The sequence below is a fragment of the Myotis daubentonii genome, chromosome 5 (genome assembly GCF_963259705.1).
Source record: "Myotis daubentonii chromosome 5, mMyoDau2.1, whole genome shotgun sequence".
Taxonomy (NCBI): Eukaryota; Metazoa; Chordata; class Mammalia; order Chiroptera; family Vespertilionidae; genus Myotis; species Myotis daubentonii.
Window position 1 is genome coordinate 92,156,519 of NC_081844.1, and position 288,358 is coordinate 92,444,876.

At 40.6% G+C, this 288,358-nt stretch overlaps 2 protein-coding genes, 1 long non-coding RNA gene, 1 other non-coding gene and 1 pseudogene across 5 annotated transcripts; 1 reads left to right on the plus strand and 4 right to left on the minus strand.

Annotated features, from left to right (window-relative positions):
• The first annotated feature begins 10,958 nt into the window (after window positions 1–10,958).
• On the plus strand, window positions 10,959–232,494 carry LOC132235884 (uncharacterized). 2 transcript variants are annotated; one of them, XR_009453114.1, is made up of 4 exons: window positions 10,959–11,092; window positions 192,259–192,388; window positions 224,520–224,568; window positions 228,572–232,494. It is a non-coding gene; the product is annotated as an uncharacterized LOC132235884 (long non-coding RNA). The 2 variants fall into 2 exon arrangements; XR_009453115.1 differs by lacking the exon at window positions 10,959–11,092 and adding an exon at window positions 88,275–88,347.
• LOC132235883 (ADP-ribosylation factor-like protein 1) lies at window positions 26,028–26,655 on the minus strand (annotated as a pseudogene).
• NMUR2 (neuromedin U receptor 2) lies at window positions 44,115–56,070 on the minus strand. Its single transcript, XM_059695355.1, has 4 exons — window positions 55,252–56,070; window positions 50,635–50,719; window positions 48,576–48,701; window positions 44,115–44,838 (listed from the first exon to the last, which is right to left on the minus strand). Exons 1-4 carry the CDS (start codon window positions 55,969–55,971, stop codon window positions 44,564–44,566), a joined length of 1,206 nt encoding a protein of 401 aa, XP_059551338.1. The 5' UTR covers window positions 55,972–56,070; the 3' UTR covers window positions 44,115–44,563.
• Window positions 125,096–127,449, minus strand: LOC132234433 (negative regulator of P-body association-like). The gene is made up of 2 exons (XM_059695407.1): window positions 127,366–127,449; window positions 125,096–125,344 (listed from the first exon to the last, which is right to left on the minus strand). The coding sequence occupies exons 1-2, from the start codon at window positions 127,447–127,449 to the stop codon at window positions 125,096–125,098; spliced, it is 333 nt and encodes a 110-aa protein (XP_059551390.1).
• A 46,278-nt stretch (window positions 232,495–278,772) lies between the features above and the next one.
• On the minus strand, window positions 278,773–278,898 carry LOC132236316 (small nucleolar RNA SNORA25). The gene has a single exon (XR_009453258.1). It is a non-coding gene; the product is annotated as a small nucleolar RNA SNORA25 (small nucleolar RNA).
• Window positions 278,899–288,358: the final 9,460 nt, after the last annotated feature.

Consider the following 288,358-nt stretch of genomic DNA (forward strand, 5'->3'; position numbering starts at 1 on the left):
AGGATCTCCAGCCAAGTTCTGGTCTGGATCTCCAGAAAGGTTCTGCTTCGGATCTCCAGCCAGGTTCTGTGGCCATGTTGTCTTGCTAGGTTCTCCAGCCAGGCTCCGTCACCAGGTTCCAGTCAGGCTCTCCTGCCAATCTCCGCAGTCAGGTTCAGTCCAGGATCCCCTGCCATGCTCTCTCGCCAGGCTCCGCCTCCAGGCTCCCAGGCCAGTCCCTCTCCAGGATCCTCCGGCATGCCCTCTCCAGCGAAGTTCTTCTGTCTCTAGCGAACGTTCTGTGTAGGTTCTGTGCCTAGGCTCTGTCTCTCTTGGTCCTGTCTTCCAAGCCCTGTCTCCTAAGTTCTGTGTCTGAAGTTCTGTCTCTCTGTCTGGTTACATCTGTATTTATACCAGTTGATTCAATCCTATCAATCTCTATTCTAAAGGTTAGGGCGTTTCTTATCTCCATTCCAGGGAGTAAAGATTATGTAGCTTAAGCATGATTGTTTGTAGTGATTAACTACCCGCCTGGCACTTAGTTAAGGAGTTTCATCCCCTCCCTGACTTCAGGGAAAAATTCCTACCTGGGGAAACAACCTTTCTAGGAGAGGCATCCCCTCCCTGACTTCAGGGAAAAATTCCTACGTGGGGAAACAACCTTTCTCGGAGAGGTGACCTTGGTTAAAACACAGCGCCAAGAAGGTGAGCAAACATATTAAGAACCGTATGCCATATATGCCAGGTCCCTTGAAACAGCAAGGATGGACCGGCTCCCGGCATCTACCTGCAGAGATGCTGTGTTGGATTGGAGGTTTACCAAGGAAACTCTTTTCCAATTCTGTTATTTCATGGTGCATATATCATTATGATTGAGATTTGAACTTCTAGTTGGGGTGCTTATACTAACTGGCTATGTGACCTTGACCAGATCATTTAACCTTTCTGGGCCTCAATTTACTCATCTTCAAAATGGGGACAACAATGCCTGTCTGACAATGCAACAATAATGCTTCGGAGGCTTGAAAGGATAGAATCCTGCATATGTAAGTGCTTTAAATAGGACCCGAGTGTGAATGATACATTGATGATACCACAAATCACGATTCTCCAACTGTTGTTTAGGAGGCTCATGGTTAGAATCCCTGGGTTGGAATCCTGGCCCTGCCTCTTGCTGGATATGTGGTCTTTGATAAGTTATTTAACTTGTTGAGCCTGTTTCCTGGTCTAAATAATGGGGCTGGTAAAGATAATATTGATTTCAGGGGGTCAGTGTGAGGATTAGGGTCACAATACATGGGAAGTGATTTTCACGGAGTCTAGCACAGAGTATGCCACCCACAAGGCTTTGTGCTTACCATTACTATTGGCCTCAGGCAGCGCTCACATCTGTCGTGCTGGGTTGTGCCACCAGCTGGCTGAGTTGTTGGGGTATAATCCAGACACCATCTGGAGGGACTTGAATCCATCCATGAATGTCCAAGGCAGCAGGGAATGTCCAGCAAGGGAGATGGAAATACAGCTACCAAAGTTTGTCAATTTGGCGACCCCAAATGTTTTCCTTTTTTTGAAAGCTAATAATATTCCATCATAAATGTTTCATAATTGTCTCATGAATTATTCACCTGCAACTTAATAACCTTAAATTTTATGGGATTATGGTTTTATGGGAGAAAAACATTGCCAACCTGGGACCCAGCTGTGAAGAGAAAGTGCTGATGCTACCAGTTTGTTTTCACTATGCAGTGGAAGATTTTTTGTAACTGTGAAATATAGAATATTAATAAAAGAGCAAGTAAAAAAGAAAGCTAAAAGAGGAGTAAAAAAATCCTTGCATTGCTTTTCAAAAAATTTTAATCTCAGAGCTGTGTTGGCAAGGTTTTAACCTTTTGCCAAGAAACTAACCCACTTCCATTGGTGTAGGTGTCATTTTTCAAAGAAAAATCACTCTTCCTTTCCCTTCTTTACTTACCTGGCCTCTGGCCTTCCTACACATTTTTCCATTACTCAGTTATGTTTTCAGTCTGTATTCCTTAGTAATTTTTAAATTCGTATCACTGTCTCACTGTCCTAGATTGTTAGGGTGTTAGTTTTGGAAGGTCCTTGCTGTTGTCTAAGCAGAATATGGTAGTATAGTGGAAAGAGCAGTGGTTGGGCGGTATGAGTGTGGTTGGGAGACTTTAGCCTTGAGTCTAGACTACCATTTAATTGATGTATAACCTTAGCAATGCAATTAAGTTTCCTCAGCCTTGGATTTCTTATAGATAAAATGGGGATAATAATGCCCATTCTACTTACCTCATAGAAATCTTGAGAAAGTCCAGTAAGGTAATAGATGAAACAGCCCTTTAAAAACAAAGTACTATATGGCTATAAGGAACTGGCCCAGTAACACAGGTGAGGTGTAGATATGACTGAACCTAGTGTAAAGATGGGCAGAGAGATCCAAAGAGAAAGCTAGTTCCTATCAAATAGTTGGTAAAGCAGCTGACTCCACTCAGGCTTGAATTTTCATTGGGAGCAGAAAAGAACAAAGCAAGACCATCCTGTCCTCTGATGATAGGTAGGGGTGCTTAGTCACCAGGTGTTATTCAAACCCTTTTAATGCAAATCATGAGGTATGTGTGCACTTTTTAGAATCAAACACTAGTAGAAAGGCAATAGAGATGATGAAAGAACCATTTCAGTGTCTCCATTTTGCAGATGAGAAAACTGAGATCTAGTGAAGAGGGTAGATTTTTGACCCAAAGTTCCATGATGAATTAGAGGCGGAAGCAGGGACCAAAAGCCTGGTCTTTGATTTCTAACACTGGGCTCTTGTCTGCCATAGAAAGTGCCATGATGTGCTGTAAGTAGGGGCCCTTGGAGTGGAGGGCAGGGGGGCTATTAATGAAAGTGGGATGAGGGCAGGTATTGGGCAAGGTGCGGGCTGAAGGAAGGGAGTAAGAAATGTGATTCTGTGTAGGCAAATGGGCCTCGCAAGCAGAGCCCAGAAATCAGTGGGGCACCTTTTAGGACTGGCCAGACCTGAGTCATCCAATTAAAACAGGAACAGGTGCCCCAAGGCTGCAGCTCTCTCTTTTCCCCACAGTTTGCTCTGACTTCTAATAACATTTTATTAAAATTCTCTGGGTTCTGATTAATTTTCCTGGCTGCTTTTTTTCTTATTATTCTCCTGGCCATGAGATAAGAACAGTAAGTGCTCTAGCGAATGGAGTGAACAGTTGGGCTCAACTCATTGGTCTAGATGGCTCTCTGTCCTCTGTAATGAAGCTTTGGGGATTTCTCCCAGTCCATTTTGGGGGGATGATGGGAGATGACGCCTGCTGGTGCCTGAGAAGATAGGCATTACCAAACTTACCCTTTGGGGTATCACCTAGAAGAAGATGATTGATTTGGTTACTTGAGGGTGTGCCTGTTGGCTAAGGGAGGGAAAGAAGTCACATTTGCTGAGTGCCCACTGAATGCTTAGCATTTGCCTGTGTTCCTTCCTTGGGTTCCTAGAGCATCCTGTGCCTGCACACTCTTCTAACACAGGTTGTAAAGATCTGTTTTCCCGAAAGCACTGTGAGCAACTTGAGGGCAGGCACTAACTCTTGCTCAGAGTGAATTCTCAGTTTCATTACGATGGCCAGCTCATAGCAAGTTCTCAATAAATAGGAGTTCAATTAACAAATGACTGTTGGGTGATAAACATAGGCTTTCCTGTTTAGTGTTCACCACCACCCTTACTCCAATTCTTATTTCCATTTTACAGGTCATTAAGGCAAGGCTCAGAGGGGCTTGACTAGGGTCACTCATATAACATGTAGGGGTCTGCATGACATAAAAAAGACCATGATCTTTCTACTGATTTAACATGCTGTCCACTTCTAGGGACAGTGTCTTATCTCTAGGGACTTGCTGAATTTCAGCCGTACATCCCAATGAAGTGTTGCCTTTGCAAGTTATATATTTTGGACTTATCCTCATGGCAGACAATATGCTAAGGTATCAAGCTTGGCCTGTACTGAAAGTATTTTTATGGAACAAGAGGTGGCCTCAGAAATGGCAAAAGTTGATGTAGTGGCATGTAAACTGGAGCCTAAGGAACTGTGGTTATTAGAAGGGAATGTAATTTAGGAATTACCTTCTCTATACAATACTATAATTATCTCTAACCCTGCCAATATATACTTGAAATTAAAGACTGAATAATTATATATTGGTATTATTCTTAGTGGTTGTGGGAGTTGCCATTGGATGACAGAGCTATGTTAGTGAGGCAGGCAAGAAGGGGAGAGTTGAAAACACTTGCATATAGAAGGAATTAGAGAAAACGGGGGGAAACAGAAAAGGAGCAGGAAGAGGTATGTCTCTGGGAGCTAAATCAAGGGTGGAAACACTTAAGTGGAAGGCATTGAAAAAGAGAATTTGGGTCTGGTGAGCATGGCCCAGGGATAGGCTTCAGGGGGTCAAGATACTTTCTTGAAAATGTATGTAAAATTGCATGTGTTTATTTCACTGGAAAGAGAATACATAGCTTTCACCTTCCAAAGGGTTCAGAAACCGTTCAAAGGATTATGAACCAGTGGTTGGGGCTAAATAAAAGCAAGTCAAGGAGTTCTAGGACCAGTGCTCCAGAATGGGAGGAGGGAACCCGAAAAGTCCCCCAAATTGCATTTGAAAGATGGATGTATAGGCAGGCTATCATGGTTAACATTTATTGAGTGTATGATATCTACATAATGTTGCTTTAAGCCCCCTTTCCTTTTCAATATTATTTTGTTGAATCCTCACCAAAGTACTTTGAAGGGGGGAACCCCTTATAATCCCCAGTTTACAGATGAGCATCTAGGCACATAGAGCTTATGTAAATAACCCAGAGTAGCATCATTCACACATGACAAAGCTGTGATGGGGACTGGGCAATCTAATTCCTGAGCCTGTCATCCTGATTATATCCTGCATGGACTCTCTGGAGGAATACAGCAGTATGTCAACCTGGGATGGTAGAAGACTGCATTTGTGTGTGTCTTCTGAGGTCACCTGACTGTGTGTCTCCAGGAATGCAGTTTCCCCAAATGGCCGCAAATTGGGTGATTGAACGAACTATATGGGAAGAGCCCCGTGGATGATGGCAAGGATAGTGATAGTCCCAGAGAACCACGTGGGAAAGTCCCCCCCCCCCCCCCCCCCCCGTGGCAGCAGCAGCAGAAAGGTCTGGAGATTGGGTGGCTGGGGAGCCTTCTGTTCATGAAGAGGCTTCCTGGAGCAGGCTGCTGGGAAGATGGTGAGAGTGGAGGCTCCACTTTAGAATTTACCCCACAGTTTCATGGGGTAACATTGACCCCAGTGGCCTTCCCTGGATGTTTCTCTGTTGTTTAAGCAACAGGGAACAAATGTGGAAAGAGTGGGGACTTTAGAGCCACGAAGGCCTGAGCTCCACTCTCAGCTCCTGTCCCTCCTGCCTTATATCCTTGGGCAAGTATCATAGAGCCCCCTTTCCCTCCTCTGTGGACCTGCAGTTAGTACCTCCTGGTGCCACCTACCTCAGAGTGCTGTTGAGAGGATTAAATGAAAGAAGGGAGATAAAGCACCTTGCAGCTAATAAGCACTCACATATGGGAGCTGTTGATTTTCCTCTTACCCCAAGGAAGATCCATGCCCACTATTTGTGGAAATATCCCTTGACCCAAACAGAATTCCCCCCCCCCCCCAGTCTTTCTTAAACTCCCTTTGAACTTTTCTGCTCTCACAGAATATGAACTTTGCTTCTCTCAATTCTACATAAATTCTACCCCTTGAAGGAACCAGGGAGACATCTTTTAGCCATCTCTAATGAGAGAAAGACAGAGAGAGGAAGAGAGAGAGAGAGATAGAGAGAGAGAGAGAGAGAGAGAGAGAGAGAGAGAGAGAGAGAGAGAGAGAAGGGGGAGAGAGTGAGAAAGAAGAAGAAGGAAGGAGGAGTTAACGTAGTGGGATTGCTGTGGCTGGCTTATATCATCTTGTGAAAGCTGACTGGTAAAGTTTGTCATATGCTGCTCTAAGAACTTTACATGTACGAACTTCATCCCCACAAGAGCCTTTTGAGGTTATCATTATTATCCCCATTTTACAGACTAGGGAATAGAGAGAGTGAGTTGCCAAAGGTCACGTGGCTTGCTAGTGACAGAACTGGGATGCAAACTAGGGCAGACTGGCCCCAGAGCCTGCATTCATAGTCAGCTACAACGCCTCCTGAGGGTTCTTGGGAGGATTCAGTGACTTATGTGAAGGGCTTGGCCCAGTGCCTGGTACTTAGTAATTGCTTGATAAATATTAGCTGTTATTATTTATATCAGAGAATTTTAAGTTTTTTTGAGGTCCTGACAATTTGATGAAAGCTGTGGATCCTTTTCTGCTAAAAGATGCACAATATGTACAGCACACACACACACACACACAGAGAGAGAGAGAGAGAGAGAGAGAGAGAGACACTCAGTGAGGGTGTAAGGATAATATATTGGGGGATTCATGGACTCTGCAGTATTCACTGATTCTGAGTCTACCTTCTTGGGCCACATACCATAAATCAGCCAGCTGCTCCTCCTTCCCCACACAGTCTTTGAGCCACTGATCCAAAGACAGGGAATGAATTTCCTTTTGTTTCTCCTTTCTAGCGGATCACCCACATTTCTCCAACTCCTCTCAGGACTGTGTGTTCTCCTCCCCAGCCACTTACCTCCCCTGTGGATGTGCTCTGATTTTTGTGTAGTGTTTCTCAGTGTGGGGTCCAGAATGGGGTCCTGTTACAGTCTTTCTCATTTTTCCCGATCTCTCTGCCAACTGATATTTTTTCTAGTCTCATTTTGCCTCTGTTGTTATGCCCCCAGAGGGATGTACAAGTTCCCTGGCATCTGGGATATAAAGCTGAGCTACTCGTATAGTTTTAACACTGCTACCTTCACACTACACGCACCTACAAACACACAACAGACAAGAATACGTGAACCCGCGTCTCAAAGTTTCTTCACTTGCTTCATCTGAACTTCAATGACCTGGAGGCATCTACTTTGGCTTCTGCCTGCCTTTTAAACCCTCCTTGTACCTCTGTCCCCTTTCTCAACTCCCCAAACCCTCTGCCAGAACGCCTACTCTCCAGGCCTCGAGTCTAACTCTTACAAAAGAAGAACAACAACTAATAAAAATTATCTAGCCTTTCTATATGTGTGAAATTTAGTATGTATTATCTCATTTACCTAAACTGTTCAAGGGAAACCAAAGCTCAGAGAGGTTAAGTAACTTGCCTAAGGCTTCACAGCTAATCACCGGCTATGCTAGAACCGTGTTTATAAGACTTAAAGGGATTTCAGTCACTGGGCGCTGGGGAAATCCTTGCAGGTGGAGGATTTTCCCAGATTTCACAAATGCTGCCAAACAGGTCTCTTTCCGCACCAGCCTCGTGGCTCACTGACTAGGTAGGGACAGGCTGTGGCCCATATTCCCTTCCCTCCAACCTCTGGAGGAAAGGGGGCTGTGTGCTCCCTTAGAGAAAATAAAGCCAGCCTTCTTTGCGAAGGTCCCTGAGCTGGATCTCTGATAGTTCAGAAAGCACTTTACATAAGAAACAGTGTTGAATGCCTGACAGGTTAGGCATCTTTCCAGCTTCTGTGGCTTACCAACGGCCCCTAGTGGCCAGTGGCTCCAAGTGCCACGAGCCGTGAGCCTTACCTTCTTCCACGCTGTCTTCTGGCTCCGTGCCCTACAGAGTTTTAAAACTGCATTAATTCCTGCTCAACGGGTTTTGCAGTATTAGGACAGAAAAAAATGGCAGAGTCATAAGCTCTGGGCAAAGAGGGTTTTACAATGGGTGATCTAATCGATAATATCAGGGGCACAGGCTGTCACTAAAGCCTTTCCCACCTTTTACTTTAAACCTCACCCGAGGACATGCTGACAGAGGGAGAGAAACATTGATTGGTTGCCTTTCATTTTTTTAAAAAAACTTTTTATTGATTAAGGTATTACAATGTGTCTTTATCCCCCCATTGTCCCCTCATCCCCCCAGTCTTGCCCTCACCCTCACCCCCTGTTGTCTGCGTCCATCGCTTATGCTTATATGCATGCATACAAGTCCTTTGGCCTTTTGTATACTTTCCGACTGGGGATCAAACCCACAACCCAGGTATGTGCCTGGTGGGAAATCAAACCAGCAACCTTTTGGTGCACAGGATGACGCTCAACCAACTGAGCCACTCCAGCTGAGCAAAGCCTTTTTCCCTTTTGAACATTCCTATTCCCAAACCTGGGAGGTAGACAATACCATTATCCCGGTTTTGTTGCTGGGTAAACTGAGTTCAGAAAGGTTACGTAACTAGGCCACACACTGGTTAACAAGAAAAAACACCCAGGTTTGTGCAGAAACAGGTCTATGTGAACACAGGCTCTGACCTTTGCCAGGACGTGTGAGGTTTGTTGGCATGGCGGTGGTCTGGTCTTCGGAATAATAAGGAAAACTAGCACTAAAGAATTCATTCTGTGCCAGGCACATACTAAGTGCTCTTATGTGGAATACCCCTTGGTTCTTCCCAGCCACCATGTAAGATAAACATCTTGAGTTGACAGATGATAATGTGGATTGTTAGCAAGGTCAGTACCACCAGAGGTCATACAGTTGAGCTGGGAATTAGGACCTAGGTTGTTGGAATCCAAGCCAGTTACTTTAATTTATATGAATGCATTGTGTGTGTGTTCTCCTTGTGGCAAATCCAGGTTGTTGGTCCTTAGTACTCACTTACCTAAAACCTTCCCTTCCTCCCCCTGACCAGCTATGAGTTATTGAGAGTTTTGCCCGATAAGAACTCAGGGGACTATGGAAGTCTGTTGGTCAGTGTCCCTCAGAACATAGACTTGAGGTTGGGAGGAAGTCTACTCTTCTTTGTGTGTCTGATGCTCTCAGGCATCCTCTCTGACTACTAGTCAGTAATTTCCTAGTCTTGCAGGATCTCAGTTAGGGAGGCAATGGCAAGAGTAGAGTAGAACGGTCATGCGTCAGGAGACACGGCGACAGTTATGAAACCATTCAGGACTCAGTTTCCTCATCCACTAACTGGACACAATAGTGCCTACCTCAGGGCTGTTGCAGGAATGAAATAAGACAAATATATATGATATTCATAATACAGGGTAAGCCTCGCTACTGTGTGGATGAGCGAGGGGACACACAGTGACTTGCTATGGCTCCTTAGGCAGGTTACCTTAGTCCTGGCCCTTGTTTCATGTTAGCAGGAGAGATTAGGTTGTTTCCCTTGCAGCATAAAGCAATGGACTTAAGGGTTGAAGCAAGAACAATATGCTGATGGAAGACAGCCAAAGCAAAGAGGTTCCCCTCCCATAGGGAGAGAATGGGTGGGAGGAGATGGTGAGAAAGCTTTCTCTGGGGCCATGCCACCCAAATCCCGTGCCAGGAGAGAATTGAGTCTTGGAAGCAATAAGGGACATCCATGAAGGAATTAATTTGCCTGGAAGGGAATTGTGGTGACTTAATGGCTTTATTAAATCCACGGTTCTTAGTCCATTGATTTCCGTTTACTTTAATGCAGGGCTATGTGGGAACTGTGCCATTACTTTACCTGGCCATATCGATTAGCCAGTATCTCTCCTCCTCTGGCCTAGCATCTGTCCTTCTTCACACATGTCACCATTTTTTTCTGTCCTCATTTCCCCATCTCAGTGACTGGGCCGGGCACATGTATGTGGTCCAGACCAATCCTTTGGATTCCTTGCTAATTGGAATAATGGTGTTGGGTGAATCAATGAGGCCACCTCATTCTAAGGATCTTTGTTCTGGTTATAACTACACCCTGGATTTAAGATTTGCTTTCTGAAAATCAAGCTTTGAAAAATGCTTTTAATTTTGGGGTACTTTTAGATGATTATCCTGTCTAGCCATACCAGGCGTTTTCTTAGGAATGTTTTTCAAACTTTAATGTGCACCAGAATCAGCTGGGATCTTGTACAAAAGGACATATCTGGGCCCAAATATTTTGACTCAGTAGGTTGTTGCTCCCTTCACCCCCTTTTTAAATTGTGGTAAACTTCACATGACTTAAGCTTAACCATCCTGAACAAGAGAGTGGCATTTAGTATATTCACAGTGTTGCACAATCATTACCTCTAGTTCCAAAACATTTTCCTCAGCCACAAAAGAGACCTCATATCCATTAAGCAGCCACTTGTCCATTCCTCACTCCTCCTAGCCCTTGGCAATCAATAATCTGCTTCCTGTCTTTATTGAAATACCTACTCTGGCTATTTCATATGGATGGAATAGTCCAGTATTTGTCCTTTTTCATTTGGCTTATTTCACTTTGCATAATGTTTTGAGGTTCATCCATGTGTAGCATGTCTCAGTACTACTTTCCTTTTTGATGGCTGAATAATATTCCATGGCATGCATATCCCACATTTCCCTTATTCATTTAAATGAGAACCGTTCTTTGTTCTGCAGTAGGTGACCTCCGGTCCACACTTTGGGAATCACTGGCAGTGGTGTTTCCCTGGGCAGCCTGATACTTCATTGGAGGAGTTTGGAGAGTGCCAGGCCCCAGCTGCCCATTGGTTATGACAGACTTTTGAAACGGATCTCGCAGTAGGTGACCAGAGGATGTCCAGCCAGGCAGGACAAAGCATTGCATCAGGGTATAGAGAGAGACTAGGTAAACAGAACAGTAAAATGTGCATAAGAGAGAATTGTGGTTACATCCCAATCCTGCTGACAGTGGGCAAGTTACCTCTCTGATCATCCTGTTCCTCATTCGTAACATAGAACAACATCAGTTTCATAGCGTTGTTGTTTGGATTAAATGGGATCATTTATATTAAGTGCCTGGCATAAGACCTGGCAGAGTGAGTAACATGCAGTCCAAAGTGGCTGTGATGTGTATTACTTTTCCAGAAAGGGAGCAATGTGCAGCTGGATCCTGCCATGGGTAACTTGCGCAGACAGAGGCAAATGCTCTCGGCAGGGCTGGCTGCTGTTCCAGAATCCCGTAGCCTCTCCAAGAGAACTCCTGAGAGCAAGACATGGCTCCTGGGGTGGGAGAATCAGGAGACCCATTTCCAGCCTGGAACGCTTAGTCCCAGCCATAAGGTAGGGTTTTGTTTTTGAAATGAGGTATATAGTCAGAATGAAACAGTAACAAGGATATGCTGATCAGTGTTATCATTGCTGGTCTGATTTCCCTACCAGACTGTGGGTGCGCGGAAGGCAGGGGTTATGACTGTCTTTTTCATTATTCTGTTTCTAGCTCATGTATAGCGTCTGCAGTCAATATTTGTTGCATGGATGGATGGATGGATGGATGCTGTGTTGCCTCCCCAGTAGCTCAGTACTCTTTAAATACTTCAGAACCAGTCTCATGTACTGTTGGAGGAATACACTCGGCCTGAGGTACCCTTCTATGAGACTATTTGGATATCTACTCCATAATTCTTAAAAATATGCACTTCTTTTTGACCCATAATTTTCACTTCTAAGTATTTAACCTAAGGAAATCCTTAGAGACTCAAAAAGATTATGGCTCAAGAACATTAATTGTGGGATTACTTAGAATAGCAAAAGCACTAGAAGTAATTTGCTATCTCACAAAAGGGCGATTGGTTAAGTCCAGTGTGTTTCAAAGCCATAAAAATAATGAAGAAGGTTGTTAAATAACATGAGAAAATGCCCAAATTATGTAATTAGTGAAAAAAACAAGTCACATGACAATATTTTGATATAATATCATGCTGTGTGTGACTATAACACTGGAAGGATATATACTAAAATATTACCTTTTGCTCTGAGTGATTAGAAATCATTTTATTTTTGAGCTGTTTGAGCTTTTCTGTAATTTCCAATGTTTTTACATTAAACATGATCAAAAACTATATAATGAGTGCTATTAGGACTATATCTGATGAGAATTGGGTCTTAGATCTTTGCATGTGGTATTGAATGGTTCCACAAATCAGGATTGGGAAGGGGCTGGAGGGTGTCTGCAATGTTCTGAGAGTAGGGCGTGCTGCTCTTGATTTGCTGGGAGAGAGGATGCCCTGCCTCCCCTTTCCTGTCCTGCACTGTAGCCTCTTGCACTTGTTAGCTTCAAACACACTCTGACTATCGTAACTTTTTGGTCTACATGGAGACTGGATCTGTGTTGTGGTCTCCTGACTAGTGGGATAATCAGACACCCACTCATTCTAAGAAGATAAATGTAAACCTTGCATGTGCTGAATTGGCCATGCAAATGAATTCTGTCCTGGGTTCCAGAAAATTAAAAGAACGTCTGGTCTGAGAAAGCACAAGTGGAATCAGTGCTTCGCTGGAAAGGGCAACAAGATGACACCTCTTAAGCACTGGCCTTTTAGATTCCCAGGGAACTGATGACAAGTAACTAACCAGCTTTGAAGCTCTGTTCCTGGGTCAAGCAGGTCTTCCTGACTTCATCTTTTTGGATGTTAGGTTCTGCCCAGAAGCTCCTGGGCTCTTCATGCCAAGGTGTGTCCTCTGGTTGCTCCTATGGGGTTCTTCAATGTGTTGGCATCCTAGGTAGGGACATGATTTGGACTCATGATGGCACCTCTATAGAATTTACAACTCAACAGTCATGCTATATTGTGGAGTACACTTTAAGGAAGAAGGAGAGATGCTAAAGGGAACATGTAGAGAGGAGCATCTAAAGTGACATGAGATGTAGTTAGACAGATGGGCAGGAGTTCTTCAGGCCAAAGAGGACATACCATCAGAGGCAGAGGGCGAGGCTCTGAAAACCCACTGAGGCAGGAGGGAGCCCAGCGTGTGACAGGAAAAGTCCATATCCCCACTTCAGGAAATTCAACATAGGCAAATCTTTTTATTTGAAATATAGAGGGTGTGCAAAGATGTGGCAGGGACTAGATAATAAAGGGTCTTGTAGTCCATACTCAGGAGTTGTACATTTTTTCTTATAGCTCATAGGTTGTCATTGAAGGATTTTAAGCAAGAGAAAATACTTAGTAATACCTACACCTCCCCTTTCAGTTAATCTGAGAGTTCCCTGAGGGCAAAGGTTTGATTCTGAGTCATGTCGGTGGTTGCCAATATTGATCATAATATTTATAATAATAGCTATTTTATATTTATCAGAATAGCTAACCTTTCATCAATTGCTTATTATGAATCTTATACTGTATAATTACTTTATATGATATATTAGGATTCTCCAGAGAAACATAACCAGTAGGCAATCTCTCTCTCCCTCTCTCTCTCTTTATTATAAGGAATTGGATCATGCAATTACTGAGGCTGAGAAGTACCAAGATCTGTGATCGGTAGGCTGTAAGCCCAGGAGAGCCAATTTCTGAAAGTTGGAGAACCAGGTAAGCTGATGGCATAAGGTTAGTCTGAAAGCTGGCAGTCTTGAGAACTAAAAAGAGCTGATGTTTTGGTCTAAGTTTGAAGGCCACAAAGATCAATATTCCAGCTCAAGCAGGTTTTTTCACAGGTAGGAGGAATTTCCTCTTCTTTGTGGGAGGGTCAGTCTTTCTTCAGGCCTTCAGCTGACTAGGCGAGAAGGAGGGCGATCTGCTCTACTCAGTCTACTGAATCAATTGTTACTCTCAGCCAAAACACACTCATAGACACACCCAGAACAGTTTTATCTGGGCACCCTTCCACCTGCCCTCCCCACCATGGCCCAGTCCAATTGACACACAAAATGAACCATCACACATGGATTGTATCATTTAATTGATATAATAATCCTGCAAGGTTATTTCTATTTTTATTTTAAAGATGAGGAAACTAAACCTTGGAAGGTTTAAGTCATGTCCATGAAAAACAATGGCTGGTAAATGATAAGGCTAGGATTTCAACCCAGACAACTGAGTCCTACAGTCACATACTTAACTGTTACGCTATAATAAATGTTTTAAAATTGATTATTTATAGTCTTCATAGATAGAAATTTAACAAAAATATAATCACTAATAATTAAGTAATTATATTAGAAACCAATAAATTAACTGTTAACATCTGCCTTTCAATAAATCCCTGTGTTAAAATTTTTTTCTGATTGTAGAGAAGAAAACCAAGATACAGTGAGTAGAGGGTTGCTCAGCAAACACTGGTGAATCTTCTAGAGAATTCAGTTTCTCTTTCACAATGAGTGTCCTAGTCATACCATTTGCATTTCAGGGAAAAAAATCAGTACATTCAGATGTGGAGGCAGCCAGGACTCTCAGTATTAAGATATCTATCTGTGTTGTGAAGAGAGGATACAGATGTAACTAGCTCACAGTAAGACTTGATTCTTGGAATGAATAATGCTGTGAAATCATTTCCTGGGGATTGTCTTGAGTGTGTTTGAATGAGGTTAGAGTCAGCTAAGCTCATTCCAGAGTCCCAGGAGTCACAGGCTCTGTGGGTTGATTATCCCTAATAAAGTGGCATATCCAAAAAATGTACCTTGCAAATCAAATCTTACTTTCCTATTGATTACCATGCTTCACTAAGATATCCTTTCGTGAGCATCACTATATTTTCTCCCTCTCTCATTCAGTTTTATGGATAGTTTTTAATCTTTCAAATACATGCCTACATGTAGGAGAGTGCTCTGGATTTAAAGAGTTGCTTTGGAAAAGCAAATTTGCCCTCATCATTTATTTATTACTAGAGAGAGGCCTGGTGCATAAAATTTGTGCATTTGGGGGCAAAGGGGGTTCCCTCAGCCTGGACTGTGCCCTCTTGCAGTCTGGGAGCCCTTGTGGGAAGCGGGCCTAAGCCCGCAGTTAGACATCCTTAGTGCTGCCGCGGAGGTGGAAGAGGCTCCCGTTACCACCATTGCACTTGCCAGTCAGCCGTGAGCCTGGCTGCTGGCTGAGTGATGCTCCCCCTGTGGGAGCTCACTGACCGCCAGGGGGCAGCTCCTATGTTGAGCATCTGCTCCCTGGTGGTCAGTGCACATCATAGCAACGGGTCGACCAGTCTACTGTCTGCCCCCTGATGGTCAGTGCACATCATAGCGAGCAGTTGAGCAGCCTTAGCATATCGTTAGCATATTACACTTTGATTGGTTGAATGGACCACCAGATGACCGGGCACTTAGCATATTAGACTTTTATTATATAGGATTATTATTTTCTTTCTTTATTATTTTACCCTCATCATTTATTTTAAGTTGCCATGTTTTTTGTTATAAATTTCCTCAAATCAGGGCACACCTGGATTTATTTAAAAAACCATGGAGAAAACTTCTTAATTAAGGTGCTAGGATTCATTTACTATCCTACTTATCCAATGACTTAATATCTTGACAAATAGATATTGACTGGAATATTATACATACAATGGAATAATATTCATCCTTTATAAAGAAGGAAATTCTGCCATTTGTGACAACATGGATGAGCCTGAAATACATTATGATAAGTGAAATAAACCAGACAGAAAGACAGAGAAAGGCAAATGCTTTATGGTATCACTTATTTGTGGTAGAACAAAAAGTAGAACTCAAGGAAAGCAGAGAGTAGAATGGTGGTTGGCAGGGGGCTGGAGGTTGTGGGAAATGAGGAATAAACTTTCAGTTACAAGATGAATAAAGTCTGAGGATTTAATGTACTATATGGTAACTATAGTTGATAATACTGTATCCTATAATTGAAATTTACTAAGAGAGTAGAACATAAATGTTTGCATAAAAAAAAGTAATATGTTAGGTGAGGGATGTATTAATTAGCTAGATGGTGTGAATTCTTTCATCATATTTACATTTATCAAATCATCATATTATAAACTTTAAGTTATTACTATTTTATTTGTCAATTATACCTCAATGAAGCTGGAGAAAAGAGAAATATTTGCATAATTAAGATTGACTGAGCTGATTGGAATGTTGGGACTTTCATGGCCCAGGCTCTTGAGAAAGGATGGCCTAAGATTGGGTAATTGTCTAATTTGTTATACCCAAGAGGAAGCTGCAGGCTAGAATAAGACCAATGTTCACCACTTAGGAGAATTCACCGCAGGCAAATCTTTTTATTTACAAAGAACCGAACCCATACAAGCTGGTGCAAGTAAAGGAGCATTTTGAAAGTTTATAGGGGCATTTCACAAAAATGAAGCACAACTAAATACGTTGCTTCAGAAAGGCATATGCTTTGCTGAAAAGGTCCTTAAGCTTGAGTTTTTTCCTTTTTCTGTATTTCTCTCTTTCTGGTTGTATTAAAAAATGTTGATTGGTTTCTCTGTAATACAGCTTTCTAAGACAACTTGTCAGTAAGAACATGAATGAAAATGAGTCCATCCATGACCTTTCAGTGTTTGATTATAACGTTTTCTTTTCTTTGTTCCAATTCTCAAGAAGAGCACTAGTTATGGGCTAGCCAATTAGTGGCTTGGCTTTCCTTGTGTTGCCTTTTTGTGTGTGTTAAGTTATATAATTGGCTATGGCTTGCAGGGGATCGCATACTAAAATATGCCCACCTTCATTCCCCCCTTCAACAGAGATTGGGAAGGGATTTTTCTGAGAAGGAAATGTGGGCTTATCTATATCCCAACTTTATATTCTACAATGAGTCCCAGGAGGGCCTCTCTTTTAAGCAGTGACATTGCCTTGAACCACAGAGGTGTCATGTTTCTGCCCTCTGTCATCTATGTTAAGTAGTACTCAAAGCAGGCTGAGAGTTTGTGTGTCAGAATTTAGTTACAGAACAAATGTGTGTGGTTAAGACTCCAGTCCAGCAGGCTTAGGTTCAGAATGGAATCCCAATCTCAGAATGTAGTCAGGTAGAGGTTCTGTCAAACAGATGGGCCAATATGACATGTGTTATGAGGCGGTTTATGACTTAGAGCAGTGGTTGGCAAACTGCGGCTCTCGAGCCACATGCAGTTCTTTGGTCCCTTAAATGTGGCTCTTCTAAATAATACCACGTGCGGGCATGCAAGTACAGTGCCATTGAAACTTCGTGGCCCATGCACAGAAGTCGGTATTTTGTGGAAGAGCCACACTCAAGGGGCCAAAGAGCCACATGTGGCTCGTGATCCACAGTTTGCCGAGCTGCAGTTTGCAGACCACTGACTTAGAGCAATGACTGCAAAATCTAGTATATATATATATCCCACGTTCAAAGGCTGTTAAATTGCGTTGTTTACCCATATCTTCAGAAAAAAGTCTCTTCTACTGTCGTGGTAAACAACTTGCTTCCCTATTTATAATGGTCTGGCCCTCTAGCAACTTCAGCGCAAAATTATAGCTAATTTGCCTACAAATGTCAGGTGGTCATAATAATCTGGCCACTCAGTGTACATGTACATGATGCATTACAATCTCCTGGCCACCCACCCAGATCTAGTCATCTGCTGAGAGAATTCTTTTGACAAGATCAGGTGGTGAAGTGAATGGAGGGTCAAGTTTGAAAACCTCTGACTTACTAAGCCCTCAGCTAAGCCAGCCTACAGCACCCGGAGCCTAGGTCCTCTATCTCCCAGTCTAGGGCTCTTACTTTATACCCTCCTGCTGTCTTTCTAGTTAAAGAAAGATATCACAACATTCTTTACTATCAGAGAAGTAGAGTTTGTCTTGGTGTGATGATTAGCTTTTATGCCAGATGGGCAGGCTAGGTAGGATCAGGTTGATATCTTGAGAGTTTGAATTTCGGACCTATGTGTCCATAATAATTGGGCTCTATCAGTCAGACAAGGTGAGGTTTTAATAAAGTTTTTTTTCCCCCAGTTGTAGACAACAACAAAAGTTTGTTTATTGCTGATGTTACATATCAATGGTGGATCTTCTGGGGCCCTTCTATGAGCTTTTCTAATTCCAGGACAAAGGCTGGTTGCTGAGGCAGAGGGAAAGGAGAGCAAGGCAAACCTACCTTGGCTTTTAAAGCTTCCACCCAAAGCAACACACATCAGTACAGTTCCTATTTCATTGGCCAAATCAAGCCCTTACTTCATTTAGTGGAAATGTATTCCTACTGTGGACTGGAGAGAAGAGACCCATACCTAAAGCCCAACACAGGGCGTGTGATTCATTTTCTATGACATCCCTAGCATTTAGAGAAATGACTGGCACATGATAGGTGCTTAAAATATGTGTTGCATAAACAAAGGAAGGGATAAATATATGGAAGTGAAATAATTCATATCGCCCAGGGTTAATGTTCGTTCCTGGACACAGTTTTGAAATTGTGTTTGTTAGAACCTTTTAGGAAATGACCCCTGAAAGGACTACGTTGGGGATAATTGTCTTCAATATAGATTATTTATGATTGGAAATCCCTGGGCTTGAGGAGGATCTGGGCTGCATTTTGTATTGGCATAGGGGGTCATTTTTTCATCTTTCTACAAAGGGAATTTAGCAGGTCAGCTTGAATAGTCTGACTCTCCGGATATTAAAGTGTGGGAGGTAGAATGTGGGGGTCGGTCATGGATTTCATAATAGAGCTGAGAGGAAAATAATATTGACAATTAACTTTGCAGAAGGATGTCATGGGGGTCCCCTTTTAACCAAAATTATTGCTTCTCTTGGGGTTAACACTGGTTCTTACATGAAATGGCCAAACGACTGCACTTAAGTGACTATCTGGGGAGACCTGGCTCCCAAATCTAAGGCACATTAAGATTAATGGCCACTTCCAGCTCCCTGCTTTGTCCTCAGTAAGCACGGGCCCTCAGAGCCACTTTATGCCAAGAGAACAAGTGTTTGCAAGTGTCTTCTTCCATTTCTGGGAAATCTAAAACATGGCCATAATTTGGCTAATTCATAGTTGATCATGGGGAAAATAATGAGTAGGGAAAATTGAGGGAGCAGAGGACAGAGTTGCTAGGAAACAGATTTACTTCTAACATCCAGACAAACTAAAGAAATGGTGTTAATGAAGTCTAGTCACTGACAGTTTCAGTTCCAAGGAAACAGGAATACAGCAGTAGCGTTACGATGAAAAAGCAGCAGACAGAGGCAGGGGCTGGGGGAAGAGCGAGCACCGTGGCTCAGTACGTGATGGCTCTTCTTAGAGCAGATTTGCACAGTATCTGCATGGAGAAAGTGGTTAGTGAACACTAGTCAAAATAATTATTAGTCCTATAAATATTTATGTGTAAATACTAAGTTACTGCTAGTGTCATCTTCTTATGGGTTCTAGTTCTTCCACTAACTGCAAACATGACTTTTACTATTTAAACAATTTCTGAGTCTGTCTCCTCATTCTAGTTCTTCTACATGGATTGTTGTAAGGATCAGAGAGGGCAAGGGTGGGAAAGCAACTTATAAACTTCAATGACTGTTATGCCTACAATGGACATAAGTTGTTCTCATCATTATTGCTAACAGCCATTCCCAGGACCCAGTCATGAACTCTGATCTCTCTTTCCTCAACCCAGCAAACCTGCTGCTGTCTGCGTGGCTCCATCTCTCTGCACCACAATTTGGATAATTGCCTCAAGAAGGAAGTTGGTGTGAACGGGAGGGCTCCCTGTCCTTGAGGCTCACAGACCTGCATTGGTTTTTGTCTGATGTCTGAACACAATGCTTTGATATATTTTGTTTAGCTTTTACAGCAAAAATTAAGTCTGATGCCAGCTGCTCCATTGAGGCTAGAATTAGAAGTTGTCCTAACTCCCTAGGTGCTTTTACTTTATTTTGTTAAGTGACACAAGAAAGAATTCTCCAAGTGAACAGAAACATTAATAAAGTAATTACATTTTGAGATAAGTTCTATTTTAAAAAAAACACAAAAACCAACAGCAGTACAGAAATAGAGATGAAAGATGGGGAGGTAGGGCAGTATTTTGGACGAGGCTGCGTTGAAGATGTTTCAAGTTGAGATTTAAATGATGAGTAGGACCTTATTTATGTAAAGGAGAGTTAGGAGAGGAGAATTAAAAGGCATTCTAAATAGAAGTATAGCCCGGCCAGCAGGCTCAGTGGTTGAGTGTTGACCTATGGACCAGGAGGACAAAGTTCAATTCCCAGTCAGGGCACATATCCGGGTTGGGGACTCGATCCCCCATAAAGGAGCATGCAGGAGGCAGCCAATCAGTGGTTCTCTCTCATCATTGATGTTTCTATCTCTCTCTCCCTCTTTCTTCCTCTCTGAAATCAATACAAATATATTAAAAAAATAAAATAAATAGAAGTATGGCCTCTGAATGAGTGATGCTTGCCAACTTTTATGCTGCCCAAACAAGAGCTAGAGAATTTCATTTAATCTGAGTGCTGGCTGTGTTTTAAACTAGATAACTCATTAGAAGCACTACTAAGAGGGAGGGGTGTGGAGACCTTGAAAGGGGAGGAATACAGAAGCCAAGGCTGTGCATAAGGGCTGGGATAGGGGGCAGCATTTGGGGGTATGTTAGCATGAGTACTATCTCCAAATACTTGAAGGCTGTCATAGAGAGGATTGGCAGTGCTCAGGTGCATGGTTGGCAAACTACAGCCCAAGAGTCAAATCCAGCCACACAGCCTGCAAACTAAAGTTAGGTTTTTTACATTTTTAAATGATTACCTTTTAAATGTACAGTAAATCCCCACTCTACATTGTCCATTGGTTTTGTGTTTAAGCAAAATGACTTATAACAAAACCAATTTTTACCATAGGCTAATTAGTATAAATGAGGTCAGTTCCTACAGCATCTCATTAGTGTTATCACTAAACAATGTTGAACAAAAATGGCGTTATTGGAGAACCTGCTGTACCTACATTATAGCCTCGATTTTGTCACTTGACCCACGATACTTTAACTAGTTATTATCTGGCCCTTTAAGGAAATGTTCCATCTGCTCTAGATCAATTGCAGGCATTTAATTTGCTGTAGCTAAAGAAATGGGTAGCAAATTGGAATTAAAAACCCTCTAAAGGGAAGGTATTTTCCTGAATGGGGTGCTGGAGAGGCCTTCTTCATAGGTGTCCTCCTTGGCCCTCATCTCATACTGGGTAGTTTTTACCTACTCGGCCCACGCATGAGGAGACAGCATTTGGCTTCTTGAGAAGAATCAGGAGGCACTGGGCCAACTGGCTAAGAATTTGGTTCTGTGAAATTGGATGGTTTTCTATTTGGCTGAGATAATAGTTTGATTTGAAAACACCCAATTAGTGACTGTAAGTAATACATTGTTTCACTGAATTAAATTGTTCTGACTGGATTTAGAATATAGATAAAATTCTTGAGGAACAGATTAGTGCCTGAAATGAATCGGTTACAGGATACCAATGACCAGGGGAAGACTAATTCATAATTTAATGAGCTAGGCTAATTCTTCAGAAACCAGGTAATGAGCCTAGGTATTTCAAAAGGAAAATACTCATTTCAGAGAGGAATCATTCCAAAACAAAATCTAAAAAAAGGTGATGGAACATCCTGAAATGTGGTATAGACTTTATTCACTTGTTTATCAAATAAGAAGCTCATAGCCTAACGAGAGATAGAGGAACAAAATAGTAAGCATATAGGACATTGACTTAGTTTTTGTATGTATAGTGTTATGTCCACAGTGCTACAGAGCATGGAACAGGCATGTAGCTTGGCTTTGCAGCTTTAAGGGAGGTTAGAGAAAGTTTTCTGGAAAAGATGGCACTTGGAAGAAATCTTAAAGAATGGTTCAAGGTTATTCAGGTAAAGGGAATGGGGCAGCTGTGTTGGTCTGTAGAGGGATTTAGGCAGCAAAGAAGCAGAGCCTTGAAAAATTTAGTGCAATTAGAAAAGTTTAGAAAGTTCTGTGTGTCTAGATCAGAGCACTGATTATGAAGCTGGAAAATCAAAAAACAGCAGGGCCACACTATACTGAGGAGTCTGAATTTCATCCCGAGGGCAGTGGGGAGCTACTGAAAGATATCAGAAGTGACATGATTGTATTTGAATTTTAACAAAATTGTTCTGGTAGCACAATGGGGAGTGAAGTAGAATAAGATCAGAGCTTGGGGGCGATTTTAAGATTGTTGTTGCAGTTATCCAAATGACAGATGACAGTGATGTAGGCAGTCATGAGGGTGATGGCAAGAGGGGTATGAAACACCAGGGAGGTCAAATTCACAGTATTAATGATTGCTTGGACGTGTGCAATGAGGGGAAAGAAGTCAAGAATACCATTCAGATATATCCTAAATGAGATGACTACTATAGGACAGATGCATAAAAATTAAATGCAAGGGAAGGGATGGTTAGTCATATAAACAGCACTGAGAACTATGGGAGTAATGACTTGGCAATCAGTGAAGGCTTCATGGAAGAAGTGGTATTTAAGATAAGCGAGAAATGGAACTTTAGTCCCACCCAGCACCAACCCCAGCTCTGGGGAGGGGAGATGGACTGGAGATTGAATTCAATTGCCATTGGCTAATGATTTAATCAGTTGTGGCTATGTAATAAAGCCTCCATAAGGTTCAGAGAGCTTCCGGGTTGGTGAACATGCAGAGGTGCTGGGAGAATGGCATCCTGGGGAGGGCATGGGAGCTCCTCGCCCCTGTCCCCATGCCTTGCCTTGTGCATCTCTTCTATCCGGCTCTTCCTTTTATTATAAACTGGTGATCTAGCAAAGAAAATGCTTCTCTGAGTTCTGTGGGCTGTTCTAGCAAATTAATCAAATTTGAGGCGGGGGGCAGGGGGACGGGGGCGAGTGGGTCTTAGGAACCTCTGATTTATAAATAGTTGGTCAGGAGGACAGGGAACAACCTGGGCTTGTGACTGGCATCCGAAGGGCAGGGGCAATGGTACTGAACCCTTAACCTGTGTGATCTAATGCTGTCTCCAGGTAGATCATGTCAAAATTGAATTGAATTGTAGGACACTACCTGGTGGTGCTCAGTAAGTATTTGATGAATGAATGGATATTATTGAATGGTTGAATTCTGGGATGTCAGAGTTTAAGTGCCCTTAAGAGACTAATATAACCATCAAAATTGGCTGATAGAATTCCAGAAAAGAGGCATGACTTACCTATATGTTTTAAATTTATTCATATTGCCCCATACATTCTGTTGGTTTGATCATTTTGACAATGGAGAGCAACCTACAGATGATAAAATATCCATGTTTATAAGTGGCTAATGACAATTTTACTTGTACATGTGAACTGTATATGTTATTTTACATGCTACTGTTATTTGAAGTTTTTATCCCTAGCACTTTGGAAAGAGACTTAAGATTCATCTGCTAATCTTTAGTCCTTAGGGGCTGAAAACTAATTACAAAATTTTAAGAAAATCTTGTGGTTTTTTGTAAGCATGCCATTGAAATACAAAAATAGCATTAGGTTTTATTCATTACGTTCTCTTCGTTTTTATCCTCATGATAGCATTACCTGCACTGTTGCCATAGCCTGGTAACTGTCTCCCCTTCCCTGTACTTTCTACAATCTGTTCTACCTTTGGACAGTTGAAGCTTCATAAATCTAAGCTTTGACTATGTGTTTCCTCACTGAAATGCTTTATCCTGTCTTCAAGGGGCTGCAAAGGGATGCCTAACATGCTTAACCTGGCCCTAACCAATCTTTCCAGTTTTACTTCCACTCCCCGCTTACTAGAGGTGCATAGAGACCCGCTGGACCCATCATAGGCCAGTGCTTCTCAAATTTTAATGCACACATGAGTCACTTGGGAGATCGTGGTACAATGCATTTTCTGACTCAATACGTCTGGGCTGGGAACTGGGTTCTTGCCTTCCTGACAAGTTCTTAGGTGATGCCGATAAAGCTAGTCCAGGTAGAAGGGCCCTGACAATATTATGCACTCATCACCTTTCATTGTCATGTGTTTAGTAACTATCTTTCCTTCACTGGAGAGTAGGTCCCAGAGGGCCATATCAGATCTGTCCGTTTTACTGTTAAATCCGTTGGGATCTATCAAAATGAATCTGAAATTCTTAATGCTCTGGCTTTGCACAGGGCCTAATTTACTTACCCTTTCCCCTCAGATGACATGCAGTGAGTTGAATCCAGAAAGTGACCTTTCCAGGGAGACACCACAAGTTAATGTAGAGCTTAGAGTAGGAACTGGCCTCTGACATAAATAGCTAATGTGGCACAAAAGTTCAAGTGAAGTTCTTAGGAGAGGTAGCACGTTATTCAGACCTTGCCCCCCAGGTATTGGGTACTTAGCATAGAACTCCCACTGCAAGATCTTTGGCAAATTGCAAATGTCTGAAGGAAGACAAGAAATACCTCTGGGGCATTTCTTAGAGTCCATGGAGGCTCCATAATTAGACTAACAGCATATAGGATAACTAGAGTGTAGCCAATTGAGAAGGATTGACCTGATTCTTCCTTTTTAATTACCTTAATTTTATGCATCAGGTAATTAATTGAATGACTTAGTGATTACAGATGCTTTTTCTATCTCCAGCCAGGAATGAAAACAAGTTGCATCAGAAACATAGGCAGGAGAAGGAGGGGATATTAGGGTGTGGGCCTTTTGATTGGCATCGGAATGAACCCTGTGTTGTAGTACAAAACTCACCGTGGTATTTTCTATCTGAGTAATGTATTTGTCTGTGTAGAAGGAGGAAACTACAGGGAGTTCTCCAAAGCAGCTTCTAGGAATAGAGCAGGGTTTCTCAACTTTGGCACTGTTCACATTCTGGGCCAGATTGTTTTATATTTTAGGGAGCTGTCCTGTCCATGGTAGGGTGTTTAGCAGCATCTTTGGTCTCTACTCACTAGATGCCAGTAGCACCCCCACCCCCACGTTGACAGTGAAAAATGTTTGCAAACATTTCTCTCTTATCCTGGGAGAGGAAGGAAGAGCATCATCCCCAGGCAAGAACAGCTGGACTAGACCATTGGTCAGGCCAAGGCTAAGCTAGCCTACAAGGTTGCCGTAACAGCCACACAAGTTGTGCAGTAACAATTCCATGGAGTGTCATTCATAAATTTCAATGTTTGGGGCAACTTATTTAAGATTCTGATACTATCTACAACCCAAAGCTTTGGCCTTTAATAATGAACCTTTGTAGGCTAAGAGCCTCCCCCATTTAAATACAACATGAAGAATTTGTAACAGCTTTGTGCCCATCACAATATCTGGTGACTTTAATATCCAAGAAGGTGATCCATTGGTCACCTTGATCTCCACTAATGTTCTTTTTCTAAAAAAAAATGTATCTTTTTTTTATTTCCTTCCATGTGAATTTTTTAAAATGTGTTGTGAATTCATCAAGTATAACCATTTAGGACTGTTTTTACTACCTCTACTAGTATGGACAGATAAATTTACAGGCATTATTTTGAATGTACAGTATACTTCAGTTAGCATAATTTTATGTTGGAGTTATATCATTCGAACTTACATATGGTATAGTTCATGGGACAAGCTTCTGACCCTGAAGTCTCACTTTGAACCCGGCTCCCAGCTTACTAGCAGTTGGGCAAGCCAAGCTATCAACCTAAGACTGGACACATCTATAAAATGAAAACATTACACTACAACCTGTCCTATCTACATCACAGGGTTCTTGTAAAAATTGAGTAGGTATCAATATACATAGAATTTTTTCAACTACAAAGTACTATAAAATAACAATTATAGATACATCAGTGAAGCTAACTATCAAAATAATTATTTCAACTTCATGCCTATAACCAAAAGTCTTTAAATGAAACAGTTTAAATAAAGTGGTTACTGAGCAAATGAAAACTATATTACTCACACTATATTCCTACTATCCTATTGAGTCTAATCTTTGGAAAAATTTAATTCATTTTAGAGGGAAAAAAATCTGAGCTAAGGTATTTATTTGTGTTTATACAAACAATCTGCAACCACTCATTCAAAAATAGTTTTTTTTCCCCCTCAATAAGAGCGCATTCTTTAACAGGACTGTATTTGACTAAGAATTCCACACAAATAGAATATATACCTTAATAATACAATAAAGCAAGGAAGGAATATTTTACATCATACAGACCAGTCAGTTGGTTCAATCACGATGAACTATCCTTCCAACCAAATTCTTATTTTTTATATTTATTAAAACAAATGCATAGTCAGTTCAGTATATGCCAACAATCATACACAGCTCTAACATTTAGTAGTGTGAAGCACATGTAACTATTTCCAAAGGGACATAGAAGAGCAGAAGTGATTGGATTACTGTCTGCTCTTCAATGCTTCAACTAACCATTCCATTGCCTCATCAAGGCCAGCACCTTTGGTTGCTGAAGTTTTGAATATTTGCCCTTTTCGGTCCTTCAAGGCAGGTAACCCAAGTGAATTTACCATCTCTGAGGGAGTCCTAGCCTGTTCCATGTCCTGCTTATTTGCAAACACCACCAAAATGGCTTTTCTCAGCTCTTCTTCCTCCAACATGGCAACTAACTCTGATTTGGAAATGCCAATTCGATCTTGACCACAGCTGTCTACTACATAAATGACAGCATCTGTGTTTGAATAATAGCATCTCCAGTATGGCCTGATACTGTTCTGTCCTCCTAAATCACAGACTTGAAATTTAAGGTTCTTGTATGTTACCATCTCAACATTAAATCCAATGGTAAAAAATAGTAGTAACAACCTCTCCAACCTGTAATCTGTACAAAATTGTAGTTTTCCTGCTCCATCTAATCCCAAAATTAAAATCCTCATTTCCCGGGTTCCAAATAGACTCGAAAATATACTTGAGAAAAAGCCACCCATGATGAAGCGCCTGTCCGCCCTTGTTGATCATCAGAGGCAGGCCCCGGCCTTGGCCCCAGCGACTCTACTGGATCCCGGCGCCTTGGAAGCCTAGTCAGTCAGCAACTCCCACGTCGGCCACCCGGCATCTCCGCTAATGTTCTTGTCTTCTACTCCACCTCACCCTAGATTTTGTTATCATCAGTAACTGTATCACCTCTAAAGTCTTCAGGCATCTTTCTTTCTGATCACTGACTCCTATGCTTCTGACTTGATTAATCATCTGGTTTTCCTAACAATATTTTGACCCCAACTGAGTCTCCAGTGCAGTGACCTCACCATTTTGCATCACTGACCACAATTCTCTTATCTATATTTGCCTCTTTACCCAGTTCAGACTCTTTGGTCAATCATGTAACTCATTCCTTGTAAAACCCATCAGTAACCTTGCCTTACTAGCCCTATGATCTGTTTGCCTGGCTAAACGCCTTAAAGATTGAATCTCGTTATCTACCTTGTCTCTATCTATATCTAAACAGATAAATACCTACATTTAAATGGAAAAGACACACAGTATAGTGACTAGTCTGCTGCAGTTTAAATTCTAGACCACAAACTTCAAATGGGCACTTACACGGCCTGGAGTTCTCATCCTGGCAAGTTGGCTTTCTCCCCTCTGGGACAGTCTTTCATACTCCCATGCCCTCACTCTTGATAACTGCCTGAACATAGAAGCAGAAGTAACTCTCAAATACACACATCAAGTCTGGAACATATCTTTATTCCTGCCTGTATTTTCTACTTTCCATCCTTTCACTGCTTTTATCAAGGGTCAGTCTTCTATGTTCTCTGGGCCTTTGTCTCCCACAATTTCTTTAACCCACTGCAATATGTGTTTGTTTGTTTTTTTTAACCATCTTTACTTCTCTAAAACCATTCCTGTCCATGACCATCATGTTGCCAAAACTGATGGACACTTTCTTGGAACATCTTGCTCACCATTTACTGTTGACCACCCTCTCCTTTTTGAAACTCTTCTCTTGGTGTCTAGAATACTACCTTCTCGTAATATTTTCTTGCCCCTTTACATTCTCCCCAAACTATTTTTTTCCCTGATTTTTACTTCCTAATCTTACTGTTAATTGTGAGAGTTCTCCACTGACTGGACAAATTCTCTGTCTACACATTTTCCTGTAGTGATCTCATCCACCCCATGGCTTTAAATTCCAAATGGTTGACTATGGCTCCCAAATCTGTATTTGCATCCTCTATTCTTTCCTGTGTTCCAGATTATTTATTCAGCTGACTCTTACTGTTCATGATCAGATATATGACAGGCATGTCAAATTAGTATTTTAAAAACAGTTTTTGAATTTTTCTTTCATGTTTCCCCCAAGACTTTCTTGCATCACTAAATGGCACCTTTAACCACCTTAGAACCCACTCAGGCCAAAATCCCAAGAGTCAACCTTGACTTGTTCCTTACTTTAATTTCCTGCTCATAATCCTTCATCATGAGATTTCATTCTGTTTCTGAAATGTGTCTACTTTCCCTGGTCAAAGAGCAACAGCAGTGAAAACCCATTGAAGGCAACAACACTGACTTTATACAGATTAATACAGTGGGTTAGAGAGACTCCAGTATATACTGAGCTCAACTCCAACTAACAAAAGGTAACTGAGCTTTTCAAAAAGAAAGCAGGGAACAAAATGGGGCTATGAGGAAGTGAATAAGCGGGAGCAACAGGATTCAGGGAGCTATGGTGGGAATGGAAAACTACAGGAAAGAATAAGTGGAGAATTACCAAAAATGATTTGGCAGTGTCAGTTTGAGCAATGCACATTTTGTGGTTTGGCAACATTTCTATTCAGCACGGGGACTAGGGTCACTTTAGAGACATGGGCTAGTGCAGGTGAAACCCAGGCTAAGTTTCTTAGCAAACTGTTCGCTCAAGTCCTTTGTGCCACATGGGAGTGCAGTTTCACTATCTTCACTGCTATCACCTTGTCCATCATTTGTCACCTGGGCTTTTGAAAGAGCCTCTTCCATGGTCTCCTTGCATACATTCAATTAAATCATCTGTTCATTAATCATTAGGGAAATGCAGGTCAAGCCCACAATGATATACTACATCATACCCATCAGAATGACTGTAATAAAAAAAAGACGGACAAGTGTTGGTGGGGATGCAGAGTAATTGGGTCCCTCATACATTGCTAGTAGGAATCTAAAATGGTACGGTCACTTTGGAAAACAGTATGGCAGTTTCTTGAAATGTTAAACATGAGCAATTTCATTTTGAGTCATCTATCCAAGAGAAATTAAAGTATGGCCACATAAAAATGTACCTAAACGTTACTATAAGCCCATTATGTGTCAGAACAGGGTCTCTGTTTATTGCAGTCACTCAGGGACCCACGATGACAAAGCAGTTATCATTCCTACCAACATTTGTAAATTGTTATTCCAGAGGGAAAACATAACTCTGGGAGATCTTATGTCAACAATGAAATGATACACATTACTTCTGCTCACAACTTAGAGGCTAGAATTAATCACAAGGCCTCTTGTGATTAAATCCTTCTTCCTTTTCTTTCAAACAAAACACTATGCATTTTCTTATGTCCAGCTTAGTGTCATCTGATCTAATACAAGGAAGTGCAACCCTCAATGCGCATGGGAGGTGAAGAATGGGAAATGGTCAGCAAGCACACTCATGGCTCTTCTGCCTATCCCTTCGCCATTCCCTTGACTTGGTATGGTTTTCCTTCATCTGTGGGCAGAGCTGGATCCTTCTCATCCTTTAGTTCCCAGGACTTCCCTGAGAGAACTTCTGTGACAAGTCTGTTCCAAGCAGTGCCTCTATTTCTTGCACAATCCTTTTGAGTTCTTTATCCCACCCCTGAGATGTTGTGACCCTGCTTATTTCATGATCTGAAATCGTTTGCTGTATTTCTTTGCTTATTTTCTTAATGACTAACTCTTCTCGCTAGGATGTAAACTTTTTGAAGCTGTAATTTGTATTCTGTTTCATTCATTACCAAATCCCTAGCATTTAGAACAATGCCTGGCAAGCTTATAATAGAAAATCAATAAATATTCATTAAATAAATGAGTGAACATGCTTTCTTACCTCCCTAGCATTTTTCATGCCTTCTTCCTCTTCTTTCAAACACAATACAATGCATTCTCTTAATGTTCAGCTTAATGTCATCTGCTCTGTAAGCCTTTGATTTATTTATAATTATTGGTCAGAGGTAATTTCTAACTCAACCATGCTCTCATAAAATTTTACTTATCCTTTTTTTTATAGCAGACTAGCAGCCTGGTGCATGAATTTGTGCATGGGTGGGGTCCAGCCAGCTTGCCTCGGGGTCGATTGGGCTGGGTGGGCAGCGGGGAGGGTCCCTGGGTGGTTGGCTGGCTGGCCCTGCCCCCTGGTCAAACTCCAGTCTAATTCCTGGTCAAGGGGACAATTTGCATATTACCCTTTTATTATGTAGGATGTTCTGCCTTATGTCTTTGTAGTTATGTGCATGATTCCTCAACATATCCTACCTCATACTTGGAATTAGATTTATACAACATTATTAAAGCTACGTGATATGACCTACAAGTATTTTATATCCCAGTTCCCAGTCTATTTGACAAATATTTACCGACCATCTGTGTTCTAGGCAGGGCTCTTGATGCTGGGGATAGAGTAGTGAACAATGCAGACACAGTCCCTGGCCTCACAAAACTTATTTTCTTTTGGGGCAGACAGACCAACCAACAAATCAAGATGTGATAAACTTTTTGAAGAACATTAAAGTAGCATAAGGGGGATGGACAGGAAAAGGGAGTGTTGGTCAGGGAAGGGTTTTTGGAGATGTGATATATGAATAGAGATCTGCATGAAGTAAAAATGCAAGCCATCCAAACACCTGGGAGAAGTCTGTTACAGACAGGTAAGGAAGCAAACACAAAGGCCATGAGATGGGAGTGAGCCATTATGCTGTGGGTGGAGTGTGAGCAAGATGGAGAGTTGTTGGAGCCACATTTTATGCAGGGCCTCTGGAGGCCATCTAGTAGGTTTGGGTTTTGTTCTGAGTGTATTGGTATATGCTGAGTAGAGTTTGAACAGATCAAGATTTTTTTTTAAAGCATCAAATCAACCATCACTCCATGTCCTGGGTAGAGAAGAGTCTGTGGAGAAAAAAGTGGAATCAAGGAAACTAGTTCCAAAGCTCTGTGCTAGATCAGGTAAGAGAGGAGGGTTTAGAGGAGAGTGATGGTGAAGAAATGCTTGGTAAGTGGCTGGAAGTCGAGTGCAGTATCCGGGGAGCCAGGTGAAGAAAGGGTTTCAATAAGGATGAGGATGGAATAAATCAGTGGTGTGAAGAGGTCACGCAAAAAAGAGGCCTGGCCATTGACACCTGCAGTCATTGGTGAGCTTAGTAAGTGTGGAGTCTTGGAGGCAAAAGCTTGACTGGAGTGATTTCAACTGTGGAAGATGAGGAAGTGGAAGCTGAGAATGTAGACTGACGGAATTTTGCTATAAAAAAAACAAGCAGATAAATGGAGAGGAAGTGTATAGTGTGCATAAAAATGATTAGTTAATGGATCAACATTTTTATTAACACTCAGAAGAAAATATAGAAGAGAATGGATTTATTTATAATTTTTGGTCACTCTAATCTTAAATGGAAGTCAAGGCTGTCCTCTTTCTACTCCTTTAACCTCTCTCTGTCCCCAGGGAGGAGAAATATTCCTCCCACCCCTCCCTCACCCCCGCCATAGATCAAACTCCAAGGACAGCAAGGCTATCTTGCTAATGGTGAAGGTTCTAGAAGGAAGCAAAAAGGGAAAACCTGTAGATTTGTGCTAGGCAAAAGCTCTCTTTGCCCTTCTATGTTTGTGCTCTCTTGTTCCCAGCCTTTCTTGGCCATGATACTTTTTCTCCCAGTTTGAGTTTCTTCCCCAAAATGGGGATAAAATGTGCTTTCCAGAAAGCCAGTTGTCCTGGCCAGAGCTCTTAATTGCAGATGAGAGAGAGAGAGAGAGAGAGAGAGAGAGAGAGAGAGAGAGAGAGAGAGAGAATAAAAAGCAAAGCAAAATCTAATTCTAATTGGTTTAGGTCAAAACAATGAATCAATTCTTTCTGTTTGTTGCCTTCAATAGTTTTTCTCATCAAAGAAATAAGAGCTTAGAAACAGGATTAGGTTATAGACTTAGGAGAAAATGCTTAAAACAAAATAAAACAAGTCACTTGAGTAATTTCAGTCTTTACCAGGGATTAGCAAACCATAATACATGGGCCCAAACTGGTTTATTACCTGTTTTTGTAAAGAAAATTTTATCGGATCACAGCCACACAAATCTTTACATATTGTCAGTGGCTGCTTTCATGCTACAGTGACAGTGTTAAGGTGTTTTGAGAGTATATGTCTATAAAAGCCTACAATATTTACTATCTGCCCCTTTAAGGAATAAAGTTGCTGACCCACAAGCCCCTCCCTCACCCCCTCTTCCCGCCCCCCCCACCCCCAGTCTATACTAACATTTCCCCAAATGTGCCCTCAGTGAGATGGCCTCATTGGAATACACTGTACTCACAGGCATGAGAACTCCAAATTAAACAAGGTTCAGCAAATTCACTTACTACAGGACATTACAGATCCCTTAACATGCCACTATGACTGTGAGTCTCTAAAAGGGGATACAATGTGCTTTGCAGGTTGATGGATGGAATCATTCCTAAAAATGCCCAAATCTGGCCTGAAAGATGCCTCTTCTTTTCATAGGGTCCCTGGACAAGCAATATCCTAAGAAAAAATGGAGTAAGAACAACAAAAAATGCCACTTTATTAAGACTGCTCAAGTTTTCAATACCCCACTACAGGCCTTTCTTGGAAATGGCCATGGAAGCACACACTTTATAACTTAAGGCAGACAAGGGGCTTGCTATCCTCTCCCTGATTGGCATGTTGGAATATTATCTCATGCCAGGCTCATGAATACAGGAAGTTGAAGGAGATGGATGGGGAGCAAAATGGCAAGTCAGCAGAGGAGGCTCTAGTCTAGCCTAACATATATGCTCAGAGGAGGTGGAAAACAAGGGAACAGTCACAGAAGCAGCTGTTTACAAGTTGAAGTGTGGGAGAGGGAATGGAGCCTTGTTTATGCTTTAATGCACAGTGGTTGTATCTGATCATAATAATGTCCGGTCAATATTCTAGAACTCTGAATAATCTGATATGCAACTCCTTCATATATGCAAGTCCTCCTCCTTTGCTGGTGGGGAGGACAATGAAGAAGGATGGACAATTAGGGACAATTAAGAGTGCCCTGCAAGGGTAGAGGATGCTGGTTTTTCCTAAGTTGTCTGAGTTCAATAAATTTTATATTTCCCAGAATTCACAGTGAGACCAATCTTCTAGGAAACAGTTGAATAATGTTGGCCTAAACGAGCAGTCCTCAAACTTTAGTGGGATAAGAGTTACAGGAGATTCTTTTTTAAAAAAATATGTTTTTATTGATTTTAGAGAGGAAGGGCAAGGAAGAAAGAGAAAAACATTGATTGGCTGCCTCCTGCATGCCCCCTACTAGGGACTGAGCCTGAAACCCGGGCATGTGTACTTACTGGGAATCAAAACAGCAACTTCTCTGTGCATGAAATGATGCTCAATCCACTGAGCCACACTAGCCAGGCTGCAGATTCTTATTATCATTTATATTCTCTTACTCTAGCTCAGAGGTTCCATTTCAGCAGGTTCAGGAGCCTGCATAGTTTTTAAAAAATCCCTAGAGGTTCCAAATCATGCAGTCCACTAGTCACATTTTGAGGAACAATGGTCTCAACTTTATTTTTTTTTAATTTATCTTTATTGTTGAAAGTATTACAGATGTCCCCCTTTGCCCCCAGTGACCCAGAGCTTACAATATACATTTACAACTAATCCAAGTTCACTTTCACTCTTTTTGATCCACTCTGACAATCTGTCTTTTAATTGATGCATTTAGACCATTGACATTCAATGCAATTATTGATATTTTGGACTAATATCTACCATATTCCTGCTATTTTCTATTTGTCATCCTTGTTCTTGGTTTCCTAGTGTTGTTTTCCATTCTTATTTTACCTTTTGTGCTTGTAATTGAGCATTTTATACAATCCATTTTCTCTCCTTTCTTAGCATATTAACTATACTTTTCTAGAGTTTGCAAAGGAGTTCGTAAGCTATAGTCTTGCCCCATTTGGTAAAAAGTGTTGGAGTAAAACTCTAGGCTGGTACCTAAGCTCGAGTTTCACTCCAAAATCACTTATCATTTTGGGAAACCTCTGACCCAGAGGGGCAGTTGGTTAGACTTTCAGTTTGAAATTTTGGCAAACTGAACTCTCAGAGGCATGATTAACAAACTGAACCTAGGAAAATCTGAGAGTCTTAAAGACTAAGGGGTTCTTTGTATGTCAGAAACAGTTGTAATTTTCACAAAGGTAGCAGTATTTAAAGGGGTTTTTAAAATAAAGCAGAAAGGTTATGCTCTGGGTTGTTTGGATATACTTTCTGGAAACCAGGAAGAACATTAAAAATGGTGTGGTTTACAGACAGTTCGCAAGAAAAATGAAGACTTACTGTAGCACAACTAAACTGGAGCTGTGTGCAGAGAGGACAAGCTGCTTTGGTAGGCAGCAAACTAGAAATGTATGAGCATAAGATAGACTGTAGAGGGAATGCAAATACCTTATCAGTTCTAGCGTTCTGAATTTCAAAGTTTCAACACTAAAGTTATCAGCTCTGAGGTACTGAGTCTGATGAATAATCATTGCATACCATTTTGTGGTTGTTGTTGGAAGACAGTGCCAATTTTACATTTTATTTTCTTAAAAATAACTCATGTGTCCACTTGGGGGTAGTCAAGTATTTTTTCAGTATCTCTAGGGAATCTTCACTATTTCCTCTGCAAATGCATTAAATGTAAAAACAGTACCAACTAGATGGTGTGATATTTCTTTTATTCTGCAAGTGACAGTTCCTTCTAGTGCATAAATAAACATAATGGGAATTATTGGTAAGCAGAGATTTCACTTCTTTTAAAATTTATTTCTTGTAATGCCATGAGAGTTAACAGCATACAAATTAAAATTGTTTTATTAGCAAATATACCTGGAGGCTGAATGATGGTGGTCTGTCTCATTATACTTCACCTTCAATTTAGAATTCAATTCAATTCAATTGACTAAAATAGTTCTAAAATGGATTGAAAGTTCCTGGGTTTTAAAGATTTTCCTCCTCGCCCTGACTGGTTTGGCTTAGTGGATAGAGCGTCGGCCTGCGGACTGAAGAGTCCCCGGTTTGATTCCGGACAAGGGCACGTACCTTGGTTGCGGGCACATCCCCAGTGGGGGTGTTCAGGAGGCAGCTGATCAATGTTTCTAACTCTCTATCCTTCTCCCTTCCTCTCTGTAAAAAATCAATAAATTATATTTTTTTAAAAATAAAGATTTTCCTCCTCTCAAACAATTTCAAGATCTTTACATTTTGACTGTAACAACATAACAAATCACTACAAAATTTATAAAACGATGCATGTTATTATCTCAGTTTCTGTGGTTCAAGAACCTGGGTGCGGCTTAGCTGGGTACCCTGGCTCAGGATCTCTCAGCGGGCTGTAACCCAGTGGCTCACAGTCCCACAGGCACTTTGGGGCTTGGCGAGGAGAGGATCCACTTCCAAGCTGGCTGGCAGCTTGCTTCCCAGAGAAAACTAAGGGAGAGGGAGAGGGGGTCCATGCCCAGGAGAGAAGCCAGGGTCTTTCTGTAATCTAATCTCGAAAGTGACATCACATGGACTTAAGTACCAAGAGATGAGGATCCTTGTATGGCAACATTTTAGAGGCTCCGCCACACAGCTATAGATGAGGCAGTGACATGATTTTAAACGATTTCTCTTTCGAAAAAGTGCTGCAACAATGTTCAGTCATTAATCAGAGTTCTGTTTTGTGGGCAGAGTTACCAGAACCCATCTTGCACTGGTGTCAGTAGACACAGGTGCTGGTCCTTTCTGGGGCACTGCAGTCCTGAAGCATGTTGTCTTTGTCAACAGAGAGGCAGTGTGATTATACTCTAAGATTCTTCTAGTTAGGACATTGTTTTCCAATATATAATCGATTTCTGTTTGAAGGGGGTCCTACCCCTCTTTCTTTTAGCAAGAGTTTTACAACCTCAGCACTATAGACATCTTAGGTCTGATAATATTTATAGGTTTTCTTGGGGGGGAGGGGCGGCGCAGGGGGAGCTGTCCTGGTCACTGTAGGATGTTGAAAAGCATCCCTGGCCTCTACTAACTAGAGGTCAGGAGCATTCCCCTATTTGATTTTTTCCTTTTAAAATTTTTTATTGTGAATAGTTTTTTAAAGATCTACTCTTTTAAAAAATTTTTATTTTATTTTATTATTATTTTTTTATTGTCTAAAGTTTTACATAAGTCTCCTTATTCCTCAGTTGACCCCCTCCCCCATCCCTTCCCTCCGCCCCAGTGTCTGTGTCCATTGCTTATGCTAATATGCATGCATATAAGTCCTTTGGTTGCTCTCTGACCCCTCCTCCCCTACCATTTGTCTCTAGATCGATCTATTCTTGTTCATCAAATTATGTTGATCATTATATCCCACATATGAGTGAGATCATGTGATATGCATCCCCCTATTTGTGACAATAAATGTCTCCAGACATTGAGGACCACAAGTTTAGCCAGAGCCATACTTAATGTGGCATACACAAATGGTTTCCTTTTTTGTAATATCTTGTTGTTGTTTTCCGTTAAGAGAAAAATCTGTAAGTTAATGAACACACACACGTTAGTAACATACAAGTATTTGTAATGTAAAAGAGACGTGGTCTTCTGAGGCAGAAATTCAAGGCCTAGAGATGAGGTGTTTTCTAGTGACTGTGGGTAGGTGTGGGTGGGGATGGGACACTATTCATAGAAGCATGAATCATACTTATCCCACACACATAAAATGAAATTACTAGAGAGTCATTTCCAGAACTACTGAAGTGATTGTGTGGAAAGTATGCATGAGTCCCATGATGGTTAATTTTATTAACTTGACTGGACCTTGGGGTGTCCAAACATTTGGTCGAACATTATTCTGGGAGTGTCTGTGAGAATGTTTCTGGCTGATTATGCAGGTAAATTTTCATCTCCACATGTACTGGAAACAGTCAGTACCCCGGAGGCTTTCTCCTTGTCATTCATCTCTGAGCTTGGTGTCTAGGCTAGAATGATCACATTAGTTGGATCCTTAGCCCTCTGTCTTCTAATTCTGAGAGCCCCAAATCAGACATTTAATTCCCCATAGGAAGACAGGCCAAAGGCCTTCAAAAACAATTAAAATGCTTGGCCATCCTTAACAGCCTGAGTGCCTGTGGCTTTGCGGACTGCCCTATCATAATATTGATTAATCTTTCATGTAACAGAGAAACAATCTTTAATACATATTTGTGCCTTCATTATTAATGAGCCCCTAGCCATTGCTGATGGAATCTTGGGCAGCTTGTTTATCTGGTAGAAATGATTACAAAAAAAACACACAAAAAATCCCACGCCTGACACATTTCCTGGTGTAGAGCTCATTTAAATTGTCTTAAATTTGAATGCTGCCAAAGAGAGTAACATTCTCTAAAAACATAAACCAAAGGACATGTTAAAATAACATATCTTCATGAAACAAAAAAGTGCCCTCGTTCCTAGTTATCATTCTCCCACAAACATTTTTTTTCTGAAAAGTCTTATATTTCTTTTAATAATGTCACCAGTATATAGACATAATTTTCTTACATGTACGTTCATAAACAAACATTTTTTAAAAGTATTTTTTTGTTGATTTCAGAGAAGAAGGGAGAGGGAGAGATGGAAACATCAATGATGAGAATCATTGATTGGCTGTCTCCTGCATGCCTCCTGCTCGGGATCAAGCCCACAACCTGGGCATGTGCCCTAACTGGGAATCGAACTGTGACCTCCTGGTTCATAGGTCAATGCTTAATCACTGAGCAACACCAGCTGGACATACAAACACTTATTTTAGCACTTCCTAGGTGTCAGGCAGGGTCCTAAGACCATTAGGAATAGTATATTAATTTTAACCCTCATGTAAGAACCATGATATAGGTACTACCATAATGTCTATTGTATAGATGGGGAAACTGGACCACAGAGAGATTAGGAAACCTGCTCAAGGTCACAGCTAAGCATGTTATAGGCAGAATTTGAACCAAGGCACCTGGCTCCAGTGTCCATACTGTTGTTTGTTCTCTGGTCTGTATTAGTGATTTAGTGGGAAGTAAATGAGGTAATATTGGGGGTGACATTCAACTGAGAGGCTTTTGCTATGATGTCAATGAGGTAGAGTCATGTGTGGAATCAGTGTAGTGGAATGGGGGGGCTCAGACACTGGAGTCCATGTAGTTCTGGGTTCAAACTCACTGTACCACTTACCAGATGGGTGTTCCTAGTCCTGACACGTCGCTCCACTCCTTCTGGTAATGTCATACATACCACCCTTGGCAGGCCATGGCCTCATGGTGAGCCAGGTGTACTTTCTGAGCTTGTAACTTTGGGATTGTCCAGGTGACTTCCTCAGCCTGAGAAACACATACTCTGGGTGGCCATTGTGTCTCCTGCTAGTGCCCAGTTTGGGACAGAGTAGAGAGGAGCCACCATAGCTAACCTGCAGTTATATGAGTGAGATGTAAATACTGTTGTATGACTCATCTAGACTTGTCTATTTTACAAAGTGAGAAGTGAGGGTAAGTCTTATTTTGTCAACTGAAAAGGGGGCATAGGAACAATATCTCCCTCTTAGTGAAGCTGTGAAAATGTAGAGAGATAATAGTACCAATGAATGTTATGAAGTAAAGCTTTTTTCCTGGTTTCTATTATTAAGGAACTGGTAATCAAGTTAGAATTAATATTAAAATTTTCAACATTTACAAAGGGAAACATACAATTATGGTAAGATATTCCTTCTGTTGATATAATATTCAAATAAGCAAGCTTTACCCAAGTCTGTTTAAGTCCTATTTAAAAATGTCTACTTGCTTATAAATCATTTCTATGCATTAATGTAGGGTTTTTTTAAACATACAATTTATTTCATATCTTTGAAAACAATGAATTGCTTTTCTTTTAACTTTTTTTTAAAACCTGCTCAATATAACCATTCCAGCCTACTGAATTCATGGTATATACTTTTCGCAATGTATATATTTCACTAGCAATAGTATAATTTAGGTAGATGCAGCAATTTCTAGGCCACATGAAAATTAGTTAAAACTCTAAAATCTTGACATTACCTAGAACATGTTTTCAAAGTATAACATATATGTATGTCTAATGCAGAGTTCCAATGTGATTTAATGATTCAAAGGGGATGTAAATGAAGAGGTAGGTTGTTTGGATGGCTTGAACCTTTGCTTGGCTTGCATAATCCAGCACAACCTCAAGCTTCTTTTTTTTTTTCAATTGAATCTTTATTGTTCAGATTATTACATTTGTTCCTCTTCCCCCCCCCCCCCATCCTCCCAGCTCCCACCCCACCCTCCGCCCTCACTCCCCACCCACTGTCCTCATCCATAGGTGCACGATTATTGTCCAGTCTCTTTTCGCATCTCCCACACCCCTTTCCCCCCCAAGAATAGTCAGTCCATTCCCTTTCTATGTCCCTGATTCTATTATGATGACCAGATTATTTATTCACTTGATTCTTAGATTCACTTGTTGATAGATGCATATTTGTTGTTCATAATCTGTATCTTTACCTTTTTCTTCTTCCTCTTCTTAAAGGATACCTTTCAGCATTTCATATAATGCTGGTTTGGTGGTGATGAACTCCTTTAGCTTTTCCTTACCTGTGAAGCTCTTTATCTGACCTTCCGTTCTGAATGATAGCTTTGCTGGATAAAGTAATCTTGGTTGTAGGTTCTTGGTATTCATCACTTTGAATATTTCTTGCCATTCCCTTCTGGCCTGCAAAGTTTCTGTTGAGAAATCAGCTGACAGTCGTATGGGTATTCCCTTGTAGGTAACTGGGTTTCTTTCTCTTGCTGCTTTTAAGATTCTCTCTTTGTCTTTTGCTCTTGGCATTTTAATTATGCTGTGTCTTGGTGTGGTCCTCTTTGGATTCCTTTTGTTTGGGGTTCTCTGTGCTTCCTGGACCTGTTGCTTCTTCGCATTTCGAATCTTTGACTTGATTCTTGCGCTCCTCTGGTCTGCTGTTGGGTGTCTGTATAATATTCTTTATTTCAGTCAGTGTATGCTTAATTTCTAGTTGGTTCTTTATCACAACATCGAGGGTCTCATTAGATTTCTTGAGGATCTCACTACATTTATCGGCGGCTTCTAGACAGGTCTTAAGAGACCTTAAAAGTGTGGTTCTAAACTCAATATCCTCCATTGACAGTTTTGTCCTGTTTCTTTGTCTCCGCATTTTTTATGCTTTCTTGGTACACCCCCAAGTGGTCTTTGTGCGCAGTCTTGTTGCCTTTAAGCCTTGATTGATGTCGGCAATACCGGGGGTGATTTGACCTCCGGGCTAACTGGCTATGAGAGTCAGCTGTGTCTGCAGTGGGAGAGCTTCTGTGCTGGATCTCTAGGGCGGTGCTAATCTAGCCTTTGCCTGAGGCTATCCGGCAAATGGTTCTGGGCCGGGCTTGGGCGGGGCGGGTCCCCGGGGATCTACAGGGTGGGCAGAGCGAGCAGTTATGGCTGCTCTCAGTTCCTTCCCCAGGGGCTCTGCCTCTCAGAGTCCCAGCAATGGCTGCAAACCTCGGAGAGAAAGCTGCCTTCGAGTTCCGACTGAAGCCAGACAGTCCCGCTTCTCCCGTTTGAGTCTGGGTCCCCAGAGACTCGCCCAGATCTGGAGCTCAGAGTCTGAAACTCCCTCCCGATTGAAAACAACAACCGCGCCCTCCGCCTCCAGCCCGCTCTGCGCGCGCACTCCGCACCTCAGTATTTCACTTCAGCACTGCGCCTCCTCTGAGTCTGGGTATGATATTCTCTTTCCTCCTAGTTGTAGAATTTCCACTCAGCCAGCCTTCCTGTGGTTCTGGATGCTGTCTGTTCTGTCCTTTAGTTATATTTCTGAAGTGGTTGTTCGAGGGCAGCAATCTCCGGCGTTAACCTATGCCGCCATCTTGGTTTCTCCTCAAGCTTCTTTATAATGTTTATATAGTCCCTTTCCACACATTGACAAAATTTCAAAAATGAAGTCTCCAGCCAGGTAGAGAGAATGTGGAAATTTTGCATCTTTTTACAATGAATCCTGTGGGATATTTAAAACAGATACAGAGGGAAGATAACGAGTAGCTCTGTTGCTATTTTCTGCACTAATATTAATGGACAGCATCCAAGGGTAATTCTTCCACTCTAGCTTAATTATAAAATGCTGATGAGGCTTTCATGTCATAATTAGCATGCTTTCGGTTATTTTATCTTTTACCTCTGGGTCAAAATCTGGCACATTGACTACTTTTTGCCAATGAGTTAACCATAATTTTAAGTGGTCTGTAATTATAACAGTGTTATTGGCCATCTATTCTACAAACAAATCACACATATTATATCAAGGTGGCAGATTGCTAGCATATTAAAGTTAGTGGTATGCTGAGGTGTGGTGTTGTCCAATTTCTATGGTGTACATATTCCCACTGTGGCTGATTTTAGGCTATCATTTGACAACAGGCTCTCAAAATTTCTATGTATGTAACAATTTTGCAAACCAGTTTTTGCTGGCACCAGCACATCACTGAACAGCTGATACTTATCTATACTGGATTTTTATGTTGGAATAATGATACTTTTAATTATCCTGCAATGTCTTCATTCAGATACAACTCACCCATTAAAAGAATGCCCTTATGTATTACTGTTAAGGGCACTTTACAGTAGTAATTATGATAATTTAAGTCATAGGCTATTTTTAGAAGCTAATCAAAGTATAAATCTTGTCGCCAAGAAAAAAAGTACAAACTAATAATTAAAAAATCACTTTCAGGGGATTCTCGGGCCTTCTGACACTTGTTCATAAGTCTCAGATTAAGAATCTCTGCTATGTCTTTGGTCTACCAACTAATTGGGCAAGCAACCTTCTGAATGTCAGAGCTTCAGTTCACTGAGTCTGTGAATTACTAGAGAGCTCAAAAGTCACTGTCTCATTGGAGAAGAGTTAAATTGCCGGCATTTATCTGACTAACCTCTTCTATCATTATTCTAAAATTCAGAGATCACAAGGAATTCATGAGATGATGAGATCAGCTATGAGTATAGTTGAAAATTTAGTGTCTCCCTTTGTTCTACTAATTTCATATGAACTATTATATAAACTAACTCTAGGATGTGTGTATTTCAATTTTCACTTTGAAATATAAACTTCCCATTTGTATATAAGTGCATGTGTATGTATGTGTACATAGACAAAACCTTAATTAAGCCTCACATTTCCCCCCCTTTTTAATGCTGGGCTTCATTAAACCTATTGCCCCCTGACTTGGCCAAATACCTTTTTTAATATGGTCTCATAGTACTTGTATTTGTATTTTGTAGCACACTTCACAATTAGATTTGAATAATTAACTCTGTAATGGTTTTCAAAAACCATCTCTTCTATTAGAAGCAAACTTTCAGGGTCAAGGAATTCATAACCTGGAGCATGCACTTCACCTACTGTGTCCTTAGTTAAGATCTGTTGAATGAAAGAGTTAGTGAGTTAGTGATAATTTGGGGGTTATAAATTTTTAGGAAAAAAAGGTAGATGAGGAGAAAATAAAAAAGAGACCGAAGTTTTAATCAAGCAACCAAATTACTTCAGTTTTAGTGTTATTTATTTTCTATCCATCCACTATAACAGCAGCATTTTTAGGCCTGGGAGTTGATGTTTAGGTCATTGGGAATTGATGTTAAGGATAGTAACCCTATTAGATCTTCATCAAGAATATGTCTACTTTAAAAGGCAAGAAGGAAACTCATTTGTCCTCCATTTCTGAAGTTTTGTTTTGCCAAGTCTTTTCAACTTAACTCACAAATGACCAGAGAGTTCTGCTCACCAAAATAAATCATCACTGGAGAATTATAATTCATTAAAGTTTGGCTTGTGATTAGCAAAACAAATTTTAAAAAATATTGAATCACTTTGGAGATGACTGTTCAGTTAGGAAATGGTGCCATCAGAGACCATGACTCCAATTTTTCAATAGTATGGTTCATTCAATTTAGGAAACATTCAGAGACTAAAAGCTAGAACTTGCCTATCTTAGCATCAGTGAACCCGGGAATTGGGAAGGGCCTTCTTGCACTGCAGGCACAGCAGGCACACCATTTATAAACTGAACTAATTAAATGGCCAACTGAGGTTAGGCATCTCTATCAGAAACAAAATCTTCTGGTTCTTAACATGGTTCTCTTTGGAGCTGTTGTTTGGTTCAGTATATTAGAATGTGAAGTTGACTCACTTTCCATGTATTCACTGAGCATCTACCATTGTAATAGATAGAGTTCCAGGGTTCTAGCAAGAGCAAAAATGAACACAAGATACCCCATACCTTTGATACATTTACATTCTGGCAAAGCAGGGATATAAATCAACGAAATACAAAGCCGAGTGAAGAAAAAGATTACAAGACAAAAAGTGACAGAGAATTCAGATGCCATATCTATCAAATCAAACAAGGTTTCATGGAAGAGGTACAACATTGAGATGGACATTGAAGGATAGGAAGGATAGAAACAGATGGAGATTGGTGATAAAGAGGGCAGTCTATAAGCAAATATGTGCAGCTGGGAAAATTGCAATATATTTTCATAAGAAGAACACGTAATACAGTTTCTTGAGATGATATGATGGAAGATGAATCAGGAAAGTAGGTTTTTCCCATATTATACATGGGGAGTGTTATTTACATAATGCAGGATTGAGTAGCTGAAAATAATGGGTTTGAAACCAGTAGTTACCATTTGACTTGTCTTTTTACCAAGATAGTAGTATTCCACACTTCTGTTTATGAAGTTAGACTTTAGATATCCAAGTTTAGATCAAATTGTGAAAATAACTAAGTTTGTGTTTGGTATAGTTTATGTATCTTGTGATCTTCCACCACAGCCTTCTACCTCATCCCATTCTTCTCTAGGTAGAACTTGTATCTGATCACATTCCTGGTGAGGACTGACTGATAATGACTTGGGCATGGGGATGGTGGGGATAAGTTGTAAGGATCAATCCCATGTTATGAGGCAGACTCTTGTAAAAGTAAAAGTCTTCAGACTCTAAGGCAGCCGTGGGCAAACTACGGCCCGCGGGCCGGATCCGGCCCGTTTGAAATGAATAAAACTAAAAAAAAAAAAAGACCGTACCCTTTTATGTACTGATGTTTACTTTGAATTTATATTAGTTCACACAAACACTCCATCCATGCTTTTGTTCCGGCCCTCCGGTCCAGTTTAAGAACCCATTGTGGCCCTTGAGTCAAAAAGTTTGCCCACCCCTGCTCTAAGGAATCATATAATGGCAGAATATGAGGCAGTAGGGTAAATAGTTTGCTGTGGAGGAACTCTGGCATGGACCCTTCAAATCATGGGAAGGAAAACCATATCTACATGTCTTCCTTGTGTGGCTGACAGGGACCATTAGTTGTTAGAGTAACCACAGCCTGACTCAGAGTGAGGATGACTCAGGAAAAACCATTTGCAAGAGTGGAAAATACTCAGAGTATAGCTAGTCATGTTCTCTTTGCTAGTCATGTTCTCTTCATCAACTAGTGAAGGGGCTCCACTGTCAGGTGGTTGTGGGTTTTAGATCCAGGTTTAAGTAGCGATTTTCACATTTGTTTAAAAACACACCTAGAAATGGATATATAAGTTCGGAGAGCCATTTTCCTCCCCCTTATCATATAACAAGGCATAAGTTATGGGCTGACCCTTCCATAACTGTGGAGGCAGAGAGGAATGAGAGTTCCTTTTATGTTGTCTGTCCTGTATAGTGCGCTGTGTGGAGGTGAGAGCTGCTGATGGACAGCTGACAGGGGAAGTGGGGGCCCGCCTCTTCAGTCAGCTCCATAAGGTGACATTCCGTCAGGAAGATGTTCCGCTGGACAGGTGGCCCTTGTGGGTGATGCTGTGGGTGCCACTGTTTGCAGGAAGGAGAGATCACACTCTGGAACGCTGCTCGGAAGCGGCGAGATAGTAGGTTATAGATAATGGGGTTGACAGCGGAGCTCAGATAGAAGAAGACACCTGGAATTCAGGGGTTAAATAGACACACCGAGGAGACATTAAGTGAGAGGCATGCTGGGAAGAAGCATAAATATTTAACAAAGCCTAGAATCCCCATGACTGCCTATTTTGGAAGTGATAATATATACAAGACAGTAATTGAGGATACAAAATGCTCTGCCAACTGTGTACATAGGAATCAAACACAGAAAGATTAAAGAGTCTTGGCAAATTTTAGGCCAGCAAGGGATCTCTCTGAGATGTTCTGCAACTTCCTTTGATCCACACTTGTTTAATTAAAGAGCATGTTCCCACGGCATTAATGAGTGATGCTTAACTATCAGAGGAAGAGAGATGATTTTGTCTCATTGGAGTTGTGCTTAAATCTATAATTTGAAACTTGTAAGCAATGGAGGAATGGCAAGTCAGTCAAGGCATTGTCCCTGCTGAGATTCCTTATATGCTTAATATCTCTTCAAAGAAATATTTCCCAGTGCCTCTTCTTATTTAGCTTTTCCCTTCCATGGCTCTTCCCACCTAATTTCCATCCTTATTAAATAACTGCATTTTGCCATTTATTTTCTCCACCAAGTGCCTTGCACACTGCCACTTTCTTGTTAGTATCTGCTCATCCTTTATTACCATATCCTATTTTATTTCCCCAAAGCCCACGAGGTGCCTAAGGTTGAGAATCAGAGGACTTAGTTTCTGACCTTGGCCTTTGCTTATTCTGAGAGAATTGGCATTTCATTTTTTTCTCTGTAAAATGGGAATTATAATACAGGCCTAACTCACCTCCCTGGATTATTGTGAGGATAACGTTGAGATACTATCCACAGAGGGACTGAGAATGGTTGAGAATATAAAGCAAGTGACAGGTACTGTCATCAACATGTTCATCATTGCCCTCATTTATTTAGTTCAGGACATGGAAAGTGCCATATGCTCTGTGCACAGAATTGGGAACAAAGGAATAGAGAAGGAAAACATTTCTATGGACTATTAATTCATTCAATAAACCAATATTAATTGAACTCTTATTAAGTGCCAGGAACTTTGAGGTATGTTCAAAGGTAATGGATTTAGAATTTGTTTTCCAAGGACTTGGAATAGTATTACAGAGGCAAGATCTCTGCCCTACATCAATAATTGATAATAGAACAATACCAAATAATATCTGTCAAGAGCAAAATATGTCATACCAATAGCCATGTTATGGAAATTCACATAATGGCATAAATATAAAGAGTATGATGGTAATGAAAGATTTAATGGGGGTGATTGAATTCCAGCCAGACCCTGAAGTGGGTAGCAGAGTTGGTCAAGAGAGGAGACAGTTCTGAAGATAGAAGGCATAGCACGCACACATATGCAGAGGTAGCAGTCGTTATGCCCTAGCCAGTTTGGCTAAGTCAATAGAGCATCGCCTAAGGACTAAAGGGTCCCAGTTTCTGGTCAAGGGCACATGCCTGGGTTGCAGGCTCGATCCTCAGTAGAGGGGCATGCAGGAGGCAGCCAAACAACAATTCTCTTTCATCACTGATGTTTCTATCTCTCTCTCTCTCCCTCTCCCATCCTCTCTGAAATCAATAAAATATATTTTAAAAATATATTGCAGGAATAATGCAGAGTGTGCATAACTCTCTAGTCAATCAGTTTGATAAGCATATGGTCAATGATTGGAAGTATTATAACTTGGGGATCAAAAGGCTGGTTAGGGACATTTTCTATAGTGTTTAAGGTTTCACCTGGTTGGTACTATAGGGGAGGGAGAGATTATATCTTAACAAGAAAATGTTATAAATACCATAATTTGGAAGTCTTAAAATTATCATCTTGATACATTTAGTGAGGGATAGTCAGCTAGTCAAGTCTTATGTGATCTTGTGGTGTTTTTCAGTTTATTCAGTCACCCCATTTTTCTCAGATTATCATGAAAATAAGAGCTGTAAATAATTTTGAGATTTTTGTCTAAAATAATCCTATATAATAAAAGGGTAATATGCAAATAGACTGACCAGCAGAACAACTGAACAACCAATCAAAGCATAATATGCTAATGATATGCTAAGGCTGCTGAACTGCTTCCTATGACGTGCACTGACCACCAGGGTACAGACAGCCAAACGGTTGACCAGTTGCTATGATGTGCACTGACCACCAGGAGGCAGATGCTCTGATCAGTAGGTTACCTTGCTGCTGGGGTCTGGCTGATTGGGACTGAGCGAGATGGGCCAGACACACTCTGGAGCCCTCCTGCGGTCCCTCCCCAGTCCGATCGTGCACCAGTGGGGTCCCTCAGCCTGGCCTGTACCCTCTCGCAATCCAGGACCCCTTGGGGGATGTCAGAGAGCTGGTTTCAGCCTGATGCCACAGGCCACTCCCCTTGGGAGGGCACCAGACAGAGGGCTCATGGCTGGTGAGCGCTGCTGTGGCAGGGCGAGCCTCTCCCTATCAGGACTGATTAGGCACAAGCCCACAGCAGGCACAGTGGGGCCAGGATGAGAAGGTAGGAGCTGCAGACAGCATTGGACTGCAGGTTTCCCAATCCCTGCAGGCCACCCAAAGGGACCCCACCTGTGTACAAATTTGTGCACCAGGCCTCTAGTAGTTTAACATAACAGAAAGTTCTAATGTCCAAGTATAAGCTGTTCACAAGGCCTGCACAAAAGAAAAAGGAAGTGTAGAAAATAAATAATATACGTGATATTCATATACATATGTTTTCTATTGTTTTAGCTCTGTGCACATCTGGAGCTTAATTTGCACAAATTGATCTTATCTTGCCCCTGTGAACCAGCTGGTGACTAGCAGAAGCTCAGGGACAGAAGTGATCTGAACCCAAGACTCACAGACACACTGACTGAGGAAGGGGAACCTACATGGCCATTCTCTGCTCTATTTTGGGCTCAAGAACTCTGAACTTGAAGTTAGATGATTTTGCCACAACCCTGCTTTTACTATTTGTCAGAAGTTTGCCTTTGGGAAAGCCATTTATTTTCTTGTGGAATTGTTCTTCAACAGAAAATGGTGATGATAATATGCGGTGATTATAGAAAGATACATATATAGCATTTTACAGTTTAAAATTTCTTAGTAGCTAATATTTTATTTGCTTCTTACCATCAGTGCATACTTGTAGAGGGAAGGTGTCATTGCCATTTTATAGTAGAAGAAACTGGCATAAAGGAAGCCATGTTCTTCAGAAAATTAATGGTGGAAGTGAGATGCAAATCCGGGTCCTCTGACTTAGTGACCTTTCCACCCCTATTTCCACCACACTCTCTAGTATCTTCAACAGGCAGCATTAAAGTAGCCTAAAGGCAGACCTTGACGCACCATGAATATAGTAAAACCCTTTGGCTGACTTTCATGAGGATCTAACACTTGCTAAAAAACAATACAAGATTTCAGGGACATGGATGTTTAATAAATAAGAACCAATTCAAGCATGTGGTCATTGGAAAGAAAATCAAGACAATCACTCCTCAGACCATTTTTCTGCTGTAGTCATTGTGCTTAGAGTTGAGGTCTTCCATAAAGTAGCATCTAAAATAGTGATCAGGTATATTTCTTTTGGACCAATAACATACCTAATTGATATTTAAATAAAATAAAAAATCAAATGTCTTCATTATTGTACGGCAGGCCCCCATGATAAATCAGTATATCCAGACAGAAACTACTGCCCTAAGCAAAATAAAGCAGCTGCAATTACCCGGATGCTTGTGATGCAGCCAAAGGAGCTAAGATTTTACCTGACACCACGTGGATGAGATTGAACACAGCAGCCAGGGGTTCAGTCCACTCCTCCACAAAGCTGAAGAAGAGCCGCTCAGTGTGGAATGGGGTCCAACAGATAGCAAACACTAAGACCAAGACAACTGAAGAAGGAGGATGAATGGGAGAACAAAAGGCAGTCAAAACGAGGATAGGTATCCAATGGCCACTAAGTCCATCCATTCCTTCCAGCATTTTCCCTTCCATCTTGGTTATCATTATTACAGACTGACTAGATCACGAAGAGTCTCTACATAAAACATTTAAACGTAAGAACGAATTATATAGGACTTAGGATCAGTTTTCTATATGATTGTACAAGATTTCTTATATAATGTAAGTCTGCTCTAGAACATTTTAAATAGTATCAAATTTATTCCAAAAACATTCTATTGTGGAAAGTAAATTATGTTGCAAGTAGACTGTTGGAACCACATAAATTGGCTATATATACAAATAAAATGGTTGGGTTCAAGAAATTGATCGTAGATTAATAAAAATATTATTGACTGTAGTATGAATTTATTTGTTACTCTAGAAGGAATTAAAAGCTGCTCTGAATCTAATCATTTAAAATTCTGTAAGGGATGAGAGAGGAGAGAGAGAAAGAGAACAATCATAAGTATAATAATCCTTTACAAGCATCTTTTGATTGGAATAGGGGATGTGTCTATTATATTAGATGTTCCTAGACTACAGAATTGCTTCTAGTTTCTTTTTATTTGTTTTTACCTTTTATTTTGAAATAATTATAGATTCACAAGAAATTGTACTTTCTAGTTTCTTATTTTTAGCTCCCAAAACAGCAATTGGTGCTGCTGCTGTTACTCTATGGGGCATTTAATCTCCACACATATAAATATATATTTTTTCTTCTTCTGAAGTTATGAAGTATTTTCCTTTTCCAAAACATGATGCTTGAGATTTGCCTCAAAATAATCTTCTGACTTTAACCCTCCAAGAAAAAGTCCCTAACCTGCTCACTACTGCCTACAATTCCCCGTAATTAAAATTTTAATTGCTTTAAAAATGAATCCTTCATACTAAAGGCAAATGCTTTGCAGCATATTTTATCACCGTGACTAACGTGAATGCACTTCAAGTCTTTTTGTGAGAGTAGATTATGATCAAGGAGAAAGGGGAGCGATAATAAAGACATGATATTTCTTAACAGGGAAAGTCAAGTGCCAACAGGGACTAAAACATTTTCAAGAAGATGAGTCTTAGAGTTGAAATGACAAACTTTGGTGACTTGCACAGGTTTTGTTGTTGTTGTTGTTCATAAATGCCATATAGTTATGGTGAGTGTTTCATGTACATATTAGCCTGGAGGATTTGTTTCTTCCAAACCTTAGGTTTTGACTTGGAAAGTATATCATAAACCTCCTTTCTCCCATTACTATCTCCTATAGGGTAGCACTGGATCAAATATTTTTATCAAATGCTTTTGGGAGAGTGTGGATCAGTGCCTGATTATGTATTTTTAAACACATTATTTATATAAAATCATGCAATGTCATAGGTGGAATGACTATGTAGGGGTACTCTTGGGCAGCTGTTCTTAATCTGGGGGTAAAGTATTTCATGGAATCCAAGAATGGGTAGCAGGGGTTTTATGATCGCCTGAAATGAGTTTTAAAATGTTTGTGTATGTGATTTGTACATTTTCTAAGTGGTGCACTCACAGTTTTCTTTACATTTTAAAACAAATCAATCCATAAAAAATAAGTTTAAAAGCACCTGCTTATTTTAGAGGGAGAAAGAGATGCTCAAAAGTTCGCAGAGTGGATGTGATTTGCCAAAGAGCACACAGCGTATTACAGTGAATGCAATTTAGTGTGTTGTTTTGAGTGTTAAAAATGGAAATAGGAATGAGAGAGGTCCTAGAAACTTGAGTAAGCCATGGAAGACCAGACCATGATACTACATTTCAGGAGAATTTTGATCCTGATACTCAGAAGCACTTTCTCAGCACCAAATGCAACTCTTTTCCTTTTATAAACACAAACAAACAAACAAAAACAGTGGAGGACTTACATAGCATTTTGGTCACTGATTTTCTGTAGGGTCTTTGAATATTTGTAGTTATTTTGTCTGCCTCAAGGGTTTGGTCTTTCTTTAGCTGCAAGGGAAGTGGAAAGAAATGTTAAGAAAGAAAACATTTTCCCTTCTATTTGGATCTGAGAAGTGTAACTCTAACATACATTCTCAGACCAAAAATTGGGAATTAAAATAAATATAAGAATTTGTCAAAGTTTAACAATAAGTTGGAGGTGGAGTTGGACCTAGATCATCTAACTCAACTGGACAGGTGGATGTGGCCAAGTTGCAGTACAACCATTTACCATCTGCTATTCTATAGAACCCTTGTTATATATGGCATGTTAATAGGCATTCTATGAAAAATGTAAAATTATAAAGTAAAAAAATAATGTTTGATAGGCTTTTCCATTCAACTATATCAGGGGTCCTCAAACTACGGCCTGCGGGCCACATGCAAATACAAATATTGCAGTTGTTCCCGTTTTGTTTTTTTACTTCAAAATAAGATATGTGCAGTGTGCATAGGAATTTGTTCATAGTTTCTTTTTAAACTATAGTCCGGCCCTCCAACGGTCTGAGGGACAGTGAACTGGCCCCCTGTTTAAAAGTTTGAGGACCCCTGATCTATATAATAAAAGCCTAAGAGACCATTACAGTGAAACGGCCGGTTGCTATGATGCGCACTGACCATCAGGGGGCAGACGCTCAATGCAGGAGCTGCCCCCTGGTGGTCAGTGCACTCCCACAGGGGGAGCACCACTCAGCCAGAAGCCGGCTCAAGGCTGGTGGGCACAGTGGCAGTGGCGGGAACCTCATTCGCCTCCACGGTAGCTCTAAGGAGCAGCGAGCAGGCAGGCAGGCGGGCAGTAAAAAGCCAGGGGTCCCAGACTGTGAGAGGGATGTTCGACTGCCGGCTTAGGCCCACTCCCCGCGGACATCCCTCAAAGTGTCCTGGACTGCGGAGGGCGCAGGCCGGGCTGAAGGACCCCCTCCCTCTCCAGTGCATGAATTTCATGCACTGGGCCTCTAGTTCATTCAGTAATTATTATACATCTATTAGAATGTAATCCCTCTGCTATGTGGTGAATAGGCAGTAGAAAGCCAAAACAGGTATTATTTCTGTTTTATGAAGTCTATAGTCTCCATTGTAGGTCTTCTCAGAGCCTTTAATATGCTAATGGGCATTATGAATCTTCATAAAGCATAATATGAAGATTTATTATTTCCTCCAAATTGATCCAATAATATGAATTGGATTCAAATTAAATATTTCCTCCAAATTGATCCAATAATATGAATTGATCCCTTCCCCCATGCCCACCTTCCACACCCTACATCTCTCACCCAAGCCTCAAGGGAGATAATGCTTCTCTGACTAAACAATACCTTCCCCAAACTCCTTTTAGTGGAATACCTAGTACCATCTTGAAAAGCACAATTTGGGAAATATTACTAATATTACTAACAAGAGTGTATATGTTTCTGAGTTTAGAAATTATAAATACTCATCCTTTTTGGAAGAGGTGGTGATTCTTTAAGTAGCATCTGAACATTTCTTTCAAAAAATATGTTTTTATTGGGTTTTAGAGAGAGAGGAAAGAAAAGGGAGAGAGACAAACATCCATTGGCTGCCTCTTGCTCACTCCCTATTGGGGATTGAGCCTGCAACATGGCACATGCCCTGACTGGGAATCAAATTGGCACCCTCTTGGTGCATGGTTTGACACTCAACCAACTGAACAATGTCCACAATCTGAACAAATTTTTTTAAATTTAAAAAAGTCAATTCAACTCTGGTTGGCATGGGTGAATTCTGTTGCCAATTCATAATGCATGCTCCTCAACTCAAGCTTTAATGCTGTATGCAGGAGATACAAGGAGTTTGTGAGAGCTTCAGCAGAACCTCCTCCCAGATGGGAGGAACTTGCCCTGGGATTGGGTATTTTCCATCTCCATCATGTTTGATGTTTGGAGAGCAGCTCAGTGGAGACTTGTGTCCTGGAAGGAAGCTGCACTGACTACTTAGTTTGGAGCATACATGTGGCTCTCCTCCTTTTTCCTCCATCCTGGGATTTCATCAACCTATAGTTTCCTGTTTCCTGAAGGCAGTGGGTCCCAGAATCTATCATAACTTAAGATTTGTTAAAGGAATCAATAACAATCATCCTCAGAGTTGCTTAAGTCTCTTTAAAATCTTTTAGATCAAAATAGCCCTTTGAGATAATGTTTCCAAGTCTCTTGTTTTGAAGGTAGAGAAGCTAAAGTGCAGCAAGGAGGGGAATAATTCAACTTCATTCATGCACTCATTCATTCATCTTACAGAAAGATAACAAGGGATATCCAAGTATAGAATTTTAAATTGGAATAAATCTAAGGAAGAGAAATCACCAGGAACCATGAGCACCTATACAAGGTCCAAGTGTAACTAGGGAATCAGGGAGAGCTTCCCTGAGGAAGTGTGAGTGAAGTATGATTTAAAGTTAGAAAGTTAGAAAAGTAAAAGGAATTGTAGTGGTAGACGGCAGGAACATTTCAGGCAAAGATAGAGCAAGTACAGCATGTGCAAGGCCTTGAGTCCAATGACACAGACTAGGTTGTACCTCCAGACTTCAGTCTAGAGATCTTTAAACTCCTCTAGGAGTGACTTTCTAAGCAGGGAATTCCTTCATCCTTCCTGAGAACAGGAGGCCGGAAGTTGTATTACAGTCACAAAGCAAATTTGAGTGGTTTCTAAGCTGTTGTCTGAGCTGTCATTTAACTCCTGATACAAGATAGCTGAAGTCTCATGACAACAAAACAAAACTCCATGTAACTGGTTAGGGCGGGGAAATGTATGTGTTTCCTACTCAAATTAAATATTTCCTCCAAATTGATCGAAGTTAAGTGATTGCTTGGTGTTGGATGAGATGGTATTGATCCGTTTGGGGTGGATATTTCTCATAGGACTCACGGTATTTGGAATCATGCCGAAGTCCTTCCCCCCAAGTGAAATGCACGGAGCATTCTAAAGACATGATTGTGAGGTACTCTGGGAAAACATATGTCTCTGGGAATATAGGGGCCAGCCCTCCAGGAGGAGACGAGCACAGTTCTCTGCCTGATTAGATTTGCTTCTATGTCTAGACATCTGTGTACTTAGAATTTATTCTTCCTATTTAAACCTTGCCATTCACCTTAGGCCCAGTGGGTATTCACCAATGATATGAGAATATATTAATTGTCACGGCATACATGGTGTCCAAACCAAATTGAGGCATATGATGTAAATGTGATGTCAGCTTTGTATTTCAATTTATAACTCACATTGCTCCTACTCACACATTTTTCCTTCTTGTTTTTTAAAGGAATCACAGACTGTTAGAGCTATAAGGAGCCTTATATATAATCTGATGTGACCTTTTCAGTTTATAAATGTGAAAAGTAATTCCAGAAGTCGTGTGGCTTGCCTAAAGGCACAGTGGATGTGAGCTTCAGACCTGGGAGTCTAAATAGCCTCACGATTGTTTCCTACACAAGCCACCTCCTTAAATGGGTATAAAACTGTCACAGGCAGACGTCATCTCTATGAATTTGGATGCAGAGTATACTAGGAGAGGAATGACATAAACTTACTTCTACCCTCATCAAAAAACAGTTTCTCTCAGCTTATTTAGACTCAGAAAAAAAGAAAAAAAAAGGGAAGAAATTGATTTACCATTATGTGCACAGAAAAGGAACCTCTAAATATAAGATATGTTGCACAAACAGGGATAATTTTCTATTAATCCCAGCAATCTCTTATTCACACTGCCTTCTACTCTATTTTATGTGCTCTGTTTACCTCCCTACCCCCAAATCTCCACCGTCTCAAGAGAAGGCCAAGTTGACCTGGCTTAGGACACATTTTTGCATTTTAACCTGATATTTCAAACAGAATCAAAGCAATCACAGGACAGTGTCTGACTGTAAAACTGTAGAGTGGGGCAAAAGTAGGCTTACAGTTGTTTATCTGGAAAATAATATGATAATTAATAAATAATGATGATAATAACAATACAAGAATAAACTCTGTGTTATGTGTACTCACAATTATAAACCTACTTTTGCCCCACTCTGTATTTGTCTTGGAGTATAAATAGGCGGGAACAGTTTATGTTATACTGGGACCAAGTTGGTGCAAAGGCAGATTTCAATGCAGGCCATAGATCTGGGCAGAAAATAAAACAGCAGGCTGTGAAACTGGCTCTCCAGGGGTGACCACCTGTGCTATTTAATGAGGCTCCACCTCAGACACACTGAATCAGAATTTCCCCAGGGGAGGGGCTTGCATATTGCTACCCATAGTAAGGTTTCTGGGTAATTTGTAGAAACACCTAGGTTTGAGAACCGCAGGTATAGAGGGAAGAATAATAAAGTTGATTTAGAGGAAATAATTTATAGTTTGGGGTACTATTTGTCCAACTGAGGTAAGTCCTTTAACTTCTGGGTTTCCCCTCTGAGCTCATTCTGTTTTACTCTATGCTCCCTTCCAATTCTGAACTTCTCCAATTCTAAGTTCCTCTTACAAAACTTTGAGTCAGTGAGGAAAAAAAGATGCTGCCCTGAGCCAGCCAGCCTAGCTGGGATACTCACTCTGAGCCCCATGAGGTAGTAGAGGACACTGATGACAGTCATGGGGAGGATGTAGAAGAGGAAGGAGGTGGCCTGGATAATGAAATTATAGATCCACATGGGCTTGATGACCGCGCAGGTGGCAGAGCCCGGGACCAAAGACCCGTTGGGGAAGTAGTGGAGCTTGATGCCATGGAGGCTGGTGTTGGGCAGAGAGAAGAGAACGGAGAAGACCCAGATGATGCCCAGGACCCTGAGGGCCCTCCTCCGGGTGCACTCCAGCTTGGCGCGGAAAGGGTGGAGGATGGCCACGTAGCGCTCCACGCTGACCGTGGTGACGCTGAGGATGGAGGCGAAGCACACAGTCTCAAAGAGGGCCGTCTTGAAGTAGCAGCCCACGGGCCCAAACAGGAAGGGGTAGTTACGCCACATCTCATAGACTTCCAGGGGCATCCCGAGGAGCAGGACCAGGAGGTCCGAGATAGCCAAGCTGAAGAGGTAGTAGTTGGTGGGTGTCTTCATAGTCTGGTGCCGGAGAATCACCAGGCACACCAGGAGATTGCCAGCGACCCCAACCACAAAAATCAGGGTGTACACCACCGTCACCGGGAGGAAGAGGTGGCTGCGCTGAGGCCCACAGACAAAGGTCAGGTAGTCCTCTGTGCTGTTCAGGTATTTCTTGAATGGATCTTCCAGTTCCTGCTGGGGGATCCAGGAGACATTCTCATATTTTTCCATCATTGACGTTAAAATCCAAGGCCCAAGCTTCCTCTGGAAAGAGCCTCTGTCCCAAGATGAGACAGAAAGGAAAGAGAAAACCGACAGGGAAACACAGCCCCAGTGCAGGAGGCAGAGAGGGTGAGTGCTTCTGCCAGGATCTCTTTTGAAGAGCCCCCGAGAGACAGAAGCCCCGCCCCTCCTTAGGCTGTGGGCCAATGAGTGTGTGTCAGGCAGATTAGAGGACAGCTGGGTTGGGCTTGCTGGCTTTGCGTGCAGGGAGCTGGAGAGGAGGGGGGGAGACATTTCTCTGAATTGGAAGGAGCTGACAAAACAGAGCTGACACAGACGGTGGCACTGACTTAAGGTGTGAGCACTCTGAGCAGTGCATTTGGTAAAGTTGTGGGACTCTGGGTGGAAATACAAATTAAGATTGTAGGGTCATGGGCAGAAGAGTATAAATCTCCATTGATCCTTGTCACCTGTACAGCATGACAAAAATGGGAGATCAATAGATTTCTCAAGTTATCTTGTTCCTTTGGAAATTCAGGACTCCCTGGGGAAAGCATGATCAATGTGCCTTTTTGGTTTTGATTGCATCCACAATAGAATGAAAAGCCAAAAAGAACACTTGCCTGTCATCTAGCCCTGCCTGCTGTCTGACACTTTAATCTCCTTTGGCAGTGCATTTTGCAAAGGGCAGTGAAGTTTAGAATCAGGCACACCCATAGAAATCCTGTGAGACTTGGCAAAAGTTACTCAAACCCTTGCAGCCTCATTTTCTTATCTGTAAATTGGAGGGTCATTCATTCAATTTTATTCAACACATACTTCTTGAAGATTCATCATATACTGAGCTTTGTAGAAACATCAGTGAACAAGCAATACAGGTCTCTCTCACATGGATGTTCCTCTCAGTATCTCTCTCTCTCTCTCTCTCTCTCTCTCTCTCTCTCTCTCTCTCTCTCTCTCCCTCTCCCCCTCTCTCCTTTCTCTCTCTCTCCCTCCCTCTCTCCCTCCTCTCTCTAAAAAATCAGTGGAGCCTGGTCAGTGTGGCTCAATGGTTGGGCATAGACCTATTAACTAGGAGGTCATGTTTTGATTCCTGGTCAGGGCACATGCCCAGGTTATAGGCTCCATCCCCAGGAGGGGATGTGCAAGAGGCAGCCCATTAGTGATTCTCTCTCATCATTGATGTTTCTATCTCTCTTTGAAATCAATAAAAATATGTTTTAAATGACTCTTTAAAAAAAAAGGAATATAAGAATGGCAACACTTTTCAGTGAGATATGTGCCCTTCCTTACTTCTCCCTCAGGCTCTCCAGCTGTGGTTTGTCTTTGATTATTTCAATAAAGAGTCTAGGCCAGAGAAGAAAATCGGGAATAGATAGTTGGGTAGTATTGGATGGAAGTCCTAAACTCAGCAGTCAGAAAACCTGAATATAAATCCCAGGCCTACCATCAAGGGGATTATGTTTGGCCTAACATGTCCTTGAGCAAGTTGTTTTATATGCAGGTACGTCAGTGTCCTAATGCATGAAAGTATGGGTTGTGAGCTCCAATGATACTTGGGGAAGATACTTTGTAGCTTCCAAGAGATTTTTGCAATTTCTTGCTTAAATGGTCAGTCTTCCCACCAAAGACTTAAGATGTCTTATTCCCTATTCTACGTCCCTGGCTAGCATACTGCTGCCACATAAAGAGCATAAAGAGAACTCAATCAAGTTTGGGTAGATGGATGGATACACACATGAAGGAAAGGAGGAGGAAGAAAGAAAGGCAAGGACAGCAGGCTGGCTGCTTGTGTGACATTAGAGTCTTATTTGTGATCATCAGGTTTCCTACCATCTCTTTCTGGTCTTCTGTTTCTTTCATAGGTTTTGGGTTTTAGTGATGATACTACACTGGTTACCAGTATAGTAAAAACAACTGGGGCTCTGTGGTCAGGCAGACCTGGGTTTAATTTTGCTGCTTGAAACTATATGACCTTGGGCTAGTTACATACCATATCTAAGCATCAATTTTCTCCTCATAAAAATGGGATTCGCAATGCTTAATTTAGGATTGTTCTGAGGATTACATGCAAAATAGTTTAGCATGGGGTTTGGCATACGGTAAGCATTCAATAAATGCTATTTTCCTGCACTGACAGTTCAAGGAAATTGATCTACTGATGCAAAGATTTGATAGATGGCTGGTGTAGTAGTACATGGTAGGCATTCAATAAGTGGTTTGAAGTAGAATGCATAAATATAGTATTGATTTTTGTCTTCACTCACATTTTAGTTAAAGGTGATTATAATTCTGTAGTTATTTTTATATGATTAAATTTTAGTTTATTATCTTTAATTTTAAAATGTTGATTGTATAACTTCTGCCTTTTTTAAAAAAATTATCTTTAAATTTGAAAGTATTACAGGTTGACACAAAAGGTGTCTCCTTTGTTTTTGTTTTTCCCATTAACCCCCTCCTCCTGCACCGGCCCCTCCCAAGCCTTCACCACACTATTGTCTGTGTCCATGGACTACGCATATACACAAACATATAAATTCTCTGATTAATCTTTTTCTCCCCAACCTTCCACCCCCATCTTCCCTCTGAAATCAACAGCCTGTTCCATGGTTCTATGTCTCTGGATCTATTTTGTTCATCAGTATAGATTATTCATTAGATTCCACATGAGTGAGATCACGTGACACTTATTTTTCTCTTACTGGCTTATTTCTCTTAGCATAATACTCTCCAGGTCCAGCTATGCTTATTACAAATAGTAAGAGTTCTTTCTTTTTTACCTCCATGTAGTATTCCATTGTGTAAATGTACCACCATTTGTTTGTTTGTTTGTTTGTACCACCAATTTTTTAAAATTTTTTATTCATCATCTGCTGATGGGCACTTGAGCTGTTTCCAAATCTTAGCTCTTGTAAATTGTGCTGCTATGAACATAGAGTTGCATATATTCTTTCTGATTGGTGTTTCAGGTTCCTTAGGATATATTTCTAGAAGTGGGATCACTGGGTCAAATGGCAGTTCCATATTTAATTTTTTGATGATACCCCATATTGTTTTCCACAGTGGCAGCACCAGTCTGCATTCCCACCAGCAGTGTACTAGGGTTCCCTTTTCTCCACATCCTAGCCCACACTTGTCATTTGTTGATTTGTTGATGATAGCAATTCTGATAGGTGTGAGGTGATATCTCATTGTTGTTTTAATTTGCATCTCTCAGATGGTTAGTGACTCTGAGCATTTTTTTCATATGTCTTTTGGCCTTCTGTATATCCACTTTGGAAAAGTGTCTAAATTCTGCCTTTTGAAATTGAATTTTTTTCACTTTGTTTTGATCTGTGATCAATTTTTTAAATGTATGAAAACCCGAAAAGAAGATATATTTGTATATGAATTAAAATCTGATCTATACCCATTAATTTCATCTTATGGACTAAATCAGTTAACTTCCTTTGATGGAAGGCATTAATAATGTTGTAGAAGCAAACAAATAAATGAACACGCTTGTTTACCTGCACATATTGGGTAATTCACAAAATTAAAGGATGAGATAAATAGCCTGGCCTCAAGCAGGAAAGAAACCAGGTTATCTCTGAAGGTGCCCTCATGGATGGCATCTTTGGGAGGCTGTCATCTGGTGCTTTTTTTTCTACTATATTCCCTTTCTTTGGATCTCTGCCGATCCATTGAATTATCCATTGAGTGGATAATAATCCATTCAATTATTGCAGCAAAACCTCGGTCCATTCACATTGATAAAGAACGTCAGTATAGGTCTGATCTTAGGGGTAAAAGAGCATGCATTTAATTTTGGGCATGCTGGCTTTGATATGCCTTTGTGACAGCTGTGTATAAAGTTACAGAGGAGGTTGAACATAGGTTTCTAGAACTCATAGGGAAAGTCTCAACTGGCAATCAAAATGTCTGAGACTTTGCTTGTAAAAGATAATGAAAACTGTTGGAATGAGTGAGGTTGAGTGGGGAAAGGGTATAGATGTGAAGGGGATGTAGATTGAGCCTTAAGAAAGTTCAAGTTTCTGAGTTTAGAAACTTTTAAGATTTAGTAGCAAGAGAGAGGATGAATCTCCTAAAGAGCCGAGAAGAGAAAGGGGAGTGAAACCAAGACTGGGCCAAGGTCAGGTCCTCAAAGAAGTCAAGACAAAAATCAGTGAGGACTTTATAAAAGGTGTACAATTTCAATGACGGGGAAGTGCAGACTGCACTGATATAAAGACTTAGAGAGAGGTGAGGAAATTTTATTAACCAGTAGAAGTTACAGAAATTATCTTGAGAAGTTTAGCTGTGAAGGGGACGAAGCAAGATGAAACTGTGACTACATAGTGATTATATATATATATCGCTTAGTCTGATATGCTCATTTACTAAATCCTGCCTCTTCAACCAAGGGCTTTCAGAGTAAAATCTTTTCTTCTTTGGTGGGAAGGAAATTAATGGAGATAAAAACAAATACAGAGACCATTTTCCTACTCATAAAGCAGTAATTTTTAAAATAACCATGGTTTCCTTGGCCAGCGTGGCTCAGTTGGTTGAGAGTTGTCCCATGCACTGAAAGGTCACTGCTTCAATTCCCAGTCTGGGCACATTCCCTGGCTGGCTCAATCCCTGGTCGAGGTGCATGCAGGAGGCAGATAATTGCTGTTTCTCTCTCACATCAATGTTCCTCTCTTTCTCTCCCCCTAAAAAACAGTAACAATAAAACATATTTAAAATAAAATAACCATAGTCACCTGGATTCATGTTTGGGCATATTGGTTAAAAATAGAAGTTCCATTAATTAAGTTATCTTCATGCTGTAAAATGTCTAGTCTCTGAGCAAAAGGCAAGCCTGAGAACATCTTGCCAAAATGTCCTGTGCCCTTGATGTGTGCTGGGTCCTTTCTAGAGTACCCTGGGAGCTGAGAGCTCTGGCTACACAGAAGGAACAGTGTTATGTTCTCCTGTTGTTCTCCATCTGCTATATTTTGTAGGTCTGCCAGAATTTTCCCAGCATGATTCCTCCAAATTCCCCATTTCATCCCAAATTACACACATCTCAGCCCTGGCAAGAAGGTCCTTGTTTAGAAACAGTTTTGGAAATAGCAGAAATGTTTGACATAAATTCAGTTTTTAGGATTCATTCTTCTGACTCCAATGACAAATCAGAGAGAGTATGACATCTTATTCTCAAGGGTGCTTAGGATTTCTCTCTCACACTTAAGTGAACATCTTAGAATTTTCCCAAGTCTAACATTCTCATTTTACTAATGGATAAAGCCCAGAGAGATGACGTGGCTTACTTTATGTCTCCACATCTAATAACTGACAAAGCTTTCTGTAATAATACCTGAAAATCATTACATAATACATTCCTTGGAGTTTTGCTACATTTTTTGACTGTTTGCTTTTAATAAGAGTCTGTTATTTGATTAGCATTTCTCTAGGATAAAAAATCATCCTACACTGGAAGCAATTAACACCTTATTCAGGTCAGGTGAGAATCAGTTGTTAGTGAGGTCACAATGGCACCCAGCACAATCCTGGGGCACAAGAGGGGCCAGAAAAGGAAGGAAGAAGCCCAGAGTCCAGGTTGGAGTGGAGAAGTCACTGTAAATTTAGCAAGATGGGATTTGTTTGTGACTCTGATAATAGTGACTTCTGTGCAGTGTGAGAGGAAAACCTGCCTAAAGTGGGTTACAAAGAGAATTGGAAATAAGGGAGTGAAAGAATACTAGTATTTCATGGACTTTTTTCTAGGTGAGTAGAGAAATAAAATAGCTGGAGAGAAGCATGAGGCCAATGGAGGAATGTTTAAAGATATACATGTAAGTGAAGCATATTTGTGTTCTGCTAGGAATGGTCCAATATTTAGGGGCAAATTGAGGATGAGGAGAAAGAAATGTTGGTCATAACAGTAAAGTCTTGGGCTGTTGAGAGGCGATAGGATCTGGTGCACAAATAGAGGGCTTGGTTTCCTATAGATGCAAAAATAGTTTATGGGTGGAGAAGCAGGTAGTTGAGAGATTTTGTTATGGAAAGATGTGATCATTCCTTTTGGTGGCTTTGATTTTTCATAATGAAATAAAAACTAAGTCAAGAGCTGAGAGGGAGCAAATGTTGAAAATTTCAGAGGAGATGACAATATCCATCTCAGAGAATGGAAGGGTGAATTAATTAGGGGAATATAGTGAAAGTGCTCTGCAGTACTAAACGCCGCTTGAGTTTGGTGGTCATCCATTTAAAGAGAGATAAGTTAGACTTGTAATGAGTTTTTTTTCTAGCCCCCTTCAGCTGCTTGAGTGCAGGATAGGTAGAGGATTGAGATAAACTGAAGTTGGGAGCAAGGAGCCAGGGATATGGGAGTATATGAAAGGCGTGGTTAAAGAGATTGGTCATTGAATCTAAAAAGGACAAGGAAAGAACTAGTTCATGAGATAGATAATGAGCAGTGAAAAGTTGTTAGGCCGGTGGGCTGGAGATTCTAATGGGGGTCAAAATTTGTAGAGGAGACTAAGGGAGATTATAAAATTAACTTAGTTTTCAAAAAAAGAGCATCTGCTTGAAAATTATTTTACAAGCAATGCAATTATTAATAAAAACAAGGTCTAGTGTATGATCCATGCTAGTGGATGGCTGAGGGTGGGGTGAAGGAGAAACCTGGAGCTGAGGTAATAAAGGATTGTGAAAAATAGGGGTTGGGGGGTTGGATGGTGACCATGAAATTGATGTGTAAGTGGTCAAGAATGGTACCATAGCAGCAGAATGTAGAAAGTGAAGAGTGGCAATGTGGTGTTGAGACAGTGGGGGAGAGGGGGTGAATAGTAAGGCAGTGAATTTGAGACTGTCTCCAGTAATTAAGGAATGAAAGTGACAGATGACTGCAACAAGGCAGGATAATGAAGGGTAGAGCTTGGTGACATATGCTTTTAAGTTGGCAGGATTTTTGAAGAAATAAGGAGGAAATTGACTCTAAATGATTACAATGAGTATGGAGAGCGCCTAGCCACCTCTAGGTTCTGTGCAATGTCAGGTGTGGAAGACAAGCAACCTTCATCTGAGAGGCCTACAAGGGAAGCAGTTTCCACAGGAAGGAACCAGGATTCATAACAAGCACACAACACATTATGTGATAGAGGAGCTAAAAAGTGGTTTGAGATATAGGGAATTTTTCTGGTATAGACCATAAGTTCTAGAGGACCCAGTGGAAGAGCTGGAATGGGTGGTTAATAATGGCTATGAAATCATAATAAAATATGCACAAAGTTTGTGTAGAGTAGAACGTCTCAAACTTTAAGGGATCTGCAAATCTCCTTGGGATCTTGTGAAAATTCAGATTTCATAGGTTTCGTGGGGAGGAGTGGGAAGGGGGCTGAAATTCTGTTTCTAACATGCTCCTAGGTCATGATGATACTGCTGTCTTGAGGATCACACTTTGAGGAGCAAGGCTCTGTAGGCTTGGACTAGTGTGAGCAATGTCAAGGTTGGGACACTGGGGAGAGGATGCCAAAGATACATATGATCAAGGACATTTGAATCTGTGGACCCTCCTTCATTCCAGGACTATTCAGTAGTTGCCACCATTTTTGGAAGATTGGTTTTTATGCCTTTGATCCTCCCCTTTCCTCTGAATCTGACGTGTCTAATGTATATTTGCTCCACTGAGTGCATTATTTTTGTTTCATATGCATTTGCATTATTCCAACAGGATCATCTACTCCTTGGAGTCAGAGACTATGGGGGAATAGTGTAACATTATTAGATCATGAGTTATAACCTCATTTGAATTTCCACTTCTATCATTAACTAGCTATGAAAGCAATGGCAAAAATCATTTACCTGTCTGATCATTTTTATATGTGCAGTGGGGATAATCATGCCTAGTTGCCTTTTATGAAATTCAAATGAGTTACTTGATATGAAAATGTTCTATAAACTACAAAATTATATAATACTATGATAATACTTATTACAGGGCTGGTATTTGTCTAGTACATACCAGCATGGCATTCTGGCTTGACTGGTCAGTGCCCATGCCATAAGAGTGGTTAAATATTTTTAATATAATCTCTGAAACAATTGTGTTTCATAATAGTTATTGTTATTTATTCTGTATATTTTTTATAGTCAGTGCTAACAGAAAAACAGGCATGAAATAGTTATTGAAGAGTTAACATAGTATCATGGGTAGAACATACTAGCATGAACATCTAGCCCAGGGCACACTGAGTGAAAAGTGGAAGTAATTTCAAAACTCTCTGGAATGAGTTCTTTCAAAGGATGATTATATCACTTTCTACCAGGAAGTATTAAGGTGTCAGTTCTTGTTCCCTTAACAGATTTTAAAGTGACCTCACCACAAATTCTTACATTGTCTTCCTCTTCAGATTACACCTTTCACATTGCTGCTGATGGGTGGTTGATTCATGCAGGTGCACTTAGCCAAGGGAAGACCGCTAGGCACAGCCAAGCTCTGATGAACCTCACCCATTTATTTTGTTCTGGAACAGAACTCTCTGTTCAAAAGTGTGTTCTGGGGACTCAGGTGAAAACTTCCTCAAAGCCTTCTTATGTGGGTTACTATATGGGAAAATAGTCTTACAAACACAGTCAGTAAACATATTCCTACTAAATTATTTTAAGACAGAGAGCTTCCTTTGGTTGGGTTTCATTTCCCCAGGTCTCTGGAGATGAGATAAAAAGCATGGATTTTGGAGTTCAAGTTCTGGTTTTAGTAGTGAGATGTTAACCAAGTTACCTAATTTCTATAAGCTTTGAGTTTCTCATCTGTGGGACTGGGATTATTATAGTATCTTCCTCATAGGACTGTTGTATTGAGACACTGTGCATAAAATTTGAGAGAGCAAAGCAGACACTGTTCTAATCTTCTACACATTTTAATTGGGTTGTTTGTGTTTTTACTGTTGAATATGGAGTTCTTTATAAATTCTTAATTCATGCCCTTTATCCATGTTTTTATACAGTAGTCATAATAACAACAACCAACACTTATTTTAGGCCAACACTGATACAAACACCAGTGTCAATGCATCTCAACATAATTTTGCGGAGTGAAAGAAGCCAGACCAAAAAAAAAAAAAAACAACCTCCTATATATTCCATTTATAAACAATTCTAGAAAATGCAAACTGTAAGGACTAAAAGAAAATCGTTTTTTTGGGAAGGGAACAGGGAAAAATAAGAAGCAAATTAGAAAGGAACATGAGAAAAATTTCAGGGGAGTGGATATATTCATATCTTGATTGTGTTGACTATAGTGTATACATTTGTCAGGCATATACATTTGTCAAACTCATCAAATTGTACATGTGGAATGTATTGTATATCAATTATAACACAAAAAAATCTGCTATCAGAAAAAGAATGTATGGTGGCTCCCACCTCCATTGCCTTCCCTATGCTTTTAAGCCTGGGAGGCTATTTATAATTTTAACCCAGTTTATTGATTACCTCACCTATTACTGACTCTTCTGATCCATTGAGACCTTTTTTTTTTTTTTTTTTTTTTAAATATCCCCTCCCCTGTACGGTCAAATGGCTCCTGTCTTCTTGCCTCTCTGTCCATGGTGTTCCCCCTGTGTGGAAGGCCTACTCCTTTCGTGTCCCGGTAACTATACTCTTTTCTAGGGACACCCAAAACATTTCTTGTTTTTGTTCATTAAGTATACATTTATCGGGTACCTGTTATGACACAGACCTTAGGCTGGGACTTAGGCATCCTTCAGTGACCAGGACAACCCAGTTCCTACTCTCAGGAGGCTCACAATCTTCTAAAAGATACAGACAAGTCAATTGCTGCACAGTTCTGCATACATTTATTATTTGGGGCTACTTAACCTTGGAACATCCTTTTTGTTTGGGAGCATTTTCCTTTGGGAGTAGTTGATGGGAAGCAGGAACCCATTTTCCCCTCAAGGGATTAGGATTTTAGAAATACTCCCTCTCCTGCTCCATGAGTACAGCCATATGATTTAAGATTGTTAGTTAAAAATTTACTACTTGGAAATTTTGAGAGAGCAAAGCAGACACTGTAAAGTGTGGGTGGTGGCAGAACCAGAAGCTAGCAGCGCAGAGCGAGTGTCCAGGAGTGGCTTTGCCAGTGTCATTGTTCTAAAGAGACTGTGTCTATGGGGGAATATTTTGGTTCTTGACCATTTTCAGATCCTTGTTCTTTAGACTTTCTCTAGATAGCTACCAGCTTAGTCTGCTCTGGCTGCTATAACAAGATGCCCCACACTGGGTGGCTTCTAAACAGCAGATATTTATTTCTCATCGTTCTGGAGGCCGGAAGTCCAAAATCACGGTGTCAACCTGATTGCGTTCCAGTGAAGGCCCTTTTCCAAGACGCAGACTGCTGGCTCCTCAGTGTCTCCACCTGGTGGTAGGGGCTAGGGAGGTCTGCGGGGTCTCCTTTATAAGAGCACTTATCCCATTCCTGAGAGCTTCATGCTCGGGACTTAAGCTTCCACCCCGTCCCTCGCTGGTCTACTCAATCTCTTAGTTTTAGCTTCCTGGGCATAGTGATAGTGCCTGTCCCATTTGGTTATTATAAGATTCCATGGGATAATCCAAGTAAAATGCTCTGCACAGTGGTTGGCACGCAGAGGTGCTCAATAAATGTTAGCCCTACTGGCTTACTAAGGTCGCTTGATAGATACAGAAAAACTCTTTCCAGACAATTTGGTCAACTAATGCTTAGTGGAAGCATCAGGGATCCCGAGTCTTGGGGGGTGGCTAGGTCACCAAAGAAAATGTTTTTGTATGGATTACATTATCACATATCAAAAGAGACAGGCGTTGAAAGGACCAGGTACTTTTTTGTGAGACAAAAATACACACAGCGTGGAACCCCGGAAAAAGGACATGTTAGCAGTTTAGGTGGTCAAAATCCAACGCATGCACAGGTAAGTAAAGCAAAGTGAAGAAGAGATTCCTTTTCCGGACAATTACCCAGGCTTCTTTGGGTCATAGTTACGTAGATAAGAAAGCTGGACCGAACGCAATAACAATCTAAATGCTAAAATGACAATGTAGTTCTGAGATCCCCATTGGCCCCCACCGTGTGCAGCTATCTGGGGGTAGAAGTCAGTGTTGTGGAACGCCACGGGCTGCCATGCTGAGAGGGGCATGAGAGCTGTGAGGACTGACGGAAACACACAGGAAGCACAACTTTGCTTTTCATCTTCTTTAGTCTCATTGTCAGCTCATTCTTACCTTAAAACTTGGGATCTGATGGAAATTCGGGTAGGGGAAAAAATCACTACAACATATTATTCGTCCTCTGGAAACATATTAACTTTGTTGGTCATTAAAAGAAAAGAAAATATGGAACGGGCTCATTCTCAGAGACATTGCCCATGGTGCAATGGTGATGATTTTAACGCCACACCTAAAACATTCAGTGCTTAAGGAATTTAAGAATAATGGAAAATTGCCATTCCTCTAATGAGCACAGAGCCAAAAAAGACCCTCCGTCATTATGCTAATTATCTTCTCAGCATGCGAACTGGTTGGCAGTGTTCTCTGCACTCATGCCTAATGGCACATCATAGGGCGTCTGCGTGCAGAGCCCTTTCAGTGTGGAAAGAGGGAACAGGAACAATGAAGTGAAGGAGGTGGCGTGTTTTGTGCAGCAGGTTTGATTGCAATTATAGACTGTTTGCTAGAGCCCAGCCAGTGCGCTGTGTCAGAATCTTCCTGTCGCCATGCTTCCGCTGGGGGTGGGATAGCTGCAGAAAACAGATAAGAGTGGGAAAGCAACTGGCTGCAAACTGAGAGCAGTGCTATCAGATCATCATTAATGCCGAGGTTAGAACGAGATATGGACGTTCAACACGAATGAACTTGCTCAAAACAGACCATGGAGTCCGCTGGGTAGCCCCTCTTCCTACCTTTGGTTCTTTCTCCCTCCTTTACTTTCTATATCATCCTTTCCATCATTCTCTCTCCTGCAACCCCTAGAACACTAGGCACTTGATAGATTGCAAGATGAGTAAGACTCAATTCCTACCACGAAGGAAGTTAGAACAGCACACTTCTGTTGATCTAAATGACTTTGAGCAAGTCTCTGTACTTCTTTGTCCTTCAGCTTTATCTCATTCAAAAACCAAGTACTGGGGATGGTTTTTAAGGTTTTTCTATCTCTAAAAGTTTACTACATTTGAAGTATAATCACTTATTCAGCTAAGAATATTATTTGATTCTCATGAAAAGTAACCAGGTATATGTTTATTTATGTCTCCCATTTTACAGATGAGGAAACCAAGGCTTAATGAGGTTAAATAAGCTAGGAGATAGCTCAGATAGCTAGTAGGTGTAAGAATTAGAACCCAGGAAGGCTGACTCCACACATAGCCATTATTCTATAGTACTGTTTTTTTTTTTAAGCCAATAGATTTGTTTTACAGCTGGCTTGCCTAGAACTAATACAAATTGCATAGGTACATGGGCTCTGGTGTTAGAATTGCCTGTGCTCAAATTATAGCTCCATCACTTTTTAACTGAGCATCTTTGGGCAAATTACTTAACAACTCTGTGCTTTATTTCAGACTATCAATGGATTAAAAAAACTTTTGGAGTAGATATCATTACCATCCTAAGCTTTGCTTCATGAATCAATAGCCATTGATTCTCTGACCCCCCAGAACTTGCCACCTTCCCTATTTCAGTGCTGTAGTGCCTAAATGTGATCATGATAATGTAAGTTTCTTTAAGCAGAACATTAATAATAGAAACATTGACTAGGATTTTATATCAGGTCAGGCAACATATGTCCACTTTATGTCCACCATCACATGCATTCTTCACAACAACCACATAAAGTACGCACACAGCATATGTGTAATAATTGTTCTCATGTTACATATGGGAAAATGACCTGGAGAGTGACCAGGGTCACCCAACTTGTAACTGGTGGGGCTGTGATTCCATCCACATCTCTCTGATTCCAGAATTATGCTCTTAACCATTCTGCTATTTGGTGACCAATCAATGTGCCTGGAAGAATTAGGGTAGAGTCATCCCATATAATAAAAGGCTAATATGCAAATTGTCCCTTTGACCAGGAGTTCAACTGGGAGTTCAACCAGGGGCAGGGTTGGCCCACCAACCACCTGCAGCCCCTCCCCTTGGCTGGCCCCGCCTCAGATCGGCCACCCCCACCCCGATCAGGGGAGGGGCCGGCAGGCCAACTGCCCCCAATTGGGGCGGGCCTACCAGACCTCACCTGTGCACGAATTCGTGCACTGGGCCTCTAGTTATTACATAAATGTGAACTCATTTGTTTTTCCTACCATTTCCCTACAAGAGGAGGAACTGGAACAGCATGAAAAGCACAGCCAGCCATGGTGTGGCCAATTAAAAAGAGAGACCATCAACAAAATGAAAAGGCAACCCACTGAATGGGAGAACATATTCACCAATACATCTGATAGGGGCTTAATATCTAAAATTTATAAAGAACCTATAAGACTCAACACCAAAAACACAAACAATACAATTTAAAAATGGCAAAGGACCTGAATAGATACTTCTCCAAAGAGGACATACAGATGGCCAATAGACATATGAAAAGATGCTCAATATCACTAATCATCAGAGAAATGTAAATTAAAACCACAATGAGATATAACCTCATACCTGTCAGAATGGCTATCATAAATAAATAAATAAATAAATACATAAATAAATAAATATTGGGGAGGATGTGGAGAAAAGGGACCCCCCCCCCATGCCCTACTGGTGGGAATGCAGATTGGTGCAGTCACTGTGGAAAGCAGTATGGAGTTACCTCAAAAAAGTTAAAAATGGAACTGCCTTATGACCCAGTGATTCCACTTCTGGGAATTTATCCAAAGAATTCTGAAATACTAATATATGCACCCCTATGCTCATTGCAGTGTTACTTACACTAGCCAAGATTTGGAAGCAGCCCAAGTGTCCATCAGTAGATAAGTGGCTACTGGTAAAACAGCTATGGTTCATTTACTTAATAGAATACTACTTGGCCATAAAAAAAGATGGAAATTTTACCCTTTGAGACTGCATGGATGGACCTAGAGAACAGCATGCTAAGTGAAATAAGCCAGTCAGAGAAAGACAAGTATGGTATGATTTCACTCATATGTGGAATCTAATGAACAAAATGAACTAACAAGCAAAATAGAGACAGACTCATAGAGAGCAGGCTGAGAGCTATTAGGGGTTGGGAAGTGTGGGGGCCCAGGTGGGAGGGGTGGAGGGATTGAGCAAAAGAGATAAGGAAAAAGAGAATTTAGTGACAGGGACAATGGTGTGGTGATTGGGGGGAGGGCTGTGGGTGGAAATGGAAGAGAGTATAGGGGGGATAGTGACGGAAAAAAATAAAATAAACTTTGCAAAAAACAAAAACAGAAAGAGAGAGAGAGAGAAGCCTTGAAAACCAACTTCCCTGGGCTGAGCAGAGCTGATTATGGAGATTAATTTGCTTTTCTTTGCTTGGTTTGTACCCATGCTGGGCCTGCTGCTGAGAGACAAGGCAACCCTGCTTCCAATTAGAATTACAGAGGTTCAGGGCTGGAAAGAATTGGAGAGGGTGGCCAGCCAACCCTTGTCTGATGAAGGCACTCTCTCTATGACAACATAAGCTGCTGTTCTTACCCCTCTGCCTCTGCTGTAACATCTCCTTGAACATGAAATCCCTACATCCTTCAGATCATCTCTGTGTTTCAAGCTCCTTCTTAGCTCAAGTTTGACTTACCCTCGTTTTGTTCCTTTCTGTTGATCAACAAAGAACCAATACACTCGTTTTCCCATGCTACGAATGTTTATCTTTTTAGAAGCAAAAATTTGTCAACATAAGAAACATCCAAACCTGTAAGAATTTTTATGCATTTATTTGAGCCAAAATGACGACAGTGAAATCCATTGGTGATAGGTTAGGGAGGCATGAGGGAAACTGGAAAAAGCAAAGGGGGAGGATAATCTCTGAGATCGGATAAAAGGTGTGCTTAGTGGTTGAGCTTCGACCTATGAACCAGGAGGTCACTGGTTCGATTCCCAGTCAGGGCCCATGTCCGGGGTTGCAGGCTTGGTCCCAAGTAGGGGATGTACAGGAGGCAGCTGATTGATGGTTCTCTCTCATTGAAGTTTCTATCTTTCTATCCCTCTCCCTTCCTCTTTTTCTAAAATTAATAACAAAAAAGTAAAACAAATAGATACGTACTTCTTTACATTGCTGGGTATAGAATAGTTTGCATTTAACAATTAACATGATAACAATAACAATGAGGGGTTCTGTGGTCCTGCTCTAGTGGGAGATTGTGCCCTGAGCGACTTGGAAAAAGAAATTACCCTGACATTCCAAAAGTGTTATCCTAGATGGAAAAAGACAACAGACAGGCTCAGTTAAGATAAAGGTTGACCTTTGTCAAGAAAGATACCGGCCTAGGACATGACCACCTGCCAGGACCTGTTTTGAGTTAGAAAGTTGTAACTTTTGATCATCCCACCTGGTTACTTTAGGTCTCTGTGTTTGTGAGGCTGCCATGCAGGTCTCCTCTCCTGAGCTTGTCAGTATGTGGCTCCCTTTTCATCCTCAAATGATAAATCATCTACTTCACTTCCCAGTCTTGCTTGCCATCCATTAACCTCATTATGCCTGCTCATTCTTCAGGTTTTAGGTCACACATTACTTTCCCTCATGCCCGAGACAAGATCAGGTCCCCTGATTTACATCCACAACACCCCGGATTCTCCTTTGCAATGCATCATGCCAACAATTATATGATATGTTGAATGTTCTCATTTCCCGTGACATAAAAGCTCTCTCTCTTAAGGGCAAGAATGTGTCAGTCTCTTTTAAATCTGAATCCAAGGCACTGTGCTTATTCGTTCCACTCAAAACTTCTGTGGATGGGTACCCACCACTGTACTGTGTACAGGAGAGATTCAGCCCCTCACCACGTGGGATTTAGAGTCCAGTGGAGGGTTTCACCCTTTTTCTCTCAACTATCATCTCATAGCAATAGGCAATAAAGGCATTGTGCTGTGTGATCCCCCTGTACCATATTTTTCTAAGTATAAGTGAGTGCAGAGTGGTAGTGCAGAGTTGTTCTCACTGCCTTGATTTAGTTGATAAGCTGCACTTGTCCTCACTGTACAGACTGTAAAAACTGAGGCTAGGCAGTCAACCGACGCTTGCACACTTGAATTACATCAGTGACACCGTTTGTTCATTTAATCTTTTCAGCTCCTGAATCCTTTTGCAGTTCAGGTTCCACTTATCTGAGCATTTTGGAGCATGAAAACTTTGGCCATGCTGTAGGCATGGGCTTTGGGGCAGAATGACTTGGGTTCCACTAGGATAGCACCCTCCCACTTACTAGCTGTATGTTAAACTGTGAATTGGCTAGTCAGTTAAACTCTGAATTCTCAGTTTTCTGAGAAGTATTAATTCCTGCTTCATAAGCCTTTATAAGAGAACTCAATGAGAAGTAGTAGCATTAGCATATAACAATGATGTGATCCTGATTAGGAGCCAAGAACTACTCTAAAAACTTTATATGTTTTAACACATGTTAAAACTGATTTAACACACGTTGGGGTAGATGCTGGTATTATCCTTGTTTTGCAAATGAACTGAGGAAGCCACATGGAGGTTATTGAACAGGCCCAATGTCATCTAGCTGGTAAGAATAGACCCCAGAGAGAAACCTCTGTATCTGGATCTGCAGCCACACTCCCACCAACCTGGCTGTGCGCCCTCTGGATAATGCACGCAGAGCCCTCAGCATGGCACTCAATGCGAGGTGTCTTTGTCTGGCTAATACAGGTTTGTGACAACTCTGAATTGGTTTGTCCCACTTTTTCTAGGAGATCTCATCAGATGAAAGAAGCATTGTGAACACGAAGCATTGCTTATCCATTCTCTTGCTCAAATGAGCCCCAAGCCCAGGGTTATATCAGCTCTAAGTGTCCAGGCTGACAAAATAAAAGGAATAAATAGGTAAAGGAAAAAGCAAGGCATGGAATCTAATGAGGGGAAATGAGTTTCTGATGTGAAAACTGTCGACAAGATAATAGGGTTGGTTCCTGGGTCTTCCACAGAAGTCCCTGGGCTCTGAAAGCAGCAGGCTTGTCCATCAGTGTCTGCGACTAAACTAGTCAGTGCCCTCTAGGTGCCAGTCATACCCGGAGCTGTGAGAATTTTAATTCAATGAAAAGAGAGCAAACCTACCCTATGTTACAGGCTCCCACTGGATCTCAGTTGTTAATACAGAGAATAATTAGGAGGGCTTTCTGTGCTTTCCAACCTGGTCTGCAGGTTTTCTGCCGTGTGTGTGTGTGTGTGTGTGTGTGTGTGTGTGTGTGTGTGTGTGTGTGTTGGGTTGGGGGGGAGAGGGGAGGTGTCCCTTTTCTGCTTCCCTGCACCATCCTGGTGATTTTGCCTTTTCCAGTCTTTGTTCCAGCCACTTTACTTTCCCTTAAGGCAGCGGTTCTCAACCTGTGGGTCGCCAACCTGTGGGTCGAGACCCCTTTGGGGGTCGAACGACCCTTTCACAGGGGTGGCCTAAGACCATCGGAAAACACATATATAAACAGTGGTTCTCAATCTTCCTAATGCCGCGACCCTTTAGTACAGTTCCTCATGTTGTGGTGACCCCCAACCATAAAATCATTTTTGTTGCTACTTCATAACTGTAATTTTGCTACTGTTATGAATCGTAATGTAAATATCTGATATGCAGGATGTATCTTCATTGTTACAAATTGAACATAATTAAAGCATAGTGATTAATCACAAAAACAATATGTAATTATATATGTGTTTTCCGATGGTCGCGACCCAAAGGGGTCGCGACCCACAGGTTGGCGAACCACAGTTTGAGAACCGCTGCCTTAAGGGCTACCCCAGGTGCTAAGTCATATTTTCACCCACTCACTCCCTCCCACCATCCCTCACTCACTCACTCATTTATTCAACAAATATTTACCTACCCTGTATTAGGCACTGGGGGTAAATACAAGAGAAAACAAAACAAGCATGGACCCTGACTTTTAGGTTACATTAAGGGATTTTTAAAAATTTATTTAATTTTTAAAAATTCTTTATTGTTGAAAGTATTACATATGTCTCCTTTTCCCCTCATTGACCTCTCCCCACCCCCTCCCACCCCCCAGCACATGCCCTCATCCCCCTACGGTCTGTGTCCCTTGGTTATGCTTATATGCATACATACAAGCCCTTTGGTTGATCTCTTACCCCACCCCCTACCTTCCCCTGCCTTCCCTCTGAGGTTTGTTGGTCTATTCGATGCTTCTATATTTCTTTATCTATTTAGATTGTAGGGGAAAGGGAAAGATTTTAAAGGGCCTTATGTAAAGACTGGTCAGATTTGCATTTTGAGAAGATCGCTCAGTACGCAGATAGATTGGAAGGGACAAGAGTAGATGATAATTGTGTCAACAATAAAAAATGTTAGAAGACTGGAAACAACAAGAATATTATGAAGCACTCCAAAGTGCTTTTGAAATCTTAAATTGTCACAGTGTGGTCATTGAATAACAACTTAACCAGTTTTATCAGGTCACTGAATATATTTTTATCAAAAAATAAAATAAAAGGCAAGAGATGATAGTAATAGCCTGACCCCCCGTTTCATACTTTCTCTTTCTCTTATAATCTCCTGTCATTTGAGAATTTCCTCCTGGAATCCATTAAGTCCCATCTGGCCTGGTTAACTGGGGAGGTCCTCGTTGAGGCCCGTGTCTGCTTACTGTCCTTCATGCCCAGTGCAGAGCCTTACACCTGTTCGGGGGTCACTACACAGAGTCTGAATCTCTGCCTTTCAGAGTTGAATGGGCCCCTGGAGGATATCTAGTCGGATCACTTTATTTTACAAAGCTCCGCAGGTTAAACAACTTGCCTGAGAACCTGCATTAAGCGGGTGATAGAGATCAGATTTAATGTCAGCATTCTGACTCCAATTCCAGTTTATGAATGGCCTGAAGAATTACTGAACATAGATTTTTTTTTAACCACATGTTTACAGTTGGAATCCTATCATGAAATAGGAGAGGAGCCAGGGTTGGAGAAGACAACAACAGAAAGAGAAGGGACAGAGTTAAAAAGGAAATACTAGTATATATTTTACCTGCTGCTCGTACAGGATCAGTTTAGATTCTCATAGCAATGAGGAGATCCAGGAGTTCTAGACTGGCCAGGTGACAATCAGGGGGTCAGGGACAGACTGTGTGACCCCCTTGGGGAAAGTCTGGGGAGGGACCATCGAGCATATAGCTGATTTTCCTTCTTTCTTGCATTTTTTCCCTTTTTTGCCCTTGTAGGCTCACCCATATACACGGTTCTTTTGTCTAATATGCCAGTGCTTTCTTTCCTGCTCATGCTTTCATTCATGCACAGTGCACTCAGCCCTTTTCATGTGTGAATATCTTTGGATTTGGGATCAAACATTTGCTTTTGAGATCTAGCTCTCCTGTTCCGTGTAGGATCTTGGGCAAATAGCTAAGTCTCTCTGAGAATCCATTGCTTTCTCCAAAACTCTCTTAAAATTTTCTAAAAAGTGACAATTAGGCATTGTCAGACCAATGTAAGTCAGGGTTTTTCTAAGCTTGGTCTGCAGACCGCCTGTGTCACCCTCTCCTGTAGGTGGCTGATGGAAACGCAGATTCCTGGGCCCTGCCCTAGACTTTTCTATTTAGAATCTGGCAGTGGGATCTCAGAGTTGGCATTTTCCAAGTGATTTTGGTGTGCATTTAGGCTTAAAAAATCATGAAATAACTTGGAAAAGTGCTTTCCTCATTGTAAGGCAGCGTTTAAATGCAATTTTAAGAAAATTTATTTTTATGGTTAAACTGTCCTGGTCTTTGCCTCTCTTTGCTTAAAAATCTCTTTAGAAAAACACCTTTAAAGGGGTCCTTGGCAGCATCTCAACAGCTTAGGGACACATGGATGAAAGCAAAGAGCCACCTGATGGGAAATTTTGCAGTCTGCTTTAGGCTTGACTCACCAGCCTTTTAAGAAAATTCTGTAATGTTGTTGAGTGTGTGTAATAACCGGATGGGGATTTAGGCAGCAAGATTGAGACACACTGATGAACAAAGAAACACCTCTGCAGCTGAAAAATCACAAAATGAAGTAAGCCCAAGGTTTTCTCTAAATGCAAGACCTGTGCTATGAGGTTGAAAACATCCAGTTTGCTCTCACACAGAAAGTGAATATTAAGTCTCTACTTCTATCATCTCTTGTCTAGATTCCTATCATCCTTCAATTATGGTCTAGTTGGATGACCTCTCTTGTATCTCTTTGTATCTCAGTGGGGGAGGAGAACCTAGGCTAAGTCATTTCCTTGCACCCAGCAAGAAGAGGCTGTTGGCTTGGTGCAACACTATCTCTGGTCCAGCACAACCTCTCTCTTTAGGGAAATACTAACCTCAGGATTTGCCTGAGTTTTGTGCTGCATAAAAATGTGGGGTACTCCCAGGCAGACTATCTGAAAGCTCAAGAGATATCCATGTGGATTTTCACAGCCCATGGATAGACTTGTCCTGATAAAAGCTTTGACTTTGAGATCTACTTCTGCATTCTGTACCTTTTTAAAAAAACAGATTTTCACTAAAGAAATTAGATGTTTTTGAATGAGCATAATAGAGCAGAGAAAGCTATAAAATAGCTTGGATTTATGGTCTAGCTCAGAGGTGATTTTTTTCCAACTCATCTAGGCGGAAATTACTGCAGTATTCCCCTTAGAGCATCTTTGAAATTTATTTTCAATTTAGACTGCGTACCTGTAAAAATAGGCTGCAGAATGATACTGCAGTTTCTGACGAAGAGTCTGGAAATGCAGACTGTACCATGCTTGTAAACAAATTCAAAGCGATTCATTATAAAGCCTTAGATTGAGATTCCAGTTGTCTAGTCACTTTCCCCCAGTGCTATATTATTAACCCCCTGTTCAGTGTGTCCTACATTGGGTGTCTTTTTTTTTCCCATTGGGTGTGTTAACAGACCTTTGTGCTGCTTTTTACGACACTATCAGGAGGCTCAACATTGCAGTACAAAAATGGAGTAGTTATGAGGAGACCTGAATTTTAGTTCTGATTCTGCTTTTCTCTATAGCTCTTCATAATGAAATCATAACCTTTTGGTCCTCAACTTTTTCATCAATATATTAGGAGGAGATTGAACTAGATCAGTGTTTCTGAACCGGTATTTTCTAGAACACAACTAAAATACCTAAAATGAATTGCATGCCTGAATCAACAATTTACCTATTGTTAATGTGTTGTGTATCCCCTAATCTAATTTCTGGGTTAAAGATTTAGAAAAGAAAAAACCCCAAAACCTGTAATATCCTAAATTATGGAGCACATATTCAAAGGCTTGTTATTTGGATGCTCATCAAAGGACTAAGTAAGAACATGGAGACCTAGGTGTGTAGAGTCGCTGTGTGACCTTGGATATGTCATTTGCACTCATTTCCTATCTCAGTTTTCTCATCTGTCATCTACTCCATCAACATCCTGTGACTCTCCTGAAAGTCAAATGAAGCTTATATATATCTAAGCTCTCTAAGTCATATTATTTTGGTAACTATTCACAAGCAGACTTCTAAGTAATTTTAATAAATGGAACTTCTAAGTAATTTTAACTTGTCAGACAATGCCTGTTGGAGGATAAGGTGGTTGAGCTGAGATCTGGAGGAAGAGCATTTCAGGAAGACAGAATACCAAGTGTGAAGGCCATAAGGCAGGCTTGGCTTGTTCAAGAAGCAGGGAGAAGGACAGTGAGCTGGAATGTGGTGCGGGAGGAAAGGGGCATTAGGAGGGAAGTTCAGAAAGGGAAGTGGGGGCCTGGCTAGCCTGTCTCCGTGGTTGAGCATCGACCTATGAACCAGAAGGTCCTGTTTCGATTCCCAGTCAGGGCACATGTCCGGGTTGCAGGCTTGATCCCCAGGAGGCAGCCAATCAATGATTCTCTCTTATCATTGATGTTTTTATCTCTCTCTCCCTCTCCCTTCTCTGAAATTATATATATATATATATGGAAGTGGGATCCAATCATGTCAGATCTTATGGGCCATGCTGATGAAGTTGGGTTTTATGTTAAGTGTGATAGGAAGCCTCTGGAGTATTATAAGCCAGTAGATAAGATGATCTGAGAGTGAAGGTCCTTCCTGAAAACATGTGCCAGTCCTTTTGACTTAGATAACCATGGAGTCTGCACTGAGGTTTTTCTCAGGCAGATCCCACATCTGCCTGTGCCTTGGCCACCACACTTCTTCCAACTTCTGCCGGGTAAGGGAATAGAAGAAGGTAAGTTTTGACCTTGATGACTGGGAGAGTTGAGAAAAACCTACCACAATGAGTTTCCCCAAAAACTTTATATCTTTGATGTTTTTCTTTTTAAGGTCAGATTTTGGGGAACAATGTCAGATTGGTTTGTTTACTGTTAGAACGTCTTTAATTTAATCTCTATCGTTTTTTGTTGGATTTGAGGTTTTATTCAACAATGCATCATCTCTCTTCACACTCTCCTAACATGGTATTTTAGATCTTTATTCTCTTACAGACACTGTCTGCACACAGTACTTTGTGATCCTCATTACATTTGCCTAGCACAGGACTCTGGGTCACCTAGATATCTTTTCCTGATGAAGACATTCTTTTTTGCATATAAGACAGTTGTTATGATGTTTAACAGCTGGAGTTAAACATCAGTCATTTAATGCTGGATTGACAGTGTTTCCCCACCCTTTAAAACATGCTCATATGCACAAATTCTTGTAATTGCAATAATGGCAGACACCCATACAGGACACCAGTAGTACAACCTGTGGAGCATGTGTGGAGGGGAAGCCCTTATCAAGCTATGTTCTCACATTGTAGGAAAGTGATCATGTGAGCTATGATGAATTATTTACTTAGTAGCTACTATGGGCCAACCTCTGGCCTAGGTGTTGGGGATACAATGGTGATGACCATTGTATATATACAAAGTTCCTGCTTATGAATTAGTTTTTGGCAGAAGAGAAAGACTGTGGGATTAAGGAAGGGATAAGAAAGCCTGAGTTTGAGGTCTGGATCCAAAACCTTAAAGCTATAGTGTCTTGGGCAAATTCCTGACTCTTTCATTCTAAGGTTCCCCTTCAGTTAAACAGGGATGCTAACAAGGCTCCTGCTGCCACAAGGGTGCTTGTATATTACATGAAATAGTAAGACATCACAGCTGCACAGGACATTAGATTCTTTTAATTTTATTTTTAAATAAACAAAGTTTTAGATCAATTTTAGATCTGCAGAGAAACTGAGAGGTTAATACAAAGGGTTTCCATGTACCTTCTGCATGCAGCTTCCACTATAATTAACATCTCACATGAGTATGGTACATTTGTTACAGTCATGAACTAATGTGAATGGATTATTATTAACTGAAGTTCATACTTTATTCATATGTTGCTAGGTCTCACCTAATGTCCTTTTTCTGCTCCATGATTTCATTTAGGATGTCAATTATATTTAGTTGTCGTGTCTCCATGGGCTTCTCTTGGCTGTGAACATGTCTCAGGCTTTCTGTGGTTTTTATAACCTAGAGAGTTTTGAGGAGTCCTGGTCAGATATATTACAGGATGTGTCTGCTACTTTTCTTATTATTAGGCTAGGGTTATGAATATTTTGGAGGAAGATCACAGACATAAAATGACTTTTTTTTTTTTATCACATCCTATTCAGACTGCATACTGTTAACATGACTCCTTATTATTGATGTTGCCCTAAGGTAGTGTTTGTCAGGTTTTTCCACAGTAAAGCTATCTCTCCCACCTCTTCCTTTCCTACTGTCCTCTTTGCAAGGAAGTCATAGGCAGCCACAATCTACACTTTGGATGTGGGAGTTTTGTGCCTCCTCCCAGAGGGCAGAGCGTTTGCATTAAGTTATTGGAATTTTTCTGCATGGGAGATTTCTACCCATCTGTTTATTTTTTCAATCATTTATTTATATCAGTAGGCACTCAGAGATATTTTACTAGTATACTTTGGGTTATATAGTTCAACTAGAGGCCTGGTGCACGAATTCGTGCACGGGTGGGGTCCCTTGGCCTGGCCAGTGATTGAGGCTTATTGGGGGGCCGGCCAGCAGGGGAAGGGGCCTCCCTATTGAGGCCTGTGGACTGAAGGGTCCCAGGTTCGATCCAGTCAAGGGCACATGCCCGGTTGTGGGCTCAGTTCCCAATAGGGGGCGTGCAGGAGGCAGCTGATCAATTATTCTCTCTCATCATCGATGCTTCTCTCTCTCTCTCTCTCTCTCTCTCTCTCTCTCTCTCTCTCTCTCTTTCCTTTTGTCAAGAAATAAATAAAAATATAATTTAAAAAATCATTTCCTAATTCTCTGGTACTACAAGGTACTCCCTACTCATCTGTGTATTCCCTGCCTTAGTCTTAGAACTTACCATTTTTACAATGAGCCCTGGTTCCTTTTATTGGAGAATGGTATTAACAAAACAAGATCTATACAATTCTTTAAACCTATTTACTTATCAAAAACCATTTGTTTGCTGCCAGTTTTTGGAGATTATGAATGGAGCTACTACAAACATTCATGCACAAGTTTTTGTGTGGTACTTAAGTGTGCGAGGCATTTCTATATTCCTTTTCTATTTTGATTTTCAAAACATTTGAGGGTGGAGTAGATGAAGTAACATCATATCTGTGTTACACCTTGGAAAAGACTCAGAGATGATGAGGTTCTTGCCTCAGTTTGTACAATTGGTAAAGGGCAAAGCTGAGACTTCTAACCCCAACTCTTGTGTTCCTTTGTTTATTCATAATACATGCACTCCCTAGCTCTCAGTATATTATTTGAGGAAATAAGAAATAACCTTGATACACTATCCAAATGGTATTAAGCCAGAGCTTCTTGCTTTTCTTAATTGTCTTTGTCTCTATACTCATCCCCACACACAAGGCAAAGATAATGAAAGTGCAATCTGCTATAAAATAAATGAAAAGGGGAATTAAAAGGTCACCCCTATCCTTGGCTACTCTTACCTCACTGCTTTACTTAGAGAATACTGCTAAGGCACCTCTTCTTTGTGTTTTGCAATCACCTTTTATTACCCTTCACCATTGCTTTTAACCTTTTTAGATAATGTATAAAATGTGCTTAAAATTAACAATCATAATAGTATGTGGCAATTGAGTGCTCATCATTTACTAGACACAGGCTATGCAATTCATTGGTTTCATTTACTTTTCACAACCCTCAGAGGTAGCTTCTATTATTCCCATTCTACAGATGAGGAACTGAGGTTCTGGGCAAGTTCTGTAACTTGCCCGGGAATCTGCAATAGGTAGGGATAGAAAGAGATAGGAATGGGGTGAGCCTGCTGAAGTTGTCTTTGTTCCCTGCCTTATTAATGATGTCCAGAGACACATTGCTTCAAAAGCAGCATAATCATTTTAGAGATACAAGCTTGATAGTGAGGGTTTGGGAGAAGGAAAGCCAGCAGACATAGAGTGGCAAACCCAGACAGGTGTGTCCTGTGAAAACAGTTACTGCACAAAAGCAGTTGACCCTAAGGAAAGAGGAAATAGTATTTCCCCCCGGTGACACGTCTAATAAGAACAGCAGCTGCTCTGGGGCACTGGCCCATTATGTTGAAGTGATAATAGTGCAATTAGCTCGCTCTCCATTTTCCCATGCTGACCCAGGGGTAAAATGGCACGCTGAGCAAATACACTAAATTACATTGAACTTGGTGTTCAATTTGAAACTCTTAGCTGCTGGCTGCAGAGAGCTTAGCAGATTCCAGTAATTTTATTTGCTCATACTCCACCCCCATCCTAATGAAAATCCTCAGCCATAGCCCCGATTGTTTTTATCAGATGCAGCATAACTTTCTGCAGGCAGCTCTGAGCTGGCTCTGGGAAGTTTCCAGAGAGAGCCCTTGACACGAGTTGGCAGAGGGACTCTTATACAATAACCATTGCATTTATTTTGGGAAGACTATTTGCACAGCTGGGCACAGTGCTGGGCATGAGGATGATGGCCATCTATACCCAGGGTCATTTGCCTCTGGGATCCTGATCTTGTCAGCACCAAGGGGGTCCCCAGCACTTTGGTACCCCATTACCTGCAGAAATTCATCTCAATTTCAGTTTGATGGTGATCAGTGAGCCTTAGCATTTACCAGGTGTTGCTAACATGTGTCTCTGTTGATAAAACCAAATTGTACCCAAATTTTAATGGGTTAAAAAAAAGAGTGTGAAATCAATGTATTGAAAGATTCCTTTATTGTGATCCTCCAGCTACAGCAGACTAAAAATGAGAGGGAAGCATGAGTGTGTGTGTGTGTGTGTGTGTGTGTGTGTGTGTGTGTGTGTGTATACTGAATCTCTGGTGAAGGCATGGACCGAGTGGGGGGTGGAGGTGTCTAATGAACACTACAAGATGCACCCCATTTAACACTGGCCCATCTTCAAATAGGCCAGACAGTCATGGATAGTGAGCAAGAGACTGGAAGCCATGAACCAGGAAGAGGACCCTCACAAGAACGTGCCCATGCTGGTGCCTTGATCTTAGACTTCCAGCCTCCAGAAGTGTGAAACATTGATTTCTGTTATATATAAACTACCCAGTCTGTAGTATTTTGTTGTAACAGCTTGAAAGGGCTAAATCATCATGTATATTTAGTTTATATTTTGTGTTTTGATCCAAAAAACTGCTATTGATTGCATTGGGTGAATTCTTCTTTGGTCATTTGGAGCTCCTGTAGTTGAGCTCTGGTGTCCCTTTGAGATGGCCCATCACCAGAGTCATTGATTACAGGAGCCACATATCACTCCTCGTTCTAGTGCTCACTGTTCGCAGCATCAGTTTTGGCACTATGTGTGCTGGTGTTGTTTCAGTTGAATTATTTAATTAGGGATGCTTCTGTTTGGCAAGATTTCTTCGTTTCTTAAGGACAAATCAGTAATAGTTTACTTTCTAACTTCTTACTTAGAAATTCCTTAAGTACCTCCCCTAGAATCTCAAGAATCAAATTCCAGTTCTCAGTTCAGAACCTACAAGAATTTAAGAGACCTTTTTTTTTCAAGTGCTATGTTTGCTCCAGAACAAAATGTAGGAAAATGTCATCAACAAAAATAGAAAATGAAGGTCAAGTATAGACTTTTACATTTCATTGGTGTTGCATTAGCTCTAGGACTTTTGAGTAGAAGGCATCCAAATAACTAGAAAGAATGGGGGGGGGGGGGAATCCATAGAACTGAATGGTTCAATTCATCCATCCATACACTATGCAAAATGTATTGAGTTCTTACTATGTATCATGCACTAGTATAGGCAACAATATACCAGTAAACAAAACAAAGTCTTGATGGTTGGGTATGTTATTACTAAATATCTGAATATTTTCCTCTTACTCCTCTCCTAGGTCCTGAGTCAGACTGAAAACACTGGATCCAAACTTTCATTTGATGATATTCACTTGACAAATTTTTATTGAGTGGCTACTCTGTGCTAGTCACTGTGTTAGGTACAGGGGTCACAATGGGGATTTTTATAAGATAGACATTTCCCTTTTCTAACATGATTTGTACTCTATTGAACAGAATTAAATGAGTGTGTTAGCTCTGGTCCTCTGAGAAATAGGCATCAAGAGACTTATTGGAGAACACGTCTGTAAGAGAAAATGGAGAGGGAACTGGGAGAGCTGGGACAGCATGGTTGAGATATCAGACCATCATGCCTGTGTGACCCCTGTGGGGGAGAGAAGGAAGGAAGGAATGGGTATAGGAAGAATCCATTGCTCTATTCTCATGAAGTTTTGGCAAAGCTACTGAGAGTCTTCCAGCCAAGTTAGCAATCAGGAATCACATCTTCTAAAAATGAACCTGTTGTAGTATTCCTCTCAGCTCGGTCTTGGGTAGAGCAGCTGGTGAGAAGTATGGCTTCAGTGCTGGGCCATCACATTATATACCAATGACGGTGAACTTATGACACGTATGTCAGAGGTGACACGCGAACTCATTTTTTGGTTGATTTTTCTTTGTTAAATGTCATTTAAATATATAAAATAAATATCAAAAATAGAAGTCTTTGTTTTACTATGGTTGCAAATATCAAAAAATTTCTATATATGACACGGCACCAGAGTTAAGTTAGGGTTTTTCAAAATGCTGACACGCCGAGTTCAAAAGGTTCGCCATCACTGTTATACACCCTCAGTCAGAGATCTGAGAGAATTTTCATGGCCACCACAGCAGGTGTTGAGTATCATGATAGGGAAAGTACAGGGTGCTGTGGGAACATAAAGCCTGAGAGACCACAGGCTATCCTGAGGAAGCGATATCTTGGGGCAATAATTCAAACTTATCCAAGAGAGAGGAGGGGACAAAAAGGGAAAAGCATGCCAGGCAAGAGAGAATGGAGAGCAAGAACGAGAGCGAGAGCGAGGAAGTTGCTGAAAGAAACACAAGGAATTCATTCTGACTTAAACACAGGTGCAAGGACAATGAAGGTGAGAAAGGAGGGAAGAGTTGGGAGAAATGAAGTTGATAGGCAGTCAGGGTCAACTCTTAGCAATAGAAGCAGTTTAAATTTTATATCAATGGCAAAAATCGAACTATTGTTTATTTTAATTGATTTTAGAGGGAGAGGAGAGCAGAGGAAAAGAAAAAGAGAAAGAGATTTGTTGTTCCACTTATTTATGCATTCATTGGTTGATTCTTCTATGTGCCCTGACCCGGGATCAAACCCACTACCTTCGAGTATGGGAATGAACCTTTAACTAACTGAGCTACCTTGCCAGGGCAGTTGAGGTGTTTTAAGCAGGGAGTAGGTCAGTGAAGGGAGAGTGGGAGTTGAGTAATGTGATCATTTTTGCACTTTAAAAATATACTTCAGTGGCTATGTGAAGAGTAGTTTGGTTGAATACAAAACTGGAAGCCATAAGACAAGTCAGGAGGTTTTTAGTGTCATCCGAGTGAAACATGAACCAGACAGCAACTTGGACTATGGCACCATTTATGGTCATTGGAGCCATAGTTAGGTATAAAATGGAAGGCTGCTAATTTAATGAATGTGGTAGATGAAGTAGAGAGGGGGAAGAAGAACACTCAGATTTCAGACTTATTGGCCTTGTGACATTTAAGGATTACTTAAATTCTTTGGACTTTGGCTTCCCAGTCTGAAAAACGAAGGCAATAACACCTACTTATAAGGTTGTTTTGAGGTTAAATTAGATAATGTAAATTAAGTATCTTACACAGGGCTTAGCTTATAAATGGTACTGCCCTCCTGACTGCCTCTGTATGCAGCAAGGATGTAAGGTGCATTCCTATTGGAGAATCAAGTTAACTGTAAAGAAAATTAGGTTTTCTCTGTCTCTATGATTTGTCTTTTCTGTTTGGCCTCATCGCTTACATTATTACATTGCATGTAAGTAAACACCACTTTAACTCAAAGATCTGAGTAAAACATTTTGTTAACCCTTCTGATAGGAAATCTCCACACCTATAAAATGAAAGGCTCCAAATAAGTTGTGAACAATCTATAAACAACACCTAACCAGGCAAATCATGTCCTCTGGGGAGTGTGTGTGTGTGTGTGTGTGTGTGTGTGTGTCTGTCCATCCCTCTCTCTCTCTTTACTTCTCTCTCTCTCTTTGAGTCTTAAGCCAAGTGATCTAAGAAGATAATAAATACTGGGTGTTTATTCATTCTGGAAGATTCTTCCAATACTGGCCTTTGTTTGCTGCCTGGACCCCCTGGAGCTGCCTTTCCCTCTTTTTCTTGAACCTGTTTCGGCAGCTTCCGTGAGGACTCCCTTTCCCCTGAGCACAGTCCACATCTGCTTCAAGTGACCAGAATCATCTTCTCTTGTCTGCACTCATAGAACCCTGAGGTGTCCAGTCCCTTGGACTTTCTCTCCAGTCATCTCAAGATAAGGAGCCGTCCCTTGGGGCAGAGAGCCAAACATGTATCACTGCTGGTGCAGCGTCACTGATCACAGCTGTGGACCCAGTTAAGGATGGTATTCCCAGGGAATTCCAAGCTGATCTCAGAATATCTGAAACCCCGAGTCCTGGACCTGAGGTCACTAAAACATGCCCGAAGTTATTTCCCATTTAATTGTGCATAAGAAATACCCCAGAAGCTTGTTAAAACACAGGTGTCTGAGCCCCAGCCCAGGTATTCTGAAGCAGCATCTCCTGGGTTGGATCTAAGGAGTCTATATTTAAAGGAAGTACTCCAATTTAGATTTTTACTTCTAAAGTGTAGTTCTTAGACCAGCGACATGGATATCACCTGGAAGCTGTTAAAAATGAGGAATCTCGGACCCCTCACCAGACCTCCAGAATCCATCTGAGTTTTTAACAAGATTCCCAGGGGATTTGTTACACATTAAAAGTTTCAGAATCACTGATCTAAAACAATGAAAGCCAAATCTTCCAACCAGGGGAGATTTTTGTCCCCCCCCCCCAGCCCCACCCCATGCACACACCTACACACACACCTGAGACAATATCTGGAGATGGTTTTGGTTTCATAACTCGGAAGGAGCTCCTGGTATGTAAATAGGTAGAGGCCAGGGATGCTGCCAGACATGCACAGGACAGCCCCCCATAACAAAGGACTATCGGACCCAAATGTCAACAGTTGAGGAACCCAGGCCAGATGACTATAAAGAAGATGGTAGACTAGTCTGGGAAGCCAACCATCTTCAAAGACTTAGAAGAAACAGTTACTAGTTTGGGAGTGAATCTGAAGGCTCTGAACAGCCTCTACATTCTCAAACTAGAGGGAGAGGGGCTCTGGGGTCCAAATGCTTGGGTTTGAATGCCAACTCTGCTACTCAGATGCTATATGATCTTAGGGTACTATGGAGATAAATGAGAACCAAATGAGAACAGGCAAACTCTATTTATTCTGAACTGGCTATAGCAAGAGAGTCAGCCACCAGGACTTGTGTTTTCACGGAAAGCTAAGGTCAGGCAGAGGAGTGGGAAACTATTGTGGGGACAAAGGGAAGGCTCCAGGTGTTCCTTAATAGGAGGCTGTTAATTAAAAGTGGGGTATCTAGGTGATTGGTTAGGAGAGCATGTTTGGCTTTCTCAGGTTGGTCATAAGATGTAGGGGACAAAATTTAGGGAAACTGTCACTTATTAGTCAAGTCCTGGCCATTAGGGGCTGAGAGTTACAGAAGTTATTGTTTTGCTTCCTGAACTGTTAGTAAATATAGTTATCAGACTTCTTACAAGTCTGACTCATAGCAGGCTGGCTTCCTGGGCTGTTTATTATAGAGAGGAGGATCGGTTTCCTGGAAAGGCTGTGCAGGTGGTGGGTCCTCATTGTTCATTTGTGTATCCAGTCTTTCACAACTTTTAAACTCCTCTGGACTTGAGTGTTTCCTAATCTACACAGTGATAATAATAATAGGGTTGTAGTGAAAATGAAATGAGTTAACGCAGGTAGAACTCTCAGAATCCCACGAACAAGGAGTGAGGGCAGAGTGAGTCTGCAGCTGCATTCAGGGGCTGTGATCCCTTGCAGCTACACCAAGGGGTCTGCACATCCCTAAGTGCCGAGATATAATCACAGAGTTTCCAGGAAGTGATTGTCAGCAATGGGGTTGTCATGCCATGTCAGTGTTTTCAGTGACAAGATGGGATATTACTAGGATATGAGACCTACTATTAACAGAAATCAGCAATTTAAGTCAGACCCATAAGAGTCCATCTGAGTTTTAATTACTTAGCAGCTGTGTGGCCTCAGGCACATGCCAATCTAGCCCCCCTTTTATAAAATAGGGATGCCATTAGCATTTATTGGTGAAGATGAACTAAATAATGCCTCTTGAGCACTCCACACAGTATCTGGCAGAGACCAAGCACCCTGTAAAAATTAACTTTATTATTGTTATTATTACCGACTCAGCCAGGAGCCAAAGCTCTTTCCCTGGTCCTACGATGTAGGGGACAAAATACAGCACCCTCCCATCACGGAGAAAGGTCTGTCCTCTGAGCTTAATAATAGTCCTAGACCTGCTTCTTTGGTTTTGGCAATTCATGTGCACGAGGCAAACCTAGGGTGTGTATCAATTAACAGAATCTTGGTGGCTGCAGCCTAGAAATACATGTTTCAGCTATTCCCAGGTGATGCTTATGTACATTAGGGTTTTGAAAACAAGCCCTACTACCTATGGTTCCCCTCCGCGTGCCTGGTGTTTCTCTGAGGCAAGCCCAGTCCTCCCCACACCTGTTGTAAGTTACCAGGACACACCCAGCACCCTCTCCATTTATAGTCAGGGTGGGGCCGCTGGGAGATCTAACCAAGAACGTCGGAGCTGGACACTGGGGCTTCCTCTCCTGATCTGGGGTAAGTAATGTCCCATCCTATCCTGGGCTCTCAAATACAGAGGTCTTGCAAAGATAGTCTCCCCACGCCACCATACCTTGGGCCAGCAGGTGAAAGGATTATTGACTCTGGGAGCAGACTGAATCTTCAGCGAGATGCCGTGTTACTGAACAGTTTTCAGAGACACTGATATCTGTGTGTTCTTCAGGTTTGGAGAGCCAGTCAGCTCTGGCGTAGAAGGTCAAGTGCCATCAATGAGGACATAGGTAACTGTAGCTAGTGGCTTGCCTTGGACTTCACGGGGTGATATGTCTGAGTGTGACTTTTCTGGACTCATGTGAACTTTGCTCTAGGGCATGGGGTGGGCAAACTTTTTGTCTCGAGACCCACAATGGGTTCTTAAACTGGACCAGAGGCCAGGAACAAAAGCATGGATGGAGTGTTTGTGTGAACTAATATAAATTCAAAGTAAACATCATTACATAAAAGGGTACGGTCTTTTTTTTCAATAGTTTTATTCATTTCAAACGGGCCGGATCCGGCCCACGGGCCATAGTTTGCCCACGGCTGCTCTAGGGGCACGGGCAGCACGAGTGAACCGGACCCCAGGAAGCAGGCGCCTGGAGCATAGCAATACCTCGGCCAATGTCTGCTGGTTTCTGGCACAGCGGGGCCTGGGAGTCTCCCATTCCTGTTTGAAGAGTCAGCAGCCTTGGGAGGGGGCAGGGAGGGAGCTGGAATGGTTCGCAGGTGCTGGCACAGGCTGAGGTTTTGGCGAGAGGGGCATTTTGTGTCATTCTGAAGAAGTTGAAAAGAGAGAGGCAGGCTTGGATGATCCAAGGGCTTAATTTTGTGTCCTGCTGGTGCCGTCCTTCCCTTGAGGTGGATGTCTACAAGCTGGTTCGCTGAGTATTGAAAACCCAGCTGTATCTCTGTCGTTAAGGCAGACCCTGGTCTGCTGCCCCAGGTTCCATGGGCAGGAGGCTTGAGCATGCCATCGGAGCCTGGACTCGGGCGGAGGCTTACAGTCCACAAAAGTCTGGGGGACAGGGAGGGTTTAACTGGGAGCTTCCTAGATGTAGTAATGCCAGAGGGCTGCCTTTCCATTGTGAGTAGAAACTGACATGGGAAACAAAACAAGAACGAGACTTGTGTAACATGGAACCCTGTGACTTTAGATTTTTCCTTAATGGAGATGATTCTTACCTAATTCCTTCTAATGCAAGCCCTGGAATTTCAAGTGGTGCCCGCTAATTTTGACTGTGACAAAGGGAAAGAATTGCCAAGGAGCTTGGTCTGAGATTTCTGAGTGCAAAGGTCCCCTGTGTTCAGGTTCAAAGGAGAGGGACTCATTTCCCTTGACTATACGGGGGAAATTCGCTTCTTGCTGCCTCCGTAGAAAATTACTTTCATTTGTGAACCAAGAACTACTTGATGCAAATAGGCTACTCTCCTGGGTTGGCAGAAGGCCTGGCCATCTCTGTGGCATGGTCGCAGGGGTTGGGGACCACAGCTTCAGAGAATGTTCAAGAGAAGCCTGGGGTGAGAGGAACAGAGTAGGGTGCCCCCAGGGAGCTGTTTCCAAGGATAAGGGGCTGAGGTGGGTGGTAAAGAAAAAGCAAGGAAGTGTTAAACAGTGTCTGAGAAGGGAGGGGACTATCTGAAGGATAGTCAGGTAACAATTCACACACCAGCGGAAACGATTATTCAGACAACTATTAAGTGAGCTGCTAGAGGGGGGAAGCACTGGAACCTGGGTGCGTGATGAAATGTGAATTGGAAATGTTCTCACGCATTGATGTGAGCCTATGAGTCTATAACAGTTGGAGAGACAAAATTGCTGTCGGTATTCCAAGAAGGACCGCGCTGTGGCCAGCAAATGGGCACAAGTGACTGATGGAAATAAATGTCTTTGTGGCTCACTCCCCTGTCTCTGTTTTTGTGAGGGAAAGGGAAAAAGCCGGAGATACTTCTCCTCACTCCTAGTTGTAGGAGAGAGGAGGGATCTTGTTCTTTTATATCTGTGTGTGAGAGAGGTTGACTGTTAATGAGTAAATAAAAAAGATGAATTTGCTGCTATAAATTTCACTCCCTGCAAACCCGTGCCCCTCCTGCCCCCCAAGGAGATGCATGTATGGTGACCTGTCAGGAAACAGCTGTTGCCAGGTTGGTGGTTACAGTGCTGGGGGGCGGGGAGGGAAGCGGGCAGGGGGATTTTAGAAGCAAGGCTGCCAGATATTGTCCAGACTGTGTTTCCAAAAAGAGTCTCCCCCCCCCCCACGTGGAAATCACATTTTTATGAGCAAATATGTCTCTTCATGGGAACTCACTCAGGGTCCTCTCACCTTGACTTGATGGAGCGATTTAAAGAATCTCTTTTCTCTGGTTTATGATGAGTGGCAAGGGATGACTTTGCTTGGGAAATGACCTCACGGAGGCAATCACAGTTTCTGGGGAGTGGGGATCCACCGTGTGGCAGAATCAAGCAGAGCATGGCCACGTTTTTGTTGCACTTGCTTACTGTACTATGACTTTTAGGCCAGGCACCTGTATCACTAGATCAAAATCTTAACTTTGTGAGTGTGCTGTGCTAATAAGAGCAAAAACGGTAAAGCTCCTCAGAGCCTAGATGCAGGTGTGGGAAAGACAGCTGTGGACATGTGTGCTCCCTGACCCTGGGAAGATGCATTTGAACTGAATGAAGTCTTGATAAGTAACAAAGTCAAAGAGATGGGAAGAGCTACTCTACCTTAGTAACTACTAAGTGAAGCCAGGGAACATTTAACTGATGGATAGATTACTTCTTGGTCAAGTGGCTGTCTTTTTTTTTTCCCTTTAGGAAAAAGCATAATAAAACTAAAAGGCCATTTACACAAAGATCAAGATGCAAAATGAGGGAAGTTTCATTTGCAGCTAAACTCCCTTTACAAGTGTGCTGGGCAGAGCAAGTTAATATCTTTAGCTTAATGCTTTACAGGTGGAGATATCAGCAAAGGAAGTATCTTGTCTGCCTTTATGATGTCCCCAAAATGAGCAAGCGGTCTGCCTCTCAGAAATTGTGCCCAAGAATAAAAGTAAAGCTAGAGAGAATATACTGTATTAAAGACTTCAGGCTCCCGAGTTAAAATTAGGGAGGTTCTATTTAGCCTGGGGAATAAATTAAAGGGTTAAAGGAGAGAATGAAATTAAAAGGCTAATGTCACCTTTCTTTGACTTTTTTGTTTTTTAAAATTTGCCTCAAGTAGCAGTCTCTGTCATGCTTAAAAGATGCGTATGGAAATTTGATTAAAGTGCCTTAAAATAACATGCACGCATTGAAATCAAAACTCTTGTAGAAAGCCCCAATAGGAAACTTTGTAGCTGTTTTTCCTTATCTATACATGAACATAGTATGCAATGGCTATATATTCATTAACTTCTAATGAAAGCTCCTCCACATTTTATTTTATTTTTCAGGGGAGAAACAGATTTAGAAAAAATAAATTCAAAAATAACATTAAGAGAAAACAGGGCCAATTTAGGCATTTGTAGTATTTCCTATGGTTCTATCCTGGGAATGGGCTGGTTTGTTCCAGGGTCTGCCTTTGAACTGGTTTCACGCTGAGTTGCAACATGCCTTTATGTAGCCAAGTTTTCCACTGTTTGTATTTTAGCCAGAGTTTGGGCTTGCTTTCAATTTGGTTGTGTTGTTTCATGTATGTTTCTTTAGGCAAAAACCCTTTACAAATGGCTGTAAATAGTTATTCCTTTAAAAGGAAACAGTTTGCTTGTGGAAAATAATCCTATTCAGTCAGTCAGAAATAATCAGTTACATCAGAGAGTAATGGAATGATTTTTAACATAAAAAGCAATTCTTCCAACCTGGCTTAAGAAACCATTTTAATTGGTCATTTCCCATAAAAATCTCCTCCACATTGTAGCTTCCGGCTCCTGGAGGAGCAAACTGGCCAGGGTGCAGCTTATAAAATGATTTTTATTGAGTAATGTCAAAGAGTGAAGTTATTTATCTCATTTTGGAATTACTGTCTTTTAAGCAGGGTGCATGATTTACAATAATGTTTAAGGCTGCTTTAAGTTTAGTGAAATATTTCCATTCTAAACATTTTATGACATATTTAAAAATACAGAAAATGATGGAGACAGCACAGAGAGAAATGACATAGAAGTTAGAATTTCTGGGTCTGGATTCCAGATTTGCCATTTATTTCTGTTGTCCATGGGAAACGCAGTCTACTTTTACTTAGTTCTCTGCAGCCTACGATGTATGCTTATGCCATTGTTTTCACTGTGTAATAGTTGTGCAGAGATTTCGTGTCTCAAATGAGCATACCCTCTCACTCATCCCTTCTCAGCTGCCCTACAATTTCTTGTCACCCATCCCTTTGATACTCAAAAGTATACTGATGACCTATCTGAGGTGTTTATTATTATACTTATTTCTGGGATCCACCCCTCTCTTCCAGAAAACAAAATTTCAGGAGGAGGGAAAGACCCTGTGTAAAAACCATGGAATTTGTGTTTTTAAGGAGCCACCCAGGAGTGATCTCAGACAATTGTATCAGAATCTTCAGGTTAGAACAACTGGCGTCAATATTTTAAAAAATGTCCCAGGTGACTCTAAGGCATAAACCGGATGAAGACTTACTGCTTTTCGGAATTGGATAAATACTGGTTCTCAGTGTAGGTTTATTAAATGAATGTTCTGGAATGGTTTTCCAGAAATGTCATCAATGAACAGTATGATAGTTTGAAGCACAATCTCACATTTTCTAAACCTCTTTGTTTTTAACTTAAAAGCAGAGTGAGCATGACATAACTTCCCGTGATTAAAGGAAACTCCGTAAGCTTTGAGAGGAGAATGGAGAGGAAAGGAAGGTGATTTTGAGGGTAAATGTCACTTCTGTCCATGAGATCAGCTCAGCCAACCATCTCTGTGTTGAGGACAGAAGCAGAGTGAAGGTGCAGAGCTCCAAGGAGGGTTTTAATCTCCTGTTGGAAACCAGATCTCTTGATTTACGACTGTGACATTGCCTACAGCAACTTGCTAATGGGAAAGGGCTGTCTGACTCAGAGACTTGACATTTGTGCCCTCAGGAACTGCAGTTGCCAGTTTGTTTTTCAAAAAAGTTGTCATGTTACTCAACCATTTAAGGACATGTATTTTCTTGGCAATAAAGTCCACATTTTGCAAAAGATTGATCTGAAATAAATTATATGTGAGAGTGTGCAACCAGAAAATCCTAATTTGCTGAGTCCTTACATCCAAATCTCTTTTTTTTTTCTCTAGAGAAGTAGGTACTTCTAACCTCTCATTCTTGCTTTATATATATAAGGTGTCCGCAAAAGAAAAAAAAAGGTATATATACACATACATTTAGATAGCTCAATTGATGTTTCTTTCTTTTCAGGTTTAATCCATTGGAATAAATAATTATTCAAAGTAAGTCTACATTTTTGGGACACCCTGTATATTCCATACTAGTAAATGTGCCACTTGCATATTTTATAACTATTCTATGAGAGTATGCAAAGCAGGAGTGTTGGTATAGTCACTGTGTTAAGAGTTTATAGAGTGCCTGAAATAGAGGGTGTCTGTGATTTTTAAATGGTTTCTCTCTCTCACCTCTATTCTATCCTTTACTATTGACTTTTTTAGTGTCCTGTGTTTCTATGTGTGGGGATCATTGCCTTGGCCAGTTCATGTTAATACGTTCTGTCTCTCAGTTGTGCTAGGACAGAAAACAGTTCTGATACTTGGGTAGGCTGAATAATGGCTCCCCAACGATATCCACATTCTAATTCCCAGAACCTGTGAATGTTGCCTTACGTGGCAAAAGGGACTGTGCAGATGTGATTCAGTTAAAGACCTTGACACGGGAAGATGATTCTGGCTTATCTTGGTGAGCCCAATCTAATCACCTGGGTCCTTAAAAGTGGAAAACCTTTCCTGGCTGTGGTCCAAGGGAGATAAGACTGTGGAAGAGAGAACCAGAGAGAAGGCAGCATGAAAAGTACTCAGCCCAGGGTTACCGAGGAAAGAGGCCACAAGCCAAGGAATGCAGGCACACCCTAGAAACTGGAAAAGGCAAGAAAACGTGCTACCCTACAGCCTTCTGGAAGGAATGGCCTTGTGAGTGTCGGCTTCCAAACTTCAGAGCTAGCTGTAGGATAATAAGCTTGTGGTATTTTTAGGCAACTAAGTTTGCGGCAATAGGAAATGAATGCAGCCACTGCCTGGGACTGAGGCTCAAGGGACTGAGGCCCAGTGTTCTCCTTCGTGCAGGTGCTTTACACTGCGAGCTTTCCCACTCTGAGAGCTACTGTCTCCTCATCTGACAAATGAAGGAGCTGGTTCAGATGAGTGGTTTTCAAACATTTTTGCCCACAGAACGTTCCTTCAGAAGAAATGTTACACAGGAGGTGGATCTGCTCTGAAGCAGGTGGCAGGTATGGAGTCTGATGGGGCGAGAACCAGGTGGACCAATAGAGGGTTCATTCAGGGCCCCTGCTCCTGCTAAGGCAGTGGGTCTCAACCTTGGCTGCACATTAGAATCACCTGGGAATCTTTTTAAAATCCTGATTTCTGGGCCTCATCCCCTCCTCCGGATTTTAAAAAGATTCCTAGGTGATTCTAATGTGCAGCCAAGGTTGAGAACCACTGTGCTAAGGGAAGGCACTGGTCCTACCATAGGCACAGATTCATCTCTATGCAGTGGGTTCTTGAATAAAGTGAGTGGGAATATTTTTAAGGAAAATATATCTGGTAGTGTTGATAATCAGACAAAGTGTACTGAAAATTATGTTGTCAGATCAGTGAAAACAGTGGACCCCGGTTTTAATTGGGTGTTCAACTGCCTGAGAAAATAAATTCTATATGTCTTCAGCAAACCAGGATGATCAGAGGAGGGGAAACTATATTAACATAAAACACAATTTTGCTGCATCAAGTTTTTAAAAGTTTAGTGGAACAACATTTGGTTGTTTTAAATGAAGCCAAAATAATTTATTTGACCCTATCATCAACTTTTCAAATGGGTATATGGTGTAGTTTGGAGCTAAACTGAGTGATGAGTGATTTGTGTTTGTTGTTGTTGTTGTTAGCGACCTGAGTGCTTTGGTCAGCCTCAGTGTTTCTGTGCTGCTTTTGTTTTTTAATGATTATTTCCAATATATATGGAAATGTTACCTTTGAACCCAGAACTAGAGTTTGGAGATAAAGTGGGGATAGGAACAATCGAATGTAAGCAGTATACTTACAATACAAAGGCATACTGGTTATGAAAAGTCACATTTAAATTTGTAAGAAAGAAGACCTAAATTCTTAGTAATCTCACCCAGAGATACACACTAATTCTGTGCGTCTTCTGGTCTTGTAACTTTGCGCCCAAAGTCCTCACATATTCACTCTCACTCACTAAAAGAATAATTTGATATCATTGTCAAGATCATGGTTTTTAAACGTGGACAGTCCTGGGTAGAGTCTGGGCTCTTCTAGGTTATAGGGGACAAGTAACTTAAGCTTTGTAAGATTTCCTCAACTATCTGAGGAAGGTGATACAAATACCACTGTTGGTGTTGTTTCAAGAATAAAAGACATCATGCTGTGATTTTTTCATTTTTCACTGTGAGGTAGAATCACTCAGGGTTTTTAAAAAATTCTGCTGTATGTGCCCCGCCTCCCCAGAGAGCCCGACAGGTTGTGCTGCCCTGGCTTGGGCTGTGTGCTTCCTAGGTGCTCTCTAGGTGACGGTGCCACAGCCAGGACTGAGACGCTCTGTAGTAATGTACGCACAGCTCTTGGCACTTAAAACCCAGAAAGGGCATTAGCATCATGATTGTCCTGTGCTTTTTAAGAAAGTGATTAACAAAACATGCTGTCTATCACCTGTATATATATATATATATATATATATATATATATATATATATATATATATATATATATTTAAGGGGTACAGCTTTTACTGACAAGGATGTGTAGCTACCTTATTCGTCATTTTTCATGGCTGCATGGTATTTGGTAGTATCATTATATCTTAACTAGAGGCCCAGTGCACAAAAATTTGTGCACTCGGGAGAGAGGGGGTGGTCCCTCAGCCCGGCCTGTGCCCTCTCGCAGTCTGGGACCCTTTGGGAGATAACGACCTGCTGGCTTAGGCCTGCTCCCGGGTGGCAGAGGGCAGGCCTAATCCCTAGGTGCAGCCCCTGGTCGGGCTCAGAGCAGGGCTGATTGGGGAGTTGGGGTGCCGCCCCCGTCACGCACAGAGCAGGGCCAATCAGGGAGTTGGGGCACCGGCCCCTGTCACACACAGAGCAGGGAGGATCAGGGGGTTGGGGCTCCACACCCTGTCACACTCAGGGCAGGGCTGATGGGGAGGTTATGGCTCTACCCCGTCACACACAGAGCAGGGCCCGTGGGGGGGGAAGTTGGGGTGCCGCACCCTGTCACACACAGAGCAGGGCCGATCAGGGGGTTGGGGCGCCATAGCCTGTCACACACAGAGCCACAGAGCAATCAGGGGGTTGGGGAGCTCCCCCTATCAGGCACAGAGCAGGGCTGATCAGGGGGTTGGGGCTCCTTCCCTTGTCACGAACAGAGCAGGACGGATAGGGAGGTTGTGGCCCCGCCCCCCGTCACACACAGAGCTGCAGGGCGATCAGGGGGTTTGGGCGCTGGCCCCTGTCACGCTGATCCTGATGCCGGGAGGCCTCGCGGCTCCGCTGATCCCGGTGCTGGGAGGCATATTACCCTTTTACTATATAGGATAGAGGCCTGGTGCACGGGTGGGGGCCGGCTGGTTTGCCCTGAAGGGTTTCCTGGATCAGGGTGGGGGTCCCCACTGGGGTGCCTGGCCAGCCTGGGTGAGGGGATGATGGCTGTTTGCAGCTGGTCACACACCCTTCAGGATGGGGGTCCCCACTGGAGTGCCTGGCCAGTCTGGGTGAGGGGCTGAGGGCTGTTTTCAGGCTGGCGGGTGACTGAAGCTCCCAACCGCTCCTTTTTTTCTTTTTTTTTTTTAATTCTGGGCCAGCTTTAGCTCTGAGGCTTGGCTCCAACTCTTAGGCCTCGGCTTCTGAAAGCAGGTATCTGGTTTGTTTGGGTTCTATAATCGAAACACTGTTTCAATTCCAGCTCTGAGATCCCGGCTGGCTGAAAGCAGGTTTCTGGGGTTTTGTTTAGCTTCTATATTTGTAACAATGTTTCAAACTGCAAGCTCAGAGACCGGCAGCGGCAGGCGGGGAACGTTGGAGTCCTCTGTCACTGAAGCAAGCAAGCCTCATGTTCGCTTCAAGCTGCCTGTCTGCCGGCCGCCATCTTGGCTGGCAGTTAATTTGCATATCGCCCTGATTAGCCAATGGGAAGGGTAGCAGATGTATGGCTAGTCACCATGTTTCTCTTTTATTAGATAGGATTTTCTTGATTAACTGCACATTCGGCACTTAAGTCATTTTAAGTATCCCACCAGCCTAAACAATGCTGTAGAGAGGCTTGTGCCTATAAATTCTTCATAGCTATTCAACTGTTTCCTCAGGATAAGTTCCTAGAAGACAAACTGCTGGCTCCGAGGGTCCGTGCATCTTTGAGGCTTTTGCACGTTACCAAATTGCCCTGCTTAATGGAATGATCTATATCATTTAGGATGCATTAGGGCTACAGATATGAAAACACTTGGTTCAGATTGACTTAAACAATAGGGAAGATGCATTGGCTTAAATAACTGGCAAACCTGGAGATTAAGTGAATTTCAGGGCTAGTTTGCTTCAGCATTCAATGATATCATCATATATCTGTCTAAATCACTTGACATTTTCCCTTAGCCCTATGCCATGCCAGCTTTTTCTAAGGTCCAATCAGGGCTGGCAGCAATTCCTGGGGCAGCAGACCTTGCATCCAGATACAGGGAGAAGGAAGGGTCCTTTTAAGAAGCTTGCTCTGGGAGAACAAGCTGCCTTCTTCAGTTTCAGCAAACCATGACTACCCTCTCATTGATCTGATTTTCTATGGGTCAGCAATGAGAATATGGTGGTTAACTTATGTGTGGGTCGCACACCCTAACCTGAAAGGGGCTCCTTCCAGCTCTCATAGATTGCAGGGGAGAGACTGGGGTGCTTTGAAAGAAGGGGGCATGAGAAGGGAGAATGCAGCTGAGATGTCAGCCACAGTGTCCACGATGAACACAATTTGAAACAATCAGAACTGGATGCTGCCCACAAAGTTGAAAAGAGGGGAAGGAAGGAAGTTTATGAGAAACAAGGCTGAGTGAGTCTCCCAGAACCTACCACTGGCAGCTTGAAGTCATTCCACAGCTGGAGAGGAAGCCGGTGAATATGCCGTCTGCCTGGACACCCACCCAGGTGCCACGTGCTTGTTACACCACACACATCTGCTGCCTTTTACCTATGAGGAGGGTCACCATCACAAGGCTGGTAGGGAATCATTTTAGGCAGTGGTCGGCAAACTCATTAGTCAACAGAGCCAAATATCAACAGTACAACGGTTGCAATTTCTTTTGAGAGCCAAATTTTTTAAACTTAAACTATATAGGTAGGTACATTGTTATTAACTTAATTAGGGTACTCCTAAGGCTTAGGAAGAGCCACACTCAAGGGGCCAAAGAGCCGCATGGGGCTTGCGAGCCGCAGTTTGCCGACCACAGTTTTAGGGAAATTCATCATCTATCCTCACTCTCCCACCCACAGTCTAAATTATAAGTTTTTTGAAGTGCAGAAATATACTTGTGGTGTGTGTGTGTGTGTGTGTGTGTGTGTGTGTGTGTTTGTGTATGTTGGGTTGGTGGTGGTGGGGAGACAGAAACAGAGGAAGAGGGAGAGGGAGAGAGAAATTGATTTGTAGATGGTAAAGTGTCCTAAAACTTTTGTGTGATTATGATAACCTTCTACGGACTGTTGCAGTGTTAAATAGTTCATTGCTTCTTAATCAATGTCTGTAGATGGACAGACTTATTCATTAAGAGAGACACCACCCTGGCCAGTTTGGCTCAGTAGTTAAAGCATTGGCCCCACAGACCAAAGGGTCATGGTTCAATTCCCAGGCAAGGGCACTTGCCTGGATTGCAGGATCAATCCCTGGACCCAGTTGGTGCACGAGCAGAAGGTGACCAATCGATGTGTCTCTCTCATGTCAGTGTTTCTCTTTCTCTCTTCTCTCCTTCCCTTTCTCTTTCCTCCCTTCCACTTTATCTAAAAATAAGTGGAAAAAATAACCTCAGCTGAGGATTAAAAGAAAGGTAGACACACGCACACACGCGCACACACACACACACACACAGCTGAGGAACCCTCCTTTCTGTGGGAGTCTGAGTATAGGCATTGGGAAAGGCCACCATTTGACCTATTTCAAGGGCATTAATGTGTGGGGCCAGGTTCTAATTGGATTCCATCCTATCATGAAGGTGATCTCACAATGCTTCCTCTGGTGCTGTCGGTCTAGCAATTCCCCCAATAACATTTTGGCTTTCAAACCCAAACCCAGAGGAATCTGGGATGTGGAAGTATTAACATTTAGATTAATTTCTCATGGCAGTTGTGTTATTGGATTTCTCTCTCTTGCCAACCCACTTGAAACTGGTATAACTATCATAGTCTCCAGCGGACCTTTTAAATAGCATTGGTAGAATAATGTCTACTAAAAGGAATTGTATCAATTCAAAGTCTACCCTCAGCATTTGGTACACAATCCTTGCCCTTGGGCAACCCTGAAATACATTTGTAAAGGTGTCAGTATTTGTATTCCAGGGACCTTTTAAAGATCAGTTACTCCCTCCAGGTATCTAAGTGAAATGATTGCTTGGCCAGGTCAGAAACGTAATTTTCATGACATGTACGACAAATTGTCCTCACTTCTGCTTGAAATCTTTCTCTTTGAAATCAAATATGTATTTAATTGTTCAAATAAAACTTTTTTAAAAAGAAAGTTTGGAGAAAGTTGGGAAGTTATAGTTTTGTTATTAGATGAATTATTCCCTAATATATAGTTGAAACTCGTGTAATGGGGATGAATTTTGTTCACATTTCTCAGTATGAGAAATGCCATATCAGTTCATTTCTCAATAGCAAATTGAATTAAACTGTGAGACCCAACTTTTCAGCTGCTTAGTTTTCAAGTACCTTCTCCATCCCTACTTTTACTCAAGGACCAGGGTATCCTATATGTCCCTTGGGTGTGGCGAAAGGGCATCGATGAAATTCAGTTCTCCATGGTCCCTTAAGGAGCCCACTGTCCAAACCCGAAGGCCAATTTGGGAAAGGTGTCATCCCTTCATCTTTCTTTAAAAAAAAAATATATATTGATTTCAGAGAGGAAGAGGGCGAGAGAGACAGAAATAATCAATGATGAGTGAGAATCGTTGATCAGCTGCCTCCTGCACGTCCCACAACCAGGGCATATGCCCTGACTGGGAATCGAACTGTGACCTCTTGATTCATAGGTCAATGCTCAACCACTGAGCCATGCCAGCCAGGCATCCCTTCATCTTTTGACACTAAATATTGAGTGTGGATCTGCTGACGGTTTATGACAACTCCTTAGTAATGATGGAAAAGAGTCCCTAAAATGGTCACAAAGCCTCAAGCACATTTGGTGTTGCCTATATAATTTATTTTTATTTATTTTATTTTTTTATTGATTAAGTTATTACATATGTGTCCTTTTCCCCATGTTACCCCTTATCCCCCCACTCATGCCCTCACCCCCCTGTTGTCCGTGTCCATTGGTTAGGCCTATATGCTTGCATATAAGTCCTTTGGTTGATCTCCCCCGCCTTACCCCCACCCTCCCCTACCTTTTTAAGATATGTTAACTGTGGACACAGAGCTTCAGCATGCAGTGACATCCAGATGTTAGTCCACAGTGAAAGAACTCTAAGAGCAAGATTTTAAGAAGGTAGTCAGTGTTCATTCTTTTTTAAAATCCTCATCCAAGGTAAATACACCACAATTTTTCAATTCTCCTATTGATTACACTTCTCTAAAAATTCTTATGCAAATCTTATTACACAAGGGTGAAAATTTCTCTAGGGTATTTGCGTAGGAGCAGAATTATAGAATTGCTTGGGAATTAGAGGGTGTGAGCATCTTCCATTTACTAGGTAATGACAATGTTTGTTTCCAAGTAGTTGTACCAATTTGCCTGTCTAACTAGGGTTATAAGTTCCTATTGTTCTGCATCCTTACCAACACTTATTGTTGACAACTTTCCTAATTTTTGCCAACCTAGTGATTACAGAATTGGTTCATTGAATTTTAAATTTCAGTCATTTTATTATTTGTCTTATGGCATCGCTTTAGTTACTCATTAAAAATCTACTCTTGATTCCATGTTCTCTTTTTATTTCTTAATGGTTGGTGTTTTTAATTGTCTGAGTTATATTACTTTCAGATTTTGTGTTATCTGAAGTTGTCTGGGTTTAGCCATCCTACTATGTCTATTAACTCTCACTAATGCTGGAGAGTTTCCTTAAGTAGTTCATAGATTTTACTGGGTTGTTATTTCAATGGTACTTGACCTGATAGAATTGTGGGCAGTTAAGGGTGCTATGTTTTTCTCTCCATAATGTGTTCCCATTGGCTTCTGATGAGCATGATAAGAATACGCACTAACAGCATGGGACCATGTTTACATCAGTTACTTGAGATGGGAGTTTCAAAACCACTTGAGCAGAAAAAGAAAGCTGTTCATTGAGCACATACTATTTACCTAGAACTGACCCATGTCCATTCTGAAAGGAAGTTCTAGAAAACTTTTGATCCCAATAAAAAAATATTAGTGGATCTTGAAATCTGTTCCTTTAAAAATTATATTATAAAGCTGAGTTATATAAAACTTCAAGATAATTTGTACTGACTTTTTAATTTCGTTTTCCATTTTTATGTCATGTACTAGTATTTCTAAATATTGTAGATGTGAAATATATAGTTGAAATGCTTGCTACTTTACTAATTTTATTTATTTACTAGAGGCCCAGTGCATGAAATTATGTACTGGCATGGGGGCAGGCGGGGGGGGGGGGTCCCTCAGCTCAGCCTGTGCCCTCTCGCAGTCCGGGATCCCTCAGCAGACATCCCTCTTGTAGTCCAGGCCTGTCGCAGTCTGAGACCCCTTGCTCCTTACCGCCCGCCTGCCGCAGAGGTGGGAGAGGCTCCTGCCACTGCCGCTGTGCTCGCCATCTGTGAGCCGGCTTCTGGCTGAGCGGTGCTTCCCCTGTGGGAGCACACTGACCACCAGGGGACAGCTCCTGTGTTGAGCATCTGCCCCCTGGTGGTCACTGTGCATCATAGTGACCAATCATTCTGCCTTTCAGTCAATTTGCATATTAGGGGTTTATTATATAGGATATTTATCAAAGCATAATGGTTGAATAAATTATTTTCATTTTCACTGACTGAAGAAATGCTGGACTATTTAAAAAAAAATTATAACCCAGTAGTTCATCTAGTGGAGGTATCTGAAATGTAGATAGTATATTAATTCAACTGAATAGAATTAAAGCTCAAAACAATAAACATTTCCTGAGAGTAACTGTTTTTCCAAACCCAAATATCTAATGTTCAATTTGTTTACTATGGCAGGCCTTTTTCTGTTCCAGTTAATTTATTTTTGCCACATTTCCATTCTTTTTTTGCCTAGTTCTTGATGAAAATTACTGCTATTACAGGCCATGGAGATGTTTTTCATCTCTTCTCTTTAAAAGCAAAATTTCACCTGTGTGATAGAATATTTACGAGGCATTTTTCTTAGTTGTGTTAATTTAGGCATTAACAAAGTTCACAATACTTCCATTGGGCATTATTATAGTACATTATACTAGGGATTATGTGTAAAGAATATTTTTTCAAGAAAATTAAGTATGGTTCTGCAATTTCCATTTTTTTTTACCATAAAAACTCCCTTTCAATAATAATGTCTAATTATATTTCCCTGCCTCCCCACCTATTCTTTTTAAAAAGAAGAGAAAAAAATTAACCCTTACTTATATAAAGGCCAATGATCTGAAGAATAGTAACAATGCAACTTTAAAAAAAAAAAAAGTAAAACAAAAGTAGTCAATAACCAAGAAATGCATTTTTCTTAGGACTCTTAAAAATAAAACACATGATTTTTAAGAAAATTAGCCATTTGTTTTTATTACCCACAACAAATTGAGTACAAGAAATTGGGACTAGATTTAGACACACTCACACTTACTTGAGACAGCTGGCAAGTGAAAAATCAAGGAAAGATGCGGTTGGAGAAGACACAAGAATAGTAATCTTGAATCATCTGGAGAAGAGGCAAATGGTGGTCGATATGGTGGTTATCCCTGGGTCTTGAGAGTAACTCCTTTATACAGTTCTCAGTTTAGATATAACTTCTACTAGAAGACCCTGAACTCTTCTCCCTTTTGCCCCCACCACTATACCTTGAAGTTCCCTTAGAATGGTACTTACCAGACTGTATCATTGTTGCTACTATTAAATTACTGCCAGGTTCATAAATTATTTCCAAGTGGTTCTCTAGGTCTCTATCAGTGTTTATTACAATAAATATGTTGAAAAAAAATAAAAGGGTCATCCCCAGTGTTCACCATATTGACCCTGAATCTCCAAGGAAAGATTCAATTGAACTAAGAACATTTTAGAACTCAAAGTTAACTTGTAGAAAACTTGACCAGTCTAGTCACATATATGGGTGAGAAAACTGAAGTCTAGGGAAGGGAAGTGACTCACCAAATAGGTGGTTAATGATATTCCTAAGTGAAAACAGGTACCTCCTGAATCCTATTCTGTGCTATTCCACAACCCTATGTAGGCGCTGAAGATGACAGTGAATTGAGTCCTTACTGTAAACGAGGAATTGTGCTAAATGGTTGACATTTGTTATGTCATTTAGTCCTCAGAACAGCCTGACAGAGTTGATGCAACTATTATTGACACTGTGCAGACACAAAAATGAGGCTTATAGCATTTGAAAAACTTAAGTGATGTAAGCAAGGTTTCCATCTTGAACTCCAGAATTCTAACTCTTCAGACACCTCCTGCTCTCCACCCCAAACTCAAGACTCCTCTCTTATATTTGGTTTCCTATTGATAAAAGTAGAAGTGTGTGAGAGCCCACTGAGATAGCTGTTTAAATATTTACTGCTTCCTAAATCTACATGCTAAAATTTCTGATAAATGATGTTTTAATTCAAAGTTAGAAGAGCCCTAGTCTGTTTGCTCAGTGGTTAGAGCGACGACCCACAGACTGAAGTGTCATGGGTTTGATTCTAGTCAAGGGCACACACCACAGTTACAGGTTTGATTCCCAGCCCCAGTCAGGGCATATGCAGGACACCAATCAGTGTGTCTCTCTCACATTGATGTTTTTCTCTCTCTCTGTCTCTCTTCCCCATTCCACTCTCCACTGGGGATTGAGCCAGACCCACAACCCAAACCTAGAATTGAACCAGGACCTAGTGGTTCATAGGTCGAAGCTCAACCACTGAGCCACACCTGCTGGGTAGGATCTCTTCTCTTTAAGTGTGCTGGATTCCCATCCGCTGGAGAAGTGCATACTAATAAGGCATTTGTGAAATGTCAGCAGTCACAGACCATCTCTTTTGTCTCATCCTGCAATTAGTGAATTTGCTGACAGCCTTCATTGTTCTGTTTTGAGAAAAACTGAATGTTGTAGAAATCATAGCATTTATAGCTATAGACCAGGAATTAGGGTGATTGATTACTATATTGGATTTGGGGGCTTCTGTGTGAATTTATGCATTGTTTCTTTCCTACAGCATAAAATATTTTTAAAATTCCATATCTATTAATTACATAGGGAAAATGACAAAAAGGAATGTGCTTATAGATAATAGAGTAATTTTTCCCCCAGTCAATTAGAACGATTTCAACTAAAATAGATTGAAACTCTCTTATGAGCCAATTACTAGGAAAATGTCAAGATGAGAACTTGTCCTTGACAGCAAGATTAGTCTAGTGGGAAAAATGAATGTTTACCCCAATATTATACCCCCAGTATAACATAGATAAAAATGGGTAGTAGAGACAGGGGAATAACTACCTCTAAATTAGAGGTTGCAAAATGGAAAGACATCTTTTCAGGCAAATACAAGTGTTTTGAGACATGAACAATCAATGCATGGGTGGTCTTTGATAGGCGTATTAGTTTTCTAATGCTGTATAGCAAATTACCACAAACTTAGTGGCTTAAAACAACCCCTGCTGATTATCTCTGTTGCTGTAGGTTAGAATTTTGGGCATGGCTTCTCTGGGTTCTCTGCTCAGGTTCTCACAAGGCAAAATTCAAGTTCATCCATTCTGCATCCTCATCTGGGGCTCAGATCCTCTTCCAAACTCTGGTTGCTGGCAGACTTGGCTTGTGATTCTAAGACTGAGGTTCTCACTTTCTTGCTGTCAGGCCATGGACCTCAGCGCTCTGAGGCCCCCACAGTTCTCTGCCTGTGGCTCCCTCTATTGTCAGGTCACAGCATCACTGTTTGATTCTGAAGAGCAGCAGAGTGGAGACATTAGGAGTCCCTGGCCCTTCCTCGCACTTGACTGATTTAGGCCCACCCAGGATAATCTCCCTTTTGGTGAACTTACAATCAACTCTTTTGGGAGCCTAATTACATCTGTAAAATCCCTTCATTTTTATCATCCTATATAATAAAAGGCTAATATGCAAAGTGTTCCCTCAGGAGTTTGACTGTGAGACTGAGACTTCGATCACTCTCTATGACATGTGCTGACCACAAGGGGGTGGCGCAGAACATGACGGGTGACCAGCTGCGGTGGCAGGGCCCGGACGGAGCCAGGGAAGGAGGAGACTGGGAGGCGGGGAACCTGATGGGCCCTGACCTCCAGCCATGCCTAGGGACCCTACCATGCACAAATTTCATGCACCAAGCCTCTAATATAACATAATCACAGGAGTGATGTCTCATTACCTCTGTGGTTAGAATAAAGTTACAGACCCTGCTGCCCACACACTGGGGGAGAAGATTATACAAATCTATAAATCAGTGTGGGTCATCTCAGAATTCTATTTATCAGGGTAGGTAGACTTAGGCTGTAGCAGGATGGAATAATAAGAGCTCTTGTTCAAAATTCTAAGGGGCACGGGTCCTATCCTGTAGGTAATACTGAGTTACTGTTAGGTTTTAAACCATGGAGACATGACATTTAATAGAATAAAAGATGATTCCTTTGGCTGTGTGAACAATGATTTTTAGAGGAGCTGGATGAGAGGCAATTAGAAGTTGTTTCAATAACTGAGTCAGGATGGCCTCAAGAGTACAATGTTGATAATTGCCACAAAGGCTGATAGGAGAGGAAAATGGTAGAAATGTTTAGAAAGGAGAATGGGACAGTAATTCATGAGTCATTGGATATAATGACTGATACCATAACCGCATGAGACTGCTCTCTTTCAAAAATCAAAACTTGATTCAAAGGAGATAAAAAGGATATGGAATATGGTCTATAATGATACTCTTATAAAATAATGTTGCTAGATTTGGGGGGGGGGTATTTAATTAGGCTGCGTTTCTGTGGTATTCCTAAAGCAGTCTTTGACCTGGGTGTGTAAAATACACATTGTTAAGCTGTGGTCGTAAATAGATTTTCTTTAAACTTTTAGATCAATGGACACTACAAATTACATAGAGTTGCAAGAAACACACAGGAAACTCCTGCATTTTGCCCTATTTGCTTTGTCATTCTCTGTTTCCCTACAGGAAGACAGAGTTGTGTGTGCATATATTTTAATCATTTGAGTGAAATTTGTAGACATTATGTCTTTTCACACCTAAATTATTTGGTATCTAGTTCTCAAAAACAAGGTTTTAATTCACTAGTATTTTTGTGAAGAATGTTTTCATCTATGTTCATAAGATATATGAGTTTGTAACATTTTAGTGTCCGTGTTGAATTTTTGTGTCATTATATTAGCTTTATAAAGAGTTGGAAAGAGTTCTTTCATCTATTTTATAAAAAAGGGTATAAGATTGGTGTCACTTTTTCCTTAAGATTTTGATAGTATTCACCAGCTATACTATCTGGACCTAGAATTCTCTTTTGGAGAGAGTTTTTAATAATGAATTTTATTTCTTTACTAGACAAAGGACTTCAGATTTTTACTTTCTTCTGTTTGTTTTATGGATTATGATTTTCTAGGAATTTGTCCATTGTATCCATGTCATTAAATTTATTGGCATAATTTTTCCCATGTTCTTTTATTATTCTTTTTAAGTTTTTTATTTTGAAGTAATTTCAGGCTAAAATGAAAGTCACAAATATAATACAAATAATATCTGCATACCCTCAATCAGATTCTCCAAATGTTAACATTTTAACACATTTGCTCTTACACTGAGAAAACTGACTCTCATTATCCAAAATATATTTATATATCTCCTCATTCCTAGAATATATATGTATATGTATATATGTATAGTAATTTAGTATTGCTAACTCATATTAATATTAGTATTTAGTAATGCTAAATTTAGTATTACTAAAACATATATTGCCTAAAGTTTAACATATGTTTACTGTTCTTGTTTTTAGCTTGAGGGTAAAAATTGAAAGTGTTTTCAAAAGTTATTTGGAATGTCTTTTTTTTTTTTTAAATTGTTGATGTCCTCATTTTCCTCACCTTTGCCCACCTCCACCCAGCCCAACTCCCCTCCTCTGGCCTCCACCACACTTTTGTCTGTGTCCATGGGCTATACATATGTTCTTTGGCTAATTTCTTCACCTTCTTTTATTCAGTCCCCCTTACTCTTCTCCTCCTCTGAAATGTTTTATAGGTCAAGGTGACTAATAATGCTCATATGTTCTTGCTGATTGTTGTCTGGCTGCTTTGTAATTAGTACAGAGAGAGGAATGTTAAAGTTGCTAATGAGTACTATGGATTTGTCTATTTCTCCCTTTAGGTGTTTCAATTTTTCTTGATGTTTTTTAAAGGTCTCATAATAGGCACATAAACTTATGATTATTGTCTTCCTCAAAAACTAACAGTTTTCTTGTGAAATACTGGAGGCCTGGTGCACAAAATTTGTGCACTCTGGGAGGTCCCTTAGCCCGGCCTGAGCCCTTTTGCAGTCTGGGAGCCCTTGAGGGATATCCTATTGATGGCTCAGTTGGATATCCTAAGCCATCAGTTGGATATCCTTAGTGCTGCTGCAGAGGCAGGAGAAGCTCCCGCCACTGCTGCTGCATTCGCCAGCTGTGAGCCTGGCTTCTGGCTGAGCAGTGCTCCCCCTGTGGGAGCACACTGACCACCAGGGGGCAGCTCTTGCATTGAGCGTCTGCCCCCTGGTGGTCAGGGCGCATCTTAGTGACTGGTCATTCTTCCGTTGGGCTGAAACTGGCTCTCCGACATCCCCTAAGGGGTCCCAGATTGCAAGAGGGCGCAGGCCAGGCCAAGGGACCCCACTGGTGCACAACTGGGGCTGGGAGGGATGCAGGAGGTTGGCCAGCTGGGGAGGGACCACAGGAGGTCTCCAGGGTATGTCCGGCCCATCTCACTCAGTCCTGATAGGCTGGACCCCAGCAGCAAGCTAACCTACCAATTGGAGCATCTGCCCCCTGGTGGTCAGTGCATGTCATAGCGAGTGGTTGAGCAGCCTTAGCATATCATTAGCATATTATGCTTTGATTGGTTGAATGGCTGACTGGACATATTAGGCTTTTATTATATAGGATTCTTCATTATTTCTTGTAGTACATCTTAAATTCTATTTTGTCTGGGATTAATATAGTCACCCAGCTTTATTTTTATTATTTGCATGGTAAATCATTTTTCCTTCTGTTATTTTAGATGATCTTTCTCTTTAATTTAAATGCCATAATTTATAGATAGCATTTAGTTTTTGCTTTTTATATCCAGTCCAATCATCTTTCATTTTAATTGGAGTAGTCAATCTATTTTTGTTTAATGTAATTATTGACGTAGTAGATTTAAGTCTGTCATTTTGCTGTTTGTTTCCTTTTGTTTTGATTGGTTGCCTAATTTGTTTATTTCCTTATGGTTTCCTTCTTTCCTAACTTCTTATATGTTAATTAAATATTGTTAGTGGTCAATTTTAAAGCTATGCTTCTTTATATTTTTGGTGGTTGTCTTAGGGATTACACTATGCATTTTTAACCTATTGCAGTCTACTTAGAGTTACTATTTCATCAGTCCATGTAAACTACTAGAAACTTCCAACATAGTTTCATTTAACCAGCCATCCTTGGGGCTGTTAACATATATATTACACCTATGGCATGCATTATGATATGCACCTATGGCCTAACATAATAGGTCTTGTTAAAGTATTAAACTTTTCCTTTTAGTCATAATATCTTTTAAGTAAAAAGATCAGTATATAAATTTTTAATATTTACCCATATATTTGTGATTTATGGCGCTGTGCATTAGTTGATGGAATCTCAAGTTTGAGTCTACTTTCTTTTACCTTAAGTTTGAACACACTTTTTGTATTTTTTGAGGTGTACACCTGCTGGCAATAAGTTCTTCCAGTTTCTATTTATCTGAAAATCTCTTTATTTTTCCCTCACTTTGAAGGTTGTTTTCACTGGATGTAGATTTCTTAGTAAAAGAGTTTTTCTTTCAACAGTGTAAACATTGTTTCCCTTGCCTGTAGCTTCATTTGTTTTGATGAGGTATCAGCCACTAATTTTATTAACAAGGGACTATATGTTCCTCTGGATGTATTTTATCTTTTCTCTGGCTGCTTTGGGGATGTTCCACTCAACTCTGGTTTCAGAAGTTAGACTATAATATGCAGTGGTATAGTTTTCTTTGTAATGGTTATTATTGGGACTTGATGAGTTTCTTGAATCTGCGAGTTTGGATTCTCCCCCCACCCCCAGCCCCAGTTGGGTGGATATTTGGCTACTTTCCCTCCACCATTACTCTGGGACATATATTATATGCTTATATAATACATATTTTATATAATATTGTTATATTTTATGTAGAAGTGAACTAAAGATGTTATTGTCTCCTTCATAAAACAAAAGGTGAAGCTTAGAACTAGATCCCTTGGCCCTTTCGCTTCCTCTCTCCTTCCAGTTCAAAATGCTTGTATCTCTTCATAGCCAGCATTCTCTTAGTTCTGCAGTTAGGCTCAATGCATCCAAACCGCAGCATAATCTTCTTTGTAGTTTTAGACTTCTTTTAAGAAAGAAAATCTGCTTAGTCTACCCACCATAGCCACTCTGCCTCCTGTCATAATGTCACTGTCCCAGGGCATGGGAAGAATCCTTGGTCTGCTTGTACTGTGTCATGTTGTGGGGCGACTGCTTGCCACACTTCTTTCAGAAGTTCCAGCAGGTTTCAGGAATGTTCACAGACATTTGCAGGCATGTTATCAATATGGATGCCATTACATAGATTTTATACCACTTGATATTGTCCCATGAGTCTCTGAAGTTCTGTTGATTTATTTTTGATCTTTATTGGCCCAGTTCTTCACATTGGATAATTTATATTGATATTCTATCCATCTTCAGATGATAATGCTTAGAAGATAATCTAGCTTCAGTTTCATCGATCCATCCTTTCTCTGTCTCCAATCTGCCTTTAAAAACTTGTTAAGGAAATATTCATCTCAGATATTGTACTTTTCAGTTTTAGAATTTTTATTTTATTATTAATGTGGTTTGCATTTTTCTGCCCTTTATTCGTTATGATATAATGATGATATATTATATCATATGATATATTATCCTCCACCCTTTTAAATCCTTACCTCCTAATCCAACATCACAAACATTTCAGGCCTAGTGTAACCATTTTCCTTTCTTTGTGAGTCTACTAATTGAATCTGTTATACTGCATATTCTGAATAAAACATAGTAGAGACTCGGATTCTATTTTCTTTTAGAGTGTTTTTGTTCTAGCAGGCTGTCCACTTAAGCACCAAACTGTCTCCCGTGCAGTGGGTAGAAGTTGAGATCTCTGCTCAGTTCCTTCCATTTTATAACTACTATCAGGTACTATGAATCCTGGTATTTCCCAAGCACTTGCTCACAGGTGAGCCAGGGATCTGAGTGGTATTCTTATGCAGATTTAGGGACTTTCTCCTTTCCTACATTGTCCCTTCACTTTTTAGCTGCTCTGGCAGCCCTAACCTCCAGCCTCTGCCTTGTCAATTCATTATGATTATGACTTGCTGCTTAAATTCCCTCCATCCACCTCCCTCATCAGAGAATATCCTCACGTGCAAAGCTGAATGAATGTGAATTTTATCCAGGTAAGTTTTCTTCCTTTCATGGGCCAACTTGGGTCCCTCACAGCCCATTTTGCTCAATGTTTACAAATGTTATCCATTGGAGGGTTAGTCAAATATAAACTTCACCACCATTATAGGGAGTAGAACTTTTGAGTCAGTAGATATTTCTAGATTGCAAGATGGATGTCATTCAATGAAAATGTAATATAAGCCACATACATAATGAAAAGTTCTTTTAGTAGGCACATTAAAAAATAAGTGAAAAAATAGGAAAAATAATTTTCATACTATATTTAACCCAACATATCCAAACCATTACCATTTCAACAAATAATTAAAGTAAAATTATTAGTAAGATCTTTTCCCGTTATTTTTGCTTACCAAGTCTTTGAAATCTGGTGTGCATATTACACTTTCAGTGCAGCTCCATTGGGATGCTACATTTTAAATGGTTAAAGAGGAACGAAGTATTACTGAAATCACAAAGTTATGTTTCATGGAAAAGTATTTTATTTTGCTTTAGTTTTACAGGAAAACAATTCCTTCCTAAACTTTTTGCAAAAGGATTTTGGTAACCGCAACGACAAATTGGTTTGCACAACATACATTGTTTATGCACCAATTTGTTGACAAATTGCTATTTTTAATAGAACATGTTGCTCATTGTTCTGTGAATTTATCCTTTGGGGGTTCCTCTTTAATAATATCCTGGTGATAAAAGTCTCTGCCACTTTGAAACTGTCCCTTTCTGTTGGCTGAATAATTACAATGATGATGTTGATTATTTAAAAAGAAGTCTTTTGGCATTAGGGTTATAATTGCCCTGATTCCCAAGGCAGTGGTGTGTCTAAATTGGCTTATGTAAAATTCCAGCTAAGTAAACTAGCATAAAAGTCTTTTAAATGGTGGTTGGTTGGGTTGACAATATATCTGTAGTTTTCTTTGTACCCTTTATGGGGGTAGCTATGCAGTGATAGCCTATATTATCATTCCAATAACTCATCAAATTGCTTATAGATTTTATTACTATAGGTGGCCAATTTTACTTGTGCTGTCCAAACAAAGTCAAGAACCTATTTAACCTCCCAAAATCAAAAGACTAAACTTTCAGGATCATAAGGCAGAAAACTTTGACTATGACCAAGAACAGTGACATCCATTGACGTCACCTAGATTGGGGCCCAATGGCTCACATATTCATTCACTGTGGTTACAACACAAATATGAGGAGACAGAAGAAAGGGGGCACAATAAGAACAGTGATATGTTCAATAGAGGGATCAGGTCAGAAGTTTCCATCATTGTGGGCAGCGCCATAGACCCTTGGGCATGTGGCATCATTTATTTGGAAGTTTCTTGAGCACTTTATACCATGTAAGGACCATTTTCTAGGAATACCACTAAGATAAAGTCACTACCCTCAGATGGGCAAGAAATCCAGTGGTTAAATTGCTAGGCAAAGTGCTAAGAATTTTACAATCATTACCTCATTTAATTGTCATTAAAAAACACAAATATTGGGGTAGTTCTTTTCAGGGAAAGAAAGTGAGGCCTGAAAAATGACTTCTTCAAAGTTGCCAAAAATGTGTGGGGTGGGGTTGGATTTAAATTTAGGTTTGATCATGCTAGATGCCACAGTCTTAACCACCAGCCATGGTGCCCATTAGGGATCCTCTCTGCACGGGCGTTCGTGGTTTCCCGTGAACAACTCTTGCCCCCGCCCTAGGATAGAACCCTCCTGAAATTTAAAGGCCTGATATCCTTACTCATGTCTCTACTGCTGTTTTGAAAGGGGATTATTTCAATCTGCTCACAAAACTTCGTTATTTATGTCAAATGATAGTGTTCTATATTCTGAAATCCCAATGATATTGTTCTGGATCCTATACCCTGGGTTTCAGTAGATTTTCTTTTTTTTACTTTTTAATAGAATTTATTGGGGTTACATTGGTTAATAAAACTACTTAGATTTCAGGTGTACAATTCTATAATCTATCATGTGTATATTGTATTGTGTGTTCACCACCCCAAGCCAGGTCTCCTTCCATTACCACTTACCTCCCTCCCCCCCCCCAATATCCTTATCTACCTCTCCCCACCCCCCTTTCCCTCTGGTAATCACCAGGCTGTTGTTTGTATCTATGGGGTTTTTTTTTGTTTTGCTTTGCTTAATCCCTTTACCTTTTTCACACAGCATTAAACCCCCTCTCCTCTGATAGCCATCAGTCCAGTCTGTTCTCTATGAGTCTGTTTCTATTTTGTTGATTATTGAGAATATACTCTCTTGCTCACATTTTCTGCACTCTAGAAACAATGAAAATATCAGCCATGTTTCTGCATGCTGAAGGCTGTGTGAGTTCCTCATACCAAAACCAAAACAATACTAAAACCTCCCCATCCCCCCTCCTTTTCTCATTTTGCGAATGGTCATCAGTCTCTCTGTTTCTCAGGGCCTTGGCCATCTCCTAGTTGTGCCTTTGGGAACCACCAGCAAACCTAAGGAATAGGCACAGGCAGAACAAAGGAAGAATACCAGGAGGCCGGTAAAGGGGGTGGGGTTAAAAGTCCATGGGAGCATGGAGGTAGGAGGGAACACGATGAAAGATAAGAGAAAGATTAATGGAGAAATACACTCAATGTAGAGAAGGACAGATGGAAAGGGAGAGCATTTTCAAATTAATGTTAACTCTGTGGTTCGAAGAATCATAAGAGCTGTTAAGTCAAGTCCATTGGAGCCACTGTCTTTTCTTTGTTCCCTAATATGGTAGCAACATACTAAATATATATTAAACACTCTACCTCCTACTATACTAGTAGAATTTTGTCTTTTATATCTTAGGATCTAAGTGGGGGAGAAGCTCAGACACTTTTAATCAGTTTTGGAAAAGGAGGTGGATATGGCATGAGAAGCAGGAGAGGATAAAGGGTGCATTGGAGAGGAAAACCCCCATCAAGGAAAGGAACAGCTGATGTTTGGGGGATGCAAGGATTGGGAGCAAAAGAATAGAGAGGCACAAGGGGACTTAACTGGAGCAAGGGTTTTAGTGAGGCTCAGAGTGAATTGGGACAGAGGAGAGGCGTTGGGGCAGGTGTGGCATCTAAGAAAAAAGGTGAGTGTGAGGACAGGGGAAGAAGATAACAACTTTTCTATGCACTGATGCCATCGAGGAGCGCCAGTAAAGACTGCAGGCACCTGCCACTGCTGCTGAGAGCTGTTTACTGAAGATGAGAACCAGGACCAGATGACACGAATATGTTTATGTTAAGATTCCTCAAAGGATGGCAGGGAATGAAAACGTTGCAGGGTACATGGGAAGAATAAATATATAGAAATAAAAGCATAGTAAAGAAACTGTGAAATGTTTCCTCTTTCCACCAAAGATTCAACATTCTAAGCAAGAAAATGCAGATTGGATGTAAGTGCCCTTCCTGGTTGTAGACGTGGTTATGTGAAATTTTTTGATATTCACGTCACTTGACAGACCCGATTCCTGGCATTTTTTTACAAAAATGTTGACTGTGGTGTCTTTATGGCTTCCTCTGAGAACATCGGCTGTGAGAGGAGAATAAATCGAGCCAATTTCCTGGTCTGAGCATTCGCGATTTAATGATGCAGTACCTTTGAAATGAATTTTAAAATAGTCAATACCAATTCTTCACCCGTATAACAACATACTCTTTTCACTGGCGTGGTGCCCCTAAGATTTATTTTCCATCAGAGGTTTTTGCACTGCTTTCTGTCTTTCTTCCTAGGCCTCATTCAAAGGGACTGGGTATAATAAATCGCCATCCTAGTATTTCTTTTCATGTAAATGACCATCAGGGTTCTGCAATGTCAGCAGGAATCACCCCGGAGCTCTATGGCGGTCCGTGTAGCAGGTGCACTGATAAAGTGCAGTATTGTTTTAAGAAAAGTAACCACATGACGAATTGTTTCACAATTATGATCCATAGACACTGAACCAGCAGGGTCTGTTTGGCAAAAGGGTCCAGTCAGTTTGCGCACTGGGAATAGTGCTGGCATAAGATAAAAGACACCAGCTTAGGAGTGGAGGCACTTGGTTTGTGGTATTAGGCATTCCCTTACCACTCTGTGTGACCTTGACAAGACCCTGAAATTCTGTAGGGCTGTGAAGTGATGGTCACAGTAGCTGTCTGCTCTGCAGGCTAGGGCTGTAGTCTGACACGTAGCTGTAATCTACGGTTTGAAGTCCTGGCTCTGTGGTTAAGAGAGCCTATCCTATATTTCAGCTCTACTTCCTAATGCTGTGTGACTAGGTCAAGTTACTAAACTTTCCTGAGCTTTAGTTTATCTTTAGCTGTGAATAATATATTTCATAAGGTTTCTGGCTAATATTAGATAGCTGATGTCAAAGAGGTAATTATCATAGTATTATCTAAATACAAGGCCAATCATAGCTAGTAGCATATGATTATATGCTATAATTAATTAGCAACAAGAATCATTATAATCATTAAACTTCTTTTTGGAAACACTGGTAATAGTGCCAGTAACAATAGCACTGACTATTTATTGAGCACTTGTTTTTCCCCCCATACACTATTCTAAGAGCTTTGCTTATGTTAGCTTATTTAATTCACACAAAACCTCTGTAGATTAGGTATCTAATTATCCCCATTTTTACAGAGAAAGATGCTATGGTTCATAGAGGCTCAAGGTCTCACAGTCAATAAGTGGCAGAGGGAGATGTTCTGTCCCAGGCCAGAGGCTTATTTTTTAAAATAAATATATTTTTATTGATTTCAGAGAGGAAGGGAGAGGGAGAGAGACATAGAAACATAATGATGAGAGAGAATCATTGATCAGCTGCCTCCTGCACGCCCCCTACTGGGGATCGAGCCCACAACAGGGGCATATGCCCTTGACCAGAATCAAACCCAGGACCCTTCAGTCTGTAGGCTGATGCTCTATCCACTGGGCAAAACCAGCTAGGGTGGGCCAGAGGCTTTTGACCTACCCTCTGTCCTCAAGTTAAATGTTCTTGTCACCTGCCCCTTGGTGCTGTTAGCCTCTCTGTGCTTCCGGCTGTGTAGAGGGTACAGGGACTGTGGTTGGTAATTCTTTCCAGCCCTCACCAACAAGTCCTTTGCATGGAAATTAAAGCAGCACAGACAGGAGAAGAAGCACTAGAGGCACTTCGATTTCCCTCCTGATTTTTTTCTTCCACAATGACAGTTTTTATTTAAATGTTAATTTCATTGAAAGGATAGTGCCATCATTTGACTTTAAAGAAAGAATTTGCATTTGTACTGATTATTGATTTGAAAAACATAAAGTGGACGGCACTGAGTTCTCTGAGGGGTTGTTGCATTGTGAAGTCTGTGGAGGCAGCAGCTGAGCCCTCTGGTTTGACACATAATGCAGGTTCTGGAAATGTTGAAAAGAGGGGTTGAAGCTGCTTCTTAGGTCTTGGAAGAAAAACGGACAAGATTGCCATCTAGCGGACTCTGAGTCAACTTCAGCTCAAAAAATTAGCCGTGTTTTAGTAAAACTTACCTGAAATGGGAAGTAACACTAATGGGTAGTTTATTTAAATATACAACGGAGGAATACACCTCAGGTCAGACCAATACTCAAGCTGAATGCTGCCTCAGACAACATCAGAAGACTAGGGAGAATCTAGGGGAGGGGTGTTGGCACTAAGAGAATCTGAGATTATCATCGCCCTCCTTTTACAGCCCAGGGAAGGAAATGACTCATTTAGGATCACACAGGTGTGATGAGTTGTATGCAGGCCTCCCCTGTTTAAGTCTGGTGCTCAGACTTTTATCTTGTGTATAGAGCAGGACAGTGTCCTTCATAATATTCAGCAACAAGGAAAGGAATCATCCCAAATTGTACAAATTTTCCCAATTACCCACTATAGACTCATAGCTACAGAAGATGGATAGCGTACGTGGTCAGTTTTCCAGCTCTTTTGGACAGGTACACGGGAAACACTACCTACAGCATGGTATTGCAACACACCATTATCTCACTGAGGGGTCAGAAGCATCTCTCTGTATTTGCTGTTTAGGGATTTGCAAAGTACACACACCTGAAGAATTTTTACGGGATTCTGTATGATTTTGTTACTTTTACTCTATCCTCATTCATCTATTAATTCTTTCTTTTGTGCCTATGTTTTACATACAGAAAAATTAGAGGGGAGAGGAGTTATAAAGAAACTAGTGGCCCGGTGCACGAAATACATGCACATTAAAAGGGAATTCATTAGAGGAAATATTTTAATATTGCTATTTGCCCTTCCTCTGTAGTAGAAGTATCAGAGATGAAAGAAAATTAGTAAAATGTATATGAAAATCTTCCTCCTGTCAGCGTCTGGGGCACGCCATGGGACCCAGAGTCAAGTCCCCACCCACCTGTGTGCACCTCAAAATCGCGTGAGACCCAGACCTGGTCAGCCCCACCCCTGTCAAGCCCCGCTGGGCAGGGGGCACAGCCTCAGGTGTCCCAGCCCAGAGCCAGACAGGGGGTGCAGCCTCAGGTCCCCCAGCCTGGCACCAGGGCAGGGGCAGGGCCTCAGGTTCCCCGGCCTGGTGCCAGGGTGGGGGGCGTGGCCTGAGGTCCCCCGTCAAGACCTGCCAGGTGGGGGGCACTGCCTGAGGTTCCCAGTCAAGCCTCACCAGGCAGGGGGTGCAGCCTCAGGTCCCCTTCCCTGGCCCCACGTAGCCTCAGGTCCCTGTTGATTGCTCGTTACAGCTCATTACGGGAACCCCGCCTCCGCTGTGGGTGCAGCCATCTTGTGATGGCGTGATGGCATGAGGGTCAATTTGCATATTACCTCGTTATTATATAGGATTACCCCATGTAAATGTCAGTTTAGATGTTTAAGATACAGAGAAGTGGTATAACCTCTCTTTTGCGTCATGCTATGTCCCTTCCAGACTGTTATCTGGAATTGGTTTTTGTTGTTTCCTCATTTCCAGAATAGAGATAGTGATAATGTGTCCTTCATCTGTGTCCTCAGGAGGTTTAAAAGAGATGAAGCATAATACATCTGTAGGAATTCCCAGTCTTTCTCTTTCCCCATCCCTTTCCCCACTCCTCTCTGTGGAAAGTTTTCATTTTTTAAATTCAGTTTTCCTTGTCTTTTCTCCTATAATTCCAAACCTGCAGAAAACTTAAAGCCACAGTTCACTCTATACCCAAATCCCCATTATGCCCTTTACTCCTTAATTAACCACTCCTAAATAAATCTGCATGTCTCTACCTAAAAACAAGGACAATTTCCATATAACCACAATACCATTAATACAACAAAGCAAGTTATTAATATTTCTGTAATGTTACCTGATATTTGTATTCATATTCCTTTCATTGTCCCACAAATGTTTTTACAGCATTATTTTCTAACCCAGAATCTAACCAAAGTTAATCCATTGTCTTGGATTCTTATGTCTCTTTGGTTTCTTGTATTCTGGGATAAAACTAAATGTTTTATTTGTCATGATGTTAACTTTTTGAAGATTTCAGGAGATAGATATAACTTTTGGCTATACTAAGTTTGGTCACTTGATTCAGTTGGTGACTGCTAGGTATCTTTTTCATAAAGGTATGTATTTTTTTGGTTATATTAGGTATTTGTGGGGTGATATCTTGAGACTGTGTGAACATTATATCCCCAAATATATTTTGACCCAGAAGTTTATGCAGCCACTGATGGACTTTAGCTGAATTGTTAATACAATGGAGGATGAGAGTGATAATGTCCTGTTTTTCTCCTACATTATTTATCTGGCAGTCCTTTGTAAAGAATTTTTTCCCCTTCTCTTTTTTGGGTATCACTATGGACCCAATCTTTTTTATTTAAATCCAAAGTGGTTTACTCTATTGCCATCATATTCCTGGTATTAAAAGGTCAAGTTGTCCCAAATTTAGGTGATGAAAGCTCCTCTAGGCTGGCTCCTCTCTTCTCCCAGGTACTTGACTACTTCCTTCCTCCCTGGCACACGCTGCCCCAGGCTCATCTTGTACCTTTCCTAACCTCACCTGGACTTAGTGCTAAAAGGAATGGGGGATGCTATTTAGAAACTGAGATGTGGGTACTAGAGGAAGCACCATGCAAATGTTTGTAAAATAAGATGTAGAGAAAAGTGCAGCTGACTTTGTGTCATTTGTCCAGTGACTCTTCTGCCTGTTTAAATCATCCTTCAACTAAGTTTAATGATCATTTCCTCAAAAAATACCCAAAAGTCCTAGATTCCTCAGGATTAAGACACTTTTTTCCCTAATATACATGCCTCTGGAGCCCTAAATCTTTCAGTACACATCACACATCTAAGAATTCAAAGTCTGTCTCACCTGATAGCTCAACTGGGGAAGACTCTGCTTCCAATATCAGGTGTTGGTTGGCCATGTTCAATTCCATGCGTGCTACCAGACCCAGTGGCTGTCGGCCAGAAGCGACCTCTCCTGTGGTACTCCCCAAAGGGCATCTTATGCCACGGCCGCTTGCTTCTGCAAAGCCAGCAAGGAAGTGAGAGTTCTAGTAAGACAGTAAGAAACACATCACAATCTCGTGTATTCAAGAACAAATTAAATGTCACTTCTATTATTGTATTCTAATAGGAATAGTTTCAACCCACATACCAGGGGAGGGGATTACACAAGGGTGTGAATATCAGAAAGTGGGAATAACAGCAGCCCCCTTAGCATCTGTCCATACTCATGGGTTTGATATTCTACTGTGAGAAATCAGATGATACACATAAGAAGTATACTATCAAATGGTCATAAAAAATGAATAGTGATGGAGAGTCACTGGAGGAAACACATTAACAAGAGTGGTAAGATGAAACCTTTGTAGGGAGGTAAAATTAGCTGAGATTTGAAGCGTGAGAAAGGTTCAGTCGTGTGAATATATACAATAGGCAAAGGATTGAATATGTGCAAAGACCCTGAGATAATAATAAATTAGTAATGAAATGAGTCCAGTCACGTAGAGATACCACAAGAATGGGTTTAGAGAGGTAGGCAGTAATCAGACCATTTGGGACTTATAGGCTATATGGTGAGGAGTTTGGCTTTTATTTATATACCATTGGCCCAGTGCACAAATTTGTGCACATTGAAAGGAAATTAATTAAAAGAAATATTTTAATATTGCTATTTGCCCTTTCTCAATAATAGAAGTGTCAACCAAATTCACAATGGACAATGACAGATCGAAACACACATGCAATTGGCGCCAGCGAGAGCTTTATATGTACCGCACACATAAACTTGCTTAATTAGACCTGCTTTCTGATTTAGCTAAACTTTTTCCAGGCCAGTGAAGCACCCCAACTTCTCTTTCAGGTAATTGTCAGCAACACAGCAGTAAATATCAACATGAAGCAGATTATTATTGTAGATCACGCAGGGAGAACAAAGAGTAAAATGTTTAACTGCAGCAGTGTTTGACTATATTTTGCGCAGTGAGAAAACCTGAAGTAATTTTCAAGGTCCACCATTTCTTCTTTTCAGTCGGGTCAAGTTTCTAAATCTCCATTTTCTGGCTGATGAAAAGAAAATAGGATTCAATCAAGTCTCCTATCTACCTACTCCAGGGCTTCTGTGAGGATCTAATGAGCTGAGGCTCTGGGAAAATGCTTCACAGACATTTGGTTAAAGTGTAAAATGTTTGCACCTGGCTATAAAGCAAGCCGTGTTCCTGGGCTGAAGAAACTCCAAGGAGGCTAGTTGCTAGGGAGAGGAAGCTGGGCGTTGCTACATGATGTCATTACCCAGTACCCACAGCCACCGTTTCCGGGCTGGGCTGGGCTGTGGGCCGCATTTTGTGCCATGGGGTCTCAGCCACATTGGCTACAATTTGGTGGGGTGTTGCTCCGGAATGGTGGCGGAGCCTGTGTCCCACTTGGGGAAGCTGAGTGGTGCGTTATCGGCTCCAGGTGCATGGTGCCGTTTCTTTGTAAATGGCCAGTGTGCATCAGGGCAGCTCCTGCATTGAGCGTCTGCCCCCTAGTGGTCAGTGCGTATCATAGTGACTGGCTGGATGGTCGGATGCTTAGCATATTAGTCTTTTATATATAGACTAGAGGCCCGGTGCACAAAAATTTGTGCACTCGGGCGGGGGGGATCCTAGGCCTGGCCTGTGCCCTCTCGCAGCCTGGGACCCCTCGGGGGATGTCCACCTGCTGGCTTAGGCCCTCTCCCCAGGGGATCGAGCCTAAACTGGCAGTCAGACATCCCTGTGGCAGCCCAGGAGCCCTCGGGGGATGTCCACTTGCCAGCGGGGACCAGGCCTAAACAGCAGCCGGACATCCTTAGCGCTGCTGAGGAGGTGGGAGAGGCTCCTGCCATCACTGCTGTGCTGGCAGCCGTCAGCCTGGCTTGTGGCTGAGCAGAGCTACCCCTGTGGGAGCACACTGACCACCAGGGGGCAGCTCCTGCATTGAGCGTCTGCCCCCTGGTGGTCAGTGTGTGTCATAGTGACCAGTCATTCCCAGTCGTTCTGCTGTTAGGATCAATTTGCATATTACCCTTTTATTATATGCCTGGTGCATGGGTGGGGGCTGGCTGGTTTGCCCTGAAGGGTGTCCCGGATCAGGGTGGGGGTCCCTCTGGGATGCCTGGCCAGCCTGAGTGAGGGGCTGAGGGCCATTTTTCAGGTTGGCCACACCCCCTTCAGGGTGGGGGTCCCCACTGGGGTGCCTGGCCAGCCTGGGTGAGGGGCTGATGGCTGTTTGCAGGCTGGCCATGGCCCCCAGCCACCCAAGCTCCCAGTGGAGGCTGGCTGGAAGCAGGTATTTGGGGTTTATTTATCTTTTATAATTGAAACTTTGTTGCCTTTAGCGGAGGCCACAGCCGGCCAGGGCAGGCAGGAAGCTTGGCTTCCTCCATTGCCAGGGCAACCAAACCTCCTGCTTGCTCCAGCTCAGTGGCTGCTGGCTGCCATCTTGGTTGGGTTAATTTGCATATAGTTGCTCTGATTGGCTGGTGGTCATGACTTGGGGCATAGTGAAGTTACAGTCAATTTGCATGTTTCTCTTTTATTAGATTAGATAGTTTGAAGCCAGCAGGGGGGTTAATATGGAGAGTGATAAGATCAATTTTTTTGCTCTCATAGGAATTCTTTTTGTGAATGGACTAAAGAGGGGAGTGGAAGCAAAGGGAACAGCTGTTTGGAGGCTATTGCATCAATTCACAGAGATAATGACAGACTAGGGTAGACACAGTGGATTTGGTGAGAAGTGGTCATAGTCTGCCTGTATTTGAAAGCAGGGTCTATGGGATTTCTTAATGGATGAAGTAAGTGACTGAGAGAAATTGAGAGGTGGTATATCCATTGGGTCTAAGCATATGGAAGGTTGGGGTATTGGAGAGAGGATAGATATGAAGAATCAATGTCCTGGAGTATTTTTTAAAAATAGACTTTATTTGTAAGACAAAATTTAGGTTCACAGCAAAAGTATACAGCATTCCCATATATCCTTCCCCAACACATACACTGCCTTCCCTACTATCAATATCTCATGACACATTTGTTACAATATATAACATTATCATTGACACTTTATTATCAGCCAAAGTCTATGGTTTACTTTAGGGTTATACATTATGTGGGTTTTAAAAAATACTTAATGACATGTGTCATACAAAACAGTTTTACTACCCTGAAAATCCTCTGTGTTCTGCTTATTTATCCTTTCCTCTCCCTTACCCCCCAATTCCATAGTTTTCTTTTCCAGAATGTCATATATGTGTATTTAGTCATGCAATGTGCAGCCTCTTTCTATTGGCTTCTTTCCCTTAATAATATGCATTTAAGGTTTCTCGTGTCTTTTCCACGGCTTGATAGCCCTTTTCTTTTTAGTAGTGAATAAATATTTCATTATCTGGATGTTACTTCAGATTATCCATCATCTACTGAATGGCATTTTGGTGGCTTCCAGCTTTGGGAAATTATGAACAAGGCTTCTGTAGGAGCCTGTGTGCAAGTTTTTGTGAGGGCATACATTTTCCATTCATTTGGGTAAAAGCCGAGGAGCAGGATTGCTGGACCGTATGGTAAGAATATGTTTTAATTGTGTTAGAAACTTGGCACATTTTGATTGTATTAAATTCCATACACAGGTCCTGGTAATTGCCTCATCTGTCATAGATATGCCACCACAGCTAATAGGTTGTGCGCTACTGCTGCTTGTATATTAAGACCTTCATTTCATTGCCTCACACATTTTTCCACTGGGCTCTCCATTAGACTAGTGACGTGGGTGCCATCTAGTGGACATAAACAAAAAGTGTTTTCATAGAGCAACAAGGACCACAAAAAGATTCATTAAAGATGAATTGAAAATGAAGACATCAAAACTCCATTGTGCTAAGTAAAGAAAACATTAAAAAAACAACAACACAGCTTTGTGCTAAGTAGAAAAACATTTCAAAAATTGAACTAGAGAAGGCATGGTAGAAGAAAGAAAGTAACAAAGGTTAATCAGCAAGTTAACATACTAAATCTCTGAATTTATTCACCAAAATGATTTCGGGTCTTCATACATATATAGAGCTTTTTTTTTTTTTAGGGTGAGTGTGTGGAGCAGGGGTGGGGAGTGGGGTAGGGAAAGAGTGAGAGAAAAAGAGAATTAAAGGCTAAAACATGGCCATTGTCTTTAGGTCTTCTACCCATGTTGTGAGACAAGACCAAGTATGTAAACATTCAAGATATGATTCAATTTAAATTATAAATTGTAGGTAGGAAGAGAAGGAAACCCAGAGGGCAGAGTGCTCAGGGAAGGTGTCACTAAAAACTATTAACTGACATGGGTCTTGAAAGTAGGAAAAATATATGGAAAGGTAATGGTTCCTACCTATTTCTATGTACAGTTATCCATAGTTAACAATCTAAAGTTGATCAGCATATTAACTTCTCTACTAAAATTACAAGGACCTTAAGAGTATTTTATCTCTGATCACAACCCTCCCAATTTACATGTAATTTTTGTATAGCATTTATTGCTTCTTAAGCCCACAGATTGGTACTATTATTTTCTTTCTTTCTTAGTAATATTTCATATTTGGAGTTATTATGAAACATTTACTGAAAATTCACAATTTACTAGCTAGTGGCTATATAGAACTAACACATCAATGAGAGATAAAATTTAATGTGACCTTAAAGGATTTATAGGAATTCAAAATTATCTAGTAAGGACTGGGTGTCACCAACAGAGTGAGCCCTGATTGGCTGCTGCAGGGCCATCTCACAGGCATTATTTGCTTTGGCGAATTCACCATGATCCAGGCCATGGCCTTTAATCTTAGAGGACTACAGCCTGATCTTGGTCATGCCCCAGAACTAATCCAAATCAGGAGATGGAACTACTCTGATTATGTCATAATTCTTAGAAATCACAACTCCCCAGTGCAGAACAATGAAAAAGCAGGGTAGTATTGTCAATTATCTTCATCGCCTTCACTGGATGAACTATTTTATGGAGACACCAAGGAAATGGAGTGATACTGCAATCCCTCAAAGACTGGCTTAGAGTAGAAATATATTCTACTGCTTCCCCTGAGGAGGAGGGTGTGACTTCAGGCCGGGTGGTGCAGGAGGAGGTGCGGAGGGGAGAGGGGTACTATTTCCATTTGGAGTCCCTTTCAGATATTCCCACTGTATTGCTAGGAGGCAGCGTGTTTTTGGAGGCTTGGTTTCCCACGTGTTTCCAGGTGGGCACGTGGATCTCCGGGAGGCACAAGGTTGGTTCCCCAGAAGGATTATCGGACCTTGGCGCCAGCTCTCTGGAGGGCCCTAGTGAGGCAGAGAGGCCTAAGGTGGTAGCGGGTGCCCTCCAGTCTAGTATTATTATTTTCAGACAAAATTTACGTTTATTTTTGCACTTACCAACTTCTTTGCTCCCTTTAAAAAAAATCTTTGAACTTCCTAGGTCATCTTTCGGTATTTCATAATCATAAAATAAATCCTTTAAGAATTTCTTTATTAAAATTCTACTAGTGACAAGCTCTTAAGAATTATTTGTCTGTGAAAACATGTTTAAATCGTTTTATGGGGTGCATAATTCTAGACTGACATTTACTTTCTGGTTCCATTTTCGATATTAAGCCTACTGTAAGTCTAATTGTTATTCATTGCAGGAAATTCATCTCTTCTCCCTGGCTGATTTTAAGTCTTTCTCTTTGATTTAATGTTTTGCGGTTACATTACAATGTGCCTAGGTGTGCATTTCTTGAGATTTTTTTCCTACTTGTTATACAACAGTGCTTCATCTTTCTCTTCTTTTTTTGAGATATATTTGACACATAACAGTTTCTGGAGTTGAACATTAATGGTTCAATATTTTTATATATTGCAAAATGATCACCACAGTAAGTCTTGTTAACATCCATCACCACACAGTTACAATTTTTTCTCTTATGATGAGAACTTGAAAGATTTACTCTTGGCAACTTTCAAATATGAAACAAAACAGTATTATTAACTGGGGTTACCATGCTGTCCTTTACATCCCCTGACAGATTTATTTTATAACTGGAAGTTTATATCTTTTGACCACCTTCATCCATTTTTCACACTCCCCTTACTCTCCTTCTATACCTTATTTGTATAAGATGTGAAATATAACAATCAGTATTTTTGTGACAATATTTATTAAACTTTCTCAGAAAACAGGAAACTCATTGGATGTTCCTGCCTTCACTTCCAAATTCTTTTTATTTTATTTTTTTCAAATTATAAGAGAAAGTATATTTAGAAAGTTACAGAGGTAGTAGAAGTGAGCCAGCTTGGCTGCATAGGCGCAGGAAACATGTTGCAGAGGCAAAAGAAGGGCCCTTGGAGCTTAGAAGGGAGAAGGGCAAAGGTAAGGCACCTGGGGGGAAGAAGATGGGGAAGGACAAGACATGGGCATGCTTCTGAGAGGGAGAGCACACCTGTTTTCTTCTAATATATCTTTGAGTAATTTTTTCTATTGAAATTATTTTTTCTCTTCTTCAGAAAGAACAATCTTAATCTAACAGACCTTTCTGATCATCTCCTAATATTTATTGTATTTTCTCTACTTGTGTTTATCTGAGTCTTTTTTAAAAATTCTTTATTGATTCAAGTATTACATATGTCTCATTTTTCCCCCATTGACCTCTCCCGGCCACTCCCACCCCCAGCACATGCCCTCACCCCACTAGTGTCTGTGTCCATTGGTAATGCCTATATGCATGCATACGAGTTCTTTGGTTAATCTCTTCCCCGGTACCCCTCCCCGCCCCCTTCTCTCTGAGGTTTGACAGTTAGTTCATGATTTTCCCCAAGGCTGCCCTCTGGTCACTGACTCATCCTATATAATAAAAGGCTAATATGCAAATAGACCAAACTGTGAATGACTGGTCGCTATGACATGCACTGACCACCAGGGGGCATTCGCGCAATGCAGGATCTGCCCCCTGGTGGTCTGTGTACTCCCATAGGGTAGCGCCGCTCAGCCAGAAGCTGGGCTCACGGCTGGCGAGCACATTGGTGGTGGCAGGAGCCTCTCCTGCCTCCACGGCAGTGCTAAGGATGTCCAACTGCTGGACTGTGAGAGGGTGCAGGCCCAGCTGAGGGACCTCCTGAGTGCACGAATTTTGTGCACTGGTCCTCTAGTTTTTTATAAATGTTAATTCTGCTTTGGGTAACTGCTCATCCTTTACTAGAGTCCATGTAATGCCAGTATTTCTTTACTCTGCTAGTTTTCTTATCATTGTGTGTTATGGGTTTATTTCCTGTACAGGGCATTAATGTTTTAATTTCCTTGACAGAGAAAGGCATTTATGGTGTACCGTTTTCTTTGTTATCTCTTGCAGTCTGTGTCTCTTCCATTCTTTCAGAGGTTTTGTGTTGGGTTCTTTCCTTTGTTTAGTCATCTTTCAAAATCAACAATTCTATTCACTCCAAAATAGCAAGTATGGTTTATTCAGTGAACTGGATTGGGTAAACCTAACAGGAAACAACTTTATTCTTTTCTGCCATCACCATCACTCTGTACTATGTCAAACCTGTTTTCTACATCCCTGACAATGCCTTGGGTATGTGTCATAGCTTTTGCTGTCACTTTCAAATGGTCTTATTTTTCAGGCACAAAAAAATCCATTAAGTCTATTATCAGAACATCAATTCTTCCAGTTTTAGATGTTAGCCCTCTCCAGTTTGAGCCTGATTCAGTCTGGGATGCCCCCAGTGGAGAAGACGGGATATGATGGGTTAGCTTTGCCACTTACTCATTTGTCTTTTTACTCTTTATCCTCCACTTACTTGACTGTTACTGGCTCTCATTGGACTAAAGAAGGGCTGTGAGAGGAAGAAAAGGGCAGTGAAGTTAGGGCAGGTGTGGTTTGTAACACAACGCTGGAAAATTAGGTAACTGAGGCCCAGAGAGAGAGGCGGGACGGGGGGCGAGGGAGCTTTGACTATTCTCTAGGAGTGAACCTTCAGGCCTGGAATATAGGACTTGAACTTCTGTCTCTAAACTTGGGCCTCAGTGCCTGTAGTCTCTCTTCCTGAGGAGAAGTACTCCACACTTTTATGATTTACTAAGTGTAGAGCAAGCATGTCAAACTCAAAAGGCTAACATGGGCCAAATAAATGAGGCATGTGGCCCACATGCCACGAGTTTGACATGTTTGGTGTAGAGGTATTCTGCACATCTGGTCTCACCTGATTCTCCCTGCTGTCTTGGTGGGTAGCCCAGTTGTGACATATGTTCTGATGGATGACACACATTTCCCTTAAGGACCAAACCTTACCTATAAGGAAGTCAGTATTTGTGAAAATTTTCAGAAACAACCACCAGATGTCACTCTAGACTAGCTTTTGGCAAATGAGAGTCCTGTATCCATTGTTCCCAAATTTATTTGGGGGCTGGGGGGAGAGAGGGGATGAGAAGAAAATAAATGTCATGCATCCTAATATCTCAGGGTATGAGGAATTTTCTAGGGTGGTCTTAGGACAGACAGATAGCCATGAGAACCAAATGTGAAAAGATACTATGGATCTTTCACTTATACTTTAATGGGGTAGGAGCAGTCAGGCATCAAGCATAGGACATGTTATCCTAACCCCTCTGCTTGCAAATGAAATAGACTGACAGGGGAAATCAAAGTGAGTGAAAGGAAAAGCTGCCAACTTTAGAGGGGGGGTGGTGGGGGGTGGCAGGGAATAAAGGTATCTTTGATTCAGGTCAAACAAGTATAGGACCTGGGAGAGGCCACTTGATGGGTTAGGTGGTGTAAGGGATGGCGGATTAAAAGCTTAGCAACATGAACGAGTGAGTCAGCTTGGACTGTCTGAAGGACTGTGAGGAGAACAGTGAACATTCTAGAAGGGTTAAGTTAAGAGAAACCTGAGACAGTGTAAAGCTAGCCATGTCACATGTGGGTAAGAGCACAGGTTCTAGAGCCAGGCTGTCTGGGCCCAGATCCAAGCTCTGCCACATGCTAGTTGTTGGCAAGGCTTTAGGACATGCTACTTGCCCTTACTGTGCCTGTTTCCTCACCTCTAAAGTGAGAAGATAATATAATACCTAACTCAGAGGGTGGTGGGAAGACTAAATGAGTTAATGTATTTCAAGTGTTTAGAATAGAGTGCCCAGCACTTAGTAAGTGCTACATTAAATATTTGTTAAATAAGATTTTTCATGGAACTAGAGTTTAAGAAATCAAAATAAGGTTAATGATTGAACATAGACCTGGGATGTGCTCAGTTCAGCACCTGTTGATTGAGTACTATTTGTCAGTTTTTATAATGGGCACTACATGAAACTTAAAAATATAGAACATATAAGATGATATTAATTTCTATTATGTATTGAGCTGTAACCAGATGCTAGCAACTCAGTTAAATACTTTAAATACATTGCTTCATTTAATCTCCTCTAAAACTTACAGGGTAGGTATTCTTTTTGTTATCTCTATTTCATAGGTTGGGGAAATAAGACCCAGAGGGAGTAATTAATGTGTTCAAGGTTATACCAACATTAAATAGCAAAACTGGGATTTAAACCCAGAGCCTGATCATTTAACCACAACTCTGAATACTCAAGAAGCATTAAAGAATCTTATAAAATCACATTATATTAGAGCCAAGAGGGATTTTAGTGATACTTTAGGTTAACTCTTCCATTTTATGGGTGAAGAAACTGAGTCTCATATATAAGAGATTTATCCAATGCTATTTGGTTGATAGGTGACAGTATAAGAACCTCCATTTTCTGTTCCCAGTACAGAGGTTTTGAAAGTAAGCAGAGGGAGTGTCAGTTCAGTACATTATTAATGTTATTATTATTCAAACAGGCTGTTATACAAGGTCGTCTTCACTAGGGCAACAAGTGAGAATCCTACATTTTCTATTTTAAATATGACAGTCTAGCAGCAATTATATTTATTTTCCTTCTGTGGATGTGGATTAACATTTTCCCTTCGCTGGTCTGCCTGAGCACAGTGTGCTGTTCCTTGCTGAGAGCACTCCTGTGCATAATAGAATCTGTTTTGTCACCTGTCCCCAGTTAGAAGGCCCGTTTCTAAAGGCAGCCCTGAGGGAAGGATCAGGGGATGTCATCCTTCCACAGTTTCTTTCAACCTCACCAAATTTTGCCCTTCAACCAATTATACAATCTAACAATAATTTTGCTATGCACACTCAAATTCAAGGTGAGCCACTTACTTGCCTACCCCACCCCCATCTCCACTTATCCCCATTGTCGGCTTAATTGTCCTGTGTATAGAAATTCTGTACCTGCCATTGCTAGCCCTTCAAGGCCTGTGACAGGGTGTTCTGGTTCATGTCTGTCCTCTACCAAAGTGCCTGTCGTAGACTCTCAGGTGAGTGATCAACAAGGAGCAACGCTTTGCACATAAAGGGAGAAAATTATCTACCAAGGGCTGCATGTGTTTGTTCTGTTGGTTTGGTTTTTGCTGGCATTTTTATCGTGCTCCTGGGCTCCTGTGAACTCTGGTTGGGTTACAGAGCTCCCTGTCATTTAGGCCTTTCTCCAAGAACAGGAGAGTAGAAACCTGTCTGGGGAGTGTTGCTTTTCATCCAAAATGTGAGTTAGGTAGTGGACACGGGTTTCTAAGCTGTATTCCTGGGGTCGCTTGTTCAGTTATGCTAATAAGTGTTTGTGCAATAAAGTTTGAAGAGTAATTAACAGTCTGTCCATTTTGAGTGTCACAGAGCACTTTAACAGAATAAAGCTACTGAGAAATTTAATAGTATAAAGAAAAAAATTAGACATGCTTGAATGATGTTTCAGGTTTGGCTATCTGAAAGCTGGTTTCCAGTCTTGGCTTTGTAAACAACTTGGTTGCAGTCGGTACTACTCAAAATATGGCCCAGGGACTGCCAGTTTGCAAACGGCTTATGACTACACTGCACTGCCCAAGGAGCGTGCACAGAATGTCCATCAGTTGCATCAATTACGTCACTAAGCATGCTGTTTGCGTCAGCTGATTTTTTGTTTTCCTGGCAATACTTCCTCCATGAAGGAAGCCATATATGCTGATTTATATTCTATTACAAGCCTGGCTCTTTGGTTAGTATTAGCTGCAGTGATTTTAAGTAAATCATTTGACCTTTTTTTTTTTAATCGCAAAATTCTACTTTCAAATTGCTGGGTTAAAAAATAAATGCCGGGTTCTATAATTCTACACTTAGGAATCCCCCGGAGCCCAGGGTTTTGGAACGCAATTGGCTATCTCTGTCTAGACCTCTGACATAACCCATGAGAGCCATAAGGATTTGACTTGCGTCTTCACTTCCAACTTGCAAAATAGAGACATTTAATATTTTCTTATTCTGTCCTAATTGTACGTCCAGGAATACTGACCCATAGTTTTTTCCTTACTGTTGTTCAAAGGCCATGGATATTATGGGTAAATACAGAGGCCGGTCATCGGCTTCGGCAATGCTGACTAGTATTTAAACTGTGCTTGCTGTAATGGTGTATCTGTTTCCTGGATGATGAAATGATTGTTATAGAACTTTCTGGAACAGTCATAATCTGAGCTCCAGAATGAAAATAATTGCAAGATGGATGAAGATTTTGAAAGACAGCACAGTATTCTGAAAAGGAGTATGGGTTACCGAGTCAGGGGGACATGGATTTAAATTCTGTCTCCATTATGTACTCTCTCTGTGACCTTGGACAGTTTTATTAACCTTGACGGGCATTTGTTTTCTTGTCTACAGACATCATGGGTTTCTTAAGAGGATTAAATAAGATAATGCTCCTACAGTACCTATTATTTGTGTAGCTTTTAAAAATAAGAAAGGGAAAGATAATGCTACAAGCAGTATTCAGAAAGAGTATGAGGAGTATAAAATGTTGGCTCAAAAAATTCTGGTTTAGATGCAAAGGTAGAATTGCCCACTAAAATTGCTCATATAGTTAAATGGGTGATGAGCATAGCTAGAGGTTGGAGGAGCTTGGAACCTGTATTTATAGACCAAGGATAGCATCAACAGTAGAAATATGGGCAGGAATGGGAAGATTATCAGCTTTCTGGGGTAGAAAATGACAACATTAGTAGGTTCTATTCTATTAGGGTATCAAGGCAAACCAGAGGGGAGCTCATGAAGAGAGTGCTAACTAGCCTAGAGGTAGGTTGGAATAATGCTCAACAGGTGACAAGGCTGAAGGCATTCCATGAATCGGCATAATAGAGTTATCTCCTCATGTGGTAGAATTGAGCTCACTTAGTCATAAGTGGAATATATAGACCTATAGGGCTTGGAACTGCAAAATATCGCTCAGTGTTACTTAGTAAGCTCTCTGTGGTCTTTTTCATTTAGTAATAACTCATATTTATATAGCATTTTTCAATATCAAATGTACCAAAGCACTTTTACATGTGTTATTTTAATGGAGGCATCTCCAAGGTATAGACAAAGAACCTGCAGCTCAGAAAGGTCAGATGATTAGCACAAGGATGCACAGCTTATTTTTTGTTGGAAGTAGGATTGGTACCAAGAATTTAAACTCATATACTTAACTTTTCTCAGAAAGAAGCTGTGTCTCTCTCTGAGGGTGGAAGTTGTCAGTTATGAATCATCCCGCTGGCTTGCACTAGATGGAAGGAAATAGGAGAGAAATGTCTCTGGGAAGGTCAGTAGAGGTGCAGTTGTTGACTGACATTGCTGCCAACACTTAAGGGTTACTTCTCAACACAAGCCACTTCGTTGCTGTTTAGCTCTAAAATAATTGCCCAGTGTCAATGCAGTTATTCATTTGAGAATCCTATATTACTTGTGGATGGTTTAGGTCAGAGAGGATAAGTAACTTATACTCAGGCTACCACTTTCCCTTTCCATGACCATGACAGACATCAATAATTGACCGTGATAACATTTCCCATTGGTTTGAGGTGAGGCTTCACAGTTTTCAACTTAGTGTTCTTGGCAGGCACTGCTCATTGCTCAGAATTGGTCTCCTCCCACCCCCGCTTCCCTCTGATAATCACCGTACTGCTGTCTGTGTCTATGAGGTGTTTTTTTCTCTCTCTCTTAATCCCTTCACCTTTTTCACCCAGCCTCACAACTCCCTCCTTCTGTCAGCTGTCAGTCTGTTCTCTATTTTGTTTCTTCATTTATTTTGTTCACTAGATTGCACATATGAATGCAATCAGATGGTATTTGTCTTTCTTTGACTGGCTTATTTCTTTTAGCATAATGCTGTCCAGGTCCATCCATACTGTCGCAAAGGATAAGAGTTATTTCTTTTTTTTTTACAGCTGAGTAGTATTCGACTGTGTAAGTGTCCCACAGCTTTTTTATCCACTCATCTACTGATGGATCTTTGGGCTGCTTCTATATCTTGGCTATTGTAAATAACACTGCAAGGAACATAGGGGTGCATATATTATTTTGAATTAGTGTTTCTGGTTTCTTTGGACATATTCCGAGAAGTGGGATCACTGGGTCATGAGGCAGTTCCATTTTAAATTTTTTTGAGGAAACTGCTTTTCATAGTGGCTGTTTGTTCTACATCTTGGAAAATCTTGTCATTTATGACAGAGGGGCCCTCCAGTAGTCATTGGTGAATTTCCCTTTTCAAAAGCGTGTTTGTTATGCATTTATTTCCTGCAATTCTAAAAATTAATTTTATTTCAGGGACCCAGAGAAGTGAATCATTTCTTTTGGGGGAAAAAAATCCGCCATGCATTGTTCATCGTTACTAGCTCAGAAACCAGTTATTTGATTCCATAAAGTGTAAGGCAGCGCTTTAAATGAGTCTCACTTCTACGACATAATTGAGCCCTTGATACTGAAAGTAACAAAGCAACATTAGAGTGTAGAGTTGTTCTAGAGCTAGGGAAGTACCAATCACGTGGGGAGCTTTCTCAAAGTGTATTTGCTTGTATTGTTATCTCCACAGCCCTTCTCACCTCCCACCTCCAGTCTTCCTTTGTTTTGGTGTCTTGGGGGGCGGGGGTTAGGTGACTGTTGGAGGTAAATGTACATTTTTGAAAAGTTCCTCCAAGTGATTCTCATACCTAAATCTTGTCCCCTCCCAGATGAGAACAGCCATGCAATTTAAGGAAAAAAACCTTAAATTTTAAATTGAGTGACACTGTTGGAATTGACTTTTTTTGTCCTGCCACTTTTCCTTGGTAAACTTGGCCTTTCCTCACATCTCATTTGGTTGTTTTTTTCCCCCATTTTTTTATTATTATCGATTAAGTAATTACATATGTGTCCTTATCCCCACATTACCCACCCCGCACTCATGCCCTCACCCTCCTGTTGTCTGTGTCCATTGGTTAGGCCTGTATGCTAGCATATAAGTCCTTTGGTTGCAAGTGACAGAAGCTCAAGTCAAAGTGACCTTAGCAAAATTAAAAATACATACAAATAAATTAATAATAAAATAAAGGGGGTGGTGGAGTTTTTAGCTCACATGCTTAACGTGTTCAGAGTTGGTTCTGGCTGGCTTCAGTTACTGCTGAATCAGGGATCCCAGCAATATCATAAGGACCTATTTTTTGCCCCATCTCTTTAGTTCTTCTTTCATCTGTATTGGTGCTCTTCTCAGAATCTATGTGGTGACCCTCATTCATTTCAAGGAGGGAGTAATTTCTTTCCCCATAAGTCTCCCAAAGGCTTTAGCTCCACTCTTTGGCTAAACTTGTCTCCTGACTATTCCCGAATCAGTCACCGTCTCCAATGTGGATGGAACAGTGTAATTTGGTTACTTTGGGCAGAGAAGTTACTGCCCACTATTTTCCTCTATTGTTGTTATGTGGTTGTCTGTGACTGACATCTGGCTGTTCCAGATGTTACATATTTTCTTCTTGGGTGACAGGTTCTTAGAGTTGAGAACAGGTGTGATTTCTCCTGAACCTGATAATCTAGCATTGGGAAGGTCACAGGTTCCCCAAGGGGGGAAAAAACACACCAGAAGATAAGGAAATGGAAAAATATTTTCTAAAAAATGATATCATTGCTTTTGGGTCATGGTTTTTCCATATGTAAAATAGAATATATAAATCAGTTGATTTCATGATTAGTTACCTAATCATTTTGATTTTCTACAAAAAGGAACAGAACTTTTTGGCCTTTTCTAGTACCTATTACCTATTTTATAGTAAATGTATTTATATAAAAATACATGTCTGCATGTGCATAAGTCCCTGTATGTGTGCATGTGCATGTACCCCTCAGCTTGCATACAAGGTAACTGAGACTCAGAGAAGTCACCATGGTCCCACTGACAAATGTGACAAGAGATAGGTCTATATTTCCTAGTGATCAGCCTTTTTTATTTACTAGATTATACTCAAATATTCATGGCTTACATTTGGCATATTAATCCTTTAATAGGCTTTTATAATTTATGAGTCTCTCTAGAAATAAAAAGCCATAATTCAAAGGTGTATGTCTCCAAAGCTGGAATGTTAGGTACTACTACTAGAACTGGGCAGGTGGGCCATAATATTGAGAAGGAACTTCGGAGCAAAGACAGGGTCTGTGCCATCATTTCGGGGTGGGGGTGGGGGTGGTGGAGTAATTAGTTTTAAAAGCATCTATTTAGTTTAAAAAGCATCTGTCTTATTTTGACTGCTTCTTGATCTGCCTCACCATGCTCTTGTTATCATGAGTGTCATGCTTGCTTTTATGAATAACCTCTTCATCACATTATTAACAATATTTTCATCCTAACCTATTATCTAATCAAGTCATAAAAACGTGCCACTTTCCTAGAACATGGCTTCTCCTTGCTCCTTGGCTATTGCCCTTACAATGATGTATCAGTGTGAGTGAAAATTTAGAATGGAGTAGAGTTTTTGATAATTTTTAAATATACTATATTAAGTCCTTGTATATTTTATATAAAGTTAATTTGTTGTTATTGTGTATGCATAGGACTGAAAGGCTCTTTTTCTTCTCCACATTTTGGAAATGTTTGACATAAAAATTATTAGGTAAGGATTTAAAATTCAAACCATGGGCCCAGCACAACACGCTGTGTCTCATTTACGTGAAAATCACTTATTGAATGCCTATTCTGTGTAAGCTGGATAATATATAGAGATGAATTGCTGTCTTACAGAGATAAGGCCTGCACATAAATCATTACAATGCAAGATGGGTAGTAATATCTGTCACAGGAGAGGAATAGATAAATTGCTACGAGAGGTGAGAGAATAAAGAAATTACTTGATTGCAGAGGGGCTTCGGAATGCTGTATGTTGGTATCTGTGGGCTAGAAGCAAATGACTTATTTTCAAATGTGCTTAGTCTAAAGTCAAAAGCTTGTTCCCATTTCATTCTGGGAATAAGAGAAGTCTTCATGAAGGCGACAAGATTTAGGTGGAGCCCCCAAAAGATGAGTACGATTCAGACTTAAGACAATGCCAAGAAATAATTGAAGAAGAAATGTTTTAACCATTGGCCTCCATTAAATGCTTAACTGAGGGTGACAGCTATTTGTTGTGGGTAGAAAGGAGAAATGCTGAGCACAAGACCCTGCCAGAAGAGGCAGGTCACACTGAGTGGAGGAAGAAATTCAGCATCTACTCTCAGGTAGATATCAAAGAGCTACCAAGAGGGGGGAGAGATCTATGGACAAAAGGAGAGAATAGACAAATACAAGTGGGAAGGCAATCTGAAGGGCAATGATACAAGTGGGATGTTTGGGAAATGGAATAAAATAGTCACTTTACTTCTTTATACGAAAGTAAGTGTATGGAAAAGGACAAGATGGTCTGGATTTTCTCATCATATATAGCAGGGGTCCTCAAACTGTTTAAACAGGGGGCCAGTTCACTGTCCCTCAGACCGTTGGAGGGCTGGACTATAGTTTAAAAAAAAACTATGAACAAATTCCTATGCACATTGCACATATCTTATTTTGAAGTAAAAAAACAAAACGGGAACAAATACAGTATTTGTATTTGCATGTGGCCCACGGGACGTAGTTTGAGGACCCCTGATATATAGGCTCTGTTTTGGGTGTTGAGAATACAGCAGTGAGCAAGAAGAAGTCCTTACCCAGAAGGAACTTATAATCTAATGTGGGGAGGGGTAAGTCAACCAGCAACAATTACATGTGCAATGTGTTTTATGGCAATCTACATCTAGGGACTGGGTTGGAATCCTTGTCAAATCTACTCCAACTATCCATTCTAGTTCTCAGTCTTAAGATTTTCCATACAGGTAGCCATTCAGTAATCTTTTTTATTATTTCTTTAATTCATTCATTTATATATTTATTCAACAAATATTTGAGCATCTACTATGTGGCAAAGGCATTGTGATGGGCACTAGAGTACAGCAATGAGCAAGATGGACAGTGGGGCCCTGCCCTAGAGAAGCTTGTATTCTAGATCAATGTCATCTATGATGATGGAGATGTCTGATAGGTGTGCTGCCCTCTATGGTACCCCCCAGCCACGGTGGCTACTGAGCATTGAAGTGTGACCAAGAAACTGAATTTTTAATTTTATGTAATTTTAATTAATTTAAATGTAAATAAACAGCCCCGTGGAAGGTATGGCATGGGATATTTTCTGCCTTTTACTTACAGGGACCCTGAGGCCAACTTTCCTATGCCCAGGGAGATTAAATGACATGTGGACAGAACTAGAAGCCAGGGCACAGGCCACTGTATCACTTGCCCTTTTTTTCTGCTGGAAGAAAGAAGAATACAGATTCTCCTCTACACCTTCTTTAATATTCAGTGCTATGCACTAGCAAAACCATGGACTAGGGAAAGCCTTTGGATTCAGAGAAGGAAAAGTCTGTGTGTCCATTAGGAATCTTTATAATACAAATAACCAAAATGTGACCCATAGTGAGCTAAAAACATCATTGGCTCCTATAACTAAAAAGTCCAGAGATAGGACTGGCTTCAGGGCTCAAATAATGAAATCATGACCTGTTGCGCATCTCCTTGAACTCTGAACTGCTTCCAGGATCAGATAAGCCCTTTCCTCATTTACTCAACTCCTATTTTGCAAAGAGAATTCCATAGTTTAAATATTAAGTAGCACAGAGTGGAAAGAGCACAAGCGTGATAGTTAGGAAATCTGACTGAGTCTCCATTACGCCCCTGGCTGTGTGAAGGTCACCTGTCAGAGCAGAGTGGTCAGAGGAGTGTGAGCTAGCCCCTAGAATGAGTATTTCCAGATGGAAATCTACAGTGTGGAGGGGGATTGGAGGGGCGAGCACGTTGGCCCCAGCATGTGCAGGAAAGATAGTTCTCTGTTTGGACTCACATATTTCACAGGTCCACCCCAGAACCACCGGGTGTGGGCAATGGCGTGCCAGCTGTGTGTCTGCATCACCTAAACCAGAGGCGAGGCCACCTTGGGATAGGGGGCCGTCTATTGCTGGGAGCACGGCGAATGCTTTCTGGGTGGACCTCTACCCCTACAATGCACAGGATGCAACATTGCAGTCACTGATCTCCCCCAAATTAAGCCTCAAACTCAACCTTTTTAGGACCATGAGCTAATCCTTTTGGCTAACTGTTCACGGAACCAGAATTCATCTCTCCGTCTTCCTCTCATAAGGCCTCCCCAGTCGCAAGCTGCTCCAAGGGGGATTGGGCTGTTCCAGATGGCTTTGATCCATGCCAGTACTCTTCCTTATGTAAACTTTCCTTCTGACAGCTCACGTGGAACATGTCACATCTTGAAAGAGGGATTTTCATTAACTACTTCGCCGCTGCCAAATGGAATCATGTGTTCTGTGGGCCTTGCCAGGATGTCAGAGGGAACTTCCCTCCGTCTGCAGTACCAGCCGGGCTCCCGCCGTTAGGTTGAAGTTCCTATTTTTCAAAGATCAACACATTTCATGCCTCATGTGGAATAAGGATTCCAACAGGGGGAGGGTTACAGAGCCAGTGGCAGATTGAGGAGAGAATCCAAGTTTCCTCAGTGGCAGTTTTGTGTTCTTTCCATGATGCTCCTTAATCTTTAAAGTCTGAAACGTTATCTTAAAAATAGAAATTGAGTAAAATGTGATAGAGGGCGTGCATTTATCATGAAAAGGAACATGGCCACCATCTTTACTTCCCTCCCTCTCCCCTCTGCCATATGTAGACAGTCAGTCAGTCAGTCAGTACATCCTACTTAGTGTTTCTTGTAAGGACTTCTACACATCTTTTTTTGCTCACTCTGGGCCATCGTCATTTCCTCCTGGACTACAGTACACGACCAGAGCAGACACAGGAAGTTGTCTAAAATACAAGTTTAGTCTTGGCAGTTTCAAACATAAACCTTACAATGGCTCCCGCTGCCGTTGCCTCACTTTAGCCCTTTAATGAGGTTTCCTGTACTCTTTTTATTTTTATTATTTTTGCCCAGTCTCCAGACCCATTCCTCATCACAGCACAGTGACCTTTTTGATTTCTTAGAAAGAGCCAATTCGCATTTTTTTCCAACTCAAGGCCTTTGCACATGATATTGTCCTTACCTGGAATGTTATTCTCCTTCTATCCCCACTTCCTTCAATTGAATAAATGTCAGCTTAGAGGCCTCCTAATCTGGCAACCTTTTCCTCAACTCTTCCTATGGCTTAGCTGCCTCTACTAGGTGTACCCATAGCATCCTCACTATGCTTTCTCTTATATCAGCCTCTTTGACACACACCACAGTCCCTTTGCATACACACATGCACACACACATGCACACACACCCTTTGCTCTGAGCACTTTGTAAACTGAGCATACTTAATGCAGACTTGGAAGTCATGGGAAAGGAGCGCACTGTAGAATGGGGAGCTTTGCCTCTCACGGGTTCTACTTTTCACCTTTCCTTCACATCACTGTTGACCAAAAGGAAGTCTTTTCCATAACAAGTCCAACATTTGCCAAAGGCAATTGTAGTTATCAATCACATTTTTTTCTTTTGTAATCAAGTTTCTTTAGCTTACACATAAAAGGAAGTGTTTATCTTGGGACATATGTAGAGCAAGTATCATTCCTCTTTACCTACAATAACCCTTCTTTTTTCAGTTTCTTCATTCAAAGAGAGATGTGACAATTATTTATAGAGTTTGGGCCCCAGGGGCAATTCACCTCTAAATCAAAATTGAATTCTTAAAAGAAGGAGGGTTACATTCCAGTGGTAAAATGTCAGGAAGCATCCTGAGCGACAAGGATGTTGGGGTGAGCAGAGCTATCGAGTCCCCTAGAACCTCACCTTGAGGGTGTTTGCCCAAGGTCCTGGAGCCTGAGGGGGAAAAGAAACGTCAATGTCATGTTTATGATCCTGTGACTAGTTCTTCTCAAAAAGTCTTTTTAAACTCCGATCATTGTGAGTGTGTGTGTGTGTGTGTGTGTGTGTGTGTGTGTGTGTGTGTGTGTAACACCGTGATCGAAGTCACTATTAGTTCTCTATTGGATGGAGTAAATAACCTCCTCAGTAAGTTTACTCCTCTACCCCTTGTTCTTCCACAGTTCCTTCTCACCATAGTAGCTGGGATGTATTTTAACAACTAATCATAACACTCCTCTGTCCAAGCCTCCACAGGCTTCTTCCCTCACTCTGAGTAAAAACCGAGTCCCCTGGGACCTGTCCTCCCCCCCCCCCCCATCATGCGGATATTTTTTGCCTTCACCTCGTCACATTATCCTGCATGCTCCTCATACATGCCGGGCCTACTCCTAATTGATGACTTTTTTAGTGGTTATATCCTTGGCTGGGCACACGGTCCTCTCCTACCTAATTTCCATGTGGTTCAGTCCTTCAAGTCTTTGCTCCGTGCCCCTTCCCAATGAGGTCTACCTTGATTACCAGATTTAAAACTCCATTACTGGTCTGTATTTCTCATAGCCCTTATCTATAGTGTAACTTCCCTATTTATTAGGCTTATTATCTGTCTCCCCCAGATAGAATGTGATCTTCAAAGGGGCAGGGTTGTAGTCTGTTTTTCACTGACCTAGCGCTTATCATCTAGAACCAATAAACATTGGGCAAATAAATTAATTGAATATTGATTAGTTTACACTTTCACCAACTTACCTATGCTGTTCTAGGAAGCTTTTTGAGAATTGATAAAACCCTTTGAGCTAAACTTCTAGGTCATTCCTGCTAAGGATATCACAACTATTCTTGTATTATTTAGTTTATGTTCAGAATTGACATTCTATTGTTTCTAAAACACATCTCACAAAGAAAGTTCTCAGCTACCTTGTAAATCCTCCTAAGATCCTTTGTTATTGGCCATCCTTCTAACCGTTCTTTTACCCCTGTGTCTTGGTTTTGATTTCATTAACCAGTCTCATCTTCCCATCTTGTCTCATACCCCGTCCAGCCCTGCTTCTTCTTTTCTTTAGATACCTTTTTGAGAATAGACTTCTCACTCCTTTCTGGTAGTTCCCCATTCACCTAGCAACACCACGTTTATAGAATATAGCATAACTAGGAAGATGAGACAATAAGTTTTCTGACCATTCTAAATAGGTATCAATTTATTCCTAAATAGGATATATTTAATATATAGGGTGACCTAATTGCATACTCAGAGCTTCTTTATTCTCATTATATATGATTTCAGAATATTTATGACTGCCCCCAAGCTTAGTGGCTTAAATCAACAGCAATAAATGTTCATGAATCTGAGGTTTACTGGACTCAGCTGGGTGGATCTGCTCCTTGTGAACTGAGGTCACACAAGGGCTACATCAAGTGGGACCTAGAATGTGGCTACAGTGTCCATAAGGACCTCCCATCTTCCAGGGCCTTCTCTGTCCTCATGGCCTCTCATTATCCAGGACTTTGTAGTATGCAGAGCTTCGTTACAGCATGGAGGCTGGCTTCCTAGAACAGCATCAGTTCTGGAGAATTCTGTCAGTCAAAGCAAATCATAGGGCTAAACCAGATTCAAACAAGATCTTTCTATGGATGGGAGCAATGGGAGGCAGCCAGAGATGCAGATAAACCACCATACCTGTTTCTGAGAACTGAAAACATAAAGAGTACAATTCGGAATGTGGGACACAAGGCAGGGATTCAAATAGCTGCAGAGACTTTGATCAACTAGTATGTGTGTTGGAGTGAGCATGTGTGTGTGTGTGTGTGTGGGGGGAGTGTGGGTGGTTGAAAACATCCTATATAATAAAAGCCTAATATGCAAATTGTCCCCTTGATGGGGAGTTTGACCAGGGGGCAGGGCCGGCTGGACAACTGCAGGAAGGGAGGCCCTGGCCAGTGGCGGTGGCAGGCAGCTGTGGGGAGGGAGGCCCCGGCCGGCAGCCAGCAGCCTCTAGGGACCCTACCTATGCACAGATTTTGTGCACTGGGCCTCTAGTGTAAGTTCCTCAAAATTTCCAAAAGCACAGCACTTTGTGGGACATCTAATGTGCAGGCCCAAAGCCTGGTTGGTCCCCTAGGGAATTCATGTCATGTTGTTGCATAGTTATTGATGTGCATGACTCCAAGTTATCAGGTAGGGAGTTTGTCTACTTACACAAATACTCTGTTCAAGTAGATTAGGAAAAGTTTAATTGATTGTAGAAACTTTGTAGGGAGAAAAAGGCTTTAAAAATTTTTTTTATTAAGCTTTGGGATTTAAAAGGATAATTTTTAATTAGGTGATTGAAACTAACTTACAGATAATAGTTGATTTCCTATCCACATTAGGAAAGAAATGAGTCTTGTCTGTCATTTTTAAAGTTTATTTTTTTTTTAAATTTCTTTATTGACTTCAGAGAGGAAGGGAGAAGGAGAGAGAGATAGAAACATCAATGATGAGAGAGAATCATTGATTGGCTGCCTCCTGCACACCCCCACCGGGAATGAGCCCACAACCCAGGCATGTGCCCTTGGCCGGAATCAAACCTGGGACCCTTCAGTCCACAGGCTGATGCTCTATCCACTGAGCCAAACCAGCCAGGGCTAAAGTTTATTCTTTTAAGCATAGGCCTGCACACATAGTAGGTTCTGGGTCATCACTGCTGATGAAAATCGGATCACGAGCAGAAGCCAGAGGGATGTGGATGTTATCATTCTATCCAAAGGCAAATTTCGTATCCCATAAAGGTTAATCTCACAGCTTCTAAAATTATGAACAATAGACTTTTTCACAGAGGTGGTACCCAGGTGGATTAATTATCTTTTTGTTCCCATTAACTGGTGGCAGATATAAAGAGCCATAGCCAAGGAACTGATATTAGTCATAGTTTTGTTGCTGATCATGGGAAAGAAAATTGGGTTAATGAGAGGGCATGGGGATTGAGCATCATAGTCTCTGATGGATTAGACAGTGCGTAATAGGATTGAGGAGGAACACATGCGTGCTCTGAAAAATCAAGGGTAATTGAGCAGTTTCCAACAAAGGAGATAGAAGGAAAATTCTCACAGGAAGAAAGAGGGTCCCCATGTTGGAGAACTTGACTCACCTCCGACTGCTGCTTTGCTCAGCCATTATCAAATGCCTGGAACTCAAGTTCAGCTGACATTTAAACCAATGACTCTGTAGAATTTGCATTCTCTAAGAATAGCTGCAGATGGCTCCATAGTCTGGCTCCAACCTCATGCAAAAATGTCACACTCAATGTTTATGACACTTGTTTCTCTCCATCCTCTGGTTGGACATGTCCAATGACAGGGAACTCACTCACTGGTTCCTTAAGAATGCAGTTTCTTAAATTAGAAAGGCTATGCCAGGATCTTGGATTAATAATATATTAAATGCTCTCCTGAGTATGTGATTAAACATCTCTAAACCTCAGACTGAAAAATGCTGAGGAGGGTGGTATAGTATTTACATCAAAGATAGATACAGGATTAAATAGTTAATGCAAAGAAAGCAGTTATTAGTGTGCCTGGCCCATATTCACTACTTTGAAGAAGTTATTACTATTTTTTAAATTTAATCACACAAATGTTCGACATTATCTTTCCATCGAAATAGCACCTGTGAAAGTGCTTTGCATCCTTGCCTTCTTAGATGCTTGCAGCAGCTCTGTGTAGACATCCTTGTTATTCGTCTTCTGCTGAGAAGACCATGACCCAATCTCAGTGCTAGTGTCTCTTGTGCATTCTCTTCTCTTGCAGACAAGAAATAAAAATGTTACCTTGGTAACGAGGCTTGCTAGGCCAAGCTGTTCTTGGACAACAGAGTGCCTTCACCGTTTCTTGTCCCCTTGCCCCTATTCATGGCACCTCTGACCCTGGAAGTCAAGAAATTGCATGGTATTTCTCAGCATTTTCACCTGACCAAAAAAAGAAAGAAAGAAAAAAAAAAAGGACTCAGATATCAGTCATGTGTACATCAGAAAGATGACCTTTGAATTCTTCTCCTGAGGGTTTTAACACTTTAAGTTGGACTCCGAGGGCATGAGGACTTTTCCCACCAAATGGATTCCAGGCATGAAGGAGCAGCTGCAAATCAAGTTCACAATATGTGGGCATATGTCTACCTAGACTGACATCCCTTTACCTAGGGATCTGGATCCCATTCTCCGTGGGAAAGTTCTGGCCACTCAGTAGCTGCGGTTTTATTAGGAAAGGAAGCTGGGATGTCTAGACATGAACAAATTTTCATGGAAAGTGGGAAGGTCGTAGAACCAAGGACTATTAACACTGGAAGAGAATCATTCTAATCTTCTCTTATTAGGGGTAGTTTCGGGATCTAACCTGAGGTCCACTGCACTCAAAAGTCAGCGAGACGAATGTCAGAACCTTCACTGGGATCCTGGATTCCTGGCCCAGGAACTAGGGACTCCAGACCTGCAATTGGCATTGCAGGTTCAAGACCCCAACTTCCCCCAGGAATGGTTTAAACTCTTGAGCCTGTGAAGAATGTGCTGATCTCTTCTTTAAAAATGACTTCCTAATAATGCTTAGGTGTCATTCCCTCCAAAGCTGGTCCTGAAGGCACACAAGAGTTGAGGGATTTTGTTTCATGGAGAGAACTGAAAGACCTCCCCAACCCTGCTCAGCACTAGGTGGCTGCTCGGGCTGCTACTGGCCAAGGACATGTCACTCTCTCTGTTTGCGTCTTGTTCGGCATGCCCTGCCTTTCCCACAAAAGCAAAAGGAAATGTCGATGCATTTGGAGATTTCTTTCATATAATCAAAGCAAGGCTGGAGCCAACAACCTGAATTTAATTACCGCTGTGACAGCTGGGAGGCAATTAATCGTTCTTTCACTCCTCCTTCCTCTGCCCCAGCTTCAAAGTGTCAATTCTTTTTCCCCTCCCTCTTGTACTAATTAGAAACATGCTGTAGGGTGAAAGGTGACCGGTGTGAAGCTAGCACCGTGTCACCAGGCCCCTTTGATAGCAGAGAGAACTCACCTTGCAGCAGGCTGGTCCCTCCAACACAGGAGCATCTGCTTCTGGGGTAGGAAGGAGAACTGGCTGGAAAACACAATTCAGTCCATAGCACCTGAAAAATTTCCTTTAAATAAAGCCATGGACTAGACTTGGAAACCCAGAACCTGGAACTTATAGGATGAAGAATTCTTAAGTAATGTATTTAAATGTGGCAGTAAGGTTTTTGTTGTTGTTGTTACTCTTCACCTGAGGATATTTTTTCCTGTTGATTTTAGAGAGGGGGGAAGAGAGGGAGAAAAACCTTGATGTGAGAGAGACACATTGATTGTTTGCTTCTCATACAACCCCTAATCAGAGCTGGGGATCAAATGTGCAACCCATGTACATGCTCTTGAATGGAAATCAAACCTGTGACCCCTTGCTCCAAAGGCTGATGCCCTAACCACTGAAAAACACCAGCCAGGGCATGGGAGTAAGTTTTTTACACACTGTTCTTTCTTGGCAAATTGTCGCCTTCATTCCACTACATCACCATAGCACCGATGACAGGCTCAGCTTCAGCCCCAGGACCAGACTCTTGACAGAGTGAAGAGAGAGGGATTCCAATATCCAGGGTCATGGGCAAGAGGCCCATTGTTATCTCCATGGATCCCTTCACTGTGTCATTGAGCTTTCTGTTATTTGTCCTAAGGGCCAGATTCCTAGAGAATAGTTTTAATTATTTATAGAAAGTAAAAGTTGAACAATTTTGGATTAAGGGTGGGGAAGATTAATCGCCCCAGGGAGCTGTAGAGGTAAAGTGATTTTTCCTAGTCACTGGCCAGTTAGATTTTAAAATGGGGCTGTGAATTTTCTAAATCCCGGTAGGAATATTAGATTAGTGATTAGCTCCTCCATAATTCCTTTCTGCTGTTTAAAGATGATTATGGCCCCAAATCTCATTACATTAACTGGATAATTCTTTCCAGATGTAAACTACTGTAGAAGAAAAAAAATAAAGTAAAAAAATAGCATCCTTCTTTTCTCAAAGTGCTTTCAATTCATCTGGGCTACATTTCTTACCCATACCAGCTTGATAGTTTATTTTATTTTTTTTCTGAAATTATTGATTATTTTCTGGAAACCATAGGGTCCATAGTTGTATCATTGTAGTTTAGACTTTTTCCCAAATGCCAGAGGTAGCAAGATGTGTGTGAGAGAAAAGAAATAGATTACTGGCACTTCTGTAATTTGAGGTACAAATTTCACTATTTTCTGTTCCCGTCTTTATTATTGACCAATCTTGAGGCCTTTGAGGAATCCCTTCCCCATTCTAGACATCAGGTTCTTCTCTTTAAGATGTGGGCACCCAACTAGGCCAGAGTGTTCAATGGGACGTCTGCAGGCTGAATCTTCCTCTTCAACTTGCTTTCCTTGACCTTCACAGTGCTTTGAAAATTTGAGAAATATGGTATACATTCTAGAGTTCTGGCTTCTCTTGGAATATCTGCAGATCGGTCAAGAGTGAGTTACATTCCTGAATAAAAACAATTGGCCCATTCTCACTGCTGGCTGCCCTCTGGAGACAGGGTGCTCATTGCTGCCTGGTCATTCAAGGTCCCACCACCAAGGCAGTTCACTCATGGATGTCATCTGCCTGGCCTTTGAATGAACGGCCCCTTTGAATGAGTGATCCATGGATGTCATCTGCCTGGCCTTTGAATGAGTGACTCCTAGAATAGGTGATCTTCAGGCTCTTCTCAACTCTGATTCCATGAGGCAATGACTTGCTTCTCCATCACCACATAAGCTTCTTGCTTAAAGGCCAAGAATGAGTCTGAGGCTAACTGCACATCTGTGGTGGCCCTGACTCTGCCACTCATTGTGACCTGCAGATTTTTCTTATGGTTTGTGTCCCTGACTCTATATGTCATCAATTTCTCCAGGATCATGTCCAAAATGACCTGGAGATAACATGCTTTGAACTAGGCTTATAGATTTGGGGGCTACTTTTTTTTTCTTTTTCCTAGGACCATTTTAGACAGATCTACTCCAAGTGATAGTAGTACTAATAATAATTATTAATAACAGAAATCATTGTCTATATTACTCAAGCATGAATTAAAGAACACACTTATTGAATCCAATTATGAGTCAGTGACCTTAAGCGCAGCATCAGTATCAGGATAGCAGGCAGCCTCCTGAGCTCTTCCATAATGACCTTGCAGAACATCTAAACACGCTCCCATGATGTGCAAAAGGAAGGGAAAAAACACGATCATTTGGAATGTGCCAAACCTTTCAAAAGAACACAAAAGTACAATGTGAAATGAAAGTCACAGTTCTATTTGTTCTGCAAGCGTGTGAAAAATCACACATTTTTTCCTCTAGATCAAGATGAAAAGCAGAAGTACAAGAAGCAGTAGTTTATGGAACAGCTCTCTGTTGCCACCTCTAAATGACAATCCCCTTCCCCCCTTTCCTCCCAGAAATACCCCTGCCCTTTGCTTGACTGGGCACTTTACTACTTCATCCTTTTAATTTCACTACAAACCTGCAAATTAGTTTTATAAAATTCACCAAACTGAGGAGATTCAGAGAAGTTAAGTGACTTGCATAGGCTGTAGAGCTGGAATCCTTGACATTGGAACTCTTGATCTCAACCTTATTTTGCTGCCACTGCACATAGGTAGGTTTGCTTCATGTTTTTTTTTTTTTTTATGTGGAATGGCAGAATGGCATAGTGGGTAAGACCACTGCTCTGTGCCTTTTGCACATCGGGAGGGAGGATTCAATGTGAACCTGGAACTCTTTGCACTCAGCAAACTTAGGCCATGATCACTATTAATGTATATGTCACCAGTATTCAAAACTAGCAAGCACAAATTAGAGAGCCAAGATTGCATCTGTTCTTCCCATAGATATCCCAAGTGTCCAGCTATCCCAAAGAATCCTTCACTTTTTGGTAGGCACTCAATATTTGTTGAATAAATGCATGTATCTATGATGAACCAATGGATGATCTAATAACATGGAAGATTGTTTGTGTCTAAAAGGAGCAATGTTACAGTTTTGATTTTCACTTTGTCAGAAAAGCTTTCTGCTGTAAGTTATTGCAATTGCCATGTGAGCAAGGGAAAAAAACGGCTTCATGAATCAGCACCATCAATCATGCCAAATGCCTGTTGGACTCCATTTCCATGGCTCCTGAGCATTGCTCCTGTTGTGGACACTGTTCTGTGGCCTTTTGCAACCACCAGAGGGCAGTGTATAGTCACTCAAGCCGGAAGTTGAATTTGGTCTCAATAATATCGTGACAGTGTTTGTGTGGTTTTACTCCTCAGAGATGTCTTCATGGTGTTTACAAGTGTGGGACAATGTGAAATGAAAGTCACAGTTCTATTTAACTACTTGCACTTTAAACAAATTGTGCTGTTTTTACTGTTTAATATTTAATTAGTGAGGGCAAGAAGAGGGTACTTTTGTAAGGCTGACACTATTATACCACCATGGGATGGGAAGGCAGTAAATGGATAAATGACCTGCCTTACCCATTTTATAACTTCTCCTTTAGGTCTTATTGGGGTGAGATTCATCAATATAGGAATGATTGGCTCAGACTTTTATCATGGCTAGCACACAAGCAGCACCCAATTTCAGGAGTTAGGAATTGCCATTATTTTTCAAGTAGAAAACAGATGGCTTCTTGGGGGTCTGAAGGGACCTTTGTGTATGTCCAACTTCTTGGATCTGCAGCAGCTCATCTAACAACAGATCCCAGAATGCTTTGCGGTGGTTCCTGTGTTCTGCCTGGCTCATTTCATGGACTTTTGAGTCATGATGGATGGTGAAGGGCTGGTTGTTCATTTTGGAATTTATATTTAGTCACCTTGGAATTATTTATATTTCTTCCATAAAGAAAAATAATAATGATAATTTCAGTTGTGTGACCAAGGTGTTTGGGGAACTTACTTTCACAAGCCGCATTTTTTTTAAAATATATATTTTATTGATTTTTTACAGAGAGGAAGGGAGAGAGATAGAGAGTTAGAAACATCGATGAGAGAGAAACATCGATTAGCTGCCTCCTGCACATCTCCTACTGGGGATGTGCCCGCAACCCAGGTACATGCCCTTGACCGGAATCAAACCTGGGACCTTTCAGTCCGCAGGCTGACGCTCTATCCACTGAGCCAAACTGGTTTCGGCCACAAGCAGGATTTTGAAGTGATGCTAAACCAAGTATTAGCCTTGGGATGAGGGCATTAGGCCTGATGGACCACAGCCTCACTTATAGTTGCTGGTACACATGATAAATTGCTGTCTGCAGCTGCTTGAGCCTATTTAGTCTGATTTTTCTTCCATAGAAATCTGTGTGTTTCTGAGTTTTTCTTACTTTCTTGCAAATGTTCTTACTTTTATTTTAGTCTTTTTCCTGGAGTCCTGGAAACCCAATCACATGTGAGTCAGTCAGGGAACCATTCATATTGTCTTCTATGTAAATGCCATCTCTTGAAGCACAGCTCCAACTGGAGGTAACTAGACTCTAGAGGTGGTCCAAAGGTGAGGCTCTGGTATAGATGTTATCTTGCAAGACATAGCCAAATGCATCTCAAACTGAGGTCCAGAACATGTTCATTTTATTTCATTTATTTTAAAAATAGTTTTTATTGATTTTGGAGAGGAAGGGAAAGGGAGAGAGATATAGAAACATCAATGATGAGAGAATCATTGACCAGCTACCTTCTGCATGCTCCAAACTGGGGACCGAGCCCACAACCCAGGCATATGCCCTGAACAGGAATCTAACTGTGACCTCCTGGTTCATAGATCAACACTCAACCACCGAGTCACACTGGCTGGGTAGAAAATGTTCAGTTTAGTAAGCTTTCTAGATCATTCTGATGCAAGTGACCAATGGACAACTCTTTGGGGAATATTATTTTTCCTAGAAAATTCCTTTCAATAAGACAAAAGAATAAAAGTCAAAGACAGGATAGAAGTATACTAGTAATTATTTAGTACCAGTTCCATCTCAGGTTCTGAGCTAAGCATGTGTTGTCTGATTAATTTAACTTTATTTAACTCCATTCAACTTGCAGAAGAAAAACCAGAACCCTACTGATTATGAAATAACTCTTCTATAAACCAGTGATCTCAAAGCTCAAAAATGCCTGTATCAACAGCTAGTCAAGTACCACATCTAGAGTTGGCCATCTGGTATACTATCAGTCTCTAGAAAATGTACATATAATCATGCAACCCAACTCCAGCTCATGTTGGGCTTGTTACAACCCTTTGTTGTCAGAGTGACTAGAATTTTTGACTGAATCCACAAGGATATATATTTTTTTTATATGGAATTTCTTGGTTTGTAAAAAATGTTAGCCACAATTTCAAGTGTATAAAAAATACAATATGGGACAAACAAAAGCCTTCCATGGGCCAGATACAGATAATGGGTTGCCAGTCTGCAATCCTGGCCCAATCCTTGGTAACCATTGCTGGATGCACTATGGTAGACTAGTGGTCAGGGATCTTGGTTCTACAATACATTAGCTGTGAAACTTGAGTAGTTTCCCTGCTCTCTCTGAGTATCAGTATTTTATCTGAAAGAACAAATAGAATTAATAATACCTACATCTCAGGATTTCTGCAAGAAGAAAGTGAAATACTATGTGTCAACATTTTTCAAACTTAGTAATTGACAAAAAACCTTTACAATTTTTGCCATGTCCAAGTATCACTTCTATTATTTACCTAATATTTTTCTTTAGACTCACTTTTAAAAATCTAAAATATATACATTCTCCTCAGTCAAAGCAATCATATCTGTAGAAACATAAGTTCAAACTACACATCCCCCTAATCATATGATAAATTAAAACAATTTCACAGTAGTTTGGCTCTATGCCTTTTTATACTTTTACAATCTTCAATGCTTTCATGGACTAATGCATTTATAAAATATAACAAAATAAAATAGAAGGTGAGTAGAAATAATAGCTACAGTAGTAACCTTACAGTAAGTGTTGAGCATTACTTTCAATGAGGCAAAATAGATTTTATATTTATGAAGTAGGTATTTATACTAGGAGCTCTTGGTTTTATTTTTTTCATTTTCAACTTGGGGCTTGAAATTTCTCTTCCACCTTTAATAAAAAGCAACATAGAGTCTGTAAGATCCCATAACCTAGGGTGTATCTAATTTTGTGGTTCTTATTCAGTATTGATTTGTACATTAATAAACTTTTCATTTTTTAGCCTCTCATTTCAGTGTTAAGCCAATGAACAGTAATATCTTAAAATGAATTTGTGTATTACATGATTGTTGTCTTTAAGATTCTGAGGCTGAAGTTCGCTGGTGAAAGGAAATAGTTACTACCTTCCAATTTCTAAGCCTGACTCTGGTGGTATTTATTCAACAAAACCATATATAATGGGCACTGGAGATCCAGCAGAAACACAGCAAAGTGTTAATTCTTATGAAGCTTCAATCTGATGGGGGAAACAGGTAATTGAACGTAAGGTATTTATCAAATGGTGATAAATGCTATGAAAAAGCAAAGCAAAGTGGGAAGAGAGTGATAGTAGGGATCAGTTACTCTTTCACTAGTGTTCCTCTGGGAGGTATTCTTATTATATTGCTGTTTGATTAGAACCTGAATAAGGTGAGCAAATCAGCTGTGATGCTACCTAGGAGAATGGTCCAGCATAAGAGAGAGGTGTAAAGGCCTTGAGGTGGGTGCTTAGAGTGTTTAGAAGATCAAAGAAGCCAGAAGAGCTGGAGAAAGAAGATTGAGCACGGAGAAAGATAATTAATGGGGTCAGATCCTGCAGTCTGAGTGAGGGGGAAGACTTCGGGGGATCTGAGGAAAGGTGACATGATTGATCTGATTTTGAACCATCTGTCTAGTTATTGTGTAGAAAGAATACAGGGGGTAAGAGTAGAAAAGGGAGAGCAGTTCTGAGACCATTCGCATGGTCCAGTGAGAGGTGATGGTGGCTTGCCCTGAAGTGATAACATCAGAGGTGGAAGTGAAACATGTGGTCATATTCTGGATGCATTTAAAAGTAGAGCAGATGGTATTTTCTGATGCAATAAATGCAGGATAAGAGAGAAGGGGAGTCAAAGATAACACAGGTTTTCGGGAATGGGAAGAACATCAGGAGTAATAAAGTTTTAATTTACTGGAATTTTCACCTTTGCTGAGTCTCTCAGAGCTTTTTCCATAGGGAACCCAGCTATAGCTTACTTCCCTGGATGGCAAAGGCTATTGTTAAAATTCATGCCTCCTTATTCAAATGCAAATGCTATGGCCAGCCACTGACTTTTGTTCAGATGGCAAAACCATCAATTTCAGAGTGCCAGATCAGCAGAGGAGAATGTTTGCTTCTGACCATTGTTCTTTTCCGCGTGGTCTTTAGCTGTAATGATGTACAACTTGCGCCCGCAAGGAGGAGCATTTCCCAAAAAGGTTGAATATCAAGTAAAATAATTCAACTCAAATTGAGTTATGTCTCCTTTTCTTGCCCACTTTCTATTCCCATAAACCTAATCATTCACTATTTCCTGGCACAATCCCAGACATCAGTCAGGACTGCCTCCCCTTTGTCTTCCTCTAAGTATGATGTGCTTTCACACCTTAACTATAACTAACAAGCCATTACTGATATGTTCCCATCAACCCTAAATTAGTTGTATTGACCCCCTTTTACAGTTGAGGAAACTGAGGTTTAGGGGCCATAACTGAATTAAGAGAGCTCAAAACTCTCAGAAATGGTGGTGCTGAGATTGGAAAATGGGGGTGCCAACTCCCAGGACCAGCTCTTAAATGCTTCACTGTTCTGCTTTTTTTCTATATCACATTAACCATAATCACTCCTCCCTCCCCCCACTGTACTGCTTCCATTAGCTTTCCAGCAGCTTCCATTCAGATGCTATCTTAAAGAAAATGTAATGTTTTTGGAGTAGGAGACCTGCCCCCACTATTCAGCCTTCCTTGAGTGCTTCAGCATTTTTATGAGTCAGTCTCATCTCCCCACTTTGAAATACTGGTATTCAAATATTATCACTGACCTGCCTAGAGTATTACCTCCTTTGTGAAGCCTTCCATGATATTATTCATTAGAATTTCTCTCTCCTTCCTTTTTCCTCTCACGGCACTTAACCATTTCTATGATGGTACTTAACAGAGTCTGCCTCCGATAGTACCAGCCCAGTAGTCCTGTAGTTTCTTACAGGTCATGTCTGTTCTTCTATTAGATGTGAGCTCCTCGGGATTGGGACCATCTCTTTCTACTCTTTACAGCCCAGCTTGGTACTTGATATATTACATTCCTTAAGCATAAGACGATACGGTTTTTAATATGTGTTTCCCAGTGCCTGGCATAAGGCTGGATACAAAGTGAATATTAATCATATCTTGAATGAACAAAGGGAAAGAATTGCTATTTTTCACATATCCTTCCTACAAAGAAAGCAGGTGGTCAGCTCCCCTGGCCTTTGCAGTCTCATGAATTTCCCTTCACACAGACGGTTATGTTTGTGTCGAAGGAGTGTCTCCAGGCTGCACATAAGCCTTGCTGAGGCCCAGCTTCCGATTTCATGCAGCAAAGTCCAAGTCAGCAGGGAGGCTCCTGCCACCCGCCCCCAACCTCCTCCAAACCTCATGCAATTTTTATTTGCCTTCTTCTGGCCAGCCAGCCTAGCATTGAGCTTGCATAGAAATGCAACCCTCTGGCATCTGATGAATAAAATAACTCCTTGGCCAGAATATTGTTTTGGCAAGGAAATGACCCAAAAGACACCCAACCTTCCATGAACTTGTATTTTCTTGGTGGGACACCATTCCCGTACCTGTCAGTCATCAGCCCTGTGCTGTTTGCTCACCTGGCGAGTCTCTGCGATGAGAGGCGGCAAGGTAGAATGACAAGAACACCAGGCTTGAAATCAGGAGATTTGGTCTGGTATTTACTAACTTTGCAGCATCTCTGATAGTCTCTGCTGCTGCTGCAAAATGGGAATAAAAATAACTTCAATAAATAACATGTAGGATGTTTCTAGAATCAACTGAGAGGACAAGGTCATTTTATTCATAAAAGAAGCCTATCTGGATCTCTCTTTGCAAGATGATCATTAGAGTAAAGTGGACAAGAAGGGCACAGGTGAGAATGTGGAGGACACAATACACACAGAGCACTTAGCACGCCCTCAGTTCATGGCAAATGATCAGTGCCACGGAAGTAGCTGCTGCTGTTATTGACTTGGTGGTTGTAATCTAGTTTCTTTTTTTTTTAAATATATTTTATTAATTTTTTTACAGAGAGAAAAGGAGAGAGATAGAGAGCTAGAAACATCGATGAGAGAGAAACATCGATCAGCTGCCTCCTGCACACCCCCCACCGGGGATGTGCCCGCAACCCAGGTACATGCCCTTGACCGGAATCGAACCTGGGACCTCTCAGTCCGCAGGCCGACGCTCTATCCACTGAGCCAAACCGGTTTTGGCAGTAATCTAGTTTATTGACTTTACCGCTCCCATGCAGACGATATCATTTGTAGAGTTGTTATTATGAATTTTGAGTGTTCTGGATAGATTTTCTCATGTAATGCTCATAACAACCATTTTTTCTTCCTCCTCCTCTTTTATTTCTCCTCTGTATTTTCAAAGAGGGAATTTATACAAAGAGAGATGACAAGTTACTTGCTTAAAGCAACATAGCTTATAAGTACTGGTGTTGAGTTTTGAACCCAGACAGTCCAACTCCAGAGCTCCTATACCTCATGGCTATGAAGTATCAGCCACTGATGACCTGCAACTCTGCCGAAAGAAAATATAATGGCATTGTCTAGCTGAAATAAATTTATGGTAATAATCTGCCTTTGATCTGTGAGGTAGAGAGGATATATTTTTATAAATTATATTTTTATAAATTAAGAAAGTGAGGGTTAGAGGCTTAAACTGACTTGATCAGGAACTGTGCTATTTTCCAGAATCCTAGAATTCTTGGGGTGCATCTTGTTTAAAGCTGTCATTTTTTTAAAGAGAAGATTTTTGCAGAGAAATGGCATTGTTTGTTCAGTGTTATATATTGAGCTAGTACTAGCATCAGGGCTAGAACATATTATCTTTTTAATCACATTCGTGAACAAATTGACTGGATAAGGAGCATTTTTTTCTGGTTACACATTGAATAATATTAATTGATGCACACAATTTTAAAATAACTAACAAATATTCTAACCCACCTTAACTTCTTAATTGTATGCAAATATGGTGGCAGTTCAGTTATTTCTCCTGTGAGAAATTTTAGTGTTTTTTTAAATTGATTTTATAGAGAGAGGGAGGAATGAATCAGGGTTCTATAGTGTTTGAAAATTTTTGTCTCTTGTTTTGTCCTTAATCTTCCAACCCAGGCAGACTTTTATCTCCCCAATGTCTGCCATTTCCCCCCCATAATAAAATCTTATGAATAAGGAATACTAAAATCTGAGGGAGAGATAGAAACATCAATGAGAGAGAATCATTGATTGGCTGCCTCCTGCACACCCCCTAATGGGGATTGAGTCCGCAACCTAGGCATGTGCCCTGACCTGGAATCAAGCCAGTGACTTCTTGGGTTCATGGGACAATGCTCACCCAACTAAGCCACACCAGCTGGGCTCCTGTGAGCAATTTTAGATTAGATTATAGGAAGATATTTGAGGATTTACCAACATTCTTTATTAACACCTTGAACAAGAACTAACTTGCAGATGGACCATTTTGTAAGCTGCTCAGGGGGGAAAAATGATTTATAGAGGCCAGCAGGGAAACTGATACTTTTCTTAAACAAGAGACACTAGAGGGGGTTAGAGTTTCACTGCCCTGACTGGGAATGCTAAGCCGTTGTTATCTGACAGTAGGATGCCAATATTCTATCTGTAATTATATTTTCTAGAATTATTTTTTCCCTAAACAAATCAGTTATCGCCAGAATTTTTTCACTAAATCTCTAACCGTTGTTTTTTTTTTTAAAAAAAATCTAAAATCTTATGTCTTGCCAATGATAATTTTATGATCAGGTCCTTTTTTCTTTTCCTCTGTAATGACACCCCTAATAATGGTAATGCTTAAAAAACAGTAATAATAACTCATAAAAACTCTGTCATGAGACAAAAAGAAAGATGCCATGTTTGAGGTTCGCTTGAGATTTGGCAGGAATTTTTTGTTGTTGTCGATTTACGTGCTTCATCAGGAGCTTGGTGATGGCAAAGAGAGAAGTATTAGGCACATGAAATGTAGACACTGCATCTGAAAATGCCACCGTGTCTCTTAGTGGGAGAGAAAATTATATATTCTGGATTGTGACAACTCTTAGACAAAGGATGCATACTAAACTTTTGGGCTAGAACTTGTACACGGGCTATTGTAGATGAATAAGTGGAGCTGTCTGTGGTTCTGGACAAAACCCAAGAATTTGTGCAAAGCCATCTGGAATATTTAGGCCTTCATAATGGGGGCAATCAGACTTCTTCTATAAGAACTGATTGCTGGTCGTATTAACAGGGAGGAGTTAGTAATCAATGTGTTTAATCACAGCCTGACAATAACTTCGATAAACAAGGACTTAAGAAAGGAAAAACATTTAAGAAATGAATCAGGGTTCTATAGAGTTTGAAAAGTTTGTCTCTTGTTTTGTCTTTAATCTTCCAACCCAGGCAGACTTTTATCTCTCCAATGTCTGCCATTTTTCCCCATAGTAAAATCGTATGAATGAGGAATACCAAAATCTGTAGGACACAAGGATGTTTACTTCATGGAAATGTAGGAGTGGAATCTATGACAGTGGAGATAACTATGGTTAGTGCTTATGTTTGGGCCAGAGTAGTCACTTATGCATGGTTATTTTAATTCAATTAATACAAATCCATTGCTAGCATTCTTTCCTGTGAGGCTGAATTAGAAATATTTGAGACAGAATTTTAAATTATATTGGAGCTAAAGAGCAATAATGCACAATCCCTGATGTCAAATATAAAATAAGGTGTAACAAGTACCCTATTACTTAATATGTATTCACTACAAGGTGGAATATACTAATCTCTTTACCCAGAGGTACAGTAAATGTAATAGAAATGTAAGCTAAAGAGAAAGATTATATATTATGGTAGGAAAAAAAAATTAGATGTAAAAGATGCCATTTGAGAGGTCTTTGATAAAAAAGTAAACTATGTTTAAATAATCAGTAATGAATCATAGCCAAACATCATTTTACCTATCTAGTAATTTTCTATTTTAATTGTAAGAGAGAAAAAGATTTAATATGACAGACTATGGTATGAAGTACTCAATGATTAAACCAAGGAAGGCAAACTGGTGGCTTCAAAGTTTTACAATGACTACAGGTGTTTGCCTGAGTATAGGTTTTCAAAGGCAATGTAACTATCTAGTGTTTCGCTTGGTTAAAGGACAAGATTCTTAATACACATTTTTGTATACCAAGCAAGCATTATGATAAGTTTATTAACCTGCAGGCATTTGAATTTGTGACCTCTGGCCTAAATGGTAATGAGTTTACCAGATTTATTTCTTCTGGAGACCAGGCTAATGGGAGCAGAATGACAAAGTGAATGCTTTGTGGAAAACAGTGAGGGGACATTAAAAGAAAGCAAATGGTTATAGAAATATTATGAGATTCTTTCTATAGAAGTTATTAGCTCCTCTTTTATTATATCGATAGGAAGCTGGTGCCCAGGGTTGTAATTAGAAGCACATAATGAGCCCATGGCTAAACTTGGAGCTTCTGGTTAATAGAGTCATTACCTGTCGTTTTTCTTGTATCCTGGTAGAAACTGAGTTCAAAGATGAATTCTGCCTAAATTTAAATATTTACTTCAAACTAATCCTGGCAAGATTAGCCAACAGGGGAATCTCACAATCAGGCACAGAATTGATATTAATGGTGATGATGATGGTGATAACTTGAACCAAGCAAACCACAGAAAAAAAGGATTTGAAGTAGTGAAAGGTGATTCAGATTAAATGACATTAACAAGTTTACTGTTCTGATTGTTTAGTTGAGAGAGGCCCTAGGCAGTCTATTTCAATGATCTATTCTGATGTTACCTCATGTTGAAGTATATTAAAGAGAAATATATTTGTGTTTATTAACATGCACTAACTGAGAGAGAAAAGTGTCCTCACTACTTCCTTGTCATCTGTGCTCTGTCCTCTGACTAGCAATGTCTTTTTACTGTGTGTCTTTTCTGCAGCTGGGAGTTCTAATGCTTTAGAGCATTTGGATATAGGGGGAAATGTTGACATTAGCGATGATTCATTGAATAAATTGACACAAATTTATGGTGACTGCTGGTCAATGGGCTGACATCAATTCTCTCAAACAAAACTACTTTATCAAAATACAAATCAGTGAAGAAAAATCGCCTGTTTTCTTTCCCTCAAAGAAATCATCCCTGGACCTTCTGACACAAGAGTGCTGAATGTTTCCGAAAGTGATTATTCCTCTAGGAAAATCTGCCTTTGATAGATTCATGACTTGTGAATAGCAAAATACCAGTGAAGAATGTCTGATTTTCTAGCTCCAAATAAGACATGGCCCCTTCATAAGTCTGTAACATTCTCAGAGTAGACAGAGGCATGCAGTTTGAGTTTAATGGCACTTGAGTACATTTGTATAATATTCTATGTCATTGGTTCTCAAGCTTTAGAATGCATCAGAATAACCAAGAGGGTTTATTAAATGCATATGACTGGCCATCACCCCCAGCATTTCTGATTCAGTAAGTCTGGGGTCGGGTGGGAGACTCTGCATTTCTAATAAATTCCCAGGTGGTGCTAATGTTGCTGACCCAACAACCACAGTTTGAGAAAATGCTTTATACTATACTTTAAACCTTCCTGTGCACTTAGCATCAGGTTCATTGTTCAGATAAGCTTTATGAAGTAGGAAAGGCTAGTGTAATTTCTTGTGTGTTATGCATGGTAAAAAAAGATGCTGAAATTAATTGGCCAAAGTTCATAGGACAAATCAGTGATGAAGTGAATATTGAAAGCCATCTTCTAACCCTTAGTGTTGGCTTTTAATGATGTAAAATACGAATGAAAAGGATGCATGTGATAAGGCCGAGATAGAGGATATGAGATGATCTTTACTGTCAGGTAGAGGGAATATAAATTAAGGTCAAACTCTTTTTTCTGGCATTCAAGGTTTTCAAGACCTGTTACCAGTCTAACTTTTCCCCTCTATCTCTAAATTGTCTCTATTTCAATTTTCAAACAAACCAGCATTTTTCAAATGAGGCAGGTAATTTTCTGCCTCAAACAGAGAGAAGTCCAGATTTCCCCCTCCATCTTCTCTCACTAACATTGTTTCTCAGTGTTCAGTTAATATGCCACATTTTCCGTAGAACTTCCTGTGTTTTCTTCCTATCCTTTCCCCAGCCAGAAGTAATTACTTCTTCCTCTTCACATCGTAAGTGCTACATAAATTATTCATCAAATACATGAATAAAAGCCCAGCATTGTGGAGTGAAGAATGTGTGGGGTTTTGTTTTGAGGGGAGTAAATCAGATAAAGTGGGAGAAGCTACTGGAAAGTTTCTATATTTGATATCCCTTTGCTTTTATTTTATACTAGAGGCCTGCTGCACAAAATTTGTGCACTCGGGGGCGGGGGGAGGTCCTCAGCCCAGCCTGTGCCCTCTCGAAGTCCAGGAGCCCTCGCTGGATGTCCAAATGATGGCTTAGGCCCACTCCCCATGGGAGAGGCTCCTGCCACCACCGCTGCACTTGCCAGCAGTGAGCCCGGCTCAGGGCTTCTGGCTGAGTGGCGTTCCCCCTGTGGGAGTGCACTGACCACCAGAGGCAGCTCCTGCATTGAGCATCTACCTCCTGGTGGTCAGTGCATGTCATAGTAATCGGTCGTTCTGCTGCTTGCTCGATTTGCATATTAGCCTTTTATTATATAGGATTACATATTACTTTAATGTCTCATTTCCCAATATATGACAGTTACTTTTTAAAGTATGTTTAGGCTGCCTGGCTGGTGTTTCTCAGTGGTTGAGCATCAACCTATGAACCAAGAAGTCACAATTTGATTCCTGGTCGGGGTATATGCCCAAGTTGCAGGCTAGACCCCTAGTGTCGGGTATGCAGGAGGAAGCTGATCAATGGTTCTCTCTCATCATTGATGTTTCTATCTTTCTCTCCCTCTCCCTTCATCTCTAAAATTAACAATAAAAATATATTAAAGTATGTTTAGGCTAAAAATTTACAGTCTTTTGGTATTACCCAATTTAAATATTTGTAGAAAAAGTAAAAGCCTACTTTTTCAATAGTTAATCAGTATTACTACTGAGTCCACAAACTATGAGAATAACAAAAGACCTACTCTTTTACTTCCTCTTAAATTCTAATTATTGAATCATAAATGGTACTCCATTTGAGATGATATTTTATGAACAATATTTGGTGAATTATATTGAATTGTTAGTATGATTTCTTTAGAGTTTTTAATCAGGATAAATCCTCTTTCATTTTTCAGGGTTACTGAGCTGTAGAATTAGATCTTGATGTCACTATTTATCTTCAGATGGTAATATGACGTAATGGAGATTAGCATGGTCTCTGAAAGTTGAGGAACCCAAGCTCAAATAAAAAGCGACTTGCAGTGCTAGAAAACACTTATATTTAGCTCCACCTGTGCATGAAACGTAAATGTAGAGATCAAACTTGTTTACATATGTAACACCCAGTATAAGATGTAGAATCTTTTTCAAGATTTTAGAAGTTTTTTTCATCCCCCTGTCTGACTACTACCCTCAGAATTTCTTAATTTTCTGACCTTTATAATCATTGATAGTACTATCCGTTCATGAAATTCATATCAGTGGATTTATATGATGTATTCTCATTTGTGTCTCACTTCTTTGAAATTAGCCCATATTGTTCTTCATATAAGGATTTTATTCTTTTTTTGTAGGTATGTAGTAGTCTATTATTTGAATTTGCTACCATTCTTCCATTTTCCTGTAGGCAGATTTGTAAGTTGTTTCTAATTTTAAAATATTATGAATAAAGGTACACTAAACATCCTTTCATGTATGATTTTAGGACATATATGCTCATGTCTTTTGGATATATACAAGCAGTAAATTTAATGACTCACGCTATAGGCATATGTTTAGTTTTAGTAGATACAGTTTTGCATCTTTTTATCCAAGTTATACAACCACCTGCAGTGAATGAGAGTTCCAGATCCTGCAGATACTTGCCAATAAATAATATTATAAACCTATTTAATTTTAGCTATCCTGGTAAGTTAGTAATGGAGGAATAAATTTGAGTTTACCTGGAGAGATGATATTGAATATATTTCACATATATTTTGAGATTTGGATATTATTCTTTATCAATTCTTGTTTACATTTGTGTTTTCTCTTTCCTGAGGTGCCGTGATTTCCCTCATATTGCTGAAGGATATTTTCATTGGAAATAGGACTCTGTTGACAGTTATTTTATTTTTAGACTTTATAATTTCTAATGTAAAGTCTATTGCCATGAGAATTACTTTTTCCTTATAGATAAAGTCTTATTTGTCATTCAGGACTTTCAAGATTTTTTTCTTTGTTTTTATTTTTATTTTTCAGAAGTTTGACTATGATGTGGGTGTTGCTATCTTTGGGTTTATCTCATTTTGTATTTCCCCATCTTCTTAAAATTGAGGATTTCTGTCTTTTGACCAATTGGAAGAGTTTTCAGCCATTATTTCTTCAAGTACTCTTTCAGCTCCATCTCCTTCCATTTCTTCCTGGACTCCAAATGTTACAGTTTTATTTATTTATTTTTGTTGTTGTTGTTATGACTCCACTGGTTCCGGTGGTTCTGATCTTTTTCTGTTGTTGTTTTCAAGCCCACGTTCTCCCTATTCTCATTGAATATTTTTATTGTTATATTTTCTAGTTCCATGAGTGTTTCTTCTGTTCCATCCATTCTGCTTTGAGCCTATTCACCGAGTTATTTATTTCAGTTATTATATTCTTCTGTGCTATAATTTTCATTTGGTTCTTCTTTATAGCTTCATTTTCTTTGCTGAGACTTTCTATTTACTTGCCATAACTTTCTTTTTTTCCCATTTAAGCAACTTTCAGTGATTTAAGGATGTTCAAAATCACTCATGTAAAGATTGTTTTGATGGCTGCTTTAAACTTATTATCAAATAACTGTCATCTCTACTATCTCAGTGTTAGTATCTATTATCTTTTTTATTCAGTTTTAGATCTTTCTGCTTCTTTGTATGAATAATTTGATAATTGAAACCTAGAAATTTTGAACATTATGAAACTCTGGATCTTTTTCAACCCTGTGTTATCTGGCTTTGCTTTGATACTGCTCTGGTAAGGGAAGGATGAGGTGCCACCTCATTATTTCAACAAGAGAGTAGAAGTCCAGGTTCCCCACTTGGCCCAAGGTTTGTAGGTGTGTGTGTCAGGGGAGGGGGGTGGGTATTTATTATTGTTATGAGATGGTGGGAGTTCTGGCTCCCTGCTATTCTTCTGCCAATCGCCCCATGTGGAAGGATAGGTCTGCCTTGTTTCTTTTTCTTACGGTTTCCACTTACATGACCCAGGACTGGCTCCCTCCTGGGACTGGCTCCTGCAGGGAACTGGCTCCCACCTAGGACTGGCTCCAGCCTGGCATAGCCCACCAAGTTGTTAGTATATCAACAGGCTTTTTTGTTGTAGTTTGTTTTGTATTAGTGTTTGTTTGTTAGTTAGGTTGAGGAGCATTCTCTTCTACGGATGAACCACAGATTACACATTCAGTTATAAAAGACACATTTGGGTTGTTTTCATTCTATGTCTGCATGATTGTGAATAGAGATGCTATAAACATTTGTGTACAGATTTTTTGTGTGAAAGTCAGTTTTCATTTATTTAGGGTGAATACCCTGAACTGATGTTTCTGGGGCACATGCTTAGTATATTGTTAACTTAATAAGAAACTGCAAAATTGATTTCCAGGGTGGTTGTATCATTTTGCATTCCTGCCAGCAATATCTGAGAGTTGCAGTTGTTATACCTCCTCATCAGCAGAAAATATGATATTCATAATTTTGAACAGTGTAGACCATGCATGTCAAACTCGAGCTGCGAGTTTGACGTTTGGTGTCCAGCCGTGGGCAAACTATGGCCCGCGGGCCGGATCTGGCCCATTTGAAATGAATAAAACTAAAAAAAAAAGACCGTACCCTTTTATGTAATGATGTTTACTTTGAATTTATATTAGTTCACACAAACACTCCATCCATGCTTTTGTACCAGCCCTCCGGTCCAGTTTAAGAACCCATTGTGGCCCTCGTGTCAAAAAGTTTGCCCACCCCTGGTAGACCCTGGCGTTGTAGAGTACACAGTGGGAAGTTATCACTATCATGTTTATTTTTTGATATTAGGATAATGCAGATCTTATACAAAAAAATGAAGAATTGTTCCCTTGTCTTCAGATGTTTTCTGGAAACATTCTGTAGAATTGATGTTATCTAGTCTTTTAATATTTGGTAGAATTTACCAGAGAAAACCTTTGGGCTTGGGGATTTATTTTTATGAAAACTTTTAACAATGAATTCAATTTATTTAATATTTCTAGAATTTTTCAGGCTACCTATTCAATTTATCTGGTAGCTTGTGTTTTTTGAGGAATTGGTAAATTTTATTTAAATTGTTAAATTTATATGTATAGTAATGTAATATTCCCTTACTTTAATGTTTGTAGAATCTATGCTGGATTCCCACTTTTTATTCCTGCTACTTAATCTATCTCTCTGGCTATTTATGTCAGAGGTTTATCAATTATAAATATTTTTTTCAAAGAAGTAGCCTTTGGTATCATCAGTTTTCTCTATTAAGTTTATATATCAGTGACTTCTCTATTTGATCTATAGATTACTTAGAATTGTGTTGTAAATTCAGAAGTGAAAGGGAAGTTAGGTGAAGAATTATCAGTGGGGAAAGGGAGGAATTAAAGGTTGTTTCAATAAGAGGATATAATATGAGCTGAGATATGGAGATATATATATATATATATATATATATATATATATATATATATATATATATATAGAGAGAGAGAGAGAGAGAGAGAGAGAGAGAGAGAGAATGAATATTATATGGAGATTTGAATTTTTGAAGCTTAAAAGAGAAGGCAAGAGTGAGTTTTTCTATGTAGGTGCAGTGCTCAAGTGAGAGATGAAGTTGTAAAAGTAGATCAATAGGTATCCAGGGAAGCAAGGCCTCAATGCATTCAGGTTTTCATTTTATGTAAATACCTCTGGGGACCATGTAGGAAAACGGTTAGAAGATAATACCAGAGGCCATGATATCATTAGGAGGCAGTTCCAATGAGGAGTCATATCCATAAATAAAGCAGCAGTGGAAGCCACTGAGGATTCTGGGGTCAGATTCAAGAGTATTTAGAAAAGCCAAGATCAGTAGGATCCATAAGGATTGATTAGCTGAATGATTATATTATATGTAAAGGTGAGAGAAAGATGATAATTCAGGGATGACCCTCAGACTTACAGCCCTGACAAGCTGTATTTCAGGCAGCTATGGGAGATCTCAATGATGCCCTTCAACATGCAGTTGAATATTTGTAATCAAAGGGTTAAATAGGAACAAGAGAGCAGCTTCTGGAGGGAATACCACAGTATGTTATTTTCCAAGACGGGAGGAATGAAGGTGAGGATTGGTATAGATATAGGTAAGTTAATGGTTGGGCTTAAAGTAAAATTGTTTCTATCACTGAGGGGTAGATTGCAGTTCCCAGAAGTCATGGGGACTGATTCTACATACCTAACACATTTCATTCTAAGAAAACTGTACTTCGTTATGAACCATCATACTGACAAAACAGATATAAAAGAGGAGTACCATTTTTTCTCTTCTTTTTATGTTTTGGAGACATAAATTCATTTTGGCTTTCAGGAAAAGCACCAGAGTTAACAGTGGTTCCCTGGAGTCATTCTAGTGGATGTGTGGGCTTTAGAGTTGTTGGGTCTGGATTTAAATCCCAGCTCCTGCACCAACTATCTGAATCTCAATTTAGGTATTAAACTCACATCCTTTTAAATTGATATGTGGATACTTTCACATAAAATAAATCCCTAGGATTATTGTCAAGATTCAAACTAAATTTTGTAGATGTTATTCTCTTTACAAATGAGGAAACCAAGATGCTGTAGAATCATGCTCTGGAATATCAAGTAGAATTTTTCACTTAGAAAATATTAGTGTCATATGTTTCTCTAGATACTCTTAGTAAGGGTAAACAAAATCTAGAGTTGACTTATAGGTATCATTAAAAACATTTATCTATGCCTGACTGGTGTGGCTCAATGGTTGAGCATCGATCTATGAACCAGGAGGTCATGGTTCAATTCCTGGTCAGGGCATATGCCAGGGTTGCTGGCTCGATCCCCAGTAGGGGGCATGCAGGAGGAAGCCAATCAATGATTCTCTCTAATCTTAAATGTTTCTATCTCTCCCTCTTCCTTCCTCTCTGAAATAAGTAAAAGCGTATTTAAAACAAACAAAAACATTGATGTATCTAAACTGTTGAGCCAGGTCAAGAAAATTAGAATGGAGTGAGGTTGGCATATTATCTGCCCTATAGGAAGTTTTATCTGGATATATGCCTCATTCCCCGCTGATTTGAGAGGTTTGTACTCTTGCCAATGTGTGTGCACACACACATGCGTAACAGCAAGAAGCCAGGGGAAGCCCCATGACTCTAGCCAGGGCCACTATTAAATTCAGTGGCTCTGAGCTGACTCAAATCCATCTTCTTCCTTTGGGTGGGTGGGGTCTCAGGAGAGACTGTGGCTCCGAGTCTGTGGCCTCATCTGGTACAAAACTGCTCTCTAATGAAAGGACTAGAGCCAAAGACCTCATTTCCTTTCCCCAGAGTCTTTACAGATGGAAGTTAGGATTTCTATTTCATGCAGCGAAAATCAGAACTACAGTCTGCGTCTCCACTCAATAAAGCAAATCCAAAATCTCATGTCCCCCGCTGCTGACCTTGTTACAGTGGCTGTGTTTTTCAACATGGTTGTGTCTCCTTTGTGACTATGTTTAACTTACTGCAGCGCCAGACATTTGCCTGCCTGCTAAGGACACCGCTCGGAGTCCAGGGCTGGTGAGCAGCGCCATGAGAGGAAAGGAATCTGCAGAGGGGCTAGGGGAGACTGTTGGCTGCCAGTGTATGGTTTTAGGGACTACTGTTCACCATGCTGGACATCCAGAAATCCATCCATAGCTCCACCTTCTGGCTTTATAAATGAAAAATGTGAGGCCCAGCAGATAACTTTCCTAATTTTATACAGCCACTGATAGAGGTAGCACCCAAATCATCATCTCACCCAAGAGTCTTCTTACAGCCTCAGGTTGTTAGTTTTCATCTCTAATTATCACTTATTTTATTATAAACTAGAGGCTTGGTGCACAGATTTGTGCACTGGTAGGGTCCCTTGGCGTGGCCTGCAGGGAACCAGATAGGAGGCGCTTCTGCTCATCCCAGTCAGCTGAGCCGAGCTCCCACTGTGGTAACACACTGACCACCAGGGGGAAGCTCCTGCATTCAGCGTCTGCCCCCTGGTGGTCAGTGCATGTCATAGTGACTGGTCACTATAGATATATATATCCTTAAAAGCAACAGTTGCCAACTGGTGGTCTATGAGGTCTGAAAGGTTGGCAACAGTTGCTTAGATCAGGGTTTCTCCAAGTATGATCCCTGGGAAATCGCCATCAGAACCTCCTGTGTGCCTATTGGGATGCAGATTCCTGGACCCTATTCCAGGACCATCATCCCCAGGTCTCTGGAACTGGAGGAATTTACATTTTCAACATGCACTTGAGGTGATTCCCATGGGATATAGGTTTTTACTTTGAAATAACTTTAGATTTGCACAAGAGTTGCAAAGTTAGTACAGAGTGTTCCCATGCACCCTTCACCCAGCTTCTCTTAATGTTATCATCTTTCCTCACCATATACTTCAACTATCAAAACCAAGAAATTAACATTGGAAAATGACTATCAAATAACTATAGACTTTATTCAGATTTTACCAGTTTCTCATTAATTTTTGTTATTGCTCTGTGATCCAACTTAGGGCCTCATATCGCTTGCAGTTGTTACATATGCCAAGTTTTACTTCTCCAGATCATAATCCTATGTTTCACACTACAGTGGACAAACCCTGGCTCTGAAGGCAGTGAGAGGATTAATTCAAATATTGGTATAACTTTATTTCAATTCAGACTAAAATGATAGTACTGTTTAAAAATGCTACAAAGACTCAATTAGAATTGGAGGAGACATAAAAGATCATTCAATCTTGACTCCTCATTTTACTGATGGAGACACTGCATCCCAAGGAAGAAGTGGAAGTGAGTTTGTAGGAAGATTGGAACTCAGTCCCCATCACTCGGCACCAAGTTTCCTGGCTTCAAAGACCTGTCTTTCTTTATATAGCTTTTCTTTATTTTCAAAATAAGGATCATGAACAGATTTTTAAAAAAGTTATCCATTATCTCATATGATTCTCCCAGTTATCCATGAGAGGAACATGGAAAGTCTAGTTTCTCCCAATCTGAGGATCAGAAAATAGGCTCAGAGAAGGTAACTGGGGGCCCCCAGGTCCTATGGCAAGCATACACCTGAGACATATCCACACCCCTACACTCTGACTCCTGAATTGGTGCTATTCTTTGCTGCATCACATGCCTCTGGCCCCAAGTTTGTGTAGTCTGTGCTGATATGGATATTTTTGTATTCAAAAAGAAGAGTTGGAGGAATGGTATTTGTTCACAAATTCGCATAGGGCACACAAATGGGGGAAACTTTGCGAACCTGGCATATTTAGCAATTATAAATGAGAGATGTGATCATGGGAAGGGAACTGACATGAATCAGTGTGAATTTCTGCACTTGGCAGAAAGGACCAGATAATTCCAAGGTTTTTTTTGTTTTTAATTAGGCACCTTGTACTTGTCTGTCTTGAGAATGAAATGAATGACTCCTACTGAATTTTGTCACTACTCACAGCTTGGCATGCTTCTGGAAAAAAAAAATTGTTCATGGGAGAATAAGTATAATTTAAGACCCCATCACTCACAGAGCTACCAGCAAAGTTGTACACAGGAAAGACCAATTCTATTCCTGTTTTTACCTCTAAAACTAGTTTTGTGCCCATAGGCAAATAGCTGTTTTTTATGCTATGCCTCAGTCACCCCAAATGTAAATGAGAGGGTTAGGGTTGGTGATTTCTTGGGCACAGCCATAGCTAGGATATTTATGGGAGGGTGGCCTTCGGAAGGAGCTGGTAGGTTGAGCACTCTCTATACCAGGGGTGGGCAAACTTTCTGACTCGAGGGCCACAATGGGTTCTTAAACTGGACCGGAGGGCCGGAACAAAAGCATGGATGGAGTGTTTGTGTGAACTAATATAAATTCAAAGTAAACATCATTACATAAAAGGGTACGGTCTTTTTTTTTTTTTTTTTTTTTTTTTTTTTTTTTTTAGTTTTATTCATTTCAAACGGGCTGGATCCGGCCTGTGGGCCGTAGTTTGCCCACGGCTGCTCTATACTGTTGACTGATGGGGGTGTATTCACATGAACAGGTACCAACATTTTGCTACATTTTCTGTGATTCTCAAGGTCTTGCTTAACACTCTCTCCTCTGATATCTTTTCATCAGGGTATTAGCAAAGGCTATTTCCATGCGTGTCTTTATTTTTATTTCTTTAAAGGCATAACTGGGTAAAGTTTCCCTTGCTTCCCATCCAGCCATGCGTCTGCTCTAGGGTTGCCGGGAGCCGGTCCATCCTTGCTGTTTCAAGGGACCTGGCATATATGGCATACGGTTCTTAATATGTTTGCTCACCTTCTTGGCGCTGTGTTTTAACCAAGGTCACCTCTCCGAGAAAGGTTGAATCCCCAGGTAGGGATTTTCCCCTGAAGTTAGGGAGGGAATAAAACCCCTCAACTAAGTGCCAGGCGGGTAATTAATCCCTTTAACTACGAACAATCATGCTTAAACTACATAATCTTTTCTCCCTGGAATGAAGATAAGAAACGCCCTAACCTTTGTAATAGAGATTGATAGGATTGAATCAACTGGTATAAATACAGTTGTAACAAGACAAAAACACTCAGAACTTAGAACAGAATCAAGAAGACAGAACCTACACGGAGCCTAGAGACAGAAGAACTTCGCTGGAGAGAGCATGCCGGAGGATCCTGGAGAGGGACTGGCCTCGGAGCCTAGAGACAGAGCCTAGCGGGAGAACATGGCAAGGGATCCTGGACTGAACCTGACTACAGAGATTGGCAGGAGAACCTGACTGGAACCTGGACACTGAACCTGACTGGAGAGCCTGGACAGAACCAGTCTGGAGAACCTAGCTACAGAACCTGGCTATGATGATCACCTGAACGCTGCCTCCATGTCATTCCTTCTTCACCGACTCCGTCCACGCCTTTGGGGACCCCTGGACCTGCTGGGGTTGGACCCCGGCATAGGGTCCTGCCCTGAATTCCTGTGCATCTTAAGTTTCTAGCACTGAAGTCTCTCTCAGCAACAGAACCAAGTGGCTTTGCCTTCTGCAAGGCTTCAGATAACAAAAATGTGTCAGCGTGGGAAGTTTCCTGGGAGGCGACAGCCATATGAAATGCACCTCTAGAGGCCTAAGTGTGGGAGGTAACCTTGGCAAATTGTGAAATGTGGCTTTTGTGTCCAACATCTAATTTTGTATTCCTACATCCCTGCCCCTAAATAACAAACAGGTTTAAGGGGTTGCCTTGCCAATAGGATTTGCCTTCTAACAGAAGAAAATTCTGTTCTGACCTATTAGCTCAGAATGATCAATCTTTAAATGTAAAATTTCTGGGATTGTGAAAGATAGTGTTGGTTGGCCTGGACAACCCCCAATTCCAATCGTATGGGGATTTATTTTTCATTATATACTTAAGGTTAGCCCCAGGAGTTGTCTTGGTAAGTTTACTCACACCTCACATACATGCCAAACAAAAATTGTCCATTGCTCTCCTATATTATAGCCTTCATAGTCTCCTATATTAACCTACATATTTCCAGCCCAGGACCATAGCTACAGAATAGTGATAACACCGAATTCTCTATTGGAAAGTTTTAGATGGGCTAGAAACCTGCCTGGATATTGGCACACTGTTTTGACTCATATATTTATGAGGTATCTAGAGTAGAAAGTCACCTTGCCAAGGAGGAGACAATTAGAGATATTACTTCCTCTGCCCCTTCTTTAAATTGATGAGGACATCAAGATGAAAGATGGGGAGTTAATTGCCCAGGGAAATAACATAAGACAATAGAGGGTTTGGGCTTGAAAATCAAATCTCAGATATGGAGGGAAACTCACTCTTCTCTATAAAATAATTAACTTTGTAGCTTCAAGAGGAGATAATCTGCTTTTTGAGATGAGTAGCCTTTTCCAGGTAGCATTGCAACTGTATTGATTTTTTTCCTTTTTAATTAAATTTATCGGGGTGACATTGGTTAATAGGGACATATAGGTTTCAAATGTACTTTTCTATGATACAAGCTCTGTATATTGCACTATACTAGTATGTCCACTACCCAAAGTCAAATCATCTTCTGTATTGATTTTACAGAATACCCTATGCAATTCTCCAAGGTGTATGAGAGGTTTTCATTTGTTTTGAAGTTCTTAGCCGATAATATTTTATAGGTATTCTGATGGGAAGTGTGGTTTCTATTTAGCCTAACAAATATTTTGTGAGTCAGAAAGAAGCAAAAGGCAATAGAGGAAAATTCTGTTCTCAGATTATAGCATTGCAAGGTGTTATGTAAAAGGAAAGGTTAGTGGAACTAGTAGATCAATGAAGACTAATGAGGCAGTCAAGTCTCATCTTAGAAGAGTTAGACTCTCAAGTCAGTATGTGGAGCAAAAATCAAGTTTAGTTAAAACTATCCTTGAAAATATCCTAGGCAGGTAGCATAATACCTCAACATTTCAACAGGACCATTTTTTCCCCTCTGGTTACAGAACATATTTCTATTTTTTTAATGAATAAAAAGTATTCTCAGGGTTGTATTATATGAAAAAAAAGTACAGTGCATCTTTAAATGTAAATCACATAAATCCTTGTAGGATGCTCAGTCAGTGAGATGCAGGTGGAGAAGGTGACCTGCTAAGGAAACAGTCACTTTGTCTCCCATCTCACACTCTCCTGGGCACTCTGCTCATTGGGGGAATAATGTGTGGAATCATGCTCTCCTGATCTCTCACCCTCTCTCACCTTCTCCTTTCATTCTCTTCTCTACCTCCACAGAAGGGGTCTAACGGAATTTGCCTAAATGCACATAAGATATAGAAGAACTTAAAACCCAAGTTTCTGATTATTGTTAGGCTGACATTTCTCAACACCCCCACTTCTTCTCTCTTCCTTCCTCTCTTTATTTTTATTTTTTAAAATTTGTGCCAATATGTACCAGGGGCTTTAGAAAACAGACAGAGTCCCATTCCTATGGAGTTTATAGACATTTATTTATTATTTTTTAAAAATATTTTTATTATTGATTTCAGAGAGAAAGGGAGAGGGAGAGAGAGAGAGAGAAACATCAATGTTGAAAGAGAATTATTGATTGGCTGCTTCCTGCATGTCCCCTACTGGGGATCGAACCCGCAACCTACACATGTGTTCTTTACCAGAATTGAACTCAGGACCCTTCAGTCCGCAGGCCAACGCTCTATCCACTAAGCCAAACCAGCTAGGGCTGGAGTTTATAGACTTTTAAAAGAGAGTAAAAACAAGAAATAATGGCTGACATATTCATTCTGTGGAGATGAAATGGAAGTCTAGAGTACTGAAAGATCATGTAAATGGACACCTAATGACAGGCTTGGGTGTTGGGGAGCAGGCTCATGCTACTTCACACCTGTGAGACTTGAAGCTCACCATTTAAATGACTTTAGTTTTCTCAGCAGTGGCATTGATAGGTTGTTGTGAGACTTCAACGGAATAGGGTGCGTAGGAGTACCTGGTAACCTATGTTTGGAAACCCAAGTTATGTGTGCTGTTATTGACCATCTATTCTGTGTCTACATTTGTACCAGGTTCTACTGGAAGTACCTGAGAGGCAGAAGGTACAGACTTGTCTTTTTAAACTTGGGAAATCAGATTAGTTCAGGGGAATAATGAAGAAATTGTATTGAAGGACTCAAGCTATCTAAGTTTTATGAGTTCAAAAAAAAGAGGAATTCATGAATGGTGGATGGAAATATCAGGAAGCCTTCAAATAGGTGACTGGATTTCATGAGTTTATCTAGAGGGAATGAATAATTTGGAGTACTACAGGAAGTATAGGGGAGGAAAATGTTTCTCTTCTTCCAGTTTTGGGTAATTTGGCTGGTCTAATAATTAAATGGACATAAAACAAATTAACAGGTGAAAATCAAATTTAAATTTGTATATATAGTACAGGAGCCCATATAAATGACCAAAGCAGGCAGATTTTATGCCCTTTAGACAAGAAAATAATACACATGTGAAGAATTGACAAGACAAAGGGATTTGGGTTTGGAGTAACAAATTAGTGAAGAGGTAACAAGATTAGTTTATATAGCCTTTTCAGCCCTAAATTCCCTATCTCTCTATCTCTGGTGATAAGGATGCCTTCTACCCTCCTGCTACCTTCCTCATGGGAGATTTACTGGTTTCAGGGGCATAGAGGAGGACTAAAAGTCCTTCTTGTGGTGGCTCTTTCCCCAATGTGGTGTGTGCAGGAGGTAGGCAATCAATGATTCCCTCTCATCATTGATGTTTCAATCTCTCTCTCTCCCTCTGCCTTCCTGTCAAATAAAAAAATATATATATTTAAAAAATAAGCTGAAGGAATGATTGAGGTTGGTGAAAAGACATGAAGGGACTCAACATGCCATGATCTTGGATATCTTCATATTGAACTAAAAGAAAGCAGTGATTATCTTTGGGAATGTACCTTTTACCTGTTCTAGAATAAGATAGTATGGATTTGAATCCCAACTCCACCACTTAATAACTGGGATATTGGTTCTCTCAAAATGTGGACAATAATGGTAACTACCTCATGGAGTAGTGCGGATAAAGTGAAACTGAATATGAAGTAATTTGCACAGCTTAGAATATTATTAGCACTAATTATCTCATTATCTCATTCTCATTCTCATTACTTTTAAGAGTCTCATATATGGGATGACTTTATTTTTAATGCCTAATTTGGTAGGGGGATTTTTCAACCCCTTATTTTCAGACACAATCATCAATCCATTATGGTTCAATTCAGGCATTTCCCCCTGAGGATCATTACAGTGGAGGACAAGAACTCTGTGGTCTTAATTATTACCTGTCCAGCCCACTTCAGCTAACTTAGAGCATTGCATGGAAATCACTGAAGGCTCTCAATACCATGCCTTACATTTCCAACTGACAGGAAATGGCCTGGAATTCCATGCATTTGGGCAGCTGCCTCCTCCTTATGAACTGAGGGCTTAATGTTCCCTTGCTAATTGCAGGATAAACCAAGCACTCACTCACTCTGATTCTTTAATTGAATTTCAAGATCTAATCAATCAATATTTGCTGAACAAGAAAGGCAACCACCCTCCCTTGGATCTTGGGCCTAAATTGGTTCCTCCCCTTCAAGTTGTACTTCTTCAATGTGGAAGTCCTCAAGACTAGCCCAGTGAAAACCTTTAGACCCATCTGCTTGAAGAAATGTTGTCTTTTAGTTTTTATTTCAAGCTCCAGAGGTATCTGATTGGGAAAACTTTTGGGTCAACTATTGGACAGGAAAAGAAAATAATCTCTATACTCAAAGGGTCTCAATTACTAGCAGCTGTATTCACTGGGGGAGTTGGTGGTTATTTGTTCACTAAGGATCATTACAGGCACGTAGTCACTCAGAAATCCTACTCAAGCATGGTGCTTGTGTTATGGGACACCGGAACACTAGAAAAGATGTTATCAGACAGCCCCTGAGTTCAAAGGGATAGGGCTGTTCCCTTCTCCATTCTTGTCAGTCTCATAAGACAGATTTCAAAGGCGTGACACTGGACAGCAGCATTGTAGTAAAGCAAGCAAATTTATTAAGGAAGTGTGGCAAACAACTTTATCAAAATGCACCTGGCATGGAGCACAGGTGGGCACTCAACTAATCTGAGCACCCTACCTGGTAGATGTTTATAATTTTATACTTTTCTGTGTATAGGTTTCAAGGTTCCTCTGCATTAAGGTACTCAGTCACCTCCTACCTAATTTCCCCCAAGCAATTAATTCTTCTCACAGTAGATAAATGATCTGTAATAACATATATATCTAATAAAAAAATAGTGATGACTATCTTTGATACAGCATTTACTAGACACTAGATCCTGTTTGTTTGTTTAAAAAAACAGCTTTATTAAGATATAATTCACATGTCATAAAATTCACCCGTGGTGTCCTCAAATGATTGTAATGAAATTCTATTGAGTGACACATGCTCTGTGGTGGAGCACACACCGTTCATGTGGCCTTGGGCATCTTAAAGGGAATGGATTTTTCTCTATGGAATTATCTTGGAAATCACTGAAACATCTGTGGAACCATTCTTGCCAATGTTACTTTTTCTCTCGCCCCCCTGTTAGGGAAGGGGAGCTGGAGGTCTGGCTGGGGAGTCTGTCCCCAGTGAGAATTCTTTACATTTTAAGTAAAGAGAATCCTATGAGTCACTCAGTCTGTTAACAGTGGAAATGCTTCTGTGTCTCAGATCAGCCATTCCTTGAAGGTACAATCTTGATTTTATGCTTAAAAGCTATACAGATAGCAATAGTTTGGAAGCAGACATATATTTGTTTATTGCTTTAAGGAAAAGTTTTTTTTTTAAAAAAGAAAAGAAAAGAAAAAGTAGTGCTGTGTTTTTTCAGATTCCATTATTGGGAGGAAACATTGCCCCTAGGCAAATGTTGTGTTCATTTAAAATGTAAATGAACTCAACCATCATTCACTCTGAGCCCTCTCAGCCTCCATTATGTGAAATCAAATGGGTTTTTATATTGAGAAGCTGTTCAGCTCACAGCAGGCTATTCCTTCTCCACACACTTGCTCTGTTTCAAATTCTCATAAGCTTTCTGTCAAAGAGGAGCCCATTCTGCCTGGTGTAACCAGGGCCAGATCAGTAGGATGGGCACATTTGCACCTGCAAGAGTCACTCACATCAGCATCTTGTCAGTTAATGAGAACCTTCCAGTGCCTCTCTCTGAGGGAACCTAGTGTGCCCAGGGTGAAAAGGTCAGCAAAGAGAATGTCTTAATGAGGGACAAAGGCTTAAAAAGTGATGGTTTCAGAGGCTGTGGCTTCAGAGTAATTCTCATGAGAAGCAATGGGCTAGACCTAACAGTGAAGTGAGGGAGGGGGCAGCATAGTAAGAAAGAAAGAGCCGTGAATTGCAAGTCTGAAGACTGGGTGCGAGGCTAGGTTCAGAATGGCCATCTGTGGAATCTTGTGCAAGTCATTCTACTCTTAGATCCTCAGTTGGTTTTCCTGTCTGTAACATGGGTGGTTTGGATGAGCTGACTTCCAAGGCTTCTTCCAGCTGTGATGCTTCGTTGGGCAGGAAAGGCCATGCATTTCAATTTCCATTTGGTTATGTGTTTATGTTACTGTCCAAGGCCTTTGATGGTAGATTTCCGGTAACTTGTATGTACATGAAGTTTGCTGTCTCTGAAAGAACTTTAATACATCTTGGCACCCTTATTTATTTCAATCTGTGGTCTATAAAACAGATATATATACGGTAGACTGAGCAGTTATTACCTGAGGCCCGGATGTCCGTGTATTTGAACAGCGCTTCAGGGAAGAAGCTCTGCCAAGGGAGAACGAGGTGGTTACATGAATGACCTTGAGAGTACTTCCATCCCTTTCAAATGCACAGAGGTGATGATACTTGCCCTGCCTGTAAGCACAGGATACAGCCAGGTTATCAACATCGGGTCTGAAATAGCAAATTCTATGTTGTGGAACACATGTATTGCTAGTTGCTGCAGAGAATTTCACTCCACCGATGCCTGGATGCCTCTTGCTTTCATTGAAGCCATCCCCGTAACTGTCTTTTCAGTCTATCCAAAGAGGCAACATGGTGCAGTGATGGAGGCTAAACCCCCAAGTTTAAATGCACTATGCACCTGCCAGCTCTTTAACTTGCACTGCTTTGGGCCCCAGTTTCTATTTTTCTAGAATAGGAGTTTCAATAATAGTAAATGTATGAGTTTTCCTTTCAGTAAACTGAAATCATTCATATAAACTACCCATCTCAGGATGTGATGCAGAGTAAGAACATAGTAAAAAAATTATATAGTTATTATTCTCATATATTTCAGAGCCAACCTTAGGTGCCACCTTCTCAATTAAGGCACTTTTTATTCCTTTGACCCATAAAGATATATTCAGTCTTAAATGATAGCAATTAATATTTTACAGCCTACTTCAGCTCTTGCCTACACACTGTCTTGGAATAGTCCTTAGGGGCAAAACTTCCCAATCATATTATAAGCTCCCTAGTGAAAGAGGAGGGGCCTGAGACAAGTTCAGTGTCTAGGTCAAAGTGAAGCAGCTAATGGGTGGCTCCATTCTTATTTTCTGGTTCCAAGGCCACTCTGTCCCCCACTGTTTCTCAGAACACTCCTCTACTTCTTGAAATGAAGTCTGGTTATGTGTTCTCATAGACAGTACTAAGAAGAGGGCACTTTTCGAGGAGTTGGTAACCAGACTTGAGAGATGTCAGTGCTAAATGGACTATTCTGGAAATAGGGGCCTGGAGATTTCCTTCTCTGAGCCCCTGCTTCCCTTGAAAATAGGATGCTAGTGGTAGTAACTGGTAAGAGCTTGGGTGCTAGAGCTAAGCAGAACGCGCCCCACCCTGGTGCTGTCTCAGCTGCGTAGCCCTGAGCACATGGCTGGATATCTCTAAGCTCAATCCTTCTGAGCTTTAGGAAAGATATTGATATCACATCCCATGAAGAGCTGTGAGGGTTCAAAGAAGTTGTGTGTAGAAAGCACTTGCCATACTGGTTGTATTTTCTTATTGGTGGTGGTGTTATACTCAATAGCAATATTATTATCCCCATTAGCTTTTATAGCCCAGTGGGGAAGAACATAGGCTGTGGCGTCAGACTCTACTTGGATTTTAATACCACGTCCATTTCTCACTAGTTGTGTGACCTTGGGTTACTCATTTGTAGAATGAGAGGTGGGATAATGCCTACTTTACAGGACTGGTATGAGGCTTCAATGAGGTGTCTTAAGTGTTGTCCACATTGCCGAGCTGGTATAAATCACAATGATAATATCTACTCAGCTATAACTTCTTGTGATCTAGTTAGTTAGAAGTTGAGGCTTTGGGAAGGAGTCAAATTTATGCTGTAGGACTTGGTGAAGCCATCTGTGGGTGAGCGTGGAGTAAACATCCTCGGATGTTGCTGGCCAGACACCGATCTACAGCCAGTGCAGTGGCCTTTGAAGGGAAACAAATGGGATGTGGCAGGCTTTTGGCCTCCTTCCCTAGGACTGGCATCTTGGCCCTGCTGCACAGACCTCCGCAGACCAGCTGGCCAAAGGCAGTTCTGCTGACTCTCTCCCCACCCCGCTCCTCGCATGAGCAAATGGAGGAGAATGCACAGGAGGGTATTTGAGAGGAGATGTGATGAAGCCTGGGCCTCTGCAGTCAGTAATGAAATGCAGCATTGAGAAAGACTTTCTGGAGGGAAGAAGGGAGACCAGGAAGCAATGGCCAGTGGGAATATGTCCTTTGCAAAAGGACTTCCCTTTTATTAAAAGAGACCTCTGGTTAGATGAATTTAAAATACACACAAAATACCTCAGGTGGGTCACAGTAATGTTTGGAAAGCACAAGACTAAAGAATTTCTAAGGTCCCTTTCTATTAAAACTTTTTAGGATTAAAAGGGTTTAAAAGAGCAAGAAACAAACACAAAACAGCATGAGTGATATTGCCGTTTTATTCTCTCTGGGGAAAAAGATGCATGACCCATATCTGTGATATAGATTGCAGTACTCCCTACTGAGGCAGTCAATAGATTTTCTTTTTTGTTAGTTGAAAATTAGGAAGGCAAGTATGTCAAGGGATACAAGATTAGTTATTGTATTTAGTGATCTTGTAGCTCTGTTGTGGTGTCTTGCCATATCCTTTTCTGCTTCCCTGGATCTTCTCATCTGTCAGCCTCTCAAGGTTGCTTTCTAGAATTCTATTAGAAACAAGCTAGGGGAAGGAAGGTGACCTAGCGAAGGCAGTGCAAAGCGGTGCTGAAAATGACAGCAGTAATGGATGGCAACAGTACTCCAGAAAGAGTCCCCAAGTATATGAAGGATTTAGTTAAATGAAGCCTAGACCAGTAAATGGTGTTCTGAGTGATTTATTACATGGTTGAATAAATAAGGGGAAGGGAGTTACTCTATTCATATGTTTAAAACATTTCTCCCTCTTGTAGCCCAGTACCTGGACACAATGGGGCCTGTGACTAGTGAATTTATTCTTTCTTTACAGGTGTTTATTGGGCATCTATTAGGTGGCAGGCACTGGGCTGTGAAAAAGAACAGGGACTTAATTCTTTTCATTTTAATAGCTTTATCAAGATATAATTCACATACTATACAATCCACACATTTGAAGTGTAGGATTTGCCTGGCCTGTGTGGCTCAGTGGTTGAGTGTCGACCCATGAAACAAGAGGTCACTGGTTCTATTCCAGTCAGGGCACATACCCAGGTTTCATGCTCAATCACCAGTAGGGGGTGTGCAGGAGACAGCCCATTGATACTTCTATCTTTCTACCCCTCTCCCTCCCCCTCTCTCTAAAATCAATAAAAATATTTTAAAAAATAAAGTGTAGGATTCAATCTTCTTAAATTTGTTGAGGCTAGTTTTGTGTCCCAACATATGGTCTTGAAATCTATATAATCTTATTAAACACTGTCACCCCAATAAATTTAACATTTTTTAAGAAAGAAAGGGTAGAATTTAGTGGTTTTTAGTATATTTAGCAATATATGCAACTATTCCCACCATCAATTTTTGAAAAATTTTATCACCTCAAAAAGAAATCAAATACCAGTTATATATTGGTCCTCTGCCCGCCCCCCCCCCCCCCCAACTCCCAGCTCTAAGCAATTACTGATCTATTTTCTGTCTATATAGATTTATCTATTCTGGACATTTCATATTAATGAAATAATATAATATGTGGTCTTTTTGTGACTGGCTCTTTTCATTTAGCATAATGTTTTCAAGGCTTATTCATGTTATATAACATGCATTAGTACTTCATTTCTTTTTAAGGTAAAAATATTTTCTTTCTTTTTTTTGTAAAAATATTTTATTATTTGGATATATCACATTTTGCTCATCCATTCATTAGTGGATGGACATTGGATTATTTCTATCTTTTGGTTACATGAATAATACATTTGCATACAAGTTTTCTTTGTGGACATATGTTTTCATTTCTCTTGGGTACGTAGCTAGTAGAATTGCTAGGTCCTATGAAAACTCTATGTTTAATCATTTGAAGAACTATCAAACCGTTTTTCCAAAGTGACTGCATGAAACTTCACTCTTGGTGAACTTAAAGAAATAGTCAAATTGGAGGTGGCAGTGTGTGAGATGTTTGACAATATGTAGTCTGTCTCTCTTCACCCCATTCCCTTCATTCTTCCCACCTCCATCTGTATAGACTCCTTTGACCATCTCTTTCAAATGTTATTTCTCTACTCAAGAATCTACTATGGAAATCCAATGACTGGTATGATGAAACCCTCCAGGATGTGATACTTGAGGCCCCCATGTTATGACATAAACAAAGCAGTGCTTTAGACATAATTAACATTAAAAAGACTTAGGTTTTAATTCAGCATTGGAACTTGATTTGCCTTATGTGCTTGGCTATATAATTAATTTTGTTCTGCCTCAATTGCCTTGTCTTGTACATAGATTGCTATAATGATTTTAGCAAAGAACATTTAGTTCAGTTTCCAGCACATTACAGGTACTCAGTAGTGACAATTAATATCAATATAAAATAATAAGTTGTACTTCTATTTATGAGCTGCAAACACTTGGAAAATAAAATTTTAATATAACATTTACAAGAGCATAAAAGGTACTCATAAAATCTAGGGATTAATTTGAAGACAAGATCTATGAGACCTCTCTACTAACAGCTCTAAAATTATCCTAAGAAATTTAAAGAAGATCTAATTCGATGAACATAATGTGCTAATGAACTGGGAAATTCAATATTGTTTTGATTAAACACAATCTCAAACAAACTTTCACGTAGTCTCTTATGTGGTAACAGATACTCATCTTCTAAAGTATATATAAAAAGGCAAAGCATATACAACATTCAAAGACATCCTGAACAAGAACAAAGTCAGATGAATTATATTACTTGATGTAAAGATTTATAAGCTATAGTAATCAAGACAGTATTGTATTAACAAGTATATACAACTTGATTAATGGGGCAAAGTAGAGTTCAGAAATAGATCAATACACATATAGTTAATACATGTATTAACTATATGTTTTATTGTTCAATAAAAGTTCAAAGGCAATTCAATGAGAAAAGGAAAGTCTTAACAAATGGTGCTGGAATAACTGAATAAACATATGGAAAAAATGAATCTCAACCACAACTTCACACCAGTCTCAAAATTACTTTAGATAAATTATAGACGTAAGCATAAAAGCTAAAACCTTAAAGCTTTTGAAGTAAACATAGAATAATATATTTATGATCATTGGGTAGGCAAAGGTTTTTAGAGATGAAAGAAAAAGCAGTAACTACAAAAAAGTGATACACAAACCCTGTACTTATTGAAAGAAACTGAAAAATTTAGCTGTAATCTGGGAAAAAAATATTTGCAGAGAATATTTTACAGTGAACTCGATTCAGAATAAATACAGAGCAAGCCAAAAATACAAAGACAAACAATTTTTTTTTTTCAATTAGGCAAAAGATGTGGACTCTTCACAAAAAAAGATATATGATTGGTGAATATGCACCTGAAAAGTTATTGATTCCAGCAGTTACCAGAGAAATGCAAATTAAAACCACAATGTAATACCTTTTCATCCTGGCAACAACAAATGGTGGTGAAGAGAGGAAGTGGGGGAACCAGAAACCTCCTATTGCTCAGGGAAGCATTCATGTACTGGAACAGCCCCTTTAGAAAATGTTTAGTGGTTGCCCCTAAAATTAAACACATACCTGTATGTCTACTAACCCAGAAATTCCACTGTTAAGTATGTACCCAAGCGAAATGAACATGTATTTTCACAAAAAGATTTGAACAAGGTTTATAGCAGTTTTACTACTATATAGCCACCCCCCCCCAAAAAAAAAACAACACAGAAAAACAACAACCCCACTTTACTAATAATAGCCAAATGGCCATAAACAGGACAATGCGTGAACAAATTGTGGCATATTCATACAAAATACTCCTCATTACCTAAAGGCAACAGACTGCTGATACTTGGAAATATATGGATGAATCTCAAAAAAATTATGTTGAGCAAAAATCATGTAAGAAACAAATGAGAGCACACCGTCTGATTTTATTTATATGAAGTTCTAGTTCATGGTGATAGAAATCAGAACCATCATTGCCTATGAGGGGTGGAATGCCTGGAAGGGGGTATGGGGAGATTTTCTAGGGAACTGGGATTTTCTACATATTGATTGCAGTGTTGGTTATATGGGCTTATCCAGTTGCCACACTCATGTAATTTTACACTGAGATCTATCCATTTCTCTTCATATATATTTTACCTCCAAGAAAAAGACAGATTTTAATTTATCTTTGGAAATTTATTAGCTTTGTGTACTTGGCAATATAATTTATCTCTGCATCAATATAATTTATCTCTGCATCAGTGTCTTTACTTAATGAATTGTTACAGGATATAAAGACAAATGCATGTTAAATGTTTAGCTATTTTTGGCACAGTATAGGTACGAAGAAGATGCATTGCACCATCACGGAAACTAAACTTCCAGCTAGACCAGCGGTTCTCAACATCTGGGTCACGACCCCTTTGGGGTTCAAACGACCCTTTCACAGGGGTCGCCTAAGACCATCGGAAAACACATATATAATTACATATTGTTTTTGTGATTAATCACTATGCTTTAATTATGTTCAATTTGTAACAATGAAATTGGGGGTCACCACAACATGAGGAACTTTATTAAAGGGTCGCGGCATTAGGAAGGTTGAGAACCACTGAGCTAGACAAATATATGCTGTAATCAAATAAGAGTCTTGAAAACTTTTGCACATCTCCCTTTTGACACGTTCCCTGTGCATTTTCTTCAGGGCGTCTTCTAGGGTGGAGCTTAGGCCGTTACTCATTGATAATGAAGGCAGCACGTTCCGCCTGCCAAGCGCTGACCATTTGAGCTGAAAGGGTCAGCTCAAATGGGAGTCTACAAGCTGAAGACATTCAAGACTTTGGTTAAGCCACCTTTTTTTATTATTGTTCTTAGTGAGTTTGCTGTCATTGAATTACATTTTGCTTAGGCAGGACACAGAATTTCCAACTGGTTACCCGCACTGTGCCTTCTACTGCCTCATCCCCAGACTTTTCACCCATCTGCCTGGACCTTTAAAGTATTAGACTTTCTTACTTGTGGTTTTACTTGTGGTCTTCTAAATATGTTCAGTACCTACTACAAGGAAAAGATATTTTTTCTTTTTTAAGTCATTGTTATTTTTATTGTCCTCTTCTTTGAATGGGAGCCATGATCTTACTCATCTGGACAGGCAGACAGAAGTGATACTGAATTTTGAGTAAATCTCTCATCCTGCATTGCTCAGATGCAGCAAGTTGGCTAGAAAATTGCCCCACACAGCTATTGTGTCTCCTGCTGTATCAGCAAAGTAAGGCAAAGGAAATCTGAGACAAAACCTGAAATGCAGAAAGATTTATTTATTTTTTTAAAATCTGGAAACCGCAGAGCAGATGAAAAAGTAGCTTCATTCTTTTCTTTCCATGTATAATAAGATATTCAACTGTGGTGAGGAAGATGAGGTCACTAGCTACATTACAAATAGCTTGATCATGTGGGCTGATTTTGCAAAGATAATGCTTTAGAATTCATAGAGAATAGAATGGGATACTGGGGTTGCTCCTGAAGCCCCTTTCAATTCAAAGGAGCTGGCTAATGTTCCCCACCTGTGAAAAATGATTTGCTATTGTCCAATTTTTCTGAATGGCTGACAGTATAATCTATAGCTCAGAACCTCAGAAGTTGGTAAGGATGGGGCTTTTTTAAAATTTTTTTTGCTCTTATATAGGGAAAAATGAAAGTCCTATAATGATTAAAATTGGTGATATCGCATCTTAGCCATTGTAGTCCATTCAGTAAGGCGACATGCTTCCATTTTCCTTAATTTTGATGAAAAAAAAAAAATCCTGTGGCTTTTAAAAAAAATTCCAGCCAAGGAGTGAGGATATTTTTTCCATTGATTTTTTTGAGAGTAGAAAGGAGGGGTGAAGGGGAGAGAGGGAGAGAGGACAGAGAGAAACATGGATTGGTTGCCTCCCACTCACACCCCAACCAGGGCCAGGGATCTAACCTGCAGCTGAGGTTCGTGCCCTTCAGTCCCTGTGAAGATGCTCTAACCACTGACCTAACTGGCCAGGTCCCCTTGGGCATTTTTGTAGAAAAACCCTCACTCTGCTTCCTACCTCGTGATGTCTAGTGCTTAGGAAACAAAGCATACCCAGTCTTTCAAACTGGTGCTTAGTTAAGGTAAGTGTATATGGTTCTGAGTTGGTTGAATGTATGATTTTTAAAAGTCCCTTCTGGCCACCTGACATTAAGCGTTTATAGAGAGATTTGTAAATGTGCTTCTTGAACAGTTCAGATATTAGTGGCACTCGCTATTTCATAAGCATCATTTTAAAATTTTTAGATAGGTTTTGGAACTTCCACCTAGCAGTCCTATGCTGTTCTCTAAAATTACATCAAAAAATCGAATCCCTCTTCAATGTGATAGAACTTTTCAGTCTTGGGTAAAACATGGTAACTGTTTTCCAGGTCTTAAAATCTTGCTTATCTTTCTTGAAGCAAGACAGGGACTAAATAAATAGCTGTTGTTCTATTCAACACAGACTTGGATTGCATTAGCTTTTTTTTTGGCAACCTCGCTTTTCCTGTTCAGTGAACTCAATCTCTGTGGCTGGTTAATTCTGTCAGTTGAGAATGTGATTCAAATGAATCCAGACTGAGTGCCAAGCCATCTCAGGTTAGAGTCCACACCCTCCTTCTTGCCAGTCATCAGCCCATAGACCGTTGGTTATAAGAGAGATGGAGACATGCTTGGTGCATCCCATCCCCCTAAAGCATACTCAGGGCCATGGGAAAAATAAGCTGGTTTTAGCAGTTTGGAATAATAATTCTGGGTCTGCTCAGAATGGCTGGTTGATCTTAGCCAATTTGATAACAGGGCTTGTGGAAGTTGTTGTAAAGATTACATTGACACAGAGCACTCTCTTTACCCATATCCATGTTCACTATTCTTTTAGGAAGGTGGGCACATGATTACATATTTGGACTGGTAAGACTCAGAAACCTTTTGAGCATTAAGTGATAAAATTTCAATTGCCCTTTCCTTTTCTTTTCCACTGATTTTTTTTTTTTTTGAGTATGGAAAGTCACTGTAAGGGTCATGTGACTTTTGGACATACATTTCATCTCCACTGTATTGTAAGCACACAGGAGAGCTCTATTGGTCATTGCATTATTTTCAGTAATAGACATGGGAATGAGGAGAGTAAAAAACAAAGGTTGCAGCCGTATAAATGTGTCATAAAATAGAGGATAATAATCTAGGATCTTAGGCTTTTAAGCTGTTCTAATCATTTCGCACTGTCCTAGGAGCTCCTCAACGTGTGTTCAAACCCATATAAACATTGTCAATTAGTGACATTATCTTTGATTCCTCACTTTTCGTTTTTGGGCAAGATCACACATGTCGTTAGTGGTTGCTTACCTTCTGGAACTAATGCCCGTGTTGCCAATACTGACTGTGCATGTCTGCAGTTCATCCACTAACCCTACTGCTCCTTCGTGTCAAGCCCAGATACACTAAAGTACTTCTCTATGTGGCATTACAGACAGTTACTACCAGTTGATAGCAGGCATGGTAATGAAAGATCCCCCATCTTAGCTTAATATTCTAGAGTTAGATCACCTGGGTTCAAATTCAAGCTCCGCCTCTTCCTCTGTATACTATTTAGGACATTATGCATAATAGATCCTCAGCATAATTTCTGTTTCCTCATCCACAAAATGGATATCATAATAGTACCTGCTCCATAGAGTTGTTGGCAGGATTACATGAGATAATGTGAGGACGTTGGCACAGAGTATACACATAGTTAATTCTTAATAAATGGTAGCTCTCAAGTGAACTCAATGGCCCTTTGCTTTATGCAGCATCACCTTCAAATATACAAGTAAAAGCCTATTTAATCCCTTGGAGCTGGATATGGGCAGTGGGAGATATATTTGACAATTACAGATGTTCAAGTGTGTGCCTGTACGTTTGTGTGGCAGTTGATTCCTATGTGCGCTTGGGGAGATGAATCTAGCAAGATAGCAATTTCAGTTTCTATAACGTACTATTTTAGCTAGCATTTGAATAGGACCATTTGGTACACATGTCAGTAAAATATCCTTTCTAAAATGGGTACCAATCCAGCTAATGATAGTACTCAGCCATTAACCCCAATTTCTTCCATCCTCAATTCTATTTTTAGAAGTACAAAAAATTACCAGCTGCATCAGGAAGCAGGAGTTGATCATGCTGACCTTTCTATTGGCATTTGGCTAGGTCTTTCTGTGTTTCTGAGTGCCTCTTGGTCAGACAGCCTCTGTCTTTGTGTGTGTCTTTAAAGTATGCATGTGCTCCATTGCTGCACTTACGTCAGACAGTTTTGCTGAGATGCTGTTGCTGCTCTTATGGATGAAAGGAAATATGCAGGGGGGGTGTAGTGTGTGTGTGTGTGTGTAGGGGGTGGAGTGATGGTTTCTGACAGTGTCTTTATGCTGTGCCTGAACACATGAGTTGTACATACTGAGGAAGATGAGGAGATTGTGTAATATACAGGGTGGGGCAAAAGTAGGCTTACAGTTGTTCATATGGAAAATCCTATATAATAAAGAGGTAATATGCAAATTGACCATCATGCCCTCGCACAAGATGACCACCCCCATGTGGTCACAAGATGGCCACTACAAGATGGCTGGCAGGGGAGGGCAGTTGTGGGCAATCAGGCCAGCAGGGGAGGGCAGGTAGGGGTGACCAGGCCGGCAGGGAAGGGCAGTTGGGGGGGACCAGGCCTGCAGGGGAGGGTAGTTAGGGGTGACTAGGCCGGCAGGGGAGCTGTTAGGTGTCGATCAGGCTGACAGGGGAGTAGTTAGAGGGTGATCAGGCTGGCAGGCAGAAGCAGTTAGGGGCAATCAGGCAGGCAGACAGGCAAGCAGTTGGGAGCCAGCAGTACCGGATTGTGAGAGGGATGTCCCAGATTGAAGAGGGTGCAGGCTAGGCTGAGAGACACCGCCCCTCGCCCCCAGTGCATGACTTTTGTGCACTGGGCCTCTAGTAATACACTAATAAGTAAATAATAATAATACAAGAATAAATTGTGTTTCACCTACTCACAACTGTAAACCTACTTTTACCTGCCCTGTATGCAGTGCCTGTGGGTGGGGGAAATGTGGACCTATGTGTGTCTCCGTCTGTATGTTTGCAGGTGTGCACCTTTGGGAGTATAAAGAAAAGCCACTTTTCAAGTTGGTATTTTCTTTAAACTGAACCTGTTCACTGTTATCATATCTCTTCTTTCTTCCTTTCCCTCCTCTTTTCTTAGTTCCTCTCACTTTTCCTTCCTCATTTCCACAAATGTTACTCTCTCAGATACTATCACCACTGAACAACTTGTACTGTACCCTCTTCCTATTAGAGCTGAGAGCCTGCAGAGGCCTCATGTATTGGATCTACCTAGTTTATCAACGGTTCTGTGCAAGTTAGCTTGTGTTTGCCCAGGCATGCACCACTTTGGGATTTCTTGGGTAAAACATGCCTGAAATCTTGAATTTCAACTGTTCTCTTCTGCTCCTTGGCAGAGCATTCCCTCTCTTCTAGGTCTAGCCAGGGAGGGCAGATGTTATCATCATGCCCTGTGATGGCGAGGGAGTTGAGGCCCGTGGTTGCAGAGTCAGAACTAGCCCCTGATGCTCTTTTCGCAAAGTCCTTTCTGTGGAGGTTGGAGGAGGGCGCGTTCAGATCAGACTCAAGTAGAGGGATCAATCTATCAATAAACTACTCCCAGAATATTAGTTCACATGCCAACACGGTTGAGTCTTCACTCATCATAGGCCTCAGTAGAGATCTGCAAATCGACTGGCATGATCTCTGGACTTGAGTAAGACGGGTGTCCTTTCCTTCTTTAGTAGCATTCCTTGCAGAATTAATTTTTGGGCAAAGGAGTCTTTCTTACTTCATACTTAGTACCCATGTTGACAATGTGCTTGGCAAAATTAATAGTAATATTAATCATTATGGCAGGTTGTGAACAAAATCTGTCAGTATCACGAAAGATTCATGCTTTCTGCAGCCCTTATGTTCTGCTTGCAGTTCTAATAATGAAGCATCTCAGAGCTCTGTTAGAGAAATAACAACTGAGTTTATTAATGATAACAAGCATGAGTATAAAATTATACAATGTACCATTTACATAATGCAAATAGAGGGATTAATTACAAACCTAGAGAGGGAGGGGGCTATGGCTTGTCAGTGAACTCTAAGCCCATAATGCTGGCATTAGGAAAAAATTTTTTTCTCTTTTTTTCTGGTACTGGCATTGACCTGCCAAGTATCCATGGAAGGTGAACTACAAGTTGTGAATCTAGAGGATATAGGCTTAGATATGATTGCTTTTCATCACATTCACAGGGTGACTTAAGTATTCAGCTAGTGCCTGAAAGATGTACAGCACTTTGCCTCCCACAATTTTTTTCTCCTGTACGTGGTATCACTTAAGACTTAAAATCACATGACAGAAGATAAGTCAGGTTTGACTGTCGAGGGCATGAAGTTATACAAGCTAAATTTGAAAATATTACCTCAGCTCACAAACAATCCCCTTGCAATGGGAACTGGTCCACCTTCTGTTGGGTCATAGAAGTGAGCCAGGCAGAGTATCTGAAGTTGCTGTATCCTCTCCGCATGCTTGTGGCGCCTTGCGGAGACAGCTCACACTAACTATCAGGTCATTGGCTGGGAATTTAACATGGAAACGAGCGTGAGAACTGGGGATCAGTCTTTCCTGGTGGTTGGACCTATACCATGAAAACATGGGTGATCTTGTCTCCCATCAGGCAGAATGGGAGGAAAAAATCTGACAGAAGAGAAAGGAGCAGATTGACAGAAAGAAGCAATAATGAAAGAAATCACATGCTCTCTTCCAGGCCTGCAGTGCGTTTTTAGCTCCTTTATCCACAACCTTGAGACCCTGTTGTGTTCCTGCCCTTGGCTCCCATGAAATGCCTGTGGATCCTGGAAATATCCTGCTTGTATTATGTTTTTGATTAAGGTAGCTTTAGTGTGTGTTTATTATTAATAAACAGAGTCTCAACTATGATAAATAATTCACCTAAGTCACAAAGCTAGTGAGGAGCACAGAGTGAGAGAGCACTCGGGTTTCCTAACTACTTCTCTGCAGCGTTTCTATAGCTCTGCAGCTGCTACGCTGTTTGCCAGTCCCCATCCTGTAGTCAGGACCCTCCAGGCCTGTCACGAGAGTGGAGCCCTCTTCAGGGTCCTCAGCTCTCAGAGTCTGGGATGAGAGCATTCTGCTTGGCTTCTAGCATGTACAGATGTTCTCTATCAGGATGCTTCTTGATTCATCAAAAATCTACAGGACGGAAATGCAGCCAGCTGCCATTCTCCTCGTTCATCATCTTTCCTGGTGTCACTCACACCTCACTGCATGTGGCAATGCTCTTGTCATGAGTGACATTAGCCAGAGCACAAATCAGGCAGCATCTGCTGAGGAATCGGGGTGGGGGATCACAAAGCATTCATAAAAGGGAAAGCAAAATCAGGTGACATCCAGGTTGTCTTTCTGATAGTCTCTGTTTCTAGATTTGTGTTTAGGATAGATGGCTCTGATTTGTAGTGTTCCAATTTAGCTGTTTCTAAGTCTGGCTTTGCATTTATCGCAGAGGAAACTCAAACATTAAACGGAGAGAGTAGGGTTATAACTAGGATAGCCACGTGGTCCAATTTGTCCAGGATGATCTCGATTTATAGCTGTTGTCCTAGCAAAAATTTTAGTAGGGCCCCTTTTCCTCTCAAACAGGTCCTGATTTGGATGACAGATTATTTGATCACCCTGGTCATTGTCCCCATTTGACAAACCACCAACCGATGATATTTACTGAGATCCTACAAGGCATGACCTAAGGTGGTATGAGTTGTGTGTGTGTAAGTGTAAATGTAAGTATTTCATTAATGAACTTAATTGCAATTTAGGGCTACAACAATAGCAAAACAGAAGTGTAACTACAGGAGGCAAAAATCTTTTTTTTTTTTTTTGAGATGAAATATTCTTAGTGGTGGGACTAGAGAGAGTCTGGAGATAGAGAACTCAGGTTCACATACCAACTCTTATATTTGCTAGCAATGTGACTAGGAGAAAATTAACTCGTATTCACAAGTCTCTAGTTTCTTAACTATACATGTGGATGATAACAGTATCTTCCTCTTGGGGGTGTTGGGAGGATCATTATATGGGGAAGGTAATTAACATAGTGCCTGTGGAAATTAAGAACTCTGTAAATGAGGGCTAAAGTGGGATTCATAGCAGCAGGTCCTTACTGGCATAAAAATTTTTGGAATCAGTCCTTGTCTCTGCCATTCCAACTCTGCGACATCTTAGATAGGACTAATCATAGAATCCCAGTGTTGTAAGACTGTACGGTAACCCAGCCCCATCCCTACCACTCACTGGTGCGTGGCTGGTAGGTAAACAGCATTCCTCAGAATCATTCATCACGTTTCTTCTCTACATTTTCACATAGAGTTGTGACAGCAAGGCAAACTGTGTGCCATGGGCTTAGGACAGATGGTGTCAGAAAAATCTAGCATGTGATGGAAAAACATGGTGCATTCCCATACAGCATAGGGCAAGGCAGGAACAGTGTGCACTAACTAATTCCTCCTTCCAGGTGCTGGGGGTGGGAAGAGAAGGGAGCTAGTGGAGTGCCAATAGCAAATCCCTTCACAGAAAAGGTCTAGACTGCTGCTTCTCATGGATTTCCTCCCTGGACCTAGAAAAATCCTAAGTTATGTTACATGCTATTTGAACCTATGTTTCTTAGAAATGTACTAGGGACTCTTTTCATGAGTTGACTGAGAAGTTTGGGACATCTTAGGACCTTAGCCAAAAAACATGAACCCATTGAAAAAAAAGATATATAAAGCCAAATATGGCCCTAACCGGCTTGGCTCAGTGGATAGAGCGTCGGCCTGCGGACTGAAAGGTCCCAGGTTCGATTCCGGTCAAGGGCATGTACCTTGGTTGCGGTCACATCCCCAGTTGGGGGTATGCAGGAGGCAGCTAATCGATGTTTCTCTCTCATCGATGTTTCTAACTCTCTATCCCTTTCCCTTCCTCTCTGTGAAAAATCAATAAAAAATATATTTTTTTAAAAAGCCAAATATGTTATTATTTAAATGAACGATTAGCATTCATTGAGCCCTATATGCCAGATCTAAGAGCTTTACAAGCATTATTTCATTAAATGTTCACAAACAGATTCTATCACGGGTGCTATGCTGATTCCCATTTTGCTTATGAGGAAACTGGTTTGGAGAGGCTAAGGGTCATGCAGTCACTAGGAGGAGAGACTACTCACCTGGGTCAATCTGACTCCAGATTTTGTGTCTGACTATTATGCCTTTTGCTATGATGAACTTGTCCTGACAATAATAGGTTATGAACTAGGCAAGCAAAATGTTTTTGATGATCATTGTATTCAAGTATGGAACACTAGTGAACAGAAGAAGAGGAATTAAAATACTGAGAGCTAAAAGGGCATTTCTGGTTTAGTTGAGTCTCCCTCCTGCTCCCAATCCTAGCTTACAACCTCTGGCCTTACATTGGGTGGCTAGTCTTGTTTCACAAGGAAGCTCTTTTATTTCTTCTTTGGAAAATATTCTAAGATTTTAGCGATACTAAAATGAGAGAGAGGTCTTCCAGATTTGGAACCTAAGGTGGTGGTATGTAGTCTACCTAAATGATACGAGGTAGGAATTGGAACACGAGCTCTTTTTGCTATATTGGGTAACACACTGATTTCTTAATTTTTCTTTATTTGTATTTTTTAGTTTTGTAAATATTTATGATATTATATCTGTATGCCAGGCTCTGTGGAGTCATATAGAAGACACAAAGGCAAGGGAAATAGACACAATGCTTATCCTCCTAAGTTTATCTTGCCTTTTGCTTGGTAAGCGCAGATTATGAAACTCTGTCAGATCCAATAGTGGAATCTATTAATTGCATTTTGCCAATAATCTATCTTTAAAATTCTTTGCTTGCATGTGTTTCTAAATGCACCCACATGCTGTCTCATAATAAAGCCACAGAAACATCAGTAATAGCATATTTAATGGTTGATTGCTTTGCTTCAGAAAGATAAGGGGGTCACAGCTTTGCTAAGTAACCCAGAATAAATTGTTACATTTCTCCAAGCTTATTTACTAATTTAGACAATGATCTTCTGCCCTTCTTTCTCTACAGGCAAGCCACCAATTTCACACAAAGGGGCACCTGTTCCAGAGTTGAACAAGCACCCGGATGGAGCCGGAGAACTCTGGAAGGCTGGTCATAAAGAATAAGCTTCGACTCCTTTGCAAATGTCTACTTTTGGGTAAGTCTCTTCATCTTTTTGTAAGTGGTAGTACTGTTCCTTGTTCTGCCTACCTTGATGAGGGTAGGATCAAGTGAGATGGATGCAAGGGTTTCTAGTGAAATGAAGCTTGAATCTGAGCCATTTAATTGATAGGCGCGAAACAATTCCCAACTGCGTGCTTGTGTATCTTGCAATATTAGATGACTTCTTTGGGGGTTGCATGGGACAAGGAGATGGCGATGTGACTTATTCTCTGAACTCAGATGCCCCTGTAAACAGAATGCCTCCTGTAATAAAATGTCTGAAGAGTGGCCATGTGGAAATGCAGGCAAAGTCATCTATCAGTGCAGGAAAGAGTCTGAGGAATACGAGTTGGTCCTCAAAAACTTCCATTCCTCCTCTCTGTTGAGGCGAGATGTCTGGAGTTCCTAGCACCAAGTCCCCAAAGCAGCCTCCAGATTATAGCGTATGCTCAGCAAGGAGCTGTTCCCTTGTCAACAATGAGCCTTAGTGCAGCAGTTGGACTGGAAGGAAAAGCCTTTGTCTATTCGAAAGCCTGCAGAGCTTGGTTGCTAAGCAACCCAGTCTGGAGGCAGCAACCAGCGTGCAGCACAAGGGAATCCAAGGAGGTGGGCCTGGGAAATGGGAGAAGTAATTCTTAGAGTCAGCTGGGGCAGTAGAAGGAAAAACACTGCCTACTAACTGTAAAGAACTGGTGCATACCCTGAATTAAGTTGTGCATGTTAGCACCAATGTGCTAAGTGCCAACACTCCCTAGGAACTACATGGTCTGCTGGAAAACTGTGTGACCTTGAGTAGGTGACTTTCTCCAGCCTCAGGTTGTCTGGCAAAAGCAGAAAGCTAAGGAGCCTGGTATCACTATTTCTTCCTATCTTTGCCACTGCAGCCACAGCTCCCCTGCACAACACCCCCCCCCCGCATCCCCCACACACCACCTTAAATCAGAGAACCATGATTCTAACTCTTTATATACTGTACTTGCATGAAAGGATGGAAAGAGAAGGATATCATACTAAAAGCCCTGAGTAAATGGTCTTTGGGATTCCTTAAGCTTGAGGTTATAAATAAAGTGACTACTTCTTATTTACAATACTTATAACTAAGTATTTACACAGGACAGAATATGCCAAAATACAGATATGGGGGAAGTTATTGTTCATATAGCCAAGCTCTTATAGCTCCTCTATCTTAAAATATATTTCTGAGTATTCTGCCAGCAGATTTGAAAAAAAAATGCAAGATTAGATACTTTGGGTGAAGGTAAGGCAGGATCTATTCCTAAGTTACTTGGGAGGTCTGACATGTCAAATAAACATTCAATAATTCTTAGTTTAGGCCTGACAATGAATTCAAACTTAAAGAATGAGGCACCTTCCAGGGAAAATTGCTATAAAGGTGTATCCAGGGTTGAGGGCTTATGGAGAGAAGGCAGCAGATTGTAGGATTTGCAGATTGGCATATAGAGAGTTGAAGCAGAACTCCTTCCCTGATTTTTTGCTGTTAACCTTGGACATGTTACCTAAACGATTTGATGCATAGGTTATTCACTAGTATAATGGGAATAAGAATAGTATTTGCCTATAAGAGGTGCTATGACCTTTAAATAAAATAATTCTTGGAAACCATTAGCACAGGGCCTGACGTCTTGCAAACACTGAACAGAGACTGGTGAGCTGGCCATGTAGATACTTGGATCAGTGTCAAAGAGTAAAACTGGGTGATATTATGTTTTTTGTGTTTGTTTGTTTGTTTGCTTGTTTTTAAAGAAAATACATTCACAGTTCAGGGGCAGGGTGTTGGCATGGAAAAGTACTATAGTAGGAGTTGGAGGACCAGGATTCTGTGGAGGACTAGGCCTAGGGCACTGCCAGGCATTTAGAGTCTAGATGTGCAACAGTGACATCTCAGAGGTTGCCCACAAAGAGCAGGCCTATGCCCATGACCACCTTTCCGAGCACCACTGAGCTCTAGTTCAGTGGAGTTCAGGAAAGCAGCTCCACATGCAGGTGCCTCCAGTCTGAAATCTCATCTGCAGATATCACTTGCCTTTGAGTACATTCAGAGTATTTTGTGTTCTTGCATCTGGGACTCCTCATACTCTCTGAGTGGTCTGCCTTCCAGAATAGAGCTTCTGCAGATTTGTTCCTTTTGTGCAGGCCTGGATGAAAACAACATGTCCTCTGGCTTACCATTTCCTCACCAATAACAAGAAAGATTGGCCTAAATGCATTTTGAAGTTACTTCAGCTTGTCTTTTATACAGTTTTCCTAAACTTTTCTTAAGAATCTTGGAGCTTTTTATTCATTCATTCACTATATAATTTGTTTTATTTTATTTATTTTTATTTTCAGTCACTGGCATTTATTTTTTTTTAATTTTGTTTTATTGCTTAAAGTATTACAAAGAGTATTACATATGTCTCCTCCCCCCCCCACCCCGGCCCTTGACATTCCCCCGGCCTCCCCTACCCCACAGTGTCTTGTGTCCATTGGTTATGCTTATATGCATGTATACTCGTCCTTTGGTTGATCTCTTACCGCCCCCCCCGCCCCCCCCCCCGGCTCCAACCCTCCCCGGGCTTCCCGCTGTAGTTTGACAGTCTGTTTAATGCTGCTCTGCCTCTTTATCTATTTTTGTTCATCAGTTTATAATGGTCTTTATTATCCATAAATGAGTGAGATCATGTGCTATTTTTCTTTCATTGAGTGGCTTAGTTCACTTAGCATAACAGCTCTCCATAATGCTGTTGCAAATGGTAAGAATTCCTTCTTTTTTACAGCAGCATAGTATTCCATTGTGTAGATGTATCACAGTTTTCTACTGCTGATGGGCACTTAAGCTGTTTCCAAATCTTAGCTATGGTAAATTGTGCTGCTATGAACATAGGGATGCATATATCATTCATTCACTATATAATTTTTATTGAGTGCCTGCTAGGTGCCAGGCACTCTCAGAAGCATTGAAGATACAGTGGTAAATAATCAGGCAAAAATTTTTATTATCATGGAGCTTACAATGGCAGAAGATGGGAAATAATCAGGTCAACAGGAATGCCTGGTTATTTCAGATGGTGATAAGTGCTATGAAGTATATTAAAAGAAAAAACTTATCAGTTTCAGTGTGAAAACCAACCTAAAAGTACTTTCTTAGAACAGCAATGATTTATTAATTCTCTCGATTCTTGAGTTGCCTGGATCAACTGAGTGGTCCTCCTCCTCCATGTGTGATAGCTAAAGTTACTCATGCAATTGCATTCAGCTGGGAGGTCAGTTGGGGCTGGAACATCCCAAGATGACTTCTCACCCTCTAGGGTCTCTTCACTTTGTCGTCATTCCATATTCCTCCCCACGCTTCTTTATAGAATGGCAGCTGGACACTACTAGTAAGCGCATAAGCCCCAATGTATAAGTGCTCTTAAAGCATAGCTGGTTGTCATGTTTTCGGATGTCCCATTGGCCAAATCAAGTCACATGGGCAAGCCCAGAGTCAGTGTGGGAGGGGGTCACACAAGGGCATGAAACAGAGGCATGGTTCATTAGTTTATATTGGAAAATGGATGACTTCTCAGAAGCAGTATAGTGTGAACTGAGACCTGAAGACTATGAGAATGTCAGAAAGAAGAGGGCAAGCACAGCAAGCACAGAGGTGCTGAGATAAGAAAAGCTTGGCATCTTTGAGGATCAGAGATTAGGCCTGTATGACTGGTACTTTGTGAGAAGAGTAGTTAGAAGGTTAAGTCGGTGAGGTTGGGCAGAGGCCAGATCATAAGGCGTGTAGGCCATAGTAGAAGTTTCAATTTTACTCTAGATACAGTGAGAGGCTCTTAATATGTTTAAAAAAGAGGGTCAACTAATCTGATTTACATTTACAGAAACAAATGTCAGACTTCTTTGTGAAGAAAGGATGTTAAGAAAATTGGCTCAGTCTTTTCAAGAAGTCAGAAACATAAGAGAGGGACTATGCTAGGTTATGAGTATGATTAAAGTATAGTGTTGAATTAGGGGAAAAGAAGCTGTAAAGACATTTCAGGATCATTGGAGAAATTTTAGAAATTACTGAAATGCACAGGTGATTATTATCAACTAGAAAAAAGTTATAAAAGAGTAGGGGAAATATATTTTCAATTTGGTTAAGAAACAATGTATGTATATTACACATACACTCATAGAAAAGATGTATGAAGACATAGCGTTAACCATGGCAGTGATTTCTGAGTGTAAGATTATAATGTTTTTATTTGCCTAAAAATAATGGATGGCAAGGAGGCTAGAGTAATAATTGGGCTACCAGGGGAAGCTGTTACAATGAGAGAGAATTATTTTGTTTAAAGGCTGATTTGAGTGGAGTTGGTAAGAAGGTGATATAATGGAGATAAAATTTGGAGGTTGAGGCGTCAGGACTCACTGATGTTCTAGGAGAGGCATACATTAATTAATAATGACTTGTAGGCTTTTGGTTTGAGAAATGGAGAGAAGTGGTGACGTTCTGTGATGAGGTAGAACTCAATAAGTTCTTTTTCAGAGGGAGGGTCTGGAGTGACTAGACACCCTGCGGAAGGGTCATCTATAAGGAGATGTGTCATTTTGAGTTTCTCATTTTCTTGGAGGAGTTCCCTTCAGTCCCCAGAGTTGTACTGAGGCCAAACCTTGCCAAGCAGTCACAGGAACATTTAGTTCAGAAGAGGTTGAATGAATGAGGACATGTTTTGAAAAGTCACCTGGGATGCTAGGTGGAATATATTTAATATAGCAGAGGATGCTCTGTGGAACAATGGTTGCCTTAAGCCTCTCCATTTTAGAAAGTCAGTGGCCAGCACTTGAGATGTTCCAGTGAAATGCAACCCAAATGCAGATAAAAATGAGACCATTGAAGAACAGAAAGAGGAGTGAAGGCTACTATGTCCAGAAAGTGAAATCGGACATTTTGGAGAGAGATTATTATTGTTTGGAAGAAGGTTTTGAGCCAGCAGTTACCTGAAATCCTCAATTATTCCTAACTCCTATCATCTCTCTGATCATGAGTTTACTGTGATAGTTTCACAACTTTGTACGATTGCCTGGGAGATTTTCCTCTCTAGGCTGACGTTAACGCAATGTGGCTTTTCCGTTAATCATAGCAAGACCATGTTAGGTTAGTTATGAAGAAGAGCTTTCCAAGTACTAAGTCAAGACTAGAATGGAGATTCTTTGAAAGGATTTTCACCCATTGAGACTGTTTCCTAATTTATGACTTTATGGCCAAATCTGTAAAGCATAAACAACCAAACTCTTGAAAGGCAACTCCATCCCCTGTATTTTTTTAACCTGGCTCATACCCAATCTACCCAGCTGAACCAACCCAGATGGTTCTTTGAAGCAGCCAAACTGAGCATTTCAGATGTGTCACAAATTTGGATACTGGGATTTCAGACCCTTCACTAAATAGGAAATCTGAGATGCCAATTGCAGATGCTCAGGGGCAACAAGAATGAAAAGGGTAGGGGTAAAATGTCAAGTGATGAGCAGATGTGGATTTTAAAGGGAAAAAAACTGCCCAGCCTTCAGTTGATTTTGGGTATTCATCCAAGTTCTGTTAGTAATGTTTATTTAATTTTTATTAAAAAAATTTATACTCTCTGAACAATAGAGTCTCTCAAGATACATGCTGTTAGTGTTCTTATTTAAGAAGCAATTTCACAATGGCAAGAGGAGAATGAATGAAACACTGACTGTCTTAACAGCCTGTGCAAAATATTTGGGTATATAAACTAAAGGTTGGCTTTCTGTAGCAGAGATAGACTATTAAATTATAACTCTTCTAAACATTTGCTCTAAAAAATACCCACAGAAAGTAATAATTTTCTAAATATATCACTTAGAAAATACCTATCAGATATACCACATTTCATTCCACAGTTATGAAATATAGGATTGGAAAGGTACAGTTGTGTAACAATAATTCATGGTATTGCATGTGAGCAGAGTCAGATTAACTACTAGAGCTCAAGCGAGTGTCTAAGGTGAATGGAGCACCAAGAAATGTGTCAGAATAAGTTAGAGGCTGTAAATGATGCAGATCTGCCTATCGATGCCGTGTGAAGAAGCCCAGAGATAGGCCATAGCCACTGTGCTTGATCATTCCTTGCAGGTAGGTCTGTTTTCAGAGGAGCAAAGAGCAGTGCCAGAGATGAAATGACTCAGGTCACAAAAACTCTCCTGGCAGAATCATCCAGAACTAAGTTCAATCTCTGACTCTATCAATTATATTCAAAGGAGCTCTATCAATTGAACCTAGTGCCTCATTTCTCTAAGTCTGCATATTCTCATCTGTAGAAGGGTTGATTATGAGGATTAAATAAGCTACTTCTATATAAAGTGTTTGTACAGTGTTTGATATCTAAGAATTCTCAGTGTTAGCTGTTTCTATTATAATCCAATGACAAGAATAGAACCAAAAATCAAAGAAAAGCAAAAAATAAATATTACTGATTTTTGAATTTTATAGCAACCATATTTTGGAGAATGCTATACAGTAGTCCTCCCACTCTCATCTCTCTCTCATAACCGAGACAGCTACCAAATGACTCCTGGGCAGGGAGCATATACAGTGTGGATATGGTGGACAAAGATATGGTTTCACGTCTGGGGTAGGATGGAGCAGGATGGTGCAAGATTTCATCATAATACTCAAAATGGTGTTCAGTATAAAATTTGTGAACTGTTTACTTTTGGAATTTTCCATTTAATAGTTTTAACTGTTGACTACGGGTGACTGAAACCAAGGATAAGTGGGGACTATTGTATTTCCTTCAGGTTGGGTAGGGACTAGAATTATGTTACTGCTCGCACAGGTGTGGCTCTCTGAACATTTATAGCCTGCCATTTATTTATTTATTTATTTTGGGTAATTCTGATTTTTTTTTTTTAATCAGTAGCCCAAATGTGATAAAAAAAAACAGTTGTCTTAAAGCTTTGTGGGAGCCTACAGAGATAAAAATGCCACTGTGGATTTATCCTTTGTGCCTTGATTTCCTGGTTTTGTTTAACTAGTTTTGGTTGAGGACCACTGACTTGAGTCTGGAAGTGCAAAGAGAACCCAACTCTGCCCTGGGGCTGAGTTCCATCCTGTTCACTAGAGCTATTCTTCCTTGAGCCCTAACCACCCCAAGTCTCAGTTTTGTATTTTCTTTGCATGTCAGGAATCTGCCTTCATCGTATATGGACTTGAACACCTATAACAAGTTGGCTCACTTTTTAAATCTGAACTGCATTCCTCATAATAGTCCACTGATGGGCCAATCAAGTTTGAACAAACTACACATACTGCAAACAATGGGAAGACTATTACAAGGCAATGCTTGCAGTTTGCTACAGCGCACATCCTTATGTGAGACCATGCTTTACTGATGGGGGACCTGAGGGCCAGTAAAAAGAGGGGAAGGAAAACATCAAGTTCTGGTGTTCTGACTACGAATTCAGTGTTATTTCAATTCTGTCATTCTGCCTGAATGTTTTGACTTGAGGAGTTCCGATACAAAGAATGATATGGGTGTGCTGGGGCTCATCAGCCCAATTCTGGGCAGAAATAAGTCTCAAAGGCTGTGATAGACAAAGGATGGGCCAGGCGGGCATTTTAAAGTAGACCAAGCCACACATAGCCCAATTTGATGGTGATAATTCACACCCTGCATTTTGGGGAGGAAAATCCTAAGTCTCTCACTTGAAATTCTTTTTATCCTTAGGATGGTAATGTTATTTCCTAGTGAAGAATACTTTCCTGCCCACTAGGTGGTCTGGCTGTGTTCCTAATTTAATCTTTCACTGAATATATATAGTCCCTCCAATACAGTATCTCAGTTGACAGTTATTAACCGCCTGGTTGACACCAGGCATCAAAGAATCAGGGAACAAACAGGCGATGCCGCAGATTCATTTAGCAATCAAAGATAACTGCGGGATAAATAATGCCCAGAGCACATGTGTTTTCAGGATGAATGGCCAGTTGCTCTGAATTGCAATTCCTGAATTTGTCCTCTTCATCAGCCTGCCAGAACACTCCAGAGGCACTTGTTTGAGGCAGTTCAGAGATTGGCTTTTAAATTCTCACTGCTGCTTAACAATCAGTCCTCTTGGATACGGAAATGCATTTTCCTCTCTCATATCTTTCCCCATGCACTGTGCATTGTGTTTTTCTGGTTATCCTAGCTGTTGTAGCATCTGTTACTTATGAATTCATGGCACTGAGAATACCAGTGAAAGGGGAATTTGTCAATGATAGGGTCTTTCCCCCACCTTCCTTCCCAATTTCAGCAGCATAATTTTAAGAGCTAGGAGAGGCGTGTCTGGTGTGACTCAGTTGGTTGGGCATCCTCCTACTAGTGTGCACTGAAAGCTTGCAGGTTCAATTCCCAGTCAGTCTCATTTTTATGTGCATGTGATCCCCAGGACCACTCCCAGATAGACAACAATGGCTTGTTCTCTTATGCAAATGACTCAGAACTCAGCTCAGCTATTTAAAGGAGGCCAGGGCAGAGTCAGGGTTCAAACCCAGTTTGTGTGTGTGTGTGTGTGTGTGGGGGGGGTGTCTGAACAATACATAGCATACATAATCTTAAAAAGTAGGTCTAATTTCCCTCAGACTTCCTCATTTAGAAACTGGAAATAATAAGTGTAGAGGAAAAACTTTGCAAATGGGTAACCTTTGGATCAAATTATAAGACCACTACTTTCAAAGTATGTGACTATATAAGTCCTTTCAACTATGGCTCAGTCTCCTCCTTACCGGGTCTGCCTAGGGCAAGCAGGTAATGTGTGGGTTCTTCATGCAGGAAAAATTTCACAACACAAGTCCAGGTGACTATGAGGGAACATTTATTAAAGCTGGGGACAGCAACACAACAAAGGGTTTAGCATAGAAGAAACAACAGGAGAGCCTAGGATGGGTTGCCTTAACTCACTGGGAAGCCAGAGAATAGGGGCACTTGGGATCAGATTCTGGGGATTAGCCTGGGACAAGCTGCTGCTGCCCATTGCTCTCCTGGTTGCAAGCCTCATGTGTCCTTTAGGGCAGCGGTCACCAACCGGTGGTTCGTGAGGTCCGAAATGTTAGTGACCGCTGCTTTAGGGTTAGAAGATCCATGCCTGTGAGGGAAGAGAGGGGAGAGGGGATGACAGGGCTGCTCCCCAGAGGGAGTAGGCACAGGCACACTGGATCCCTCCTCTTGAGGTTTTAATCTCTTTCTCAGTGGTGAGAATCTTAGGTCTCAGGGGAGAGTTTCAGCAGAATCTTTGTCAGTTTTCCAGGTTTACTCTTTCAGGGTCGTGGTCTCCACTGATTGGTCAGTGTCAGGGCAGGGGTCTTCAGTCACTGCAGCTGATCCTGGTGTTGCCCACCTGGTTTTGCTGCTTTTCTGGGTCTGGAACGGAAATACAGAGATCTACATGTTATTTCTATGGAGGTGACCTTGTGTACCTGTGTAAATTGCTCTGTTATCTGTCTTAGTTTCCCTATTCCACTTGTACTGCCTCATCCTCAGCCATGAATTGGGTGGCAGTAGTAGCCCGCTTAATGTTCTGAGGATAAAAGGAGATGATGCATCTTTGTAAGGCACTGATGCCAGCAAGTCTTCAGTGGATGTTAATAATATAACCCAGTGGAATGTGGCAGGGGGACCATTCAAGGCCAGGCCTGTCAGACTGTACGAACTGCAACCTTCTATTTATTGGGGGGAGGGGGGGCGCGGAGTCAGCCTCAGACAATTAATTTTACTGAATTTAAAATCAAGTTCAACTAAGCATTGTAGCAGGTAACAAGACTCAAACGCCATAGAAAAATCTATGTAAATCGCAAGCAAGCTCACACAGGTCTGTGGTCCATTGATGAACTTTATTTTTGATTCTGAACACCCCCTGGTGTGCCAGTGTGGCAACATGAGGACGCCATCTTTCCTGCCTTCTGTTGCTTCTCTCAAGCCAAGGTTGGAGGCTCTCTCCTGCCCCTCACAGTCCACATAGACTCATTGCTCTATGACTCAGTAATAGGAACATGCCCCCAGCAGTTATGAATACACAGTTAATAGTGTACCGGAGAGGAAGGTTCCATTTGTCGCTCGGTATTTCTGTCTAAACCCTGGGATTTTAAAGGGAATCCAGGAAAACTATATACAGTTGATTTTCCCATTGGTGCCAATTCATTTTTTAATGGTAAAGCATAGTTTATTTTTAATGAACCTTTGAACTAGTTCAGTGGACCCTTTAGCTTGTTCAAATTTCGTCTGAAAAGCAAAATTTTTCCTCTGGTTTGCGGCAAGAAAGCAGTCTGTTGACACAGATCTTGCAAAATTCCAAAAGAAAGAAGGAGTGTGACTGAATTGTGAAGTTCTAAGTACAGTTAGAGACAAGGGGAGCAGTTGAGAAGGGGAGGTGTGGGAGGAGTATTGATCGATGGGGAGTCAATTTTTCATCCGTATAATAATAAGGGAGGAAATGAGATGCTGTAATGAGAGTAAGGAAGGACCCAGGTAAATGGTATGTTATCTCCTCTGGAAGGAAAGGAATATATTCAATCAATCAGGTTAACAAGTAAGTACCAGGATATGACCCAGGAGTGGGTGACAGTTTACTAGAGAGCTGTGGACAAGTCGTCATTGCCAAGAGCCTACTGGCTGAAATGGAGTAGGAGGAGCCAACCCATAAAGCAGGAAGCTCCTACTTTACGGCACCTCCCCTGACCCCCAGCCTCCATCCCGAAACCGCTCCTCCCCAAAGGGAATATCTTATCACACGGGTGCTTTTCTTCAAGCTGAATGCTGAGGTAATGAATGAGGCCTTTGCTTCTGAGATGGATATTTTTGGTTGTCTTTAATTTTTTGGTTCCTGAGCTTTTGCCAAGATAACTCAAATGAAGTTACATGCCTCCTGCTGTGGTGTGGTAGCTGTCACCTGGCAGGCCAGGTGGGCCCCCAACTTGGTTGAACCCATACTCCTCCCTCTGGTTAGGAAGTCCATGCCACTAAAATCTGAGATGGGCACCTAACTGTCACTGCACTGGATGTGAGACATTAGGCAAGATACTTCTCCAGGCCTCAGTTTCCTGACCTATCTAATGGGGAACACAGCTGGTTAAGTCTCAAAGGTTAGAGAACTTGTTCTTTGTGAAAGAGTTGGAATACATTGGGTGCTAAAACCAGTTAAGTTCCTTCAAACCTGATCATGCAAATCTTGTAGATGATGGCTGTGACCTTTCTCTTCTTTGAAAGGGAACAGCATATTGAATGTATTTTGAGAAATAACTTAGACCCTGATGCTATCTATGTCCTTGGCATTCTGAGAGGAACAAAGAGCAAGAAAAACATTGATGTTGCTAACCTGAAAATAAAGGAAACGTATGTGCCCCAGGGCTATTCCACTAATGGGGAATTTTCTATCTTTGCAATTTTAATACTAAAAGCCTAGATAATTTTTAAGGGCTGTGTCACCACATTTTTTCTCTAAATCCCAGAATCAGAATAAATTGTATCAAAGATCTGAAGTATCCTCAGTTAGGAGAGCGTTCAGAGTAATGTAGTGCTTGAATGTTCCCTCTGCTAACCTCTGTCTATTGTGCTTATGTACCACAGACAATAGGGGACTTGTTGGCTCTCAAGGTTGTTTATTCTCATCCGAACTTGGACAGCTTGGGCTGTTCTATGTAAATCCAGTATAAGAAAGATAGGCCTGACTCCTTGCAACTTCCAGAAATTCAATTCTTGCTGTCACAAGGTACACGATGAATTGTTCCTCAACAAGGTAGTCCCTTCCTTTGATTCAAAGAGGATACATAGACCTTAGAATCTTTTCTTCCCGGTTAAATCACCTTAGCTTGTCCAGCTCTTCTAGATGGAACAGAGTTTGCAGATATTTTGTTTCCTCATGGCAACTGCCCTCTTAAAACACTGACCTGGTGGTCTAGTGTCCTTCTAGGATGGCACCCAGAAAACATGCACAGGCTTCTAATCTGAATCCTACATCTCAGGGTTCTCATAATCTCAGGTGCATTTCAAATAGTCTTAACCTTCTTTTCACAGAAGCTCCTGCCTGGTCACATCTTCCTATTTCCTGGGTTAAATTATGTATTTTAACTTGGTTAAGTTATGTATTTATGATCTTTAGTCTTTCTGTTAGCTAGTCTGGAGATAATTTTCATCTGGGTTGTTTTTTCCTCCAGCCAGGAAAATACCTGCTCATCTCAAAGAATGTTTTTCACAGAAAAGAGTTTGGATTTTGTTATATTGGGCCAGGTCCTTCAACTCCTTGAGCCATTATATAAAATGGGCAAAAAGCTAAGACCTACCAAACAACCAAAAGTGATTGTTAAGAAGATTTAAAGAGTTATATACATCCTAGTGCAATGCCAGGCCCATAAGTAAGTATTCAACAAATGGTCCAAATTATCCATTAATAGTGGTAGATAGTGACTCCCAGAGAAGTCAAACCCATAATCCCTCAAGTAAATCATTTTTGTTTTTCTGTAATTTGCACACACCAGAAGTTATTTGTGTTAACCATTGGCTTTATGGTCTCTGGTTTCATCCTAGGAGGAAAATGGTTACCAACCTCTGTGAATAACCCTTTAACACTTTAAGCTTTTACATCCTGCCCAGGTAGAATAACTATAGCCATTGTCTTAAAATTCATTCGTTGATCTCAATTTTCAAAGCACATGAATTTCCAAGAGAAAGGAAAAATGGGAATGGGAATTTTGTCTTTAGCCTTTTGAGGTAACAGTGTTTCTCATTTTATGTGTCTTAAAACTTTAATGGATTTAAAAACATTATCAGAAGGAAATAGAACCTTCTTTTTAATTATAGAAGATTCTAGTTTATCTACATATACACTGTTTTCAGTAAAGAGATTATCTTCTGGAAGTGAATACTCCTGATGTAAATTGAGATTCAAGAGCCTGTGTTTTAGCTTTGCTCTGAAATTATGCAGCCTACTTGTGTGCATATTGTCAGAATTCTGTAAATACTGTTCTGCCTCAGACTACATGTTGGCTTACTCCATGGTTCCTTGTGAAAAATGGGGTTGCATGCATAATCACAAATTATGTTTTTATATGTTCATAACACTTCACTTTAATAAGCAATAATATATACATAAACACATATGTATATATACATGTGTGTATATATATATATGTATATATACGTGTGTGTGTGTGTGTGTATACATATATATAGTAATCCTCACCCGAGGGTATTTTTTCCCATTTATTTTTAGAGAGATAGAATCATCAATGGGTTGTCTTCTATATACAACTTGAACAGGATTGGGCCTGCAGCCCAGGTACATGCCCTAGACTAGGAATTAAACCCAGACCCTTTGGTCAGAGGTTTGATGTTCTAACCACCAAGCCAAACTGGTCAGGGCAGCAATACCACATTTTTAATGCAGTATTTATCTTACTCTTTGATTATGAGGAGTTATGTTCCCATTTTACAGCTAAGCAAACGGAGGCTACTCTAATGTCTTAATCCAGAGTCTTTAGATGGAGTTAACTGTTCTCTTCTTCTAAAGGAGAGAAACGATGACTATTAAATGAATAAAAGAGCCGGTAAAGCAATAGCATTCTGGTATTATAATTCAAGGGTGATAGAAATGTTCCATGTTCATAGGACATGTGCTGTGGATGATAGGATTGGTTTCTCTGCAGCATTTTTTTCAGTTCCTCACCATCCATAATAGATATTAATAGACATAACAGAGCCATGAAAGCAAAAGGAGTTTAAAAACATCTATGGTGTGTGGCTGAGCAAGAAGATGTTTGATGTTCATGGTACCCTCATCCAGTCCCTTTATCCTAGCTGAAATCACTCTTCCTCTTCACTAGGCTACAGTTTCTCTAACCCAGCGGTTCTCAACCTTTGGGGGGTCGAACGACCCTTTCACAAAGGGTCACCTAAGACCATCGGAAAACACATATATAATTACATACTGTTTTTGTGATTAATCACTATGCTTTAATTATGTTCAATTTGTAACAATGAAAATACATCCTGCATATCAGATATTTACATTACGGTTCATAACAGTAGTAAAATTACAGCTATGAAGTAGCAGCGAAAATGATTTTATGGTTGGGGGTCACCACAACATGAGGAACTGTATTAAAGGGTCATGGCATTAGGAAGGTTGAGGACCACTGCCTGTTTAGAGAATGGTCTTTACACAAGTGTGAAAACCATGAAAATTTGCCACATGGGCATTTCTCACATGACAGGTTGAGTTGTATAAGAAATCTGCCTTGCCCTGAGGCCATCCATGCGGGGTGCACTAGAAAAGACTGTAAGCATTCTGAATGGAAAATGAAGATGGTGTGTCACCACTGGGAGAGCTGCTATTATTTCAACAAGCTTACCTTTGGGAGGGGGTTCTGGATAGGCGAATATACATCTGGTAGTCATCCACATCTAGGTGGTATTTATAAACAAAAAAATAGACGAGATCGGCAGGGGGATGAGTGTAGAGAAAAAAGAGGATGGAGGAATGGCTTAGTCCCACAAGAAGGGGAGAAAGCAGCCTAGGGGATGAAAATGGAAGGGACTAGAAGCAAAACCAGGGCCGTGTGTTATCCAGGAGGATCTGATTTCATATGCAATGCTATGGAAAGGGCAAGAAAGATGGGAAGGGCCATGGAACACGGATTTGGCAACAGGTCTAGAGCAGTGGTGATCCTGAATAGCAAAGTTCTGCGAGAAGGGAGAGTGGGTTCCAGAGGAAATTAGATAAAATGTCACAGTTTCCAAGATTACAGTGGGATAGAGTATGAGATGTAGTCTTTTCCAGGCTAGCAGGATCTGCCTCAGTTTCTTCTGAACTCTGTCCCAAAGGAAAATGGGGATATTCCTCATCCATAGGAGAAGCCAGATGAGGCAAGAGACTGAGGCTTGTAGTCTCATATCCCTACTAGTTTTTTTTATTAGGCTCAGTCTAAAAACATCTATAAAAGATTCAGCAGATGTTTACCTGCTTTTCATATATGTTATCTAATTTCCAACAACCCTGAGATAAATAGTATTCTTTTCCAAGTGTTATAAGTAAGGGATCAATTGGGAAGTCCCTTGACCAAGATGTGACATAGGTGGTCATGAGCGCAGTGGGGTTGTGAACCCGTGTGGTTCGATTTTACTGCCTCCCCAATTAGTCTGTAAGTAGGTTCTTACAATGTGCATTGTGCTTTCCTGGTCCTAGACATTCCCACCTGAAATTTCCTATGCAGAGGAAAACATTAAATTAACCATGCTATACCTTTAGCAAAGAAGGGAGCACATTCATTAGTCATTAGCAAGTGAAACAGAAGCTGAAGAAAGCTGCTGAGAAGAAATGAAAATAGAATGACTCACGAAACTTTCCCCCAAAGGATTATATGCAAAAGAGAAGAATTGTGGAGGAATTATTGAGCAGTAGTTTCCTATATTGAGCTAGGGTCTCTTCCAGAAAGGCTTGAGGATTAATGAGTTAATCATTCAGTGACATTTAATTAAGAGCCGGGAATCTAATCAATGGCTGACCCTTAGAAACATTGGGGTGCTGGTCTGGCTACTTGCCTGCACTATCCAACTGTAATTAGCAATTATCGCAGCTGGATAACCCTGTGCTCCTGGGAAGTTTGAAAAAGGAATGGCTATTTGTGAGTGGGAATTCCACCTTTTGCCTCCATCACTTGGTATTAGGCAGTATGTTTATTCAGTTTTCAACATCTCATTGATGGAAAGATCTTGCCTTAGACCAACCATTACTATAATGAGGAGAAATAATGAAGCTCTCCCAAAGACAGGTCCAAGATCTCAAATGTCCTTCATTTTCATTTTCACAACTTCCTACCTTCCCGTCACTCTGAAATGTGGTATTATTTCATTATATTAATTGTAGTTCTCTCTTGACTAAGTGGAAAAAGAAACCCAACTCAGCATGAAGAGGAATTTTTTTTTGCCTCAACTCGAACCTGAGAGTCTTCAATGAAAATTGTTTTCTCAGGGTAAAGAGAAGCCTCCACTCTGACTCTTTCACTGTTGTCTTCTTTTGACCCCCACTTTCAAAGGTGTAGATTCAAATTGCTGCTTTGCCCCTTTGTGTCCATGGCCCAGTGATTTAATCATTTTGAGGCTATTTCAGAGGGGATGGTCAGGAAAGGCCTTTCTGTAGAGGTATCATGGAACTAGGAGCCAAAGGATCCTATTTTATGATCATTAGGAATGAGAGTGAAGAGAGCAGCTTTGGGCCAGTGTGGCTGAACTCATAAGCCCCAGGAAGAATGGCACATGCCGGGTCAGAGAGACAGATGGGGACAGACCACACAGGGCCTTGTAGATAGAGAGGTGCAGGAGGACTATAGTCTATATGCAAGGCACTCTATGACATGAAACTCTGTTGAATTTCTGTGTAGATGACTTATTAGGAGGAAATGTAAGTCGAGTGCTCAGCACAAAGGCTGTCTTTAGACTGAGAAATGTCAGCTGTTATCTTTCTGGTTGTTCTCCATGAGGAGCATCCCTAAGAGGGTCGGTCAGAATTTTCCATGAGAGCAGGGCTTGGCCTTAAATCAGTATTTCCTTGGCCCCCAAAGTATCTAGTCCAGTTCTGTAGGAAGATGTGCTCTCACCATTCCCCACCCCTGCCCACCCTCACAACTTGTGGGATAATGTCAATGGCCACGATGTGTGTTGTCCATCTTAGGTGTGTCGGGTGGAAATAGCAGTGAGGACTTCTGCATTTCTATCTAATCTCCTTCTGCAGAATTACACTGCCCCGGGATCAAATCAAATTCTGGTTTGGAATACAGATCATTAAAGAACCCATTTCTAAACCAAATGGAGAAAACCAATATTTGCAGATAAGGCACTTTTCAGGGAACTCATTATAACCTCAATTGTAAAAGCTGTGCAACGGAAAGCAAGTTACATTTTCTAACTTGTTTATTTGCCACTGTTAATAATGCCAAGAAGTGGCCTTGGGTGACACTGGATGCATGGGCAAGCATCCCAAAAAAATTTCATCTCATTTGACCTTCTCTGCATTCTGATGACTTCCAGCTTTGGGGGAAGTAATAAAAATTGTGTGACATGGCCAGCCCCACAAGTGAGCTCCTAACAGGGACCCATCCTTGCAATCACAGCCTGGCATGATTTTCCTTATCCGTAATGGCTGCTGCCACCACTAGCCCTATGTTCCCTTCATGGCTTTATGGAGGGCAGGGATAGTTCAAAGTGCTACATAGAGCTGGGATATCTAAAATGCCAATTGGAAAGTGTGCCAGTATTAATTTCATGGTATTCTGAGAAGGCAAGAATTCTGAATTTGAGTTCTTAACAGAGAGGAAATATAAGTCTTCATAATGTATGAGAAGCCCAGGTTTCACTTAGAAGCCAACTGAGTTTGGAAAGGATTTGCTCTCTGGCACATGAAGGTATGGAGAATGCGCGGCCAGATTTGTTGTGTTTTCAAGCTATACTGTTCATCAGTCTTTTTAATGAATATCCCCATATAAAAGCAGAACTAATAGTATGAGGAAATTTAAGGAATAGACCACAACAGGATTCTCTCTGCTAGCATGAGTCAATGTCCTATTTGTTTTTTTATTTTGTGAAGTATGTATTCAAGTACACTTATAGGGCAGCCCATGCATTTTAAGTCAAACATTTGAATAATGTTTATCCAGTGAATATAGTTATGCAATCACCATCCAGGTGAAGGGATGGAACATCTCCAGCACCCAAGAAACTGTCCTCGTGTCACTCCCAGTCTCCACCCCATTCTCAAGAAACCACTATTCTGATTCTCTCACATCAAATGAATTTTTCTGATTTTGAAGGGGGTGCATATGATGTGGTAGGACATTAGCAGTGCATTTTTTACCCAGCTTCCTTGAGGTACCATATACATAACATAAAATGCAACCATTAAAAGTATGCACTGAATGTTTATGGTAAACCTAGAGAGTTGGGCAACTTCCTAATTTAGTGTCATGAGGCAGGGGGTCCCGCGGAGGTGAGGCCAACGGAGTCGTAAAGAAGCATGCCCAACTCCGGAGACCGGTTCAAGACGCAGATCTGAGTTTATTGTTTAAGTGCAGCAACATATATAACATTCCAGACCAGAAGTTTACACCATCCTTAGGGCAACCAATGGTAGGAAAGATAGGGTACTATGTAGGGGCTCTAGGGGGCCTACTCAGGTGGGTGCTGCCACTTCCCGGTGTGTCGAGGAAGCTTGTATAGGCGGAGTACGCTCACACCATTGCATCTGCCACTGCACTGAGATAAATCTCCTGAACTCTTCCCACAGTGTCAGAACATATCTATCCTATTGAGAAATTCCCTCTACTTGCTTCCAGTGAATCACTACTCCTAGTCCCACTTCCAACCCTAGATAACCAGCAATCTGTGTCTGTGAATTGGCCTTCTCTGGAAAATTTGTAAAATAAAAGTAGATAATATTTGGTCTCTTATGTCTGGCTTCTCTCGCTTTGCATCATGGTGTTGAGATTCATCCGTGTGTAGAATGAGTCAGTAGTTTTTGTTTTGCTTTTCATGTATCCATTTATCACATGATACACATTTGGACTCTTGCCACTTTTGGCTATGTGGAATAGTGCTGCTAGAACACTTCTTGTACAAGTCTTGGCAATGGAAACACCTGTCCTCATTTATTTGAATCAACTCCTTAGAAGTTGAATTGCCGGGTCATATTATATCTTGAACATTTTAAGAAACACTACTTACAACAATGCCTGTACCATTTTACATTCCCATCAGCAAGTTATGGGGGTTTTAGATTCTCCACATTCTTGCCAACAGTTAATCTTGGCAATCTCTTTGAGTAGAGCCATACTTGTAAAGGTATAGGGTTGCATTATAGTGTCATCTGCATTGCCCTAATGATTGATCATATTGAATATCTTTCCCTGTGTTTACAAGCCATTTATATATTGTCTATAATGAAATTTAGACTCTAAAAGTTTGCTCATGTAAAAATGTAATCAGGTTCTTATTGGTTTGTAAGGATTCTTTATGTATTCTGGATAGAAGTCATTTATTAGATATATAATTTGCAAAGAGTCTGTGGCTGTTTTCCTACTTTGTGGCTTTTCTCTTTATTTACCTAATGATATATTTGGAAGAATGGAGGTTTTTTATTTGGAGAAAATACAGTTTATCTTTTTTCTTTTTTTGTCTAAGAATGTGTGCTATGCTTTGTTTCAGAAGTTTTACATTTGTAGCTGCACATTTCTGCCTATGATGCATGTTCAGTTTCTTGTGTAAAGTAAGGACCCATGTTTGTGTATGAATATGCAATGAGCCCAGCATTATCTGTTGAAAAGACTTTCCCTTGACATGAGCATAATGTAAGGGTGATTTCTTGACTTTTTGCTGTCCTGTGGGTTTGCATGTTTATCCTTATGTCAGTACCTACTGCACTGCTGTGATTGCAGTACCTTTATAGTAAGTTTGGAAATCAGGTAGTGTTGGCCTTTCAATGTGCTGTTCTCTTTCAGAATTGTTTTGGCTATTCTAGGTCCTTTGTCTTTTCATATATCTATTACAGTCAACTTGTCCATTTCCCTCACTACTCTAAGACTAAAAGAAAGCGTCCCAGAAGTGTGGTAGGAAATGCGTGGAACCTATGGAAGCATTTGGGTAGAATTGTTATCTTCAACATATTCAGTCTCACAGTCCATGAATTTGGCATGTCTCTCCAGTGAGTTAAATCTATTGTAACTGTGGTAGGCAACATTCTGTAGTTTTTAGAATAGAGGCTTTTTATTGTTCCTAACTACGTTCCTATGGATTTGATTCTTTTGGATTCAACTGCAAATGGAATAGCTTTCCTAATTGTATTTTCATATGTAATTGTTAGGGTATAGAAATGGAATGGAAGCAACACTAACATCACTTTCAGATAACATGCTGCTGTCTGCCAGTTATCTGCAAGCATCTTCATGAAAACTACATTTCAGATACATCAGAGTTCAGTGACTACAGTGCAGTTTGTGGATATGCAAATCAATTGCAATTTCATACACAAACAACAGTTAGCAAATACATATTTGAAACCATTCACATTAGAATCCTTACAACATTACATCTCTAGGAAGACATCTGCCGACAGATACACAAAACCCATCCAAACCACAAAATATTACTGAGAGAAATGCAAGAACACCTACATAAGGAAGGGTACTTCATACTCATGAATTCAATGCCCACTGTTCCACCAGTATCATTTCTCTATTTCATCCCAATAAAAATGATTTCAGGCATTTTTCCATGGAAATTGACACTCTGATTCCAACACCTGAAGAGTCCCAGAGGCGTGCTTACAGACATCAAAATTAATTCTCTAGCACCAGAAATTATAAAGAATGGTATTGATATGGGATAGATATATAGACAATGGAATACCCTGTAGAACCCTCAAACCAGTGGAAACATAGGCAGTTACCTGATTCATGCATGTGCATTCTAGTGGCAAAAACATCACCTGCACAGTGCCAGTACAATTGCCTTAAACAACACAGCTCATCCCCTACCTTACATCACACAGACAAAGTCAGTTTGGTCTCTGGTCACTCCCAAATTATCAGAAATACAGCAACCAAGTTCCCACACAAAATATACAACAGAACAACTTCATGACCTGGATGTAGAGAGCGTAGTCTAACAAAAAATTCTTAACAGGACCCAAATAACACTAATCATAACAAAAAACAACAACCCATTACATTGGACTTGATTAATATTCTGCTTCAGGTTCTTCTATTTGTCCCCCCTCCCCCATCTCTTTAAAGATTCAAGAATCAAATATAAAATACACTAGTTTTCAATCCACCCTGGTACATTATTTACCAGTTTAGCACATTATAGAATTTAAAATGACATTTGTGCTTTAAATGATTACAAAACATTGCATATCTTTGCATAAAGCCATTCAAATTCCATTACCATATAAAGATCATCTTATCAACTTCATACTACTACATATTATGATGTAGAATACTATTACAAATGTATTAATATAGTTGCCTTTAAACCATGTTCTCCTGTGCTATTGGACATCTGACCAAATTCAACTAAGTTTTCAAAATTTATCTCTGCATTTGTAAAAGAAGATTGTAATTTGACAATATACTCTCTTCTTTTATCACAACATACCCACATACTTTTCTTTCTCCCTCTCTTCTTCCTCATTGACTGCCCAGAAAACAACAACAACAAATTTTTCCACAACAACCATACTTGCTATTGATTATATGTAGTTTGGTGATTCTTCATAAGCAAAATCATGCTCGCATTTATTTATTTTTATTTTTTTCTTTATTGATTAAGGTAGTACATATGTGTCCTTCTCCCCCCCACCTCATGCCCTCACCACCCTGGTATCTGTGTCCATTGGTTAGGCTTACATGCATACAAGTCCTTTGGTTGATCCCTCCCCTACCTTTCCTCTGAGTTTGACGGTCTGAAAGATGCTTCTCTGTCTTTGGATCTGTTTTTGTTCATTAGTTTATATTTTTTATTATATTCCACAAATGAGTGAGATAATATGATATTTATCTTTCTCTAACTGGCTTATTTCACTTAGTGTAATGCTCTCCAGTTCCATCCATGCTGTTGCAAATGGTAAGAATTCCTTCTTTTTTACTGCATCATAGTATTCCATTGAATACTCACATTTAGAAAAGTAATTGGATGACAGTTTCCTTGAAGTCATGCACTATCTCAGATATATTCAGGTGATCAATCTGACATGGCCAACAGTACCATTCATCACAGACTTAATCTGCAGGACTCCAAACAGGACCACTGCTAAGCAGGAAAGGTCTTGTGAGTAGCAAAGTGAGCACAACTGGTGCCTTATGAAGGCCTGGCATCTACCTCAAAGTAACACGTACACCACTGAGTATTCTGTAGGACCTTGGCTAAGAATGGGTAAGGCAACTGGGACTAGAGGCCACAGGAGCCAAACTGAAAAGATGGGCAAATGATCACATTTTCTTGTAATATAAGAAAAAAAGAGCACCTCACAGACTAGAATTAGAGGAGGGCATTCACAGCAGGGGAAAAGGTACTTCATCACAGCATAAAGAATGATGGAATGCTCAAGGGGAGAGATGTCCTGCATGGTGAAGGGGGAAAGTATGGGAAAGATTTGACCAGGAGGAATAAGGAACTGGTAGTAGAGGAGATTAGTGGAGTAAATTCAGATGCTGGATTAGGAAGGGCTTTGTATAAACCTACTTGGATTTCATTCTGGAGGCAAAATTTTGAGTAGGGGATTACTCCTTCTAAATCTCTGAATCTGATCATTCTAAAAACACAAACAACCTAAATCAGTGGCCGGCAAACTCATTAGTCAACAGAGCCAAATATCAACAGTACAATGATTGAAATTTCTTTTGAGAGCCAAATTTTTTAACCTTAAACTATATAGGTAGGTACATTGTTATTAACTTAATTAGGGTACTCCTAAGGCTTAGGAAGAGCCACACTCAAGGGGCCAAAGAGCCGCATGTGGCTCGCGAGCCGCAGTTTGCCGGCCACGGACATAAATGAATGCTAGAAGCTGATGTGGGACACTCCCTTTACTTTGACAAATAGTGCATGCTCATTGTAAAACATCACATGGGACATTGATGTGTCAGGGAAAGTGAATGACATCCACCCTCCCACAGCTGTACCTCTTAGCTATCAGTGTTAAGACCTAGGTATTTATCACTGCATACTTTTATCTACAATGAAAACATATCAAATATATACATGTCCACACACAGTTCATTGTATAAAAATTGGATTTTACTATAGTCATTGCCCTCAAACTTGCTTTTCAACTTCCCAAGATAGTAATTACAAACAAACAATGATAATAGTACCTGATATTTTTGAGATTTCATAAGGTACCTGGTGCTATTCTAAGGATTTCATTTGCATTATATGTATCTCCTTTAACTCTCACTGCAATCCTGTGGTTAGTGCCATTATTTTCTCCATTTACAGACAAGGAAACTGAGACTCAGAGACATTATGTAACTTCCCCTAGGTCAGGCCCACCAGCTGGTAAGTGATGGAGCCAGACTCTGAACCCATGCCCTGAACTACTAGACCAGCGGCACCATTCAGGGGGATGAGGGCTGCCAGTGATTATGTAACAAGGAGTCAGAAGAGAAGAAAACAATCATGAAAATTGTTGAGGTAAAAATCTCTGCAGTCCAGTAGTTCATTGTATGTGTTGGGCAGAAGGAGAGGAGTGGGTTGAAGTTGAAATTCTAGGTTTCTAGCCCCGTGGTAAAAGATGATGATTTTCAAAGAAATCCATGAACTGGGATCAGTTTGAGGGGCACGTCTGGGGCTGGGAGAGAGGACCATTTTCTCCATTTCCCTGCATTCCTGCTGGCTTTCAAAACAGGAACTTAGGGATGTGTTCCAGAGAAAGGGCCTATCTTTTCCCTCTCAGAATTTCTCCCTTCAAAAAGAATATCATCTGCTTTCTTGTGGAGATCAGACAAAGAACTTCCTGCAATGCTTGTGCTACTCAACATGGGACTACTAGGTAGTTAAATATAATTTGGGGTGTCTGAGGGGGTGAGAAATCCCATCTGGGAGCCCATCCCAGGGCTCCTTCTCCTAACCAACTTTACCAGGAATATGCTAATATTTTTGGCTTCCACCTATGTTTTTTCTCCACTAGTTCTGACCTTGAAGGGGAGTCAGGGTGGAATAAATTACTGTATTCAGAACCAAATAGTGGTCCCCTGATTTGGGTGCTCTCATAGAACGTTCACATGGAGGAAATAGTCATATAAGAATCTTCCAACAAAGTGCCAGGTGTTGGCCCATAAGGACTTGGAAATATAGGTCTATAGTTTACAAGATATACATGAACAGAGAGAGACTGTGAGGACAGAAGATGGGGCGGTCTAGAATTCCCAAGTAAGTTATCTGGAATATATTCTCTGGCCTACTGGAGGACAGGAAGGTTCTAGTCAACGTATATGTTGAAATGTACATATGTTGGTTGTTTATTATTACGTTCAACTGATATCTACTGAAACTTGGAGGTAATATAGCAATGGTTGATTTCTCTTCTTTATCCTGTACCATGGGCCTTTCTCAGGGCTCCTATAAACATATCTCATTGTGGCATTTAGAGAGGTGGAAAGAGAGGGCATTTGTGCAGATGTCTGAAGATGAATTGCTATAATACTGCAGCTGTATTAAACTGTCATAAGCAATATTCCCATCCGGCCCACGGATACAATACTGGCTTTAAAGAACGCCTCAGGACTCAGTCCAGGACCCTAAATTATGTCTGGCTTTAGCCACTTGTTACAGAGCTATGATGGATGTATGGGCATTAATCATGCCATTGGAATCCCTCTGGGATGTTGTAGACATGAAACATGTAGATACCATGCTACAATTCAGATTGATGTAGCAAAAAATGGATTAGCAGGAGAGGCAGTATGTCTTGGTAGAGCTTGGCCTGGGTTAATTCCCTATGGCCTTTGAAAACTGGGCAGAACCCTCAAGCTTTCCCACTGCTCCACTCTGGTATTGGGTTTAGTTGGAGATCAGAAACATCATTGCGAGGCCCATGTATGTAATGGTAAGTCAATAGCTTATGACATATCTTCTCACCAAGAATGAGGGTTTTAAAAATATAGGAATTCGGGTCAGCTTTAGCTCAAGCGGTTACTTCGGATTCTGCTTGTTGCAGACACATAAAAATATAGGAATTCTGTGGCACCTTACAGTTCTGATAGGTTTGGGTCAAATGACTGTTTTCTATCAAATAAATAGGGCTTTCTGTTAGATTTGGGGCTCTCTTTTCTATAAGTAACAGTCTTTTATTTCTTTGCCAAACACAACTATAGGAAACTCAACATTAGTTAAGTGTTGTTAATTTTGTTGCCTGTGATAACAATGGTGTGCTTATGTAAGAGAATAGCTTTTTATATATGCTGGTTTGAAAAGGTGGCTTTTATTTTTAATGGGAAATATAATGTAAGATATGTAAATAACATAACTGTTCATGCTTTAAGAGTTGCAAAGACTATCACTTTCACATATATGATCTTATTGGCCCTTGGCTTTCTAATGCATTTAGGATTAGATTTAAAATTCTGAAAATACTTACAAGGTCTTACATCCTCTGGCCCCAGACTAATCCTTCAGTGTCCTTCTGTGCCACTCGCTCCTTTGATTAGGAAATTTCAGCCTCTTGGAGAATATGACATCTTATGTTCTTTGCCTCCTCAGAGTCTTTGCAAATGCCATTCTTTTGAAACCTACATTACTACTCTTTTCGACATGTTTTCGCAGCCATTCAGTAGCCAACTCTTACTTATAGAACTACTCAGCTTTGACTTGGTTATGCGCAGAAACAACACCCCCCCCCCAAATCATGACAGCTTACAGGAATAATGGTGCGTTTCTTGATCTTCTCTGGACTCTCACAACAGCCTTCTAAGGACCTTGGGAAGTGTATTGCCTTCACCTGCCTTTCTCCCTCACTTATAAAATGGCTGAATGGTATATTCATCCTTCCCATTTCTTAGATCTTTCCATTGTACTAGGTTATAATCCAAAGTCCTTAAGCATGACCTATGTCACCTGACCCCATCCCAAACTCTGGTCTTACTTTGAATCTCTTTCCCTCCTTCTGGCTCTTTGCAAGCACTCCATCTTTCAGGGTCATGTGATGTTTCTTGGTTCTAGAAGACTTTGACCCCCCCACTCCACAACTAGCAAACTTCTCTCCAGGTCCCAGCTAAAACATTCATTCACAGAAAAGCGTTTTGAGTTTTCCAGTTTAAAAGAGCTTTACTGCTCATAGGAAGTGGCAGTGAGGATTGTGACTAGCAATGCAGGCTCGGAGTCAGACTGCCTGGGTTGAAATTTCAGCTCTGATAGTCCTTCCTAGGTGACCTTGCAGAAGTTATCTGAACTTATTTTCCTCATCTTCACAATGGGTATAAGAACTGTGCCTGCCTCAAAAAGCTGTTACAAGGATGGTGTTCATTATTATAAAGGGCTGAAAAATATTACTTAGTAAATAATTTTTATAATAATACTGGCCCGGTTTATGGACTCGTGCAGGGCATGGCCTGTGGGTATCTGCCTGCTGTGGGAGCGCCGCTCATCCTGGGCAGCTCCTGTGTTGAGCATCTGCCCCCTGTGGTCAGTGTGCATCATAGGGACTGGTTGACTGGTTGTTCTGCCATTTGGTCGCTGGGCTTTTACATATATATATATATATATATATATATATATTTCTAATAATTTACTATCATAGTTTTGTGTGTACACTTCCTGAATACTGCCTTTTCCAGTTGAAAGGCATTTTAAAGATCTTAACTAATCATTCCCCTACCTCTGAAATCCTTTCCGATATTCCTAACAGTCACCTAGTTCTTTTTTGAACAATTCCTTGAAAGACTTTACTATATTGCAAAGCAACCTTCCATTTCTGTAGATTTGTGTTCCTATAATTTCCACGGCTTAACTCTAGAACAAAACAGTTACATCCCCTTTTCCAAACAACAAATGTGGCTTTCCTGGCAGCCCAAGGAACACTATTTCTAGTGCCAGTATCCCTGGTCTCTCTACTATCACCCTCTAGTCAACTTTCATATTTGGATTAATCTTGGATGCCACCTTCTCCCCATATGAGTCTATAAGTTTGTTTCAGTGATGAATACGTGGACATGTTGAATGTGTGGGTTTGAGCTGTTGCAAGTGAGCAGGTGAGGAGGGGCTCTGCCAGCATAAAAAGGTAGGTCTTTCAGACAATGCCAACTACGTGCAGGCAATGCAAGCACATTGACACAGTCTGTGGACATACTCTCATCTGGATTCCTCCTCCTCATTTGTACATTATCATCCAGGACATTAATGGGTTCCACTTGCTCAATCAGTACTCACTTGATGTGCAAGGCTGTGTTGAGTATGGGGGAGCAGACACCCTGTCCTCATGGAGACTAGAATCATGGAAACTTCCAGTCTAGATTGCAGGGAATGCATATGTGAACTCATAATGGAGTTGGGGGCTTTTGCAGGTATTGGTTTTTATCACAAAATTATTGAGTTTGTGTCAGGACTTTAGCATGCAGCCTATATTAATCGAGTACATGCTGTGTGCCTGTCATTGTTGGTGCTGAAATGAAATAAGAAGCAAGGAGGAAACAGAACAAACTCAAGTCAATACAAAGGTGAAGAAAAGAGTCAACATGTGAAATCTTGAGGACTATTCTTCAGGTGTGGCTAATGCACAGGAGGAAAATACCTCACCTGTCAGGTGAGAAGCCTAGACCTGAAAGGAGCACATGGCTAGGTGCCTTGTCCACCCCCAGCCTCCAGGAAGGTGAAAACCTGCTCATTCTTGATCTGAGGACTGTGTCTCATTTTCATCAGGATCTCTGGAGACAGATTCTAGACTTTTGTGGCTGACTTACTGATTCCATCCCTCTTCCTCCTTCCTATCTTCAATCTCTTCTGCCTCACTTAGGTCCCTTTTCTCCTATTTTGTCTGACAACCATCTAGACCAGCAGTTCTCAACCTGTGGGTCGCAACCCCTGTGGGGGCCGAACAACCCTTTCACAGGGTTCACCTAAGACCATTGGAAAACACATATATAATTACATATTGTGTTTGCGATTAATCACTATGCTTTAATTATGTTCAATTTGTAACAGTGAAAATACATCCTGTATATCAGATATTTAGATGAAGATTCATAACAGTAGCAAAATTACAGTTATGAAGTAGCAATGAAAATAATTTTATGGTTGGGGGTCACCACAACATGAGGGACTGTATTAAAGGGTCACGGCATTAGGAAGGTTGAGAACCACTGATCTAGACAATCTAATCAGCACACTTTTCCATCGCACAACTGCCAGCTAAAAAGGCTCTGACTGGGCTCCTGACACTACTTGCCTCTTTTATCAACCTTGGTACAAAAAGGTTGCCAATAAGGAAGCCCTGGGAATAACAGGCCCTGGAGCCCTTGATGAAACTCAATCTTTTCTCTCCCCAGAGGGAAGAATTGTTCCTTTTCTCTCTCAATTATTTTTCCAGCCTATTAAATTGACACAACTCCCATGTCTTTGTGAGAGGTGGGTGTCCTGTAGCTCATCTCCTAGAGACAGGGAACAGTGGTGCCAGAGGAGATGTTCTCCACATCTGTCTCCCACCAGAGATAGGAAGATGCTGATGGGAAAGCTTGAAAGCTATAGCACTAGATGTCCTGGAGAGATGGCCGAGACAACGCAACAAGCGGAACCAGGATGGGTGCGCCATTGGGTTATATAAAATATGCAGCTCTAATCCTCTAAGCAGTTTATCTTTTCCTGCAGCTTAGTTTGCTGGGATAATTACTTTCCTGGGCAGTCCATGTCATGGATGAGGTGGAGTGTGTGCAAAATGCACTAATCTGATTGTGCCGTAGGAAAATATGGCAGTGGGAGGCGTATTAACTCAAGGTTTGGACAAACATGCTGTAGTCAATTAATCCAATCTGGGAAGTCAGCTGCTCAAAATTTCTCTTTTGTTGTGAGCAAAACTGTTAAGCTTCATTTTGTCTCATAAAAACAGCTAATGGAGTTCTGTGTTGAATATTTTTCAAGCACCACAGAGGTTAAAGAACAACGATCTCTAGTGAGGGCATGTCTGGGCTGAGATTTGACCCCAGATCTTTGCCCCTGAAATGAGCCCTCTGTACTTCCATGAAAACCCATCACCTTTAACTGTGCACCAGGCCCCATTCCCTCCTGAAACATGTATCTCCCTTTCGCTGTTGGATCTTTCCCACCAGCATGCACAATACTGGTTTCCCCCACCTTGAAGAACCTCTGCTGACTTCATTTTCCCTTTCAGTTATTACCTCATTTTACTGCTCTTCTTTATAGCAAAACTATTTGAGACTTGTTAATGCTTCTTGTCTCCAATTTCTCTTTTCTAATTCTCTTCTGAACCCATTCTGATGAAGCTTTTATCCCACCACTCTGGACACTGTTCCTCTAATGGTCACCTGTACATTGCAGCATTTGACCACTATTACTCCCTCTTTCTTGCAACATTTTCTACATTTGGCTGCCAGACATATATTCTTTCCTGGTGTTCTTCCTTGTTCACTGCCCATTCCTTCACATTATCCTTGGCTGGTTTCTCTTCAATTCCCTGAATTTTTATGAAGTCATGGAAACTTATTCCTAGGGTGACTTCTCTTTTCTGTCTATGCTTACTCCCTTCTAGAGCTGACTCTAGAATTTGTTCCTTCAGCATGAAACCCTCCCGATATATATTTTCCTTTGAGTGCCGAATAGCCATTTCTAACTCAGCATAGCTCAAACTCATCTGCTGACATCTACCCTGCCCCCCAATTCTTTGCAAAATCTGCAATTATTTACATCTCAGTTGATGGCAACTCCATCCTTCCAGTTGCTCAAGCCAAAACCATGAAGTCATCTTTGACTCCTTTCTCCCATACTTCACCTCTACTCTTTCCAGAATTCTATTGGCTCCATCTTCAGTATATATTGACTCTCACTACTTACTCATCACCAGTGCTGGTCCTACCATTAGCAATGTAAGCAGCATATTTTTACCTAAAATACTGCAAATGCCTCCTACATGTTTCCCTGCTTTCACCCTGCATCCCAGTCTCAATACACCTGTCATATGATACTTGAACATTTGCTAGTCAGATCCTGTCACTTCTCTGCTTAAAACCTCTGCTTCCCATCTAACAGAAAACAAAAAGTCCCTTGCAAAGGTCTACAGGACTGTACATGACATGCCCAATTCCCCCTCCAAATCTCTGGTCTCATCTCTGAATCACTCTGAGATGTAATAGCTTCCTTGCTAGGTCTCCTTGCTGTTCTCTCTGCACACAAACCTCTTTCTCTGGATATCCATATGGTTTGCTCCCATTTCCTCCTTTAGGTCTTTGCTCACATGGTTCCATCTCAGTGATGCTGTCTCTAACTATTTAAAACTGACCGCCCACATATCCATACAAAATTTATTCCCCGAGTTATTTTCTTCATACCACTGTCCGTTAACATAACTCATCATTTATTTATGCTCTTGGCATTATGCCTGCTCTCCTAAACGAGGATAAGATGCCAGTTCCTTGAAAGCAGAGATTTTGTCTGTTTCCTTCACTGCTATACCCCAGAGCTTAGGCCAGTGCTGGAAACACTGCTAAGTGACATTTGTTGGGTGACTGAATCTTAATAGTTGTTGTCACTAGAGATTGGTGGACATGACATCACAGTCGCAGATTCATCTTCTAAGTGGGTAGTGTGCTCCCTGGATTAGGAACTGTAGGTGTAACCCCTGAAGTTATAATGTTTATGTTTACTTGTGAGATGCGTAGAGTGCAGACAGAGGTTATGTGTGCATTGCTGAAGCCAGGAGAGTTGGGTATGGAGAATCCTACCTCTGGCACTTACTAGCCCTTTAAGTTTCTAAAATAGCTTGTGCCTCATTTTTTTTTCTCATCTGCAAAAACGAGGTAATAATATTACTACCTGAGAGGGTGATTCAACAAGTTAATATGTACAAAGTGCTTAGATCAGCACCCAATAAGTGGTATTAATTATAACAGTGGCAATGAGGATAAAGATAACAATCACATTTGTGTTCATCAAGAGAGATCAAAGATTATGGTCAAAGAGTGAAAACTTTCAGTTAGAGGATGAATGAGTTCTGGGGCCTTAAGGGACACCATGTGACTATAGTCACTGGCACTGTATTGTACACAGGGGAGTTGCTATGAGAGTAGAGCAGCGGTTCTCAACCTGTAGGTCGCGACCCCTTTGGTGGTCGAACAACCCTTTCATAGGGGCCGCCTAAGACCATCCTGCATATCAGATATTTACATTACGATTCATAACAATAGCAACATTACAGTTATAAAGTAGCAACGAAAATAATTTTATGGTTGGGTCACAACATGAGGAACTGTATTTAAAGGGCCAGAAGGTTGAGAACCACTGGAGAAGAGCCTTAATATTCTCACCATAACAACAACAAAATGATATATACAGAATAATTAGGCTCATTTTTAAAGATGTGAAAACTGAGGACAGAGAAACTAACTAATTTGCCAAACTATAAAAAACAAGACTATTAAGTTGTTAAGCCAGAATATAAACCCAATGTATTTGCGTAGTGACTGTAAAAGAAAAATCTTCCAGGTATAAAGAAATGTATTCAAGTCACTACCCAAAAACGTCAGGTTACTGATAACAGAACAGGTCACCAATGCAAAACATCATCTGTAGGCACTCTGGTCTATCTCATCAACTTTCCCACCATGGGAGCATTCAATGTGTGGTTATGGCACTGATGTTTTCTAACAATTGTGAGATGGGCTCTTGAATAATGTTTCCTCACTGCAAAGTAGTGACATTTAAAAATGATTTAAACAAATTATTAGTATGGACACAGGGTAATCACTGAAATTATGCCACTCTTACTATGACATGCTTTCTAAACAGAATGAGAAAGGAGGAGAGTTAGAGCTGGGATGTTGAGAATCACAGCACCTATGCCACAACCACCTTAGGTGGGGAATGATGGCTGGCGCATCAGTAGTAATTGTGCTGATTACTGTAGCACTTACAAGGTGTCATCAGAGTTATATCGATTTTTGAGGCCTCATCAAGGCCTGAGATACCCATGGGACACTGTCACTCACTGGAATAGCATGTGTTATAGCAGAAGAGGTTGATACCTGCTAGACACCTGTACATTTAAAATGGTGTCAATAATTATAAGAAATTGTATAGTTAAGGCTGCTGTCTGCATGCCAGAGGTTTGGTATTTAGTTGAAGAACTCTGGTCTCACATTCAGAGAATACACAAAAGAAGTGCTGATTGTAAGACCAGTTCAGACCAAGGAGAGCTCATAGCTGGGTGATGGTCAGTGAAGATATTGTTCTTGCTTGGGTCTTGTGCTAAGTCCAGACACAGGAATAGAAATATATTCTATTCTCCCAGGAGTCATTGGGAACCCATTTTCCTCCAGACCCTAATGCCCATGTGACTCTGGTTACCTCAGCTCCTGCCACCATCTAACAGAGCCCTTTGGGCTTCTCCCACAGACTCCTTCAACGTCTTCAAGAAATGTGGATTTCTGTTCAAGATGGCGGAGTGAGTAATCATTGTGATCACCACCTTCCACAAACACATCAATATTAAGAATGTTGTGGCAATTAAGAATCAGAGGGGTATCTTGACAGCAGAGGTCCCCACACCGGATTCCTTAGGCAAGGGCACCAGTGCTGGGGAAAGGTTTCCACATACCACCTGGCTGTGAAAACAAGTGGGGATTGCATCCAAGGAGATGAAGGCTTCAGGACTCCCAGGTATTCCTCTTTAGGGGCCTGTGCACAGAATCACTTGTTTAAAAACTCAGCCCCTTTGGCTCCAGGATGAGGACTGCAGGGGTAGCCCTCTCCTGGGACGGAAATGCTGGCAGGCACCATTGCTCCTTTGTTAAACGCTCCTCTCACTCAGATGGCATCAAATCTGAGCTATTCAGTAATCTGGGTAACACCATTCACTCCACCCAACTCAGGTGCCTGACTGAACCTCTTCAGGTGGCTTTTCTTTGCAAGCACCCTCGCAGCTCATGTGGCAGACTTTCAAAGGTCCACAAACCCCAAACAAGAAGGGGCTGGCTTCAGCATGCCCTGTGCCTCTGGCTCAGTGGTCCCAAGCCTGGCATAGCTGTAGCCAGTGTCAGCTTGGAACCCAGCTTCAAGTAAGCAGCCATGAGTCCAGCAGCACAAGTGGTGGCTGAACTCAGCTCATATCATAGTGCCCACCAAGGGGTCCCAAGCCTGGTACTAGTGGCAGCTAGCCATGGTCCATAACACAGCCTCTCCCAAACATCTCCAAGCAGCAACCCACCACAGATTACTATGTAGCTCCCACCAGGAGGTCCCAAGCCGAGCACAAATGGTGGCTGATCTTGGCCTGAACAGGAGGCCCTCCTTAAAGGCTGCAGAACCCAAATCCCCGGAGGCCTGCTTCAGACACACTAGAACACCACCCAGCTCCTCAGAGGGCAGACTTGGCTGGCTCATTTCATTTTGTAAGCTGACTTTGTCATCCTGTGGATCCCAGAGTGACCTACAGTCCCTGCTCTTAGTAAAGGAGAGTCCATTTTGCATTATCATTGTGAGCACACCTAACTTCACCGGTGCCAGAGAAGAAGTACATGGGAAGTGAAAGACAAAGGACAACAGAAAAAAATGGCAGAGGAAAGATGTCAGACGATCTCCTCCTCTATAGAAGTAGCAAATTGGTCAGAATCTCATTTCCAGAGTTCTGAAAAAGTTAAGTAGCATTGAAACCACAGGGATGTTTATTTTAAAACAACAGCTGAATCTAGGTAAGAAGAGTAAGCATTATGGCATTTTCACTTGCCCTATTTGCACCACAGCAGCCTTCAAAACCCACAGCCTGCAATCATGGTAAAAACTGATAGCCGCTGGAGGGAAAAGGATGAGATTGGAGCTCTTTCAAAACCCCATTAATAGAGAATTTATCATTGTTTGACCTGTTTGGTGATTTCCTGAGAGACCCCACTAACAAGGCGATCTTTATTTGATAGAAATGGAGCTCAGTATTTGAGGCAGTAGATAACAGTTGGGGCAAATAATAGGCTAACCAAAAAGCTTAATTAAAAGGAAATCTAGGGAATAAGTCCAAAGGGGGCTTTGCAAAGTGCTGATGTATTCTGCAGAATCCAGAAAGCCGTGCGCATGTGCAGGGCTATGTAAACACTCAAGAAACACCTGGGAAGGCCCTGTAGCAGAAGCAGGAGGGTAAGTGAGGGTTGTTACCTGCCTGGAAGAGCATCCAAGGTGTGCCCCAACATGTACACAGAGCTCCTCAGCAACAGCTGGGAGACTCATCAGGTCCAAGAACTTAAGGAAATCTCTATCCAAGCATTTAATCAAAGTGAGCAGAGGCTGCAGTGCCCACACAACAAAGAATTAATTCAGAAAAGTCACTAAAAAAATAAACAACAAACTCTGGGCAGGGAGAGAATCTGATTTCCAGAGTTTCCACATTTATTTTAAATGTCCAACTTGAAAGGAAAGACAAAACAAAACATGAGACAAACAGAGACACAAAAAACTATAGCCTGTATATTATGTTGAAGATAAAGTATTCAACGAAGACTGTCCTTGAGGAAGCCAAGACATTGGATATAGTTGAAGAAATGCTGCATAAAAATATATCTAAGAAGTTCAATAAACTCTTAGAAGGATAAACTCAAAGATATAAGCTCAGACACAATAACTGAACTGTCAAACATCTAAGAAAGAGAGATTCTTAAAAGCAGCAAAAGAGAAGAAACTGATCATTTACAAAGGATCTTCAATAACAATTACAGCTGATTTGTCACTAGAAACTGTGGAGAAGGCAGTGGGATGACAGCTTCAAAGTGCTAAGAAGACACGAATTCCATACCCAGAGAAAAACCTCCAAGAATAAGAACTGTAGACATTTCACATGAAAAAAAACTGTCAGAATTCATCACTTACTTCACCTATCCTGCAAGAAAGACTACAGAGATCTTTTAGGCTGAAATGAAGGCACTCTAGAAAGTCACTCTAATCCACATAAATAAAAATACTGGTAAGGTAACTACATATATACGTATACCGCCCCCCCCCCCGATAATTTATCTATTTGTTTGTAGCTCTTTTTCCCCTCTTATCTGATTGAAAAGAAAACTGCATAAAGCAATAATTATGTTGATGGCAACATGAATGCATAATGTGTAGTTCTGTACAGAACTACTTTGTATGACAATAGCAGCACAAAGAAGATGGTGAAGATATTTAGGAGCAAAATTTTTGTATAGTATTGAAATTATATTTGATTAATGTAAACTATTTTAAATTGACATGAAAATTATAACCCCTAAGGCAACCACTAAGAAAATAACTAAAAAACATAAAAAAATTATAAGGGGATGAAGATATACATTAGAAATATCTATTTAACACTAGAAAGGCAGTAATGGAGGAAGAGGGACACATAAAAGACATGATACCTATAAATATTATATAGGAAAATGGCATATGTAAATTCTACCTTATCTGTAATCCCGTTAAATTTGAATGTCTTAATTTCTCAAGTTAAGAGGCAGAGGTTAGCAAAATGGTTTGAAAGGAACCTTAATCCAATTGAATGTTGTCTATCAGACACATACTTTATATTATCACCCATATAGGCCAAAAGTAAAAGGATGTGAAAAAAAACAGTATGCAAACAGTGACTAAAAGAGAGCTGGGGTGACTATACTAATATCAGGCAAAACAGACTTTAAGACAAAAACTGTTACTAGAGATAAAGAACAATCCTATATAATAAAAGCCTAATATGCAAATCGACCAAATGGCAGAACAACCAGTCTCTATGATGCACACTGACTACCAGGGTGCAGATGCTCAACACAGGAGCTGCCCCCAGCCTGCAGGCTGGGTGCCCCCTGATCGCCAGCTAGGCCTAGGGACCTTACCTGTGCACAAATTTCATGCACCGAACCTCTAGTATTTTATAATGATATAAAAAAATTATCAAAAATATACAGGGAAGGCTATAAAATTCAACAATAATAGTTGTAGACTTTAATATCCTAATTTAAGTAATAGATAAAACAAGATCAATAAGGAAATAGAAAATTTGAACAAAAAACTAGACATAAAAGACATCTATAGAACATTCCATCCAACAATGGTTAGAATAAGTCTATTCCTCTCAAATACACCTGGAACATTCTCTAGAACTGACCTTATGTTAGGCTACAAAACATATTTCAATAAGTTTGAAATGACTTTGGGTGGTAAACACACATTGTTATATATAGATGAACTGTACACTTGAAACCTATATGAATTTATTAACCAATGCCATCCCAATAAATTTAATAATTTTTTTCTTCATCCAAGTCCCTTGAGTAGAATCCTCTTTTAACAACAACAACAACAACAACACACACCTTGTGAGGAGCCACACTACAGTGAACAACAAAAGTTGAGCTGCTATGATTACAGCAGGGGCTGGGTCTGGTTGGAGCGAGAGGCTGCCCATCCTATGTGACCTTCCTCTTTCTTCTCTTCCTGCTTTACAGTGGCTCCTGAATACCTCAGCAGAACTCGTGGCCTCTCTGTGACATGACTGAATAAAAAGGAATATACCAAAACTCAGAATGGCACATTCGCTCTTGTAAGTGGGTTGGTTGTACAATGAGCTATCTCATTATTCCAACCCACAATACACAACCGCCTTTGAAGGCAACTCCTATTCTTAAAAAATGGAAAGTTTTGAAACAAAAGGCATTGAGCTTAGGAAGGTACTCTTTCTTGTGATATAAATTTAAGTTGGGTAGCCGCCACTGATTTGAAAATACCCATGGGGTTCAGGCCAAGCTTCAGAAGTTTATTTCCACACATAAACTAATATGGAAAGAAAGCTGCTATCACTCTGGAGCAGCGGATCCTGCAAATCGCACACCTGACAAAGCAATTTATATCTGCCAACCCCCTTCCTTCCCCTTGGAGCAGATAATGGGCTCTCCATTTACTAAGGTGGCAAGAGGCACTGGTTTTGGAATGAATTATATTACCCTCTGAAATGTATATTACATTTTATCTCCTGCATCCTTACTGCATAAAAGGATTTAAATACTATTCTGTCTCACTAGCATGACCATTCCTCCAGAATGAGTCCCTTTTCAGAGGTGACCATCACACAGCCCAGGAAGCTGTAAAGGCAGTCAGCTGGCCACCATGAACCGCGGCTCCTGGGTTCCCCATCGACTGCTCTCTCCTCTGCTCCACCTGACCACCCCCACCCGCTCTTGCCACCAGGCTGACACCATCTCAACACTGGCCCATCAGCCACTCCAGAGAGATGCTCAGAAAAATCATATTTGGTGCTGCTCAGTCTCATGAGTCAGAAAATCTGATTAGATTTCCATGCCTTCCAAATACAATACTGCATGTGGTTCACCAAGCAAATCACTGGGCACTTTTAATCATTCATTTCAGGTGAAGTTCTGGGGGCCCTGGGCAGTGGCAGCCGTCCACGAAGGAGGCGTAGGAACCGCTCTTGGAGAAGAAGCCAAGGCTGTGGGTGCTGCTTGAGGACAAAGCAAGAGCAATTTCAGAGTGCTTTACAATTTACAAAGCACACTCATTCTTATTCATTTCAGGTTCTAGACTGACCAATGAAGTACCACAAAAATGAATATGCTCCTGAAATCCATTTTTTCAGTTAAAAAAATGTGTTCACAAACATAGTCGCTAACCCTATTCCATGCAGTAATTGACAAGACTCGCAGCAGGGATTTTATGATCCCAAATCTGGTGGTGGCATTTTTCTGCACAATGCTGACACCCACCACCGTCGCTCACGCAGCAGCTAGTACTTGGTGAAGTACTACGTGCCAGGGGCTCTGCACAATGCTTTTCCTGCTTTATCCTCACAGGCACCCGCCCTGGGAGATGGATACTGACAGGTCAGAGGAGCTCAGAGAGATTGCTGTGTGTCTAAGTTTGCCTGCCTCCAAGCTAGCAAGCAGTCTTACACTCTGATGCTTAGCTCTCTTTACCTGTAAAACAAAACCTTCCTGAACCTCAGGGAAATTAGCTTGACTCACACATGGGATTTCTCAGAATTTGCAAGTTCACTATTACTACAGTGCTTAACTTTCCATTCCTGACGCTAATGTTTTCAGACCTAATTTCTTTCTAAACCTAAGACTTCTGAACACGTGTACCTTTCAATATTTGTGGATCACATTTTGTTTTCTATACTGATCAGGAAGCCTGCCCGAGCAAATATTATGTCCTGGTCCAAATAGCTCCAATTAAAGCAGAAGCCCTTAGTTAAACAAACTGGAAAACAGGCTCAAAATACATATCTTTGGGGTTTAATCCACCAACAACTATATTGTGGATTAATTTGTGTCTACAACGGGAGAAAAAGGGTTATTGCTGAATTTAACAAGTATTTTACATTTCTCAATTTCAGGGACCATTTAGGAAAATAGGACAATGCAGGAAATATTTGTTTTAAAAAGTAGCCCAAGAGAGAACATACCAAGGCTAAGTGTTAATTTGTTATTGTCATTCAGAATATACAGTCTTGGGGCCATAGCATAAAAGATCTGTAAGAAAGAGCTGGGCAATCTCATGTAACAGGTGAGGACACTGAATCTGGGAAATGCTAAATGACTCACTCAGGGTCACACGATTGCATATCTAGCACATTGGTTCTAGTTTCAATCCCATCTCCAATGAGATTGAAGCACTTTAGGAATACACAGATGACAGATATTAATGTAAGGCTGAATAGTCTGAGAAAACCCGCCTAAGTTTTTCATTTATTTTTATTTACTGTTTCTTTGAGGTAGGGGGAATGATGGGTCTTTTCAATTTTGCAAATTGTACCACCCAGGGTATTAAAACACTGTAGTAAATAGTTTGAGTGCTGAGAAGGCAAAGAAGGCCTCATCCCTATTCATCAGATGTAAATGTAATGATTAGACTGCAGTTGTCATTAACTAGCTAATAACTACTTATGACCTCAGGATGCAGTTTCTACCCAGCTAATGGGCTACATAGTAAAGCTATGATTTTATCTCAGCTGTTACAGCCCTCCATCTCAGTTGCTCACATTAAGGGATGAGCAGGTTCTGCTGATTATCTACATAATAAAAGATCATGTTCTAAGGGCCTTCAGTAAAACTCTCATTAAACAAAATTGGAGTTGTGCCTGAGAACAAGTCTTGCAGGATAACTTGTTGATTGCCCCAAATAACCCTCACGAATCACACAGAAAATGGATCATGCATTTTCTCAGCTGCATTTTCCAGCAATTGGGAACCGCTAAGTGGGCATTGTATCTGCTGACACTATGCAAACAAGGTTTTTCCATGCTGCTTCCACTTAGCCTTAGAGATGGCACCCACTTCCTGAAGGTACAGTTTGAAGGAACATGCAGAGAGTCACTTGTGGCTGAGCTGGGCTCAGAGTGCAGAGGTTGGCTTCAAGGGAAGAATAAGGTTTGGCAATGCCTACATCTGCTATCCTCACTGTTCTTCAAGCCAACCTCCACCTTCTCCTCCTCCCCTCTTTTTTTCTTCTCAAAAAACTGTTCTTTCCTCTTAGGTGATAGAGTAAGGAAATCTGTATATGTTTACTAAATTGTGATTAGTGTACATAGATTTACAAATATTTCTACATATACCCATATGTATCAATATTAACTTAAATATTTATTAGTTCAGACTGATGTTTCAACTCTAATCCATCACCACATGGGTCATTCTCACTTCTCCCCTTGTTTATCTATAAACTCCTACAAGGAAAAACCTGGATGTCCACCATCCACCATCCATTTACTTAATTATTCGGTTTCAGTTTACATGTATAACAATATCAGAATTGTTAACTTATTGACCTGTGAGAAACAACTCTATCAATTAGAGGATAGTCATTATGATGGCTCCTTTTGTCTTTAGACTGGCAGACCCTACTAATTTTTAAGTTTCGTAGGCCAGTACCTTTTTGCACACCATCTTTGGTGAGGTGGTTTTATGCATCTATGATACAGTTAGATTCTCTTGTCAAAGTTTTCATTCCTTCCTGGAATCACTCAGCCTCCTAAACAATTTTTAAAAATAGCTACACAGATTATGTTCGCTCTTTTATGTTGTAAATTTCTTTGGGTTTTGACAAATGAATATCATGTTTCTATAATTACAGTTCCATACAGAATATTTACACTGCCTTAAAATATCTCCTGTGTTTCACCTATTCCACTGTTCCCTTTCACTGTCTCTATAGTTTTATCTTTTTCAGAATATTATATAATTTGAATAATACAGTATACAGCCTTTTCATATGGCTTATTGTACTCAACATTATGCGCTTAAGATTTCTCATTATCTTTTTGTGGCTTAATAGCACATCTCTTTTTATTGTTAAATATTTCATTGTATGAATGTGCCACAGTTTATTTACCCATTCACCTATTAAAGGACATCTTGGTTGCTTTCACATATTGGTGACTTTGAATAAAGCTTCTTTTAAGATCGAATACCTGGAATTTTGACTTGAGCTGTGCAAGAAAATGAAAAACTGTCCCAGTGGCCATATCATTTGCATTCCCACCAGCAATGAATGAGAGTTCCTATGGTTCCACATCCTTGTCAGCATTTCGTATTACCATTTACAAATTTTTAGCCTTTTTAATAGATGTGTAGTGGTATTTCATTGTTGATTCAATCTTCATATATATATGATTGACTTACCCACAGGGAAGTCAATCAACTTGGAGTCTTTAAATTCTTTATTGTTGAAAGTACTACATATGTCCCCTTCCCCCCCCCCATTGTCCTCTGCCAGCCTGCCCCCAGCCCAGGCCCTCACACCCCTCTCCCCCACTGTCTGTGTCTATTGATTACGCTTATATGCACACAAGTTCTTTGGTTGATCTCTTATCCTGCCCGCTCCTGCCTTCCCTCTGAGGGTTGATAGTCTGTTCCATGATTCTCTGTCTCTGGATCTGTTTTGTTCATCAGTTTATGTTGTTCATGATATTCAACAAATGAGTGAGATAATGTGATGCTAAGATTTGGAAACAGCATAAGTGACCATCAGCCAATGAATGGATTAAAAAACTATGGTACATTTACACTGCTATAAAAAAGAAAGAACTTTTACCATTTGCAACAGCATGGATTGACCTGGGGAGCATTATGCCAAGCAAAATAAGCCAGTCAGAGAAAGATAAGTATCAATCTTATTATATTTAATGCCCTTCCTCACAATAGGGCAACTCTTTCCTTTACTATGTCATATGTCCAAACCCTTCCAAGCCAATTTCAATGCCATTTACTCCATAAAGTACCTCTCAAAACATATATCTTCTTTACCGAAGAAGGCATCTTTCTTAAAATTCTAATGCCCTTAATCCTTAACATTTAAAGAGTCCATAAGATCTTCAAGAATGTCATTATATCACTTTCCTCAGTCAAATTTTTAAAATTAAATATTTTTCAACACTTTAGGTGCTTATTGATAGTTGCTACATATATGTCAGTGAATTGAAAACAACAAAGCCATATTGAGGTGGAGAGAAGTCTGTTTGGTTCATTTAGCAGTGACGTGATTCGTTCCCACATACCAGCCTTACCCACAGGGTAGTCAATCACCTTGGAGTCTATCATGCCCTGGGCCATTGCAATAACTTCGGAATTGTTGAAATAATGAATATTAAATCTGTGCATGAGGAGTGTCTACAGAACCATTTTCAGGGCACACTCTTTTTTTCTGAATTGTAATTTCTGCTCCTGTCCTATTTTCCTTCTAGACTATTAGCTCTTGAGAATAAAATGTTTCTTATTCATTTTATATTCATGAAATATTTATCAAATAATAAATAAAAACAGTAGTTCTATAGAGTTGGAAAAGGAAAAGATTACTCTTTCTTACAAAAGAATTACCTATAGCTTAATTGATTCCTTGTAATTTTAAAGAAACCCGAAAGAATAACAAAACTCTAGGATAGACTCCAAATTGAGGCAATCTGTGGAGAAGGCAGTCCTGGCATTGATATCAATGCCCTCAAGAGGGACATGTGTGCCCTTTGTCTCATGAAGGCTGTGGCTATGGAATGGGTGACGGTGCCCAAGTGTTCAGCTTCCTCGTTGCCTTGGTGATTTAGCCACCCTTGCTGCAGTCAGCAGGTCTCCCTGCTCTGCCCCTGAGGAGTGAAACTGCTCACCTGTTCTTTCTCTGCGCTTTCCACCCGGCAGGCTGCCTTTTATTGAACACAAAGCAGGGTTGTGAACTTCTGTCTATGCTGTGGAGTAATCAAGTGCCAGAATACGGGTAAGTGTAGGAGGGTGGCCTCGGGGCAGGGAGACTGATAACCTCAGGGGATGTGAGGACATTATCTCTGCCACACAGCTAGGGATCTCACTGTGTCTGTCTTTGAAGAAGCAAGACATGTGCAAGGAGACACTATTCAAAGTGTGGCTCTATCATGTGAGTGTTTCCAGAAGACACATGCAGAACACAGGTGAGGCCACAGGCCCAGGACAGTGCTGAGGGGGAGGTTGCTGCTCAGTAAAGAGAGAACTGTGTCAGTAAAGTCAGAGTTCCTGGAGGTCCCTGATGCTTTGCGCATTCAGGACTGGTTCTGCTGGTGGGAGCAAAAGTGAGCACCCCTCAGGTGGCAGTTGAGGATTAGTAAGTCATGGACTAGTTAGCAAAGGGCTAGCATTTCCTTTTCCAGTTTAACAGTATTTTTTAGCATCTACTTGCTATCAGGCACTGGGGATTGAATATAAATCAAGACAGATATGTCCTGTTCCTCAAAAATCAAGTAGATCTTTAAATTCCAATTTGCTAAGCTATTCCTTTGATACATTATTTTACTTAGAAAGCATCTATTATAATTCATGTATTTCCTGGGAATAATTATTAACATTCATATCAACATAATCTCTCTATATTTATAGTACTTTATAGCATTCACAAAATTCACCATCTCCCGACAACCATGTGGACAATGTTTTTAGATCAATTTTGCAGTTGAGGAAACTGAGGCTCAGAGAGCACCTCACTTGTCCAAGTGGAAACAGTATTTCAAGTGTGGTCTGAGGTTCATTTACATTAAAATTACTAGGAGAAATGCCTGTTGAAAAATGGAATTTGGGGGTCAAACCAAGAGCTACTGGACCAGTCAGTAGGGGTGGGCTCAGGGACTTTCATTTTCGATAGTTCTAACTCTCCACTAACCCACTGCCACATACCTTGGCTCATCCAGGATTTTAAATCATGCCTTCTGAGCTTTTTACACTATCTACCATATCATGCTGACCAGAGTGTGGTCTGGAAGAATTGCTGCCTCTTGCTAACCTGAGACAGGTTTGAGACTGCCTGCATCTTTCTCAGTCCTTTCCTAGGTAAATGCTTCTGTGAAAATGGAAAGGAGGCCTTCAGCATGCTGAGTCAATGTCCTCATCACTCCCCTCCACCCTCAAAGGCTGACCGCTCAGAGCCCAGAGCTGCACTGAAGTGCTTGGATCACCAAGAGCCTCTTTGTCTCTTAACTGGTGGCAGCACTTTGTCCCTGATGTTTTCTATTTTGACAGCTCATCAGCAGAGCTACTGGAAGGTGGCAGGAACCTCATTGTTCAATTAAGGTTTACGTGTCACCAGAGCATGTGGAGGAGGAGAAAGAAGAGACCTGTGTGGAGGCAGCCGAAATAAATGAGCTTTAACAAGAAGATTAGCCATCCTTCAGAAGTCAGGGCCCTCCTAGGATTTCAAGCGTGGTGCCTACATGCGGTGGGATACAGTGTCTATTCTCAAGGCCCCTGTTTTCCTGATTTACACATATTGCTCTTTGTCAGTTATTGTGTTCTACAAAAGGCCTTATCATCAACAAGTTTGTATAGAGCATTCACTCTGCTATAAATACAAAGACAAGGACCCTACCCTAGCAGGATAGCACACCGATTAGCAGGGACTACAGACTTAAAAGAAGTAATTAAAAACAACAACATATAATAAGGCTTCCACAGAGAAGTTAAGAAAGATATATCACATAGCAAGGGAACCTACCATCACTCAGAGCTTCCGAAAGTGTGGTTTGAGAGTGACCTGGTCAGTAACATTTGGGGATATTTGTTAGTAAAAAATTCAAAATGCCTAGATCACCCCACATCTACTCTGGGGATGGGCCTGGCAAAGCTACATTTTTGACAACTCCTAGGGGTTGTTCTTTACACACTGAAATTGAGAATCTTTGGGTGCGGAGGGGGTGTGATGCGATTTGAGGAGAGGCTGTGAAGAAAGGTCTTCGTGAAGAAATACTATGTGCAAGACAAGGTTTAAAGTAAGGGGGGATGGGCAAGAGTTTCCCAGGGAGAAGCAATCTCGTATATAAAGGTCCAACGTGAGAGGAAGAAGGCACACAGTACTCTGTGGACTGGAGAAGAAGAGAGATGGAGAAAGGTAGATATAAAGCCAGGACTTCGGATGCAGGGGCATGTCAGTTGGTTAAGAATTTTAGATTTGATCTTAAGCCATTGAAGCATTTTGATAAAGGACTGGTTTAACAGTATTTTAAATATGCAATATTGAGGAGTCTGTAGCAATAATGGGATAAGAAATAATGCTACCTTGGCAATGAGACTGGAGATAAATGGATTCAAGAGATACTTAGAATCACTAAATCCTGTTGACCTCCTATCAAAATGCCACCAGGCCCATGTTAACTCGCCCTTCAGTTCTGAGGATAGCAATTGAGTTGAGCTGCTCCTGCAAATATGAGAACATGTCCTTTCAGGAGACAGCCTGCCACTGGTCTCTTCTGTCGGCACGGACATGCTTTGGTTTGGGTAAGAAAAGGCTGACTGGGGTAAAGCTCTCCAATTCAAGAGCCCAGGAAGACTTTCGTTTTATTCCAGACTCTGCCACTCAGTAAATCCCTTTGGCCCAGTTAGGCCCTCAAGTTTCTAAATGTTTTGCCATTTTTATATATTCTCTTTGCATTCTGTGCTTTCCCTCCATAGCACCTATAACAACTTACAATTAATTGAGAACTGCCTTCGATTATTTGTTAAATATCTACCTCATCCATTAAACTATAAGTTCTGATGACTAGGAGCCAGTAGGTCTTCATTGTTATCTCCAGCTCTGAGTTTTAGCTTGGGTGCCTGGGTAGACAGCATTACCATTATGGGAGGTAGAGAAATCTCTAGGAGAAATACAGATCTTAAATGTAAGACAAGCTGGAGCATCTCAACTGTAATGGGAATAAAAATGTCTGTCAGGAAGTAGACTATAGAATTTTGAGGCTCTGGTAAGAGGTCCAAGTCAGAGGTTTTCCATATACTTTGGAAAAGTAACATAAATTCTTTTTTTCTTTAAGCCAATTAGATGTCATATGATTTAATAAAATCCAACTGATGATCCTTGTTATTTATAACTAAGGGGCAGCCTCAGCTCTAAATGCTTTGACTTATTTAATTGTCATACCAACTTTATGAGGTAGATACTCTTATAATTCCCATTTCAGAGAGGTCACTGAGGGATAGAAAGTTTGAGTATGTTGTCCAAGGTTACACAGGCCATAAGTGCTGGAGACAACCTTCCAACCCCAACAGTCAGATCTACTGCATTTGCTCTCAAAATGCTGCTCTTCTACCTGTCACACACTTGCTCAAATAGCAGCCAGTTGTCTAATAACTGTTCACACTCTGTCTCACTTCAGAGCTTGTGAATATCTTGGCCAATTGGTCTCTTATTATTTTTCAGATGAGTAAATTGAGGCCCAGATTAGTAAAATAACATCCATATGATTACATGGTCAGGGTGTGGGTGGACCAGTATTTAAACTTAGCTCTATCTATTTCTAGGATTAATACATTTAAATGCTACATAATCTTACAAAAGTGTATTTCTGAATACAGCTCTTCTATTATTAGAGGAGGACAAAGAAGGCTGAGCATTGATCTGGAAAGCAGGTAAAGTAAAACCTGGTCTAGGAATTGTCATTAAATTTGTGATGTCAAAGAAATGTCACCGGACCCTTTTCATCTTTATGTGGAAGCATTTAGATTAGTTAGCTGATCAAGCTCTAGGACTTATAATCTATCTATCTATATAAAAGGCCAATATGCAAAGTGTCCCCTTGGGAGTTCCACCAGGAGTTCGATCACTAGCTATTACGTGTGCTGACCACCAGGAGGCAGCTCAGAATGAAGGAAGGCCCTGGCTGACAGTCGGAAGGCCCCGATCGGCCCTGATTGCTGGCCAGGCCTAGGGACCCTACCCATGCACGAATTTCGTGCACTGGGCTTCTAGTTGTTAAATAAACTATTATAAAGGGAGCAAAAGAAGTTGAAACTCTTTAGAAAGCATGACAACCAACTTTAAAATACCAAATTATTATCATTTGTTAATCAGTGACTGCTTTAAATGCAACGTCCTACTTGACCCTCATGACCAGTCTATCAAGTGGCACTGTCATTTATTGTCCATTGGTAACAATAAGACAAAATATGCTAAACCCCACACCACCAAATCGAGACTCAATTTACAGTTTCAGCTATATCTGAAATGGAACCTTAAATCAGTGAAACAGAAATCAGTTGATCAGCATTAGTTGGGTAATCTGCCCAATAAACAACCCTTATTATCCCCTGAAGGACAGTGACCTTGCAGTAAACAATTTGTTTTTTTACCTTGTATAACTTCTTGCTCCCTCTCCTTCTGTCTATAAAAGTCTTCCATTTGTACAGCTCCTCAAAGCTTTTTTCTATCTGCTAAATTGGATGCTGCCTGACTCATGAATTGTTGAATAAAGTCAGTAAGATCTTTGAAGTTTACTTAGTTGAATTGTGTGTGTGTTTTAAAACACCATCCTGCCTCCATTGGTTTATAGAGAAGGAGATTGAAAAGTAAATTAAACATCTCAAGGGCATACAACTAGTAAAGGACAGTCCAGTTTCAAATCAAGGTTTGTTGTATGCCAAAGCTTAAGCTGTTAAATACTATATATTATTGCTCTTTGACTTACTGTAGAAATTATTGTGCTAAAATTGGAATTTAATCATCAAGAGACAACTGGAGCAGGTAAATTTACTTTAGATAGTTGTTTGTGAATTAGGTGTGCACCACAATGAAAGCACCTTTTTCTTTGTCTAAGAGAGAACAGGGTTATTCACAACTTCTCAACTGCTCCATCCAAGTTGTCCAGTCTGCTCATGATGATGCTGAAAAATACTACAATAGGTTCTACTATCTTGACGAGGGCGAAGTACAGACTCTAACATTTCCAGTGACATCTGGACATTTGCTGGGAGCCGGTCCATCCTTGCTGTTTCAAGGGACCTGGCATATATGGCATACTGTTCTTAATATGTTTGCTCACCTTCTTGGCGCTGTGTTTTAACCAAAGTCACCTCTCTGAGAAAGGTTGTTTCCCCAGGTAGGGATTTCCCCCTGAAGTTAGGGAGGGAATAAAACCCCTTAACTTAAGTGCCTGGCGGGTAATTAATCACTTTGACTACGAACAATCATGCTTAAGCTACATAATCTTTACTCCCTGGAATGGAGATAAGAAATGCCCTAACCTTTGGAATAGAGATTGATAGGATTGGAATCAACTGGTATAAATACAGATGTAACAAGACAACAGGACACAGAACCTAGACACAGAGCCTACACAGAACCTAGAGACAGAAGAACTTCGCTGGAGAGAACATGGCAAAAGATCCTGGACAGAAACTGGAGACAGAACCTAGAGACAGAACCTAGCAAGAGAACATGGCAAAAGATCCTGGACAGATACTGGCCTCAGAACCTACAGACAGAACCTAGCGAGAGAACATGGACTGATCCTGGCTAGAGATCCTGGCTAGGCTGCTGATCATATGAACGCTGTCTCCGTGTCATTCCTTCTTCGCTGACTCCGTCCACACCTTTGGGGACCCCTGGACCTACTGGGGTTGGACCCCAGAAGACATTGTGATGTAAATACTGTGATTGGTGGAGATAAATTTACTCAAATATATCTCTTCACTAGAGGCCTAGTGCACAAATTCATGCACGGGTGGGGTCCCTCAGCCTGGCTGGCAATCAGGGCTGATCAGAGCAGTGGGAGGTTGGCTGGCTGGGGGGAGGGGCCTTGGAAAGTTGGTTGGCCGGAGGTGGGGAGGGGCCATGGGAGGTTGGCTATGGGAGTGCACTGACCACCAGGGGGCTACTCCTGCATTGAGCATCTGCCCCCTGGTGGTCAGTGCGCGTCATAGTGACCGGTGTTTGGTTGTTCGATAGCTTAGGCTTTTATATATATAGATATAGATATAGATATAGATGATAGATATAGATATAGATATAGATATAGATATAGATATAGATATAGACTCACAGCAAAGTCTTCACCCCCATTCCTTTATTAGGTGAACTTTTAATGTTGGCATTTTGGATTCTTACATTTTAAAATGATCTTAATTATCTCCTGGATTTTAGCATATGGTTGGTAGGATCTTTAGTTGCACAATAAACAAGAAACACATAAAAAAGAAAAGCTGCTAGAGAGCAAGAAAGGCAGGACAGGCATTACATTAAAATAAATGATGACCTCGTTCCTACTTGCCTGAAATCTTTAATTGCCTAGGTCCGTGAGTACTTGGCAGTTTGGTTCTTTGGGTATTTCGTCTTTGAAAATGCAAATGCCCTCAAGGGCCAAAGGATGGTCATTTATAGCCTAGTATGCATCCATTTATGCAGTTTACTTTCTAATGTTTAGGTCAGTTCCTGAGTTAGAAGAGTCTGAGAGAGCACCTGTTCCAATCACTCTCAACAGATCTGTCACTAAGGCTAGGAGAAGGGAATGGTTTGATCAGGAGTCCATAACTAGTTTTAAAGGTAGCTTTGGATTCAAGTAGGAGGAATCTCAGTACAGTGCTCTTTCCTTCAATACCATGGTGCTCCGGTGTTAAAATGCAGAAACCGTGATACAGGCACAGCATAATGTATAGTTAAATATAGCATGTGGCAACACATAGACGTGGCTATTCCACTCACTAGCTTTCAGAACCTGGGAATGTTTTTTATCTTCTCTAAGCCTCAATTGGTTCTTCACTGAAATGGAAATAAATATCTATCTCACTATGATATTATGAAAATAAAATAGAATTACACCTATAATATTCTTAGCAGACTGCCCAGTGCTCAGTAACGAGTCAATACATGCTCACTCTTAAAAATCTACTACTTAGAATTAAATGACAAAAACTGTGGTAATTATTTACTACAATACATGTGGATTCCGATCTTAGATGAAGATTTTGGTCAAAGTGATTTTAATTTTTTTCCCTGGGTCTACATCTTGTTTGATGTGGCCAGTGGGTGCTACTATAAAATGCCAAGGATATACTCAGTGAATGATGCACATCTCTAAAAACTTCCCTTCCCAGCATCTCCTTAAGTGTAACAAGCAGAAAACACCTTTTACAATTGGTAATTTCTTGACAGAGATGTCCAACCTCATTGTGGGAGAGGCCTGATCCTTTTAATTAATCCCTGTGAATTTCTAGTTTACACGAAACAGCTTTGGTCTTGAAGAAATTAGAGATGAGTGAGAAATTTTTAATGGCAAAATGTTGGAGGGACATTATGATCAGAGGAGATGAAAATAGTAGCCGTAGACACAATTTCTGCAGGAGACTGAGAACACTGTTATTTGTCAAAGTCCTGAATATTAGATAAGCAACAGATCGCATTTTAGCCAGTTTTGAAATACAATGTTCAGTGAAGATTAAAATAAGACGAATCATTTTGGAGGCCTCAGTAATCAGACATAGGCAAAATATGTCTGAGAAGATGGGACCCTAATGCTACAGAGAAACTTCAATCAGATATAATTAGCTGTAATTAATGGATAGATACTGTTTCAGATTAAGATTATGTTATTGAGAAAAACTCTAAGCATATGTTTAAGAGCTTAAAGTGGATTTCTGACTTCCACTCAAGGTGCCAAAAGCTAGAAAGTGTTGCTCTCAACTTGACAATAAGAAAAAGTGGAATAATTTATGAAAGCATACCTTTCATGAACCTATGAGAAAACTGAGGTTTCAGGGCAACTGACTAATCTGAAATCTAAGAATAAAACAGGCACCTACAAAGAGTGGGCGCTCCTGGGGCATTTTTGGGGCAAAGCACAGACTACAGAGCCACCACACAAGTGGATAAGAAGACATTCTATTCAAAGGGGAAAAAATAAGAATTAGGACATACTTCTCATAAGAAACTAAGCATAAGGCAAAAGACAAGGGAGTGATATCTTTAAAGTGCCCATATAAGGTAAAGTGAAATGGAGTACCATTTAGACTGACAATCAATAACCGTTCAGCAAAAATGGTAGACTGATATTTGTCAGTGACAGCATTATTAGAGGAATTTTCAGTGTACTGAAGAAAACACGTTTAATATCTAGAAAGCAAAATAGCAAAGCAAAGTAGTAATAATTTCCAGTATTTCTGAGCAGTTATTATGTCCTAGGCACTAGGATAATGCTTTCACGTGTTTTATCTCATATAATCAAGTGTTACTGATTATAAGATTGTTAGAATTTAGAGGAGTAGTTCTCTGGTAAAGAGGGAATTCAGGAAAGCTCCATGGAGATCACAAGCATAGGATCTGGCTTTTGTTTGGGGCTCTCGCCAGGAACTTGAGAGCAGGTGTGGCCCTGGGGGGAAAATAACCTGCTTCGCTCCCAGCCCTGGAGAGTTTATAGTGATAGGCAACACAGATGGGCCCCAGTAATTTGTCTGACTTCTCCCATTTCTTGTGGCCTTTGTCACTCCCTAATGCTACTCAGATTATTTAACATTTTTTCAAATCTCTTTATGAGTGGATAGCCAGAGCCACTAGGAGAGGCAGTCACTATTTCTCACATTATTCAAGACAATATTTCTGAGTGCACAAAGACCCAAATTTGAAATCTGCAACCCTCAGCTTTTCTGGGCTTACATACAAGAATTCTATTCCCCAAGGTGTCATTGCTTTCTTCTTGACAATAAAATCAACCTACTATGAAGACTAAAAAAAACTAAGTCCTCTTTTTAGTCTTTATTCAAATGCCTACAGTATTCCAGGAATTGCCCTAGCCACTTTATAAACATTTTCTCATCTACACATCGAATAGTCTGATTTCAAGGAAGCAGCAGCTGAGGTTAAGAAGTGAAATGAATTTCTCAAAGGTACACAGATAGTCCATAGGACTGGGATTGTGAACGCCTGAGTCTGAAGCCCATGCTCTTATGTGCAGCATCGCATCATCCTATCTCACACCCCGTTGCCCAATATCGAACCCTATAGCAGAGTATAGGACACCAGTACCAACGCTGTTTTCTTGAAAGAGTGGGCCACAATCAGAGTCTGATGGTGCTCATCTAGTGAAAACAACACCAACATACTTGCATTAATACTCACTTTGACAGCTATTAATCACCAATAAGTACATATTGATTATCAACTTTGTGCCTGACATTTAATTTTATTGTCATAGTAATTATATTAAGATGAGGTTCAAGAGTTTCTAGACATATACCTTGGCAGGTTTTATTTCATCAATGTTTTTCAAATTGTTGCCCATGGAAGATGTGTGTCATAACTACCTGAGTGCTTAATTAAGAATATGGATTCTGGTATCACAAAGTTATAGTAATCAGAACAGTATTGTACTGGCATAAAAACAGACACATAGATCAATGGTACTGAATAAAGGGCCCAGAAATAAACCGACACCTATATGATCAATAATCTATGATAAAGGAGACAAAAACATGCAATAAGGTAAAGACAGTCTTTTCAATAAATAGTGTTGGGAAAACTGGACAGATACAGGCAAAATAATAAAACTCAGAATGGATTAAAGACTTAAATGTAAGCTGAAATCATAAAACTCCTAGAAGCAGCACAGGTAGTGAACTCTGACATCACTCTTAGCAATGTTTCTATTTGGATATGTCTCCTCAGGCAAGGGAAATAAAAGTAAACAGATGGGACCACATCAAACTATGGTTTCCTTTGCTGTGCAAAACTTTTTAAACAAAACGAAATGACAACCTATTGAATGGAAGAAGATATTCAACCAATGATACATCTGACAAAGGGTTAATATCCAAAATATATAAGAAACCAATACAACTCAACTGCAAAAAACACAAATAATCGTTTAAAAGATGGTCAGGGGGCCTGAATTGACTTCTCGAAAGAGGGCACACAGATGCGCAATAGACATATGAAGATGTTCAAGATCACCATTCACCAGGGAAATGCAAATTAAAACCATAATGAGATATCACCTCACACCTGTCAGAATGGCTCATCAGTAAATCAACAGACAAATGTTAGAGAGGATGTGGAGAAAGGGTAACCTTGTGTACTGTTGATGGGATATAGTACACCTGCTATAGAAAACAGTAAGAAGGTTCCTCAAAAAATTAAAAATAGAAATTCCTATGACCCAGCAATTCTACTTCTGGTTATTTACCCAAAGAAATCCAAAACACTAATATGAAAAGATATATGCACCCCATGTTCACTGAACCATTACTTACAATAGCTAAGAGATGGAAGCAATCTAAGTGTCCATCAATAGAGGGACAGATGGTGTGTGTAGATATATTGGAATATTAACCATAAAAAGAAGGAAATCTTGCCATTTTTGATAACATGGATGGACCTAGAGTGTGTTAAGCTAAGTGAAATAAGACAGAGAAAGACAAATACCATATAGCTTCATTTATATGTGGAATCCAAAGAACAAATAACTGAAACAAAAACAAACTCATAAATATAGAAACATTGATGGTTGCCAAAGGGGAAAGGGTGGGGGGAATACGCAAAAAAGGGGAGGGGATTAAGAAGTATAAAGCCAGTTATAAAAATAGTCATGGAGATGGAATATAATATACAGCATAGGAAATGTAGTCAGTAATCTATATATATGAAAGGCTAATATGCTAAGTGTCCTCCCACTGTCTGACCGGTCACTATGATGTGCACTGAGCACCAGGGGGCAGACGCTCAACACAGGAGCTGCTGTGATGCACACAGAGAAACATCATCAGAGATCTGGCGCCGACAAAGCAACACTTGGCTTCCCCCAAGTGGGACACAGGCCCCACCACCCCCCCGGAGTGACAGCCCACCAAATCGCAGCCTATGCTGCCATGGCACATTTGGTGCCAGATAATGATGTCACGTTTTTATTGACATTCTGAAGCTGACATTGTCTACAGAATATGTCTGAAGACCAACATATGCCACAATGTACCTCTGAGGCTGAAAGAAAGCAACATCATTGACAGAATATGTCTGAAGAACAGTCATCGGCAAGTACTACCAATACTGGTAGGAGCTGCCTTCATAGAGAAAATGAGGTAAATGAGGATGCAACTATCGAACACAACTGCTTTGGAATGACTGTTACATGTCAATTTTGCCTATCTCTAAATTTCTCCAGTGAAAAACCATCTGATGGAAAATTTACTTGAGGATGTAGCAAAGGCAAACTTTGTCCAAATGATATAAATTTTCCAGAAACCAGGCATATTTTTAAAAAATTAATGATAAATGATGATTCTGACAGTTAAAATTTCATGAAAAATATTCGGTTATATCATGTTATTGTTTTTAATTCATCAATTGATATATTATTTTCATGTACATTTTACTAATTTTCTTTCATCTCTGAAACTTATATTATAGAGAAAGGGCAAATAGCAATATTAAAATATTTCTTCTAATTAATTTCCTTTCAACATGCATGAATTTGTGCCCCGGGCCACTAGTATTGTAATAACTATGTACTATGCATGGTGTCAGATGGCTCCCAGACTAGTAGCGGTGACCATTTTGTAAGTTATATAAATGTCTAATCATTATGTTTAAACCTGCAATAAAATATTGTATTTCAACTATAATAGAAAAAGAAAAGAAAAACAAAACTGAATAAACAAACAAAATGTATGGTATCTGGGATTCAATCCGGACCTCCTGAATCAGATTCACTAGCAAAGAGAATCTGCATGTTTAAGAAGTTCCTAGGGACAAGTTTTGCCTACACAAAAGTTTGAGAAGCACTGTAATAAACTATACACATAAGATGATAAGCTTTTGGGGAAACTTTTGAGTTGTTTTTTAAAAAGGAGGGGTGGGGTGTAGAAATGGTCTGGAAGTCTGGCATAAAGTCTTAGTTTTTTCATCCATCAAATGCTCCTCAGGACATTTTCTAAATTATTAGGTTTTCTTGCACATTATCATTAGGTAAGTTTTCTTTTCAAGTAAATGCCATACATTCTGTATCTTGCTTCTGGTAGAACTCCTCTGTGAGTGACCCATTTTAGAAAGAAATGAGAAATTTTTATATGTGTCTTTACAGATTCCCAAATTTTTCAGCTTGCTCTACACCACCATTGGACAGCAGAGTTGATCTTTGGGGTCCACATCCCCTTACTTAATAAAAATGTCCTCCTCCCACCCTGGCTGGGTGGCTTAGTTGATTGGAGCATCGTCCCCTCCACCAAAAGTTTATTGGTTTGATCCCCAGTCAGGGCACATACAGGGCACAACTAAGTGTTTTTACTTTCTTTCTTTCTTTCTTTTCTTTTCTTTCTTTCTTTCTTTCTTTCTTTCTTTCTTTCTTTCTTTCTTTCTTTCTTTCTTTCTTTCTTTCTTTCTTTCTTTCTTTCTTTCTTTCTTTCTCTCTCTCTCTCTCTCTCTCTCTCTCTCTCTCTCTCTCTCTCTCTCTCTCTCTCTCTCTCTCTCTCTCTCCCCCCTTCCCTCTCTCTCTCAAATCAGTGAACATATCCTTGGGTGAGGATTTTTAAAAAGTCTGCTTCCCCCATTCAAACTCATCAGCCTTAATTTTTATGACATGTTTTCTTTCTAAGTATCAAAATGAAAGATTTACTGATTCCAACTAGCTATAGCTGACTATTTGGTTTCCACTGTGAATGAGGAATTGCATCTCAGCAGGTAACTGGCTTGTGTTTTGCAAAAGAAGAAAACATAAAATAATTAAGAAGATAGGAAGCTGCATGTATTTGTTATTTCTGTAATTAGCAATGTTCTGTGCTGAGAATTCTGAATTTTTGAGAAGGCCACATTCCTTAGGCTCTCATTAATAAAGCCACATTGCAGAGCCTTCTAGAAAAAGAGACAAAAATAGCCACTGGGGTCCCCAATTCAGTGATTGTGGATCTACGGGTTTCTCATACCTGCCAGAATCATAAAACACTTCTATTTAGATGTCACCTCACCTTACAGAGAATTATAGCCATCTCTGGATTCAGTTATTGGTAACTTTGTAGAAGTTCATAGTCAGAGTGCAATAAATAAATAATGTTCTCTTTATTTTACAGCCTGAAGCAGAGAGTGACACACAGAATTACATCTCACTTTCTCTTCTCTACTTAGAATGAGATCTATCTCTTAGGACTAGAAAGAGACTCTATAATAACATTAGGAAGCTTATTATTTTTCATTTTTATCTCATAAAGGGTAAAATCAAAGAAACTCCAGCTTTTTCAAGGCAGAATAAGCGTTTTCTCTTGTATGCTTATTGAAACTTGAGCTTTTTTTTTTTTATCGCCAATATGAACATTTCTTGCTTCTTATTTTCTGAACATTTTCCCCACAGATATAGTAAAACACTCAGCAAATATTTATAGAATGACAGAGATTGTCTCCTTGACCAAACTCTAGACATACTCCATTAGTTAGGCCTCGGATATGATACACGGGTTCACTTGTTTCATCTTGCCTTAGATTTTCAGCATTGCTTCTGACTTGCTTTGATTTATTATATGATTATGTGTAACCAAAGTCAAATTTACAAACACCACTGCCCCATTACCTCTCTTCCCCTATGGTTAATTATTTCTATTTATTTATAAATTTTCCATTTTTATAAATATCAGCATATATGCAATTATATTTATATGTCCCCTTTCTCTTGGATAAGTGGTAACATACTTTTTCTTTCTTTTTACACCTAATATATCCTGGAGATCACAGTATAGTAGTTTACAGAGCTATGGCTCATCCCTTCTTACCAAACTACAAAGGGCAAGTGTGTCACAGATTATTCAAAAAATCCCCCACTGATGGACATGTAGGTGGTTTCCAGTCTTGCAATTGCAAAGTGCTCTAATTCATACCATAATACATATATCTTTTCATAGATAGTTTTGTCTAGAATATCTTTAGGATAGATTCCTAGAGGAGGACTATTTGGTGAAGATGTATGTGTAGCTCTAGGTAATGTCAATAACCTCTCCAAAAGAAATTGCAACAGTTTGCATTTCCATTATCAATATGATAGAGACTTGAAAAATTCCCACATTAAATCGGTGACAGCCACACCGATAGAGTATGCTGTCAAACTTTTAGATCTTTGCCACTCTGAGAGGTGAAGTAATGGTATCACGGCAAAGTGGAGAGAGGTGAAGTGCAAAGGGTGGACCAATAAAAAGATATAGGCAAGATCCAGGTGACAAGTGAAATGAAATTGGAGCCATGGTAAATTCAGGAGAGAAAAATGACAGGGCTTGATGTAAGATAAAATTCAGAGAAAGAAGGAAGGGAATACCAGAACAAGGACAAAACAGACATACATATTTTCACTTGTACTTTCCTCCCTATCCCTGCCCTTTCAAGAATAATTTTTGTATATTTCCCTTTCTCTACATGGAACACTTTATTCTTTATTTGTGAAATTATTTTGAATATAACATTTTGAAATATATGAAAATATATCAACTAAAGCAAATTGTGCTAAAAATATTTGAATGGGTCAAGATGAACATGTGGTATTTGAACTGTGTTTAATGCGAATTCCCTAGCTTCTCATCTGGCATTCTTACCTTCTCCCCGAATCATAACTGAGCTAAATAGGAAACAAAAACATTCCCTTAAAGTCCAGATAGATCGCTGGAGAGTTCTGTTAACTGTTACTGATTCTTTGGGTAGAAACACACAGTGTGGGTTGCATTTCCTGTAATTGTTTTCAATATCATCTCTCTTTTCTTCCTACCCTCACACAGTCAGTCTAGCTCTAGCCACATGTGCCCTATTTCATGGCACCTTCATCCATTTATATGGCATGTCTCTCTGCTCAACAATAATTCAAACCCCACTTACACTTTAAAGTTCATATTTTAAAGATTCACCTATATTCTTAGAAACTTCTCTATGTATTCTTAAAACCCACATGGGCCTTTTTTTATTTTAACTTTAAGGAATGCACAAAGCAGTAAAGAGAAGGTGGGATGAGCAGGGGAGGAGAGTGGAGTACAGGGGCCAGGGAAAAAACAACAATACACTGATTTAATGAGATGAAAGAAGACCTGGGCTTTGGTTATTTGGTTGTGTTTCTTTGAATTTGAAAGTACTTTAACTTAGTGAACTTGAGACAATTTAACTTTGAGGAACCCAGCTTTCTTCAGGTATGAAATATTGAGAATAACAGCTTTCCTGGTTCTTCCTTGTTAAAGATATGTAATTGTTAAATAAAAATTTATGAGTATAGAGTAAAATGGTATGGGTGGTAAATAACCATGAAGAATTTCTCACCACCTTTTTACATGCCTGTGTTAAACTTGTTTAATGTGTATACACATTAAGAGGTATATACAGTATACATTTTTACTGTATATACATGTATGTGTTTTCATGTGCATATGCGTGTATATGTATAGTGCAGTATATTACATTGCCAAATTGTAGAAAACATCCACTAGACGGTATTAGAAATGAAAATTAGCACAAACAATCAGATTTAATCAGAATGATTATTTATAAAAATTAATGATTACTGGTACTTGCAGAAAAGTGGATTTAATTAGAGGAAGTGTAGGAAGTAGATACCTTTTGCAGGGAGTCTGAAGGAGGTTTCTGAACACTTAAATGCACACATTCATAATTATGCATTATTTGATATAAGAACCTCTTGAAATTGGTGAATAATCATTAACACTCGTCTTTTTCATGTTGCCTTGATGAAAGGTGAAGCAGCAAAATGAGAGATGGAGATTGATTCCTAACCTCTTACCAAGAAGTAGAAGAAGAAATAAAGGCTATAAAGAACTTATTTAATAGGTACCAGTTCCTGGGGAATTAACATGAGCCAGATAAATGGTCTCCTCACACTCTCCAAACGCTGATATTCTTGTTTGCTTGCTTTTGTTTATGGCCAGGTTTTTAATCAAATAATAACATATATATTTTCAAAAAATGCAGGAATTCTGAGTGTTCACCTTGATCAATGTTCATAATTTGAAAACGCCTGGTGTATAACTACCACCCAGATCAAGAAATGGAAAATTACTCAGAGATGCCTGCCTTTTCACCTGTCTCAGACACAAAACCCTGTCACGGATAAGCATTGTCCTGACTTCCAAAACTGTAGGGTAGTTTGGCTTGCTTTTGAACATTATATAAATGGAAGCACACAGTCTATATGCTTTTGTGTCTGGCTTCTTTCCCATGTGGTGTCTGGTAGGCATCCATGCTTCTGTATGTACTTGCCATATGTTCATTTTCATTGCTGGATAGATATAGCTTTTTTGATGAAGTGGTCTATGTGACTTGCTCCCACATCTTTTTTTATATTTTGTAAAAAAGGGATATGTTTACCCTCTCATTTACCACTCTGTTTAAGATGGCAATTTTAAGGGTTCCTTCCCTGCTTTGTTTTCCAACAGAGTACTTATCATTTGTCAAACATATTAAATATATTAGTTACTTACCCGTTTCCAGCCCCACACAGGCATGGAATTTTTTAGTGCACTTTGTTCACATCTATATCCCCAGTCCCTACAATAATGCCTGGAACATAGTGGAGACTCAATAAATATTTGATGACTAAGTGATTGATTGACAGACAACTTAAGCCTTTGTAATTTTTGTTGATTTTCCCTGTGTTTCTTGAGTTACATGAAGCAGATAGGAGTCATTTCAACATTACAGCTGTGGTGAGGAGAACATGGACCATTTTTACCTCACCTGCAATGAGAGGAGAGGCAGAAAATCTATTTGAGTCAGCCACCGAGCTAACATCCATGGAAAGCTCTTGAGTAATGGAAACAGTCTCGATGAGCTCTCAACCTGAAGTTTTCTCTGTTCTCCATGGAAGCCTGAGCTGAAGCTGACTGTTAGTATATGTTGTTCATGGGTTCAGGAACATTTTGGATTTGTGACAGACCACATAGGAGCAACAAGGTTGAGGAAAATACATCACAACAATTTATTTTAATCCATGTGGCCATATGCAAAAAATTTAAAAAAAAATGTCAATGCTATTTTAAATTGAAAATAAAAATGGCTAAAAAAGCAAATCAAAGAAATTGGTGGAAAATATTCTTTTCCTAATTTTTTTATTTGCTTAGAATAAAAAATATTGGGTGGGGCAAAATAGGTTTACAATTATAAATACAGTTTATTCTTATATTATTATTTATTAAGTATTGTAGTATTTTCCATATGAACAATTGTAAACCTACCTTTGCCCCACCCTGCATATATTATCTAGAAAAATAATATGTAATGTGTAATATAGTTATATAAAACATATAATTGTATTATATATAATATCTCTCTATATAAAACCCTAATATGCAAATAGACTGAACGGCAGAACAACCAAACAACCGAACAACTGAACAACCGGTTGCTTTGATATGCGCTGACCACTAGGGGCTGCATGCAGAACATGGCAGGCGTCGGCAGCAGGCAGGCAGCAGAGTGTGGAACATGGCAGGTATCAGCCATGGTGGGATGGTGGAACAGGTGAGTGGGGGCACCAGACCAAGGTGGGGTGCCGGTCACTGTCATCAAGGCGAGTCTCTGGTGGTTACTGAAAATTCTTTGTTCCTGCATTGCACGGTCCTGCCGGGCACTCGCACCTGCTGCTGGCACCAGAGCCGCCACTTGCAACCACTGCCGGAGCCTGGCGCAAGCCCTGATTGCTCAGCACCATCAGTGGGTGTGAGCGGCGGCTGCCAGCCCTGATCACCCCTGAGGGCTTCTCCATCTCCCCCTTCTCCTGAGGGGTGATCAGTTCTGGCAGCTGCCACTTGCACCCGCTCGCTGATGGTGCTGAGCAATTGGGGACAGCACTGGGCACCGATAGCAGGTGCGAGTGGTGGCAGTGGAAGTGGGGCTGCCGCCAGACGGGACCAGGGTCTGTGGCTGAAGGGGCCAGGCAGAGGCATGGAGGATGGGCCGAGACCTGCCCCTGTGCCCAGCACAGCCTCTTGGCCCACAGTTCCTTTCAAGGTGCATGAATTCATGCACTGGGTCCCTAGTATAGGTAATTGAAAGCATTATTATTCTATGAAGCCAACATCACCCTAATCCCAAAACCAGATAAAGACAATACAATGAAAGAGAATTATAGGAAAGCATTATTATTTATATGTTAAATATATCATCCTCTTTTTAGGCAAAATCATTTTCCTTAGTAAACTATTATTAAAAATGGTGTGTTAGAATCAAAGAAATAAGATAACCATGATAGAGTGAAATGCTCATTAAATAAACTAGCCACTAGGATCTGTAGTTAGATATCCTTCTCCAGTGACCCTTTGATAAAAATGGCAAATTATTGATACTTATAAATATCAATATGAATTAAGAACCACTTCATAAAAAGTATCCAATTCCTGACTAATAAAGTGACAGTTGACTTAACCAGGACTGTTGAGGAGGATGATATTATTGAACAGTGACTGAATCTTCAGATTTTTCTCCTGTCATATTTAATAAGACCCAGCATCAGTGAATTTGGGACAAATAGAAGGGGGAATCAACATGACAAGATGCTTTGTTCCATTGTGCTTAATATTTTTTCCACACTCTGTGATATTTTATATGAAAATGGTCAATGGATTTTTTCTGTATTCTCTTATTTGAAGAAACAAAGATATCAGGAGCCACAGGGAGTAGCCCACTGGGAATTTGAGGTCAGATACAACATGTGTGATGTTCAGAAATACACAGAAGCAGCTTGACTACACATCTGGCTACCAAGAAAAAGTGGTTACAATGAACTTTCTCTTCATCTTGAACATACTTAGGAGATGATGTAGAAAATGTAGGGAGATTACTGTAGGGTCAAAAATCTGGTCAGAGACACAGATGAGAATGGAAAGAGGTGAGCTCTGGTTTCACATTAGAATCTAATGATCCATGCCATGTTCTGTACACTCAGCTGTCACCACAGAAAAACCTACAGATTTGCTTCTTTAAGAAAGTCATAGCAATACTGTATTTGTTTTAGAGGTATACTGTGGTGACTAGACATTATATAACTTACTAAGTGATCATCCCAATAAGTCTTGTACCCATCTGACACCATACATAGTTATTAGAATATTATTGACTATATTCCCTATGCTGTACTTTACATCCCCATGACTATTCTGTAACAACCAATTTGTACTTCTTAATCCCTTCACCTTTTTCACCTGTTTCCCAACCCCCGGCTTCTGGCTGAGTGGCACTCCTGCTGTGGGAGTGCACTGACCATCAGGGGACAGCTCCTGCATTGAGCGTCTGCCCCCTGTTGGTCAGTGCACATTATAGAGACCGGTCATTTCACTGTTCAGTCGATTTGTATATTAGCCTTTTATTATATGGGATGATTCTTTCATCAATCTTGCTATGACTTTCTTTTAAAATTATTTTTTAGTTTTCAGACAAAATTCTGGGGAGAACCAAGATGGCGGCATAGGTTAACGCCGGAGTTTGCTGCTTTGAACAACTACTTCAAAAGTGAAACTAAAAGACGGAACGGACGTCACCCAGAACCACAGGAATGCTGGCTGAGTGGAAGTCCTACAACTAGGAGGAAAGAGAAACGCACACGGACACTCAGAGGAGGCGCAGTGCTGAAGTCAAATTCTGAGGTGCGGAGTGCGCAGAGCGGGCTGGCGGCGGAGGGCGCGGTTGGCGTTTTCAATCGGGAGGGAGTCGCAGACTCTGAGCTCCAGATCCGGGCGAGTCTTTAGGGACCCAGACTCAAACGGGAGAAGCGGGACTGTCTGGCTTCGGTCAGAGCGAGTGCAGCTTTCTCTCCGAGCTTTGCAGCGGGTACTGGGACTCAGAGAGGCAGAGCCCCTGGGGACAGGACTGAGAGCCGCCATAACTGCTCTCTCCGGCCCACCCTGTTGATCCTGTGCGACCCGCCCCGCCCAAGCCCTGCACAGAGGCATTTGCCGGATAGCCTCAGGCAAAGGCTAGATTAGCACCTCCCTAGAGGACAGAAGTTCTCTCACTGCTGACACAGCTGATTCTCATAGCCACTTGGCCTGGAGGTCAAACCCTCCCTGGAATTAGCTACAACAATCAAGATTTAACTATAAGACTGCGAACAAAGACCACTAGGGGGTGCACCAAGGAAGCATAACAAAATGCGGAGACAAAGAAACAGGACAAAATTGTCAAAGGAAGATATAGAGTTCAGAACCACACTTTTAAGGTCTCTCAAGAACTGTTTAGAAGCTGCCGATAAACTTAATGAGATCTACACGAAAACTAATAAGACCCTCGATCTTATATTGGGGAACCAACTAGAAATTAAGCATACACGGACTGAAATAACGAATATTATACAGACGCCCGACAGCAGACCAGAGGAGCGCAAGAATCAAGTCAATGATTTGAAATGCGAGGAAGCAAAAAACATCCAACCGGAAAAGCAAAATGAAAAAAGAATCCAAAAATGCGAGGATAGTGTAAGGAGCCTCTGGGACAGCTTCAAGCGTACCAACATCAGAATTATAGGGGTGCCAGAAGATGAGAGAGAGCAAGATATTGAAAACCTATTTGAAGAAATAATGACAGAAAACTTCCCCCACCTGGTGAAAGAAATGGACTTACAGGTCCAAGAAGCGTGGAGAACCCCAAACAAAAGGAATCCAAAGAGGACCACACCAAGACACATCATAATTAAAATGCCAAGAGCAAAAGATAAAGAGAGAATCTTAAAAACAGCAAGAGAAAGAAACTCAGTTACCTACAAGGGAATACCCATACGACTGTCAGCTGATTTCTCAACAGAAACTTTGCAGGCCAGAAGGGAGTGGCAAGAAATATTCAAAGTGATGAATAGCAAGAACCTACAACCAAGATTACTTTATCCAGCAAAGCTATCATTCAGAATTGAAGGTCAGATAAAGAGCTTCACAGATAAGGAAAAGCTAAAGGAGTTCATCACCACCAAACCAGGATTATATGAAATGCTGAAAGGTATCATTTAAGAAGAGGAAGAGGAAGAAAAAGGTAAAGATACAAATTATGAACAACAAATATGCATCTATCAACAAGTGAATCTAAGAATCAAGTGAATAAATAATCTGATGAACAGAAAAAAAAATAAAATTATTTTTTAGTTTTCAATTACAGTTGACATATCCTATGTAATAAAAGGCTAATATGCAAATCGGCTGAATGGCGAAATGACCAGTCGCTATGACATGCATTGACCACCAGGGGGAAGATGCTCAACACAGGAGCTGCCCCCTGGTGGTCAGTGCGCTCCCACAGGGGGAGCACCGCTCAGCCCAAAGCCGAGCTCATGGCTGGCAAGTGCAGCGATGGTAGCAGGAGCCTCTTCCTCCTCCGCGGCAGTGCTAAGGATGTCCGACTGCTGACTTAGGCCTGCTCCCCTAAGCTGTCAGTCGGACATCCCCTGAGTGCTCCTGGTCTACGAGAGGGCGCAGGCCAAACTGAAGGACCCCCCAAGTGCACAGATTTCATGCACCAGGCCTCTAGTTTCAAATAGTTTATTATGCTTAGTTCATGGTTTAGTAAAAGGTGTACTGAGTAGTTGCATATCTAGTCCTTCATTCCTATAAGTAATCTGAGTTTCCTTCATGATTTGGCTACTGTGGTTTGATGGATGATCTTATTTCAATGTGCACCTCTCTCTTTTGCTCACTTAGTCCTCTAGTTTGGTTTTACAGCAATTGGTGGAATAAGATGAGCACAGGGATGGATGGTACCAGGTACTAGAATGGGGCCCTGCCCAGGCCTTCTGCTTCATGGAAGAGCCATTGCAAATCCAGATGCCCTGGCTTTCCAAATTGGATCCTTTTCTCACTGCAGTACACAGATATAACAATAGCATACCTTGTTCCCTGTGGGCAGACAATCCCTTGACTTTGGGATGGCAGGATCAGGCTATGCCATGTACTGCTTTTAACTTCCATAACTTTGTGTTCTAAATCAGAACCCACAAAGCATGGGTTTGAGAGGGGGCTCAGTACTCAATGAGCAATCAAGTTCCTTGCATCCATGAGATTCTAGGGTTCTGTAACATCCCCTAATGTCACATGGAGGTGGCTCACTGGCCAGTTTGGTTATTGCACACCCTCAATAAGTCACAGTAATAATCAAGATTGATGTGATCCTTCATCTCTATAGAATGCTTGAGTGCTAATAGCTTTTTTTCTGAACTGATTAAAAAGTGGGGAGATTTAAGTGTGAGGACCTATTGGAAGAAGTAAAACTCGATACAGGATATCCCTGAACACAACAGAGTATGGAATTAGAATGTTTGGGCTTTGGATTCAGAACAGAACCACTTTGGATTAAGATCTTTGTTCTGCTGCTGGGTCACCACTGGTGAGTCATTTAATCTGTCAGAGCCTTCTTTCTTTCTTTTTTATGAAATGGGAATGACAGACTTCATTCATAGGATCATTGTAAAGTTAAATAAGATGTAGTGCCTAACACTTAGAATAGAGTGTAACATTCAGCAAGTACTCACTAAAGGTTTGCAGTTATTATTACATATTTTATTTATTTCCAATTATATCCCTATCTCATCTGTATTTTTACTTAGGTCTCTGGGTTTAATAACCCAGTTGTGTTAAGGCCCTTCATCTCACAGGAGCTAACAAAACAAGCTCTGAGTCACTTTCTTTTCACGGAACACAGAGCCTTTGCATCCTCCTACATGAAAATGGCAAATTGGAAAAACAATTCCTAATGCTATGCATTACATGTGTCGAAAACCAAACTGAGGGAAAAATGCTCCATCAGATCATCTTTAAATTGAACATCCTGGGCTCCTGGATCTGGGTGTTTACCTCAGTAGGTAATTGACATTCCTGAAACTGTCTAAGCAAATCCAAAGTATGACAGCTTTTGCATTTCCTCTGTATTAGATGCAGTCGTTCACTCAACAACCATTTGATTATACAGGAGAATCAAATAATCTTGACACTAGAAAGGAGCTTACAAATAATCTGTTGCAATGCCTCTTGTTCAAGAAATAGGTCCAAAGAGCTTAAAAGTGTCCTATTTCCATAGTGAGTAGAAAATAAGCAAAGCTGAACAAAGAATACTGCAAGGCAGCATGGGAAATACAACAATGAGTAGGAGCCTCCACTATTTAGTCTCGAGGATCTGAAAGGTTAGCAGGGAAATGAGATGTGTGCACAGATAACTATACTACAAGATAGAAACTTATCAAGTGCTATAGGAATTTTAATAGGACAGCAAGAAGGAATGATTGAAGTGGAATCTTAATGTCTGTGCATCCATGCATCCGTTTCCCTCCTTCTGTTAGTAGAATCCCCTTTTCCTTTCAGAAGTCACACTCCATCACTCTCAGTCCCCAGAGTACAGGTGGCACTAAGCCTCCTCACGAGACCAGGCTCTAAATATGACTTTGCCCAATTGATTGGAGAACCACCTTTCCCAGACATGTCAATCACCATGTTCCAATGACAGCCATGAGAGCCCTACCCAGGACTTTTTTTTTTGATATACGGCAAATAGGTTTCCTCATTTTAGTAGGGGTAGTTAAGTTTGTAGAACCTATCCTTGAGGCAGTTGGGAGCTATTTTTTGCTACCTCAGAAGGAGATCTTAAAATCTATTCAACACAAAAGTCATCAAGGAGAAGAGATAGAAATATATAGATTCCTAATGACATCATTTGATCAGCTGGATCCAATTACATTGTAAGTGAATGCAATGCCTATTCCTGTCAGTTCTATGGTTATATAAATTTACCCAGTTTAAAGTAAGATTTTAATTTGCAACTGAAAGCAGTGATATTTTAACTTGGCCTTGATGGGTCAGCAGACATTAGACCTGTGTGTGCATGAAAAAGAGAAGGTAGACCTGTAATGAGAGGGCAGATATAGGAAAAGTATAGATTTATCTGGGAAATACAAAGCTTACTATTTGGTTGCAATAAGAGTGAGTGAAGAGACACAGTGGGAGGATGAGTTTGGAAATGTGGGATAGAACTCGATTTTGGAATGTCTTCAATCCTACACCAAAAAGTCTGAACTTGGAGGAGATATATGAGACTCCAAAAACTTTAAAGAGGAGTCTGGCAGAAGCAACGCTGTGCTTTGGAAAGAGTAAGCGGAATATTGTATCCTGGGTAGATTTATAGGGAAACAATTTTCTCCCTTTGATAGAGAAAGCCCTGTGATAGACATGTTATTAATGTTCTTGTAAAGTTTCTCTTCTATTTCAGAAGCAGCACCATACTTCTATTTCCTTCTTGACATAAATTTGTGTTCTGTGAGCTGATTCATTCTGCTGATGTTTTTGATTGCTTAAATGTCACTCTTGGTTCTTGGAAAATTCCAGGGGTGTCGTTTCACATTCCAGCGCATATATTCACTCCCAGTGATTATTTAGAACATCTAATCTCTCCTCCTTGAAATTGTCTTTAATGCAACTTTCTCAAACCCATCCCCATTAGCTTAGACTAACATGGGAAAAAGTTTACCCATCATAAGCATGGCTACATTTGGGGAACAGGTTATTAATATCTTATGTTCTTATGAATTATTTTCATTTTTTTATTGAGCCTTAACAACTATTTCCTCCTTTGATTATCCAAATATCCTGTCAAATAACTAGGTAAGTTTTTTAAAATATATTTTTATTGATTTTAGAGAGAAAAGGAGAGGGAGAGAGAGTTAAGAACATCAATGATGAGAGAGAAGCATTGATCGGCTGCCTCCTACACATCCCCTACTAGGGATCGAGCCCACAACCTGGGCATGTGCCCTTGACTGGAATCGAACTTGGCTCCCTTCAGTCCACAGGTCTACGCTATATCCACTGAGCCAAACCAGCCAGGGCAAACTAGGTAAGTTTTTATCCTCCTTTAACTGAGTAGATGACTACAGCCCAAAGATGCTAAGCCGACTAGTTAGAGACAGAAAACATACTAATTACAGAGCCAGGGTTTTAATTTCAACCTTCAGATACAACCCCAGAAGTCTTTCCATGATTCCAACATACTTTCTCTAAGGAATTATAAGTAGAAAGAGGGTTTGTCCAGCTAAAGAAGAAATCCACTGAGGGACATTTCTATGCTTTGGGAGGAAATGTGGTGAAGGATTTTGTGATAGAAAACAGAGTAAACTTTACTAGTGATGCTGGAGGGTTAAGATGGGCATGACCACGTGTTTGTATTAACTATAGAGAGAGGGTAGTTTATATTAACTATAGAGGTATTAAAATAATTTATCTTAACTATAGCTCACCCTAGGGTCATTAGTTTGACAATGACCTAAGAAAAAAGGTCTGCTCAGTTTTACTACAATAGAAAAATCTTCAAGAGAGACCTAAGAGCATTCCTTTTAAAATATTGTTACTCAAACTTCAACAGACACCAGAATCACCCAGAGTGCCTAGTAAAAATGCAGATTCCTCAGGCCTACCTTCAGAAATTCTGACTTAGTGGGTGTGGGTGTGGCCCTGGAATATGTACACAGTGCTTAACTCACACTTTGAGAACATTAAAGCCCTCTTACCATGTCAGTCAAGCAGGTTCTAAAGTTGTGTCATTGTAGTGAGACTCCTATAGCAACAATATGAAGAGCTCCTCTAACCCAGACATACCTACTATCGAATCTCAGAAGGAAGGCAGGGGTGGGTGGGTCAATGGGGAAAAAAGGGAGCGTATGTAGTACTTTCAACAATAAAGATTTAAAAAATACACTGTCTGCTGAGAGTTAAACAAGGAAAGGTGGATTCTATTAGAGGAATGTAAAGTCCCTTTAAAGAGTCCTTATGACAACCAGATGGAACACTAGGACCCATAAACCTAAAGGAGTATGTGTTAACCAGAAGAGGTCAGTTATAAATAAAAGCACAGGAAAATGGTGTTTCAGGAGCAAAGAGTAGCAGCAACCATCCAGGGAAATTAGTTCCTTGGCTCACTATGGAGCTCCCAGTGCCCATAGCAGGTCTATTCCTAACATGGAAATGAGCTGTGCAAGGCTCTGCTAAGTACACCACTGCACATTTGAAATTAAATAACTTCCTTTTTCTCGTTTATGCTTTCCAAGAAAACTTTTTATTAGTTTTTGGTTTTTCAGTTAGCCTTCTGCATAAGAAAGCTAATATAGATATCCTAGCTCATGTGACATTTTACTCATTTACAATGAGAAACCCAAGGGCATTCTAGAGTCTTTATCAGTTTCTATGATATTAATGATGACAATACTGAAGGCTGGGTCTATGCTTTTGTTTACTAACAAAAATAAGGTGTCTAAATTTGCAAGGCCAGACTCTCTTCTGATTAACCAACTGGCCTCCCTTTACACACTGTTTATCAACCTTTTTTTGTGTCACTTCCCTATGGAGTCTTTTAGACCTTTTATCCCCTAATTATTACTCTTTGAAATTTTATTATCACAGATATATTGCATATCTATATTTATATGTGTATGTTGTATGCATATCTGCAATCTATGCCTCAAGAGTAAAATTTTTTTGTTCCTCCTTCTAAGAATCAATTTTTGCCCCCTGGGTGTCAATATCATCCCTTTTGAGAAATATGCTCTCGAAATATTCCAAAGTTGATCTCTGTCTTACAATTAAGCTTCAACCTTATGCAACAGATCTTTCAGAAATGCCAGTATGCTTTCATTTTTAGCAGATTGGGGAATGTTCGGCCCATGGGTAGTATAGGGCCCATGCAATCATTTGGTCTGGCCCTGCCAAGGCATTAGAACTGAGTTAATTAAATGCTTGACAAAATATAGCAGGCTAATTTTTTTTAAAATATATTTTATTGATTTTTTACAGAGAGGAAGGGAGAGAGATAGAGAGTTAGAAACATTGATGACAGAGAAACATAGATCAGCCGCCTCCTGCACATCTCCCACCGGGGATATGCCCGCAACCCAGGTACATGCCCTTGACCGGAATCGAACCTGGGACCTTTCAGTCCGCAGGCCGACGCTCTATCCACTGAGCCAAACCAGTTTCGGCAGGCTAATTTTTAAGTTGATAATTTTGTATGGACCACAAGTGATGTTTTAATATCCAAATGACCCTTGGCAGCAAAAAGGTCCCCGCCCCCCCCCCCCCCCCCCCCCCGCACCATGATTTAGGGCAGGGGTCCTCAAACTACGGCCCATGGGCCACATGCAAATACAAATATTGTATTTGTTCCCATTTTGATTTTTTACTTCAAAATAAGATATGTGCAGTGCGCATAGGAATTTGTTCATAGTTATTTTTTTAAACTATAGTCCGGCCCTCCAACAGTCTGAGGGACAGTGAATTGGCTCCCTGTTTAAAAAGTTTGAGGACCCCTGATTTAGGGGATACTCTTAGACTGCAGTGGTTCTCAACCTTCTGGCCCTTTAAATACAGTTCCTCATGTTGTGACCCAATCATAAAATTATTTTCGTTGCTACTTCATAACTGTAATGTTGCTACTGTTATGAATCGTCATGTAAATATCTGATATGCAGGATGGTCTTAGGTGACCCCTGTGAAAGGGTCGTTCAGTCGACCAAAAGGGTCGCGACCCATGGGTTGAGAACCACTGTCTTAGAATGATGCTCTGAAAACAACATGAAATTATATTCATTTTCTTTGTACAGAATAAACTGTTATCTATACTTAAACATGTGAACTTGCAGGTGCTGGCTTGTTATTTAGGCAAATCTACTCACGTGGGCCCCTGTGTGTCTTGCTCAAAGTCACTGGCAAAATGGAAAGGACCTGTTATGTCTCATTGCTAGATCCCACCTACCAGATCCACACATAAGTCTTTCTGGACTTTGTAACTTTATATTTATTAAACATCTCCTTGTCCATTTTTCTGGGACAGAAGTCTATTAATTTCATCCTTGTTCCCAAATACAATAGCTATTCTTTTCTCTATATTTTTGTTACTGCTTCTCTTCTTGCCTAAATGTTACCCTTTTTTCTACCCATTGAAATTCAAGGCACATTTTTTCTTTTTTTTGGTAAAGTGCTCACAGCCCATGGTGACCTCTTTCTTCTCTCCTTCAGCAGCATCTCTCTGCCTCTAGTGCTCATTTGGTAAGTATTTATGCACTCCTCACAGACCTAGAATAGGACCCACACACACTGCACCAACATGAGGAAGGAGGCTCTTTTCACTCCTCTACCCATGACACATCGACAGTCAGTCACCTCAATCCCACTGAACAACAAAGAAGCTCAAGATAGACACTCCAAGTGATGCCAAGTTAATAGACAAATAAAAGCTAATTGCCTCCTGGGCTTTGTTATCTTTATAGACTCAGAGCCCCCAGCGCAATCTGTCACACACAGACTGTGCTCAGAAATAGCTATCGCTTTGGTAAACGAATGTATGAATGTATCTACCTAATGTGCATGCCTCCAAGAAGGCCACGGCACACATCCCAGAGCCCAGTGGAAATGTAAATGCAAGGTCAGAGAAAAATGAAGACATTAGGTGGGAGATAAGTATTAATCACATCTGGGTGACATTTGCCTAAACTATTAATGTCTCTGGATTTCTATTTTCTTTTTTTTTAAATGATGAGTGATTTATTCTAGGACCAAATCCTTAAGTTTCCCTATACTTGAAATTTTTGAATAATTATTCCTCATAAGTGCCTTTGACACGAAAACATTTGCCAAGAGGGCACAAGACTCAGGTGAGCCCCCAGTAACTGCTTTTGTATGTGGGAAAATGTGATTGAGCTCTCAGCTCAACATGAAGAAGAAATTTCTTACAGCAAATGCTAGTCAAGGCCATAGCACGCTTCCTTTGCAAATGCGTCCCGGTCACTGGAAGTGTTGAACATGCTTGACCTCTTTGAAAGGAATCATTAGAAGGCATTCAAACAACAAAAGGCGGCAAGAGGAGACTGGGTCACCCTTGAGTTCTTCTCCAGCCTCATGAGACTGTAATTCAGATGATTTGAAGGGGTTCAGAACAACTCTCCCCATAATGAACCACTTTGGCATACAGACTGTTTTGATCTGAAGGCAGTCAAGGCCCAAAATACCCAGGAAGAGATTTTTTTTTTTTAATCTCCCCCTTAACTGCCTAAAATAATTTCGATAAAGGCCCAATTTAGGAAGAGAACCATCATCAGAGATAACAAAAAGAGCAAGGGCTAAGTACGGTAAGCTTGTAGGGGAAGCTCAGCAGGGCCTGGAGATCAAGTTCCTTTCTGTGTCCCATTTTATCTTCACGGCACGGCAGAGAAATGTCTTCCTCTGTGAATCTGTTGTATGCCACACATTTGCTCTTCCCATCTCCCTGTAAATGGTCTTCCTCCGCTTAAAGTCCCAGACCCTTATCCCCTTCTTCTTAGTTCAGGATGGCATAGAAGCCGCCTGACTGCCTGTGGGTCTGATCTTTTTCTGGGGCTCCCATATGTAAGTAATTAAATTTGTTTTTCTCCTGTTAACTTGTCTTATGTTAATTTGATGATCAGACCAGCTGAAGAACTGAGAAAGGTAGAAGAATATTTTTTTCTCCCCTATTGGTTCATTGCAGTCCACCTGGATAATTGATTGGGTGTCATGCTCAAGCAGTACAGGCCAATCTCTGAAGGGCCCTATTCCTTTACCTTCATGAGGACACCAGCTATGCTCTCAAACATTGCCCTTCTTATGCTCATTGACAATCAAAGACATCATCGCATTAGAGAAAAATAAAAAAATAGCTTTTAAAGATTATTATTACTGCTGCAAAGAAAAGAGTTTGTTAAATTCTACCCTTGTCCTACTCACAAAATTACCAATACGTTTTTCCCAGGTATGAGGTTGCTGTTTTGATTACAAGCTGTTTGAATATTACATTTCTTCCCAGACAGCAACTTTGTGCTGTAGGCAAATTGAGCCATTTCATGTAAATACAGCCAATGTTTCAGCAATATTTTAATTACCAACTCCAATGAGTACTTGAAATTTTTTTGTATGGAATATACACTGAATTTTCTAGGAATATAACTATAAGTAAGTCAACAGAAGATTGTATTTTGTTTTGTTCAGCACTTTACTAAAAATCATTTACCACTTTGGTAAACCATGCAATCAACAGCATTGCTTTTCATAGTGTTTGGCTTGCTAATGTCACACACTTGTATCAGTCCACATCTGTAGCTGTGAGAGTCATTGTGATTCTAAACCTGTGTGTGTATGTGTGTAAGTCCTAATTTCAAAACATGCTAAGAAAAAGTGTTGATTATATTTAGTTAGATTGCTTCTCTCAAATCCGAACACATTCATTGCAAGTAGATATGGGTTCCAGTATAACTGTACCCAGGTACTAAATAGTATCTATTATAAATTGATGTTCTTTTATTTCCCTTTTAGGTTTTAGGTAGAGCATTATTTTGATGTTCATACATGTGTGCATCAACATTATGTTATCTGTAAACTTTGTATGGGGATATGAAAGGAGAACATTGCAAATATTTGTTATGAAAAGGGGGCTTTCGATCTAGTAAGGTTGAACTATGGATGAAGAAATGGCGATGTGTGGATGGTTGTTACCTAGATTATCAATGCCACGGGCCAGGGATCGGTTATATTCACCTCTGTAGCCCTGAGGCCTAGGACAAAGCATCCCACCTAGTGGGGTCACTCACCTGCTTTACGGACATTTGCTGAACACTGCTCTGGGTCAGGCATAACAGGGCTATGACCATGGATGAGACAAGCAACCAAGAAGTGAACCGATAATGACACACATAGATGGCAGTGATGTGCCAAGGAGGAAGATGCAGCAGCAGAAGATAACTGGCGGTATAGGCAATTCAGAGAGCATGCTGTAGTTAGGCCTCTCTGAGAAGGTAACTTTTACACCAAGGCTGGATTCTGAGAAGGAATCAATAGTGAGAGAGCCAGCAAGAGCATTCAAAGCAGAAGGAACAGCAAATACAATGAACTGAGACAAAATAGGGCTCAGTGTGATCTCAAGACACAACATCTGACATGTGGTTGGAGGATGGTGAGGAGAAGCAGAATTTGTCACCCCAATATATGCCTCTCTGGCACAAGAATTATTTCAGGTTAACTATTTGTAAGAAATAGCAGACACAGAAGAAGCTCTGAGAACAGGAGTTACCCTTTCGTATGAGACATGTAAATTTATAAGGGAAATCTTCATTTGTAAGAGTGTCTCCCTGGCTGACTGAGGAAGAGGGGGATGAATAAATGTCTAGAAACTATCAATCATGAAGACAGACAATTAAATTTGCATCACAATACCATAATCATATCCTTCTTTACTCTGCTTTCCCATGACTGGTTTCACACATGTGTGTGTGTGTGTGTGTGTGTGTGTGTATCTTTAGCTGGAGATGGTACTTAAGGTGATGACTTAGGTCTTTTGGGGGAGTCACTCAGTTTTCCTGGATCCCTCCTATGTGCACAGGAGGTATATATGTTATTAAACTTGTTTGTCTTTCTCCTGTTAATCTGTCATTTTATTACAGGGGGTCTCAGCCAAGAAGCTAGAGGGGAAGAGGAAAAATTATTTTTCCTCTGCCGGCAGCCGGTCCATCCTTGCTGTTTCAAAGGACCTGGCATATATGGCATACTGTTCTTAAAATGTTTGCTCACCTTCTTGGCACTATGTGTTTTAACCAAGGTCTCCTCTCTGAGAAAGGTTGTTTCCCCAGGTAGGGATTTTCCCCTAAAGTTAGGGAGGGAATAAAACCCCTCAACTAAGTGCCAGGCGGGTAATTAATCACTTTAACTACGAACAATCATGCTTAAGCTACATAATCTTTACTCCCTGGAATGGAGATAAGAAACGCCCTAACCTTTGTAATAGAGATTGATAGGATTGAATCAACTGGTATAAATACAGATGTAACAAGACAGTGAGAGACAGAACTTAGAACACAGAACTTAGAAGACAGAACTTGGAAGACAGAACCTACACAGAACCTAGAGACAGAAGAACTTCGCTGAAGAGAACATGGCAAAAGATCCTGGACTGAACCTGACTACAGAAATTGGCAAGAGAACCTGACTAGAACCTGGTGACTGAACCTGGCTGGAGAACCTGGACAGAACCTGGCTGGAGAACCTGGAGAACCTAGCAAGAGAACATGGACACAGAACCTGGCTGGAGAACCTGGAGGACCTAGCAAGAGAACATGGACACAGAACTTCGCTGGAGATCCTAACCAGAACTTCGCTGGAGATCCAGACCAGAACCTGGAGAACCTAGCAAGAGAACATGGACACAGAACCTGGCTGGAGAACATGGAGAACCTAGCAAGAGAACATGGACACAGAACTTCGCTAAAGATCCTGTACAGAAACTGGCCTCAGAACCAAGAGAGACAGAACCTAGGCACAGAACCTACACAGAACGTTCTCTAGAGACAGAAGAACTTCGCTGGAGATCCAGACCAGAACTTGGCTGGAGATCCTGGCTAGAGATCCTGGCTAGGCTGCTGATCAACTGAACGCTGTCTCCGTGTCATTCCTTCTTCGCCGACTCCGTCCACACCTTTGGGGACCCCTGGACCTGCTGGGGTTGGACCCCAGCATTCCTCCATTAAGTGGTGATGGAGATAACAGGGGATTTAAGTGATACAAGAAGATGAGTTGACAGAGGCAAGCAAGGGTCAAATCCTACTTGGCCTCATAGGTCCTGGTAAAGTATTTGGATTCTACTCCAGGCACAATGTGAGATTACTGGAGTGTGTTATTTTAGGGAGAAGAAAAATGAGGAAAGAATAGCAGAGGTAACATAAATATGAACTCACTTTACACAAGCTGCTAAAATTGTTAACATTATGAAGGTTGCTGCATTAGGAAATGGTCCTACTCTTGCTCTAACTAGCCTGGGAACTTTAACTTTTGACCTTCCTAGTTCTGCATCACTGCCTGGATAGCCATTTTATTGTGCGTCGATACCTGGATATACACCAGTCCTCCAGATAACCCTCTGAATGCCCCCTGAAGGCCTCACATATCTGAGCCACCTGACACCCACTGGGTATCTATTATTCAGACCACTGGACTTGACCAGACCTCCTTGAGCCCATCTTGTAGACCACCTGATATCTATCAACCAGACCCTTGACATCTGACTGATAACAATCTTGGGCCAGTCCTAGGGCTAAGAATGCAAGACTGCCCTGGCCAGTGTGTCTCAGTGGTTAGAATGTCAGCTCACACACCAAAGGGTCATGGGTTCAATTTCCAGCCAAGGGCACATACCTGGGTTGCAGGTTTGATACCCAGTCCTGGTCAAGGTGCATGTGGGAGGCAATCAATTCATGTGTCTTTTTCACATCTATGTTTCTCCTCTCTCTCTCTCTCTCTCTCTCTCTCTCTCTCTCTCTCTCTCTCTCTCTCTCTCTCTCTCTCCCCCCACCCTCCCTCTCTAAAAAAAATGGGAAAAAATATCCTCCAGTGAGGATTAAAAATAAAAAGAATGCAGGACTGATAATTCCCCAGAATGCACTATTTAGATTCTTAACTTTCGTTTCTACTTTGGAACACTTCTGGGGTTTTACCTAGCTGTGTTTCCAGACCCTTCAATAAATTTTTATCATTTATTTCTAGCAAAGCCTCAGACTCTTTTTGTTTGTTCGACAGAAATATGATCTAGTTTTCATTTTTAAAAGATGAATCTGGCCATAGTGAGGAGAACGGACGCACTATTGTCATTCAACAGATGCTTAGTAAATAAATGCCCAAATCCATCCATCCATGTGTGGATGAATAAATCTATGAAGTCAGTGGTGCAGAAAAGGCCAAGGGGTGCAGCCCTGTGCAGTGGCTCACACTACTCCCTCTCCCTCCTCCACCTTGCCCATTAGTCCTTTCTGGTGCCTCCAGTTCCTCACAGAAGAACAATAAGCCTTGAAGATCCCCCTCCAGCTCTGAAATAATTCAGCAGCTCCTGCCAACCCACCCTCCTGCCAAGGCTTCCTGGCTTCCAGCAGCTGAAAAGAAAAGCTGCTGAATGTGGCTGCTGTTTATCATCCTCGGCTTGGCATTCTGTCTGCAGCTGGGGCCCCTCTCTACAAGACCACTCAGCATCTCGGAGCTGACTAATTTCCATGTTGATTGCAAAGCTGGAAATGTATACACTTGTCATTCTTATTCTTGGCCCAAATGCTTCGTGCTGACAGTAGCTCTGACGAAGGGGCACTGACACCACTTGCTAGTTATTGTCTGATGGGCAATTGACACAAGTGGGTTTAGGAGGATGTACCATTTGATAATCAGACCCCATCTGCAAAGCAATCACGAGTCACATTATGGAGGAAATGCAAGGAAAAGCTGGGCATGTGGCTCTTATTTTTGACTTCCCTTAGCCTAGCCAAGATTGTGCAAGGAGATGTTGCCGTGCAAGATACATTTATATATATATATATTTTAATACAATGAGCATCTGTTAGTGCTTTGAATTTATACAAGGACAGCAAGTAACAGATTGTGAGTTGAAATGCTTTCATGTGTAGGGTTTGCGAATGTAATGTAAAACATGAATGTCAAGTTTAGAATAGTACCTAACACATATTAGGAGCTCCATAAATCTTAGCTACTCTTACTCTCTCTTTTATTACTCCACCTCTCCAAAGCCAACCATTCCTGGCAGGTGCCCTACACACAGCTTTCGATCTAACCATCTACTCAAGATACCTTTTATCTCTGTTTTCTTTGATTAATAATGGGACCACAAACTACAACAGGTTTTTCAAATTTCTCCCCTATCCTACCCCCCCAGTTAAAACGTATCATGGAGATTCTTATTATCGATATACAGATCTGCATTTTTAATAGTTGCATAGTATTAATTTTATGGATGGGCCAGAACTTACTATCCTTCAGCTGATGAACATTTAGGTTGTCTGTGACTTTTTGCTGCTACAAATAATGTTGCAGTAAACTTCTTTGTCAATGTATCTGCATGTTCCTAATGATTTCTCTACAGGATAGACTCTGAGGAACACAAGATCCTCTCAGTTGCATATTTGCAAAAACTCTAAGTGGGAAACAGGGTGAGTGAGGGCTGTTTCCAAAAAAGAGATGAATTCTAGAAATTGAGGAATTCCCCTAACTCCTCACTGATGTACCCACATGCATAGTGAAAAAGACCAATGCTCAGGTCTTCTGATTCCAAACCCAGAGCTTTTTGTATTGCATGAGATAGAGTTAATCTCTCCAGGTATCTGATAACCTCGGTAGCCTGCAAAGTCTCTCATGTTGAAAACCCTGACTTACTAACTTCATTTGCAGTGGGCCTGAGAGGCCTGACTATAAACTGACTACACAAAACCAAAGGGGTAAGGGGACCAGAGGAGGGACTTCTACTCTTGCAAGTTATTTGGCTGGTCTAATAAGACAGATGAACAGGAGGGGGAAAAGCAATTTTAATTTCATATATACCAGGGCTTCCTAAGAATATGAGGCCCCAAGACAATCAGGCAATTGAGGCTTATATGCCATCCAGAGATAAGAGGAAGTTGATAGAAGTCTTCAAAAAGGAAGAAGGCAACTCACAAGCATATGGGAAAACAAAAGTTTGGTAAACAAATGTCTGCAGAGACAGTGGGGCACAGAGAGGACTTCCAACAAGCTTGCCTTGCTAAGTCCCCCCAGCCAACCACAACTACCTAGTCCTCATTAGTTGTGGTTACCTCTGATGATCACTCTTTCTCGTAGAACAGGCCCTCTTTCTAAATTCTTTTAGGAAATTTGTAGAAGGTGGATAAAAAAACTCTTCCTAAGCCTTCTGTGTTTAAAAAATAGCCTAAAATGATCCTCACACCAAAGAGACATAGCCTCCCTCATAGCCTCCTCCCCCATAGCCTACGGTACAATTTATCCATGCTCACAGAAAGATCCCCCATCCTTAAGCAGGGGTTAAAGAGAACATTTACTAAAAACTCAATATGGAAAAAGCACTGTACAGAGGACTAAAAGGAAGCAAAGTTGAGTCAGACACTGTGGAGTGATCTTGCCTTGAGTTGCTTCACAGTCTAAGAGGCAAACAAGATATACATGAGCAATTAAAATATGAGGTAAATTAATGACTCAAGAAATGTGACAAGACATAGGCTTTAAGGGCTTAGAAAGACTGGATATGAAAAACCACAGCTTACCTGCTTTTACCTTTATCCCCTAAGATTTCTACCACCATGTCCCTACAGTTAATTAGGTATGGCATTACTCCTATAACCTCAAGCATTATTAGAACCTCTAAATCCAACCACAGAATAAGCATTTACTCATGAATGGACAGCAACCTTAAACTCAGCCACATATTTTTAGACTTGTCAGTCAATTTGTAAATAAAGGTTACAAGGTACAAAAGCTGTTGGTTAAGTGCTTAAATAAGATGGTTTATCCCTAAGGTTAGATTTTTTGTATCAACTTTAGATCATATTCTGAAAAATATTTATCCAAGTGTGTTACACAAAAATTACTATTTAGTACATTGTAATTATGAAATTTTTTGACAAAGCAAAAGTAGTTCTGATGCCTGTCTCACAGATCACTGTCAAACTAGAACAATATGTTTCCACAGCATTTATTATTCACTCTTCTAGGGCCTTTACACTATGGCTTGAATCCATAATGTTACAAATGAAATTCTGTTTCTTTTTGGTGTTTGTGGTCATTTCAATTCCACAATCAGGTAAAAGGACAGATGGAGTTTTCCTTAGACTCAGAAAACTAGCATGAGTCTCTCTCTCACTCTCCCTATCTTTTGTAGACATAAAACTAAATACTAGAAGCTTCAGCTATCTTTGCTATAAATTAATGCTAGTTATTAAGGGATTGAACTTGTTGGCTATATTACTCATAGCAATTTCAGATACAAACTTGATTACTAGTGTTCTTTGAAATTCTGATTTTTTTCAAGACTGATACTATTAACATTTATTCAGTTTCCCAGAGGGAAACAATCCAGCTCAGAGGAATGATGATTTATTCTTCTACCTACTGCTCAATCATTAATTAAACTATAGAAAAGGAGGAGGTGGAGGAGAGGCACATAAATTCATTATCACCAGCATCTTAGTTAATGGCGACTCATTCTAGGACATCAAAATAAAATATTTCCTGAAACCTTGCAAACATCTGTGAGTTTAGCAAGAAAAAAAAGAGAAAGGAACAATTTGATTGGTTCAGTGTAAATGAATCAGAAACATATGTCTTGGGTTTTTCAATGTGGGAACATGGCTGGCAAAATTCACTTAAGCTGTTCAGAGCCCATGGGACTTGAAAAGGAGCTTGGCAGCCTGAATATGTATCTGTGCTGTCCTGTAAGCAATGCAAATAACTCTTAAATTAAGCCCAGATTTTTCCCTCGTGGGCCAGGAAGCCTAACTGCATAATAACAGCTTGCATTTTCATAGTTATGATTTTCCCCTTCAACAATCCTGAAATGCTTTGAGCAATGCATCCATTTTTCCTTTCCCTACTTATATAGCAAGATGTTTTTGTATGGCAGAACAAACATGAAAAACTTACATACATTATATATATATATATATATATATATATATATATATATATATATATCTGTGTATATAGACAAAATAAATGACATTCAGTTAAGTTTAAATTTTAGATAAGCAACAACTAATATTTTCATATATGTATACCTCATGCAATATTGGGGCCACATTTATATTAAAAATTGTATTCAGGATATGCTTGTACTAAAAGCTACTTGTTGTTTATTCATAATTCAAATCTAATTGGGTATCCTGTATTCGCATTTCCTATTTCTGGCAAACCTGGCTCTTTTGCTTTCCCCAAACTAGATAAATGAGACATCAAATGTAGTTTTTGAATTAGAGAAGTCTGTCTTTCTTCAAAGGGAAGAACATTCAGAATAAGGAAAGGGCTGGAGGTGACAGAAACGCTTCATCAACCATTGGGATCAGAAAAGAAAGGCATTCATGATTTCTGAAAAGGACACAACTATGGTTTTATGAACAAGGCTCTACTCAGGCTCTGCTAGAAGCCCCTTCCTACTTTCAATAATTGTGGAAAGTTAAGTAAGCTTAGAAGGCAAATGGTGCATATACAGTGGGGCCTTGACTTACGAGTTTAATTCGTTCGGAGACTAAGCTCGTTAAGGAGCTCGTTAACTCAAATTACTCTATCAACTCAATGCAAAAAATCAGCCAAGAGACAGCTGGTACCTCAAAAAACTCGTTAGTCGGGACACTCGTAAGTCAAGGCCCCACTGTATTCTATTTGGAGGACTCACTGTGAAGGCAGAGCCTAGGAGGCCACTGCCCACCTTAGAAGGGCAAACTGAGTAAAGAAGCCTGACAGGTGTATGGGTGCTCAAGGGAGGGTGGTGTTCGCCGAGGGCTGCGGACTAAAGGTCAAGAGTCCTCATGAATCCCTTACCCTCTATTTGTTATGCTCTCGGTTCCTAGCACAGTGCTTGACAATGTGAGTACTCATTATCTATTTGTGGAGTAAATGAATGAATGGACTCTCCTGTCTATAAAAGCAGAAAAATGGAACCAAGTCATGTAGAACTGCCATGCTTTGAACCAAGTCCTTTTTCGAACGAGGCCTAAGTTTCTGAAGATGCATCTCCGGGTTTACCTTCAGGGAAGACGCAGGTGTCCAAGCAGGCAGAGACCCAAGCACACCTCATCTACATGAGCCAGAGCATTTCCTTGTCCATTTCTCTTTTGCATTGAGGTTCAAATGAGATTTAATTTAAAAATGGTTCACTGCAAAGATTAAATAGTTGTAGAAATATGTTTAAGATTTAGGAGAAATATGTCTGTTCTAAGTTTTTTATCCCATCCACAGCCCAGTGTTCCAAACAAAATGATGCACACATTTGCTCACAGCCAGCTGGAGGTGATCGAGAAGGCACAGGTCTAAAGAACAGAAAGAGAAAGGGAGTCTGCAAAAGGACTTCTCACTCTGGTCTCCGGTTTTCCCAAACGGTTCATCTCAGTAACAGCACGTCTTGCCCGGAGTGATAATTACGCATCGAATCCCAGTACAAAAATGAGGAAGAATAATAATCCTGTGCAGTCTCTCCAGCAGTTTGTCATACTGAAAATGCGGCCTAATTGATTCTGCAAATGCACCGAGGGAATATAAAACCGTAATCAGTTTCGGTGTAATGTTTATATCTATAGTGACGGAAGTCTAATTGCAAAATTTATCATTATGAAATAAACCAGAGAGCACAGGTATACATGGCAATCAGTAGGAGGGTGTTCCTAGATTTTGTGTAAATCACTGTTGGCATTTTTTGTTCAGTACACAAATCAGCCTGGAGCAAGCTCAGTTTTGACCGTGTACAATTGTATTCCAGTTGCCATGCTACGTATTTCAATGATCTACACCATCTATTAAGTATGGCGTTTCTGTCCCCACCTCCACCTCTAGGAAATCTCTACCTGTCTCTAGCTCATCAGCTCAGGTGAAGATCCTCCGTGGGCCGGGGGGCGGGGGGTGGGGGTGGGGACGCGACCTTGAAAGTGCCCTCGAGCCTGGCTCTGGTCTGAGCCATAGGCTTCAATGGCTGCCCGTTGGCACAGAAGAAACTCAAGCTGCTCAAGGTCCTTACCCCCAGCAGCTTCTCCTTTGGTCTTACCATGTACCCATGACTTCACAGCTCTGTCAGATTATGTGCCAGTCACTGAAAACTCGATTATCTTTTTCTTCTCTGGTCCTTTCTTCATTTCTCTTAATCCTCAGGTTTTTATGTGCATATTAAAATGTCTATATTTAACCATTTTGACATCAGGCATGCTTCTAAGCACATATCTGTCATTAAAAGTAGGGCAGCAGACTTCCAATTTGGGGAGGATAAAATAGATGTATTTTCCCCCTATGTCTCCTGCTAAGGACTTTATATAAAAAACAAAAATAAGATGACTCTGAAAGGTGAGCAGAAGAAGGCAGAGCAGATAGGGAACTGTGCCCAGAACAATGAGTTCTGTGGGTTTTGTTTTGGCCTCGTATATCCCAGACTGGGTGCTGCAGAAGCCATAACTGGGAAATACAAAAATCCAAAGCAATTAATATTCCTAGGTGGTCCCAATAACCAGGCAACAAGCAGAATAGTCCTGCATCATATGCAAGATGTTGGATGTCTATTGCCCTTTGTGTCTAACCTGGGCAAGGCTCTATAACCTAAATCAGAGAGGGTGAATTCAAAGCATTTATGCTGCTGCTCTTTGCTCCCACACCCAGGGAAGGCATTGCTAACTGAATGTGACTCCTTGCTGCCAATCACTCATAGCTGTCATTCAAGAAGAGACCCATTGGTCAGTCCTTGTTAAATTTGCCTTTTGACAACAAGTCTTTCAACAAAAATTTCCTTTTGTATATTGTGATTTAGTGTCTATGATGTATCAAGCAACGGGAGACAGGCAGTCGATATTAGGGGGCTTAGTGTCAGAACAGACAACTCGGCACAAATAACTCTGCTTGGGGCGGGCATGCTGCAAGCTCTGAAAGAAAGGCACAAGCCTCGAGGGAAATATAACAAGTGAGAGGTTGCATGTTACTAAGAGGCTTGGGGAGTCTTCCCGGTGATGTGTCAGGGGGGAAAGGACTTAAATTGCCAGAGATGCGAGACAGAGCATTCTGTACTCCAAGCCAAGGCAACAAATGTAGGGAGTGTATGGTGCACACAGGAACAAAGAATGCTTTGCTTCGATGGTGCACAGGGAGTTCTGAGGAAAATGGCCGGAGAGGGAATTTAACAGGAAAACAGGGGCCACAATCAGAGGGCTACCATCAGAGGAGGTCAAGACACCTGTGCTTGACCTCCCAGCAACCAGATGTGACAGACTCACAGACACATCCGTTTCAAAGCCAGAAGAGATGTCAAAGAAATGACCTTCTCTTTACTTTTTTTATACAGAGACATTTTACAAACGAGAAAACAGAGAGTTGGAAAGGCTAAGTATCTGGATCAAGTTCCAGACCCCGGATGAAACCCAGGGGCCCTGCCATTTATTAGACAGCATGTTCTCTCCAGTTCCCAGCATCTGCTCCGGGCACAGCAGACAATAAAGATCACCACCGCGCCTCTGCTTGAATCACACTTTCCCCAGACTCTTCACCAGCGGTGACTATTCCCTCATAATTCAAGTCTCAGCTCCAAAGCCACCTCCTTGGGGAGGCCTTCTCTGACCATGCTGTCTGCACTAGCCCTGTCATCACCGTCCATCCCTCCAGCCTGATCTTCTTCACAGCATGAACCACTTTTTTCATTTATCAATTTATTTTTGTTTGACTTCTCCTTTCGAAAGTAAACTGCAGTCTTCCTTTCTGCTTCTGCCAGATTTATATCTTGGATTACTAGCACTATTCTAAACCTAGAAAAAAGCAAGGGAGAGAGAAAGAGAGACAGGCTGGAAGGTTACAAAGGAGATGGAGAAAGGAAGTTTACAAGGAAGTTAATACAGGTTAATGAGTTTATTCAAGAAACTGTGAACACCCACTGTTGTGGAAACACTGTGCCAGAGAGTAATGGGCAGATGAGAATGAGCAGACAGGAATGATACGGTCCTTGCTCTCAAAGAGGCTGCAATCCAAGGGTAAAGTTACAAGGTACCCAATTCACTAACCAGATAAAAATAAAAGTACAACTAGGATTAATGCAAAGAATGAAAACTACAAGCTGCTATGAGAGCAAATGACAGCAAGACTTGACCTTATCAGGGAAGAGCTGTGATTTGAGGGTAGGTATGAGTAAATGAGGTGAAGAGAAGAACGTATACAAGGAGGAGGGAACAGTACCTCAGCAGTGGAGTATTACACGTCTGGCTATGTTACGGCTAGTGGTCTCCAGGCAGCCTCAATGCCCCTGACACTCTGGGACACTGTAAGTCTAGCAGGGTTCCTGGACATATGAGGAAGACCTGAGCATCAGCGATGTCAATTAATTCCATTGTTCACACTAGAGTCATTGTTAGTATCAGAATAAACACTGACTAGCTAATGCAGCTTTATCTGTCTGCAGAAGAATTTTAATTTGCATGCTTTATGACACTAATATTTGTATAGTAGCCAGTAGATAGCTTTGAAAGTCAGTTTTTCTCTCCATTCTTTTAATGCAATGTGGGAAGTAATTAGATTTTTCTCCCCGTTCTCCCCCTAGAAGTACTCTTTCCTTTGGGCATTGTTTTCACATTTCCATTAATTTACTTGCTTATTAGTTTACTAGCATTTGCTAAGTCCACTATGGGCAAGGTCCATGGCAAGAACTATGGGGAATTCTAGCTTTCAGGAATCAGACATGTTCACGGGCTGAACAATCTCTTTTCTTTTACATAGAAGACAAACATCCTCCTCTACTTGCCATTCCCCAAACACACATGCTGTTCCGGGTCTTTATGCATCAGACCTATTTCCTTGGCTTTGCTTTTCTTCCTCCTTTTATTCACACCAGATAATCTTTACGACTGGGTTAAATTCTATCACTTTTTCAAAGCCACGAGTCTCTCAGGATTATTTTGATTGCAACGGACAAAAGAAACCAATTCTAACCAGCTTATGTTTAAAAAGGAAATTTATTATCTTCATAGGTGAACAGTCCCAGGGGAAATCTGCTTCAGGAATAGCTTGTTTTAAGACAAACTAATGTCACTAAGATCCAGGTCTTTTTTTTTTTTTCTTCTTATTCTAGTTCTTCTTCTACATATATTCCAGCCCCTATAAATTGTTGGTTTCACATCTTATAGGGGAAAAAAAAGTTTTGTCTCATAAGTCTCAGAGGAAGGTTTTGTTGTTTTCCATTGGCCTGTACTATGTCCCACAACCGTTCTTGAACCTGTTACTATTTTTGTGGGGATGGAAGGCTCTGATTAGGCAGACCTCTCATGTGATAGTCTTATTGACCTGCAGGAATTTCTTGAGTAACTATTCATTCCTACCACATGGTCTTGCTTTTCTTTAGCCCTGCATGTACTTATGAAACTGTATCTTTTATATACTTGAATGCTCACTGTGGCAGGTGAGATGGAGGAAGAGATAGGGGTACAATGATAGGGATGCTAGTCTGTAAGAGACTTACTTGCAAAAATATTAATAAATCAGTATTCCTTTGTTGCTGGCTTTCTCTGCCCAAAGTAACATAGGAAACACACAAAATTATAGTTTAAATTGTGGCCTACACCCAAGAAACTGGGATGACAGTGATGTCAAAGATGATTATAATTAAAATATAACTAATGCACATTTAGTATGTATCAAATATTTTGCTGAGGGCTTTACTAACATTTTGTATTTAAAACACACAACTATGTATTAATTTATAGATGGTAAAAGAGAGACTTGAAGCTATTAATTCTTTCAGTCTTTCAGCAAGTATATGACTATATTAAAACTGGAATCCACTGTAGCAAGAAATGAGAATAGAAGAGTATACAACACTCACTCAGAAAGGTATTGTCCTCACAGGGTGACTCAACAAAAAAGTTAGACATCATTCAAATAACCAAGCATATAAAGATCAAATCACACAGTGCATAGTTTACAGTAGAGAAGCACAGGGTGCTATGAAAAAATATAGCAGGGCATCTCTGGGGCATCAAAAAAGATTCTTAAGGAGAAATTTTGTTTTAATTGAGACCCTGTGGAGGGGTTTGGGTTAAAAAGATAGAGAAAGGAGGAATATTCCAGATAGAGGACAGAGTGTGGTCAAATGTTCTGAGGGGGAAGAACTCGTGGTATATTTGAGGATCTGACGAAGGTCAGAGTAGGTTGGGTACCAGGAAACAGCCTGGCATTTGAATAGTTGGTGTGGAGTAAAACTCCAGAGATAGTGGCCAGTCTTGCAGGTCTCTGGTAGGTTATGGTATATATTTAAATTTCAAAGTAACCAAAAACATTTGCAGGGTTTTGAGCACAGGAGTGACTCGATTAGATTGAACTGTAGAGCAAGAAAGAAGCTGGAAGGCAAACTAATAGGAATATATTGTATATTCCAGGAGTCAGACTGCTATATATTAACAACAGATGTAGAGGAATAAACTGATTCAAGAAATTATCAGGGGGTAAAATCAGAGGGAGGTACTTACATGACAGTAGGGAGGTACTACTATGACAGTAGGTTGTAGATTGAATGTGGGGAGCTGGGGTGAGAGAGAGGGAAGTGTCAGTGCAAACCCTAGGTGATAGAAAGGCAGCCAAGTAAGGTGACTACCTCAGTAGGAGAACTGGGAAACACAAAAAGGAGTGGAGGAGAGACAACTGTGTAATCAAAAGGTAAGCAATAGGCCCACATACGGTGGTTTTGGTGAGCAGAAAACTGGCAGGAGCCATTTGGTGAGGATGAACAGTGGAGATAGGTAGGAAAACAGGATGGAAGAGATGAAAGAGGGTCTCAGGAACCTGGCTAAGATGTTTATACATAATCCATAGCAAAAGAGAACCATCAAACTTTGCAGAGAAGAGGAATGACTTGACCAAATGAGCATGTCAGGAAAACTGTTGCATCTTATTTTATTTTTTTTATTTTATCTTATATCTCCTCAGGAAAACATAGCACTATTGGGTGTCTGTTACATCCTATGGACAACTTCGATCTCAGGTCACAGCATTAAGAGCTCCTGGTTTTGGTCCCATAAGCTCTCTTGTTGCATCTTATAAAAGAAGAATGGAGGGGCATAGTGAAGGGGAGCAAAGGAGCAATAAGGAGGCTGGCATCTTAGGTTCAGAGAAAGATAGAAAGGGTTTGAAAAAGGATAATGGAGACAGAAAGGACAATCAGATCCAAATTCTAAAGTACTGTGAATGTGCCATCATGCTGGGTACTGTAAGGTTAGTGAAGGATTAATAGGGTTATCTTCTGCCTGAGGAAATTTAGGGAGAAGAATTGGTTTCATTTCTATAAGCCCAAATAAGTAATATAAGACAGAAAAATGGCTAAGAATTTCAGAAGACAGAGACAAGAGGGGTGGTTCTTTTTGAGGGGATCAAGGAAGACCTCAAAGAGAGACTAAAATAATTTAGGGTGTGGTTTTAATTCAGTAGACAGAAGAAGAAAAAGAGATTTCAGAGGTCACAACCTCAAATGCCCATGTCTCCAGAGAATGGGATTTTGATGTCTGCCTAAAATTGTAGTGTAGCACGTCTGGCTCCTTGGTATGATTTTGCATCTCTTTGTTTTCAGGCCCAGCCAACTAAGCACCCTCTACAAATTACGCTGAGACCCATAGACCTATTCTGGAGTGGTTAATGAAGATGGTAATGAGATTGGGCTGAACTCTGATCCCAGAAAGCCCCCTGTAGACACCATGGCCTCCTTGTAGTCTGTGATGCCACTCACTACCACCCTTTGTCAGTTTTGCCATTGCATTCTTTGACAGTTTTCAATTCTAATAACAGTGCTCATATCCAAGCCTATTTTATAATTAATCTTACAGACAGGCTCCCTTCAAACTCTATCACACAATTCCCTGAGATGCCAACATACATAGAACAAATGATGCACTTATTTCACGTACTATAATTACAATTCTATTAGAATTGCTAACATTTTTATCCTCATAACTCTAAGCAGCATATCCATTTATATTCATAGCTGTGGGGCTGATGGCTTTGTTAGGAAATGAGGTTATAATTACCAGTAATTTTTCTAGAATCACAGAAACAAAATATTTTACAGTGGGAAGGGGGCTAAGAGATCATCTGATGATAACACTAATATTTGTTCAACAGTTTTACAGTTTTAAACCATTCTCATTTGCGCCATGAAATACTCTGGGCAGGAACTGCCATCATCATTCTGCAGTTGAAGTAACAGTGTTTTAGAGAAGTTACAGGACTTGCTTAAGTTGACACAACTAGCTACAGCGAGGCCTTGACTTACGAGTGTCCTGACTAACGAGTTTTTCGAGATACGATCTGTCTCTCGGCCGATTTTTTGCTTTGAGTTGCGAGCTAAAATTCGGGTTATGAGCCAGCTTCAGATACCCCACCACTAGTTGGCGCAGCGAACGTCACAGTGAAAGCCACATCATCAGCCCAGCATCACGTGTCTCACTCGTTCACTTTTTGATTTGACATACGAGTAATTTGAGTTATGAGCTCCATCACGGAATGAATTAAACTCATAAGTCAAGGCCCCACTGTATTGGCACAGGAGCCTGGAATCCAGATCTTCTGATCCTTAGATTTCTACTAGTTTAATTACTCCACCGTGAGTACTTCAGTGTATGGGTCTTTACAGTGTGAACACTCTCAGAAGGTTGTTCAAGTCAAACATCAAGGGACTGAGAAGTATAAATATTTGAAGCACGTGGGTATTAACAAATTTCAGAGAGATGGAATTATAGCCAACAGCGAGAGTGCATGCCTAGTCAAAAGCAACAACACAAAACATAATCTAAATCACTCTTCTGGCTGAATATATCATGTACTAGTATGTAAACTGAATTTGCCTTTTGGCTGCCAGACTATGACCCTTTAACAAGGAAAGTCACTCAGTTCAGGTCCCCTCAACCTCTAGAATTTTAGTTATCTTTGTGAGAATGTTTGACAATACTTCTTTGCCAAGTACTCAAATCTTCAGGTTTTTATATGTGATTTGCAGAATCACATTTATATCACGGAAGCTTTTAGGTTATCATGATCATCAAGAGGCAGAGTTGAAATTACTATAGGAACTCAGAAAATGGAGGTTTTCCTGGGGGCTGATGTGATTAACAGAGGCTGCCATGACATAGTGTGCTGGCTTCATGCAAGACGCTGATCTCCCTGTGAGTCCAGGGCCCCTTTTACTTAAGCAGGGAAAAGAGCAAAATTCTATCACACAGAACCAGAACCTTCAAAATTGTGTACTCCCTACAGTTACTACTATGAATCCTCTTGCCCCCTCAGAATCTGTGTCCCAGTGGCCTTGAATTATATGATTTTCTGTTTGATACCCTGAAGTTTGAAAGGCTGTGAAATCTTTAAAAATCATTGATCACAAAGTTCAGTCTATGCCCCAAGTAACTTACATGGAAATACAGTCCAAAGAGTCAAAATCAAATTTTAAGTATTATAATTGTTGTATGTTGCTGGAAACCAAGATCAACAGTAATTACTATAAATGCAAGAAGTCCACCAGAAGGCTGAGTTTGGGCTTTGATATTCACAGGGTGAATATTTACATTTTATTGCCTACTGCTGACTCAATGGCCTAAAGCAAACTCCCCCAAAACCTGATAATCTTACTGTTTACTAAACAATCACCATTGATATGTCTGTTTGCATTCCTAAAAGTCAATTGTGTATTCTAGTAAATAAAAGCAGATGGAATGGAGACTCAGTGGAACTGGACTACTACAGTTGAGTTTTCCCTGGTTTCCCCTCATAATTTCAAAATTAATATTTCTTGTCTTGTGTATCAATTTGTGCCTCAGCTCTTTCTCCAAGACTTTGAACCCGAAAGCCACACTGGCTGTGGCCTTTCACAGTATGTCTCTCCAGGGACATTAAAAGAAGACTCAGTTTCTATTAACATTGTCATATGACTCTTGCTCCTCTCCCAGCCTCTCATAGGCAGTGTGCATGCAATGTTCTTAGAGTCTGAGGGGCTTCTCCTCTTTTTCCTTTTATGTTATGTCAGTGATCCTAACATGTTTTATTAAATCTTCCCTCTCCTATTTCTTTATTCTGGTTTCATCTTTTTTAGCCTATTAATTTACTTCTATAACAAAGCATTGAGACTCAGTCTGAAAAGGCAGGACATCCTCCAAGGGCAGTATGGAATGAATTGCGGAGAGACTGTGAACGCACTTGGCTTTCACCATAGCTGCCAATGCTTTTATAGAATTGCCTATTTCTAGAGTTAGCTCTTTAAAGTATGATACTTAATGTAATAAAAATCAACATCATTTTATCTGCCAGCAGCTCAAAATTAATTAGACACTAATTAAAACAATTTCTCAATGCCTCATTCCACTGTGAACATGGGCAATGAAAGTACCATTTTGTATGCAAGATCCAGAGGTTGGAAATCACACATTTGAACATGGGAAGTGTGTCCAGCTCCAAGCATTGCTGGATAGGTGTCTGAATTGGAAATGATCTCAGAGACGACCAAGCCCTGTGCTTCTCACCCTGGAGCGTATGTAACCCAGGGGTGCACCAGAGGATATATACAGCTGCAAGGAAACAGTTGTCAACGTTATGGAGACAACAACTGTATTCAACAGTGAGTGCAGGATTTAACAAGTAAGTTTTAGAGTAAAACAAGCATAGATACATTTTTCAGTAAAATAAACAATTGGAAGCCATTTTTAAGATATATAAATTTGAGATTTTGCATTGGACCACAGCAGAATATGCCCCCCACCCATCACATAACGGGAGTGTATATTCACACCTTCTTCATTCAGGACAGTGGTGTCCGTATCTGTGTACACACTACCATAACCCGGGGGTGCGATTTAAATGACAGTCCTCTGGCGCAGTGGATCTCAATCCCCACCTCAAACATAGTGGAATCAGAATCTCTGGATAGAGTGCCAAGGCATTTGGATTTTCTTATTGTTGTTACTTGTTTTATTTTTAAACTTGAAGCTCCTTGGCCCCTCTAATGTGAAACCAGCATGGAGAACCCCTGACATTTGTAGGCCCAACAGAAAAGCACTGCAGAGCATATTTTTCCATCTTCTACCTAAGGCACCTAATGCTTGGAAATAGGAAGGAGTTCACTCAAGTCACATAGCATCTTTCTGTCAGAGCTGAAACTAGAATGCAGATTTTCTGATGTCTATGCAGTGGTTTTCTCTCCATTATGTTTATCAGCACAACAATTATAGTCGGCTAGTGTCAATTTTATAGATGTTAGCTACACGATGGCTATTTAGAAAAAGAATCTCAAGCCTAAACCACTGAAGAAAGTATTTTCCTATATAAAAATTAAGGAACTAGGAGTACCTGGACTGACCCCCCACAGATTATTTCCAAGGAAATAGTTTGACTTAGAAGAGGCACATATCTCTCCATCCTATATAATAAAAGCCTAATATGCTAAGTGTCTGACCATTCATTCAGCCGCTGTGACACACACTGACCATCAGAGGGCAGACATTCTGACTGGTAGGTTAGCTTGCTGCTGGGGTTCAGCCCTTTGGGACTGGGTGAGATGGCCCAGACACAAACTGGAGCCCTCCCACGGCCCCTCCCCAGCCCTGATCGTGCACCTGTGGGATCCTTCAGCCTGGCCTGTGCCCTCTTGCAATCTGGGTCCCCTCGGGAGAAGTTGGAGAGCCGATTTCAGCCTGATCCCCAAAGGCCAGGCCGAGGGACCCTGCCGGTGCACAAATCCATGCACTGGGCCTCTATTTTATAAATGTATACATTTATTTTTTAAACATAATAAACATGCATTCAAGCACAACCCAGTGCTAGAAATCCCAAGGAAAGCAAAGAGAGTCAATGTCCTAGGACTCTCAAGGAGGCTCATAATTTCCCAGGACTTTTCTAGGCCAGTGGAAATGCCAGTTGAGGCAAGGTAGAATGAAAGACCTATAACTCAGATGCAACACAGATGCTGGGGGATCAACAGGAGAGAAATGATGCTTTAGGCTGGGGGACCAACAATGTTTCAAAGAAAAGTGGGCTTTAAACTTGATTTTGAAGACTGAGGCACATGACATTTGTTTGGAAAGATTGTGTATACCCCACCTACAGTAGCCAAAGAAAAGGTGGGGATGGGAATATGAAGGCCACTCAGGGGAGCTACATTTCACAAAAGGTTTTGCTCTCAAACAAGGTTACTGAGTGCTGTCTTTTAAATGCACTGCAGTTTTGTACAAGCTTGTGCCTATATGAGACTCATTATAAATTTAGGAAAAAAATCACCCAGTAAGATACATAGTACATTATGTAACCAAACTCATATAATCATTCTTATGTACAGGTATAGAAAAGGAATGCTGAGCAAGTCTAAAGAACAAAAGAGAGGAAATCTATATGACTTCCTGGTCATTCAAATAGGATTACCTTTAAGGTAAGATTCTTAGCAGGGTGGTAAATTTCAAAAGATTCTTGCTTGCCAGAGGATTTATGATTCTATGTGGTGCACATTACAGCTATGTTTGCTGGGGGTAAGGTTTAAGTGAGGTTGAAGAGTCATACTTTGCTCAGGAAAGTCCAGTTTAAAGTTCTCCTATGAGATAAATATATCAATGAATAATAAGGGCTGATCCTAGGGTGTGTGAAGCACCAATAAACATTCAGCAATCATATGCCTCATAATCTATGCCAAGGAATAAATACAGAATGTGTGGAACAGAAGGCATGGGCCCACCATCAACCCAGCTATTTCAGGAGGTGAGATTATGATAACTGGTAAAAATGGGATTCAATGCACAGTTGAATATGAGCCCTCACTCTAACCAAAATGTCCTGTTTTATTTTTTCCTAGAAGTTAAGGAAGTAGGTCTAGCTGAGTAAGAATGAGATTGATCGCTGGAGTTAGGAGTAAGATCTCCAGGAAAAGAAAGTGGAATCAGTCCAGATCGCATTGTTTCTGATGTAGGGATGTAGAAATGTTGACCATTCTTCAGAAAAGCTGCAGAAAAAGAGCTCTTGCCTCACAGGACCCAGCACACCAGAACATCAGCTGAAGTTACTGTAGGAGCTGTAGACCTATCTTTCTCCTCACTCACTTTTCCCCTGGCCCCTTTTCTCTTCTCCCTTTTTTCTAACCTTACATCCTAGGATTGTCTTTTTTTTTGTATCTAGGAATAGAAGTAACTAAATTAGGATGGAATGGAAGTGTCATTACTATTGTAGTTGCTGCTGTCTTTTAAATGCACTGCAGATTTGTACAAGCTTGTGCCTATATGAGACTCATTATAAATTTGGCTTACTTTTACCATGAGGTATTCACATTGATATTAACAGTGAAATAAAAATAATTATGTGAAAAAAATAAAGAAAATAGTCCCGATTACAATAGCATAAAAAACCAATATAATACTTAGGAATAAATTTAACCAAGGAAGTAAAAGATCTCTACAGGACACTTGGTGAAATACATCGAAGAAGACACAAATAAATAGAAAGGTATCCTGTGTCCATGGATAGAAATAATTAATATTGTTGAAATATTCATATTAACCCAAGCCATCTATAGACTCAATGCAATCCTTATCAAGATTCCAATGGAATTTTTTTTTTACAGAAGTTGAAAAAACAATTCTAAAATTGGAACCACAAGAGGCCATGAATAGCCAAAGCAATTCTGAGTGAGAAGAACAAAGCAGGAAGAATCACACTTCCTGATTTTAAGCTATATTCTAAAGCTATAGTAATCAAAACAGTATGGTATTGGTTTAAAAAGACACTTAGATCAATGAAAAAGAATTGGCAGCCCAAAAATAAACCCATGCATGTATGGTCAACTAATATTTGACAAAGGAATAAATTTTACACAATGGAGAAAAAGACGGTTTGTTCAATAAATGGTGATGGGAAAATTGGATATTCACATGTAAAATAATGAAACTAGACTCCAATCTTACATTACTCATAAAAATTAACTCAAAATTATTAAAGACTTAAATGTAAGGACAGAAAACATAAAATTCCTAGAAGAAAACATAAGAAGAGGATACAAATAAGTGGAAGCATATACTGTGTTCATAGCCTGGAAGAATTAACACCATTAAAATGTCCACACTACCCCAAGTAATGTATAGATTCAACACAATTCCTATCAAAACACCAATGGCATATTTCACAGAGCTAGAACAATACAAAACTAGAACTATAATACAAAAAATTTTTGAAACCACAAAAGACCTTGAATAGCCTCAATAATCTTGAGAAATAAGAATAAAATAGGAGGTATCATGCTACCTAATATCAAATCATACTACAAAGATATACTAGTAGTATATAGATGAATGGAACAGAATAAAGAGCCTAAAAATAAACCCACACCTATATGGTCACATATTATTTGACAAAGAAGGCAATAGCATACAAAGGGGGCAAAAACAGTCTATTAAATAAATGGTGTTGGGAAATTGGACAGATACATGCCAAAAAAATAAATAAAACTAGACTACCTTCTTATACCACATACAAAAATAAACTCAAAGTGGATTAAAGACTTAAATACAAGACTGAAGCCATAAAACTCCATAGGAGAAAAAATGGGCAGTACACTCTTTGATACTAGTCTTAGCAATATTTTTTCTGATATATTTCCTTGGGCAAGAAAAAAAAGAAAAGAAAAAATAAATGTGACATCAAACTAAAATGTTTTTGCATAGCAAAAGAAACCAACAAAATGAAAAAAACAACTTACTGAATGGGAGAAGATATTTGCTAATGATCTATGTGATAAGGGATTGATATCCAAAATTTATAAACAACTCTGACAATTTAACATCAGAAAAACAAATAACCCAATTAAAGAGTGGGCAGAAGACCTGAATAGACACTTTTCCAAGGAAGACACACAGATGGCCAATAGACATAATGAAAAGTTGCTCAAATTCACTAATCTTCAGATAAATGAATCAAAACCACTCTACAATATCACCCCACACCTGTGCACTGTTGGTGGGAAGGCAACCACTATGGAAAACTATATGAAGGTTCCTCAAAAACATTGAAAATAGACCTGCCTTATGACCCAACAATTCCACTTCTGGGACTATGTCCAAATAAACCCCAAGACACTAATTCGAAAGAATAGATGCACCTCTATGTTAATTACAGCATTTTTACAATAGCCAAGATATGGAAACAACCCCAGTGCCCATCAATAGATGAGTGGCTGAAAAAAGCAAAGGTACATATACACAGTGGAATACTACTCGGCCAAAAAGAATGAAATCTCGCTTTTTGGAACAGCATGAATGGACCTATTACGCTAGGTGAAATAAGAAAGAGAAAGACAAATACTGTACCATGTGGTTTCATGTATATGTGGGTCCAAAGAATGAAATAAACAAAATAGAAACAGACTCATAGATATAAAAAACTGAATGACAGCTGTCAGAAGAGAGGGGGTTTGGGGGGTCTGGGTGAAAAAGTGAAAGAATGAAATCGTACAAATTGGTAGTTACAGAATGATCATGGAGATACGTTACAGCATGGGGAATGTGGTCAATAATATTGTGATAACTAGGTATGGGGCCAGGTATGTGCTGGCAGCATTGGCAGCGGCCACTCTGTAAAGTATATCACTTTTTAACCACTTTTCTGTACATCTGAAACTAATACAGAACACTACTGAATATAAACTGTAATTGAAAAGTTAATAGAAAATTAAGAAGAAAGACCCTAACTCATAGAAAAATAAATCATATTTGGTTATCAGCAGTGAGGGGTGGTGGGAGGGGAAAGTGGATGAAGGTGGTCAAAATGTGCACACTTTCAGTTAGAGGATAAATGAGTAATAAAAATGTGAGGTACAGCAAGATGGCTACAGTTAACACTGCTGTATGCTACACATGAAAGCTGTTAAAGGAGTAAATCCTAAAAGTTCTCCTCATAAGGGAACATTTTTATATCTATAGGAGATGATAAATGTTAACTAAATTTACTGTGGTAATCGTTTTACAAAATATGTTAGTGAAATCATCATGCTTTGTACCTTAAACTTATATAGTCCTGCCTTCTATCAATTATCCTATATAATAAAAGCCTAACATGCAAATGACCAAATGGCAGAACCACCGGCAGAATGACCGGTTGCTATGATGTGCACTGACCACCAGAGGGCAGATGCTCAATGCAGGAGCTGCCCCTAGCCCACAGGCCCCAGGCCAGCCAAGGTGGGTGCCAGTGGGGTCCCCCAATTATCCTACCAGTTGCCCCACAGAGGGAGGCGACTGGCGGCAGTGGCGGAGGCGGGGGAGGACTGGCAAGCGGGTGGCGCAAGGCTGGCCAACGTGGGTGCCAACGGGCGCCTCCTGATTGCCCTGCGGGTTACCCCACAGATTGGCCCTGATCGCCAGCCAGGCCTAGAAACCCTACTTATGCATGAATTTCATGCACCGGGCCTCTAATACCTCAATAAAACTAGGAAAAAAGCAGCTAACTGATGGTTCAGAGGTGCAAACCATCTGAGCCAATTGAGAAGAAATG

Excerpts from the sequence above, each read along its gene's own strand:
- NMUR2 (XM_059695355.1), bottom strand. The coding sequence starts at position 55,971 with ATGATGGAAAAATATGAGAATGTCTCCTGGATCCCCCAGCAGGAACTG. Across the intron at positions 50,720-55,251 it reads ACTACCTCATGGGGCTCAGA|CTAAAGAAAGACCAAACCCT; the intron begins GTGAGTATCCCA and ends CTTCCCTTGCAG. Across the intron at positions 48,702-50,634 it reads ATCAGTGACCAAAATGCTAT|TTGTCTTGGTCTTAGTGTTT; the intron begins GTAAGTCCTCCA and ends CTCCTTCTTCAG.
- LOC132234433 (XM_059695407.1), bottom strand. The coding sequence starts at position 127,449 with ATGACTAAACAAAGGAAAGAACCCAACACAAAACCTCTGAAAGAATGG. Across the intron at positions 125,345-127,365 it reads AAGAGATAACAAAGAAAACG|GGCCCTCCAGAGAGCTGGCG; the intron begins GTACACCATAAA and ends CTGCCTCACTAG.